General features: G+C 39.5%; 2 protein-coding genes, 1 long non-coding RNA gene and 1 pseudogene across 6 annotated transcripts; 3 read left to right on the forward strand and 1 right to left on the reverse strand.

The window, feature by feature from the left end:
• Positions 1-9,611: 9,611 nt before the first annotated feature.
• USP6NL (USP6 N-terminal like) lies at positions 9,612-176,829 on the reverse strand (the record flags this gene model as incomplete). 3 transcript variants are annotated; one of them, XM_081135906.1, is made up of 15 exons in its annotated part: positions 9,612-12,960; positions 31,885-32,037; positions 34,770-34,869; positions 34,962-35,027; positions 35,892-35,986; positions 38,646-38,766; positions 40,310-40,358; positions 42,495-42,604; positions 49,087-49,194; positions 60,342-60,422; positions 72,075-72,114; positions 81,525-81,607; positions 83,702-83,769; positions 153,934-154,020; positions 176,745-176,829. In XM_081135906.1, 14 exons carry the CDS (start codon positions 153,935-153,937, stop codon positions 11,558-11,560), a joined length of 2,481 nt encoding a protein of 826 aa, XP_080992032.1. In that variant the 3' UTR covers positions 9,612-11,557. The 3 variants fall into 3 exon arrangements, with proteins under 3 accessions (XP_080992032.1, XP_080992031.1, XP_080992033.1); XM_081135905.1 differs by lacking the exon at positions 176,745-176,829 and adding an exon at positions 176,486-176,671; XM_081135907.1 differs by lacking the exons at positions 153,934-154,020; positions 176,745-176,829 and adding an exon at positions 87,441-87,492 and having other exon boundaries at positions 9,616-12,960.
• A 466-nt stretch (positions 176,830-177,295) lies between these two features.
• On the forward strand, positions 177,296-177,860 carry LOC308556577. The gene is made up of 2 exons (XR_013998724.1): positions 177,296-177,407; positions 177,607-177,860. It is a non-coding gene; the product is annotated as an uncharacterized lncRNA (long non-coding RNA).
• A 32,070-nt stretch (positions 177,861-209,930) lies between these two features.
• On the forward strand, positions 209,931-210,970 carry LOC308555420 (glyceraldehyde-3-phosphate dehydrogenase pseudogene; annotated as a pseudogene). Its single transcript has one exon. The product of its transcript is annotated as a glyceraldehyde-3-phosphate dehydrogenase pseudogene (transcript).
• Positions 210,971-258,115: 47,145 nt separating this feature from the next.
• Positions 258,116-278,172, forward strand: ECHDC3 (enoyl-CoA hydratase domain containing 3). Its single transcript, XM_081116918.1, has 5 exons — positions 258,116-258,515; positions 261,824-261,945; positions 263,285-263,382; positions 267,560-267,760; positions 273,971-278,172. Exons 1-5 carry the CDS (start codon positions 258,340-258,342, stop codon positions 274,280-274,282), a joined length of 909 nt encoding a protein of 302 aa, XP_080973044.1. The 5' UTR covers positions 258,116-258,339; the 3' UTR covers positions 274,283-278,172.
• The last annotated feature ends 1,246 nt before the right edge of the window (positions 278,173-279,418 follow it).

Here is a 279,418-nt window from a genome sequence, read left to right on the forward strand (position 1 = left end):
CAGGTTCCTTTTGGCCTCTTGTCCTCAGGTGAAGCTGCCAGGTGACAGGATTCTGGAGAGGTAAGTCGTCCCTGCTTCTCATCAACACACTTCATCGTAAAAGAACATCTGGGCTCTGGCCAGTGGCTCAGTTGTTAGAGCATCAGCCAGCGCACTAAAGACACTGGGTTCAATTCCCGGTCAAGGGCATGTACCTGGGTTGTAGGTCTGATCTCTGGCGTGTGGGAGGCAACCAATCAAAGTGTCTCTCTCACATCAATGTTTCTCCTCCACCCTCTTCCACTCTCTCTAAAAATCAATGGAAAAAATATCCTCTGTGAAGTTTAACAAAAAAATTAATTAATTAATTAATTAATTAAAATTAATTTAAAAATTAAAAAAGAACATCTAGTTTTCTTTGCATGTGTCATAACTTCTCGTATCAGCTTCATTTAGGTCCTACTTTCCTACACTTCACTCAGCTTATCTCAGACATGACTCATAGATCACAGTGGATTTTTTTAAATACATTGTACAGACTCCTTCTCAGGACTCTGATTAAACTCACACTCCATCTGGTATTTCAGAAGCTGTTTCAAGCCTCGATTCCTTCTCTGATGTTATTTGCCAACAACCTATCCATGAATTAATAGTTATGGTATGTTTATTAGTTTCCAGAACTTCTACTATTATATTGATTCTGGCCAGAAGCTTAGCATCTGGTTTGGCTAAAGAGTTTAATTTTCTACAAACCACACAATCTAATCATATCATCTGGTATCAAAACAAACACTAATTCAATGGCTTTTAAATGCTGATGTGTGCACCAGGGCTGAGCCATACGGAGTTTTCACCAGTCTGCAATGAGGTGTTTGCAAAAAATAAAAAATAAGCCCAACTGGCAGGGCTCAGCAGTTTAGCATCGACCTAGGATCCAGTAGATCGCAGTTCGATTCCTGGTCAGGGCACATGCCCGGATTGTGGGCTTGATCCCCGGTCGGGGGTGTGTAGGAGGCAGCCAAATCAATGATGACTCTTTCATCATTGATGTTTCTATCTCTCTCTCTCCCTCTCCTTTCCTCCCTCTGAAATAAAGATATATTTAAAAATAAATTAAAAAATTAAAGGATCACTATAGTGGACTTTTTAAAGGGTTAACTATTCAATTGAAAGGCTGTCCATTTTTCTGAATTGATGTTCTTTCTTCTTTTTCACGTGTGGTAACAATAGTCTTTAAAATATTTTTCTTTTAATAAATGTATTTCTGTTCATAGACATAGCATTGCTGGGCCAAAGTATACAACAGATAAATGCTGGGCTTGGGAGGTGGTGCATTTGTGGAATACAAGGTTCTTCCCTCTAGCAGGGCACCACCATTCTTTTCACCAACTCTCTGCCAGTCATTGTTCAAACTTCAATTTCTGTAATTAATGGGTTTGTACAATTTGTTTCAGAGAGTTGCACGTCTTTATCCCTATTATATGTTCTTTTAATATTCTTTGCCCATATTCCATTTGGAGGTACTTAATAAATCTAAAAAGAAAAAAATCTCTTTAAATATGAATATGAGCCCTTTCCCTGTGCAAACATTTACATTCATCACTTAACATTTCAAGAGCCTCTGTGTTCCAGGCACTGTATTATAGGTACGTTATCTGAATTAATCTTCAGAACCTGCAAGGTGACCTTGTTTCCCTGTTTTAATCATGAGACTGAGGTCCAGTAAGGCTAGTGGGAAAGCTGAGACATCTCCAAGTTTGTTCTCAAGCCTGTATTCTTTCCATTACACCATTCAAAACCTCTAAATAAAAATCCCCTAATATGATTTTAGGGTGGTTTCCTGATAGTGATAGATGATATGCAAACTAGAAGAAGAAAAAAAACAGAGGTGGAAAGAGTGACGTCTCCTTTCTTTCTCTATGGTCAAAACACTTCGCTTGTTAACTCTCAGAGGCAGGTCATTCATGTTTTCATCAAAGGTTTCAAGTCCAAGTCTGATTCCTTGTAGTATATTTGTTTACAACTGCATTCCATGGTTAGGTTCTAAGGGATAGATTCCAGAACCATGAAATGTTGGGCTGTGTAAGTAGTTAATTTAAAAAGCACAAACCCTAATTCTTGGGCCCACCTCTGGAGATTCTGACTTAATTGGTGTGGGGTGGGTCTGGGCATAACATTTTGGCAGCTTCGCAAATGATTCTTATTCTCAGCCATGGTTGAGATCCACTGCTTTAAGCCATTTCCACGACCCTTTATAGCTCTGATGTCCACATGTTACAGCTGAGGAAAGTGAGGCCCAGAGAGGGAATGTGACCTTCCTAAGGTCACACAGCTGATGAGCGGCAAACGCAGACTACAGTGCAGGTTTGATGGCCTCCAATCCACTCTACCAAACGGCCAATATCCAGGGAGGACTATGGCTGACCTTGCTCTTCAACAGTAACTCAGCTAATGGCATCATTCATGGTGCAGACACGGTTGAGAACGTAACACAGTCTTCATGTTGGTGAATCTCGAGCCGTTTGTGTATTTGTGTACTCTGCTTTTTTTGTTCTCAGGCTGTACTGAGAGCTGCTGCATCCCCGAGGCTGTGAGAGGTTTACTTTGCCCCTTATTAGGACTACTTCCCCTGTACGTACAAGTCAAGCCACATCTTTCTCATGAGTATCATCTCCATGTGTGCCACTATTACAGGTATTAGTGCACAGAGTTCTCCTCCGTCCTGGTCCTGGCCAGGACGTGGGTCATTTGTGTTGGTAACCACATAATTAATGTCAGTCAGCCTTCTCCACAAGACTGTCCACTCCACGAGACTGGGGCCACCTGGTCTTTGCTCACCACTGTTTTCCTAACACTGACACAATACAAAGCACAAAGACAAACAGGCCTCAGGTCGTGGCACCTTCCCCTAGAGTTAGGTCAGAAGCCTTTACAAACTCCCCCTCTACCTCCATAGTTTACAGATTAGAACACATGTCGCAGAGGCCCAGCACCTGCCCAGAGTAACACCATGAATTGGTGGCAGAGTGCATGAACTCATTCAACACTGAGCTAGCTTTTGAGGGATCCAGTGTTACTGATTCATATTGAGCTTACAGAGAAGCTAGCCTCTCCACCTTCTGCACATATGCTACTTCTGAATCACGTCTCGTTAGTGACAATACATGACTGCAAAACTTAAATACGTGCTCTTCCAAGTCAGTGATGAGCATGCACAGCACTAACAGTTTTCTTGATGCAGCCTGCCTTATATTCAGATCGTGCTGATTTTCCTCCAAATTAAAGTGAGAAGTCTGAATTACACAAAGTTTAACAGTGGTGTTTTAATACTCATCGATACATCAAGTAACAAACTGGAATAAAACCAAGGGCTTATCTGTAGAAGGTCTTGAGCATGTTAGAATGGTCAAAACTGATCTCTAATGAGCATTATTTTTTCCATGTAAATACATATGCCCCCCCAACCCCTGCCCTCACTCACCCTCCCCTCCAGCTATTAGTCAGTAACTGCCCATCTCTTCACTCACACCTCTGGAGAGAGCCAGCAGATCACCTCCCACTAGTGCCTGTGCCTACTACTATTTGAATGTGGCTCTTAGGACAGCACACGACAGCAATGAGCTCCCAACTGTCAAATCCAAACCGTCTTTTCAGACCTAGTAGCTGGGCCCTTTCTGTTTTCACTGCTGATCACTTCCTTCTCTAACTCCTCCTCCAGCCCTGGCTCAGAGTCCTCTCCCTGTGTGCTTTCCCTCTCTCGTGTCATGTGTAACTCCACTGCCTGCGCTCCTCTCTGTGAAGTCACGGTCCAGCCCTCTCGCTCACTAGAACCTGGCCCTGTGAGGGAATGCGAGTACAAAAAATATTTCAAAGCATTACTGTGTGACAATGCTGCACTGAGCACTTTATGCAAATTAACTCATTTAATCCTCATGACTTCATGAAAAAACAATACTACCACCTTCCTTTTATAGTGGAGGAGATGGATCACAACATAAGCTCCACGAAGACAGGGACTTTGTTGTCCCTTACATCACAATTTCACCAGGACCAAAGACAGTGGCCGGCCCACCTACGCAAGGTTCAAGCTCCAAGGCTCAGTCCTCAATCACTGGACATTTAAATATTGTGGAACCAGTCCATGGCTGCTCCCTGAGCCCTTCATGCACCCCTTCCCCCCGGCACCTCCTAAATGCCAGAGATCCCCCGGCTCTCCCCTTCCTCAGCTTGCTCATCTCTCTAAACAAGGGCTTCGCCTTATCCTTCTCTCTAAACATGACTTCGCCTCCTACATGCTGGCAAGTCCTAAAGCTCTCTGGAATTGCCAGCTGCCTGTCAGACACCATCTGTCAATTTCCTATTCCTCACATTCTACATGTCAAACCATGTCATTTTCTCATTAAACTTACACCTGCTTCTTCCCTGAATTCCTTTTATCAGATGGTGGCCCCACTACTCACCCTATGGTAACCCAACGTGAGAACTGTACAAATCAACTTTGACCTTTCCTCTCCCCGCAACAGTTCAGAATGCTGTTTAAGCACACTGGCTCCGAAGGAAACAACTTCATTCACAGAGCAAGAAAAATAAAATACTCAGAAATAATTTCAACAAATTATATACTAAAGACATATACTAAACCTATAAAACATTGCTGAGAGAAATTGAGGAAGATCAAAATACATGGAAAGACATTTTATGTTTATGGATTGGAAAACTCATATTTTTAAGACAGAAATTCTTCCAAAATTCATCTGTAGACTAAAAAAAATACCTATAGAAATCCCAGCTTTTTTTTTTTTTTTGGGGGGGGGCAAAAACTGGCAAGCTGGTCCTAAAATTTACATAGAAATGCAAAGGACCCAGAATAGCCAAAACAATTAAAAAAAAAAAAAAAAAGTTAGGAGGACATGTACTTTAGGGAATGCGTAGTCTTTTTAACACATGGTGCTGAGACCACTGGATATCCACATGAATTTAGATCCTTACCTCATACCATATACAAAAATTAATTCAAAATGGCTCATAGACAGAAATGTAAGAGCTAAAGGTATAAAGGTTCTAGAATAAAACAGGAGAAAAACCTTTTGTGACTTGGGGTTAGGGCAGAAAGAACACTAAAAGCATGATCCATAAAGAAAAATACTGATAAATTGGACTTCATTAAAATTGAAAATATCTGCACCTTAAAAGACACCACTAAGAAATTGAAAATATAAGTCACAGACTGGCAGGAAATATTTGCAAATCATATGTCTTATATGCCCGGCCGGGTGTGGCTCAGCAACTGAGCGTCAACTTAGGATCCAGGCGAACAAGGTTCGATTCCCGGTCAGGGCACATGCCTGGGTTGTGGGCTCGATCCCCAGTTGGAGGCGTGCAGGAGGCAGCCGATTAATGACTCTCTCATCATTGATGTTTCTCTCTCTCTCTCTCCCTCTCCTTTCCTCTCTCTGAAATAAAGATATATATTTTTAAAAAATCATATGTCTTATAAAGGACTTGTATCCAGAATATAGTAAGAATTCTTACTATGAAATAATAAAACAACACAATTTTAAGTGAGCAAAAGATCTGAATAGACATTTCACCAAAGAAGACATACTAATGGCCCATAGCACATAAAAGGATGGTCAAAATCATTAGCTATTAGAGAAATACAAATTAAAGCCACAATGAGATATCACTTTATACTCACTAGAATGGCTATAATAAAAAAAATACAAAATATAACAAGTATTGACGAGGATATGAGAAATCTGAACATAAAATGGTGCACTTTGGAAAACAGTATGAAAGTTTCTCAAAAAGTTAAACATAAACTTACCATAAAAGCCAGCAACAGCACTCCCAGCTATCTGCCCATGGGAAATGAAAACATGTCCATGCAAAGCTCTGCACACAAACAGTCACAGCAGCATGTGAAAACAGTCCAATGTCTATCGGCCGGTGAGTGAATAAATGAATTATGACACAGCCACACAATGGAATACTATTCAACAAAAGGAAAGTGCTGTACCTGCTACAGCGTGGACAAACCTCACAACATTATGCTAAGTGTGAGAGACGCAAAAATAAACCACATGTCTGATTCCATTTTTATGGCATGTCCAGAAAAGGGAAATCTGAACAATAAAGTGGATTGGGGTTGCCTGAGGCTGGGGGCAGGAATGGAGAGGGAGTGCAAATGGGCACAAGAGATCTTTTTGAGGGGATGGAAATGTTCTAAAATTAGGCACAGCTCTGTAAATTTACTAAAAAATCACTGAAGTGTATACTTAAATGGGTAAAATGTTATGGAGGGGATATTACGCCTCCTTAAAGTTTTTTTTTTTGGGGGGGGAACACAGGTTCTCGATTCAGACCACTTGGATTCAAGTGACCACTGTGTCACTAAGTTACTTCAACTGATCTGTGCCTTAGTTTTCTCATTGTTAACTGGGAATTACAGTATAACATACACCACAGAGTTGTGAGAATTAACTGAGTTAATATGGGTAAAATGCTTAAGCACAGGCTAGGCACTAGTAAGTATTCAGTAATATTAGCTACCTTTCTTATTATGATGATGATGACATTCAAGCAATTATCAAGTCTTGCCCATTTTATTTTGTAATTAGACCTCTAGTTAATCACTTTTTCTTTGGTACTTCCCCGGCCTTAAGTTCTGTACCACCTTTAGAGAGACACTTGCCGCAGTCTTCCCCACTTCGTCTAGGCCTGTTCCTGCACATCTAGCCTCCACAGCTTCTAGGGACCGCACAGGTAAATGTAAACGTAACCATGGAAAAACCTACCTACAGGACCAATTTCAACAGCACACAAGGCCCTCTAAAATTTGGTCTCTCTGTGGAGCGTGACACCCACACATCAAAGTGGCAAACTTTCCCCCAAAGACCATGTAGTTGCTCATGCCATTCCCGTGGAGAAATGCCCCTTTCCCCTCCCTATTTTCTATCCATTCAAGAATCCTCTTAGGCTCAGCTGAGGCAGCTCTCCATAAACTTTGCCAGCCCTCTTGAGCTGTGGCCTTCTGTGCCTGTAGTAATCACCCATGCAGGTATCCCAACACCAAGTGAAGACACGGATTGTAGAACATGTCTCTGATACTGAAACATGAGTCTAGCACAGTCCCTAGAACCACCATCCCACTGTAGGTGCTCAATAAAGTGTTGACTGGTTGGTCAAGCGAGTACCCAGACTAAGAAGCATTCCCTCAGCTCCGCATAGGGAACATGCACATAGGCTTCCGAACAACGTAGGCCTTTTTTAACGTCACTTGAGGAAAACAACAGAGGTTGTCTAGGGAAATGGAAATCTTAACAAGGCTCCAGCTTTTTTGCACAACTGTTGTAAGCACTAATGAGAGACTGCACAAGGTCATGCTACTTTCCATTGGAAGCCATATATACTTCCTACAACAGTCAGTTCATCAAAATTTACAGATTGCTGATAATGTTAATTTTTTCGGTGGAATTTTTCCTAACTTACCTGAAATCAGTATTTATAAACTCAGACTGATCTGTTAAGAATTTGTGGGACAGCTCATAGTGGGAATATAAGACAATCAACTTCAGAGGGATGTTTTGGGGGGCGGGCGACAGCTTAATTGACAGCATGGGAGAAAATTTAATTATCTAAAACCTAGGATCCACCCCAGCCATTCTGACTTAAGGGGCTGAGGGTAGGAACCAAGGAGAACATTTTTTAAAAGTTCCCCAGTAATTCTAAAAAGCGGCAGGGGTTGATATCCACTCCGATGAAATCTAAAATTTGTTCCTTTCTCAGTGTTCTTACCTATAAAATGGTGACACTTATCCTTAGATTTATGGTTAACTGAAAATCTTTCTGAAAGTACAAATCATAAATAAATTTTAAATAGAATCCTTCTTCCTAATCACAATACCTTGGGTTGTTGTAAAAGTAAAGTTTGACTTATTAAAATCACCTTGTCAATAAGCATTAATATCCATATTAGAAATGGACATTTACTATCCATTAAAGGACAATTAAAACAAAGAAACAGATCTTAAAACCATAATCTTAACCCACGATTAAGTGCATATAAAAAAAGTGAGTATTAAAGGTAACCGAGAGTACTAATATTTCCAGAGATTAAGCTTAGGTCCTCTGCAAATAAATCCCTACTTATGGACAAGGCATGTTTTCCTCTAAACATGAAAATAAGAGATCTCAGCAAAGTTTTAATGAGGTACTGTTTTTGTGCCTGAATTATAATGGGCCCTGAGGGAGAGATGTGAGATAACTGCAGACATGAAACACAATTTCAAAGTTACACTAAGTATGGCATAAAATTTAGTATTAGAATCTTCTTAAAATGGAAAAATTAAAACAATCATATCACATTCTGTAAACATCCATTTTTCTTCTCCAGAAATGTCCTATGGACTAAATCTCTTAGTTTTTTTCAAGAAACACTCTTTGATGCTGAAGGGTTTTAGGGCGTGCTACCCCAAAATATGCCACTTTGGCATACAGAAGATTTTGAGCTGAAGGCATGTGAGTTCCTGAAATCCCTTATCTGCCTAAAGCAGAACCTTCCCAAAGAACTCAATAGTCATAAATCCCCTCCCTGGGCAACTCTACTCTCTTCTGGCACCACACCCAGGCTTGTCACAAACTATCATATCTCCCCATCTATTTTTTCCAAAGGTCTAGTTATTTTCCAAAGTCACTTACTTTTCCGTAAGTGCCTTTCTCCCCATCCCTTCCCCACTTAGGTATCTAAACCCCACATGTGCCCTCCTTAGAGATACTCATCACTGGATCTTCCCATTTGAGCGCAGGATGCACGTCAATAAACTTGTTTTTCTCTTGTTCATCTATCTTTTGTCAGTCCAATTTACAGGGCCTGGCCAGAGAATTTAGAAAGGGAGACAGAAAAATATTTTTTTCCTCCCCTACAATAATTTGATATCTAATTTTACATATATCTACCAGCTTTAAAAAGCTGTCATTAAAAATATATACACTATAAAAAAAAGCAAGCACCTGAGTCAAAGTTTTAAAACTCTTTGAGACTCTGGGCCTAGTTTCTTTAACTTTTCAAACTAAGTATTATGAAAATAAAAACTATACCAAAGTGCTTAGTGTTTTAGGCAAAACTTCTATGAAGACTGTAACAAAATATTTACACCAAGTACATGCAGTTACAGAGTAAAGTCAGTCTCCACATCATAAAAATTCTTACCAAATGTTTTTCATAAATATATTTTAACCCACTTTACCAATATTATTTCATCTTTTACCATTATTTCATTATTTATCTTTATTAAAAGATAAATTTGAAAGCGTGAAATTGTATGGTGGCAAAATAACTTCAAATTAAATTTTCCTACTTGAAAAACTGACATAGAGAGCTACACGTTATAATGGGGAAGACTAGAAATAATATCTTATTGCTATTAATAATGGCAGGTTATATAAAATAAAGGAAAGGTGCTGTAGTTCTAAACACATACTACTGGGAATTAATAAAGCATATAACAGAACTTGATGTACGTAAAGTCACGTGGGCAAACACTGGCAGTATCCACTTCATTAGAAGAAAATTAGCTTTAGAAGGGTCAGGGATGCAGCACTTCTGCCTTATGAAAAAAGCACATAAAAGACACAAAACAAAATATATGTATTACTTTTAGCATGTTAAAAACAATCACATCAAAAAAAGTATACAGATAAAAAAATGTCAAAGATGACATAAGAAAATAGTGTGTGTGTATACATATTTTGCATACATATATATATATATAAATCTACAGTATTTGCCACTGTTGATATATATATTTTGAAGCAGCTCAGGCGCTGCTATCATGAACTAAATTGTACAGCTTGATTTATTACAAGTCACAGAATCATGGTTTAAAAATTAGAATATCCCCAGCTATATTTTTATGTACATATATATCTAAGCTTCACATGATCTGAATCAAGAGCCCAGTGATGTCAGGATTTCGTCTGAGCTTCGGTATAGTGCTTACCTGCTAATACACTGAATTTGTTTTGCCATTTAATAACATCACTACCAAGGTGATTAAAATTACATTAGACTCATATACATAAAAAAAATTGTCACATTCACTAGCTAAACAAATGTTACTTTCAGTTTAAAAGACATACTTCTGTACCTTGAAAGCTTAAAGCCACAACTTGTAACAAGAGCCCTCAACGTTAGGTTTTCTACTCTACTGTTCAAATGTGAGCCAAGTAATGCTGAAAACAAGCTCTCCAATTAAACACAAAGTCATACTTTCTTGGCATGCTCCGAACTTTGTGTTTTGGTAACTGTAGTGTAAATAGAATATTTTTAAAGACATTGCTAATTTTTTTTAACATGGACCCAAATTTTTGTCCCTGAAAAAATGATCTTTGAAATTATGAAAGTCACGCTATTTAAAAGGCCATAATTCAGGTCATTTTTTACAATTTTACACGCTGATAATTAAATGGCCTATGCGGCAGCCACATCCATTGACTACATTCTTTAAAGAGAAGAGTGCCAGGAAAAAGATCACGTAAATGACCCCCCAGCCCTTCGTAGTGAGGCCCTGCAGGAAGTCAGGGGCAGCAGTAAGAAGTAACCATATTGTTAATCCTGCTTTCAAAGGAATTTCCAAGAAGTGTGTTCTGCCACCCAACGGGACCTTAACACCTCTGCTGGCATCACAGGAGAGCGGCTGCCTGTGCACAGCGTTTCCTGCGCACCCGGCAGGAACATTCTGCTCTGAGCTTCGGAAGGCAGACCAGAGCAAGGGCACAGAGGCACGAACATCATCTCAGTGCCCACGGACACGCTGAGCCGGCACCTCTGGCCATACACTTACTTTCGCTGCCACAATTTTTAAGCACCATTAAGTGGTTAGCCTTCCTCTCCCATGTCTTTCATTTTCAGACAGAAAGAAAATGGCAGCAAGTGAATGAGAAAAATGAGTATTCCATGAGATCTGAGTTAATCAACTCAAGGCATATCCTTAAGTCAGTTTATGATCTGGGTTAAAAATATGAGGGAAGAAAAACTTGTCTAAAAGACCAGTTAAAGAAAAGGAGAATAAATTATTCCATGGATCTAGATTAAAAGCAGTTTTTTTAATGTTTCATTAGTTCTGTGTTCAAGTGTGTACGTAGATATGCCTATATCTATTAAAAGACACATACACTACATAGAGCCTTAAAAATATCTACTCTACACGGACAAATTTTCAGTGCTTTGTAACATTACTCAAAATAAAATAGGCTAATAGGGTAAAAATGTTCAGGTTTTGAGAAAACTATAAATGGAACTGAATAATGAATACTTATTTTGTGTGCATCCCTAAATGCTATTGCTACGTTTCCACGGTAAGTTAATAGGTTCAGTGATGATGCAATTTAAAATGCTCATCTTAAGCAGCATCTAAGTGGGGATGAAAACACTCCCACCTATTCTTATTACTAACATACATAAGAATTGTGCGAGTTGTTACAATGGTGTAAAATACTGCTTTGGCAATTATAAACATAGCAATGTAGGTTCCAGGCAGCTTCTATCCTCTTGTCTTCAGCAGGTAGAGGTGAATTCTCACAGCAATACCGATTCTTGAACAGAAAGTCCATCCCGGTTTCTGTGGTGATACACTGGACCCGAGGGCCCTGAATACTGATACCCAGAGGAACTGGCACCTTCTACAGCTGGGGAAGTTCTATACCGCACTGGACTATCCACGGAAACTGGGGGGAGGCTATGGTCCTGATAGGGTACATGTTGAAAGGCGGAATATTTTGTTAAATTGCTTAAGTGGCTACGGTTAGCATCTCGAGTCCACGACTGTTCAGGCATCTCAGGTCTATATGTATAACTGACTTCTGACAATTTTCTGTTATCTGGCAAATAATCCACTGGAGGAATGATGAATCTTCCATTCTTTGGTGACCCTGAATTGCCCAAATATCCCCCAGCACCAATATCAATGGGAAGAACTTCTATTCGACTAGATGGTAGGACAAGAGGAGTTGGGCGGCTGTGAGGTTTCTCTGGAGAAACATCGATGGAAAGACTGGAACCATAAGGTCTCCTGGAAGGATTCATTGGAGCCCCATGGCTAAACTGTGGAGACACAAAGCTGCTGTTAGAGATGTGCTTTGGAGAATTTCCATGGTAAATAGGGGGATTGCTGTAAGATGGGGGGTGCACCGTCCCGCAATCTTCCCCATCTAACTGAGCTGGATATTTTACATAACTTGGAGGCTGTACTTTAAAGGTAAACTTGTTTGATACTTTTGAAGGACTGGAACTTGGCTCAGCATGCTTTCGTGGACCGTGGGAGTAAACAATATTCCTTGGACTCTGAGAGTAAGCCCTTTCTAGTGCCTCTTCAACAGACATGCCATTTTCATTTTCAGGTACATTATCATACTGCGATGCGTTCGAGCCCCGTTTCCCGTCATCGGCATCCCAGACCTTCATCTTCTGCCTTGCATTTGACATCCGAGGATCAGCAGAACTTGGGATGGTGACAGTAAGCGTGGGGTGCGCAAACCGACTTCTGCCTTCAATGGCATATTTGGCAGTTCTTTCAATAGCTGAAACATCTGATGGTTTATTCCATTTGGGCATAAATTCCTTCTTGATATTTGAAATAGCATTGCTATTTTGGTTAGCAGCTGCATGGTCGTATTGCCTGGCATTGTCTTGGGGACCTGATGAAATTTTTCTTTGAAAATCTGCCTCATCTTTAAGCTTTTTACTGTCCTCCTCCTCTGATTTCTGTCGTGGCTGCCTCACTCCTTCTGGTGTACCAGGTCTATTTTGATGGTGAGGGGAATGCTCTGTTTTTTTGTGAGGCGATGAGCCACTCTCTCTTCTGTTCTTATGGGGACTTGACCTGCCAACACTTTGTCCATTGCTCAGGTGACTAATGCCAGCAGACTGAGGTTCAGGTGGAAGCTGTCCCAAAGGTTTCTTCGGAAATTCATCCTCTTTACCTAAAGTAAAAGATAAATTCATAAGTAACTATTATCAAATATAAGACTCGCACTATGAATAAATGTATACTTTCCATATGTGCATTCATACACATACACACAGAACCAGAGTGGTTTAAGAGGAGCATTTTTAGAGAGACTGATAGTAAAACATACCAAAATTCTGAATCTTATTAGGCAATGTACAGGCGGGAATATTTTATAACCTTATGAGTAAGGTTCACAAAATTGTGTAACATATGATTCTTATGTTTTGTCAAGACATGAGAATACATGCTTTTCCAAGAATGCAAGGCTAATAGTCTCCTTTCTGTTCCTAAGACAATCCTGCAGATGTCTTACCGTTACACCTTCACTTTAGTTTTCCTCAACTAAACGGTATTGAAATCTCAGTAAGATTTTTCTTATCGACTTCAAGCAGATCTGCCAAATTTAAAAGCCAACTGTGATCTAAAGTTATCCCCAAATAGCTTATTATAATTAGTAAGTACCTTTCACACTACAACAGCATGATAAAAATAAATAGCACACTCTACTTTAAAGCTAATATTCTAAAGCAAAAAAAAAAAAAAAAAAGAAAAAGAAAAAAGAAAGGAACTCATGTTGAATACTTTTAGGTTTTATATATTATTTTATTATTTTTGTAAGCAATATTCTTAAACACCGTGTCTCTTTGGTTCCTCTCAGCGCTCTTCTTCCTCAAAGCTGCAGTCTTCTATGGTGGTGGTGATGACAGTGATGCCAGCAATTCTCTCTCAGCTTGAGCTCCAGATCACACTTTCTGTAGGAACTTCTCAAAGTCACCTGCAACTTCATAAGGCTTTTTTGGTAGCCTTTGCTTGGAGTGTACCAAGCTCCTTGTCAATTCCTTCCTGCCACTATCTTAGGAGTTTTATTTCTTCATTAGTTCTGTGCATATCTCAGTCTTGCTGTGGCCTCTTCTGTAACTCCTTGGTTATAAAACTTCTCTTCAGCCAGTCTTCAGTTGGTTATTCAGGATGGCTGTTCTATATTTTAGTTTTAATTACAGTTTGGTCCTGGAAGAAGATGAATGTAGCTTCCACCTACTCTGCTGCCATCTTGGATCGAGAGTTTTATGTTTTAAATAACTAACATCAGAAAATAAGGAATTAAAAAAAGGTGCAATAAGTTTGCCATTTAGCAAACAGTGTTTAAAGATGATCTATTATGAATATCCAATAAATATCTTGAAAAAACAAGATTTCACTTGTAAAAATTTCATGATTTAACATATGTTTTTCACCAGTTATTACAAAATAATATATTCTCGTTTAAAAATAAGTTGCTGCTCACTTCAAATATCCACCTGTCATCCATCCAACAAAGAGTTTTTGAGTAAGCTCTGCCTCAGGACTGTGCTAAGCATGAGGACATTAGTAGTGAGTAGGTAGATCTGGTCTTTGTTTTCATGTAACTCATTTCTTGATGAGGATATTTTTGTTTTTTACCCACATACCATAATTTTCTTCAAGACATCTGAAAAAATATTCAGTGAGTTTTCCTTTGGGAGGGGAGGAAGCAGAGAATGATGAAGAAACAATATCCTTTAAACAGTTAAGTTACCAGAATCAATAAGCTAAAAATAACCTTTGTGCTCTTCTAATTTGGTGGTTTTTAAACACTTTAGAACCACTTTTTTTTCCAAACCAAATTTCATATGAAACCACAGTATGTAAAGAAAATATAAACACAGGTGCTCTAGTTAAAATGGAGGGGCTCAGAGTGCCTCCCATCACCCCTTTTTCCATTTCCCTCAGCTGGGCAGCTTCTCAGACCCCTGGGGTTCCAGAGCTTTGTAGTCTTGCCTGCATTTGATAGACAGGAAAGCATAGTCTCAGAGAAGCCAAGTGATCTTCAGTAGCAGAAACAGAATGAGAACCAGAACCCAGCATTTTCACTCTCAGCCACTGTTTTCTTCCACTACGCCACGTTCATTAAACTCCAGAGAAACTCTTTGATGGTTTTAACCAAATTTAACTTTACTTTTGACAATATTTGTGCAAGCTCTTTATTTTATACCTTTCAAAACACACAAAACATTAGAATTGGAAACAGTTTGTTTTAGTCATTCACCCATTCCACAAATACATACCCATCGAGCAACTACTACAGATGAGGCACTGCTCTGGGTGCTGGCAATGCACGGACGAAATGGGGTGAAGCCCTGCCCTATGGAGCTGCTATGCTAGTTGTACAGGGCTGTAAGGACAGTAATTTGGGGTGGGGCAGGACATACAGGGAAGCGTCCCAGCGGGAACAAAGGTGCTCTGTGCCTAGCGTGGGAGAAAGGTGGACAATGGTGGACAAGGTCAGAGGACCAGAGGAGTCACATCACATAGGGCCTTGAAGACACAGTAAGAACTCTGGATTCATTTACTTTTTTCTGAGTTAGCTACAAATTACTGAAGGCTTTTCAGCACGACAGCACCATGATCTGATGTCTATCTTATAAAGTTCACTTTGAATGGTGGGTTGGACTTAAAGACTGTATAATAATTAATGAAGATAATAATAATAGTACTAGCTAATACTCACTGAGCCTTTATATGTCAACACTGCTCAAAAGCTATACATACAGTGTCAGCAACAGGCTTATAACATATAGCTCACCATTATTATTCTCATTGTATAGATGAGAAAACTGAGGCAGCAGTGAACTTGACCAAGGGCTCACAGCCAGCCAGGGGCAGGTGGAGAATTCAAGCCCAGAGCTGATTCCAGAGCCTTCACTCTTTACACCTACACTACAGTGTGGGGAGGCAGTGAGAAGAAGCTGTTCTAGGATATGAGCAGAGACATTTGCTCCTGCATCAGGTGTGACCTGTGAGTGATGAGCAGGGTAAGGCACGGCTCCTGGTTTAAAGACAGAACAGACAGGTGCTATTCAGTAATGGTCAGCATAGCCAATTTTCTGTGTCTTTTCATAATAAAGACATTTTATGGTATGTAGACAAATTATTTCAAGTGATAGTCTTAATTTTAAAATGCTTGTCATGAAAAAAGTTTTCTTTGTTCATGAACGCTGCATGTAAAATAATCTGAAGTATTCCAGTTCAGTTCTGACTAGTCTCATAGGAAATACCTGGAATTAGGCAAGAGAGGTGACTCAAAGACTGCCCACATCAAGAACTTTCACAAGTAGTTATTCAACCCAGCTGGTTAAAAACTAGCAATAAAAATGAATATCTGCCCGGCCGGCGTGGCTCAGCAGTTGAGCATTGACCTACGATCCAGAAGATCGAGATTGGATTCCCAGTCAGGACACATGCCCAGGTTTCGGGCTCGATCCCCAGCAGGGGATGTATAGGAGGCAGCCAATCAATGACTCTCTCTCATCATTGATGTATCTCTCTCTCTTCCCCTCTCCCTTCCTCTCTCTGAAATCAATAAAAGCATATTTAAAAAAACACACACAGAAAATCTATCTAGTGTCCCCAAAAAGTTTTTATCAGCTCTACAAATAGTGATCCATTTAGTTCCAGATAAATATATTAATTCCTTCCTCCCTGTAGGCAACTGACCCCAACAAACACAAATCATCAAGAAGATATAAAGACCTATGTAACAGAAAAACTGAATTTATGAATTTTCATTTAGTCCCCACTCAGACTATTTTCTAAAGACACACAACTTAGTTATTTGAATGACTAATTCAATGGCTGGTTGATATTCTATCAGATAATAATATCAGCCAATTGTCAAAACTCTCTTTTCAGGTTGGTGAGTAGGAATCTAATAAAAAACATAACCATTAAAAAGAAAAGTAAAACAGTGGCAACCAGAGAGTGGTTAATTCATGCCTGCAGATGTGCTGTTCCAGGGACAAAATTGGATTAGCTGTAGTGATCTTCATGCTGAGCCCTTTAAGCTGCCCCACTTCTCCAGCACTCAGTGGCTTTCAGCAGCCTGCAGAGAGAACCTCGTTCATAGGAAATAATTTTAAATATTTAAAATTTTCTCCATAGCAGTATTAAAAAAAAAAAAAGGAACTGCTGTTGCCACTTGCACGTGTCTCCCTAGAACATCAATCTGTCAGTGAAAGCCCTGAATGTTTCTCTTAGCGCACACTGTGGCTACTCAGAGCCTGTTTTTCAATCTATATCAATTTACAACTTATGAAACCAAATCCACTTGAAACTGGTATTTTTCAAAGGTTAGCTACCTACTGTAGACTGAATGTCTGTGGTCCACTCCCACCCCAAATTCATATGTTGAAACTCCCCAATGTAACCCCATTATAATGGTATTTGGAGGTGGAGCTTGGGAGGTAATTAGGTCACAAGGGTAGAGACCTCAGGATGGAATTAGCATACTACCCCCCCCCTCCAGGGTGGAGTACAGATGGGGCCACAAAGAGAAGTGTGAGCTGCCCAGTTTTTACCTCCCCCTCTGCAAAGGCTTCTAAAAAAGTAGCCATGTTGCACCACAGGGACCTCAGTCCTCCGGGTCCTCTGAGTTGTGGTCAATAGTGGAATGAAGAGAGGCCTCCGGCAGAGCAGGAGAAACACCAGTTGGAAGAGAAGTGGTCAGAGAGGGAGCTCTGGACCACATGGGGATAGCCCATCTCTTTCTGCCGTCAAACCTTCCCAAGTACATCACAGAGAAGTGACACCTAAGAGGGAAGGAAGACTGTTCCTTGATTAATATGTGTGGAGTCCTGGACAGCGCCTGGCACAGAGGGGCCCTCAGTAAAGAGCTGCAGAGTCTGGGTCCCATGGAGTGGACTTGATGATGGAGTTGGAGATGATCCACTGGACAACAAATTCGTGTTTTTTCTCTTCAGCAGGGTCTCTGCTTAAAAACCACCTCATTGTTATGGCTGAATTCTGTCCCCTCAGAATTCACATGTTGAAGCCCTAGTCCCTGGTAACTCAAAATGTGACTACATTTGGAAGTAAGGCCTTGACTGAGGTAATAAGGCTTTGGAGTGTGCCTCTAATCCAATATGACTGATGTCCTTATAAGAAGAGGCCATTAGGACACAGAAAGAAACAGAGACAACCATGTGAAGATGGCCATCTAAAGCCAAGAAGAGAAGAATCTAATCCTGCCAACACTTTGATCTTGGACTTCCAAGCCTCTAGAATTGTGAGAAAATAAATTTCCATTGTTTAAGTCACCCATTCTGTGGCATTTTAGTTATAGCACCCTGAACTGACTAAGTCACTACCCTTAGGTCTACATCCTAGATCTAAAAGCTGACTTGCTTTATTAAGCAGACAATTTACAGATTTTTCTGTTAGTAAAAAGTTGCATATTTCATTATTTACAATCATCTACTTTTATGGTCCTAGTATATTTTCAATGCCTACAACTATAGTAATTAAAATTCACTTTACATACCACAGCAAAAAGACAATTGAACAGAACAAATGTGGAAGGTAGACACAAGCAGTACCAGGTCCACAGGGGTAACTAGCATTCCATTACTTTGCAGATTCCTGTGTGCTGGTTTCTATGTCTTGGAGTCACCAACTTATTGCTAGGAACAATCAGTTTGGGGTTGGCTTCCATAGCATTTTCCACAGACGTCAGCCATAGCTGCTTAGTGACACTGATGAAGATAAAAGGGCATCCTTGTAAACGTGGTACCCAGAATTTAAGCAAGTCTAGGTCTGGACTAACCGAAGCAGAGTAGAATAGGGTATAAGAAGGAACCAATGAAAGGGAAGAGATTTTTAAAAAACACTTTAAAGTGGGAGTGGAAGGAAGAAAGTGGGGCGGAAAGAGGACTTAGGGGGAAACTGAACATCTTTGGGGAAATAATGCCACTTCACATACTGTTCTTATTCTAGTGTCCACAGGTTTTTCCTTCTGAAATCCTTTGGATATATAAAGGGCACACATCAGTAAAAACTAACTGGACACAGTAAAATGTAGGATGGGGCATGGATTTTTCAGGAAAAGCAATAGAAGAATTGAGATGGAAGTAATGGAGAGAACTGAGGTGATAATTTCACGCATGAAACAAAATGGAAAGGTACGTATCATACCTACGTGGGAGATTTAATTTTTCATCATAAACGGTAAGAAGAGTATTCACCTTACACTTAACACTACTTTATATTCAAGTCAATAGAGAAATTTCTCTAAGGAAGAGACATTAATATTCTATGCATATACACATCATATTAGAATAATAAGAAAAATTTAACACGTTCCACTTACTGAATAGGCAAGAGGCCAAAATCCACACTGGGGGAAAAAATTCTGTCACTGTTCTAAAATATCCAAAAGGCAGCATCTTAAAGTTCTTTCATGCAACACATTTCCCTTCCCCCTAGTAGACAAAAACCTACTTAGAGTGACTTCTTTTGTACTCTTTCCTACAATATCTAAAGGAATAGCAGAATTATGTGTAAGGTGTTACAAAATGCCCATTCATTGATGTATAATAAATACGAATTAGAGTAATGACACACTGTTCCATATACACACTACAGAAACAGAATGGTTACAAATACCCAAGATCTGCAAAGCTAAGAAACTAGATATAGAAGGATTCAGAGAAAAAAAATCCAGTGCAAACAAAATGACACTGTATCTAATTAATTCCTAAACGGCAATCTCTCATTAGAAACTAGGACCCTGTAAGAGGTATGTGGTGAATACCTCAGACGTACAAAGACATTTACAGAGAATGGTCCTTTGCCCCCATAAAGATTTTCAGTAAGCATGGAAGAAGGTAAAGCAATTTGAAAGAGGCAGTAGACAGCAATGTAAGAAAGAGCCTCCTAAAATGTAAGTGCTTACAAAATCCAGCTCCTTCCCATTATAAAGACAGTAATGCCAGTTAGGCCAGGAGGCCTTGCATGATAGGGTGAGGATATGCACAGGTCCAGGGCCAGACCGCAGTGCTGGAATTTGCTTAATGTAAAACAGTGTCGGGCCACATCTACTTTCTGTAGTGATTGGTGACTAGAGAGCATGCTAAAGACTAACAAGTGGAACTAATCCATGGCTCATGGTCCTGTATCAACATCTATCTTCCATAGATATCCGTGGGCTGATAACAGTGGTGTGTTATGCCATGTACAAGTTACTCCCATAACTGACCCAACACCTCTGAACAGTGTAAAACTCTACATACTTTACTGGCACTTCAGTGAAGGTCCTGAGGGCCCCTCAGGACAACTTCGTCTGTGGAGGGCTGTGTCTCTTAAATTGAGGAGAAAGAGTGAGAAGCGGTGGAAAGTAACCAGAGAGGAAAAGAGGAGAAGAGAAGAGAGGAGGGGCAATCACGGTAGGTGAACACTGGAGAGGACCAGAAGGAGAAGGAAGGAGAGCAGAAGGCAATGGGCATTGGGAAGGCAGAAAATGGAGACAGCCACAGGGAACCTATGAGCAAGCGTGTGCCTTCCGAAAGCAGGTTGTAACTCCCGCGTCTGAGTGGGGACACGCTCGTGTTATACCAGGCAGGGCAGAGGCCTTTCAACTCCAACAGCAGTACCAGCTCAAGGACTCTGTGCCTGGGCAATCTGATCTTTGCAAGCATGAAATTAGGAAGAAAATCTATAAAGGTGATTCTTTTTTTAAGATTAATTAGTCAACTTTACTGAGCTGAAGATATACAGTGTAGATACTGTGAGAACAAATGCAATCACCAGCAATATCTTTGTATGCTAATGAATATTCTCCGCCTTTTTTCCACAAAAGTAGATCCAAATAAGTATTAAACATTACTGTATAGTCTCTTCTTAGATCCGTCTTAACTTACTCAAACGAACATGTGCACCCGAGCACGCACGAGCGCGCGCACGCGCGCGCGCACACACACACACACACACACACAGAGCTACACTTGGCCTTTGTTTAACTATCTCCTTTCATCCCTAAGTAACTGAGTGTAACTAAAAGATTGAAGCTTAATTGATGTCAAAACATATGGTTAAAAATAGGCAATAAGTATTCATATTTATTATCCATACTTTAATTCTAGAGTTCCCACTATAGCTCCAGAGTAAAGCTAAAGTTTTATTCTTCCCTCGAAACCACAGGAGTTTAAATGAAGAAGTACTGCTCTACTCCTTAAAGGGTAGGAAAGCATCACAATTCCCATTAGATATAATAGGGGATGCTTTTGTGAAAACACCACATTAATGATATTTTTCACTGTTGTTATCATACAAGTGGTGGGTATTTTTATGCCAGTGCCAACAATTACGATATTCCACTCAAAAAAGGGAGATATAACTTGATATATTTCAGAATAAAGGCAAAAATATTTAATAGGTTTTTTTTTAAGCCAACAAAAAGAATACTCTAGCCCTCCTTAAAATTATAAGGGAAAAAGAAGTCCTTCTAGGCTGGTCCACCTTTGATCTTACTCAGGTCTCTGTCACCACCCAGTGGAAACCATGCTCAACTACAAGCCTTGCAGATTAACTGCTTCAGAAGGCATTAACAGCTTTTTGCACCCAACAAGAGGTATATAATTACAGGAAAGTGCTCTAAGTGCTCTTTCTTGTGAGCAACATTTTACTTTTAAATTTCAACAATAGAATATATGTATCCTGACTATTCTAACAGTATTCAGTAAGAAATGGTGAAGGCCACTGTCAGGAAAATTATTCTGGTAGAGTCATCTCATTCCCTGCCAGATCAAATATTAAGTCCAATTGAATTTTAATTCACTGTCACAAAATTACTGATTTCAAATTTATATCTGAAAAACCAAATGGTTTTAATTCTGTTTACTGTACCATCAGCCAAAAGAATATTCAATTCAAACACTATTATAGCCTTCAACAAGGTGATCAAAAGAGTACAGTTTGCTTTCTAAATTATTAAAAATAATTATTTTTATTTTTAAAAATTGGAAAAAAATTACTGTAGTTAGGCTGTAGTTCGGGTCATAGGCTGAACTTTCCCCCAACCATCCATCAGATTAAACTTGAAATATAAGGGAAACAGAAAAAAAGACAATTATTTAAACACAGTTATCATTATAAACCTGGTTAATACCACATAAATTCAGTAGATTTTTGTGAAAAAGTTTTATTTTTAAAATCTGCATTTTGTTTCCTAGCATTTCAATTCATACACATATACTTAAAAATTTTTGAACATATGTGATTAGCACTGGTTTCCAATATATAAACAAAAGTGAAAACATACTCAAACTCTCAAAAAGTGGGACAGAGGTTTCTTTTTTTAAAAACTAACAATAAAATTGACTTGTTTGTGTGTGTGTGTGTATGCAATCAAGATACAAAACAAATCCATCACCTCAAAAAACTTCAGTAATGCATTTTGTCCTTTGTATTTTTTTTATAATGGTAGTCAAAAACTTTGGAACATATGAAGAAAATTTTTGTACAATGAATTAACAAACTTAAAGAACTAGGTTTCCAGATTTGTAACTTTAGCAAACAAAATACTAATTTTAAAAACCTACACAATGCAGTGCATGAAAAATTATCCTTGAAGATATTAAAAATCAAGCAAACTTACACTGTCAAATACGTTATTCCAAAGGGCTGTTGAAAAAATAACTGATATGTGCATGTAAAGAAAGTATTTTGCAAGGAGTCATTATGAGACTCAAAAGTGGGCTGTTACTATTACTCTTTAAAAGTGGCCAGGAAGTGGGATGGATGGATATAGGAAAACAAGCAGGCCAAGGAAGTCTTTTTTTTTTTTTAAATATATCTTTATTGATTTCAGAAAGAGGAAAGGAGGGGGGGGGAGAGAGAGAGAGAGGGATAGAAACATCAATGATGAGACAGTCATTGATCAACTAGCTGCCTCCTGCACGACCCCGACTGGGGATCGAACCCGCAACCTGGGCACGTGCCCTGACTAGGAATTGAACCCGATCGCCTGGATCCTAGGTGGACGCTCAACCGCTGAGCCACGCCCGCAAGGGAGTCTTATATGTCAAACTAAGGAGTTTGGATTTTCTCCCATAAGCACAGAAGCCTCTGAAGGGCTGGCTGTTCTACAAGATCACTCTGGCTCAGCAAGGAAGCAAGCAACACTGGCTCCAGGGCTTCCAGTGCAGACGATGCAGCTCGGGTAGTGAGGATGGAGAGGAGGGGGGTGTTAGAGAGATATTAGGAATCAAAAGAAACACAGAACTTGATGACTAAATGCATTATAGCTAAATGGAAGGCTAGTACACGAGGGTAGCAGGGAGAAGATTTTGGATGACTAAGAGGATGCGCAAGTGCTGAGCATGTTATCCTGATAGGCAATGCAGAGGGAAAATGGGAAAAGGTCGGAGGTGGGGTGGGAATTTAGAGAGTAAGTTTGAAGCACCTGAGGGGCAGGTGGGTGAAGATGCCCACTTAAGGTATCAGTTAAGTGAGTCTAGAGCTCAGAAGTTCCAGCACAAAGACCTGGTGGTGGAGGTTCCAAGCTGGAAGTTTTGGAAGTGACAGCCACCTCAGGGAAATGAGAAAAGCACCCCAGGCAGTGTGCAGCATGAAAAGAAGGCAAGAATGCAGCTTCAGAGAGGCCACTGAAAAGATAAGCCCAAGAAAAGGAAGCCATGGAGGAAAAAGAGAAGGAATGGTTAAAGAGGGAGGGTGGGAGAAAGTGAAAACAGCAGTTATCTGAAGTGAGCCACAAAGAATTCCAGTGATAACTCACACAAAGCCCTGCTGGGGCCAAGCACAAATGAACGTTTTCTTCCCATGTTCCAGTCAAAAATCTGGACACCATCAAAAAATACAAGGAGAAAATGTAACACTGAAGCTGGAAAAGTTTTTCTCTAGATAAAGAAAATAAAATTCCCAAATTACTCCAGGAAAAAAAGGACAAGTACCAGATCTAAAAGCAACGAAACACTTTCTTTCTTAAAAAGGTTCCTTCAGTTTCATACTTTTCTGATATCTAAAATAAAAGATAAACTTTAAAATGGCTCTCTCAATTATTCTAAGAGAATTTTTCTCTCAATTGTTCTATATAGGTCATAAGCTATAAGTTTGGGACAAATTTGCAGTCATAGGGATCAACACAGGCTTTCTAACCAGAATGACTTCCCTAAGTGACAAAATCTCTGCCAATGGTTTCATTTGAACAGAAGATAGCTGATGAGAACAAAGGGCTATTTCTGTCTAATAATCACTAGCCAATGGGGTATACAAGAAACCATCTGAGTCATTTTAATATTGCACTTGTCAAAAGTACTTTTATTTAAACTGACATCTTCATAGTTGATTCACATGAAGAGGTGGAGAGCTAAAACTTTATAACTGCTTATACATGTTTATTAATCGTGGCCAAAAAAAGGGGATTATAGAGTTAATCAATAAAACAGAAAAATAACATAGAACAGAAATGGCTGGAAGTCAGATTAGCAACATAAAGATTAGCTTTATACACTCACAATAAATAAAGACTAAGAAGACATACAGTGACATAAGGATAAAGTGTCAGCAAATAAGGAATAGAATGGAACACTTGTTGATAAAAGACATCTACAAAAAAGCTACATTCATTTATGTAAATATATGTGTTTACATATAAATTTACACGTAAAAGCAAAGCAAAGGACTAGAACATGCCCCAAACTGCTGGCCAGCAGTCTGCTTTGAAGGGAAGAACAGAAGTCCAATGAAGTAATGGAAAGCCTTCATACATCACTCAGCATACGTCAATGACTGTCTAGAGTTCTTATGTGGATATATTTGTGTATTGTTTGTGTAATAAAACTGAGGAACAAGGGATTTTTAGGGTAAGCCAGAGATATCTTGTTGCACAAGGAAGTATTCAAAGACCACTAGAATGTTGGGTCAAAAGGACACAGGAATCAGTTTAAGGGAGATCCCACTGGCGAAATGTAGAACAATTTTAACAATGAAACAATAATAATCATATCTGATTGAAACATTTAGAATAAACCAAATTCCACTAATTCACAATGAGAAAGCAAATGAATAGGTCATTTGTTGCCGTTGGCGAGAATCAAGAACATCAACTCCTAATTTTGAAAATTGATAAAGGGAAAACAATTAAGCATTTATTCTGCCTTTTCAGTAGGAAACACATTTTAAAGTAACCACAGAGCCCCTGTTGATGAAGGAGGGAAAACTCTGTTACAGAAGAAAGTCTGCTGATAAGTGTAAAAGGAAGAATCAAATTTAAAAATTGCTATTTTACAGCTGCTACGGAAATATCTGTTTTAGGCAAGAATTATCAATGAAAGGTAAAAACATCAAAGGAAAGATTAAAAGGAAATTGGATACTATACAGTGTCAAAACATTATGACATAGATTACTTGCTGAAAGTTTTGTAATTTTTAAAAAAGCCTTATTTGTAAAACAAGAGATCTGGTTATCACCTTTTACCCTGGGTTCAAACTGAGTATCACTATTATTAATAAAACTAGTCTTTATGCACCTCCTATTTAACCTGAATCTAATTAAACCTCTACATTTAATTTCTATCTTATAGAAAATATAGAGGCTAGAGGAATGAGTTAAATGTCTATAGGAAAGAAAAACTGGACTATTTCAGAATGTGGGACATTCCACAAGATAACAGGACTGATTTCTTCAACAAAGTGTTATTGACAAAGGAGAAAACTAAAAGGTAGGAATGGGAAGTGAGGAAGAGGCTGTTGCATATGAAGAGACTTAAGAAACATATCAAACAAATACAAAGTGAAGTCCTTGGTCAAATCCTGGTGAAGAAAAATAACTAAGACAGCTTTGGGTATTACTGAAAAAAATTCTAATATGGATTGGTTATAGGTTATACTTGGGATCTACGATGTCTTTATTTTCACTTTAAAACTGTTTAATAAGCTGGATGATGAATAAACAGAGAAAGGGATTCTTTTTTTTTCTCTAACCTTTATCAGACGAAAGGGAACTTTAGTTCCCGGCAAAATGTAATTTAAATTGTAAATGTAATTTTTATATTTTTTAACATCAGTAACATATATTAAAAGATAACTTTAATAATAAACAATACATTTTCTTTATAAATGTTTTTACTTTTCATAAATAACTCAAAAAATAGATAAGATAGAGGCAAAAAAGTAAATGCCTGCAGAACTGAATTTAAATGCCGTCTTTTAAAGGTTAAATATATCTTTATTGATTTCAGAGAGAGGAAAGGAGAGGGAGAGAGAGAGAGACAAAAACATCAATGATGAGAGAGTCATTGATCGAGCCCACAACCCGGGCATGTGCCCTGACCGGGAATACGAACCCCGATCGCCCGGATCCCAGGTCGACGCTCAACCGCTGAGCCACGCCCGGCTGGGCGAGAAAGGGATTCTTTAACATTTTTTCTAGTTTTGTGTATGTTTGAAAAGTTTTTTGCAAAGTCTTATACAAATACATTCAGAAACTGGAAGTGAACAGCTTTCTAAGAAAATATGGACGTCTCCCCTTATTTATGGGGAATATGTTCCAAGACCCCCAGTGGATGCCTGAAACTGCAGATAATACTGAACCCTATATATACTATGTTTTTTCCTATACATACATACCTATGATAAAGTTTAATTTATAAATAAGGCACATTCTGTGAAGCCAGCATTACCCTGACAACAAAGCCAAACAAAGATACTACAAGAAAACTACAGAACAATGTTCCTTATGAACACTGATGCAAAACTCCACAACAAAATACTAGCAAACTGAGTTGAGCAATATAGTAGTGGGATTATACAACATGACCAAGTGGAAGGTATTCCTGGAATGCAACGATAGTTCAACATACAAAAATTGATCAATCTAAAACACCACATTAAGAAAATGAAGGGGGGAAAAAACACATGATCACCTCAATTGATGCAGAAAAAGTGTCTGACAAACTTTAACACTCTTTCATGATGAAAAACACTCAACAAATTAGGAAGAGAAGGAAACTACCTCAACATAATAAAGGCCATATATGAAAAACCCACAACGAATATATTCATTCGCAAAAGACTGAAAGCTCTTCCTCTGAGATCAGTAATAAGAAAGGGATGCCCATTCTCACCACTTCTAATCAACACAGTACCAGAAATTTTAGCCAGGGCACAGAGGCAAGAAAAATAAATAAAAGGCATCCAAATTGGAAAAAAAGAAGTAAAATTATCTCTGTTCACAGATGATATGATCTTATGTGTAGACAACTCTAAAGATTCCACACACAACAAAAATCTGTTAGAGCTAATAAACGAGTTCAGCAAAGTGGCAGGACACAAAGTCAACACACAAAAGTCAACTGTATTTCTATATACTAAAAATACACAATCTGAAAAGGAAATTACAAAACAATTCCATTTGCAATAGCATCAAACAGAATAAAATACTTAGGAATGAACTTAAAGAGGTGAAAGACATGTTCAATGAAAACTATAAAATACTGTTGAAAGAGACTAGCTAAGACATAAATAAATTAAATTCCATCCCACATTCATGAATCGGGAGACTTAATATTGTTAAGATGTCAATACTATCCAAAGTAATCTACAGATTTAATGCAATCTCTATCAAAACTCCAATAACATTTTTTGCAGAGCTAAAAAAAAAATCCTAAAATTTATATGGACTAAAATAATCTTGAAAAGCTTGAGGACGCACATTTTCTGATTTCAACACTCACTACAAAGCTATACTAGTCAAAATAAAGTGATACTAACATAAAGATATCCACTTTAAGACCAATGGAATGGAACAGAGAACCCAGAAGTATATCTTCACCTATATGGTAAAATGATTTTTGACAAGGATGGCAAGACCATTCAATGGAAAAGGGACAGTCTTTTCAACACATGTTGCTGGGAAAATTGGTTATGCACATGCATAAGAATGAAGTTGAATCCTTACCTAATACCATGAAAAAAAATTAACTCAAAATGGATTAAAGACCTAAATGTAACCCCTAAAACTATAAAATAAAACCCTTAGAAGACAACATAGAACAAAGCTTTATGTCATTGGATTTGGCAATGATTTCTTGGGTATGACACCAAAGACACAGGCAACAAAGGGAAAAACAAACTGGACTTCATAAACATTAAAACACTTTGTGAATCAAAAAAACAGTATCAACAGAGTAAAAAGGCAAGCCATAGAATGAGAGAAAGTATTTGCAAATCATATATTTGATAAGGGAATTAATATCCATAGTATAGGGAGAACTCCTAAAACTCAACAAGAAAAAAAACAACCCAGTTCAAAAATGGGCAAAGACTTGAACAAATATTTCTCCAAAGAAAATATACAGATGACCAATAAGCACATGAAAAGATGCTCAACTGACTGATCATTAGGAAAATGTAAATCAAAACTACAATAACATACCAACTCACACCAATCAAGATGGCTACTGAAGGGAAAGAAATATTGGCAAGAATGTGGAGAAATTTAAACCCTTGGGCATTGTTGGTAGAAATGTAAAAGGGTGCAGCTGCTATGGAAAATAGTGTGGTAATTCTTCAAAAAATTAAAAGTAGAAATACAATATAACCCAGTAAATCTATTTCTGGGTATATACCCAAAAGAATTAAAAGCTAGGTCTTGAAGAGATATTTGGACACCCATGTTCATTGCAGCATTTTTAACAACAGCTCAAATGCGAAAGCAACTCAAGTGTCCATCTTGAATGGATAAGCAAAATGTGGTTTATGCACACAATGGGAAACTATTCAGGCTTAAAAAGGAAGAAAATTCTGACACAGGCTACAACATGGATGAACCATGAGGGCATTATGCTCAGTGAAATAAGCCAATCTACAAGAGACAAATACTGTATTATTCCACTTATATGAGCTACTTAGAGTCGTCCAAATCATAGATGGAAAGTAGACTGGCGGTTTCCAGGGGCTCGGAGGGGAATGGGGAGGTCTTGGTTAATAGGTACAGTTTCAGATTTACAAGATAGTGGTGATGATTGTACAACATTATGAATGTGTTTCATACCACTTAAGTGTACACTTAAAAATGGTTAAGATGGTAAATTTTATGTTATGTGTATTTTACCACAATAAAAATAAAAATATTTTGTTAATATACCAAAAGTTTTCCTAACCAGTTAGAAAAAATGGAGAGCTCACCTTAGCAGAGCAATGAGGAGTGTAAAATCACCTACGGGAGGAGGGGTTTGGGCGGGTGGCAAGAAATGTATAACAGTCATGTGAGAAAACAAATTTCACTGATTAACATTAAACTTGAACAACTGAAAAATAAAAGCTTATATTTAGAAAAATCCTGTTGTTTAAATATTCATTTTCTCTCATTAATCTTTAAATTCAATGTAATCTTAATGACAATACTAGTGGTTCTTTTTTTGTTAACTTGACAAAATAACACAAAGTAATGAGGGAAAATTAGCCCCAATAGATATTAAAATTGTTTGTAATTGGAAAAGCCGAGGTCGATGGAACATAATAAAATGCTAAGATAGACATTTTCGGGATTTTATTACATGACAAAGATGGCATCTCAAATCACAAGAGGCTGTTAAGCCACATGGCTAGTTATGTACACTACAAGCAAAGCTGAGTCTCTATATCCTTCTTGCAACAAAAAGTAATTCTAGATAATTAAAGAATTAAGCATAAAAAATAAAAGCATAAAACCTGTAAGAGAAAAAAGTTTTCACAGGTAAGTAAAAAAGTTTTCGTTCAGCATGTAGAAAATCCTTTACATAAGACACAAAAGTGAGATGCCATAAAGAAAAACACTAATTAAAATTTTTTAGATTCTATAAGAAAAGCATCTGCAACACATATATTAAACTAGCCAATCTCCTTAACTTATCAAGAACATGTATTAATAGGCCAAAGAAAAATGGGCAGAAGATGAACAGGGAAGTTTACAGAAAAATAAATAAAATGCCCAATTAATACAAAAGAAAGATACTTGATAGAAATAAAAGAAATGCAAATCAAAACAGCAATGAAATATTCTATCCAACCAGCAAAAAAAATAAAAATCTAACAGTACTACCATGTGCTTGTGTGGGTCTAAAAACAAGCCCCGTCACACATCACCAGTGAGAGTTCATGCTGATGCAGTATGTAAGGAGCCAAACAGAAATAACATACTCAAGTAGGTTTTTTAAAACTATACATGTGATACTAAAATTTCTTGTTATAATGTTCATTTAATTCTTTCAATGTTCTGTTTTTAGCTTATAATAATGTAAAGAGGATAACAATGGGCAGGCTGTGGGACAAAAAGTCCAAAAAGGAAATGCTGTAGTAGAAATACAGATGAAAGACAGATTGTTGTTGTACAAAGTGAGCAGCAACCTGACCACACTCAGCCTTAACTGCCAGTATGATCAGAGCAAAATTTAGCAAATGTTTCTGGTCTTATTTATCTATCCCTCTCCTTTACGCTCCCGATCCACCCTCCTACTGTTTCCTAGTAAAAAGATCTTTAAAAGGGCTGCACGATTCCTCATGTATAAAATGAGGGCAAGGACTTCCTTTTGTTTTTAGGGATTAAATGAGAGTGCATGCAGTAGGTGGCACACAGTCAGCATTCAGTAAATATTAACTACTAGTTAGATGCTGAATTACACAGGTTTTGATATTTTATTCTCATGTTTAAACAGTTCTACTCTATGCATTTTTTCTCTGTATTACTTTTACTAAAACTTGTCTTAAACTCTTTTATGAATGTTAAAGTAGCAGGATGTAGCTAGTAACTGTGTACCAAACACATTCCCTGCTACAGGAAAGAATTAATAGAAAATGGACATTATCATACTGAACAAGAGAGGATTGACCTCACTTAGGAAAGGTAATGGTTTCTGTGTCCACACTCGATCACTGCTGTAATGTTTTGTTTTCTACTGAACTCTGATGACCCAGACAAACTTCAGAGAAACACTACTGATTACACGTCCTGCAATTAATAAATAAAAGCAGAGCATCTTGGCTTTTACCAAAGGGGAAAAGATGTGCTTTTTTATAAATGTACTTCTGCTTGTTCTGTACAAACACGTCCAAGAAGACATCAAAGCATGGGCCACAATGGCTGGAAATGCTAAATCCAACTGCACCTGAGGGCATACATAACTGACCTCATTTACTTTTCAACTCTCACCATGGTCTTCCACTTCCCTACTCCCTTCCCACACAATCCATGCAACAAAGAAAGGAAAAGGGCAGAATAACTTTTGTCCAGGAAATCATAATTGTCAAGTAATATCTAGTCAAAACTCTTAAAAGTTATTCCTACTGTGATCTTTCCACATTTTCTTTTTTCTTCCCTATCATTCTCCACTACCCTTCCTCTAACCCTTCCCCATGTGTCCTCTAACTCTCTAGCTCTATTATTACCCCTTCACAATCTATCTTTATGTAAATCCCGTATCTCCTGTGTGAGCCCTGAAAGCAAGAAGTTTGTCTTCTTTTCAGTTGCTCATCCCTGGCACAGCACTTAGCCGAAAACCTAATAGCAGGTATAGATGTCCTGAAATAAGTAAGTAAAATATATTATCTTACAGTGCAATATTCTGCAAAGAGCCCTGGATTGGCAGTCAAAAAACTTGGATTCTATTGTCAATAATGCCGTCTGCTGGTTCTGTAGCTTCATATTTAAGCACTTTAGTATCGGTTTCCTTTTCTATAAAATGGGACCCTCGTTTGCTCTGCTACTGTATATGGTTTCACAAATTGAAATGATGAAAGTAAAAAGAGCTTATTATTATGCTAGTTTAAAGCCACATGGTTACTTCTGTTGAATAGTATTACTTGTCAACCAAACTTTATACATTTAAGTATGGATAGTATAGTTATTCTATTAGGAGAGGCAGATTTAATTAACGCATTTATTTGCTTTTTCTTAAAATAAGGATAAAGTCATAAATAGCTATTAAAACACTGATTTTCATTATGTCATCACAAGCATGTATAATACTTATGTTTGAAACAGAAATAGCTCATGTTAATTGTGCTGTATCTTCCAATTATAGATATAAAGTGTTTGGATATTTCTTACCAGGTTCTGGAAGGTCTAATTTTGCACGCTTTAGTTCTGTCATAGAAATCTGAAGTTGCTCTATTACAAAGTCATCTTCAAAGAAAAAGTCCTTTGCCAAGGTCTCCTGAAGAAATTCTACAAGTTCTTCCATAGACAATTTCATTAAATGTTCTAAGAAAGGATGAAATAAACATGCTATGTCAACAGCTACTTTAGGGTGAGAAGATAATGTATTCTATTCTAGTGTAGTATTTTTTTTTAAGGGGCACAACAAACAAATTAAATATGGTATTGTGAATATCACTGAAACTCAGTATGACAAAAATATTTTCTTTTTAAAAAATGTGTTTTTATTGATTTCAGAGAGGAAGGGAGAGGGAGAGAGAGATAGAAACATCAATAATGAGAATCACTTATCGGTTGCCTCCTGCACACCCCCTACTGGGGATCGAGCCCAAAACCCAGGCATGTGCCCTGACTAGGAATCAAACCATGATCAACCTCATGGGTAAATGCTCAACCACTGATCCATGCTGATGGGGCAACAAAAATATTTTCTGATATTAAAGCAGTCATGGAGAAAAGCAGGTACTCTTACAGTGGTGGGTGGGGATCTGAATACTACTAAATACCTTCTCATGGTTTACGAATAACCATACCTAGGCATTAACATTAACCTAGAGCAAGAGCTTCTTAGATACAATAGACATAGACCATCTAAAATGAGGTCTTTGTTTTATTGACATGGAGCTCCAAACCTACTTTTAGGTCTATATTTTACTGTTTCAGAATTTCAAACAAAATATGGATTATAATTTTATTTACATTTCCACTTATGAAATTAATTTTATCAGAAAAAATTCAAATTACAGATATAAAACAGAAAGTAAAAATCAGCTAAGATCCCACTAACAACTGTCCTATAAGGAGATGTGTGTATATGTATATTAATTTAAAAAGTAAATTACACTTTCCATGCTATTTATCGCCTTGTATTTTCCCCTCAGTAATCTATATCACTGATATCCCTTATTTCAACCAGTGTAATTGTATACCATCATTATTAATAACTATAAGAGTTCATTGTATGCATGCACTAAAATTTTTAATATTGGGCATTTCGGTTGTTCCTTTTTCTTTTTTTTCTTTTTTGTTACTGTTTAAAACCACTGTGTGGTGAACCTCCAATATCAGTATCCCTTAATATTGTTAAGGCAATCAGGAAATAAGCAAAAGAAAATCTTGGGAGCTTCAACTAACTATTGGTTAAGGGGCCCAGACACAGTTTCTGAAGCTTTATAAGGCACTGAAGGAACTTTCCCTAGGTCTTTGAGCTTTCTCTTCCTAACTAAGAACAAATACACAGCAGCAGATAGACTTTTTCCTACAGCTTTAGTCCAATGAAATGATAGCATAATAAGTAATTGTTACACTTAAAGTTATTTACATAAAGGGTAAAGAAACTTTTTACTTGTCAAAATTAATCAAGAGTCATATAAGTAAAACATACTTTAAGAGGGGGAGGAGAGCTATAGAGAAATAGAATCTCATGTTTCTACTCCTCATGTTTAGGAAAATTAAACTAATTAGTATGTATCTTAATAAAAAGTATACTTTTGTTCTATATCTCGGCCAGTTCATAATCCAGAAAGAGGAAGGGGGAGGGGAGAGAGAGATTGAGAGAAACTGAGAGAGACTGACTGACTTCCTGTGGTTTACAGGACAGTCTTGGAGACAATTCATTGTCAATTGTTTTGGTTGGGGCTGTGTTTGCGTGTTGGGGGAGTAAGGATTTGGGTATAAGAGAAACAAATCACAACACTTCTGAATCCTTTCCTTTCAGAGTAAATAATACAAATATGATTTTAAAGGGGGTTTTCATTCCTGTCTAAAGTTTGGATAATCTGGTGCTCATGACAATCCATGCTTTTCAGGTAAGCAATCAAGCAATCTTATACTAAAGTATCTAACATGTACTTAGAACAACACCAAGCACAGCAGGGAAAAAAACTACAAAACATGACCCCAAGTACTCAATTAGATTATAATTTAGCTGGGAAGCTGAACAGATGAATCATTCGAGAACAACATAAGAGAGTGAATACATGAATGTGAAACAATGTTGTGTGGCCTAATTAGAAGTGCACATGCAGTTCTAAAGCTTTCAGTGATTCTCTTCTCTGCATAGTTACAAAAGGATTCACATAATTTTTAAGGTTGAATTGAGATAGTAAAATGAATAAAGTTCATTTCATGAAGAAAAACTCTCATTTCTTGATTTTAAAATAAAGCATAGCACATCAAATTTACTAAGCCCTTGAAATATTGCAACTACAGACTTTTTTAAAGCCTTGTTGCATGTAGGCAATTATTGACATGGGCTGTACTTGCCCCAAAGGCCACAATGCAGCCAAGCAGAGAGATGAGCTGGAGGTTCCCCATCTCTGCTCTATACCTTGGAGCTGGATGCTTTCTTCCTGGAAAAAGGAAACAGTAACGGAACATGTCCTCTCTAGACCTTTAGACTAAGGTGCCTGGTTTCTTTGGTCTCTCGTCTCCTATTGCAAAGCTGAGATTCAGACTGATGAAAAGGAAGAACAGGGTCCCAGTGGAAACAAATACTTAATAAGATTAATATTATTAAAAAACCAGCACACTGCATTCTATTGTTTAAGTATGAAAATAAAACTGAAATAAAGAATCAAAGACCTTTCTAAAGAAGTAAGTTTCTAGTCATAAGAACCAATGAAAGTAAATTACCAACTAAAGATAATTTGTTCACTAATTTTCAGGAATTTTTAAACTCACTACTAAAAGAAAATGAAGTTGAGAGGGAAATGAGAAATGAGAGTTAAAACATGGCTAGATTTTTGTGAAATCTTTATAGTTAAACATTTTCTTACTTTTGTGTAATTTTAAGATTGTATAAGACATAGCAGTCAGAACTCGTTCTCCTTCAAAGATATAGATATCCCATATTCTGAGGTTTAGCGTAAAGGGAGTCTAGAATTAAAAACAAAACAGAAATAAGATTAATAGTTTGCCCTGTCTGATATTTATCATTTTATGATTGGGTTTTGTAATTAAATACTCACACGATCAAGGAAGCATTGAAAAAACCATTTCATTGTGTAAAAACTTGTGTAGATTTCTTGAGAATCCTGAAAAAACAAAATTTCATAGTTTCTGGACTGTAGCAAACAAAATATGACATATAACACTAAAAGTTAGGATGGCTGTAGGAAGTAGCTGTCAAAGCTACACATAAAGCCATCTCATTACAAATCTTTTTTCATGCTGCTAGAGTATTTCTATTTTTTCTCTTCTTACTTCCTCTCCTTCTCCCTCATTTTAACTTTTGAAAATCAAATCCTTCTTATGATAGGATTATAATACATTATAGTTTATAGTGAAGTATCTTTGTTTTACTAAACTACTGTGTTTTACCAAAGAGCATATATGTATGGTTCACTAAGGATGAGTTTGTATGACCCTAAAACACTTTTTGTGCAATAAAAACACCTTCAAGCCCTGACCGGTGTGGCTCAGTTGGTCGGGCATCATCCCATGCACCGAAAGGCTGCTGGTTTGATTCCCCATCAGGGCACATGCCCCAGTTGCTGGCTCAGTCCTTGGTAAGGGTGTGCAGGAGGCAGCCAATCAATGTTTTGCTCTCACAGTGATGTTTTTCTCTCTCCCTCTCCCTTCCTCTCTCTCTAAAAAACCAATAAAAATCTTTTTTTAAAAAAAACACCTTTGAAATTACTGAACTATCACATATCTTTAAAAGCTGTATTGTTTATAGATATTAGTTTCAAAGCAATTTGATTTAGGGCTGTGATAGTTCATCAATATTAAATTTCACAAACCCAATGTTCTTTAAACAACTGGGAATTATAACTGCATAGTAAATGAAATGGACAACACTATAAATCAATAAGGTAATGGGGACCAAAGGCTGCACTCAATTCTCCTAGCCTTATTCTTGGTGTAGGTGGGTATAAGTCAATGTCACGTCTACCTACCAAGTGTTGCTTAAGCTTGGACAGAAATTTATTCAGTATTTTTTCATGATGTTCTTGAAACCTCAAGAGTTTAGGAAAACCATGGACAAAAAAGCCTAGAATACAAACATAAAAATAATGTTTCTTAAACAAGACCAATAAAAATCCCTATTTTAAAATACATTTTTTCATTTTTAATTGTCAACAACAAAATATAAATCTAGTAGTTACCAAAATATTTTTCCTCCCCACCAAAAAAAATAATTGTGTATGAGCTTTAGTTAATAAAACCTGTAGTCCAGTATTTGTTTTCTAAAGATCTCCTATAACCTTATAAAAATATAAAAGAGGACAGAATATTTCTGAATTAAAAGGAAAACTAAAGTTAAGAAAAAATGAAAACTGAAACAGTTTATCAAGATTATCTGTTCTCTTAAAGTATTGGGCCATATCTTAAGCGTGCAAATTTTTTATAGGTTATTCTAATCCTGATTTGTTATCATTTTGTTTTACAGTTAATATATAACAAACTTTTCATTACTTTTTCAAGGTTTACTCTAACAATTTCATTAGTATCATGCTTCCAAAGTTTTTATTAGTTTTAATCCTTTCTATAACTGATATTTAACAGCAGCTAAAATATACTGGCACTATGCGAAATGTTACATCAAAAATGGTATTTTATCTCAACTGATTATACAATATAATGTATAAGATTTTTAGACTGCAACTAATTGTAAATAGTAAGTCAGCATTAATTTTGTGTCTTTAATTCATGGAACTTTACATCTATTTTTATTCACAAGTTTCCTTTCAGATATTCTACACAAGCCATTAAAAAGGATACATACTTAATAGATTTGTTAATAGATGTTCTGTATATTTTTTAAAAAGAATCCAGGGCAATGCTGTGTGTTATATATACCCTCTTTAGATATTCATGATGCATATGAGCTTTGTAATGTTTCTAAGTTATTTTATAGACTAAAGAAACATTTTTCTTTGTTTAACTCAGTCTTCCAGACTTATCTGATCTTGGAGACCTTTTCCCCCAAGAAAGCATGTTTTCCAAAAGTGAAACTATGTTCCTCACATACTTTTGGGGAACACTGCTTTATATAGTTTGGAAAAGGGCTATTTCTTAACTAATTCTCAGTTTTCTAAGGTGTGTGTAAAAATTTCCATAGACAGAGATTCTATTCTTCCCCTAGTAATATTTTCCGGTGAAATTATTTCATAAAAAATCCATATATCTATCTGTGCCACTTTCATGGTCAATTTGATAGGGATGGGAACTGGAAGGATCTCAAGAGGTCTGATTTTAAAGAAGGCAATGTCCTTCAATAATAAATACTAGCTAAGATACCTAATATATCTTCCCTTTTCAGTGATATCCCAGACTTGGTATTTTAAATATCGTTTTCTTCAGCTCACACTTTATTGTATACATTTATAAGTGATACTTTATATATGAAATGCAAAGAAATGAATTTTCTAAAATAGGGCAGTTTTCTACATAATTACATATACTTAAATGATAATATTCCACTGTACTTCAACATATATCAGCAACACCACCCCATGGTAAAGCAAATAAAACTGATAACAAGGCAGAATTATTTTTCTTCAAGATGCTTTTTAATGCTAGCTATTGGATTGCAGTTCAATATAATATGTCAGACTTTCGGAGTCTATTCATGGGGTACAAAGTGTCTAGAAACAGTTATCATAAAGACAGTATTTATTTTAAAAAACTCACAGGGAACACTAAGGAAGACAGCCAAATGCTAACACATATGCGTGCCCATGTGCGCATACATACACAGACCACACACATACAAAATACCCCCACAAGAACTATACAGTAAGAATGTGAGATTTAATAAACTGTGAACTATTGAAAATTTTAAAATATCACTTTAAACATGTTTTAAACAACATAAAGTTTAAAAATTCACAAACAGAGCTTACATGACCCATTCTTAGAGTGATTAGTGTTAAGTTTTGTTTTTAATTTTATATTATCACATAGATGGCGCTGGGGGGAAAATTTTGCATTATATGGACAAATGTCACTTTTATTTCCAGGACAAGTTGTAATCCAAATTCTTAAATAAAGTTTATTGCACATGCTTGGCAAATATAAGGACGTGGTTATTTTAAAATAAATCATCTAACCTGAAAACCAAAAAAGTGCCCAGAATGTGTTACCAGGCTTTTACATAAAGTGTAATCAATTTTATGGCTGAAAGAACTAAAACACACACTTATAATACAAAACTACTTAATTATTATGTACCTTTTCTTTAAACATCCTAAGCATCATATTTCAATGAATATTCTGTGACAAAGAGTTATATATCACAATATCCAGTAAATAATAAACAGTTCATTGAAGTGATAATTGTGTAACTGCCTAAAAGTTTTGATCAAAAGGCATCTTTTATTTCTCCCAATAATATAGCTTTTCCTAAATTCCTCCAAACCTAAATTAGTTTATTCTGACTGGAGGGGCAAGTAAAGAAATACTTTTTAAATGTCAACAATATACTCTGGGATAAACACAAAGGAATATAAATGTGACCAGAAAAATTTAGAAGCATTCAATAAAGGAGAATGAAATAAAAAATTAGTAACAAACACCAATTAACTGAATGAGCCCCTAGACAGTAAGTGTTTGTACTTAACCAAGCATCTTCCATAGTTTGTGCTTTAATTTACCTTTTGTCTCCCTCTCTTGCTTATTGTACATGATAAATTATGGGGCTTTCTTACCATGCATGGCATGTTTGGGGCCTGAGAAGAGTTTGACCAGGGCCCAGAAGGCATCTTCTTCATTCATATACATAAGGAGTAAAGCTGTGATCTGGCTCATCCCCTGACAGTATCCAACTTCCTGAAGAGTAAATGAAAACAAAGAAACTGGGGGTTTTAAGATCAAATTACAAGCATATGCATATATAAAACTGACCTATAAAACAATCAGAAAATGCCTAAACACATTACTGAATGAGCAATTCTAAAGAAAAATATTAAAAACTTTATAGCATTGCACCACATACTATAAAAGAATAAATTGTGTTCAAGAATAAATGTAGAGGTGTGAACAAAGTCTAAGCCTAAATGCATTTTTATTGTTGCCCGTTCAACACTGTTATACATTCTGTGAAGAGCACTAATAGTTTTTTTTCTTTTTATGTATGATTCTCAGCTCAATATTCCTCTTCTTTGCTCAGATGCTGGCAAGTCTCTCTCCTCCTTCAGTTCCCAGTTCACTGTTGGCCTCTAGATTTCTGGACCTTTACGTACACACATTTTCAGACACCCATCCAGCCTGTGCTCTTCTCTGAGAACTGCCCACTCTCTCCATGTTCCCTGCTAATATAGTGGCCTTAAGGGTTCATGTTGGTGGCATATGAACCAAAAACTGATGGAGCAGAAGAGGACACTTGACCGCAGGGGAATGATTAATTGGCTGCACCGGCTAATTACAATCTCTTTCTAGGAAATCTAAATAAAGCCATAGAGACTATAATCAGATGTGGTCTGAAATAGAGTGGTCACGTTGAGTCTATGGGTGCAATTTTAGCCATGGAAAAACTGACAAGTAGGCAAAGAAAGCAATCTGGAGAGAGAAATATTGGAATAAACAGTTTACAGAGATAATCAGTCAATGTGTGGCCCAAGTGGAAGAGAGAAAAAGTGTAGCTCTTTCTCACTGAAGGCTTCGCACTTTCCAGCTCCAATTCCCACAAGGCCCAACTATTGCTTCATTTCTATGAGAAGTCCCTTTAATAAACTCCTTTTCAACTTGCCGTAGTTTGAGATTTCTGTTCCTTGTAACTTAAAGGTTTTCATTACAATAGAAATGCCATATCTCAAGGTTGAAGGCTGTCCTCCCTGAAACCTAGTCAACAAGCATTTATTTAACATCCAAATTAGGTTCAACCCTAATTGATCTTTCCCTACATTATCATCTCCCCAGAAAAGTTAGTCTTAGCCTGCTCTTGGGAATAGCAAGTAGGCACAGGTGGTATCCTAGTTGAACCTCACTGAATGGATAAAATGTAAAGCAAAAATTAATCTAGCTACCAACTTCCTGTCCTTCTAGCCCTGCTCATTCCCAGTCCTATTTGCTTAAAATAAAAACAAAACAAACAACACAAGAATAATAAAACAGTCTGGAGAAAGAGGGAAAAAGTGAGATTCACTGACATACTATGGGTTTTTCCCACTTCCAAATCAGCTTTGCTCTAAGGCCCAGGGTCACTGTAAGAAGCCTCGGAAAGATCCACAGAGCTCAAAGACTGTGGAGACTAACTAGTCCTGAGATGAAGAAACAGCCCAAAAGGGCCTTGTCAGGAAGGGAGTGCTGAACGATTTCTCCTGTTCCTCAGAATACACCTCAGAGAGCTACAGGCACGCATGCTCCAACTTACCGTATTGTAAATAGAATATGCAGCAAGAACGTGGAAGAGGGACTGCTGCCTAGAGGAAAAGAAAATTCATATTGAAGACAATTTAGTTATTTTAAAAATTATAAACTTTAAAATTTTTTAATTTTAAAAATTAAGGTCGACAGAAAATAGAAAATCCACATAAAATTACTAATATAATAAAGAAATGATCCCAAGCTCAAATTTTAACAATATTCTATACGGTATAAATTTGAGGTTAGATAGTATTCATTTTAATAGAAAGAATTTATACCGAAAAACACAAAAGGCTTTATGATTTCTTAAATTTGTTACCTTCTTTCATGGAACTATTCTCACTATAGATTCATCTCCATGAAAGCAACTGGCTTGATGGAATCATGCAATGGCCTCAGTTTCAGTGCCAGCTAGGTGCAATACCTGTAAGGCTGGACAACGTCCTCCAGAAGGCTGTATATGCTCTAAATCAGCCTCCAACATATGGTGCTGTCTCTCCCATAGCCAGGATTCAGGGGTCCAAGATTGAAGGGGTGGGAATGGGAAGGGCTCCACCCACTATTATCTCTGGTATTCCACTAGCAAAATGTTTGTTTCCCTTCCCATCAACCTTAGGCTCTCTGGCAGTCTGGAGGTCTTTGTTTCAAAGAGAGGAAGGCTTCCACCAGGATATGCAACAATGATTCACTGAACTGGAAGGTGAGACTGCCACCCAAACACTTAGGGCTCCTCATGCCTTTGAATCAACAGGCAAAGAAGGAGGTGACTGTATGGCTGGGGTAACTGATCCTGGTTATGGAGGGAAAACTGAGTTGCTACTACACAATGGACGTAAGGAAGAGTATGTCAAAAATATAGTAGAACATCTAGGGTGTCTCTTAGCATTATCAAAACCTGTGATTCAACTTAATGGAAAACTACAACAATCCAATTCAGGCTGGATTGCTAGTGGTCCAAATCCTTTCGGAATAAAGGTTTAGGTCGCCCCACCAGGTACATAACCACAACGAGCAGAGGTACTTGGCTGAGAGCAAAGGAAGTACGGAATGGGTAGTGGAAAGAGTTATAAACCAGCTATGACCACATGCCCAGTTGTAGAAACGATGACTATTTCTTCCTTAGGTATATGTTTGTATATATGTTAAAAATATTTTATTTTCTTCCTTCTCTTTTCCCTTATCATCTCACATGAGATATATTAACACTAGTTAACTTTATATCACAGAAATTAGCTTACAGAATATCAAAGCAGAACAGTGAACAGGCATCCTCTTGTGGGGAAAGGGTTAACATATGCAGTCATAAGTAGAACAGTTAGGCCGAAGTAAAACTTTGTTATTGTCTTTATTTGGAAATTAAATTGACAAGGGTTGACAGTGATGGTCAAATTTGTCAACTTGGCTAGGCTACAACACCTAGTTATTGAAACACTAATCTAGGTGTTGCTATAAAGAAGGCATTTTGCACATGTGCTTAAAATCCATAATCAGTTGACTTTAAGTCAGATCATCCTAGATAATGGGGGTGGGCCTGATTCAATCAGTTAACAGGCTTCAAGAGCAGATCTGGGGCTTCCCTGAAGAAATTCCTCCTGGGACAAAAGCTTCAGCTCAAGCCCAAGAGTCCCAGCTGCTCTTCCTGATGGCCTGCTCTATGGATCTCAGACCTGCCCAGTCAGCCCCCACAACTGTGCAAGCCAATTCCTCACAATAATTCTCTTTGATATATATCTCTTACTGGTTTCTGTTTCTCTGGTTGAACCCTAACCAATACAGAGGTCAGCAAAACTTTATCTTTCATTCATAAACAGTCACAGTCCATTTCATTCATTCATTTCCCTTTTTTTTTTAAGTTTCATCTATGCATGGGGTCTAGGTTATAGGGATGTATTTATCACTGGCACAGTTCTCAAAAAGCAACACAATCTCTCATTTCTTTTCTAAGACTTTTAATAAAGTACCATATTTTTAAGAATTCACAAATCATAAAATGATTCTTTGTCAATTTTATAGCACCAACTATGTCAAAAATTTAAGTTAAATTTGAACCTTAGTTTCACACTGAACCAAATGATCTGCAAAAGTTTAAACCTTTGGGACCTGAATGAAGATTAGTCTTTAAGTTAGTAAAGATTTTAACACAGCCTATTTGTAAATGCTATTTACATTGCATACTATTAAACTTTACTTACTTAACACCATATCTGTCTCTAAACATAATATGGTCCCTGAATGTACGGTTCACATCAAGGTCTATTTGTCTGATATCAGGTGAACAACCACGTGCTCTGTGCTTTAATTTCTGAAGAGGAAAAAGAAGGGAAGAAAGCAAATTTTTATGGAAATCAGCTGTTGAAAAGTCTATGACAAATAGTAAAATAATTCTCATTTTAAAAGTTCTTTTGGTTTAAGAAAATGGTTCAAACATGGAAACAACATAAAAGGCACACAATAAAGTTTCTCTCCCATCCATGCCCCATCTCTCCTACTCCCATCCCCTCCCTTTTCCGATCCCCTCTTTTCCCTCCTGTCCTATCAAGAGTGGTAGATTTTAATTTGGGATAGAGAACTTCGTGGAGTTTGCACTGCTAGGACTATGCAAAAGCTCTTCACAGCTGAGTCACGCAGTCCACTATTTCTTTTTTCTTTCCAACACAATATTCTTGTTTTCCTTAGAGCTGATCATTGCATTATTTCTTGATTTGCTTTTTTTCTACATAGTTGTCACTAATTCAATCCCAAACTCACTTTAAATTGCATAAATCTCCTCTGGCAATGTTCAAATAGAAGGGGTATTCTCCCAATTTCAACTTCTTGCAGACATCGCTCCCAGAGCTTTGTGACCTGCTCATGTTTGGGCTGCGACACAGCTGGTGTCTTGGGGTCTCCCTTTATCATCTGCTAGGTCTCCCCTTGCTTGGGTTCCCTGTTTCCTGCATTTCACTCTTCTTTCCGGGTTTATTCCCTTGTTCTGGAGGAGCACATCCTCCAGTAACTCCTGTGAAAGGGTATATGGAAGACACATTTTCTGAAACTTTGAATGTCTGATAGCTACCTTCTTTCTTAACTATCTGGCCATTTTGAATTCTAGTTGGAAAATATTTTTGCTCAAAAGGCACTGCCTTCATTGTCTTCTAACTTCCAGTGTTTCCATTCTAATTTATGCTTCTTTATAAGAAGTCTGTAGTCTGTTTTTTCTCTCTAAAAGCTTATAGGAGTTTCTTTCTCCATGTCTGAAACTTCACATTTCTGTGCTTGGTTTGGATCTATTTTTATCCACAGGGTTGGTCACTTGATGAACATTTTCAATCTTAAAAACTCAAGCATCTCTCAGTTCTGAAAAATTTTCTTCAGTAATTCCTTTGTTGATTTCCGCAGCCTCCCCTCCCACATTCCTATTTTCTCTTTCTGGAACTCTTATTATTACAGTGTGGGGCCTCCTGGGCTGTCATTTAATTTTCTTATATTTTCTCTATTATTTTCCATCCCTTTGACTTTATAATCTACTTTCTGGGAAATTTCTTCAATTATTATTTTCAAATCCTCCTCTAGGATCTTTCATTCTTATTATCATTTTTATATTTTAAAAAATCTGTTGTTCTCAAGTGTTCCTTTTTATAGCATTCTATACTTGCTTTATGGATGCAATATCTATTTTTAGCCCTCTGATAAAAATATTAATGATAGGGTTTTTTTTAGTTTTCTACTTGTGCTACAGTCTGTTTCTTACAAGTTGCTTTTTTCCACTTGTTCTCATTTGTCTTTCGTATTAGCTCCTTTCTTAAAATGAACAGTGATACTTCACTGTCTCCTTATATTTAAAAGTAGGAGACTAAAAACTGATGGAAGCTCTGTGTGCAGAGGTGGGGATTCACAACTGTGTCTTCACTGGCTGAGCAGTTTCACTGGGGTTCCCCTGAAGTTAGTATCTTTGGGTTCATTTTCTTAGGCTGGTCAGATTCCCCTGAGGAAGTTCTTCTGATCTCTTGACAAAAAGACAAGCACCCAGCTGTCGATGTTCTGGGAGCCGAGTGGAGGGAAAGGCTGCAATGCTCCAAATTCAGGATATTCAATTCCTCTGTGCTTTCATTACAGCAGCCCCATCCTCAGCAATGCCTGTGTTCTCCAGCCCAGAGACCCCTGTCCAAACAGTAAACCTCCAACCTCCTGCCAGGGTTAGGGAAGGAGACTTAGGGGCTTTAACTGCTTCTGCAATGGACTTTTAACCATTTCTACTGTTTTTAGCTTCACTTCTACTTCCAGAGGTACGCGATATTGGCAATTATCTAGACTTTTGGAGATTTTGAGATATAAATCAAGTACTTCTCCAATTTCTCACTGCTAGCCTATGATTAGTTTTCTCTGGTTTGCTGAGATTACTAAGTATTTGTCTGAATTCTGGTTTCCAAAAATTGGTAGCTGTTATCTCTCCTATTTTCTCTTCCTTATGGGTTTGCCTTTTAAAATGCTCTCTGCTGACAACTTAGTGGCATTTCACAATTTAGGGGCACTAAATGAGTATGTTTAATCACCCACTTTTAACCAGATGGGGGATTAAAATTTATATAATTTATACTTACCCATGCTTACATATCATTAAGCATCTATACACATATGTTATATTGATCCACTGACCATGTCTGTGCTGGTAATATATACTTCTGCTAAAATCAATTCCAAAGATATACATAAAAACATAACTGTTAATTCCAGACTTAAGCTAAAAGTGAAAAGAGGAGGGGTATCTTGGATCTGTGGGTATGTTAAGTGTTTTGTATATGTAGTTTTGTGTTTTGAGGTGGAGCTTAGAGAAAAGCAGCTCTGTAGCTTTCTAAAAAATACAAAGTAACCACAGTACACTTCAGAGTTCCAAGGACAGAGGACGATACTTAGAGTGTTGTGCTGGAATCATACCACACTACAGTATTATTGTATGCTATTTCTGATATAAGTTAGTACAGAAGACATTACAAAAATTTAGCTTTAAAAATAATCTTTATATATTTGTTCTTTAAATATCGGGGGTGGGGGGTGTGTAATGGGTAATAAAGAGATTCAATTGTTGTTCTATAAGCCTCCAGGTAAAAGATAAGATGTCAAAACACAGAAAGAAAATGTTTGACAAAACATGATAAAATAGACTTTACATAAAATTCAGTTGAAAGGGAGAAAAACACCCGAACACATTTATAATGTCAGTTTCTCTAGAAGAAAAGAAACTCCAACAAAAAAACCCTTCATGATAGAAACAAAGTCCAGTTGAGTCAGTAAAAAAAAAAAAAAAAAAAAAATGGTCAGAAAGATTATTTACACCCTAGAATGTTTACAAGTTAATGTGCAGAATACGAGAAATCAAGCATGCTTCTTATCTTGATGAAAGGAGGTAGCAGCTCCTACAGTTATCTCTGAGACTGGGTGGGCTAAGATCCATGAGTGTCACAATAATATAAAAATAAACATCTTATTTGAAAGAAATAGGATCTAATGAACCTATAAAACTGAGGACAGAAGTTGTGTGGAAAACATTCAGATGGAAAATTAGCACTGTGTGTTTGGCCTACAAGATTATTAAACCCCACTAAGGCTGTAGATGAGGCTGGTAACCACTATGGACTGGAACCTCTACCATCTGCAGGACATATCACTAGGCCCGAGGGAGACAAATAATGGTGAGACAGAATGTTCCCAGGTCTAGCCACGCTGTTGCAAAGGGTAAAGTTTTCTTCCTTTTCATGCAGAGCAGTATTCCATTGTGTAAATGTACCACAGCTTTTTTTTATCCACTCATCTACTGATGAGCACTTGGACTGCTTCCAAATCCTGGAGAACATTCTGCTAAGTGAAATAAGCCAGTCAGAGAAAGACAAGTACCCTATAATTTCACTCATATGTGGAATTTAATGAATAAACTGAACAAACAAGCAAAACAGTGACAGATTCATAGATAGAGAACAGGCAGACAACTCGGGGGGCGTGGTGATATGGAGGTGGTGTGAAGGGATTAAGCAAAAAAGGGAAAAAAGGAGAGAACTCATGGACAGGGACAACAGTGTGGTGATTTCAGGGGGTGGAGGTGGAAGAGGGCATGGGGGAATAAATGGTGATGGAAAAAATAAAATAAATAAAAATAAAAATAATAACGATGAGACACAATTAAAAGAATAAGAGAATAGACGAGAACACCAGGTCAGGAGCCAGGACAATTTGACAATCTGAGAAAAACTTTTGTAGATTAAGAAAAGGTAGTTTAACTTCTACTAAGTTTTCCAACTTGAGGAGAACAATTCACACCACTTTTGCAAAGGCAGAGGGAGAAAGATGGACAGGAAAAGAAGACGTGGTTAAATCATGACTCTGGGGGAAACTCAGAGTAAAAATAATGTTTATGACAGTGTTAAAAACTGTAAGCTTGAAAGTCTTGGTGAGCAAGTCATTTCTCTTGCTGTCACTGTATGATTGGTTTTCACTAAGTAGTTCTCTCACATTAACCAGTCACTGGAAGAAATCTTATTCTATGTAGAAAAGGTCTAATATGTATAACTGAAACCATAGTTCTAATATTAGCATGTATACTGGGTTGAACAGTCTCTCTCTAAAATTCATGTTTACCCAGAACCTATGAATATGACCCTATTTGAAAACAGGGTCTTTGCAGATGCAATCAAATTAAGATGAGTTCATACTAGATTAGGGTAGACCCTAAATTCAGTGACAGGTGTCCTTGTAAGGCAGGGGTGGGGAAAGTCCGGTGTACGGCGCGCAAAATCCTTTGGTCTGTCCCTGCCAGGGCAACCACAGGTGGGGCTCAAAATTCAATAAGTCTAGGAGCTTTTTTCATAGCTAATTTTTTTTTTTTTAAATATATCTTTATTGATTTCAGAGAGCGGAAAGGAGAGGGAGAGAGAGAGCTAGAAACATCAATGATGAGAGAGTCATTGATCGGCTGCAGCCCGCAACCCGGGCATGTGCTCTGACCGAGAATTGAACCCTGATCGCCTGGATCCTAGGTCGACGCTTAACCGCTGATCCACGCCCGGCCGGGCATAGCTAATTTTTAGTTGATAATTTTGTATGGCCCGCGAATGACGTTATAAATATCCAAATGGCCTTTGGCAGACACAGAAACACACACAGGGAAGAGGGCCATGTGAAGATGAAGGCAGAAATCAGAGTGATGCAGATACAAGTCAACGAACACCAAGGGTTGCTGGCAACCACCAGAATCTAGGGAGTCAGGGAATATTCTAACCTAGCGCTGTGAAAGCGAACAGGGTCCTGATGAACCTTAGTTTCAGACGGTCTCCTCCACAATTGTGAGAGAATAAATCTCCACTGTTTTAAGACAGTTTCAGACTGTCTCCTCCACAATTGTGAGAGAATAAATCTCCACTGTTTGTGGTACTTTGTTATGTCGGCCATAGGACACGAATACCACATGCTGAATAAACGTAATTTACTGCCCTGGCCAGTGCCAGTGTGGTTAGAGCATTGGCCTGTGAACTGAAGGGTCGCGGGATCAATTCCAATCAAGGGCATGTACCTCGGTTGCAGGCTCGATCCCTGTCCCTGGTTGGGGTGCATTCGGAAGGCAACTAATCGATGTGTCTCTCACATCGATGTTTGTTTGTTTCTCTCTCTCTCTCTGAAAAAGCAATGGAAAAAATGTCCTCAAGTGAGGATTTAAAAAAAAAGTAATTTACTTCTTTTATTAAACAAATATTTATTGAGCACATATCACATGCCAGGCACACTTAGGAGGTACTGGGGTTAGATTTTATATATGTTCTCTCAGGCATCATTTTCAATACTGGCTGCACAACTATGACACTACAAGCAAATATTTAATCATCAGTCTAAAATAATTTGAAATTCTAAAATCATGAGACATAAACTTATAGTCTGTGTAGAGTCCAATTGGCTAATTTTAAAAATCTTACACAAAATGAGTAATTTATTAAGTGAAATAGTATTTATTACCTTTATCTTGATGAAATTTTACATTTATTAAAAAGAATATATCAAAAGAGCATTCCAAAGCCCCTTTTATAACTGAAATTTGGTTTAAATTACAGCTTTTCTTTTTTTCATTTATTCTAACTTACTCTATTTATATACATTTTCTGAGGAACATATTTCAAACTGATTTTTAGATATGTTTCTTACTCCTTTCAAAGATATAAAATTTAGGTTTCGAAGGGAAATAGCTAAGATAACAAAGAAGCAGATTTAATGCATTAAGTAATTTAAGGCACAGGTGACTGATCACTGAGTCACAGTTTAACTTTTTATTAATAAATAATAAAACCTAGAGTTACCCTAATAATCTTCAGGAAGACATCTTCTTTTTCATATTTAGAAGAAAACAGTCAATCATATGCAGGCAGTTGCTGGATAAACTGAATTCTATTATTTTCCCATAACTCTAAAAGTTACACTGTAAATCTCTTTATTAATACTACATTGAAAACAAGTAGCTACAATCAGGTCTTAGTCTATTTTTCTTATGAATATGGCCCAACACTGATTGATGGTTTCAAGTATTTGAAAAACACTTGCTACTTACTGATTGATACAGAGAATAACATTTTTACTGAAGTATCTGTTTGAAATTTAGGATAAACAAAGCAATCAAGAAAACAGATAATATCCCTATAAAAACCCAATATAGTATCATTTTAATATAATGTCAAATGATGATATGAATATCTTACATCACCTTGAATGCTAAAAGAAATAGATTTTACTTATGAATTTCAAAATAACAGGTTGGCTTCAGACACTCACAGTATAAAGGCCCTTTGTTTCTTCTTTCATTTTAGGAATCTCAAGAAGCAGAGCCCAGACTTCACCTCGGAGCTGGAGCGGTATCCCTTTGTAAATTCTCCTATGAAACTTATTTAAAAGAAACATAAATTGAAGTTATGAACTGAAAAAGCTTCGACTGGTCCCTTAAATCAAATTAATATTTGTTAGTCTTTTATTTTCAAAGTATCCATGATAATTAATGACACATTTTAACATGGTACAGCTGGATCCTATCATCTCTACTTTTCGGATGTTAACAGTGAGACATAAATGCACAAAGTAAGAAAATAAACAAGAAAATGTTAAATATGCCTAGTACATTAGTATTTCCATACCATTCATTACAAAGGTGTTCCCTAAGTGGCATGAAAGCATCATCAGTGCTTTTACTAAGTTGTGAGCATCTGATTTACACATTCCCTGTTGATATATAACTACACATTTTCTCCCTTTTAATCCATACACCTAAAAGGCTCCAAATAGCAAAAAAGTTGCCTTGTGCCAAAAGCATCTTCATGGAGTGTAGACAGTGCTATTAATCCCTACTCTCTTTCTCACCACCTTCTCACCTCTTCTCTGGGGCTCTCTAGAACACAGCAAGCCCCTACACCTCCTAATGTCAGTTAATTCCACCCACAATCTTCGGTCCTCTCTCCCCTCCCCCCCTTCCCTCTTCTCCTTTCAATTCTTAACAATTTCTTCAGGAAAACCTTTTTCCTTTTCTTAATGACACTGATCCTATCTGATCAGACAAAAATAGTGATAAATCTCCACCAAGAAGGAATATTATCACTTTTGAATGAAATTAGCTATAAAAATCAGTATTGCCAACTCTTTGGTTCCTTGAAAGTACATTGCTGCCCGGCCGGGCGTGGCTCAGCGGTTGAGCCTCGACCTGGGATCCAGGCAATCGGGGTTCGATTCCTGGTCAGGGCACATGCCCGGGTTGTGGGCTCGATCAATGACTCTCTCATCATTGATGTTTCTGTCTCTCTCTCTCTCTCCCTCTCCTTTCCTCTCTCTGAAATCAATAAAGATATTTTTTTTTTAAAAAGTACATTACTAATGCTCTAAGAATCATTCAATATACTTCTCCATCCTGTAATTATATGTTTTTTCTCAAGGCTAATTATTCAAAATAACATAAAAACCTGTTATGGTCATTACAAAGTTTGCATAATGAAACTGGGAAGCTTAAAAGCAGATGTGGACATGATTAAGCAAATTATGGCAGATACCTTAAGGAGTGAGGTGAGAATAAGTACATAATTACCTTTATGATCAAAATTAATATATTTAAATGCTATGGCTAAGAAAATAAGATGCAAATTCTAATAACGGAAATGTTGGTGAACTATGAATAAGTGGAGTTCAACTTCTACCACTACACTACTTAGATTTTTAAAAACTAAAGCTTCAATAACTCAGACATGATGTAGCGTAAGAAACTTTGATTAAATGGTTTAAAATGAGTGACACTATAAAGCAACTTTTACTGTGAAACAGTGAATACTGTTTCAATTAGATAATTGATTCAATTAGATAATTACATAATTTCAGTTTTGTTCTTTCAGTATAAACATAATATGCCTCAAATTTGAAATTTCAGCAGATAGTGACTAAAATCATAAAAGTTTTAATGTATGCAGCAGCTCTAACTGGAAGAATATATTCAGAAAGGCTGTGTAAACTACTCTGCTACTTGTAACATTTCCCACTTACTAAACATTTACCACCATTAATTGCAAACTGAATGTGGTAAAAAAAAAAAAGCAAGTGATTTATTTTCCTAAAGTTTGTCATCTATACTCACCTCAAAATCATAATAAACTTTTAAAGATATATTATCCACTAGAATTTACTTCAAAATATCTCCTAAATTTCTAGAGGGAAGGTGCTACACTATAAGAATCTGATATAAAAATCAGAAAGTGTGGAAGTTATTGCAAATGTAAAAAGTGAAATTTTAATAGTCAAGTGGAATATAATAGCAGATGAACAGACTGACTTTGATAGACTTAAATCTCCATTAAGCAGATGTTTTTCAATGAGTAAAATAAGAGCTCCGACATGTATTCTTAAACTATATTACTTAAAAAGCCTTTTGACATTTTCTTGCTGTCATTCAATTCTGCATTCAACAATCAGACATACATTACTGTCTATTATTTATCCTAAAGTTTAATTGAGATTTAGAAAAAGAAAAAAAACAACATCAAATTGCCATGATAAATTGGGAATAAATATAGAGAAATATCAGTAGCAATAAAAAATTAATGGTCTCAGTGCTACTCCAGGGTTAAAATGAACAATTAGTCACATATGGAAAAGGCTGAAAACAAACCATTGGTACATTACCACTATCACCATCAACAGTAACAATTAAAATCAACTTTTAATGAGCATTTACTATGCGCAGAAAACTTTTTAAAGTTACAGAGAGCTATCTCATTTTATCATATTGAGATGTTATCCCAATTTTATAGATATTGAAAGTAAATCACAAAGAGGTTGAATAGCTTATCAAACAGCATATATAAGATGTTACCAGTTAGTAAAAAATACTGATTTTTACATTTTATAAAAAAACAAAGACTATATTTCAAGACCATGGTGCATACAGTATCCATTGTTCTGCTCAACTGGACTTATTTACTAAAATACATTTAACAGGAAAATATTAAGGAAATCCAAGAGCAAAAACCACTGAAATAATGATAATAAAAGTGTACCTAGCCCAGCTAGGCATGGCCCAGCAGTTGAGCTTCAACCTAGGATCCAGGAGATCGCAGTTGGATTCCTGGTCAGGGCCCATGCCCGGGGTTGCGGGCTCGATCCCCAGTCAGGGGCGTGCAGGAGGCAGCTGATCAGTGATGACTCTCTCATCATTGATGCTTCTATCTCTCTCTCTCCCTCTCCCTCTCTCTGAAATCAATAAAGATATACATATATATAAAATTGTACCTAAAACTTAAAAGTAATATAAAAGGTGAATCTGGAATTCAAGCTGTGAGGGGTAATGAAATGAAGCGTGCACAAAAGTCATATATAAGTGAAAACAATACAGATAGAGAACAGACTGCTAGAGGGGAGGAGGAGAGTAGAGGGGCTGGGCGAAAAAGGTGAAGGGATTAAGCAAAAACAAAACAAAAAACCTCATAGACACAAACAACAGTATGGTGGTGACCAGAGGGAAATGGGGGTGGGGGAAGATAGAATAGGGTAAAAAGGGGATAAAAGGTGACAAAGGAGACCTGACTTTGGGTGGTGAACAGACAATATAATATACAGATGATGTATTATAAAATTGTACACCTGAAATCTATATATCTCTATTAACCAATGCTACCCCAATAAATTCAAAATTAAAAAACAAACAAAAAAGGAAATGATGAGACTCTAAAATAAAAATTTTAAATTATGCTTATTATTTTTCAAACATTTGTACTGTGATATGACAGACTGACTTACAGTTACATCTCTTTTCTCACATATTTTTAACTATCATAGAAATTTTGTAAAACAACATAGATAGTACATCAAAGTACAGCAGCCGTAGTAAAATGTGCTTATTCTCCAGAACAATAGTCCAATTTACATCTGTTAAGGATCTTTCAATGGACAAAGTAGTGTCTCATTTTCTGTAACAACTCAGGAAACCAAGGTACAGAGAAGTGGTTCGCCCAGGTTAGAGAATTCACCTTCTTACTCCTACTTCAGGGTATTTCTGCCAAATTGCACTATCTCCTAGAGATTATAGCTTTATTAAAGTAGCAGAATTTATCAGCAGAAGGTGATTGCTGATTGCCCCAATTCATAAATGAAAATCATTAATTCATTCATTCATTCGAAAAAGAAACTGTAACGACTGCCTGTTTTGTGGCCAACACTTACAAGGCACTATGACTACAAACATGAAAAAGTTCTGTGGAGCTCAGAGTGTGGTGGGGAAGATAAGTATGTAAGCAGATAATTATAACATAAACAGATAATCCTTTATAATACAATAAAGCCACATACACTAATTGCTATCAGAGCTGAGCACCCCACTCTGATGGGAGAAGTTGTGATGGAGATAGACTCCCCCAGAAGTGGGAGAGGGTGGTAAAAGGAGAATGGTAGGCACTACACTGTCTAGATTTACAGAAATAACATCAGGGGGTCATCAGTCCTCATGTAGTAGGACTCGTGAGATTCCAAGGGGAAACCAGAAAAGGTTTATGGGTAAAAGTGGTGGGGGTGAGGGCAGTGAATCTCTGGTGGTAGTCACTTTTTATTGATTCAACACAGTGCCTCTCATCCTGAGACTGTATTAGAGGTACTGTAACGAAGGGAGGGAGGGATACATTCTGCATGAGAGTTAGGAAAGGTTTCGCTGAGACAAGATGACAATAAACTCAATACTGAGGATACATAGGGATTTACCAGGAAGGGGATATGAAGGGAGGAATGAGGGTGAGGATTATGATGAATCAAACAATAACAACAATATTAATAACAATTTACACTAACATTTTCAGATTATTTATTAGGAGCCAACGTATCTGTTTCTAGATCAGCAATTTTCAACCTTTTTGTCTCATGGCACCCATACACTAATTACTAAAATTCTGTGGCACACCAAAAAAACATATTTTTTGCCAATCTGACAAAAAATAGGTTTAATTTTGATTGATTTACAAAAAATAATAATAGTAATTACCTACCCTTTTGCTCCAAGGTGACTTTTTAAAAAATCAGGTGCCTATATTTGTATATAAGGATTTCTGGTACCAAGAAATAACCAATCAGACACAAGCTTATTACGGGATGTCACCAATAAGATACAACTCTATTATATGACCTATACATTTACGGTTCAAGACAGGGCATTCATACCAGATGGTTACTGTGTTGGCTGTTGTCACTTTTTTACTTGACCATCTAAGGCAGCGATTTTCAACCTTTTTCATCTCATGGCACACCTAAACTAATTACTAAAATTCTATAGCATGCCAAGAAATATATTTTTTGCTGATCTGACAAAAGAAAATTAGGTATAACTGTGATTCATTCACAGTGAATGGCTATTGTTGTGTTGGCTGTTGTCATTTTCTATTTGACAATCTAAGGGAAAAGAAGTCAGTGCCCCCACTAGTCAGATATTGCGTGTTTTAAAAATTATTGCTGCAAACCAGTTGAAAATCAGTGTTCTAGATAAATTTATTCCTTGTAATATTACTACATTCCTAAAGAGGTAGGTACCATTATTATCATCCCAACGTTAAGGATGAGAAAATTAAGATATAGAAAGATTAAATAACTAGCTCAAAGTCATTCTAATAAACTGGAAGAACTGAAATTTGGTTAGTCTGACTTCAGAGGCCATAGTCTTAACAACCATGATATAGAACTACTACATGTTGGAGTTTAACAACATATTTTAATATTCCAATTTGAAAAGTACTATCTTTAAAATTCTGTTACAATTTTATAAGTATAATATATAAAATCTTTAAGAAGAAAAAATAAGGTTATCTGAAATCTACCCTTGTTTTCAGTATATTTGTTCACTTGCCAATAAAATCAAGCACTCTAGTTCTTCCCACACAGGCACACACCTCCTAAACTCTAAGGGACCCCATGAGACTTGCAACCAGGACAGCAATGGGCAGAGGCAGCTCGTCCCAGGCTAGTCCCCTGAACCTGACCCCAAGGTTTCCTTTTCTCTGACTTCCCAGAGAAACAGGGCAGCCCAGTCTAGGCTTTTCTGTTGCTTCTTCTATGCTAACCCCTTTCTTGTTTTACTGTGCCTAGCTTTAATAAATGTTCCCTCATAGTCATCTGGACGTGTGTGAAATTATTCCTGCACGAAGTCAAGAACCCACACACCAAGGGCCAGGTCCCCTTTCCTGTAACATTTCGGCGACTAGAGACGGTACTTTCTTTCCGGAGCCTACACAACCAAGCTGGCTCACTTGCGTGACTTGGATGGTCTTATCGTGATGTAGAATGGCAGGATTCCAGAGAGGAGCCCACCTAAGACCACCTTACAGACTTGGACCCAGGCTAGGTACCAGCAGGGGCCCATTGTGCCCCACAGGCTCCTGGATTTGTATCGGGTGAACTTGGAATTTCAGACCCCCGTTTTTACAAGGTCTCACTTTGGAAGCCCATCTGTACCACTGCCTCCTGAAGTGAGACTGAACTAACTTATTTTCAGGACTAAATAACTGAGTCAATGAAATATGGAGCAATCTACTAACTTTGCTTCTGAAATAATACAACACTTCCATATCAAGATGATGATGCTTCAAGGATTCCAGCCTTTCCCTATTTTGGAAAAATCAATTGAGAGACTCTCTGTTCCAGTCTCTGATCCCATTTCCTTGGCTCTCTTAGATCAGGCAGGGAGAGACTTCCACATCCTACATAGGCAGGGACCACAACCCTTGTCAGCAGGAAGCAATTTCTGAAGACAGACCATCCCCCTCATCACTTCTAAAAGATTTTAGGGATGGAAGTCTCTGAGGGGGGAATGAGACAGGCCAGTAAGCCAGGACAAGTGGAATAGGGAAGCTGAGACAAATTGTTAAACAGCAATTGGCAGCCAGTTAGTAAATCCTATCTTCCCTAAACTAAGGACACTTGAGAGTAAACAGTTTGTGTTAGATGGGCCAGGCACAGAAACTCACCAAGGCAAGAAGCCCCGGATGCCTAGCAAGGGGCAAAACTGGGAAAACAAGAACTTTGTCCCTAGGGAACCTATCTTCCCCCAGCATATCCCTGGTCATGCGGTTTAGGCCCCCTGAGCATTCCCTCTCTAAAGATAACATCTAGTCCTCAGTTGTATTTCAGCTCCAGGCTGGATAAGAGTGGCCGTGGCTGCTTCAGGATCAGATACATTGACTAACGGCCCCTTGCCCTGGCACCAACCAACAGGTGGAGACCACAACCCTGAAAGAGCACACCTGGAAAGCTGATGAATATTCCATTGAGATACTCCCCTGAAACGGTCCTTAAAGAGAGAAATAAAAGGACCCAGTATGCTCTCCCTTTGGGGAGCATCCCCCTCCCGATACCGCATTACTTTTCCCTTCTTCTTCCCACGCAGGGACGCATCTCCAAACTCTGGGGACCACATGAGACTTGCAACCACAACAGCAATGAGCAGAGGCAGCTAGTCCCCTGAACCTGACCCCAAGGTTTCCTTTTCTCTGACTTCCCAGAGAGCCAGGGCAGCCCAGCCTAGGCTCTTCTGTTGCTTCTTCTATGCTAAGCCCTTTCTTGTCTTACTGTCCCTAGGAAGTTCTACTGTTCCCAGCTTTAATAAATGTTCTCTCATAGTCAAAAAAATAATAAAATAAAATAATAAAACAATATAATATAATATAATAAAATCAAGCACTCTACTTCAGTCAGATAATTTAAAAATCCATCAACTAAAAAAACACACATTCCATTAATTCACCTGTTTTCAATACCTCTTTCAAACCTGAGTGATTCTGAAACAGTGATAAGTGTGCCAGTCCACGTCATCATGGCTGCCAGTGAGCAAACCTGTCAGCACAGCAAGTCTGATTCAATTCTGTAGGGACTTTCACAACTACAGTGTACACGATGAAGCTCAAGTTCACTTCAGAGCTGCTGATGCTCCTTACTGCCTCCCCATTTTCTATAATCATCCTTGCTCCACTGGCTCCTTGATCTCTGCCTCCAAATAGACAAGAGGCTCCCAAGTTGGATCTAAAAAAGTTTTAAACCATCCACAGGCCCTCCTGCCTCTTAAAACTGCATTCTATTTCCCTCTGACCTCTTACTGACAAACACTAAAAGGAAAAGCTAGTGTGAAAGATGGTACAATGAACGAGCCCCTAAGTCTGGCCATCTGATATCTTGCTTAAATTTTGTTTCTAAACATGATGCGTCCATTTCCCCATCAGTAAAATAAAATGCTGGCTAGTATGAGTCCATTAGTTATTTGACCAACAAAGGCCCATTCAGTTATTTGATCAAGAAAAAAAAAAGTGTGTCTGTAGTCAGTATCCTGCTGTGACTTAGCTCAGACGTCTTACATTATTAGTTAAATCAGAATGAGCTACACTTAACAGAGATAACTTCATTTAACAGACTATATTTTAAAAATGCATACTATTGTACATAGGGGGCAGTCACTGTGAGAACACACAGTCAACACAAACAACCTTAATGGAAACTTTTCATCAAAGTCTGTATCCTAAAAATCCAAATATTCTCTATGAGGGCTATATTTTCATTTCAAGATATTTCTACAAACTTCTTTGTATTACTACTTTATAAATAAGGAATCTGTGGAGAGAAAACTTATACCCATTCCTCTTAGAGGAGAAGAAAAATACATGCCACTTTTTTACTTCAATGCAATTTAAAAGTAGGTATGATTTGAAAGCAGCAATTCTTTTAGAAGGTGCATTCTGCTTCATACCAAATTGGACCTTATATATCATCCAATAATTCTAGCATTATGATTGTGGGAAAGTGCTTTAAAATTATACATCAAAGAAATAGTTCTGTTAAAATCTAACTGGGAACTACATTAGCCAGAGTTGCTGTGCAGAATAATAGCCCAGTAGAACTGCTTATTTTACAGAGGCTTATATGCTATAATAGATATATGCATACTAGACAAGAACATAAAGCCATATAACTCTACAAATATTTTATTAGACTGAATGTGAGAGTAAAGCATAGGTGCAATGCACCAAAATTTACATTGTAATTACCACTTGAGCAATCTTTCCACAAAGACAAAAAGTTAAGTATAGTTGTCAACTTTAGGCCAATGTGAGAGACACAGTAAAATATTACACAAGAGCACAGGCATGGTAAAACTAATGCTCTACTTTGAACTGATTCCTCTTAAAAACATTTTGACTTCCAACCTAATGCTCAAACGCACAGATAATGAAATCAGCAAGGAACTCACTCCTGATGAAAATAAAACAGAGACTAATAGACTTTAAAGAAGGATACTTAAGATGCTCAAAAAGAAAAGTGCCTTTAGCATTGTGAGATACCCCAGGACAAAAAGATTTCCATGGTTAAATAAGTTTCATGCAATATAAGGTCCCTCTTAAAAGTTCCTACCACATGTTATAATATTAAAGACTCTCAAAAGCCCTGTAGTAAAGAAACATTGCTTAACTATGTTTAGCTCTGATTTTTCCAACTTTATTCAGCCAGAGAGCCTTTTCTCGTGTAATGATAAGCAACACTTACATGCTTTACGTGAACTAACATTTAATCCTCAAAATAACTCTGAGATGTAGGTGTTATTATTATCCGCATTTTAAAGATGAGCAAACTAAGTCAGAAAAAGGTAAAATACCTTCCCCCAGGTCGCATAGCTACTAAAGTGGCGGAGCTGGAGTCTGAACCCAGGATAGCCTGGCTTCAGAGTCTGTTGCTAACCATTAGGCAATTCTGCTTCTATGTAATATTCATTAGAATCTAAGAAACTGATTTCTTTCCCTGGAATCCTTATTGGCAAATGCTGACATACAGCAACTTATATCTATGCAAAAAGGAAAGAAATAGTACACAGAAAAAAAAGTGTGAGGAAACAGACAGAAATCCCAAAAGTTAACTCACTTGTGTTTTGCTGTAGGTCTATGAAGATTCCTTTTTTTCCTTAAAAAAAATTTTTTTTTAAAATATCTTTATTGATTTCAGAGAGAGGAAAGGAGAGGGACAGAGAGAGATAGAAACATCAATGATGAGAGAGTCATCAATGATTGAGCCTACAACCCGGGCATGTGCCCTGACCGGGAATTGAACCCCGATCGCCTGGATCCTAGGTAGACGCTCAACCGCTGAGCCACACCCGGCAGGGCTAAAAAAAATTTTATTGTCCAAACTTTCTTCAAAAAACTAACAGCAGTAGCGAACACTTACTGAATGGTTACTTTCTGCAAGGTGTGTGCTGAGTGATGTGTGTGCATTCATTACTTACTTTCCATCCCTTTGAAATGGGTGTGATTATCTCTATTTCACTATGAGGAAGCCAACACTTAGATTGTCAGCCGTTCTCTTTGGTCCACGGGGTCAAAGCTGTTCTAATAATAATAATAAAATGTTCATTGCCTTTTTCACTGTAGTGACTTTTGCACTGTAGCAGAAAAGCAATGGTCATAAAACTACTGGCACCTTGACACAAACCGTGGCATTAGCAGCACTACACTAGTGGTCACAGTATTCTCCACTCACAATTTAATACAAGTCAGTTTTCCTTAAGATGAAGCAGTAGAAATTATTAATTTTATGAAACTTCAATTCTTGAATACGCATCTTATTAATATTCTGAGCAATGACATGGGAAGTACACACAGAGCACTTTTCTGCACATCCAAGTACAATCAATGGTGGCCTCAAGAAAAAGCACATACAAAATTGTCTGAATCATGACCTGAAGCTACTGCTTTTTTCATTAAATATCTTATTACTTGAAAGAATGACTGACTAACCCAACTATAGTTACCAGATTTGGATATTTAACATTTTCTCAAAAATAAATGAAACCTGTCACTTCAAGGAAAATATCTGATAGCATTTCGTGCCACTGATAACATTCGACCTTTCAAGCAAAATTAGAAAATTTCCACCACCATAAACTTCACAGTTCACTAATATTTAAAGACTTCCTGGTGAGATTGGTGGTGATATTAATAAGTGTGTATTTTTTAATTGGTTTAAAACTGTGCACAAATTCAATGCAGGGCAAAAAGGTTTAAGGGGAGGTTTGCTAGAAGATTCTGGAAAAAAAAGATCGCTCCTATTTCAGGAAAGAGTTCAGAAGCCAGTCCTCTTTTTCTGAGCAGTGTGACATGTGAATATGAAGCCTGAAACTACTGCAATGATTGTGATCCCAAAGGGAAGCAAGCCTCAAGGTGAAGCTGAGACTGCGGAAGGCAGAAGAGAAGTGAAAAGAAATTAAGTCACCGGCAATGTAATTGAGCAGCTGGGTTAAACCACTCTTGAACCCAGCCTACCTCTGGACTGCCCAACACACATCCTCTTAATTGCTGAAACCAATATGAATTGGGCATTCTGTTCCAACATAAAGATTTCTAATTTGAGGCATTCCATTAAATTAAATTAAAAAAAATTTTTTTAAGAATATGAATGCAATAGTCTTATAATTAAAGAGGAACTTTTACTGGGAAAATCCACATTGAATTTGTATAGTTTCACCAGGAAGTAACATTATTTTTAATTACCTTTTCAGTGTTCTTGTATTTTTCCCATCCTTTTAGCATTTTCAACCATTTAGCAGTTCTTTCAATTTCCAGGTTCTTTTGCTAAAATAAAATTGAAATTTACTGTTACTATTTGTTCAAGGCTTCTTTACTTACAAATTTCAAAACAATGTCAAAGAAAATGCTGCTAAAAAAGGACTACTGAAAGAGTTATGCTATATTAGATAGCAAATATCCTATCTTACTTTAAAGGTTATATTAATTTTACAGTTATATCAATAGTATTTTGTAGTGAAAATTAAAGATACACAGGAGGTACTTCATTGGGGTAGGTAAACAGAAAGGAATTGTTGAAATTTTCCAACAGGCTGTATTCCACAAATTTAAACCAAAATAAAATTTTTAAATATTTTGAAATATCTTTTATGAAGCAACAAAAACACAACTTCAAAATTCCATTCTCTTCTCCCCCCTCCCCCCGCCCATTTTACTGAATTCTAGCATCTTAATGTTTTCAGTGACAGAGTTGGTTTATAAAAAGAAGAACTGGGTATTTACTGATTTGCGGATTAATTATCACTGTGCTAGTGAAAAATTCACAAAAGTAAGTAACATTTCCTGCCGAAAAATGACGTTTGCCATTTGCTAAGGGTGGCTGGTGTGGAAACAAGCTGTGGCAGGTGCTGTGACACAGGGACGGGGTGGGGTAAGAGGAAGGCCATGGTGGAAGGAGCCATCAAACCCACCGAGGGATGTCAGAAGATGAGCCTGACCTAAGGAATGGGAGGATTATCAGGATTTTCATCACGTGCAATGTGGGAAAGAATATTTTAAGAAGCATGGGTACACGCAGTTATGAGATAATTCAGCATTAGATGAGGCTGAATGAAAACAGTCTTGTATGTCACACTAAATTGGGACTTGGGGAAAAGGTGGGGAATGGGGAAGGTGGTACAGAAAGTGCTCCTTCCTCACTTCTTTGGTTGCCAGGAGAGGGATATTGTTTTCCTAAGTAACTGGGTCTGCTGTCCAATCTCCTACTCACTCCTAAGGTGGTAGAGTGACTACCTGACTAGTAATTTTAGAAAAAGAACTGGGCATACAGCCCTCATTCCCTTTTCTTGGGAGCCCAACAACTCTCAGAAGGCACATTTGTTCTCCATCCTTTCAGGCAAGAAAAAACACCTCCTCAGCCAAGAAGTCTGTGGTGACTTTTGCCCATGAACAGGTGAGCAAGTCTGTTTCCGTCCAGAGTTCAGCACCAGGATGCCTGCACACCTAACCCATGCTCTCCCCTGACCATCCTATTCCTGGAAGGCTGGCATGTTTGCTGTTTCCCCACTGCCCAGAACAGTGCTGGGCACAGAGTAGGTACTTAATTATTTCATTTTCATGAGAAAAAAACCCTAGCATAATTTTTTCTTATAAGTGAGCTGAGATTCTGCTATTTCGTTCATTTTTCGCAACCCCCACACTTTCTTTTCTGAAGGCCTCTGTAAGTATAAGCAATGGTAATGGAAGACTCACAGGAAAGAAAATTATTCTGAGAATACATTTTTATGCTCGGAATGCATGCTCACTACAACCCTATGAAGTAAGCATAGTCATTCTCATTTCACAGATAAGGATACAGAGGCACAAAAGAGTTAAGCAACTTGTCCAAATTCCCCCATCTAGTAAGTTCAAGTCTGAAGGGGGGTTTGAAGTCAGGCAACTTGGTTTCAGGACCTGAACTTTTAGCCCACACCTGTGTCTCTTGCTTCCATCGTGTCCGCGCCCTAGCTCAGGCAATTGCACTCCTGGATGAAAGCAGTAGCTCCTAGCGACTGTCTGTAATCCAGCCCCAAACAGAAAAGTGGCATATGCCCACCATCAATACTTTCAGATTTAAAATAGGCATGAAATCCCAAAGGAAACCCTGAATTTAGGGAAAGATTCTTACCAGTAAGAATATTTTTATAGAATTTTATTTTTAGGTATATATTTTCTTTTTTAAAAATATATCTTTAGTGATTTCAGAGAGAGGAAGGGGGAGGGAGGGAGGGAGGGAGGGAGGGAGGGAGGGAGGGAGGGAGGGAGGGAGGGAGGGAGGGAGGGAGGGAGGGAGGGAGGGAGGGAGGGAGGGAAACATCAATGATGAGAGAGCCATCATTGATTGGCTGCCTCCTACCCGCCCCTGACTGGGGATCGAGCAGCAATCCAGACATGAGCCCTGACAGGGAATCGAACCTCGATCTCCTGGATCATAGGTTGATGCTCAACTGCTGAGCCACACCTGACTGGAATTTAGGTATATTCTTTTTTTTCTTTTTTAAAATATATCTTTACTGATTTCAGAGAGAGGAAAGGAGAGGGAGAGAGAGAGATAGAAACATCATTGATGACAGAGTCATCATTGACTGGATTGAGCCCACAACCCAGGCATGTACCCTGACCAGGAATTGAACCTTGATCTCTTGGATCCTAGGTCGATGCTCAACCGCTGAGCCACGCCTGACCAGGCTAGGCATATTCTTAAAGCTTGTTAATTACTTAACTCTTTATAAAAATTTTGATGAGTTTTTCATAATAAAACATGATCGCTTGTGAGCAAAAGGTATTGTTATAAATTCCACTTTTCAAAAGACTTAACATATTCTTCATTATATTATTAGTGATAAAATGTGCAGATGGTTCTAGAAATATGTTTAATTTTAAAACTCAGTGGGGCACTGAAATCTAATTAATGTTCCTGCTAAATGTGACTTTAGAGAAGGCCAAGCTCTGAAAAATTAAGAGTGATCTAAGCTGCCATTTGGTGTTTTTTGTTCCTCTGCACTTCCTTCCCTGACTTCTTCAAAGCATAGCCCTCTTCTCCGCCAACAGGAAAGCACCAAATAATTCAAGCCAACCCAAGAGCATAAAAACACACTCTGCCAGGAACAACCCTGCTGAGATCTAGCCTGTCTCTTGCTGACTTTCATTTTTATAACTATGAATTATCAATCACTTTAAGAAGTAGTTATTCTTTTTTTGTAATACCACTCTTTTGTATTCTAATGCTTATCATATATATAGATTATTTTAAATGCTACAAATTTTCACATGCAAGGACAAAACACACACACACAATTTTAAGAACTGTTAAAAGTGATTTTCTTTCCCCTGCAGCAAAAAACAAAAATGATACACCTTGAGAAAAGCTCCCAGGCTATAGGATTTTAAAATCATATATCAGTAGTTGAATCAGGTTTAAATGTTAACTCCATGATACAGTCAGTTCAACTACACCAGACTTGAATGCATGTGAATACCTTTAACCCACTTTCATGAACTTATAATTAATGGATAAAATATACTTTATCACCAAACATGCTACAGCTGACTATTCCATAATTTATGGTAAAGTAAGAAGTAACTGAAAACCATGTGACAAATGTGAACTCAAGTGCTCTAGAAAAACTGCCTGAGGAACAACATCTTGCCATGGACTAACACCAACATAAACTAGAACATAACAGCAAGTGAGAACTTCATCCTACAAGTTCAGCAAATACTTGAAACTCAACATATCCAAAACTATTTCCCTCACCATACTGCTATTACCTTCCTCTTCCCTTTCATAAATTAACAGTGTCACTACCCACTAAGTCAAACAAACTAGAACCTTAAGTTGTTTTCAGTCTTCACGGCGCCTTCCTTCCGCATCCACACTGCCCTCTGCTGGTCCCAACCATGCCTCGTTTCCACCCTCTCTGCCCTAGTTCAGGCAATCCTAATTCCTACATAAAAACATTGATGCCTTACCGGTAGCCTGACTGTCTTGAAAAAAGCCTCCACACTGCCACCACAATTTTTAAAACATGTCCCAGTTTAAAGTCCTTCAGTGGCTACCCCTTCATCATCTACAAAAAAAATGTTCAAACTTCCATATGGATAATCTTCACAATATGGCCCCAACTCACCTTCCTGCTACTTTTATGGTTTGGCCACTTTGAACTATTTGTCATTCCCAACACACGATGTGTTTTCGTGCCTCTTTGACCAATGTTGCTATTCATCTGCCTGTGTAGTCTTCCTCACCATCATTTGGCAAAATCCCATGCATCCCCTCAAGACCCAGTCAGATGTCAAAGGTCTAGAACCTTTCCCAAATGTCTCCATGCTCCAAGCAAAATTAACTGTTTCCTTAGCATTTCATGGCATGGACTAAGGACCCAGGCAGCCTGCGTTCAAATCCTAGTTCTGTCCCTTTGTATCTATAGTTTCATCTGTAGTTTCAAGTTAGTTAATCTTTCTGTATCTTAATTTCCTTCTCTATAAAATGAGAACTGTTATGATTATTGTTATAGCACCTATCACTCATGCTTTGGTTGGCTTAAATGCCCAAAACATATTATTAATATTAAAGTATGAACTCCTGAGTACAAGAACCATATCATATATTCCTCTTCTTCTTTCATCACCTAAAACAGTGCTTGGTATATAAGAAATGTTAAATAAACATTTTAAAGTTAAACATCATTTACTTTAAAATGAAAAGTAAGCAGCACTAAGTAGCAATTAATAGCATATGTAGCAATTAATAGCATAATATGCTTCACCCAAATCCACTAATTATTAGATTTTGCCTGATTTCATCTATTTATATTGGGGTGGTTTTAACTGATCTATTAGAAAATCACAGACAGCATGAACACTTCATCTCCAAATATTTCAAGTATGTACCACCTCAGCAAAAAAATCACATTGTCATATATAATCAGTGTATCACTATCACACACCCCAAAAATTAAAAATGGTTTATTATTATCTAATAAACAGTCCATACACCAAATTCCGCACTTGTCCCAAAAGTGTTCTTCATAGCTCTTTGGGTTGGATGCAAAGGGAGATTCAGAAACCAATCACAGGTCATGCATTGCCTTTACTGGTTTTTCGTTTTACTTTGCTTTACTCTGGGACAGTCCTCTGTCCTATTTCTATCTGTCATGACACTGACATTTTTTAAAAGTCCAGGCCACACTATCTGGATTTGTCTGATCATTTCTCCTGTGTTTCGGCAGGAATCTGACACAGGATATGTTGTGTCCTTCCCATGACATCACATCAAGTGGTGTCTTCCAAATAGAGAGCTTCCATTTGGTAACTGTTAAGTAATATGTGTGGTACACTTAGAGACAATGTGGATAATCTATTCCATAACAACTCTACTCAGTGGTCTTACCATCCATTGATAATTCCTGTCTGAATCCATTCTGACTCTGATGGTAAAATGATGCTTGGGTTTTTTTCTCATTCTATGATTCCTTCTATATGATTAACTGACATTTTTCTATTAAAAAGTTTTTCCTTTCTAGCGCCTCCACACTTTTTAATATCACTATGGTACAAAGGACTATTTTATCAATGTGTTATAATCTATTACCATCATTATTCTTTTTGAAGTTCAAATTGTCCCAGATTTAGCTGACCCTTCTTATTTGGTTGGAGATTTCTCCCTCTAAGTGCATTCTTTAGATATACCCTATTTGGCACAAAATAATTCTGGCTCACTTTATACGTTTTCTGTCTAGACCTACACCAGCATTTCTTTAAGAAACAGTGGTTCTTTTTCATGGGAAATGATATTCAAAAACTAAGATCTGGGTACTAGATATGCTCATCATTGCAATTTTTAAAATCATATAGGAGACCCTAGCATAAAATTCTACTCCCCTGAAGATATCAGAACATATATCAAAAGGAAGATGAGGCAGAGGTCTTAGTCTCCATCCTATATTCTCTATTATTTCACCATTACCTCCATTATCTCTTTTTCTCCATTACCTCCACTGACGACAAAAACGGTACACTGTTGTATACTTTTCTTCCCAAGGGTTGTTTTCAGCAAAGGACTAAACTTCCATTTGAAGTGTGCAATCTGATACTCGATTATCTTAAACTGCTGTCCCCTCCGAGTCATGACTGCCCCCTCCTATTTGGTCAAGGAGGGTGTAAGTACTAAAACTGAAGCCAGTATATTTTTTGTTACCTCTCAACTTCCAGTGATCTAGATACATTTTTAACCATGTGCAGGACCAGTAAGCACTTAACAACTGTTGATCACCCACATAGTATTAACTTCTGTTCAATCTGGTCCAAGGCTCCTCCCACTATTAACATGATTAATAATCCAGACAGTAAAGGCTAAACATATACACAATGCATGGATGGATATTAAATAGCCTTCTCTTCTAGAATAAGAAATCTTAGCACTTTAATGAAGTTTAAGTCTTCGGGTGCTTTCTTTTATGTCTCTCCTATTTGAGTATTAGGATGCCTGACAGAGGATCAAGTTGACCAGAGACAGGCACACCAGACCTCACCAGCAGAGGTCAGGAGAGGACAAGAAGAAGAAAAGCTTTGTGTTGACAGAATAACACTGAGAAGTCAATCGGTCAACATATTTTAAGATTTCAAACCACATAAAATTAAAATACAGTTTCAAAAGATATGAATAGGCTCCAATATTTGTAAGCCATGCAAAATACTGCACTACATAAAGGAATAGATGAATACGTGAAAATGCACAGTCTTACATTACATATCCTTCCCTCCTTATTAAAAACATCAATAAGCTCAAAGAAATAATATAACCCTCTATTAATATTGTTCTCTGCAAAGTAAACATAATAAGTGTGTTTTTTATTTGTTTAACTGTCTGTTTGGAGGAATCCATAGCACTTTGCAAACATCAATCCTAATCCTCTTACGCGGAACTATCCTTATTTTAAAGAGAGAATTGCCTTCTGTAAAGTAATACATTGACAAACCTGACACTAAAGCCATGATTACTTGACTATGTGTTAGTGTACAAGCTTCCCAAATGGCAATAAGTGTATGCTTCAAGTGTACACTTTGTAAAAATTAGTAAACACTTTAGACGTTAGCAAGGCTATCATTTCCATTGATTTTATTCAACAAAGTCATACATGTAGTATTTTTTCTTAGTTTCCTAGAATGGCAGAGCTTGGCCATTAGGACTGGGCAGTTACTGACGAATATATAAACTAAACTTAGACCAGAAAAATTGGAGGAAATCTTGATAAACTGAAAAGTTTTTGGCCTTATACTGCTCTGCATGTGTCTAAAGTTCTCCCCAAACCATAAAAGGCAGGTCACGCAACATGAGAGCAGTTTATGCACAAAGGGAATACTGGAATCTCAATCAGCAGCCTCAGAACCCTGCCTGTCTCTCAATAAAAGACTGACAAATGAATATAAAATTATACCTTCTGTTAAATTTTTAAGGTGTGTGCATATATCATTTTTTAGTGATTTCCTATTGTATTAAACTCTTGAGATTAAATAACCAATTAATTACAACCTTGAATGCATTATATGAACAAATATCTTTTAGAATGGAGTCCTACAATACTGTCAACATTAAAAAATTTTTAATAAAAAAAATAATAAAGTATTTTTTAAGAGTCTACCTAAAGTGTGCATCCTCCACTAGTTTTTGTCTTATTTTCTTTACTATCACATTTCTTAAAACTGTATCACGGGTTCCCAGTCTTTGGGACTTTCTGGGCTAGGAAATTGTTTTTAAAAGGAGAGGAGGTGGGCATTGGAGAGAGAAGTCAATACTGAGTTGCCAGGTTTCTATTTTGCCAAATACAGGTGGTATCTTTTGTTACAAGATACCTTCCAACTCTTCTCTCCCTGATTTCTCAAAAAGGATATTTAACATTCAGAGATAATCTGAGCCAGTCTTCGAATCAACATATTTAGTTATAAAGCAGTCATTACATTCATCTGGTCATTCATTCAGACACCAGTTACTGCACACATACTAACATACAATGTACACTACTCCAGGTTCTAGGGATAGAGCAGTGAACAAAGTGGATTAAAAAAAGTCCCTCACAGAGATTACAGCCTAGTGAGGAAACTGACAAATAAGAAAGTAAGTAAAATATTTACTATGTGAAATATGTGCTAAAGAGAAAAATAAAGGAGGGAAGTGAATAATTAGTGGGGGGCAATTCTTGATTTTAGAAATGATGGCCAGGGAGGGTATTTTTCTGAAGGTGACATTTGAGACTTAAAGGAATGAGGAACTGAGACTTGTCACAACCTGGGGAAGAACACCCTGAGACAGGAAACAGCCAGTGCAGAAGGCCTGATAGAAGGGATGTGCTGGGCATGCTCAAGAAGCACTAAGGGGCCCGGCCGGGCGTGGCTCAGCAGGTGAGCATCATCCTGGGATCCAGGAGATCTGGGTTCGATTCCCAGTAAGGGCACATGCCTGGGTTGCGGGCTCGATCCCCAGTCGGTGTGCAGGAGGTGGCCGATCCATGACGACTCTCTCATCATTGATGTTTCAACTCTCTCTCTCTCCCTCTTCCTTCCTCTCTCTGAAATCAATAAAGATATATATAAAAAAATAAAGAAGTTCTAAGGAGGCTAGTGAGAGAGCAAGGGAAGGCAGTAGGAGACAAGATGAGAGACTTCACACAAACCAGGTCATACAGGGCTCTGCAGGCCATTCTAAGGACTTTGCCTCTTCCTGTGTTTCAACTAGAGAATGACATGATCTTACTTATTTTAATAGGATCATTCTGGCTCTCTGGTGAACAGAGAGACTCTGGGGGAAAAGGGGATCGGCGGCAGAAGCAGGAAGTTGGAAGCTCCAGAAGAGAGACTGTAGTGGGCCAGGTGGTAGAAGTGGAGCTGGTGATCAGATACTGAATATATTTAGAAGGCAGAGCTCATAGGACTGCTAAGAGATGAAAAGAGGGTAAGAAAAAGTCAAAGCTAACTCAGAAGTTTTTATTTTATTTATTTTAAAACATATCTTTATTGATTTCAGAGAGAGCAAAGGAGGGGAAGAGAGAGAGATAGAAACATCAATGATGAGAGAGTCACTGATTGGCTGCCTAGCCCGCAACCCGGGCATGTGCCCTGACCGGTAATCGAACCCCGATCTCCTGGATCCTAGGTCGATGCTCAACCTCTGACCCACGCCTGGCCAGGCTAACTCAGAAGTTTTTAGACTGAACAACTAGAAGAGTGGAGTTCCCATTTATAGAGATGAGGAAGTTTACTAATAGAAAGGATTTGAAGAGAATAACAGAAACCCCAGTTTGTCCATCTATTAGACACCTAAGTGTATATGGTAGGTAAGTCAGACAGTTAAGTCTAGACACTGAAACGTATATACAAAAATATTCAAGTCTGGGATTGAGGGAGCCAAGTCATCAACATACAGCTGGCATTTAAAGCCAAAGGCTAGATGAGATTACCATAGGAAAAACACAGAAAGGAAAAAGAAGTTCAAGGCCTGAGCCATGAGGCACCTCAAAGTGTAGACCAAGGAGATGAGAAAGAGCAGCCAGTGAGGAAAGAAGAATATGTGAGCTCTGAAGTCCAGGAAAGACAATGTGTCGGAACAGACAGGAACCAACCATGTCAAATGCTGCTGGTAGGTCAAGGGGAAGACTGGGAATTGACTACTGGATGTAGCAGTATAAAGGTAGAGACCCTGATAATGGCAATGGGGTGGGGGTGGGAGTTAAACTCCAACTGGAATGGGTATAAGGAGGAATTGCAGGAAAGAAAGGGAAAAGAAAGAATATAGGAACCCCTTTCAAGAGTAAGGGCAACAGAGAATGCTGTAGGAATCAGAGAAGTAGCTGAGAAGCAAATAGGGTCAAAGGAAGATTGGTGTTTTTTAAAATGGGAGTAATAATAGATTTTACTCTGATGGAAACAATTAAGTAGAAGAAAGAATTTCAGGAGAGAGAGGGAAAAACAGCTTGAGTGAGACTGTAGTGGGCCAGGCATGAATAAGCAACGTACATGCACAGGAACTAGAGCACTATGCACGAACGATGACAGGTGGGTAGGTGTGGTTGTGGAGGCCCATGGAAGTTCTCTTCTGATTGCTTCTGTTTTCTTACAAGAAATAAGAAGCAAGGCCATTAGCTGAGAGAGGACAGAGAAAGCAATCTGGAGCCTTGAGGAGGGAAGAAAACGTTCCAATAGTTGAAATGAGAGCAGACATTCACTAGGGAGGACAGCATGACTTCGTGGCAGCGCTAATGCTCCAGCTGAGGTCTGCGATCATGAATTTAAAGTAAAACCAGTCAGCATACCTGTCTCCCTAGTTGCACTTAGCCATGCAGGTGCAGGCACTGCAGCAGCAGAAAGTTGGGTTTAACTAGGTCTGTAGTTTAGCCCAGAAGAAGAGAGAGAAGCAAGGGAGGTTAAGGCATTTGCAAGTGACCGCAGAACTGAGCTGGGAAGAGGGGAATGAAGACATGAGTGTGTGAGGGACAGTGAAACAGTGGTGGTATCACTAGGGTCCAAGGATTAGTGAAATCAGCACCATAGACAAGAGAAGAACTGCCAGAGAGTGGAAACAAATCCTTATGTTCCATTTCAAAGTGGACTGTAGAAAGTTCACCAGAGGCAGAATTCAGAAATTGCTGTTATTCATCACTTCCTTCTCATTCATTCCAGAGCCACAGATCTGCCTTCCCCATCACTAGCACTACCATTTCATTTCATTAATGCTATGCTCCCAAAGCCACTGATCATCAGTCTCCCACCTACTGACTCACTTGACCTTCTTCTAGTCACTGGGCAGACAGTGAGCATCTCAAAGGCAGAAACTGTCTATTTGACCCGAATATTCTAGGCAGTACCTAAGGGTCCAGTGCTATGCAAGAATGTAACTATTAAAAACAAACAAATTTATTTGCCAAAACATCAAGGTATGATACTGAGAGAATCAGGAAGTCACAAGAGAATTCAACTGTACACAGTACCGATAGGGAACTCTATATATGTAAAATGGCAATTTTGTCTACATCTCAAAGTTATGCTACAGTTTTTATTTTCAGAAAATTTGATTTTAGAAAGATTTTCTAAAATATTTTTTCAGATTCCAATTTTAATTTTATCTCCATTATCTCAAATTCAGCCTCCTTCCCCATCAAACATAAACAAAGAACAAACCCAATCTTAGCCTCCCTCTTGTTCTATAATTCACTTTTTTGTACAGAAAAAAAACAAAAATGAAACAGAAGGGGAGATTCTGACCAACTTAAAAACATTCAGTCCCTAGCTCTCAGCTATGAAATCAGCTCCCTAGCCAAGTATAATGAAGAAATGGGAAACTCCGAGTTACCAAAAAAAGTGACAGGTTTACTATATATAAGACTTCTCTAAGTCCTTAAAAAGCTAATATCTTTATTTGACTACAGAAAACTTAGTTGTTGTTCTTGTTTGTGGGAAAGTTGATTAAAACCTCATGGAGTAGCGATTTTCCAAAGAGCTACTTGGTCTAGAATAGTGCTCTGTTGGCCAAGGGACACATGAGAATCCCTTGTGAAATTTTTTAAAAATTACCTGCCCAGCCTCCTGCCCAGAGAGTCTGACTTGACAGACTGAGGTGGGTCCTAAGCAACTGTGTTCTTTAAAGGCTCTGCATTAGAAAGCAATCCTAGATTGAGAACTACTTGTCTAGAATACAAATCTTTTCTGATAATTGCTACCTTGCCTTTTCTCAAATATCTATTAAAAGTTCCATCAAATCTCCTAAAATTATTTCACCATTAATTTAATTACTTTCCTACAATGATATACTTAGGGCCAAATTTTAACAATGACTGCCCCATTTATATATAATATGACACTCAAAATCAGGAAGGTGGTCGATTTTACTCCTCTGATAAACACAATTAATTCACCAGTAACTGTCAGTAAATGCAGAGCTGGCCTTACCCGTTCCACGGCTGCATTATGATATGGGAGCTCCTCCTCACTGCAGAGGAAAAAAATAGTACATGTCAAATACTTGAAGTAACAGCAAACTTTGAAAAAATTATAAACCAATAGGTACACATGATAGACAACCATTAACTGTCATTACAAAAGTTACATAGCTCCCATTTCACCAAATTCCTTATAAAACATTTAGCTATTTATAACCACAATGCTCCCCTATCTTCAAATTTCTAGACCTGCACTGTCCAATAAAGTAATCTTTAGACACATGTGGCTATTTAATCTTAAATTAAAATTAAGATTAAATTAAATTAAAATTCAGTTACTCAGTCTCAGGACATAATTCACCAACCTCTACTCTAGACCACCACCTCCACTCTCTGGCTCAAACCATGGCCTGTAATAAATGATTGTTTTAAAAAATTAGTATAAGGAAATAAAACTGCTTCCAAGAGACTTATGAATTAAGAAGAAAACTTCAACTTTTATTCAGTAAATAAAGAAATCTTCATTTGTAAAAACTTCAATGGGGATGATTTTTTAACATACACTAAGAGATGAAATTCACTTTTCTGACAGTAATTTTGTGATATCACCTCTAATATAAAATATTCTGGGACTCTTATACTCACTGTCAATAATATAAAAACTGTGTTTTCTGTAAACAGCGTTATGTGCTTTGAGTTGCTATCTCAGTATTGTTGATGTTTTGGCAATGATATGTACATATTCTTGCCTTAGTTTCTCTTGAGATCAAATAATACCACTTTCCAGAGTGCAATACATTCGTATTCAGAGTCCTGTGTTTCAACGGCACTCTGCTACTCTGATGACTCAAGTTCTTAGGTGAACCATGAAGTTATAGCAATGGAACTGACAAAAAGTATAATAGTTGAATAAAGAGATAGTCCAAACCCTCATTTCACAGATACAAAAACTAACATTTCACTTAGTCACACTTAGCCTAATATAGAGATGTTCAGCACTATCTAACCCAGTGAGTTCAAATTAAATCAACAAAACGTTCAAATTGTGGGAGAGTATATGAAAAGACTGAAAAACCAATTCTCAAGAAGACAAGAAACTTTGAGGGTTAAATATAAAAAGTATTTTGTTATTTTTTTTCTGATGTAAAGGGTCCACTCACCTTTACTGAATGTGACACCTTGATTTTTTTTATAGTTTTCATTGTGCTCTTAGTCAAAATTTCCCTGCTAACTTGTAATCCTCCCTGGCCGGGTAGCTCAGATGGTTAGAGCATCAACCAGATATGCCAAGGCTGCAGGTTCAATCTCCGGTCAGGGCACAAACAAGAATCAACCAAGGAATACAGAAATAAGTGGAACAACAAATCAATGCTTTTCTCTCCCCCTTCCTCCTCATCTCTCTCTCTCAAAATCAATAAAAGCACTTTCCAGTGCTATTTTTTTTCCAAGAAAAAAATTTAATTTGTAATCCTTATTACTAGGGAATATGATATATGAATGCTACAGGATATAACTTCCTCATTATACCTATCCATTAAGTACACCCATCCAATCTTCATTTACTGGTAGAAGAGGGCTTGTCGACGCCACTGGAATGTACTTCCTAGGTAACTAGGTCAGCAGGGACACCCTGAAAGAATAAGACATCTGACACCCTTTGTGCACACCAAGAATGGTATTTCTGGGGTGTGAGTGGGCTGCCCTGGGCAAGACCAACCTTTTGCACAGCTGATTTCAGTTGATCCTGACAACTGTTTATTTGAACATTCCTAACTGCAAACGAAGTGCTAGCTATGGCTGCCTATCACAGAAGTTCTCTGAAGTTGCTGGGTGCATTTCTTTGGTGTCCTCCTATTTGTTAAACAAGACTGACAAACCTGCTCTCAACCCTGAATCAGAACCAAGTTTCTGCACTTGTCTATGGAATGATGCTGATCATCTGCTCAGGTTACATGGCCTGTGCTGGGCAGGTCCTTCAGAACCAACTGCTTTGTGAAATTCAAGATGAGACAGGACTGCAAACAGCACCCCACTCCACCTTAACCTCCAATCATGGGAGAGAGGAATGCCAGAATATGCCTATAACCATGGTCAGCCTTAGGCAAAATCCAGGAGTGCACAAACCTGGTCTTAGATTTCCATTCAACCCAATATTTCACATAACTTCCTTTGCTCTGTGGCAACCCCACCAGAATCTGATTGCCTATCCAGTCCCCATCATGAGATCACCAAACAGTTATTGAACTCCTACTATCCAAGTTTTTTATTTTTAAATCCTTACCCGAGGATATTTTTTCCATTGCTTTTCAAAGAGAGTGGAAAGGGGGGGAGGGAGGGAGGGAGAGAGGGAGGAACATCGATTGGTTGCCTCCTGCACGAGCCCTAACCAGGGCCAGGATGGAGCCTGCAACCAAGGTACATGCCCTTGGCCAAAATCAAACTTGGAACCCTTCAGTCCACGGGCTGACACTCTAACCACTGAGTCAAACCAGCTAGGGCTATCCAAGCATTTTTTAATGTGCATTTTAAAATTTATTTATTTAAAAATTGAGACATAATTGACATATAACAATGTATTAGTTTTAGACTGTAACGTAATGATTTAATATATGTATATATACTGCAAAATGATTATATTAAGTTAGTTAACATCCATCAGCAAACATCCTTACAGATCTTTTTATTTTTCCTTGTGATGAGAACTTAAAGATCTACTCCCTTAGCAACTTTCAAATATACAATATAGTAATGTTAACTATAGTCACCATGCTGTACATTACATCCTCAGGACTTACTTATAACTAGAAGTTTATACTTATTGATAACCCTCACCCACTGCCCCACCCCCCACCCCCAGCTTCTGGCAACTACCAAACTGCTCTCTGTATCTGAGTTTGTTGTTTGTTTGTTTCGGATTCTACATATAAGAGATATCATACAGTATTCGTCTTTCTCAGTCTGACTTATGTCACTTAAAATAATGCTGTAAAGGTATATATATTGACATTTTCTTTTCCACTCATCTGTAGATGGATACTTAGGTTGTTTCCATGTCTTGGCTATTGTAAATAACGCTGCAAAGAACATAGGGGTACAGATATCTTTTCAAGGCAGTGATTTAATTTCCCTTCAGATAAATACCCAGAGGTGGAATTGCTGGATCATATGGTAATTCTATTTTAATTTTTTGAGGAACCTCCATATTGTTTTCCATAGTGGCTGCAACAATTTACAATCCCACTAACAATGCACGAGGGTTCCCTTTTCTCCACATCTTCACCAACACTTTTGTCTTTTTTAATCTAAATTGATTTGAGGTGATATCTCATTGTGGTTTTGATTTGCATTTTCCTGATACTTAGTGATACTGAGCACTGTTTCCTGTACCTATTGGCCATTTGTGTGTCGTCTTTGGAAAAATGTCTATTCAGATCCTCTGCCCATTTTTCAATGAAATGGTTTGCGGTTTTTGGTATTGAGTTGTATGAGTTCTTTATATAGTTTGGACCTTAACCCCTTATCAAATACAGGATTTGCAAATATTTTCTCCCATTTAGTAGGCTGCCTTGTCCTTTTGTTGATGGTTTCCTTTGCTGTGCAGAAACTTTTTAGTTTATACAGTCCCACTTGTTTATTTCTGCTTTTGTTGTATTTGCTTTTGGTGTCAAATCCAAAAAAAATTGTAACAAAGATAGATGTCAAGAAGTTTGCTGCCTGTTTTCTTCCAGGAATTTTATGGTTTCAGGTCTATATTCAGTCTTTAATCCATTTTGAGTTGGTTTTTGTATGTGATATAAGATAGTGGTGTAGTTTTATTCTTTTGCATGTGGCTGTCCAGTTTTCCTAACACCATTTTTTAATAGTTTATTGATTTTTAGAAAGACAGGAAGGGAGGAGACAGAGAGCTCAGCATCAATGTGAGAGCTCAACAGCAATTGTCTGCCTCCTGCACACCCAGTACTGAGGATCGAGCCTACAACCCTGCAACCTGGGCATGTGCTCTTCACTGGGAATCAAACCTGCAACCTCCTGGTGCACCGGATGATGCCCAACCAACTCAGCCACCCAGGCCAGGGCCTGAACACCATTTTTTTTTTTAATCCTCACCCGAGGATATTTTTTTCATTGCTTTTCAGAGAGAGTTGGGGGGGAGGGGGACATCTATGTGACATCAATTGGTTGCCTCCCACATGTGCCTTTGACCAAAATGCAAACTGAAACCCTTCAGTCCTTGGGCTGACACTCTAACCACTGAGCCAAACTGGCTAGGGCAATACCATTTATTGAAGAGACTATTCTTTCCCCATTGTATAGTCTTGCCTCCTTTGTCATAAATTAATTTACCATATATATGTGGGTTTATTTGATCTATGTGTCTGTTTTTATGTCAACACCATTCTGTTTTGATTACTATAGCTTTGTAATATAGTTTGGAATCAAGAAGTGTTATGCCTACAGCCCTGTTGTTCTTGTGCAAAACTGCTTTGGTAATTCTGGGTCTTTTGTGATTATATAAAAATTTTAGAATTGTTTATTCTATTTCCGGAAGACAAGCCATTGGAATTTTGATAGGGATGGCACTGAATCTGTATATTGCTTTAGGTAGAGTGGACATTTTAATAATATTAATTCTTTTAATCCATTTGTACAGAATATCATTCCATTCATTTGTATGTTCTTCCATTTCTTTCGATAATGTCTTATAGTTTTCAAAGCATAGGTCTATTACCTCTTTCGTTAAATTGATTCTTAAGTATCTGATTCTTTTTGATGTAACAGTAAATAGAACTGTTCTCTTAATTTCTATTTCAGATAGTTTGTTACTAGTATATAGAAATGCAACTGATTTGTCTGTATATTGAGTTTGTATCCTGCAACTTTATTGAATTTATTTATTAGTTCTAACCATTTTTTTGGTGGAGTCTTTAGGGTTTTCTATATATAAGATCATATTATCTGCAAATAGAGACAGTTTTATTTTTTTCCCTTCTGATCTGGATGCCTTTTTTTTCTTGCCTTATTGCTGTGGCTAGGGCTTTCAGTGCTATACTGAGTAAAAGTGGCAAGAGTGTGCATCTTTGTCTTGTTTTTATCTTAGAGGAAAAATTTTCCATTTTTCCCCTTTTGGAATGATCTCAGCTGTGAATTTGTCATATATAGCCTCTGTTATGTTAAGATACATTCCCCCTCTACACATTTTATTGAGAGTTTTTTCATGAATGGATGTTGAATTTTGTAATAAGTCTTTAGACTTTATAGATGGATGACAGAGCTCAAGAATGTGGTCAAGTTTTCCTATATGGATTTTCTTGCATTACTGCTCCATACCTAAAACCTTTTATATAAAGTCTGCTGTGTGCACAACACTCCTCTCCAAAAAACTATTCCTTCTCAAATCTCTGTAGTGGCATACATTAATTTCCACAGCCTTCCAAGGAGAAAGCAGGGGAATTCTGCCTTACCAAGAGCTACACACAATGTCTAGAACACACATGTAAAGCACCACACCAGCCTTAGGCACAGGTGCTGGCACGTTGAAGGAATACACTAATATTGCTGAATGAATGTATGAAGGGAAGGATGAATGCATGCCTGCACGCATGTATGCATCTTTACCTTGCCACCTAAATATCCTTCAAGTAGGGGGGAAAAAGGACCAAAATATGAGTGAGTGAGGTATTCTTTTAGGTCAGCAAACTACAGCCCATGCATGAAATCTGGCCCATTGCCTGGTTTTATAAATGAAGTTTTATTAGAACACTGCCACACTCATTCATTTATGTATTGTCTGTGGTTGTTTTCATGCTACAATGGTAGAATTGAATAGCTGTGACAAAGGGTGCATAAAGCCAGAAACATTTCATATTTGGCTCTTTACAGGAAATGATTGCCTCTCCCGGCTTTAAAAAACAGGTTTATCCTCTAAGGAAAAGAAGCAACTAAAAGCAGCTCAAAGAAAATACCAAGCTGACAGTAAGAAGCTAGGCCTCAGGGAAATACAGTAAGTAACAACAACACAGCATCACTGGAAAGAGAGGGACCTTAACTGGAACTATTTTTTTCATCTGCTATTAAATTTAAAATTACTAATTAGAGTATATATGTCTGTAATTTTTCAATAGCTCAGATGGAATATTTCTACAACTTGAGATAAACTTTCATTTGGAAACTTAAAACTTAACTTGTTAAAATCACTTAAGTTGAATATACTGACTAAATTTTATTTCTATTTTTGCAGTAAATTTTGTCTAAACTTAGATTTACTCCAGTCAAAATTATTAGATGAGTAGAAAGAGTTCTCAAGCCCCTGTCATCAAATCAGATATTATTCAAAAACAAAAACACCTTTATTCTGGCTTCCCAATATTTATACAGTCATAGTAAACTATAATCAGCTAAATTTTATAAATATATACATTTTGATAAGTAGTTGAAAACCTGAAGCTTGGTATTAATTTTATCTTTATTTCTGGTACAATTTCCTTTTAATCCTTCTATTAATAACTTGTGACCTAAAGGCATTATCTATCATTATCCAAATACCAAGCATTCTTTGTCGAGCAGAGTAGCACTGGCTATTTTTGATAAAAATGTTGAAAGTGCTCCAACTTCTTAAATAAGCTCAATTTCTCCATTCTCAGATGTGATGCAAACACAGCATGCAGACTGGGGAGAGCTCCTCGTTTCTGAGTACTTAACAAAGATATTCCTGTTCCAGCATCAAGCCAAGCTGGTTTGGCAACAGTTTTCATATTTATTGTGAAATCTGTTATAAAACCAAGTTATTCCTGTACTGCATTTGTTAATTACCGTCATCCTTCCCCACATATCATAACAAGTAATTTAACTTCCTAAAACTATAATTAGATATGAAGTCAGCAGCCTTCAGAGAAGGCTACAAAGTTAGTTTTTGCCATTGCATTGTATTGACATTGACACTTAAAACCCAGTTTCACTGGAAAACCAATAAAAAATTGCAAAGAACTAAGACAGCAGAAAGAAATGCTCTTTTGATCAAGGTGCAACAGGGAGCAGTATCTAATCATCCAGGCAATGTGACTTTATTCAATAGCACACAAAAACTCCAGGCAACAATGACAAGCAATAAAAGCCACCAGCAGCGACCTCTGGAGAAAGCATTTTACTGAAATTAGGCACTGTAACAAAAATCAATGACTTTGGTGAAATTTAATAAAGCCTAACATTACACTAAAATCCATTTCTATGCTTCATTATTTTCATTTGTGCTGCCTGCCTCACAAATCATGGAGGACTGCATCATGGAGTAAATTTTTAAAAATTAGTGTGATAGTATGAGAACTGGTATCAATCAGTTCCGTTTTCCCAGAAGTGGTGAGCTTAGCTATCTGAGCATACCTCAGGATATGGGATCGTTTCAAACAGTACCCCTCTCTTTAGGCACCCCCTACTTTTCTTTCTAGGCATTTCAAAGCCTTCTACTGTGTTTCTCTTATTAAAAATACAGGAGAGCAGGAACAGGCAGTGTAATGCAGAAGTTCAAAACACAGGCTCTGCTGTAGGACCTCCAAGTTCCACATCCCAGATCTGACACTGTCAGCACAACTTGGGCAAGCTGCATGACCTCTTTGTGCTTCATTTTCATCTAAAAAATAATAATAAAAAGAGTACCTATCCCAAGAAGTTTCTGAGAGAAATAAATGAATGTTAATCCATGAAAAGAGCATAAAACAGTGCCTGTCACACAGTAAGTGCCCAATGAATATTAACTAATATTATTAAGATAAATTACTGACTTTTTCCCCACTAGTGCCAAATGGGCTTCAGCATGGAGAATACAAAATACAAAATAACTGAGTGCAATTTTTAGACTGCCAAGTACAGGCTAGGCTTTTGGGCTAGAAACTCGCTCACGTTGTTCAAAGCAATGAAAAAAGAATTTATGTAATTCCTAGACCCTTTTGGAATGCACAGGTTTTTCATATGTATTTTGTACTATATTAGGCCATTTTATGATTAAAATATCTCTTAGAGTGGTTCACTCCCATCAGAAACACTGAGGATGTCACAATCAGCTGAGTTGCATTCTACCTGCTGAATCAAAATCAGGGATAGACCCTAGAAATCTATTTTTAAAAAACAAACAGTTCCCAGCTGACTCTAATGTACAGGCAAGTTTGGGACCGACTGATCTTGACAGTGCTAAATACTCAAATTGTCTTCAAAACTCCACTCACATACCTAAGATCTGCATAATAACCCACACACAAATGTGTAATCATTTCCTGCCACATCAGTGGTCAAGCTTGATTTACTTAAAAAAAAAAAAGTGGAAGTGGGGGCATTAATTTAAGAACAGTATTTTCATCATAGTTAAATACTGCTGTTAAGTCTGTTGAAGTTCAAAGTCTTCTAATTTTAACTACTTATGATACTTGGGTATGCCAATGTCATGTCATTAGGCATAATAATAACACCTTATATTTGTCCAGACCTTTATATAGTATTCTATCATTTTATGTCTTCAAAGCTTCCACTATACCATAAGGTATGTAGAGTAGTTGATTTCTGTTTTACACGTGAGGCATGGGTAGCTGAGCCAGCGAAGCCACAAGAAAAGCATATATTCTCTAACTTTCAGAACTGTTTCTGTTTATCTGTTTGTTTGTTTTACCCTGAGAAAAATATTAGACAAGCAAATACTATCTAAATGCAAGAAAACTGAACAGAAGGAGAAAACAAGTTCTCAGTACTTAAGTTACTGCCATGAAATATACCAAATACTGTGTTTTTCCTTCAAAATTTAATCATATATCATAAAATAAAAATCTCTGGCTTTTTCCTATTTATAATAAACAAGACTGAAAAAAACACATTTGAATGAGAAATTAATCACTGAACTGTACAGAACCAAACAAACCACAAGAATGAAGAGAAGTCTCCAGCCCGTGGGAATCTGACTAAACAATGTCAGAACCAGAACAGGCAGATTCACATCATTTGCAGGATGCTTTTAAGAGTCAAAATCCTTTTAACCACTTTATAGTGGTCTAGACCTCTCTCAACTCTATATAACATACTCAGGATGAATGGAATCAATTTTGAGAAGCAATAACACAAATACATTTACAGCTATAAGGAAGATCAATGGCATTTTTTTTCATTGCTCAATTTCGGGCTGCATAACAGTACAGTTCTAATTGCTAATTATTTTTAAAATGCATTTCTATAAAATGAAGTGTTTTATAATTATTTTTGAAATACTGTACAATTGTTATTAATTTCCATTTAATTCTGATAAATTATTAATACAACTTACTTACTGCACTTAATGTTCTTACTAAAATATAACAAATAGTATTAAAGATTGTACTCTTACAAAATGGTTGAATTTCAATCATAGAAGTTATAAATGCTAGGAATTTATAAAAAAAAAGCATGTTGCAGGACGAGTCCTGGAATCTTATTCACAGCAACTTACTGTAAAAAGCCAAATCTATCCGTGACTTTGTAAACAAGGTAATCAGCATCTTCCCAAGGTTCAATCTCTGCACCTTCTCGTCCCTATAATAGTGAACAGACAGTTGTTACTGGAAATCTATGTAACTGAATAATTTTTAAATAAAAAGACCAAAAAAGAAGAGTTATTTTTTATGTATTAACAGTAAAAATTAGAAATGAGGCACTATCCACCTTAGTTAACTTTTAAATATATATACATTTGGCAATATAATCGCTATTTTCTAGTTACAAACTTTGGAAGATACTATATGTCAGCAACAGCTAACACGTAGCTAAGCTTTGATTAAACTTGGGTTCCTGTGAATAGCTGGGAAGGAGGGAGCAATAGAGGACAGGAAAGTAATTCAAGAATGAGCTATCAAACTTAAAAGTTTAGAGTGAACATGTCTTAGGAAAAAAAGTATTTCTTGTCTTTTCGTACAAACTTCTCAGAAGAGTGGGCTATCCGCCTTGTCTCTCTACTGCTTTATTTCACAGATGCCAAAGTCAAAAACAATCTCCCATTGTTAAAACCAATGGACACTCCTCAGTCCTTACCTACTGAATTTTTTCGAAGCACTTGGCAGTGTTGTTCACTCCCTATCCTCAACCTCCATGGCGCTATCTCTCTTGAATCTCCTCATCTCTTTCCAACTCTTTTTTGGTGGCTTTTTCACAGTATCTCTTAACTGTCAGTGTGTCCAGGCCTCTGTCCTCAGCCACTGCTCTCACATTCTACCCTTAAGGCTGTTAACTAGCACTATTGGAGCAGCAACCCCAAATGTAACTGTCTATACCAATCCCTCAGATTTCAGATTCAGTACCCAACTGTCTTGTGAACCCCTCCATCTGAGTATACTTCGTAACTGTCTGCTCATGTGTTCTTCTCCAAGTAAGCTGTGAGCATCTGTGGGCAAAGACTATTCTAACTCACATCTGTAGTGTGAATACCCAGGGCCCAGCACAATGCCAAGCCTTGTCCCTAAGTGCTAGTTGCATGAAAACAACAACAACAAAAAAACACATGCAAGCCTGAATGAGTGATAGTTCTATTGGTTTAAAATTACATAAGCAGTTAAATAAATTAATTAGTTTTTCATCGACTACACTAAAACCTAATCATAATAGTGGGAAACTGTGTCTGATGTTCCAAACGACCAACTTAAAACAAACTCTGGGGATATAACCATTGAGCTGAGCTCTGCCTGATGCCTCCCTGGAAGCAGAGCAGTCCAGGTGGCTTTCTCTAATCCCATCCTCCTGTTACACTCCCAAATAACCAAAAATAACATATAAAATTACATGCAAGTGATATAAATATAAAACACGACATTTATAAATCATTGTTGCGACTCAGAGACCTCAAGAGTTAAGGGAATAATGAGACATGTAAATTGTCAACAACTGTGATTCCTGGGGCATCCAAAACCAGATTCCATACTAATTTAAGGATAAAATGCTAATGGAGATTATATATGAATGTATAATTTACATTTTCAGATCCAGGTAAAATTTTTAATAGCATATATAAATTATGAATAAAATGGGTATTTAAATATATATGCTAAGTTATTAAAATATTTATTGAATACCTAGTATGAGTCAGGAATTATTCTAGGTATTTAGGATACAAGAGTAAATCAAAAGAAATTCATACCCTCAGAGAGTTTGTACATTCTAGGAGCAAGAGCAGACAACAAAGTATAATATATAGTATGTTGATGTAATAAGTTATATGGTGAAGAATAAATATGAAAAGGGGACACGAAGCGCCGAAGGTATGGGGGAGTATTAAACAGTGTGGTCAGAGACTTTCACTAAGATAGCATCTGGGTGAGATCTGAAAGAAGTAAGGTAATGAAACATGAGCATGTCCAGGATCTATGTGTTCTGGGCAGAAGAAACAGCCCGTGCAAAGGCCCTGAGTCAGGAGCAAGCCTGGTGTATTAGGAGAACAGCAATAGACTGAAGCAGTTGGAGCAGAGGGAAGGAAGGAGAGAACATTTAGTAATGAAGTCAGAGAAGAAAGATGACTTCAATGGTCACATGAAGTAAACAAACTGGTTCTGTAATTTAAGCTCTCCAAAAAGCAAATCCTTTTCTATTTATATGTTTTTTCTAATAAAACTTACGCAAAGAGCAAATATGAATACTTACTCTGTCATATTTAGCAACTATTTCAGCTCGCTCCTGGGCTAGTTTGAGTGCTACATCCTGGTCTGAATCTGTGGAGAGACCAAATTCAAATTTAGATGAACTATTATTTAAAGAATCATTAATTAATCATAAAACTAAGACAAAACAGATACAAATAAAATAAATCCATACTGCATAAAATGACAAACCAGCAAAAATCAAATAAACTTAAAAGGGTGAGTTAGGTATATGTAACTACAACCTTAAAATAGCAACATATATATAATTTCAATATTATATATAATATTGAAAAGAAAGCAATTTTGTTAACATAGCATTAACTTAGGGGATATGATAAATCTTATCCCTCAAGAATCAATTTTGGATCTAATTTCAGAGAAATGAGTATTAAAGGAGAAACTAGAACTAAAAGCTCTAGGATTTCAGACAAAATCCATTTGGGTAGATTTTGAGAAGAGCACTCAAGGCTCTTAGAAATTACTGGGCTCCATCCACAAAGACCTCAGGAGTTATTTAAAAACTATTTCTCTTACATGATGAAAATAATCATTTCTTCATTTAACCTCTCAGGCCCCCTTGTCAATGCCCCAAATATTATAATAATCTCCAGTTTTCCTCTCCTCCTCCACACACACACACACACACACACACACACACACACACACACACCCTTCTTTATTACCACCAGGTATTTTTCAAAAACACAAATCTGACAACAAAAGTAGAGATCATAACATAAAATAGTATGAATATGATTACACATCCCAAGTACCATGAGTAAAAATAAAAGACTAATGACAGACTATGTAAATGGCATCTCTGATCAAGAAGAAGACAGCATTCCACTGGAAGATTGGGTCAAGGGATGAGCAAGACATTCACAAGAGCAACAGCAGCAGGGGCAACTATATTTGTACCCTTACTAAGTGCCTGGCATAGAATAAGATACTGCCAGGCAGCAGACACTATGGTGAAGAGCACTTTGTAACACTCTAAGATAGGTATTATGTTAATCCTACTACACAGATGGAAAAAAATGAGGTTTAGAGATTTGAACCAACTTGTCTAAGCTCTCGACGCTAGTTAATAGCAAAGCCAGGATTTAAATCCAGACAGTGGTGACTCCATATAAGCATTACTTTATAAGCATGATTACTAAAGACAAGAGAAAGAACTTCCCATTAACGATGGCAGATGGAACAAGCATCCATTGCTCCTTAAACAGAACTAAAATGAAAAAAGAGGGATTCTTTAAAGCCCATCCCTCAAAGGCTCAGCAAATGGTAACTCCTGAGGAGAGGGAAGGGTGGGGTTAAAAACAGGGAGTTGATTAAAGGCATCAACTCCCTGAGAGTTGAAGGGATGTGCCCGTATGGAGCAGAGGTTGGGAGCACAGACCCTCACCCTCCAAAGCAGGAAACTAATAGATGATGCCTAAAACTGCAGAAGCAGAAGTGGCAATAGAGGCATGTTATCTCTCACTATGGAAGTAAACAGAAAAAGAATCAGCTAGGGGAGTAAGCAGTGAGGAGGGAGGGGTATGAAAGTCAGCTATTTTTCGAAAGAAGTCTTACAAACTGCTGAATCTTTAAGCCAAGGATAGCTCTGATAAAAATAAAATCTAAATTTAAAAGCCATGACATGGGGGGGAAATCAAACTCATTAGAAACTAAAGATAAGCAAGTTTTAAAATATCCCTTTGCACCTAACCAAAAATGCAATGATATTGATCAATGCTGACAAAGTGTGGGCAAATCTGCAGTACCTTACACTGAGGATAGAATTATAAATGCATAAATCTTTCCAGAAAGAAATTTGATAATATGTATCAAAAATCTTAAAAACAGGTATATCGTTTACCCAACAATTCCACCTCTAGGGATTTATATCAGTGAGATCATCAAACAAGCACAAGATTGTTTATAATAGTCAAAATACCAAAATGGGAATCTGTAAATTTTTAAAACTATATTTAGTAAAAAACGTTTATGCCACTGCTTTTCTCAGACTATAAAGTGTCAATATGCTGTCCTTTGGGGAAAATCTGAATCCATAATATAATGGTTCAATAAAATAAAAATACAGACTAGTTCAGATTTTCATAGTGAACTAATGTAATCAGAAGTCTGGGATAATCAACTCAGTTATATACATATTCATTATCCTATTTTAGATTTATGAACCTTTGTCAATTCCTTTTTCCCTCTTCTGTCGCCCAGCTTTAAAACATTATACTAACACTTCTGCAAAAGGGAAGGGAAAGTAAATCAATAGAAATTAAACAAAAACTAAAAAACCTGACTACTTATTAAGTTGCATTTCCATGATCAGGACAGCTAAGCGTGAATTTCTATGGTGATTAGGCCAATTCAGTGGATGAGCATTTTCTATGAATGTATTTTACACCAGTCCTTTATTCCTGCTACCAGTTGTAGGAGTTGCAACTATATTTTGAACTTAATGACAAAGGTTTTAAAGAATAAAGGCAAAAACAAAAACAGTATGGAGTTGAGAAGTAATGCAAAGTATCCCAAGAAAACATAACTGTAACATTTAAAGCTTCATACGAATTATCTCTAGTCTAGAGATTTCCAGAAAAGAAAACCTAACCATATAACAGAGGTTGTATTAGAACTGGCTGAGACTGTATCCTAATTTTATGAGAGAAAGATGATATACTTTACCATAATTAGAACAGCTGGCTCAACTCTAAATCAAATAAATGCTCTGTATCTTTAAATTCCTTTAGAAATTCCTTATCTTAGTATTTTTCCATGGGGAGAAAACTTTATAATATTAATGAATGTATTCTATAAAGAAAGCAAATTTAAAGTCAAACTAATTTTATAAAATACAGTCAAACCTGCTTTAATGGAAATGCCAACCTTTTTCAACAGAGTTTAAAGACATTATTTAATAATCCGCATTGTGAAACAATCATCTTTAGAGTAAGAAGTAGCATCCTTAAGTAAAACATGCGATAGTTAAATTGTATTCCATACTGTCTGATCTATAGCTGAGAAGTTAATTAAGAATTACACTCAAGTACTCCCTTTAGTTTCATTCTACTTGCTCACTTAGAAATTCCATCGCAAGAACAAAGAGTTTGCCCTACAACATTGACCCAGGGATACCAGCAGCTGTCTTGCGTCTGTGTGTCAGTGTGCACCAAGTTCCAGGCACCTATTAAACATGACAGCTGTGTTACTTGGTACTTGTATCACATGTCATTCTCAAATTTAAAAAATCTATTATATTATTCAAGCCAAATTAAATCAAATTATTCTTATTGACTTTACATCTAATATAACAAGGTTTCAAAGTTTAAGACGCAAATTTTAAAAAGTGAGGATAAAAGAATAAAGGATGCTTGGATTAAATAATACTCAGTAACACAGGAAAACATCATTGGGCCCAAATTTATGAAAGACAATGACAACTATAGCATTTTAAGAAGTATTTTATAACATTTTAAGAAGACCTTTATCTCACTTAAACACAGAAACTGTTAAAAAAAATCAAGTATCCTCCTGAATTACATTTTTTAAAAGCAGGCATTGTAACTCAGTATTACTCAGTTAACCCCAAATTCTAATGAACAATTCATTCCAAGTTGTTAAGTTTCTAATTCAATCCAATAAAATAAAATTGACAGCAGACCATTTGTCCTGGTGTACATTTTGAAAGATGAACATTAAATATATAAAAATCAACAAATTTAATTTAAAAATTACTTTACCCTTTAGATACCCAGTCTGGCCTTGGGAATTAACAACAGCTTCAGTCCTCATAGAGTAAAGTTATCTATTCCAAGATTCACTATTATTTTACAATTCTCAAGCATATCAAGAGTGTAAGGTGATACCTCACATATTCTGCAACAAACTGAAACAGAAAAATGGAAGGCAGTTCTACGTTAAACTATCAGTGAAACAAGCACAAGAAAGAAGACATTTCAGATATGTTTTAAGGGAGAAAAAAGACCTTGCTGTGGTTACATGGACTACAAATATTCAAACAAAGATGATATTTGTTGAGGGTAAAACATGTCTTTCAGGCTAGATCCCAAGTATGAACCACACCAGCCTACACCCAGCATTCCATCTAATAACAAACAGGGGCTTTAAACAAGCAGCTTCAGAATAGGCCTTATTCTTGTACTTCAAAATCAGCCACATTCTTATTATTAATTTTAATAAAGTTTGTCATGAGACAACAAGGAAAATTTTTAGTTAAAACTTTAAAGCTAAGTAGAAATGCTCTCCTCCTCAAGTATATTGTACATCGTAACATAATTTTAATGATAATTTTTTATATGAAAACTGCTCCTGTTTCAGACTCTGAACAAATACATGGTAAATTTTGGAAAGTTTTGGACATTTTTAACATACCACACATATACAAATAAAACAGAAGTTTTATGTACTAATATGTATAACTACGGCAGGATGGCACTGTGAAAATTTCTGTTTATCCACTCCTCTTCCCTTCATTGCTTCCTTCTTTCTTCTAAAAGGGTAGGGGACCTACAATTTGGAAACCACTTTGTGAAAGTAGCAGCCATGTTAGGCAAGACATGCTTATGAACATTAATTACACTGAACTGCACACTAATGAATTAAATTGATGTTCAGCTTAAGTCAGTTGTAACATTCAATATAAGCAAAAAAAATCTCAGAAGTTTAGAGAGGGGGAAAATGTCAAGTCATTTACCAAGGCATGAGAATCAGGCTGGCAGCAAACTATCAACTAGAAGATAATGAAGCACTATTTTCAAAGTTCTGAGAAAAAATGATCAGGAACTTGGAATTCTATACCTCTATACTAAGCCAAGCTATCAATTAAGCATGAGGAAAAAATACAATCATTTTTAGATATTACAAAATATGGTAAGATGAAGAATGACTGCCCCCCTCCACCCAACAAATGTCCACATCTGAATCTCTGGAACCTGTGAATATACCTTATGTAGCAAAAGGAATCTGCAGATATAGTTAAGTAGGGATCTTGAGATGGGGAGATTATCGTGTATCACGCAGGTGGCCCAATGTCACACACTTTATAAAAGGGAGACAAGAAGGTCAAAGGAGGAAGTAGGAGATGTGACGACGGAAGCAAGAGGTTGCAATGATGTGAGAAAGGAAAGCGTCATGTGGCCTCCAGAAATTAGATAAGGCAAGGAAACAAGTTCTCTTTTAGTGGCTCCAGAAGAAATCAGCCCTCTGACACCTTGACTTTAGCCCAGTGAAATTGATTTCAGGCGTCTGGCCTCCAGAACTGTAAGAAAATAAATTTATGTTGTTTCAAACCACGGAGTTTGTGATAATTTGTTACAGTAGCAATAAGAAACTAATATAAAAATTCAAACTTTCTCTTAAGAAGGCTTTGAGAATATACTACTGAAAAACAAAATAACAGCAACCAAAAGAATTGAAAAAGACTCTCTCCTTGTGCAAATATCAATCAGGCTCAATAGACCTCCTCTCAGTTAGGTCCCAGTCTTGGTCACCTGTCCTGCATTCCACCTGCCTAGCCCAAGTTTAGCAAGAATCCTGCTAAGTTAGTTGAGTGAGAGTTGTCTCCACCACGCTCCACCCCCCAACCCTTGATATCTGATTATCCTTGATACCTGGTCAGAGTCCTCATTCCCCACCCTTGATATCCGATCACCCTTGATATCTCTTCAGATTCCTCACCCACCATGCTTAATATCTGATCATCCTGCCCTGCCTTTATCAAGAATCCAGAGGTTTAGCAAGAATCCCCCTACCCTTGATGTCTCCTCTTAGTAACTGTTCATCTACCAAATTCCTCACTCTTCCTGTTGGCTATAAATCCCTACTTGTCCTTACTGTATTTGAAATTGAGCCCAATCTTTTCTGCTGTGATAGTTTTGACACCTAATGCAATAGTCCTAGATAAAGATTTATTTACTGTTAATAAGTGTCATCATAATTTTTTCTTTAACAGAATCAAAAAGAGGGGCAGACGCAGGATCATGAAATCTGAGAAAGCTAAAATAAGGCATTTCCAGATGCCAACTGTGTAGTTGCCTAGAGAGCACCCAGCCTACATTAGAATAGGGAATACAAAGTGTCTTTCAATAAGAAAATGGATTCTAGGCAACATATAGATCCTGGATATTATCAGCGATACAGTAAAAGCTTACATATAAAAGACACTTAAAAAGAGGGTGACAGGACTATTAGAAATCTCATAACAAGCAAAGCAGAGTGTCAAGTCAGTCAAATATGAAGTAATGTACAAAGGGGCATGGCTGTGAATCTGATGGCATATGGAAAAAGTGAGTTCATTTGACCCTGATACTTTCAACATTAGGATTATATTTCCTTCCTACATACCTCATCATAACACTTGAGATTGAAGTAAATGATATTGACATTATTATGATTACATAAGAATTTTATTGGCTTTTAATGCTCATAATTAGTATAGAAAAGTATCTAAAACTGAACTCTCATCTGCACACATACACCCCCCCACTCTAAACCTAATCCCCTACCCTAGAAGCAGTCACTCTTACCTACCAAAAGTACCCTCCACACCACACAAGAATCTGAATGTATGCATGCACACATACATATATTTAAATCTCCTTTTCCTAGTCAAACACTATAATCATCTTATAAGTAATCCAACACCTTACTCTCTTTTGTTTAACAGTACATCTTAGAGATTGTGCATATCAACACCTACAGATCTTCCCAGTGGTGTGCCAATAAAGATTTAGCAAGCAGTTTTTGGAGGCAAGAAGCAGAGTCTGTGAGCCCAGATTTGTGGCGTCTGCCAATTTCCATGCTGTGATACTCCCACTGTGGTGGCCAATACTAAGCTATCAAGGTGATATTACTAAACACAGAGTTCAGGCTGGCTCCAATACATCACTGCATCTACCTCAACCTTCTTGACAGTTGTAAGGTTTCCTAATATATTAACATAACTTATTCAACCAATCCTCTCTTAGGAATTTGAACTAGGATAAACTGAGAGAGTCCATTTGTAATGGAAGTTAAATGAAACATCAGGAGGTAAAGGCACAATAGTCAATAGTGACCAAAGGCAAGCTGAAAAAGTGAGAAAGCAAAAATGACCAGTAAGCTGAGAAAAAGCAGCTGTTGCAAAGGGAAACAGCACCTGATATGCAGAACAAAGCAGAGAGCCTGCCCATCCCTGAAGCTGCTTCATGCCTCAGTTCCTGGTGGCTTTCATTTCAAGTTCAACGTATTCACATGGCACATGCTTTTACCCTGAAGTAATTTGAATAAGTGATGCATGTCTATGATTTGAGTTCCTTAATTCCATCGCATCTTTCAACCAAAAGAGGGCCTATGAATCAACTGTGCCTAAGCAGTAGTTTCAGTTATTTGGATTGCTTCCTCACTATAACAATGACTAAGACATATCAAGAATAAAGGTTCTTTTGATGGTAAAATCATAATAGGCACCACCGCTAAAACTTCAGTGTTTATTTTGCTATGCTCTAGATCCAGGCTGGAAGGAATGCTCAGAGAAGAAATAAGCAGAATTAAGCAGATCAACTACAAAACACAACTAAAAACAAACAAAATAAAGGAAGATGAACCAGTCATAAGAGAACCTGAAATACTGCTTATTTTAATAGGCTATTCTGTGCAAGATGAAATTAAATATGGGCACCTATAAGTTACATATACTGCCCCCCCCAACTCTGCCCTGGCAAGAAAGCTTATTCTTAAATAGAATCCCAGGATACTACGGTAGCTAAGCCAAAAGCACCATCAGTGGTCCTGTGAGAACTGACCCAGAATTTCCTGTCCCTTATATCCCCTCCTTTGGGTTATCAGTGTGGGGTGTGTGGAAGGGACTATCACCCAATAACTTCTTTGCACTCTAGCCCACTCCCATTTCCATCTCTCATAGCTCAGTTAATTTCATGTTAAACAAATGTCTTATCAAAAAATGCACAACCTCAAAAACCCATTTATCTCCTTCCTTCTCCCAAAGTGTAATAATCTTAGTAAAATCATCTGGCTTCCTTTGCTCTTTCTCATGTTCACTTGGGAACAAAACAACAAAAGATTCTGATCATAGCTGCAATTATAAAAACAGTATAAATAATCATGATCAAGGAGGGGACAGCCAAAGGCTGAAAACTAAATGCATGAAAGAACCAATGTCATAAACCCAAAAGTCCTCAAATTTGCCGAGACTTCCTCTTCAGAAGAGCTACACAAGTATCCATGTACATTTTCATATTCCTCTGGTTTAATATGCAACACCTGATCAAATAAAAGTGATCAAAATAACCCAAAATGTTCTTCAATTTTAGCTTTGATTTTAATTATCAGCGTAAATATGATATATACCTCTCCATTCAAAGTATTTCCAATATATCACTATCAGCAGTTTATCAACATTTTATATCATGCTTTAAATGAATAGTTTTAAATATTTTCATTAAATTTGCAGAACACATTTCTTCAAACAAACTCTTATATAGGAGTCCAATTTTTAAGCAAGATGGGTGAGTGGAGTTGAGGAGAGATGCAGCAAAAGTTCTCTTAGCTTGATCTCCCTCCTTCCCCCAGGGACCCCCAGGACCTCTGCAGAACTGCTAGTGCTACACAGACCAAGCAAGGAAGTTGTACCCACCTGCTTTCTTCCATTAATACACTTATTATCTATTGTTCAAATGATTTCCCTTCCAATCAGCTTCCTAACTGCCATCTCAACCTCCCTTTCATAGAGTCCCCTACAATTCTCCAGGTCCTTCTCTTCCTTTTATAAATAAAAAGATCAACATTCTAAAATTGGTAGGTTGTTTCATTTGTAAGCATATACTTTAAAACCTTGAAGAACAGGACACATCTCCAACATTTAAAACATGAAGCAGCCCAGCCGGGCATGGCTCAGCAGTTGAGCATCGACCTAGGATCCAGACGATCAGGGTTTGATTCCCGGTCAGGGCACATGCCCGGGTTGCGGGCGGCAGCCGATCAATGACTCTCTCATCATTGATGTTTCTATCTCTCTCTCCCTCTCCCTTCCTCTCTCTGAAATCAATAAAGATATATTTAAAAAATAAATAAATAAAACATGGAGCACCCAGAGTCAAGTAGATATTTCATATTTCTATAACTAATAAAATATTTTAAGTCATAGTTTTAACAATTTCTGGGTAGGCTTCTATTACTTGCTTCCTAATTTCTAGAAAGATAAGAAACAGTATGTAAAGCCCTAGAAACAATTCCTGACAAGAATTCATTATAAGAGAGAAGATCATTTTTCCCCTCAAACTTAATCATGAATTATAGGCTGCTTCTAGATGATCCGCCTTACCACTGCACATGGCCCTGACGGTGGAGCTGGCCACTGCTTCTTTTGGTCAACTGTATTTCCAATTATGTTTTATTTAATATTTAATATGACATGTTTCTTCTATTGAATTGTAATCTCCATGAACAAAGGATAGTATCTCATTCATCCTGGTAGCTCCAGAATCAACAACAGTGCCCAGCACATAGTAGCTGCTCACTAAATATTTCTTAAAAGGATAAGAAAAATTACTCAAAATTAATTACTAATGTGAATTATTCAATCAGGTAAGCACTTAATATATCACTACAAAAAGTAAACCTTTGCCAAAGATTCTTTGCTTTCTCATATATTTTATTGTTTTTTTTTAATTCTATTTCAAGATAGCATTTACGATTTTATTGAGTCTAAAATTCAGATGAGAGCCCTTTGGGCGTGACTCAGTGGTTGAGCATCGACCTAGGATCCAGGCGATCGGGGTTCGATTCCTGGTCAGGGCACATGCCCGGGTTGTGGGCTCGATCAATGACTCTCTCATCATTGATGTTTCTATCTCTCTCTCTCTCTCTCCTTTCCTCCCTCTGAAATCAATAAAGATATTTAAAATAAATAAAAATAAATAAATAAATAAATAAATAAATAAATAAATAAATAAATAAATAAATAAATAAAATTCAGATGAGAAGTCACAACCTATTTCTGATTAGCACTTCTGATTATTTACTAATCCTTTATATCCATTAAGGAATGTACAGATGGGTAAATGGACGAACAGACGGACAAACAGAAGGACATGAATGAATGTATGTCACGAGCTTTTGAAAGATGAAGGAAACCAGAAACTTGTTTGCTATGTCTAAGTTCCTATCTACTCCTCTCCACCTGCTTTCCTTTATCTAGCTCCCAATCTACTCACAGAACTTCACAGTCTCACTTTCTTTTCTGGAAGGTCATGTTGACTTGGCTGTGTGCTCCCATCATGCTTCGTTCATGCGGAAGGGACTTTAGCTAGAGCAACACTCTGGAACTCTCTTCCCCACTCTTGCCTTACTCTTCTCATGGGGGCAGGACTTTTGGGGTCAAGGAGTGAGAAAGGAGCACCGTGCAAGGCTAGCTAAGCTCCTGCCTTTCTCTCTCAGACATCCTGTCCCTGGGTGCATGCCCGCTGCTCTGCTCTCCATGCAGGAAGGCATCTGTCTGTCCTGAAGGGAGGTCTGGTGTTGTTCAGCCGTGCTAGTTACCCCGGGGGTAAGTCTGTCTAAGTCAAGATGAGTTAATAAACCCTCTTACTTTAGATCTAATGCCATGTGTCCTGCAATCAGCCAAGAGGAGTCATTCTGACCTCCATCCGTCAGTCTCCTGTGTCTTACTTCTCAAAGAGAATAGCATCACTCCTGGTTCCCCAGAACTCCCAGTCAGACAACTCCTACGTTCATGTGTAAGATGATTCACAGAGAAAAAGGATATGAAGTGATGTAATATTATTTAAATACCTACCATTACTACTGATGAGAAACATAATTACTGGTTGTTGAATATGAGTATAATTTCCATTTGGGGGGCAGGGCTGAAGGACAAAATTGCCAACAACAGATACTTAGAACCAAGACAAGCATATGAGTCATTTTACTCACTTAAACCCGCCTACGCTTGCTGGCAAACTCAAGATTGTACCTTAGCTGAGTTTCTGCCAGCATGATCATTTTAACAGATGACACAAGGCTGGTTTGTAACAACTCCTTGTTTGTGGATACTTTATAACCTGTTTAGTGAGAGCTTACTGTCAGACACCATGCTGGGCATTTACCATACATAGTCTCACATAATCCACACAGCGAACCACCTACTCTGTTAGTTTACTACTATCCCCAGTTTACGTATGGGGAGCCCGAGGTGTAGAAAGGTTACGTCACTCAGATCCTATGGTAAGTAAGTGGCAGAGCAGGACAAAAGTCAGGCTTTCTGACTTCAAAGCCGTTTCTTACCACTAAGCTATATTGCTGAAGTTTAAGTAGATGATACTTTTATATTTCTTCTCACTTCTGTTATTCCTTACACTTCTTTTCTTAGAAACAAATCTACCTGATTCCTGTGAATTCTTCACAGTTGTGTTTTCTGGGTTCCAGGAGCTTTGCAATCTTATCACACTAAATTGTCAATTACTTGTGCAAAATGGAGACCAGTGAGGTTGTAGAGAATCAAAAAGCCATTAAGATGAACTTTTCTTTGTGATCATAAGCAACTGTACTGCTTCTATTATGTTTTAAGCTGTGTGTTTTAGGAAAATAACAGGAAATAATTGAGAAACATTAAAAAAAAATTGACAGAATATTCATCAAATAGATACTGATGTTCTTTACTAAAATACCTTATGCTTCTACTTGTAGAAAGAATTCTGTGAATCCACATCATGTACTTACCTTTCACAACTCTTTCAGCTCATTTGGAATTATAAGCATATACAGTTATATTCATTACAATAAAAGTTTGTGTTTAATTCAGCCCAAGGGGGTGAAGAAATTATGCAATTATAGCAAATGCTTATAGACCAGATATAAGTCAAAGGGGGTATGAGAGAATTCATAGACTGCCCACCTTAACAGTAACTAATTCTACCGCCAGTTTGGCAAATCCTATTCTCAACCCAATGGTGACTTTTCTACTCTTTAAATAAAGAATGATGCCCAAATAACAAATTGTGCCTTAAATGGAATACAAAAACAAAAACTAAGTATTATCTTCAACAACTGAGTAGCACACAGGAAGAAATTGTATTAATACAGAAACAAAAGTATGAGCTATGCAAGTATGATTTGGTCCCTGAATGCCCTTAGGTTCAAATTGGAACAGAAGGCTATCAAAAGTCAGCAATTTAGGACCTAATAAATACAAATGCTCATATCACACTGAAGCTGTCGTTCATTTAATCAGAGGAGGAGGAGGAGGGGGAGGAGGGAGGAGGAGGGGGAGGGGGATAGGGAGAGGGAGGAGGAGAGGGTGCCCTAAGCTCCAAGCACAGCATCACATAATTCTCACAACACGAAGCTATGTTCAGCACATCTCACCAAACAAATCCTAAGAACATTATAAGTATCTCACAGGTGTATTTGTGTTTAATATGGTATGTATTCTTTACATTCTGTTACTGTTATTGTGCTAATAACGATGTGTTAGGGTGACTTGGATAAGTAAGATTTAAAGTCTGTCCTCTTGCCCACTGTTACAAAAGTTGAGGGGGGGGGGAAGAAATGTGTCTGTGAACCTCTAAATTAATAAGGCACAAGCTACCGACAACTAGTGCACAGTAACCAGGAAGTAAGTGAGTGGATTTCAGTGTGCTGAAACCTCCATGTGCTGGTTGTGTTTCCTCAAGCAACAGCCTACTCCAGTAAAAAGAAAAACCTTCCAAGATCTGCAAAGGAAGACTTCCCAAGTTACTTATGCCTATACATTTTCAGATAGCCAAGTTCCTAAGGTTTTACTCCACTGTTACCATAAAGCTGCCATAGAGTTTTAAGGACATAAAATAAATTTCAGTAGTATCTGATTATTATAAACATGCAAGCAAATTTTTCCAAATGTTAAATTGGGACAACTAAATATTGTTTTCATATACAACTAAATACAATTGAGCTTATTTTACTATGCTGTACTAGTTATCAACTGCCAGACCCTGGGCAGAAAACAGAGAAATGTGAGCTCCCCATCAATGGATTTCAGTTGACTTATATTCTCCATTCAATGTAACCCAGTCCCACTGTTAATTTTTTTTCCCAAGCCCTTTTAAACCACCTTTTTTTTTCTATATACAACACATATGTTCTTCAGAGTAAAGATTCATTAATCCTAAAGTATATCAAACTTTAAAATACAATATTTGCAACACTACTACTGGCAGTTTGTTAATATATAAATATTGAAAAAATTCCCAGCAAACAAAAGTCCTGGACCAGATGGATTTACAGGCGAGTTTCACCAAACATTCAAAGAAGAATTAACACCTATTCTATTCAAACTATTCCAGAAAATTCAAGAGGAGGGAAAACTCCCAAACTCTTTTTATGAGGCCAGCATTATCCTAATCCTAAAACCAGATAAAGATACTACAAAGAAAGAAAATTACAGGCCAATATCCCTGATGAACATAGATGCTAAAATCCTCACTAAAATACTAGCAAATCGGATCCAGCAATACACTAAAAAGATCATACATCATGACCAAGTGGGATTTATTCCGGGGATGCAAGGCTGGTACAACATCCGCAAATCAATAAATGTGACACATCACATAAACAAAATGAGGGACAAAAATCATATGATCATATCAATAGATGCAGAAAAGGGATTCGACAAAATCCACCACCCATTTCTGATAAAAACTCTCAGCAAAGTGGGAATAGAGGAATCATACCTCAACATAGTAAAGACAGACCTACAGCCAACATCATACTCAATGGGCAAAAACTAAAACCATTTCCATTAAAAACCGGAACAAGACAGGGATGTCCACTTTCACCATTCTTATTCAACACAGTACTGGAAGTCCTCACCATAGCCATCAGACAGGAAGAAAACATAAAAGGTATCCAAATTGGAAAGGGGGAAGTAAAACTGTCATTATTTGCAGATGACATGATATTGTACATAGAAAACCCTAAAGACTCCACCAAAGTACTACTAAATTTGATAAACGAATTTGGCAAGGTAGCTGGATACAAAATTAACATCCGGAAATCAATGGCATTCTTATACACCAACAATGAACTTTCAGAGAGAGAAATTAAAAAAGCAATGCCATTTACCACTGCGACGAAAAAAAAAAGATACCTAGGAATAAACTTAACTAAGGATGTAAAAACCTGTACTCAGAAAACTACATGACACTGAAAAAAGAAGTAGAGGAAGATTTAAACAAGTGGAAGAATATACCATGCTCATGGATAGGAAGAATTAATATCATTAAAATGTCCATACTATCCAAAGCCATTTATAAATTCAATGCAATTCCTATTCAAATACCAACAGCATATTTCACAGACCTAGAACAAACATTTCAAAAATTCATATGGAACCAAAAAAGACCCCGAATAGCTGCAGCCATCTTGAGAAAAAAGAACAGAGTGGGAGGGATCACATTACCAGATTTCAAACTGTATTACAAAGCCACTGTAATCAAAACAGCCTAGTATTGGTACAACAACAGGCATGTAAATCAATGGAACAGAACAGAGACCCCCAGAAGTAGACCCACGGCATTATGGTCAGTTAATATTTGACAAAGGAGGCAAGAGTATCCCATGGAGTAAAGACAGTCTCTTCAATAAGTGGTGCTGGGAAAATTGGACAGGTACATGCAAAAAAATGAAAACTAGACCACCAACTTTCACCATACACAAAAATAAACTCGAAATGGATAAAAGACTTAAATGTAAGTCACGAAACCATAAAAATCCTGTAAGAAAACATAGGCAGTAAAGTCACAGACACCCCACGTAGTGGAATTTTCACTGATACACCTCCTAGGGCAAGAGAAACAAAAGAAAAAATAAACATATGGGACTACATTAAACTAAAAAGCTTCTGCACAGCAAAAGAAAACAACCTCAAAATACAAAGGAACCCCACGGTTTGGGAAAATATATTTGCCAAGTATGTTTCTGATAAGGGGCTAATTTCCAAAGTGTACAAAGAGCTTATACTACTCAGCAAGAGGAAGACAAACAACCCAATAAGAAATGGGCAAAGGACCTGAATAGACACTTCTCCAAAGAGGACATACGGATGGCCAAGAGACACATGAGAAAATGCTCAATGTCACTAATCATCAGAGAGATGCAAATTAAAACCACAATGAGGCATCACTTCACACCTGTCAGAATGGCTACCATCAACAAATCAACAAACAACATGTGCTGGCGAGGGTGTGGAGAAAGGGGAACCCTAGTACACTGCTGGTGGGAATGCAGACTGATGCAACCACTATGGAAAACAGTATGGAGGTTCCTCAAAATATTAGAAATGGAGCTGCCATTTGACCCAGTGATTCCACTCTTAGGAATGTATCCTAAGAATCCTGAAACATTAATCAGAAAGAATATATGTACCCCGATGTTCATAGCAGCACAGTTTACAATAGCCAAGATCTGGAAACAGCCCAAGTGCCCATCAGTAGATGAGTGGATAAAAAAGCTGTGGGACATTTACAGCATGGAATACTATGCAGCTGTAAAGAAGAAGAATCTCGTACCCTTCGGGACAGTATGGATGGGCCTGGAGAATATTATGCTAAGTGAAATAAGCCAGGCAGCAAAAGACAAATATCACATGATCTCCCTTATACGTGGAATCTAAAGAACTTAATAAACTGATGAACAGAATAGATTCTATGACATGGAAGCACAGATGAGACTGACGAATGTCAGAGGGATGGAGGAGGGCGGGTGGGTGGAGGGGGAGAGAGTAACCAAAGAATTTATATGCATATATGCACAACCCAAGGACACGGACAATGGTGGGGAGAGGGACTGGGGAGAGGGAAGGGACCGGGTGGAACAGGTCATTGGGGAGAAAAAGGGACATCTGTAATATTTTAAACAAAAATAAAATTAAATATATATATAGTACAAAGCAGTCTTTTCTGACAAAGAAATCTGAATAAAACAAAGTCAATATTGTTCGCAAACACTAAAGGAATGGGGAGTAACTTAACTGCATCATTGCTTCAATGGAGGCAAAGCTGTTTCAAGAAACATCCACTTAGTAAAATTATTGTGTCAATTCAATTTGAATATCATTTTGGAACATAAATGTGCACAATTTAAAGAGCAGACACCTTCACAAATTATTAGCTCTGACTTATACAAATACCAAAATATAAGTGAAAGAATTTCAGTCTGAATTAGAGAAAAATCAGCAGTGCAGCACATTAATATTGCAATATCTTCAATATGTAACTGTCTAGGACCAAGGAACAAGTCCTCTTCGCTTCTGGCATTTGCTGGTTAGCAGCAGGGTAGGTAATAAAGTTCCCTTAGCTTTATATTGAGACAACATTTGAAAAATGATTCTATAAGTAGCCACAATTTTTGTAGTCATGTGTTTATTCAGCAGTTTTGAGAAGGGCCAGCCGTGTACTCAGGACCCTGAAGTAGAATGGGGCGATCGGGGAGCCTGCCCAAGGTAGCTGGAGTCTCCCGACACCACACTGTAATAAGGGCTTCAAGAGAAGTACATACAGTGTGCTGTGAGACCAACACAGAGCCAGAAATGGACCCCGGCTGAGGGAATCGGGAAAGGCTTGGAAAAGGTGACCTTTAATTTCACACCTCAGCTGTATTTGATGATTTAAAATATTTTCTTAGTCTTGAAATTCACTGCGTAAATCATACAACTTTCCCTCAGTTCTCCCACCTCCCTTGTCATTTTTTCCTCAATACTCTGTGTTAATTCCTTCCTTTTTGTTTATTCTTGGAATATAAAGTTCCCTAGGATTTGCTCTCTAGGAGTTGCTTTCATCTCATCCTTGGCATTTGAAAATTTCAACATTGGAGCAACTCCTGACGGCCATGATATGTAACAATTGGCAATCTCCCTGAGGCATAAATTTGTTTTTGTTTTTGTTTTTTTGTTTCTTTTTAATCCTCACCAGAAGATATTTTCTTCCATTGCTTTTCACAGAAAGTGAAAGAAAGAAAAAGAAACAATGATTGGGGGCGGGGATCAAGCCTGCAACCAAGGTATGTGCCCTTGTCCAGAATTGAACCCAGGACTCTTCAGTCAGAGGGCCGAAGCTCTAACCACTGAGCAAACCAGCTAGGGCCTGAGGCATTAATTTGAATCAAGGATTGTGCATCTGAAAACAGGTCACCTGCCTAGTGAGTGAGTCTAGCTGCATAGCCCATGTCTAGCAAAACAACTTTGCTTTTCTCTACTCATTATTATAAACACACTAAATCCCACGGTTGGAGTGAAACAAAACAAAGCAAAACATAAAATGCAATGGCCTCAAAAAGAAAACAAGTAATATTTTCTAAGTAGTTCTTAATTGAGAGATTTGCTAAGGTAACACTGAGACAGCATAGGTTCCTGGGCCTGAGATCCTAAGGACACCAGATGGGCAGAAGAAACACCAGATAAGCCAACCACAAGAATGTCACCACCCCTTCACTCCCTGCTCAAAAAATGCAGAATTTTATCTCCCTTCTAAGGGCTAGCTTCTTCCACCCTGACATGGAAAATTCCACAAGCCCACCTTTTTCAAAAGGCACACTTTTTTGTGCAAGTATGCTTTGCCTCCAGCTTATAAAAGCAGCCAAGCAGAGCCAGCCCCATAGTCAGTTTGGAGGACCTTCCTTTCCTCTATACTGCCTCCCTTGTGCTCAAGCATATAAGCTTAATAAAATCTGTCTGGAAATTTCTCTGGGGTTTTCCTCGTGATTTCTATCTTAGGGAAACCCAAGAACACCAACACCATTTTAACAACCCAACAAAAAACCTCTAGATGTGATCAATAGAGGTCTTAAATGATGGGTATCACCCCAACTGTGCCATCCGAGGCCTAAAGTTACTCTAATACCAAACAATAAAACAATAAATCAAATACTATGGAAAACAAAACAAACAAAAACCCATGAACAGAAATAAGACTGGAATGAAATGCACCAAATGTTAACATTTTAACTTACAAGAGGAGGAAATATGGATATTTTTATTTTGCTCTTACACTTTTGTATTTTTTTATGATCAATAAAACACATATATTAATTTTATTATAAAATATATGTTTTAACCCTGGCTGGTGTGGATCAGTTGGTTGGAGGATCGTCCCACACACCAAAAGGTGGAAGGTTTGATTCCTGGTCAGGGCACATATCTAGGTATCAGGTTCAATGCTCAGTCAGGGCACGTGCAGGAGGCAACTGATCAATGTTTCTCACATGTTTCTCTCTCTCTCCCCCTCCCTAAAATCAATTTAAAACACACACACATATATATGGTATCCCAAAAGAATGTATACACACACTTTGAATAATTATAAAGGCAGTGTCTATTAAAATACAGCTCATTTTCAAAATTGAGCTATCAGCTGTTAAAGTGTGTATACATTTTTTGGGACACCCTTTGTATGTATGTATGTATGTGTGTTCTGTATATATGTGTATGTGTGTATTTTAAAAATATAAAGACAGATCACATTGATACCATAAGTTAGAAATTTTTTTTAAAATTTCCAGACACATTTTAAGCTTTTTAATAAAAAGCTAGAAAAAAAACTTGCTCCCCAGTTTTCTATAAGGTTTATATAGAAAGTCATAAAACAATTTTTGAAAAAAGTTATCTACAGTCATCAAAATAATTCTGCACTATCTCTATGAATACCTAAAAATTCCACTTGGAAAACCTAGTAATCAGTCATATAAGTAGATGAAGATCAGATTAAGAATACAAAGACAATTTGTGACAGCATGGAGAGACCTAGAGGGTATTATGCTAAGTGAAATAAGACAGTCAGAGAAAGACAAATACCACATGATTTAACTTCTACATGGAATCTAAAGAACACTATAAACAAAACAGAAACAGACTCATAGATACAGAGAGCAGACTGATAGTTGCTAGGGGGAGGGGAGTTGGGGTACTGGGTGAAAAAGGTGAAGGAGTTAAGATGTACAAATTGGTAATTACAAAATAGTCATGGGGATGTAAAGTACAACATAGGAAATATAGTCAAAAATATTAAAATATTGTAGTAACTAGGTATGGTGCCAATTGGGTACTTGCAATATTAAGGGGAACACTTTGTAAAGTATTTAATTGTCTAACCAATCACCTGAAACTGAATACAAAATAATACTGAATGTAAAAAAAAAAAAAAAAAAAAGAATTTAAAGACCAGCTTTCCCTTGGAAAAATGAAATGGATCAAGTTTCCTGATAGTCATTAATTCGAAAACTACTGAGTATTATTTATTGCCACTACACCTACTGCTGTAAATACAAATAAAACAAAGTTCCTCAAAAGATCAGTCTCCTGAGGGAGTCAGACACACAAAGAATCAACTATCAATAATGTAATAAATACCTTAATAGAAGCCTTTTAAAAATACTATGGAGAAGCTAATAGAAAAGAAGCAAAGTCAGGAAAAGACTTAACCTGCAAGACAACATTTGATCCAAACCTTAAAAGAACGGTAGAAACGCACCATTCAAACAAAGAAAAAGCCATGAGGCCTTAATGAAAAGTTAGGAACCACAGCAACAGGTACATCTATTTCAAGAGCACCCATCTCAACAATCATACTGGGTAGGGAAGACCGGTCTCAAAATTACATCATTTCTCTTTCCCCTTCTTTTTTCATATTATCTAATCCACCACAACTGGAGCAGAAGGTAATCCCAGGAGAAAAAGTTAGGTGTATGCAGGAAAATAGGGAAAAGGGAAAGATTTAGGGATTAGAAATTACTTTGAGCACCCGGCCGGGTGTGGCTCAGCGGCTGAGCGTCGACCTAGGATCCAGGCGATCAGGGTTCGATTCCCGGTCAGGGCACATGCCCGGGTTGTGGGCTGCAGCCAAACAATGACTCTCTCATCATTGATGTTTTCTCTCTCTCTCTCCCTCTCCTTTCCTCTCTGTGAAATCAATAAAAATATATTTAAAAAAAAGAAATTACTTTGAGGATATAAAGAAAGCAAAATGAACTTAGCAAAAATTTAACAACTAGTGTTTTGATACTACACTAGCATACCATTATTACCTGGGTCATTCAGTAGTGAATTACTAAGATAATGGCAACTGTCACCCTTGTTTTAATAATGCTAATGCTGCTCAAAAAACAAATTTTTAAAACAAATCTATGCACATCCAAATATATATTCCTTCAATTTTACAAAATGCATATATAAACTGCCATATACATTATCTTCCTGAAATTGAATATATTTGAGAAAAATAGAATATAGATTTTCAATGAAACTTGCACCACTATATTCAGGGTTTTTTAAAAAAACAACAACAAAACAGTATTAAGCCCTGGCCAGGTACCTCAATTCGTCAGAGCGTTGTCCCGACATGCCAAAGTTATGGGTTCAATCCCCAGTCAGGGCACATACAATAATCAACCATGAATGCATAAATAAGTGGAACAACAAATCAATGTTTCTGTATATTTCTCCTCTCTCCTTCTCTCTCTCTCTCTAAAAATCAATAAATGAAATAAAAATAATAAATCTTAAATGAAGCTGATACATTAAAGAGGAAAAGGCTGCCACAGGCTACAGGTGACATCTTGTCTGGAGATCCTGAAAATTCACATCTAGGATTCTTAATTGTAATCTATCCATTCCATCCCTATCCCAATGCCTCACCCACAATTACCTGGCCAAAAACTTATAAACAGGATCAGTCAGTTTCTAAATCCATATTTCACACACTAGACTAAGACTCTTTAAAGAAGTCATTAAGAGGGAAAATGAGCCTCTTCCAGAATGATGTACTTGATGAGTTATGCCAATTTCTATATGAAATATCACCATACCCCAAGGCAATTGACTATAAATAAAAACATAGTTTGCATAAATGAGCTGCCATCTTTCTCATTGTGGAAAATACTTCTTAGAAAGCACTGTCTCCAACTCACTGAGTAAACCATCTGAAATTATAGAAGGCATTTATAACAGCAACCTTAATTCCTCCTTTACAATTAAATACACAAGGCCAACTTCACAATGCAGCAAAAAAGACTGGGAACAACATAAATGTCCATCAATTCAGCTATTAAAAACCATGAAGTAAAATTATGTACAGATTTGAATTGACTTCCAAGATATATTGTAAGTAGGGGGGGGGGGGGAAGCAAGATTCAGCCCTGGCTGGTGTGGCTCACTGGTTGGAGCTTTGACCAGGGCTCCAAGGAGGTCTCGGGTTTGATTCTCGGTCAAGGGCATTACCTGGGTTGCAGGTTTGATCCAAGGCCCTGCTTGGGGAGTGTGCGGGAGGCAACCAATCAATGGATTTGTTTCTTTCACATCAATGTTTCTCTCTCTCTCTCCTCCTGGCCCCTCCCTCCCTTCCACTCTCCCTAAAAATCAATAGAAAAAAATATCCTTGGGCCTGGCCGGTGTGGCTCAGCAGTTGAGCATCAATCTATGATCCAGGAGATCACGGTTCAACTCCTGGTCAGGGCACATGCCCGGGTTGTGGGCTTGATCACCAGTAGGGGGGGTGCAGGAGGCAGTCGATCAAGGACTCTCATCATTGATGTTCTCTCTCTCTCTCCCCCTTTCCCTTCGTCTCTCTGGAATCACTAAAGACATATTTAAAATATGTATACATATATCCTTGGGTGAGGGTTAAAAAAAAAAAGCAAGGTTCAAAACAGTGGTACAACACATGGTTGGGGTTAGGGATGCACATAAACATACAAAGTTCACCGTGATTGTCCTGGGGAGATCAAAAGTAGATGGCTGAATGAAAATGACACTTATTTTTCACTGCATAACCTTTCATACACCTTCAATTGTTTACCATGTACATGTACCACCCTAGTCAAAATATAAAAATCATTTAAACAATTGTAAAGATAATTAATGTTAGGAGAAAAATCCCTCCACAGGAAAAGCTTGAAGATTTAATACTATTCCAACACAGCCACTTCTACACAAGCAAATGGTTCCCTTCTCTACTACACCCTTCTTATAGCTCCCAGTAATCAGAAACATTAGGAGGGTCAAGAATAAGCCACCTCAGCTTTTTCTGATAGAAAGACTTCACCTTCCAGTTTTCTTTACTGCTCTAAAAGAAGGAAGGGAAGAATATAAATTCAAAGAGATAGAAACTATGGCCAAGTGCATAACTACTTCTCTCCTGTGACCAGAAGAAAACCAACTAGTACTTTTTCCTCCAGTAGGTCACGCAGGCAGGGGGGCTGTGAACATGCAGAAGGAGGAGATTAAGGGTCTATATTCTACCTTTTTGATATATGAATAGAAAACCAGGCCTAGAGAAGCTGATCCTCACTCACTGCAATAATTTATAAAAGGGTTAGCACTTTACTGAGAACTCCAAAAATTAAACAAAGAATAATACAAATGCTAAAGTCATTACATTTTATGCTAGTAGGGGCTGGTTCAAATACTTTAAAAATAAGTTCAAGCCAAATGACAAAAGTTACAGGAGAATCTGCCTCAGCAGATCACACTGCAACTTTCCTGATTAATTCACTGACCAGATGAGATTTTTACTGTGGTAAGTCTGGGTTGGTTTAAAATGGATTTCTTACAGAACTTTCATTTATAGTGTTTTTGAAATGCCTTTAAAGCCTTTTGGAGGGTATTTTTTCCCCCTTCAACTCATATTTTCGATAAGTCATTGATCTTATCAAATGTAGTTTTGCCAATAGAAGTCCTTTTCAAGAAAATAGTTTTAATAAACTTGCTGACAGCCCGGCCGGGCGTGGCTCAGTGGTTGAGCATCGACCTAGGATCCAGGCGATCAGGGTTCGATTCCCGGTCAGGGCACATGCCCGGGTTGCGGGCTCGATCACTGACTCTCTCATCATTGATGTTGCTATCTCTCCCTCTCCCTCTCCTTTCCTCTCTCTGAAATCAATAAAGATATATTTTTTAAAATAAAAAATAAATAAATAAAATAAACTTGCTGACAAATAGATTACATTACTATCCTTGTGAATGGTAAGTTAATTTAATTGACCTTTTTTTTTTTAAATTAATTAATCTATTTATTTATTTAAATACATCTTTATTGATTTCAGAGAGAGGAAAGGAGAGGGAGAGACAGACAGAAACATCAATGATGAGAGAGTCATTGATCGAGCCCACAACCCGGGCATGTGCCCTGACCGGGAATCGAACCCCAATCGCCTGGATCCCAGGTCGACGCTCAACTGCTGAGCCACGCCCGGCCGGGCTAATTGGCCATTTTTAATACAGCCAATCTAATGGGTTCTTTGGTTTCCAATAAAGCCATCAATGCACTGACAATTTCACAAACTCACTATGTGCAGGGCTCTCTACAAGAGAACAACAGATTATTAAGACAATATCTGCCCGCTGGATGTTTACAATGTTGTAAAGAAATAAAAGAATCCTTACTATAAGAGATGTGTTCACCCCCAGAAACTAAATGGCAATAAGAAAAATGCAAAAGTAACAATCCTTCTTGAAGTACATCACAATCTATAGAGGTCGTCTATGTTGCTGTACAGCTTAAACTATTTCTAACATGACTAGAAAACTACAGAGCACTTCATGAATTGATTATAAGAGGTTAACTGTCTGAAGACAGAACAGAATTTTAGCGAAATCATTTCTGTTTTCTTAAAATTATAAATGAGGGCCAATTTGGATTTTTCTTCTAGGAGATGACTTCAGTTTGACTTATTTTCCTCTAGAAATCTAAGCACATCTAGAAACCAGAAGCTCAAATTGCTTGGCAAGTACACTGGAATGCCAACAGAACTCAAGTTAATTGCCTACTTCCTTTTAAATGCTATCAAGCACCATAAATCTTTTGGAATATGTGGATATCTTCATTTATAATATGCTTTAGAAAGGGCTTTCCTACTGAATTATGTCTAGAATGTGTGTATATATGTAAACACATGCAAACTTGAGCTTTCACAAAATCTACAGTCAATTGTTTCACAGCAGTATGATGGGTTCATTTAACAAATTAAATGAAATCAGTGCTATTTCACAAAATAGTCCATACTCCAGTAATTGTACTCCATTTCTGATTTTGTTTTTGTCTAATTCAACAGAATTCTCAATAACTGCTCTACCACTTATTACTGATGTAAACTCGGGCAAGTCATAACTTACATGAGCTTCACTCTCCTTACCTGTAAAAGAGAAATATAATGATGATAACATGACTAGCTAACATTTACTGCCTACTATGGGTCAGGTACTGTTCTAAGCATATATTCTCAAACCTCATACATAAACCCAAACAACCATATGGTATAGTCATTATTATTATCACCAAATTACAGATGAAGAAAGGAAGACATTCTGAGCCCAGGTGGTCTGGAACCCAGAATCCATACTCTAAGTCCTTAAGATGCAACTGTCTAAAAATTATAAAACATTTCCTGCTCAAGGTGTAGAATTTTTGTGACCATAACATTTGATCGGGCCTCATAACAGCATTTAAAAACCTTTAAGTACTATACAAATATACTTATTACTAATAAAGTCTTAAGGGCAAAGTTGATAAGATTAATTGTAAGGAATCTAAGAAGCAAAAAAAAATTTAAAAGTTAAAGGAATTGGAAGGAATCTTAAAGTGTCTCTAGCTCAACCTCCCACAAATGATGACATCAACCATATTACATCTTTAGTAAGTGGTCACTTAATTTCTCCCTTATTGCTTCTACGGATGAAAATCCCACAAGTCAGCCCATTCTATCTTGAAATGTTTTATTATTAGAAATGTCTTCCTTAGTTCTAAACAAAACTAGGCTTTTTCACATGACAAACCTATAAATACCAAATCACTGAGATACTCACACTGCTCAACACATGACATTTTATTCAAGTCCCCTCTGAAATCTGACACTCTAATTCAACATCATACCACAGAAAAGGTCTGATGTGAGAACAACTCTGTTACCTCCTTTGATCTGCAACCAAACCATTCACTTTCCTTTTCTGACTGACAAATCACTTTAATGGGCTTGTAATTAGCATATACTTAATTGAAAATATCTCAGTACTCTCTTAGGAGCGGTCTCAATCTCAGTGTAGAACTTGGCATTTTATCATTTTTAATTAAAACTTATTTTCATTTTAGTTCATTATTCAAGCCTGTAAAGATTTTCTAAGTCTGAATTTCATAACCTTTCTCAAGCTATCTCTGTCAACGTTGGACCCTCCCTCTTCCTTCATAAATCCAATGATCATAACTAAATTTTCATCCTAGCCACTGAAAAACTGTTGAATAAGCTAAGACCCTAGGACACACTAGCAAAGACCTTCACTCTGACCAACAGAAATGTAAATATGGTCCATTAATCAATTATAAAACCCTTACATGACCTATCACTTCTAGTCAATGATGGCATCACAAAAGAGTTTATCAAATACCTTTCTAACATCCAAATAAAACCTATCTCCAACATTTCCACCCTGGCCAGTGTTTGGTGTCATCCTGTGCACTGAAAGGTTGTGGGTTTGATTCCCGGTCAGGGCACATGCCTGGGTTGCAGGCTTGATCCTCGGTAGGCAATGTTTCACTCTCACATCTATGTTTCTCTCTCTCTCCCTCTCCCTTCCTCGTTCTCTAAGAAAAATCAATTAAAAATCTTAAAAAAAAGTTTTAGGATTCTTGTTGAAACTTTTCTATATCATGAGGTGGCAGTGTTGTGATGTAATTACAAAATTCATCAAGTTCTGTCCTTCAAATGAATGAATTCTGTGGTATGTAAATATATACCTCAAAAAATCTTAAAAAAAAAAAAACACAACCAAAAGATTTCATCATCTCACATTTTTTAATAATCAATCACTGTGAATTTTACTTTTATTACACAAAACCTTGCTGCTTGTGAAAAACCTCTAAATTCATGCCCTAATTTGCCACTTCTAGGTTGTTATAAAATTCAAATAGCTAAATTTATGTGAACAGTATGAACAATAATCACCAACAAGCTGAGAGAGAACCTAAAGGCCTCTCTAAATAGCACACATGAGTTTTAATACACTGACTCTGGCATCTACTTTGGAAGCTATTTGCTTCCTTCTAGGTTTTAAGTGACAGCCCTGAAAGTAACCATAACCCCTAAATAAAGTAAGGGATCATTATCATAACAATGATAGCAACTAACATTAGTCATGCACCATGGGCGAGGAACAAAACAGATCATGAACAGATATTTATCCCACTCTTCACCATTTACAAGCAATACTCCTACCATACAGGCCTCCTTTTAGTTCCTAATAGCACCCTTTTTGGGTGGGGGCTTCAGGGCCATCCCAGTCTGTTCCCTCTGTCTGATATTCTCCTCTCCACTCTACCACTCTTCCCATCTCAGCCTAAGAGCTACCTGTTCAGGAAGATCCTCCAGCTTTTCTCTTTCATGGCACCTTGATATCTTCCTTCACAGAAAATACCAGAATTTTAAATTATTTTATATGTTTGTTTGCTTTCTGTCTTCTCCACTGGACCCACAGATCAGGCCATGTCATTCCATTTACCACTGTAAACCAGTGCCTAGTACAGTGCTGGACACAAAATTTATGCTCAGTAAACTTTTTGAATGACTACATGAATGAACAAGAATTTTCTAAAGTAATTCTAACACAACCCTAGTGACATAGGTATCACTATAGAAATGAGAAAACTGAAACTTAGAGAGGTTAACACTGGCCCATGATTGCACAGCCATTAAGTGGTGATGCTACAAATCAAACCCAGGCCTCTACTAATGTCTGTATGATACCGTTGTAATAAGCCTACTTAATAACAGTAAAGGAGCAAAGGGAAGGACAAATATTATAGGCATGTGATTTGTGCAGCTTTGCCAGAGGGCCACCAGTCTGTTCCCCTCATATCCCTAGGGGAAGGAACAGGACAGGGGGAGAATAAATGCATGTCCAGTAAAGTCTGGGTGAGATAGGGAAGGTACCTGTCTGTCAGTCACACCTGGGAACAGGTCATTGGCTAGAGTAGGCGTGGTCACTTCAAGCACAGGAAGATTGGAATATTTAATCTCCTAAACAAAGGAGTTCACTTTTTTGCTTGCTTGCACTTGACTCCTGGCTTGCTCTACTCATACTCCTGCACTCGCCCACATGGCCCACAACCATGTGGACCCCACACAATGGACTAATGGACCGCAACTAGCCTGATACTGTACTGGACTCAACTCCACCATGGAGTGGAAAGTCTCTGGACACCAGCTTTGCTTCTAGTTCTACTGAATCCCCAACTGCACATCTTCCAGGACTGGATTAAGGGAAATGGAACTTTAGAAACCAAGGGATGTAATTCCACGAAAATAAAGCTTACTACCACATCTCATCCTCCATGGGGGCCTCTGAAAATGCTTATTCCAGCGGAACCCCAAAAAACCCACTCCACTAGCAACGGAGAAATACCATCCATGCTTTTCTCTGATAACATATACATAGTGTAGCAAAACTCACTAAATTTCTACAGTAGATTGTTTAGTTCTATTAACCAGACTTAAGTCAATGGTCTGATCCTATAATAAACTCTAAGGACTATTCAAAGTATTTCCCTGGAATTTTGTTTGATCAAATATTCTTGGAAATAATTTAGCTGGCTCAATTGTTAAGCAGAAATATTTACTAGGCCTGATGGTACTTCCTGGAACAGGCTTTAATTGGGTACAATGAAATTTATAGCACATTTCTAAACAGATGCATGTTTCCACTAAAGTAAATTATATAGTATTTACACATTCAACCTACTAACAAAAGAGTTTGTTGTCTCACTACTTTTACACACTACTAACTCTCACTATATTATACTTCCTGCCAAGACTAAACAACAAAATGTCAGCCATCATAAGTAAAAGCTTTGAATATGCCTGGAGGCATGGCATATACACACCAATTAAGAAAAAACAAAGGTTATATTCAGTAATGTGAGACTTACTACAGCAATTCTATTCATTAGGGGAAAAATTAAAGCCAGGAAAAGAAAGCGGAATGAAAGAGCTTTTGAAGGACAGTGAACTTCAACAAATGAGTCATGATAATGAGTCATTCTTAAGTGTATACCTCAAAAATGTGAACAGATACTACTGTAAATCCTAAGATGCTAATAATAATCTGTGTCAAAATAAGGAAATAATGCTGCTTTATGTTGAATTCCTGTTTTCAATGGGGTCATAGTTTTGCCACATATTTAAGGACTGTATTTTAAGACCAGTCCCTGAAATACTATCTAGGGGTATAGGCAACTATAGAATATATAAGGGTACAACTGCAACAAAAGCTTTGGTAAAGTTCTGTAATATCCTTTAAGGTGGGAAAAGGTAAAGAAATCCTTTTATATTGATGTTATACAATTCACATTATGCAGAGAATTCATACATCAAGAGGAAGCATGCCAACTGAACATGTTCTTAACTTTAAGTAATGAAACATTTATTTTCTTACAAGAAGCTCTTTCCTAATTTGCCTTTTTCAACAAACAGCATCACCGTGCCAGACCTTAAGTTCAAAAGCTTAGTGTCATTTTTAACATTTTCTTTTCCTTTCACCCCTCTATATGTAATTTCTCACTAATTTCTGAGTATTTTATCAATCATCCCTTGCTTTTTTTATTTCCCCCACTACACTGGTCTACAACCCTATTTTGCTCATGGAATGGAAAAGAAGACAGTGTACAGTAATTCCCAAGTAATTCTATTGGGATCATTTGGTAGGTATGTCATAAGTAATTTGCCAATAATAATACTAACAACTCGAACTCAAGTCTTTCTCTATAGTAACATTCCTTTCACTAACTTGATTTCCATGTTTTCTTCTGTGGGAATTAAAGTGATGATATTTAGGCAAGTATGGGACATATAATACATAACCTGTTCATGAAACCATTCACTCATAAAAGACTAAAAATTGATGACCTTTAATATATTAATGTGAATGTATACACATGTCAATTTGCTCTATTAATTAGTATTAAATTTGTCTAGTAAACATCAAACTTAAAATAACAAAGCTAAAACAAGAGAAGATAGTGATTTCTCTCCTGATATCTAGGAAATCTAGATCTAAACCCTCCAGGTCTGATCTGAAGACTCTAGGGTCAATAGGATTTCAGGCTCTTCAATCTTTCTTCTCAAATCCTTTTTAAGGCTTCCATCCTCAAAGTCACCTTATGGTCCAAAGATTGGCTGTTGGATCTCCAGCCACTATATTTGTATTACAGACTGCAAGAATGAAGGAAGACGAGTGGCAAGAGTGCAGAGAAAGAGTTCCAATACTGCCCAACCCAGATAAAAACTGCTTAGAGGAAGAAAACTCAACAGTTTTCAATGTCTCCTAAGGGCTGGGAAGACAAACACTGGCACTCAGGGCATTTAAGACAGCCAGGGCCTGAAGGCCAAAATCCCCAGAGGGAAAAAAAAGCAAAGAGAAGTCAGTCTAAAACCTCAGTTGCTTAAGTCCACAATGCATTTGCCAATTCATAAGCAGTGCAGACTTCAGGAAGTGAAGTAGAGACTAGCAATAGCAGTTAAAGAGCTAAATAGAATTTCTGGCAGTCCAGGAAAGATAAAAATTGGAGTTCAAGACCCACCAAGGAGGGAGTCCCCTGGTAGGCACCCCAGATTTTCAGCTGCAGCCCTGAATGATTATACCCTAGGATTAATGGAGAACTATAAATAAAGGCTTACAAATACTAAAACTCAGACTTGCAACAGCTCAAACATGAACAAAGTTGCTCTGTTCTCTAACTGCCTGCCAAAAGCTAAAAATTTACCTAAAACCTCTACAAATTTTTCATACATAATAGCTGCCATTCAATAAAAAGTTTCCAGGCTTATGAAGAAATAGTATCAAGTTAAAAAAAAACAAAAAAAAAAACAGACCCACAAGGTAAGACAGATACTGCAATATCAGACACTGAATTTCTTTTAAATTCTGTAATTAACATGTTCAAGAAAACTGATGACAAAATGTAGAATCTCACCAAAGACCTGGAATCTTTTTTTTAAGACTATAAGAATGCTAGAACTGAAAAATACAATCACTGAAATTAAAACTCAAGAAACAGCCTTAACAGATTAGACACAGTTAAAGAGAGAATTAATGATCTAGAAAATCTCTAGACTGAAACAAGAGAAAAAAGGATAGAAAATACATGAAAAAGCATAGGAAACATAACGAGACACAAGGAAATGGCCTAACACATGTGTAACTGAAGTCCCAGATAGGGAAGATAGATATAAGGGTGTAGAAGCAGTTTTAAAGAACTAATAAGCAAGAACACTAGCTCACAGATTCAAAAGGCAAAATAAACTCCAAGCAGGATATCTACAAAGAAAAAAACCACCAGGGGAACATCAGAGTAAAACTTCTGAAATTTGAAGACAAAGAAGAAATCTTCACAACAGCCAGAGAAAAAGACAGATAACCTTCAAAGGAACAGCAGTAAGACTAATGGCAAATTTCTAAACAGAAATGATGATGGTTGGAAGGCAACAAATTAACACTTTTAAGATGCTGGAAGAAAATAACCAGCAACTTAGAATTTCAAGAAACTTTAAAAACATACTTCAAATTTTATTAAAATAATAAAGATATTTACAGACAAACAACATCTGAGATACTTGATCCTATCAACTTTTGAGCCTATCAATGTGGCCTTCAATTTCATTCAGGGGTACCATCAACTGAGGACCTAGATTTTTTTTGTATTTCTTACATGAAAAAGACCACTGACTTCTTCCTTTTGGGTCATAACTAGAGGATTTTAAATGAATTCTAGGAAACAAGAATTTTTAAGAGATTAATAAAAGCTACAGTATACAACGCATTATCAATTATAGATATTATTAATTACATATCTGATTAAATTTGATGTATATTTTTCTTTCTATACTAAACTTCCTGTATGCTAATTGCTTTCACGTTCACTCAGCTCAATTTTTCATTCACTTCATTCAACTTACTGAAACCATCTGCTTGATCAAAACTAGACAATTTCTTAGTTGTAGGGAGGACTGAGGAATAGTCACAAAAAAAGGCATATGGAGCCCAATACTACAAAGCCAGCACGTATGATGCCCAATATTTAACAAGAGCAATTAACATTTGTTACCATTTTAGTACCTTTTTATAATACAACCATAACAACTAAAGATGGATAGTAAAGTCTATACATTTCTCTAAATATATTATATTTCGCCCAAGAATTTTAAAGTGGTGTCAATAACATATTCTAATTCAAACTGATTTATGATCTTAAAAGCAAACTTAAATTGGATTATCTCCAATATTAAACTAAAGTCTGGGGCTGAAAATCTGACTTAAGTGCTTTTAAAAGAAAATAGAAGGGGTGAAATTAAAGACAGTGAGTACTGACAACCCCTTTACTGCAAAGGGGACCAGAGAAATAGAATAGTTGCTGGCAAAGTGAGTAGAGTCAAATGTAGTATTTTTTCATTTGATAAGAGAAATAACAGCACATGGTATAATAGTGGGAATAAGCCAACAGAGAAGTAAAACTGATGACACAAGAGAAAGAACAGAGAGCTGGGTGAGCAATGTTTTGGGGAGCATGAGAGAACAGAGAATTTAGTGCACAAGGAAAGGAGCTAGCATTACATAGGAGCAGAGAGTTCATCTACAGCAGGAACAGGCAGACTACATGGGTTCAGTTGATGTGATGTAGGTAACTGACACTACTAGTCCATTGAAGTAATTAGCTTCAAGTTTCTCAGTAAAGAAGGAAGCAAGATAATCAGCTGATAATTGGATATGAAGAAGAGATGCTGAAGGTTTGAGAAAAAGGGGGAAACTGAGACAGTTTTGTGAATGAAGTAGGATAATGTATTATGACTGCCAGGCAACAGTAAACCTAAAGTTCGAGATCATGAATTTAAAGTATGACTAGTCAGAAGGTTGTGGTGTATTCTCCAGCCACATCTAGCTGCACAGGTACAAACAAAGTGGGTGTAAAATTAGCAAGAGCCTATTGGGAGGTAACAGATCAATTCAAATACCAAAAAGACTGAAATGTTGGCCTCTGCCCCCTGACTAAATTCCACTTCAACAAATACAGGAGCTAATGCCCATGTACAGAAAAACACCATCACAGGGACCTGTCTCCTTTTCTAACAGCATTCCCTTGGGTTCTCTCCTCTTCCCTCCGTGTCTTCAACAAGTTCTCCATGGCTGATTATATCCATTCCCAAAATGATGAAACCTGTATCTATGTTGCTCTATCCTATTCTACCTGAATCCTAAACTCATATTCTGCTTTCTGGATATCTACATCTGGGTATCTTGAGGATAAATCCCAATGTTTCTGAAGCAACATTTGACAGTCTGGGCCCAGTCTGAAGTTGTGAAATTCTAAACATCTCCTACCACTCCCCATCCTAAGATCCCATAACCACTGTACTTTTTCCTCAAACACACCTAGCTCTATAACTGCACACCTCTATAGATAATCACATTTAATTCACCTCATTAACTTTATGTAAGCTATATCCACATAATCCTAATCAAACTGAAAGTTACATCATATTAAACTTATACATAAATATGTAAAGAACTCAAGCAGATCCACCCCTACTCTGCTACAAATATAGAGCAAAAACAGTGAATTTTTTCTGGAATGTTTTTGACAATGTTTAAATTCAAAGTATAATGTCTAAAATTAACCATAGCTTATTTTGTGTAATATTAGTACATGTTTTCTTTTAATTTCTTTTTTTTTAACAGTTTGTTGGTTTTTAGAGAGGAAGGGAAGGGAGAGAGAAAGGGAAGCATACATGTGAGAGCGAAACATCAATCAGCTGCCTCCTACATTCCCCCTACAGGGGATCAAGCCTACAACTTTTCAGTGCACTGGATTACACCCAACCAACTGAGTCACACCAGCCAAGGCTAATTTCTTTGTTTTTATTAACTGTTGACACTATTACAGATGTCCTCCATTTTCCCTCCTTTTGCCTTCTACCCCTGCCCCACCCAGCCTTTGCCACATTATTGTCTGTGCCCATGGGCATGCATATATGCATATATGGTCTTTGGTTAACTCTTCCAGTACCCCCACCCCCCTCCCCTCTGAGATTTGTCAGTCTGTTCTATGCATCATGCCTCTGGTCGTGTTTTGTTCATCAGTTTATTTTGTTCATTAGTTTCCACATATAAATGAGATCATGTGATAACTGTCTTTTTCTGACTGGCTTATTTTACTTAGCATAATAATCTAGTATATGTTTTATAACTGCCTAAATGATACATTCAGATAAATTATTAACTTTTTTTTTAACCCTACTTCTGAAAAAAAATTATAAAAAAGCAATACAAGCCACTCAGTCAAGTTTGGGTACATACTTCTATAATCATGACAGTATAATTTTCTAAATATTGGAAATAAGAGACTGCCCAATTTCCTAAGATAAAGGTCCAAGCGTAATAAAGCAATGAAAGTAAGTCCCCTTTCGTGTGTGTATATGTATGTGTACCTAAGGTATTATGTAGGCAGTATATACAGTATAATATAAAAACTAATTTTTCAGAGAGTTTCTGAAGATTATAAATAAATGTGTAAGTACTTTAGCATGCTTAAATTAAAGGCAATATTTACTGACCCAAATAACAATTTCTACTTCTTAAAGACACATGAACAGGAAAGTTAGAATTTCAAAACTATTATAAAAATAAGAATATAACTTAGTCATTTTTTAGTACAATAAAAGAACAACTTAAAATTTAAAATCATTTTCCAAATCACTCAGTAATTCAACATCCTAGTATATACACAATGCATCCCAAGCACTGTCATAATAAGACTCTACAGCTTAGAGAGTAACAATCTCTTTGGACTAGTAGAAAATCTCACTTTGACCTCAGTCATTACAATTGAACACTGATGGGGCTCCAAACCTGTATATCATCTAAGTAATGTTATATTATAAAAATATATGGAAAAATAATGTACCAAGCCCAAACCTATTTCGCTTTCTTAAACAGTCACAAAGTGAAGCTAAACCTTGATCAACATCTTACAAACACAAATTATTGTAAAGTGATTCTGGAGAGAATTGCTTTCAACTAGGCAAGGAGGAGAGCCCCATCTAGTTCCAATGGGGCATCAATCCTAATTATGAATACCACCTCTAACACTTCTCAGCAATTTGATCTTAACCTCTCTCAGCCTCATTTCCCCTGTTTGTAACTGAGATAAGACCACACCATGCAAGGTTGTTTCAAGGATTTAAGACCGAGTCTATAAAGCAAGCAGTAATTGCATATGGAAAAAAGGCTAGAAAGATAGACAACAAAATATTAACATCTTTCTTGAGTAATGGAATTACAGAGGATTTTTTTTAAATTCTTCCCTTTGTGTGTTTTGGGTTGTCCAAGTTTCTTGCACAAATAATAATTCTACAAAAATAAAATAAAAGTCTTGTTTTGTTATAACAAACAAAAACCACACAACACATTATGCAAATCTCAAATTTCACATTATCTTCTGCAATAACAGTCACTATTTCTTGTTTTTGAATTTTTATTGACTTTATTGGGGTGACATTGGTTAATAAAATTATCTGGGTTTCATGTGTACAATTCTATAACACATCATCTATATATGGTATTGTGTGTTCACCACCCAAAGTCAAGTCTCCTTCCATCACCATTTATCCCCCCTTTACCCTCTTCTACCTGCCCCATCCCCTTTCCCTCCAGTAATCACCATACTGCTGTCTGTGTCTATGCATTTTCTGGTGTGTGTTTTTGCTTAATCCCTTTACCTTTTTCACCCAGCCCTCCAAATCCCCTCCTCTTTAACACCTGTCAGTCTCTTTTCTGTATCTATGAGTCTATTTTGTCTGTTTATTTTGTTCATTAGATTCTACATGTAAGTGAAATCATATGGTATTTATCTTTCTCCAGGTCCTTCCACATTGTCAGAAAAGGTAAGATTTATTTCTTTTTTGTGGCTGAGAAGTATTCCATTGTGTAAATGTATCACAGCTTTTTTTATCTAACAGTCACTATTTCAATACTCACCGTGTGCCAGATACATTCCAGAAACTATTTTCACTTAAGGCTCACAGTAATCACAGAATGTGCCATCCAGACAATTACAAAATATGTACTAATATTAAGCAAAAGAAGTTTTTAAACGTAAGAAAACCGAGGACCAGAAAGGTCACCTAGCTAGGACAAGACAGCACCAGGATTCAAACCTCAGTCTGATCTGTGTGCTCTAGACACTGTATTACACACGATTATTTTTTTTTAATATGTCTTTATTGATTTCAGAGAGAGGAAGGGAAAGGGAGAGAGAGAGAAATATCAGTGATTGGCTGCCTCATGCACGACCCCCACTGGGGATCGAGCCCACAACAGGGGCATGTGCCCTGACCGGAAATTGAACCTCGATCTCCTGGATCATAGGTCGATGCTCAACCGCTGAGCCATGCCAGCCGAGCAGGATTAATTATTAAGTTGTCAACAAAGGCAAGAATCATCTTACCATTAAGGAACAGGAAAAAAGAGCAAATATTTGAATGTTCAGGGGCTTTTTTCTTACCTAAACCTGCCCTAAAACATCTATCCCCTTTCTTTACTACAGCAATATGCTTCTCTAAAAGAGGAAGCCACACTGTTGGGTTATCTGTTTTTAAAAGATTCCTAGTTTTAGTGAACTACACTATCAAGCCATCTCAAATAACTAAACCATAGCTGAGACTCCAAGGTAACCAAAGAAAAAGAAGAAAAAAAGGCCCCTAAACAGTAAAAAATAAGTGTTCGAACAACAATTAGTTTGTGTACTTTACTATAAAGTCTCTCAAAACCTTCACTCAGACCTAATTTATCCTGCTTTAATTCAGAACTATTTTTAGACACAAAATTAAAATCAGGTTGATGGCTGCTTCATTTCCAAGTCAAAGGAGATTAAAGCAGAAAATGAGAAATAGGAAGGACTATTAGAGACAGATTCACTGATAATGTACAAGAAATAACTACCTGACTGAGTCAGAAACTTTAAAAATTAATAAGGAAGAGTTAAAAAGCATTAATCTAAATCTATTTTCAGTATTCCAACAACCTTGAATGCCCTGAATACCTCATTAGGTCCAGAGTTACCAAGAAACGATATTTAGTATACCCTATAACATAAAATGGCAAAATAAAAATGTAAGTAGTTTTGCCCAGCCGCCGTGGCTCAGTGGTTGAGCATCGACCCATTAACCAAGGAGATCATGGTTCAATTCCCTGTCAGGGCACATGGCCAGGTTTCAGGCTCGATCCCCAGTAGGGGGGCATGCGGGAGGCAACTGATCAATGGCTCTCTCATCATTGATGTTTCTCTCTCTCTCTCCCTCTCCTTCCTCTCTGTGAAATCAATAAAAACATATTTTTTTTAAAAAAATGTTAAGTAGTTTCATCCAGAATAGTTAAAATATACAACTTTATGCTTCAAGCATTCAAAAAACAAATCACATTGTAGAATATTTCATTTTCTAATTGAGCAGCTATTACGTGTATGTAAAATATTCAAGCACTAGAGTCATGTATAAAAAAAAAGTGAAATCTCTTCCCCATAACCCTTTCCCTGGTGCACTCCATGGAGTGTTTCCATAAAGTGTTTCTCTTCTGCATACTCCAAAGCATACATAGTCATACCATACACACGCATATATATACACACATACCAAAACATATAGTCACACACACTCACAAGTGCACAATAAATATAAACGCATACCTATGTATTGAAGGGCAAGCAATAGAACAATACTGTGCATACTGTTCTGCAATTTTTTCTACTCATATATTTCATGGCTATTTTCCAGGTCTGTTCATATAAGTCAAGCTTATTTAGTGGCTGGCTGTGTTGTACTCCACTATATGGATATATGATAATGTATTACCCTTTCTCCTACTGAGAGCTAGTTGGATAGTTTCTGGTGGTTTGAATGCTATAGTAAAGATATTTGTGCACATATGCAGGAACACCATTTCTAACAGAATAGAGTGTCTCAATTTCATGAGGAATTAGTAAATAAGTTTTAGAGAAATAACAGTATTGGTCTCTTGGCAGTTTCTTGAAACACTGGACATCTACTTACCATTCAATCCACCAATCACATTCCTGGGTATTATCCCAGAGAAATTAAAATCTTTGTCCACACAAAAACCTGTACATGAATGCCCATAGCAGCTTCATTTGTAACAGTAAAAATCTTGAAACAATCCAAATATCCTTCAATGGGTAAATGGTTAAACAAACCCTGGTACATCCATATATGGAGTATCACTCGGCAATAAAAAGAAACAAATGACTGACATATGAAACAATTAGCATGGAAACTGAGTAAAAAAAGCCAACCCCCAAAAGGAAGATAATATATTATTCCATTTATATAATATTCTCAAAATTACAAAATTATAGGAACAGGGAGGGGTAGGGAAGGGCAGAGAGGGTGAGCGGAATGGGTGTGACTATAAAGGGGTAGCTTTGTAGGTGATGGAACAGTTCTGTATCTTGATCCTAATGGCAGTTATACGAATATACACATGATAAAAGTGCATAAACTACACACAGGCATAAGTATAAGTAAAACTAGTGAAACCTGAATAAAGTCTGTGGAATGCAGCAATGTCAACATCCTGGTTTTGATATTTAACTATCATTCTGTAACATATTACCATGGGGGAAACTGGGGAAAGAGTACATGAGACCCCTCTCAGTATTGTGCTTTGCAACTTCCTGTGAATCTGTAATTATTTCCATTTTAATGTATGTGCTTCTAAAGCAAGCATTGTAATTATTTCAAAATTTAAAAAGTACTTGATTCTATTTTTGAAAACCCCATAATCAATATACCCTTTCTCAGTTTTCAACTTTCTCCCAGCAAAGTCTGGGTAAACTTTTTCCTTCCTTTTAACTCCACTCTAAACCCCACATTTCCAGTCAAAGTTTTAAACGATAAACAGGATGCATGAGAAAGTCACTGCTTCTGCCACCCATTTCTGCACACAGACAATTCCTAGACACTGATAATTCAACCCAAGGAACTGAATTAAATTATAACCATTATAACCATTCCAAAAGTTTTTCACTGACATTTTCGACTGCTCACTCTACAGAAAGATAAGGACTTTCCCACAATTATTTAAAGGAATATTAAAATGTTCTTAAGTAGTAACTAAATTAGCCTAAGTCAGATTTTCCAGGAACGGTATCTATACTGTGTTGAATGTTTTTGGTAACTGCAGTGATGAAACTAGCAGATGTTCAGGTAACAGTCATTAAAAGCTCTCCATGAGTAAGTAGCATAATGACCTTTATTAAACACTGCATCTGGTATCTGCTAACTGGGAGAGAAACAATACTCCAGCAGCCTGTTTTTAAAGGGCAACAAGTTATTTGAATGAAGACACCACAGAATTTTCCAATTACATTTAAATTCTATCAAGATAGTGGTACAAACATTTTATTCCAAGTAGCGCTCCAAGTAAAATAACTCATGGCAAACCTAATTGTTCTCAAGAGAATGTTTGTAATATTGTTGGGCAGTCTGTTTCAGTAATAAAATAATAGAGGGTAAAAACAGAATCCCCTCATTAATTAGGTAACTGATTAAATAGAACAATTATCTCTTATCCATATGTGCATTCATCACTTTGATGATAAGCTACAGAGAAACAAATACCAGGCAGGCTCATCAACCACAGCATTCTTCAGAATTAATTTTTCTTCAAAATGAATGAATTGTGGTCCTTGCCCTCAAGAAGCTCACAGCTTAATACACAGCACTTTAAAAAGTAACCATAAGTATATATGCTATAGGGTATTAAGTAGAGATACATGCAAAGGGCTACTCTAAATCATTGTCAAATGGAACCTGGTATCCCTGTCCTAACAACTTCCAACTATCCTCCATGCCACCTCTAAAAACCCTAAGAAAGCAACACAGGATACTGACTCAATGTCTCAGAGATGATGTCTGAGTATCTCCAATTACTCTGCTAGACAATACATAAACTTGATTCACATCACTGGTTTTAAAATACCCACTCTCCTCCATCAAGACAATAACAAGGTAACCTGCACAACATATATCTGTGACAGTAGGTGCAATCCAAAATGCAGCTCTCCATAGATAATTATGGCTTTGCCACTGATACTGTTATCTATTAAGCATATTATAACAAATGGGGATTCCATATGGTCTTATTACACCACAGGCATACACTATTTTACAGTATAAGTTTATATGTAAGTTTTTAAACTTTTTCCTCATATAAAGAAGATAAACCTGCTTAAAGTGAAAAATGACCTAAATTATACTTAGATGTCATTATTATAAACATAAAAATTAAGTTTTGATTGCTGTATTGGATGGCATTTTTTTCCTTTTGATTGACTTTTTTCCCCTTGTTATATTTATATGATAAACATTTGAGTATAATCAGAAAAAACACAGAAAGAAGCAACAAACAGTAGAGCAAAGCATATAGAAGATAATTTAAAAGAAGTAAACCAAGGTCCTTTAGCAGCATCCTTTAAGAATGTATCATTCAGCCCAGCCAGGCGTGGCTCAGCTGTTGAGCGTCGACCTAGGATCCAGGCGATGGGGGTTCGATTCCCGGTCAGGGCACATGCCCGGTTGTGGGCTTGATCAATGACTCTCTCACTATTGATGTTTCTATCTCTCTCTGTCCCTCTCCTTTCCTCTCTCTGAAATCAATAAAGATATATTAAAAAAAAAAAAAAAGAATATATCATTCAGAAAATCACCAAATGTGTCATTAAATGATGCTTTGCTTGTCATCATGCTGGGGGGGTTGTGCCCTACAGTGAGGAGAACTATGATCCAGACCCCTTCCCAATGAAACAAATAAGGACAAGTAGTAGAGCCTTGAGAGAAGGAGCACAATTCTGGTACTGACATCACAGATGGTGGAATGGGTTTTAAATTTCCTTTACTGCAAAGATTACTTGAACAAATCTGTTTTGATATTAATAAAAATACTCACTGCATTTCAAAAACTGAAGATTTTTTTATTCAACAAGCACACTATGGGCATTTACTAAATGCACATATAAAAATATACACATTCTGGAAGAGCTTATATACCATTTAAAGAGATGAAACCATCACCATTAAGTATTTCTAATAACAAAGGTACTGAATAACTAAACAATGGTTCAAAGGGCCAGAATTGCTGGCAGAGTGAAAACTGAGTTGGGAAGGGAAGGCTGGAACTCCCAAAATGCCTGACAGAGGAGACTGCTTCACCCTGAAAGCAGTGTGCACTCACAATGAATTTTTAAGCTACAGTGCATAATGGAAACGTTATTCTAAATTGTGATCAAATATAAAAGTGAAAAATGCATTCAAACAGGTATGTGTATATAATTTTTTTCTCAAAAGGGCAATAAAGATATGTAAAGGACAAAAAGACAATCACTAAACATTAATAAATATAGAGCATAATAAATCTCAACACTAAGCACAATTATTTATTTAACAAACACATACTATGTACCAGGTGCTGTTCTAAGCACTTTACAAATGTCGACTCGTGGTCACATCATGGCTGCTACAACTCCAGGAATCTCAGAAAAACCTACCCAGAAATCCCCAGCAAGCTTCTGCTTACAACTCAGGAATAGACTTTGTTGGTTTGCTTTTTAACTGAGCATAGTATTGTCCCCCCAAAAATCAACATTATTTTGTTATTAGTAAAAAATTAAGGGAGAATTGATATTGGGTGGGCAATGACAGTGTTTGCCACCAGCAGCCATTTCTCAGCTTCTCAGTAAATAATTCTTATCACAGTATCTTCCTTTTTGGTCAAGACCATTAAAGTTGTTATATACCATGAAGAAATAAAGTATAGTACATACTATGACTTCAGTTTCTCAAGCTTAAATAGTCAACATGTATAGAAAAATATGTATATATTTTAAATATAAGCTGAAAACTATTATCTTATCAGACAATTACAAAATATCTCAAGGGGCAATCAAACATTTCCCTGTCCATTGTTTTGTTATTAGCTATAATATTTCACTTATTTAAAGATCAGGTTATAACACTCTTAACCATCTAAAACACAGGTAAAAACAGAATGAAAGCAAAAGTGTCTAATAAGCCAAAACATTTTTTTAAATTAACATTTATTGGCCAATTTGATAAATATAATCATAATGTACAATACAATTTTAAAGTACAATACAATTAGGTAAAGTGCTAAGAGAATACAAAGAAAAGAATGATTAATTCTGACCTAGAGCAGTGATTTTCACCCTTTTTCATCTTGTGACACACATTAACTACTAAAATGTGGCACACCAAAAATATATATGTTTTGCTGATCTTACAAAAAAATAGATATAATTTTTATTGGTTTACAAAAATAATAATAATACAGTAACAGTAATTATCTGCCCTTTTTGCTCCAAAGTGACTTTTTAAAATATCAGGTGATTATACTGGTATATAAGGATTTCTAGTAACAAGAATTAACCAATCAGACACAACCTTATTATGTGACGTGACCAATAAGATACAACTCTATTATATGGCCTACATATTTATGGTTCAAGACAGGGCATTCATACTGGACAGTTATTGTTGTGTTGGCTGTCGTAATTTTTTTATTTGACGATCTAAGGGAAAAGAGGTCGGTGTCCCTGAATACTCAGGTATTGCATGTTTTAAACATTTTTATGCCACATCAGTTGAAAATCACTGACCTAGGGGGCGAGGGGAGAAAAAGACCAGGGAAGTACTTTGGTGGGGGTGGCATTTGAGCCTTGCAGGCAGATCTAGTAAGGATGAGAAGGACTTGCAGTCCTGATGCAGCAGCATGTCTGGGAAACAGCAAGCATTCTGGTGTAGTTGGCAGTCAGTGCATGGAGAGATCTAGCAATACAGCTAGAAATATAGGTTAAGTCCAAATTCAAGTTTAATAGCAAATTGTTTCAGAAAGCTATCTCACATAGCTATTTCAGAAAGCTATCTCACAGAATGGAAGGCTGGAATACAGAGTTACATAACCAGCTACAACAGGAACAGTCTTCTCCCCTTCTCCCACTAGCTCCTTAAGAATATTTCCAAACTTCTCACATGGTATAAAAGTCTCTTCACATTTGGGCACCTGAGTTCCCTCCACCATTTAATTTGCTTGGAATGCTTTTACAATACTCTCTTTTTTCCACTAGCTAGCTAGCTTTTATGCATCCTTTGATACTTGTCTCAAATGAGAGCATCTGTCATTTCACCAAAGAGTTGGATTCCTTCACTCTCCTAATTACCAAACCAGGGCCAGTCCCCTGTGGGGTTCCTATGACACCTTGTCTACACCAACGCCTATGATACTATATTAATTACTGACTTCTGTCTCTTACTACTTGCACATGAGCTCTCTGAGGATACATCTCTGTACCCGCAAATCTAAGATGTGATAAATGTGCAGTGCAAGTTTGTCAAATACAATAAATGAGGAGGCTACTTTAATGATCTAGAGGAAGGAAAGGCGCTAACACATGGAAGTGGGAAATTAAAAGTTTAGGACTGATACCAAAGCTCGTATGTTTCCTCAAAGGAGAAACCTTCAGAGTCCCACTCTAAATCTGTTATTATTTTAAGAATAATTTTAATAAACATGATCATCAGGTTTTGTAGCCTACAGAAAAATTAAAAAAAATTTTTTTTTTGTTAATCCTCACTTGAGGATATTTTTCCATTGCTTTTCAGAGAGAGTGGAAAGGAGAGGAGGGGAAAAGTGACAGAGGGGAGGCAGGGAGGGGGGGGAGAGAGAGAGAGAGAGAAACATCGATATGAGAGAGACACATCAATTAGTGGCCTCCTGCATGCACCCCAAGTGGAGCCAGGGATCAAACCTGCAACCCAGGTACATGCCCTTGACCATTCAGTCCATGTGCCAATGCTCTAACCACTAAGTACACTGGCTAGGGCAGAAAATATATTTTTTAATAAAGAATCTGAATCATTAAAAGAGGGTAAAATTACAGTAAGCATACTTCTACTTAACAAGATAGAGAAACATGTACTATTTCCAAAATGTTTTCATCCAAATAAACAAGATATATATATATTTTTTTACACATCACTTTACTGACATTCTGTGATAGACTGTAGCAAAATTGAACCTCATACACTGCTTATGAGGGCATAAACTGATACATCTTTTATGAATGTCAATCATCAATAGCTCTAGAAATTTATAAGGGGATATCCTTGCCCTGGTCCGAGTTGCTCAGTGGTGAGAGTGTCTGCTGGTGCACCGAAGGGTGTGGGTTTGATTCCTGGTCAAGGGCATGTACCAGGGTTGCAGGTTTAATCCCTGGCCCTTGTGGGGCGCATTTGGGAGGCAACCGACCGCAGTGTCTCTCTCACATTGATGTTTCTCTCTCTCCCCCTCTCCCTCCCTTCCACTCTCTCTAAAAATCAATGGAAAAAATATCTTTGGGTGAGGATTAACAAATGATAGATAGATAGATGATAGTTAGTTAGTTGATGATAGATAGATAGATGATAGATAGATGATAGATAGATAGATGATGATAGATAGATAGATAGATAGATAGATAGATAGATAGATAGATAGATAGATGATAGATGATAGATAGATAGATGATAGATGATAGATAGATAGATAGATGATAGATAGATGATAGATAGATAGATGATAGATGATAGATAGATAGATGATAGATAGATAGATAGATAGATAGATAGATAGATAGATAGATAGATAGATGATAGATAGATGATAGATAGATAGATAGATAGATAGATAGATAGATAGATAGATAGATAGATAGATAGATAGATGATAGATAGATAGATGATAGATAGATAGATAGATGATAGATAGATATAGATAGATAGATAGATGATAGATAGATGATAGATAGATGATAGATAGATAGATAGATAGATAGATAGATAGATAGATAGATAGATAGATGATAGATAATAAAAAGAGATATCCTTTGGCCCAGTAATCCACCTATAAAAAGTTATCTTGCAGATATAGTTCTGGTGTTCTAAATAAAAGACATTCATTCCCTTAGCACTGTTTAAACCAGCAAACGACTAAACAACCCACAAACCTATCAATAAGGTTAGAGCTAATTAATCTATGTTTCACCCACATATTGAAAAATTATAGAGTAGTTCAAAAGGATAAGAAAAATCTACACATACCTACATGTTAAGATTCTCTGACACATTAAGTGAAAAATGTAATCTGGATACATAACTAATAAACATTTATGAAGAGGATATATTTTGATGCGCCTGTAAATTCACAGAAAGTGGTGTGTCAGGATAAACACCCACTTTTGACCACTTCCTTTAAGAAGAGGAATAGAAGAAAGGTTTACCATTGGGTTTTGGACAGGGGCTTTTTCACTTCTCATTCTAACTTTTTACAAGAAAAATGTATGCACATGCAGTATTATGTTTGTAGTTAATAAAAATAACAACAGACTACAGTATAGTGATTACCAGAGGGAAAGAGGGGTGAGGGAAGGTAGCAGACCTGATTTGGGGTGGTGAACACACAATACAATATACAATAATAATTTTATTAACCAATGTCACCCCAATAAATTCAATAAAAACATAATAATAACTAAATTAGGTGAAAACAGGTTCATAAAAGCATTACTTGAGAACTGTGCTAATGAATAATCCCCAAAAAGGTAAAAGCTACCACTCAGAACACGTAGTATCTGCCATTTGTATGTGTGTGCGCACACCTGTGAACAAGCCAAATTCTCCCAATAACTTGAGGGGTGTATAGGACAGGCACACATATAATTTGCATTTAAAGTGTTTCTTGTATTAACTGAACTCCTCAGAGGACAGGCTCACCGCAAACAAATTTAAGGCTAGTCAGGTTTCTAGTCACCACATGCTCCCCAAGGAAGCTCCAGCATCCAGGTGCAAACAGATGTCTTAGAATTTCCCCAGGAAACCGTCCGTTGCGGTAGACATAGGTGCTTGGTCCAGCAGCTACTTTCCAGTCTACTGTGGTGTTTGAGAACGTGGCCTTTCCTTACCCAAAATAAGCCTCAATCCTTCTAAGGTTGCCCCAGAGGTAAGCTTGAGCCCTCAGCAAAACAAGAACTAGTGGGGCCTGGGCCAAACTTGGATGCACAGGTGGATCTTCCCACCTTGTAAAGGCAGAAGTCAGAGCTGCTCTTGGTGTCAAGTCTGGACCAGGAACCTGAGGTGAGCTGGGCTTCAGGGTAGTGCCCAAAGCCACTAGGACTGACTGAGCAGGAGTCACATTCTCACTGCAGGGTGAGATGGGGGTCATCTCTAACCATATCACAGTCTGGAAAATGAAGTGCCTGAGAGGTGCCACTGCCACACTAACTGCCTGTAGGCTCTGCTCTCCCAGGCCTTCCAATGGCTGCGATGGGAGGTGGGCTCGCACCAACTAGGTCTTCCTGCTAGCATCCATACAGCTGACAGTCACTGTGGGCACTGGCTTGATTTACAGCCCAAGGATGAACAAGAGGACCTCGAGGAGCAGCACACCCCATCCAGAGTCGGGCCAAGGCTGAACCACACTTTGTGCAGGAACATTTCACCACTGACTACTCTCATCCCTTCTCCATCTCCAGGAAGAGCACTGAGCTCAATTTTGCTTCGATTCTAGGGATCTCTCACACTGCCCCTCTGCCATGTTGCAAGTTTAACGTTATTTCTATCCACTGAAATAGTTTTCACCTTAAAGTCAACACCTGTTGTTGCTGCTCTATGAACTTCAAGAGCAGGCTAGATTTGCCCACCACTCTCCCTGACAGATGAGGATCTTCAGAGTGGCCAGCACGTCCTTGTCCATACTGACCCTTGTCAGCTCCGAGCCCAGCCACAGGTCTGGCTCTCAACCCTTAATCAGGGAGAGCTGCCCCTGCACCAGGCAGGGTCCTGTGCATGCGCTAGAGACCCAGGTAACAGCGCAAAAGACAAAGGGAGCTGGCCAGGTAGCAAACAATAAAGGATGGGGGGGGGGGGGTGCATGGGCACCCTCCAATCAGCACCGAGGAGAAGCATGGCAGTGGAGGCTTCAGGGAGGCACATGGACAAGCTCCTGCCTAGGTGCCAGCACCAATCGCAGGGGGCACAGAGTGGGGCAGGCAGGAAGGGGTGGAGTGCGTGGATGCCCAAATACCCAGGCAAAAGCCAAGCGGTACAGCCAGGGAGTGTACAGCAAGGGGGGGGCAGGGAGCACACAATGGGGAGGGATCGCAAGGTGGGGGGGCACACACCAGAGGGGCTAACAGGGATAGGGGTGTCAGGTAGACTCACTGGAGCCCAGGAGCAGGAGCCAAAGGAGGGGATGGGATCAGCAGGGAGCACAAGGGGGGGCGTGCTCCATAGGGCACCAATGAGGGAGCTTGTTGGGGGGTTCAAGGCTGGGAGGGAGGTTTCATCCAAATAAACATAAGGCTTTTACTTATTTTCTTTTAACGTGAGGCTTTTAAAGGAGAAAATCAGGCTCCTCAATAATATACAACTACAATGATTACATTGGTGCCTAAGGTACATTTGAATAGATTGCATGGTTTTACATAGGTCTGCTCCATGGTGTTTCCCTTCCCAACCTAGTCAAGCTGGGCCCTCGAGATGCAGGCTAACTAGGACATTCCAGAGGAAACTGTGACAGTTTACTTTTCCATTTGGCATAGAATCACTGATCCCATCTCTTTCCCTGGTTCACACGATCAAATTGCTTTAATTCTGCCCATGATGACCTCACGGCAGAACATACAACCTACTATTCTGCCCTGTGTATAATACCTCTTAGACTAGACTGTCTTAACACACCTACCTGCCTTTCTTTCTTTCCTTCCTTCCTCCCTTACTCCCTCCCTTCCATAAATAGCTGAGTGTCTACGTGCTGCAGGCATGAACAGGGATTCTACCTTATTTTCTATCCCCAGTGACCACCACAGTGACTTGTAAACGTTGAACACCTGACAAGGGTTTTATGAATGAATGAGAGCATGATGAATGAACAAATGAATGTATATATTCCTGCATATTTGACCCTCTTTCCTAAGGCAAGGATACTTTACCAAAGGCCAGTTATCTTGTGCCTAGTTTTCCTTTATTTTGCCCAAGGTTGTATTACAGAACATCTATTCCAATCCATTTCAACTATCTTACAACTGTCAATCATTTCCCCACTGCAACATTAGAATAAAGAATGTGGATCCACTAAAATTATCCTTCAAACAACGATGTTAGTTCTCTCCCTTTCTTATAATGCTAACTTGCAAAATTATAAGTTTCTTAAAGAGCATTAACATGAACTCTTAGCATTGGATTTCACTCAGTGCTGGGCAGGTTGGGATACTTCAACTAAATGACAAAGCAGTGATTTAGCAGATGTTTTGAAATTTTTAGGGAAAATATTCATGAATATTCCATAATTTCCCTCCTTCCCCAAAACAATTCTTAACCATACCTTGGGTCCTACTTATAATATAGTGTATCAAGTTTGCTTACTACCTCATACCAACAAAAAATGAATAAAAACTTTTCAAGCCATTTATCATAATTATTTCACCCCCAACTTTGATCCTTTCTTTCACAAATCAATTTTTCCATACTATTTACTAATATTCTAATATTAAATGTGAATACAATACTTTGAAATGTTCTCTCTATATCCATCAAATTTATACTACATTTTAAAGAACTGAGTCAAAACTCTTCTTATGGGTCATTTATATCTGTCTGTAGGGCTTTGCCATTTATTAATATTAAAAACTGGTAAAATGTAACAATATTTTACAAAAGGGTAAAATAGTAAATACGTTACTAAATGATTAAAAATACTATTAGAATAGGTTTGAAAAACAAGTTTCTTAAAAAAAAAAAATCTATGTATAAGTGCTCCTATTTCTCAGGTAATAGAAAAAAAATAGAAAAAAATCTAGGAACAAAAGCCATTCTACTACTTTAGTATATAGTATCTTTTAGTACCACTTTTTTCTATATTCAGATGGTATTTCCTGTCAAATGTTATTACACTGTGTGTGTGTGTGTGTGTGCGCACACGCAGGTGTGTGCATTTTAAAACACCAGAAGAATATTATTATTCTTTTCTCTGGGTATATTCCAAGTAACCATGATTGTGACTGAAAACATAAAGCAGAAAAAATATTCCAATAAACAAATTCTGACTGTAAAGATCAAACTGTATGAATCTAACAATTTCAAAAAAACTGGGATTAAATTAACTAATTTATATTCTCCTGAAATTGTAAAAGCAATAAACTTTTCAAACAATATTAGAATCCTGCTATTCAGAGGCAGGAATGCAGTCTTTCTATTTTACTTCTCCTCCTGTTTCTGTATCAGAGGAGAAATAAAGTAGAAAACAGGAGGTAAATAACTGTATTCTAAATAATACTATCATACTTTCAAAGGTAAATGACAATAGTTTCTGTGCTTTTGAGGTGCATTTTGTCCATGTAAGTACCATATATTCCCCATAAAATGAGAATACAAAGATTTCTAAGATTTTTTTCAGCTGTAATATTCTGTTGGTTGATTATACTATATGTAACAATATTATTTCATACCATGACCCTAAATCATTTTACTTGAGACTTAAGAAATCTCATAAGCTTTACTTTAAACACAGATGATGACAAGTTTTTAAAAATCCAAAACAATTTACATTTTGTATCATCTGAATTATGCTATTCAAATACATAAAGACAGAAAGGTATATTTTACATATATGAAATATATATATAAATTTATCAATTAACTGATTTTAAACCATAGATTAAATTAGTGAAATTGTCAGTAATATAAACTTATTGATGGCCTATATTTTTAAAATCAATTCCTAATTGTCATTTTGGAGATTTACTATTTCAAATATTTAAAAAGCAAAACATACAAGTATATCTGCATTAGTTCGTTTTAAGAATTGTAAGTCAGACATGCAATTAAAAAAAAGATTTAGAAAATATATTTCAGCATATCCCAAACTGAGACAGGCTATAAAAGTAGGAGTACTAAGGAGTACTCTTTAGATTTAAAAGTAGTTTTAAATCTAAAACAGCACTGCTTAAGCTTATAATCATAAACAGGAAAAATTATTCACTGAGAAATGCAATAAAATCTACCATTCACTGTCTAATCATACTTATAACTACTATTTTATCAGCCATTCACAATAATAAGAACCATCTAGTTCTTTTGTCCTGCTACAGGTAAAATCCTAGCTTGCTCCCTTCTGATTTCTAACATGAACATTTACACTTTAAAATTAAAAGGAAGATTATATAAATTGTTCTCCTCCCTCCAAATACATAATGCAAGAGCACCTTTACAATGTGAAAAATACTGTTGCAGCAGATATGTTATAACCTCTCCTTACTCTTTGTACCTTCTAATATAATATGTTTCTAATGTGTGGTCTAAAAACAATAATAATGAGTATTAACAGCTATGCCATTACCTGATTCTCTCAGATGCCATATTATATCAGAAGTGCAAAAGCATACATGATAACTTAAAACTCCTTTTTTATATCTTTTCTTTAGGTCTATATTTGTAAAACTCTGAGTGCCTTAAAGTGCTCCAATTGTTCATTCTAATACTGTTCCTACCTTCCTTCACTGTGGCTGCCTTTTGCCTCGATGGTGTCACCAGCTCCTTTACAATCTGCAAGACTTGAATCATTGTTAGTTAACAAGCCAAAGATTCCAGCTGCTTCCTCCAGAAATCCAACAGGTTTCATCAGAAAGAGCTCATGGCATTTCTGCTTTCAGGAAGCTCAGGAACAAACACAGTTCAACTTCAGAGAAATAAATGCTCTGCTTAGCTACCCATGAAGACTCTGAAGCAGTTAATAAGAAAAAAAGAAAAGATAGGCTGTATCTTCTTGAAATGATGGACTCAAAGTGATTTCAGCATATGTGGAAACCAACATCCTCAAAGTCCCAAATGTATGACTTTGCAAAGCATTAACAGTTATAAACAAAACAAAACAAAACAAAACAAAACGTGGGTAGTCATCTGTAAATCACTAAGCACAGTGAAAACATTTTCTCACAAAAGTCATGACAGAAAAAATAAAGTGCTGTGCTATAAATTCTCACATAGTGGATCACAGATGCTGTATGCAAGTTCTTAAAAACACTCAGAAGCAGTCGACCAAAATACCCTGCACTGTCAAAGCCTTAATACTTTTTTCCAATTTCTCAAAAATCTCATATTTGAAACACAGAAAATAAAATGTGGATAAAAATAAAACTCTATCTTGCTAACTCCAAGCTTCCAGATCTGCATAAAAGATATAGTATCTCAAAAAACATCCTCTAAATTCCTTGCCCACTCCTCACACACACATACTTCTAACATCCTAGTAGATGAAGAGAAGACTAGGTTCAGGCTGCCCACTAGAAATCCCCTAAGAAGTATATAAATTTGTTGGTCTTGCGATTAGAGGCATGGATCAAAGAATTTCAAATCAAGTATAACCACCATTTTTGCCATGAGTTTTAACAGCCAAGTTGCAATAATGCTCAAATAATATTTAATACCTTTCTTACATGTTCTATTTTTCACATAGCAGCACTTTTCAAAGTAAGCCTACAGAGTTAACTAAAAGAAAAAAACTGATGTTCTGGTTAATATGGTTAAATGTTACTATTTACTAAAGTCAATCTCCACCAGCAATTTGTTCCCCTTACTGAGTTTTCTTTCCTTCCGATTTATTATTTTTATATTCTTAATGTCTCATAAAATAATGACTCCCAGAGCAAACCAAAGGAAGTTCCTTTGCCTGCACACAGTGAAAGGCTTATTTGTTATTTTCCCATTTTCCAATTGGACTACTGAGGCCCACAGTGAATCAACCAAGGTCAGAAGTAAAACACAGAATCCAAAATCCAAAGGCTTCTTCTGCTTTCTCTGACATTAAGCCCCTTCTGTAAAAATGTACAGTTTTAAAATTCAGGGTGATGTTTCCAGCTCCTCAAAGAAGAGGTGCTATAACATACGCATATATATCCACTCATAATGTATTCTCCATATGGGTGTTAATTTAAGGCATCAGTGCTACAAATCCATGATAGTGAGAAAACATTTGCAAACGGAGGACAAAACCGGGCATTTACCCTAACTACATACTATCTTTAAAGACCATGTTTGTACTTGCAAACTAAACCAATGCAAGAGTTCAGATGGGTCAAAGACCAAGTTTTAAACCTCAAATCAAAACTCTGCTCTTTAACGAATACCTATGAAGATTTGATATAGACAAATCAACATTTATTTTTTATCCTCATCGGAGGATATGTTTTTTTATTGATTTTAGACAGAGAGGGAGGGAGAGAGAGAGGGAGAGAGAGACACACAGAGAGACAGACAGACATCTATCGGTTGCCTCCCGCACACGTCCTGACTGGGGATCGAACCTGCAACCTAGGTATGTGTCCTGACCAGAAATCGAACCCTCAGTCTTTTGGTGCACTGGACGACAACCAACCAACTGAGCCACAGGGCCAGGGCTAGACAAATCAACATTTAAATCAAACTCCCCAAATCAAGTTCCCCTCATTCTTTCTATCCCTTGTTCTGTTTTCTTAGGGCAGTTCTGAACATGAAATAGGTGTTACGTATCTCTGGATTTATTTTCCAGCTCCTAAGAAATTACTTCTACTCTTCTGGGAAAAAATAATGTTTTTAAGAGGTAGTTTTCTGTTAGCTTTGCTCTCCCTCAGTATTTTTTCTTTCCATGCAAGGAAGGGGATATATAGGACATGACCCTCTCAGTCAACTCTATGCTCCATGTCTAATCAGTGAAGAGAGGAATATTATATTCATATTTCCATAAATTTCAATTTTCATCATCTATCTCATTGATATCAGTGGTTTTGAAAATGAAAATCATATAACAATCAGTTTGGACGCACTGGTTCAATAATTTCAGTCCTTACCTTCGGCTAAGCAACCAATAGCTTTTTCTTCTCTCATTCTCTTCTCATTGTTTTATCACACATTGCATCAGTAAAAATATTTGAGCACATATTCTAATATATGTAACTGAGCTGTGCTCTAAAATGTCAAGATCATGAAAGGCAAAGAAGGACTGAGAACTATTACAGATTAGAGGAGAGTGGAAAGTACAGTCAAGATAACTAAATGTAACACATGATCCCAGATTAGATATTAGACCAGAAAAGGTTAAGGGGAAATGCATGACATTTTGGGACAACTGATAAAATTTGAATACAATCTATAGATTATCAGTGTTAGTTTCCTGACTATGACCATTACACAGTAGTTATGTAACAGAACATCCTGGATTTTAGGAAATACACTCTGAAGTATGAAGTATTTAGGGGTCAATACTTCAATTTACTCTTTAATGATTCAGGAAAAAATAATATTAATATAGAATGAGAAAGCAAACGTGGTAAGTGTTAACATTGGGGAAATCCAAGTAAAAGAATATATGACAACTTGTGTTATTCTTGCAACATTTTCCTAAGTCTGAAATTATTTCAAAATAAAAAGTTAAATACTGACTACATATTCTAATATACATATATTTGCTTATAAAAGACATATATGTATTCATAGCTATGTATGTTTAATCATACAAAAGTAATTTTAAAGGATGAGATAAATATAAAGAATTACACACGTATATATGCTGTTTCAGTTAACTCTGTGTAAGTATGTACACATATATACACATACATTCTCATATCTGCTTCCTTCAGCCCATAGGTCATTCTGAACCTTCCTGGCATGCAAATTCCAAAGGCAGACATACCTCTAGGTTACTCTGACGTGGATAATCTTAAAAGGATTAATTTCCAGATCCTTAACTTCCATATGTTAAAGATCGCTAAAGCAGACCTGCTTGAGAAGATGCCTGTAGCAGGGGTCCTCCATTCCTATCTCTTTTACAGGATCTCCTTTCTCTCATTTTATAAGAAAAAGACCAATCCTTACGCATCTTAATATGGTGAGTGCTCCACAGGGGAAAAATATGGGAGATGGGGGACAATTCCTTTAGTCAAGACATGACAAGTAACAGCCCATTCCCTGTATTAAGATATGAGTTTCTAATAAAATATTACTTTATAGTAAATGATTATTTATCAAAATTTATCATATATTTGTTGTTTTGACCAATGGCATTGGGATAAACCTCTGTAAGGAAAGTGGAATAGATGTATAATTTCAGAAAAAAAGAAAGTATGTAAAATCTCTGGTGACTAAGGAATAGCTTATTCATTTTTTAAGTGAATGGCACTGGGTATCCTGCCACTGTGATACTTAAATGCAACTGGATATACTTATAAGGAGGAAGTAACAGTTTTGATTACTTTTTTTCCTTACTGGGCCTCTGGAACAAAGAATTCGTTTAATGATATTGCTTAGTTCTTATCATTGATCCACGAACAGCCCAGTTTTATTTATTCACTCAATTGTTTAATTATAGATAATAATTTAATAAACGCCAGAAAGCAATTACCCAAAACAAAAACTAGGACCTTAAATATAATCTACATTTAACCTATAGTCCCACCAACCACCAACCTGTCATCCCCCTGCTTCAACTCAAAGTAACCATCATCCTGAATCCTGTAGCTACCTATCATTCCCTTTATCTCCTTTATATCTACATATCTATATCTGTATGTGTGTGTATGTGTCTCTGTGTGTGTATATGGCTGTTCTGAACTTTATAAAAAGAATATCATGTTTTATGTAATATTTTGGTAATTATATTTTTCTTAAAAATGATTCTATTATATTCTAGACCGTGGTTATCAATCTTCAGTACACACTGAAATTGCCTGGGAAATTTTAAAAAGTATGATGCCTGGGTCCATTCACAAGGATTTTTTATTTCATTGTCCTAGGACGCAGCCTGAGCATCACGAATTTTAAAAGCTCCCCCAAGTGATCCTAACATCAGCCAAGGTTAAAACCCACTATTCTAGAAGAATGACATAGGAAAAGCTAATCACGTGTGGATAAGTAAACATGAAAGGTACAATATATTATGATTCCACTACTGCCATTTACATATATACACACACACACACAGGGTGTCCCAAAAAATGTATACACACTTTGAATAATTAAAAAGGCAGTGTTTATTAAAATACATTTCATTTTCAAAATGTAATAGAATCAGCTGTTAAAGTGTATATACATTTTGGGGGGATACCTTGAATGTGTGTGTGTGTGTGTGTGTGTGTGTGTGTGTGTGTGTGTGTGTGTCTGAGAGAGAGAGGGAGGGAGAAAGAGAGAGATGGTTGCACAAAGAAAAAATATCAAAATGTTACCAATGATTTTTCCTCTGAAAGGTGGCATTACATATGAATTTTTACTATCTTCCTTTTTACTATATACTTTCTACAGAGAACAAATTTTACTAATTTTTTAAGATATTTTTATTGATTTCTAGAGAGGAACGAAAAGGGAGAGAAACATCTATGTGAAACTGAAACATCGATCAACTTCCCCCTGCATGTCCCCCACCAGGGAATGAACCTGCAACCCGGGCATGTGCCCTGACTGGGAATCGAACTGGAAACCTTTCGGTGCACAGGATGCCCAACTGAGTCACAAAGGAAAAGTTTGGCAGTTTTTACAAAAGTAAACCGTCTTACCATACAATTCAACAACTGTACTCTCTGTTATTTACCCAAATGAGATGAAAACTACTATCTACACAAAAATCTGTACATGAATGTTTATGTATATTCTTTATGCACATCTAGTTTATGTACAAGATAATCTTCAGAAGGTGATTAGATAAACTGTGGTACATCTAAACAATGGAATATTATTCAGCAATAAAAGGAAATGAGCTTGCAAGCCAAAAAAAGACATGGAGGAACTTTAAATGTATATTGCTAAATGAAAGAAGTCAACCTGAAAAGGAGCCAATCTGAAATCATACATACTGTATGATTCCAACTATATGACATTATGGAAAAGGCAAAACTATGGAGACAGTAAAACAATCAGTAGTTGCCAGGGGTCTGAGAAAAGAGAGAAAAGGATGAGCAGGTGGAGCACAGGGAATATTTAGGGCAGTGAAACTACTCTAGGATATAGTAACGGTAGATACATGTCCAGTATACATTTATCAAAATCCAAAGAATGTACAACACAGAATAAAACCTAATGTAAACTATGGACTTTAGTGAACAGTCATGTATCAATATTGGCTCATCAACTGCAGTAAATATATCAACTAATGCAAGATGTTAGCAATAGGGGAAACTGGGAAGGTGGAGAGTATTATTAAGAAGTATAAGGGAACTGTTGGTACTTTCCATTCAATTTTTCTGTAAACCTAAAACTGTTCTCAAAAAAGTCTTTAAAAAAAAAAAAATAACAAAAGAATTCTATAATATATATTCAATCTATATCCTACTCTTCAGACTTTATCTGAAATAATAAAAAATAAACCCAAAAAGTACAGAGCTTAACTGGAAAGAGAGTGCTTAGAACATAAATATTAACTGCCTATATATAAAGAAATCCAATGTGGCTTAGTGGATAAAAAATGTTATAGTTGCCCTTCCAATGAGCTGCCTACAAATAGCTGTGATCTAATTCTTTTTTAAACAGAAAATTCTTAACTCAATCCTGTTTCCTACATTTGTATTTTTGTTATACATGGCCACCCAAAAACCACTAACTTTTGGCTAACCCCAAAACTGCTGACTTACTTTTCCTCCCTATCACTTCCAAATTCAGCATTCCCAGAGTGGAACACAAGGAAGAATGCCTGTAGGAGAACAGAAATGAGACAACAAAGAGACAAATGCAACAGGCCAGGAATATAAGCACTCCCTACTGTCCACCTATTTGGACATTCCAACTTATGCCATTCTCCTTTCTCCAAATGAAAATATAAGGCAGACAGTAACTTCTTTTATTATTACTTTATTTTTTCTTGTTATTTCTTTACGTTATTTCTAATGTTTCTTTGATAAAACATTGTTCAATGTCTTGACAGTAATATATTAAATGCTGTTATTTTATATGACCTTTTTTTCTGATATCACTGGAGTAGATTCTGATAGTTTTTGAATAAAAGTTTTATGTTTATTGTAAGTAACATATCAAAATTTGTGATATTTAGATTTTTATTAGTGTTTAAATAATAATATATAATGATACACTTTTCAACTAATATACAAAAAGTTGCTTAACATTTTAGGCCCCTTCAAAAAGTTTCTGGCAATTGAATATCTGCTTCAACTATCTGCAAATCATTGCTATTCAACCTATGGTGGTAGAAATGGGTATTCACATGCAAAGAAAGTAACTTCTTTTAGATGAAAAGGGATCAATAACAGGACTTACATGAATGATATAAAAAAATTTTTAAAAAGCTAGGTAAAGGAAGAAAATATTTTCCCACCATTACTCATTCACCAAAAAAGAAAGGAAGGAAGGGAGGGAGGGAGCGAGAGAGGAAGGGAGGGAGCAAGAGGGAAAGAACTAGATTGAATTTGATCTCATTTGTATTCTTTCTGTCATTCATTTAATAAAACCATGAACTAGTTCACTGGAGCATCTTGTTTGGCCCTAAGTGTAAAGGACAAGAGCATCAGTATTATTTTCAAGTAAAATCATAGTACTAGTCATAACAAATAATTTATAAATAATCCAAATGAACTCCTAACTCCCTAAAATCTTAAAGAAATATAAACTAACTTAAAAGGTGTCTTTTTCTCTTTTTGTCAATATACATCTTTAATAGTTTTCCTTATTACAAAAATAATTCATGTTCACTGTAGAAAATAAGTACCAAAGTTATGCTAAGAAAATAAAAATCTCTCTTAGGCCTTAACAACCTTTGAGACTTATCCATGTACTTTTTTGTTGATTTTACAAAAATGGAGTAATATTATGCATACTCTTTTGGAAGTGATATGTGTTTTCACATTTTAAAATATTTCATCAACCTCTTTTTTATACAATCAACACAAATAAGGGTATTTGCACTGTGCTCTACATCTACAAAATTTTTTGATCATATGAATAACAGCCCAGCATCTTCTCATTCTTGGCACCAATTCAGATTTTTTCTAGCCACTTTTCAGAAAACTTTTTTGGCTTTCCTGGAAATATATTTTAGAATAAAACTACTGTCATCTTTTTCAGGACATGTAGATAAATGAGAAGAAAAAATGTGAGAGGCCACACTTCTTGTGACAAAAATAATCTGTAAATATTCCAGATGTCAGTGGCCTGCAAATAGTTGAATATTAAACTATAAACCTACTTCTGACTTGTTTCCTCTTGGGTTAGTAAATCAGTTAATATACTTAATTTCTTTGTCATTCTACTTAAATTTTAAGGTTGGGAAAAAATCACTTTTATGTAGAATTTTGAAAATCAATCTCTACAAACTCATCAATATAAAATACATATGTTATTTATTTTTAAAAAGTTGTACATTTTTTCTACCTAAAATCTATACTATTTTCTGTCCAAATAATGTTCAGGCGCTTTTACAGTAATTCCTAATAATTCATTCTGGGTATTTAAAAGTTAACACTGTCAAAAGCTAATCAACTATCCTCACAGATTTTTTTTCTAGAAAAAAACTAAAACCAAACAAGGAAGATATGAAGGTTAAATGTCCTGAAATTGTAGGATGTAGAAAAAACCAGAGTATGAGTTTATGGATGACATTATCCTTCTTTCACATAATCTCAAAGCATGTTATATGACAGTATTTATGAACAAAAGTACCCCTATTGATGTAATTAAGTTACATCTCTTTCCCCCTTCCTCTCTCTCTAAAATCAATAAGTAAATAATAAAAAAAAGAAAAAGGGCAAATTCACCAGTGATATTCATTCTGCAAATATTTTTTAAAAATTGAACCAATGCCCTAGCCAGTCTGGCTCAGTGGTTAGTACAGTGTCGGCCTATGGACCAAAGGGCACATACCTCGGTTGCAGACTTGATCACCGGCCCCAGTGTGTGAGGGAGACAACCAACCGATGTGTCTCTCTCACATCAGTGTTTCTCTCTCTCTCCCCCCCCCCGCCCCTATTCTCTATGAAAAAGCAATGGAAAAAATATCCTCTGGTAAAGATTAAAAAAAATAAAATAAATTAAAAAATAAAAACTGAACCATCCTAAATAACCAATATATAGGGAAATGATGCAGCACTACCTTTAAGGAATATGATAATTATGCATTCTAATTATGAAAAACAATTACAGAAATATAACTGTCTAAACACAATTCAATATTATAAATCCAAATATAAAATTGCATATAAACTATGAATTCTATTATATAAAATATATACTATCTGGGCAATACAAAAAGGGTCATATGCAAAAAAGCAAACAGTTGCTTTAATATAGTGGGGTTACAATGACTTTTTCCTCCATTTCTGAAATGTGTTTATTTTAAAGTTATGGTTATACTTTTAAACAACAACAAAAAGGGATTGAGGAAGATGAAGAGAGTAGATTACTTTAGATGAGATTAGGTAAAATTGAATATAAAATGGAGGTAACTAAACCAAAGTTACAAAGTTGATCTCCTCCAACCACCTACTTCTCAATTCATTTTCCTTAATTTCTTAATCTTAATCTCAACCTCTCAACTCCAGGTACTCACACATGTTGTTCCCCTGCTTAGAACCCTCTTCCTCTTCTCCCTCTTCACTTAGCCAGGCCTGGGCTGAAATACGATTTCCTAATGGTAGTCTTCCTGCCCCCCCCCCCCCCCCCGCGGATCAGTTCCCTTGCTCCTGCAAACCCCTGCATTTCCCTTGTGTTAATAATACTGTGCTATTTGTGCAGTATCTGTCTTTCCCACCAGTTGCATGCTCTATGAGGCCAAGAGCTGTGTCTGTCTTGTTCTTGTCTAACAAAGATCAACACAGCAGCAGTATACATGGAAGTAGTGCTCATTAAGTGTCTGTTAGGATGAAAATAAAAATAGCCTTTGCTGAGTGGATAGATTGGTTGGAGCATCATCCCATGTACCAAAACAGCTTCAGATTTGATTCCAGGTGAGGGCACATACTTAGGTTTTGGTTTTGTCGCCAGTTGGGGCACGTGCAGGAGGCAACCTATTGATGTTTCTCACATTGATGGGATTTTTTGTTGTTCTCTCCCTCCCTCTCTCTCCCCCTCCCTCTCTCTCTAAAATCAATAGAAACATATCCTCAGGTGAGAATTTTAAAAATATTTTATTATTTATTCAAAATCATATAATCTCTTCCTTTAAATTTGTTTTAAAATCAGACTCAAACATCACTCTTAAGACATTTAAGAAATGTCTTAAGAAAATAATTTCTTAAGACTTTTAAGAAATTAATTTATAGTGTCATGTCTCGGACTTGTCTAAGAAACAATATTTCAATCTCTTATACTTTGCATAATATTCCAACTTAATTATCTAGCTTTCAATTCACGTTACAATTATTAAACTTTTAAGAGTCATAACTATGGATGGTAAGTATCCTGATGTTTCACATTAAAATCCAATATAACCCATAAATCTCTAAAACCTAATGAGAATCAGAATCTTGATATATTACTTTCTATTTTTTAGCTAAAGAAAATTTACTAGAACAAAGACAAAGAGGTGTCAGGTTATGAGAAAGGCTAATCTTTAATGAAGCAATCTCAATTTATATATGAACAGCTGCAGCTGCTTTATTGTTATAAAACAACTCAATAGTGCTATACCTTTTACCTTCATAGTATTTGTTCAACAACATTTGAGATTTTGTCTACATAATTCAAAATAAGAACCGTGCAAAAAGGAATTTCTCGTGATAAAAGACAAATGTCTCCTTTCAAGGCTATCTCATGTTCTAGATTTCATTGCCATTTTTCTCAAGTATTTGCAATAAAAGCAAAACAAAAACCAGTAAAGCAGATCAATAAATCCTGTTCTTATGCAACCAGTTTGAATCCTATTTCAATTCAAGAAGAAGTGGGAAATTTTCCTGTTAAAGAACTAAATGGGAAGGAAATCTAGAGATTAATTACCATGCAGTCTTCCTTTCTTTTCCAGAGGAACTTCCTGAAGGAATGCCCTCCCCCCACCCCCCACCAATCACACACTATAGGACAGATCTCATTAGAGGATCCTAACCTGAGGGCTACTCTACAAAAGAGCTAGTCTGCATCAAAAACACCATATCACAAAAGATAAAAAACATTAGAGGAGACTAAATAACCTTGACAAGTAAATGCAATGTGTGAACAACACTCAGGGGGATCCTGTCCTGGCAGGGCAAAGCTGCTCTAAAGGACATTATTGGGGAAACTGTCAACAGTGGAAAAAGGACTGTAGGCTAAACATAACTTATCTATTTAATAGTTTTACTGAGGTTACTTAAGAGAATATCCTGTTCTTTAGAACTACACACTGAAATACAAAATGGGTAGAGGAGCATGGTAAATGCGACCTAGTCTCAAATGGTTCCAAAATGAATAATTTTTTTTTTCAAAATACATATCCAGAAATTTAAAAATTAAAATAAAGAATTGATCCTATTGAAAGAATAAAATTGGACTTGTTGGAATGAAGAAATAGGATTTCATATCAGAGGTAGAATTTTACCTGCTGAGAAGATACACACTAATCAAAGAAAAAAAATGACTTGAGAAGAAAAACTGCAGATGTACACAATGTTTTTTCCATCAGAATTTCAGCTCAACCTGAAAAGCATATAGATATCTTCCAGTGAGACTAAAAGCCCTGATGGCTAACACCTTTTACATCACATTTTAAGGCAAAGAGAACAATGACTCCACTTTTATAACACAAATCAAACATTTTAAGTAGCTTTCTTAACTGCAGAGATTCTTTTAGTAAGGAATCATCTGGATCCAAGTTCCTTTTAACAAAGTGAGTTTGGTACCTAGAAAGTTGGGGTGAGTTTCTTCTTCTTCCTGGGCAAAGTTCCCCATATGTATACAGGTACACATACCTATAGGCATATATAGGTACAAAGTTCCTATAAAAGGTCTAAAGTTGAAATTTTTTTTTTTTAAATCACAATGGCCCCACTGCTTCCATATCTGGACAAAAACAGCACCTTTCCTTATCCAAAGGAGAGACTCTAAAGCAATAACGATTTCCTCTTAGTCGGAAGGAAACCCTCTTTTATAGCTTCTAGGTTGCTTCCACCACCAGAAACAAGATTTCTGATAATAAAGCATGCCAATGAAATTCATCTTAACAGTCTGAATCAATCATTTAGCATAGAAACTTGTGTTCTTATAGTTAAAACAAATTCAAGCATGTTTGAAAATCAAATTCAAATTTTGCTGTGCCATAATTATCACAAGCAAACAAATCTGCAGTGTTCTTCTAACACTGGTAATACCTAGTTCCTACTTTCCTAATACGTCACACTTCATCTACATCTATATATCATATAAAGAAAATAACAGAAAGTTATTGCCTAAGGAAAATACACAAGACCAACTATTGTTAAGTTTACATAAAAACTTAATACATGTACATGTTTGTTTTTTCAAATTTCTTTTAATAGTTAAGCAAACATGTTATACCTTAGTTTGTATTTGTTAGAACATAAGGAAGGCACATTAAAGAAGTCAAGCCACATACATAATGTAGTAAGTTAGTAGCAAAGCTAACCCAGATCTCTGGGACTCCAGGAACTTAAAGAAGATGGCCACTGGACAACTTACTCTCTCAGAATGGAATTTTAAAGTGTTCCCAATAAAAAGAGTGTATCTTGCCCTGGCTAGTGTGGCTCAGTTGGTTGGGTGTTGTCCCCTGTGCCAGGAGGTTTCAGGTTTCATTCCTAGTCAGGGGCTCATGCCCGGGTTTTGGTGGGTTTTGATTTCGGGCTTGGTCCCCAGTAAGAGGCATGCAGGAGGCAGCCAGTTGATGTTGCACTCTCACATTGATGTTTCTCTCTTTCCTTCTCCCATCCTCTCTCTCTAAAAATCAATAAACTATTTAAAAAGAAAAAAGAATAGTATATCTTAAAACTACAATAAAAAAGTCAGTTGGAGCGCTCTGCTTTGTGTTGTACTAAAAAATTTTAATTGAAGTTGATTTATATACCAAGTTTATCTATATTATATATTGCAGATTTGAAAGAAAAATGTTAATGACAGGCCTACAAAAATTACACAAATAATGTGGCTTTTGAACAATAGCAGCATAATAATATTAGGCAAATGGTTTCAAATTTTAAGATTTAACTAGCAAAAGTAATTTAGAAGCTTTACTAAAATTATAATACTACAGTAACTTACATTTGTACAAAGAATTTAAGTGACTTTTAATAAAAGGAAACTAGATTTTCACAGAAAATGTTTTATTTAATTACAAATCAATTTCTTATACAGTTATAGATATACAGATATAGATATATGGGTAAAGGTGTGTGAGAGAGAGAGAAGAGAGAGAGAAGAGAGAGAGAGAATCAAAAGGGCAAAATACAAACAATTGGTAAATCTGGTAAAAAAGCATATGAGAAATAATTCTGGGTACTATTTTTACAACTTTTCTTATTGTCCATTTGAAAAATATAAAACAAAAGATGTAAAATAATGCAAATCATCTCCTAACAAGAACTTAAAATACTATAAATGAATATACTCTATAAGAAATGCTACATTAAATTCACATTTAATTCCCCATAGTATCAAACTAAGAATTATTCACTTTTCTGCAGTAAGTGGTCAAAAAGAAGATAAATTAGCTAAAAGTAAAGTATATGACATTTTAAATGGTCAGCATTAACACAACGAAAATTAATCTAGTGAATTTTCTGAGAAGCAATTTTTGCTGACACTCTTTAACACCTTACCTACACTTTTTTGCTGCCATGGTTCTGATAGGTCATACACAGTGTGCCAACAGGGACTGTTATACACTCTACCTGGCCCCTGCCCACAAAATGGCATTAGGCTCCCCCAATAACTGTGACAACCAAAAAGTCTCTATACAGTTCCAAATTCACCTCCCCCATTAAGAATCACTAATTATATATTCATTTTATGAATGGTTGACATTTAAAACTTTATATTCCAAAATCTAAATTTATCAAGCATAAAATGAGTCTTAACAAATGGACACCTGTTATACTGCGCAGGGAGATTTCTTTCAAGGTTCCACTGAATGCAGACACACCAGTATTTAAAATACAATTCAACTTAAATTTTCTTTGACTTCTGCCCAACTTCTGAGGTACACAGCTTTTCAATAAAGCAGGATATATATCTAAATAAGCTATGTCCTAGAGAGAAGTTTTAGCCCATACTTAGGGAAAGTCTTATATTACTTGTTGGGAGCTTTTTCTGTTTAGAAAGATGCAGAAGAATCCTTCCACCACCATTAAGGGATTTAGCAATCTACTCAATTATCTACAGTACTGCATGCTCTAGCAAATGTTAAAACAAATTGTTCTTCACTTCAGCATGAACTCTTCGTCTACTGCTCCAGTGGATGAAGATATTTACTTCTCCTCTACTGGAAAGCGACAAATACACTACATTCCAAATTATCCAGCCATTACTTTTTCTCAGATCAATAAGAAATGTTTCATACCCAGAAGTGACCTCAAAAAACTCACTCCATTATTTAGGCCAAAGGGCAGGATCAAACACTCCAACATAATAGATTCACTCCTGAACTGCCCAGTCAGAAGAGAATTAATATCCAGAAAGACTCTCTCAGGAAACAAGTCATGTAATTAGTTCCAGAACAAAACTTCCTTGAAGAAAGTAAAATAAAATACAGAAGTAAGGATTAAAATTTTAAAATAGAATAGGCTTTTTTTTTTAAACTTGATTCTTGGGAAAAGAAAATTCAGTAGTATCCTAAGTAATCACTTTTGGGTTTGGTGCTTTTTGTGGCTTTTTAAAAATATATTTCACCAAAATGATCATTTAGATATGGTTTGGCATTACACGAACTACTCTTGTTGTTATAATCTCCATTAAAATATACTAAGAGGTCCACTTCCAATTACAGCCATGCTTTTTTTTTAAATATATCTTTATTGATTTCAGAGAGAGGAAAGGAGAGGGAGAGAGATAGAAACATCAATGATGAGAGAGTCATTGATCGAGCCCACAGCCCGGGCATGTGCCCTGACCGGGAATCGAACCCCGATCGCCTGGATCCCAGGTCGACGCTCAACCGCTGAGCCACGCCCGGCGGGACACAGCCACGCTTTAAATACATTATTTCATCTTTAGCACCATCTAATAAAACAGAATTCTGGATATTTCTGATGAATGCTAAGCATTGCAAAATATGCAAATACTGAAAAACAAGAACAATTTAAGAACTGAAAATCAAAAGGCTTTTTGTGAATTGTAATCAAGTTAACAATTCACAATGAAATGCATATCATAGTAGCATCATATAATACATTTCCTATGAGATAAATATTCAGCCTCAGAATTTATAAAGATCTAGACTAAAAGCTGAAAAATACGTCAAAGCATTTAACAAATTCTCTAGGCCTTATAGTTGAGGCATCCCAAATAGTGTTTCAGGGTGTTCGGAGAAAGTGATTCCCTCAGCTGTCAGGGCAGTTGGGCACAAATGGCAGCCTGGCCAGAGGTGTCAGAGCCAGCTGCCTCCAAGCCCCTAACAGCTCTATCAGTTTATCCCACAGGCTGTGCTGTACAACTACAACCATGTCCTACGCAGTTCATGACGTGGGAAGGGTTAGGAAATCCTGCAGAAACAAATCCATCCAGACATACAAATATCCAACCTTCCTTCTACTCTATAGAGAAATACTGAAAAAATTTTAGTTACCCATCATCACCCAAATCTAGATTTAGAAATTCTATCTAGATGTTAATAACATATCTTCCAGTTGTTGTTTTTTTAATCCTCAACTAAAGATATGTTGTTTTTTATTGATTTTCAGATAGAGAGAGAGCAGCAGCAATATGAGAGAGAAACATCCATCAGTTACCTTCCTTACATACCTATCAGGGATCAAACCCTCAACCTAGGTATGTGCCCCAACCAGGAACCAAACCCGTAACCTTTTGTTGTACAATGTTCCAACCAACTGAGTCAGCCCGCCAGAGTTCTTCCTATTTTTTAAATAATTGCTTCTCTAATAATTTTTAGAACCTCTTTTTTTTTTAACTTTTAATGTATTTTATTTAACTCAATCTATCCAAAGTATTATCATTTCGACATATAATCAATATAAATTTTATTTTTTACTTTTTTACTTGAGGTAAAACTGTTATATAACATTGTATTAGTTACAGGTGCACAACGCAATAAGTTGGTCTTTGTATACACTACAAAGTGATCATTACAGTAAGTTCAGTTACCATCTGTCACCATAAAATTGACAACCTTCACCCATTTTGCCCACACCCCAACTACATTCCTCTCTGAAAACCACCAATCCATGAGTTTTGTTTTGTTTGTTTTTTAAATTTCAAATATAAGTGAAATCATATATCTGTCTTTCTCTGTCTTATTTCACTTAGCATAATATCTTCAAGGTCCATTCATGTTGATTTTATTTTTTATGTCTGAATAGTATTCTATTTTATATGTATATAACACATCTTATTCATCCACTTACCTAACATAGATCAATGGAATAGAATAGAGAGGCCATAAATAAATCCATACATTTATGTTCAATTAATTTATGAAAATGGAACCAAGAATATACAATGGGGAAAAGAGTTTCTTCAACAAATGCTGTTGAGAAAACTGGTCAGCCACATGCAAAATAATAACACTGGATCATTATCTTATACCATACACAAAAATTAAAATATATTAAAGATTTATATGGAACATGTGAAACCATAAAACTCCTAAAAGAAAACATACGTGGTAAGCTCCTGGACACGGGTCTTGGTGATGACTTTTTGTATTTGACACCAAAGGAAAAGCAGCAAAAGTAAAAATAAACAAATGGGAAGTACATCAAACTAAAAAGCTTCTGTATAGCAAAGGAAACCATCAGCAAAATGGGAGAAAATATTTGCAAATCATAAATCCAATAAAAGGTTAATATTCAAAATATCTAAAGAACTCATACAACCAATAGCAAAAAAAATTTTTTTGATTAAAAAATGGATAGAGGATCTAAATAGACATTTTTTCAAAGAAGATATACAGATGGCCAAAGGCACATAAGATGTTCAATATCAGTAATTATCAGGTAAATGCAAACAAAACCATGAGATATCACTTCACACCCGTTTGAATGGCTATTATCAAAGAGACAAGAAATAACAAGTGGTGGAGAGGATATGGAGAAAAAGGAAATCCTCATACACTGTTGGTGGGAATGTAAATTACCTTCTCTAATATTTTTTTTGAAAACAGGAACTCTGATCTAGTCAGTTCCCACTCTCTGGAAACTGCAGCATAACATAACTACCACAACATGCCCATACCTATGGTTACATGGTCTACTCAAGGATGATTTCTATCACTAAGCAAAATCATCAAATTGGCAAGAACAAGAAAGGGAACTCAAAGTCTATTTCAAAGGGAGCCTGGAAAGAGCTGAAAACTAAAAACAAAGCTAGAAAAGACAAATACTGCTTGTAACTGATCTTTTTAGTTTACATCTAACAAAAATGTCTATTTGTCAGAGTAATCATTCCAGAATGAAATCTTAAAGTGCTTTCCTACTTTAAATCCTCAAATAGTTCCTTAAGCCCTACAAGATAAATTCCAAACTTCCTGGAATGTATATGGCCTGGCCTTCCCTATCTCTAATCTCCAGAATATTCAACTGCCTGTTAACACCTACATATAGTCAAACCTTCTTGTCTCTCTCACACTACTCCACCTACTTGAGATGTTTCATCCAATGTCATACCTCTCCCTCTCTCTCCCTCCCTCTCTCTCTCTCTCTCTCTTTTTCTCTCTTCCCTCCCCCTCCCCCCCAGGGCAATAGCTCAAATTTCACCTTAAAATAACACATGGAAAAAAATAATACTTGGAATAGCTACCAAACACTAAGGACATTACTTAGAAACCCAAATCTATGCACTATTTATTGAGCACCATTAAGTGCCAGGAATAGTGTTTAGCACTAAAAATAAAAGTCTGTGCCCTCAAGGAACCTATAGATTAGATAAGAATGAAGAAGCTGGTGATTTTAACCAGAATGAGGCGAGCAGAGTGCTGTGAGGAGGAAGTGCAGTGGGGCTCACCTAACCAGTGGGTAAGAAAGGAACTCTAGGAACTAAGGAACTAAGCAGAAACTTTTTTTTTTAATCTTAAATGCGGAGTAAGGACTTTGGGCTTTATTTTAATACCAATAGCACTGTTCATTCTTTGTGGCTCTCCTGTCTTCGCAACAAACACGGAGAAATTCCAGATAAAATATAAAAACGAATCACCAAAATGACATACCTATGCCTCAAAAAATGTTAAACATCTCTATGGATCAGAAATCTAACAGGAACACAAAGTGTGAGCCAAGCTGAAGCCAGGAGGCCTGCTGGGAGCTGGGCCCCAAAGGAGAAAAAGGCAGCAGGAAGTTGATCCTATAGGCGAGGGTAACTGTAAATACAAGGGTTCCATCTGAAGCAGGGTTAGTAGCCAGGCTCTTTGGTTAAAACCAAGGACAGGGAGGAACTTCTCCTTGATTATGAAACTAGACTGAAAAATACTTCTGCTAACTGCACTAAGACTGCATTTTAGGAAGCTGCTGACCTAACACCAGCAGACTCAATGACTGAGTCTGTGATATCCCCAACATCACCATGGGGCCAGGGCTCTGATGGATTAACACAAGACCTGATTCTGACCTGGGAACACAAAACCAGACAAGAGGCAACTGCAAATCTGCTAGACCAGCAGGGAAAATCACAAAAAGAGATAGAGAGAAACAGAAGAGAGAAAAAAAATTCCCATCAAAATGTGCCTGCAAAATTACAGAACATAAAGAAAACACCAACAATATCAACAACTACAACATAAATTCACTAGAAATAAAATAAAAAATAATCCAGTGATCTAAGACTTTAAAATAAGCATGTAAAAGACTCACAATGAGATAAAGGAATAAAAAAGAACCAGAAAATTTTAAAATAAAAACAAGCAGAGACGAGAAAAGAACTACTGGATATAGAAAAGAATCAATTAAAAGTCTTGCAGCTCTGGCCAGTGTGCTCAGTGGTTAGAGTGTCAGCCCACACACCAAAGGGTTGAGGGTTCGATTCCTGGTCAAGATCATGTACCTGGCTTGCATGTTCGATTCCTGGATGGGGCGTGTGTGGAAGGCAACCAATCAATGTGTCTCTTTCACATCAATGATTCTCTCTCTGTCTCTCTCTGTCTCTCAAATCAATGGAAAAATAGAGTGAGGATTAACAAAACAAATATATATATATATGTAGCAAATGAAATATCGCCATTGTAATTTATAAATAATAACAGGGCTCTGAGTTCTTAGGGGCAGCTGTGTACAAGACACTGTTAGACACTGAGATTCAAAAAGGAAAGACACATGGTACCTGTCCTCAAAGAACTCACCATCTTTAACAGTGATGCTAACAGAACATTAAAATTACAAAGTAAGGCAAAATTTAGTTAAATTTCAAAAATGTAAGCATTTTTTAAGTTAAAAGGCTTGATCTTTCTCTCTTAGTTTTCAGGAATTCATACCACCACCTTTATTAGAATTGGCACATTATATTAGACCAGCGATTTTCAACCTTTTCATCTCATGGCACATAAACTACTTACTAAAATTCTGCAGCACACCAAAAAACATATTTTATTTTTTGCCAACCTGACCAAAAAATTAGGTATAATTTTGATTCATTCACACCAGACAGCTATTGTTGTGTTGGGTATTGTCATTTTTTATTTGATAATCTAAGGGAAAAGAGGTCAGTGCCCCTGAATAAATAGTCAGGTATTGCATGTTTTAAAAATTCTTGCAGCACACCAGCTGAAAATCACTGCGTGAGATAAACATTCTCACAAAACTGCATATGAATGGAGCTGAAATAACAAAAGCTGCTTCTTTCTAAATCTGTATTTGAACTCATCTAGCAACTACCCTTGTTTATTCAAAGTATACCACTGAAAATGTACACCAATGGAAAGTCTAAAAAAGCAAAGACTATTTCTTGCAATATTATTCTTAGTAGAAAGCACTCAGATTTCACAATAACAGCAGCTTCATTTTTATTTATCAACTACCTAATTATTTAAATTCTTGATAAGAAAAGGTACTCTGGTCAATATTAGGTAAATACAGGGTGGAGCAAAACTAGGTTTACAGTTGTATGAGAAACACAGTTTATTCTTGTATTATTATTTAATAATTGTATTATCTTCTATGGGAACAACTGTAAATCTAATTTTGTCCCACCCGGTATAATCAATACGAATAATATGTGAAAAACCTTAAACTCCCTAATATTATAAAAAGGAAATGCTCACTCCATCCCAAAATTTTCACAATTGAAAAAGCTGTACTTTTTAAAAGTACATCAAAGCTATCAAAGGGTAATGACCGGGTAAAAATCTTAACTCTTCCCTCACTCTCTAAAAGTAAACAGTTAACACAAAATAGTAAAATCCAGTTCTGCTCACAAGCAGAATCGAATAGAAACGACAGAAGGTATTACATATACATATACAACTGAGAAGATAAAATCTGTATCAAATTTCGTAAATCTATAGGAATAGACTTGGTTCCTTGTTCCTTCAAAGATGTTGATAAAGAGAACTTTCTTATTCTTTTTAAAAAAAATTTTTTTTTTTTTGCTTAAACATATTAACCCACGTTACTCCATGATCAGATTTTACACAATAAAACATTTGCTGATGACGGTCAACTGCAATTCTCCCTCCTCATATCTCTAATAGTCATTTCCAATAGCCAGTCAATAGAAAATTTTAGATAACAGAACCATAAATCAGCCAAGAAGCTAATGACATAGATTTCCTTACCACACCTAACTTTTTAGAATAAATTGAACATCAAAAAGTATCTCCATGTTTAAGTAGAGATAAGTGCACTGTACTGGGCAAAAACAGATTATCCACTCTCTTGGATGAAGTGACATAATTCTAATTTGTCCAATAACAACTTTTTCTTTTTTTAAGTACAACACTGCAAATGCTCCTGAGACTGCTGAAATGAAATAAAGAAGAACACTTACTCATGACTGGAAATGTCTCTCTATGTTGTCCCAATTAAATATTAAACCAAAATCTGCTGTCCAAGGTTTCTTGGAGGAATACATGTCCTAGTCAAAAAAAACAAAGAGAAATAAGTCACATTTTGTAAAGGTATTTAAAATTAAATCTTGTAAAAGGGGATGAAAATAATTGTTTAAAATTTTCTATTTCCAAAAGAGCCCCTTGGTGTCATAAACATAAAAAATTACCAAATGAGCTTTAGAACATCATGATCCCATTCATATGTGCCTTTCTCTATAAGAAGTTACCTCAAAAGTAAATAAAATGTATAAAGTACTTATCACACAGAAACTTATTAAGGTGTTCTTTGTCTTAATATTAAACATAATGTTAATTCATGTTACTAAAAATGCATTCCCTCTACCATTACCAAATAAATAAGTCACAGAAAGAAAGCACTCCAGCTAGGGTAAATATAGCACATCGCACCTGCTACATTTATTTTGATTGCATATAAATGATTTATATACACCACCAAATAAAGATTACCAAAGTTATTGCTATAGATTTTCTCTAAACATGGGCATTTTTCTCAGTATAAAATTAATATGGTTTCACTGATTTAAAAAAATTGGAAATAATAGCAAAGTAGAAAAAATATATATCACAACACAATGCTACGACATCTATCCAATCATTTGTAGCATATTTCTTTTCAAGGCACTTTTTGTAAATATTTCTTAAATATAATTTATAAACACTACATACAAAATTTTGTATTTGGTTCTTTTCACTTAAGTATAATATAAAGTATCACCCTGCATTAATACAAACATACTTAACCCTTTGCTAAAATTTATACTATAAATTTCCTTTCTTGGTTAATATAGTTTTAAATGAGGCATAAATTAATATTAATACTATATTTAAATATACAAATAGATGCATAAATACCTCCCCAAATCTAATATATGAAATTCCACAGATAAGATTAGATACAAAATTAAATTTGTGCTGCCTAATGCGTAGCTTCCTTCATAAACTGATAAGCTACTTCTTGCAATCACAAGAAATGATGGTTACTTTATTTGCTAAATCAATTAAGAAAATAATATAATACTAAGGGCCTCTGCTTCTGAAACAGATTAAAGTTTGGATAACATTTTTTGAAGAAATAATGCTTGCCCCATCTATATACTTTACTCATGCATGTAATGTACATGAGGAATATGGATTTACAAACCAACAATTCTGTATGCACAATATGGTTCCTATACTGCAATTAGCAGTGGCATATAATCATAGTGTTGTCACGTAATCATCTGACCCCCATCCCATATGGGTTCTTCTTTATCTATGCAGTAGATACTATTAAATGATTTTCATTTCCAGATAATCCAACCATCCCAAAGGAAATGAGAAATTATATGGAAAATCTAAAACATATCATGTACATGTTAGTTTTAGAATACATGATGAAAGTTTCTCGCTATCAGTACTCTTTCTGGACGGTATTTCACTGAGTCTATTAGATTTGTTTGTCCTCCAGGAACTATGAGGTTGAACATGCTGGCCCCTGAGCATGCTGAATGACGACACGGAAAGGCAATCCCATGTTACAAATATGCAGAGTAAATGAAATGTTCACAGATGACCCAGGAGTTCATTTACTTACACTTGTACAGTCTAATCTCTTTGCCCAGACACTTTTTGTTCATGTTTAGATCAGATTTTTTAATCTTAAACTTAAAATACCAAAACGGCAACATCAAAGCACTTTGTACTAAGCAGTGCACCTCTCCGGCCAATAATCGTAAATTGCCAAATAAATACTCGTTCCCGGACTGAAGTTCCTCTAAAATATCAAGTTTTTTCAGCCCCGGCCAGTATGGCTTAGTTGTTGATTGGGTATCTCTATTTTTTTATTAATATTTTTATCTTTTAACATCCTTAAATTCTTTATAGAATAAAAAGGAAGACAAAATAACTAATTCATTCTTTCTCATGATTTTTTAAAGATATGTTTTATTGATTTCAGGGAGAAGAAAGGAGAGGAAGAGATAGAAACATCAATGATGAGAGTGATTGATCAGCTGCCTTCTGCACCACCCCCACTGGGGATCAAGCCACGACAATCGAACCCTGACCTCCTGGTTCATAGGTCAACACTCAACCACTGAGCCAAGCTGGCCAGGCACCTTTCTCATAACTTTTAACTTCACAATCAGTTTCTACCTGAGGAACTTCTAGCACTCTACTACGAACTTTTCAATTTTTATCATGTAAGATAAGGACATCTCCAACTAAATCTAAAACTATCAGAGATGTCTGTTTTCAAGATTCTTGTGTCCGACTGGCTTGTGAACCCTCTTGTTACATGACACCTAAAAATGCTTGGTAAAATACAAGAATTATCCTTTTAAAAATGCATAGCAAACTCACAAGAAACTCAAAGACAAAAACAAAATAAATAAATAGGAACACACCAATGGCCCTTAGAGACATTTGACAATCTCGCATAATCAAGCTGCACTGTCTAATACTGTAGCCACTGGCCACATGTAGCCACTATTTAATTTTAAATTAATTAGTTATGTAAAATTTTAAATTCAGTTTCCTTCTCATACTAACCACATTCCAAATGTGGCCACTGGCTGCTGTATTAGCACAGATATATAGTATTTCCAGTATTACAGAAAATTCTATTGGACAATACTGAAGAGTTTTCAGAATTAAGTTTGCATAGGACAAAGCCAAACCTTTACGCTATACAATATGAGAAGTCAGGCTACAGATAACACATAAAGCCTCGCACCTGAAGGACTAGATCTCCAATAAAAAGAATAAACTATGAAAAAATAAATACCCTAAAGCAGGGGTGGGGAACGTCCAGCCCTTGGTGGGACTCAAAATTCAATAAATCCAGGAACTTTTTTCATAGCTAATTTTTTTTTTAAAATATATCTTTATTGATTTCAGAGAGAGGAAAGGAGAAGGAGAGAGACAGAAACATCAATGATGAGAGAGTCATTGATCGGCTGCCTCTTGCACGCCCCTGACTGGGGATCGAGCCCCGGGAATCGAACCCCGATCACCTGGATCCTAGGTCGACGCTCAACCGCTGAGCCACACCTGGCCAGGCCATAGCTAATTTTTAAGTTGATAATTCTGTGTGGCCCACAAAGGATGTTATAAATATCCAAATGGCCCTTGGCAGAGAAAAGGTTCCCACCCCTCCCTAAAGGGGAGCTATAAGGAAAATTCTCCCAACTCTAGGTTTATTTGTGTTTGGGGAGGAGAAAGGGATTATTCCTTGGAAATCTGTAACCAAATGAACCTTCACATAGGCTTCAAGTTCAGATTCAAACTATTTGTATGTTGAGAAAATCTTAAGCCTAGAAATTAAGTGGCCCTGTGTTGACAGGTGTCCTCAACTGCAAATTCCCTCTGGGACAAAGCAGTGTTAGGTATAAAGATACAATAAAAGGTATAATAAAAATGAGCCCAAATTTTTAACTATGCATAATAAGCAAGATTCAACAGAAATAAGTAGATTAATCAATTTTAAAAAAAGGAACATCAATGTTTCAAAATACAATATAAAATGGAAACTATGAACAAAAAAAGAAGGCAATAGATTTGAAGAAGAATCAAGTGAAAAACAGGGTAACTAAAATTAAACCCCAATGGACAAGTTCAGAAACTAGATACTGCTAAAGAGGGAATTAACAAACTAGAGCACATAGCTGGAACTATCCAGAATGCAACAAAGAAAAAATATAGAGAAAGATTAAGAGACATTAAAAATATATTAAAACATCTAATATGTATATCTAATTAAAGATTTAGAACAAGAACATGACAAATGAGGGAGAGACAATATGCAACAAGAGGAGAGCTGAGAATTTTCCTGAACTAATGAAATTACTAATATACTGATTCAAGTTCAACAAATTCCAAGCATAAATAAAAAGGAAATGGACACTCAGAGACATCACAGTGAAACTCCAAAATATCAATAATGAAGCATTCTTAAAAGCAACCAGAAACAAAAAGCAGATTGCTTCCAAAGGAACAATTAGACTTAATAGATGATTTATCTACTGCAACAATGGACGCCAGAAGATACTAGAATAGCATCTTCAAAGTTCTAAGAGAAAATAACTGTTAGCTCTAATTAAGTACCCATCTAAGCTAAACCATTTTCCCAAGAAAAAGGACAAAAGAAAGAAAATTTCAGAAACTGAGGGAATATACTGTAAACAGGTCCTCATTAAAGATGCTTCTAAAACTATAGTTCGCAAAGATGGAAAATGATTCCAAAAAGGTCTGAAATATGGGAAAGGCTGGTAAGAAAAGAAAATTATAAAAAGGTCCAAGACAGTGGAGTAGGTAGGAGCTGCACTCACCTCCTTCCATGACCACATCAAAATTACAACTAAATTATAGAACAATCAACCCGAATAATCATCTGAAGAGTAGCTGATGATTTATATAACTAAGTATATAAAGAAGCCACATCAAGGCTGGTGGGAGGGGCAGAGACACAAAACAGGCTGGACCCACACTCACATGTGGCAGTTGAGAATCTGGAGGGTATCTCAGCTGCGGAGGTAACCCTGAGGAGCAAGAGACCTCACTCCCATGCAAGGCTCCCCGGCCCAGAGCTGGAGGGAGAAGCCCGTATAATATCTGGCTGTGAAAATCAGTGGGGATTCCATCCACCTGGGGGGAGATAGAAGGCTGCTGGAAACCCAGTGTTTCCCAGCCCAGAGCACCTGTGCCAGTGGGAGAAGTCCACATAACATCTGACTGTGAAAATCAGCAGGGATTGGGGGGAAGACAGAAGGTTGCTAGAAACCCAGGCATCCTCTTAAAGGACAAATGCACAAACTCTCACTCACAGGCACTTACCCTGGGCTCTGACAGAGGGACGATGGTTCAAGGGGTGCCAGAGTCACACAAGGAGAGACTGAGTTGCATGGCTTCAAGGTGAGGGCTGGCAGGACAGGAACTGAGATCTCTGTGTTGAGTCCTCCTACCATATGGCCATGGCCCACAAAGAGCCATCTTTCGTGGGTTAAGCACTTCTACCACACAGCATCAGCCTGGGGAGCTACACTAGCTCCACCATGAGGGGTCCCTGAGGCTCTGCCCTAACCAGCTCATGCACAGCAGGAGACTCCATCAAAGGCAGCCAGCCTGGGCCTGCACTGCAGTTGTTCTTAAAAAACTCTTGAGGAATTCTGGTCAAGCTTGGAAGATCCAAGAGACACACAGGGTAAAGCTAAATTGTCTGGCTTTAGGGTAAGGGCCATCTCCCCACATGGCTGATAGGAGCCACCTTTCCTGTGTTAAAACCTCCCCCCACAAGGCGAAATCTTGATCTGCTTTAGCCTGGTGAACTCTAATAGATCTACCCTGATGACCCCCTCAGACCCTGCCCCACAGCAAAGGTCCTCAGCCTCCAGGCGGGAGCAGTTGGCCTTGATGAACCCTGAGACTTTTGCTAAGTAACCGCAGACCCAGCACTGGTACCGAGTTTGAAACTATCGACCTGGTGAACACCACTCACATCTACCTGGAGACTCCCTGAGAACCTACTTCATGCAGCTCAAATGCTGCCCAAAGCCCTTACAGTGGCCTAGTCTAAAAAACAGAAAACAGGTGGCAGCAGGTCTCAAATGCCCTAGGCCTACTGTTGACCTTCCACAGGCCCAATACTGATCGGTGCCAACCTTGATTAGCAGCTTGGCCCCTCCAACGTATACCCAGGCCCAGCAGAGGCAGCTAGCAACTGTGGATTGCTGTGTCACAGAGAGCATCTGATACTGACCTGTACTAGTGTCCCTTCCAAGAGGCCCCAGAACCAACACAACCCAGCACTGGTTTCAGACCACAACAGAGTACCACCGGATTACCTACACAAGTAGCACACCCAAAGGAGGTGACAGCAGTATGGGCCAAATTCCACTTTGTGGGGTAGGCCTCTGCACAGCACCTCGTACATTCTCGTCACGGCCAATCTTCACAGTCAGCCAGACAGAGGGTCAACCTCACCCAGAGACGTGCCAACAGCAATCAAGGCTCAAATATAACAGGAAGGCAACACATAACCCATACAAAGACCATTCTTGGAGCACCCAGCTCCGGTGATCAGGGAGACTGCGTCACTGGGCTCAACAGGACACCGACTACATAAGGTCACCTGACCAACACTGGGAGAAAAAGCAGATCTACCTAATTAAAGAAACGAACACAGAAAGGCAGCCAAACTGGGGAGACAAAAAAATATCCCCAAATGAAAGAACAGGAGAAATTTCCAGAAAAAGGACTAAATGAAATGGAGGCAATCAATCTACCAGATACGGATTTCAATGCAAAGATTATAAGGATGCTAAAGGAACATATGGGAAAAATAGATGAATTCGGTGAGAACTTCAACAAAGAGATAGTAAGAATAAAAAAGGACACAGAAACCATAAAGAAGAACTAATCAGAAATAAAGAATAATTGAAATGAAGAATACACTCAAAGAAATCAACAGCAGATTAGACAGAGTGAGGATCAAGTCAGTGATTTGGAAGACAAGGTAACAGAAAACACCCAATCAGAAGAGCAAAAAAGAATCCAATAAAATAAGGATAGGTTAAGGGACCTCTGAGACAACATCAAGTATAACATCTGTATCATAGGGGCACCAGGAGGAGAAAACAGATTGAGAACCTATTTGAATAAATAATGACTAAAGATGTCCCTAAACTGGTGAAGGAAAACAACACACAAGTCCAGGAGACACAGAGTCCCAAACAAGATAACCGAAACAGGCCCACACCAAGATATAACATAATTTAAATGGCAAAGCTTAAAGACAAAGAGAATCTTAAAAACAGCAAGAGAAAGACAATTACCTACAAGAGAGCTCCTATAAGACAATCAGCTGATTTCTCAACAGAAATTTTTCAGGCCAGAAGGGACTGGCATGAAATAATCAGGGTTATGAAAAGCAAAGATCTACAACTAAGACTACTGTACTCAGTAAGACTATCATTTAAAATTGAAGGAGAGTCAAAGAGCTTCCCAGACAAGAAAAAGCTAAAGGAAACTTCTTTAAGAAGAAGAAAGAAAAAAAAGGGACATAAATTGAATAATAAAATGGCAATAAGTACATACCTATCAATAATAACTTTAAATGTAAATGAATTCAATGCTCCAATCAAAAGACATGGGGTAGGTGAATGGATAAGAAAACAAGACCCATATATATGCTGTCTACAAGAGACCCACTTCAGATCAAAAGACATACAAAGACTAAAAGTAAAGGGATGAAAAAAGATATTTCGTGCAAACGGAAATCAAGAAAAGAAGCAGGGGATGCTAGCCAGTTTGGCTCAGTGGCTAGAGCATTGGCCTGCAGACTGAAGGGTCCAGGGTTCGATTTCAGCCAAGGGCACGGACATCGCTTGCAGGCTCAATCCCTGGCCCCGGTCGGGAGGCAACCAATCAATACGTCTCTCTCACATCGGTGTTTCCCTCTCTCTCTCTCTCTCCTCCCCCCCTTCCATTCTCTCTGAAAAAACAATGGAAAAAATATCCTCAGGTGAGAATAAAAAAAAAAAAGGAAGCAGGGATAGCAATATTTGTATCAGACAAAATAGACTATAAAACAAAGACTATAAATAAGAGAGTAAAAAGGATACTACATAATGATAAAGGAATCAATCCAACAAGAGGATATAATCCTTGTAAACATCTATGCACCCAACACAGGAGCACCTACCTAAATATATAAAGCAAATATTGATGGACATAAAGAAATAGATCAACAGTAATAGAGGCATAGTAATGAACTTTAAAACCCCATTTACATCAATGGATAGATGTTCCAGACAGAAAATCAATAATAGTCTTAAATGACACATTAGACCAAATAGGCTTAATTGATATTTTCGGAGCATTTGACCCCAAAACAGCAGAATATACATTCTTTTCAAGTGAACATGAAACAATTTCCAGAATAGACCCATGTTAAACCACAAAATAAGTTTTAATGAATTTAAGAAAATTGAAATCATATCCAGCGCTTTCTCCAACCACAATGGTATGAAAATAGAAATCAATTATAAGACAAATACTGAAAAACACACAAAGATATGAAGGCTAAATAACATGTTAATAAACAACGAATGCGTTAACAATGAGATCAAGGAAGAAATTGAGATTAATTAAGAACTTATAAGCATAGATGAACAGGCCATGGACACAGACAATGAACAGGTGTGGGCCTGGGGTGGGGTGGGATGGGAGATGGGTGGAGGAGGGAAGGGAGGAAATGGGGGGACAGGTGTAATACTCTCAACAGTTAAAAAGGAAAAAAAGGGGGAAAAAGGTACCTTGAGACAAATAAAAATGAAAACACAACACAAAATCTATGAAATACAGTAAAAGCAATCCTATGAGGGAAATTCATAGCAACACAGGCCTACTCAAGAAACAAGAAAAATCTCAAATAAACAATCTAACCTTACACCTAAAGAAACTAGAAATAAAACAACAAACAAAGCCCAAAATGAGTAAAAGAAAGGAAGTAATAAAGATCAGAGTGGAAATAAACTAAATAGAGTCTAAAAAACAAATACAAAAGATCGACGAAACCAAGAGCTGGTCCTTGGAAAAATAAACAAGATTGATAAAGCTTTAGGAAACTCATCAAGAAAAAAAGACAGATGACCCAAATAAATAAAATCAGAAATGAAAGAAAAATGACAACTGACACCACAGAAATACAAAGGATTATAGGAAAATACTATGAACAATTATACACCAACAAATTGACAATCTGGAAGAAATAAATTCCTAGAAACAAACAATCTTCCAAGACTATATCAAGAAGAGACAGAAAATCAGAACAGACAAACTACAACCAACAAAATCAAATCAATAATCAAAAAACTCCCAACAGCCCTGGTGAGTGCTGTCCCATGCTTTGAAAGGTTGCTGATTGAATTCCAGGTTGTGGGCTCCATCCCCAGTAGGGGGCTTGCAGGAGGCAGACAATAGATGTTTCTCTCTCATCAATTTTTCTCTCTCTCTCCCTCTCCCTTCCTCTTCTCAAAAAAAAAAAAAAAAATCAATAAAAACATATATATTTTTTTAAGTATAAGCCAATATCCATGATAAACCAAATTCAGCAACACATTAAAAAAGTCATACACCATCATCAAGTGGGATTTATTCCTGAGATGCAATGTTGGTTTGGTATCTGCAAATTATTTAACGTGATACACCACCTAAGCAAAATGAAGGATAAAAATCATATCAATAGATGCAAAAAAAAAGCACTGACAAAATCCAGCATCCATTTATGATAAAAACTCTCAGCAAAGTGGGAGTATAGGGAACATACCTCAACAGTATAAAGGACTTATATGACAAACCCCTAGCTAACATCATACTCAACGGGGGAAAATTCAAAGTGTTTTCCTTAAGATTAGGAATAAGACAGGAATGTCCGCTTTCACCACTCTTATTCAACACAGTACTGGAAGTCCTAGCCACAGCAATGAGACAAAAAGAAGAAATAAGAGGCATTCAAACTGGCAAGGAAGACATAAAACTGTCATTATTTGCAGATGACATGATACTGTACATAGAGAACCATAAAGATTCCACCAAAAAACTATGAGAACTAATAAATGAACTCAGTAAAGTAGCAGGATACTAAATAAATCTCCAGAAATCAGTTGCATTTTTATACACCATTTGATAATGAACTATCAAAAAGGAAAGCTAAAAGATAATCCCATTTAGAATTGCATTTTAAGAAAAATTCCCTAAGAGTAAATTTAACCAAGGAGGTAAAAGACTTATACTCAGAGAATTATAAGACACTGAAGAAAGAAAGTAAGAAGATACAAATAAGTGGAAGAATATACTGTGCTCATGGGTAGGAGGAATTAATATTATCAAAATGTCCATACTACCCAAAGCAATCTATAGATTCAACACAATTCCTATAAAATACCAATGTCATATTTCACAGAATAATCCTAAAATTTATATGGAGCCACAAAAGATCCCGAACAGCCACAGTAATTTTGAGAAAGAAGAAAATAGTTGGAGGAATCAGGCTACCTGATGTCAAACTATACTACAAGGTTTCTGGCATAGAAACAGACATATAGACCAATGGAACAGAATAGAGAGCCCAGCAATAAACCTACACCCATATGGTCAATTATATGCCAAAGGAGGCAAAACACACAGTGAGGTAAAAAAAAAGTCTATTCACAAATGGTGTTTGGAAAAATTGGACAGATACATGCAAAAAACAATGAAACTAGACCACCTTCTTATTCAATATACAAGAATAAACTCAAATTGGATTCTAGACCTAAATGTAAAATTTGGAGGGGGAAAATGTAAAATTCGAAACCATAAAACTCTAGAAGAAAACATAGGCAGTAAACTCTGACATTTCTCTCAGCAATATTTTTTCTGATATATCTCCTTAGGCAAAGGTAACTAAAGAAAAAATAAAGAAATGGGACTACATGAAACTAAAAATTTTTTGTACAGCAAAGGAAACCATCAAAACTAAAAGACTGTAATTGAAAAATAAAATTGTAAACATGAATAAGTGCAAACAAATTAGGAGCTCCAAAAGAGCACCTTAAATACTGAACAAAAACAGCATGTAATTTAGAAGGGAGGTAATAGAATGGAAATATTCCAAGTTTCCTATGCTGTTATTCGGGTGGAAGATGTGGCAAACACTAGCTTTTGTTCATATGTCTTCTTTCACTCACTACCCTTGCCGTGGCTTCCCTGGGGGCCACCTCACAGATTTGAGGTCCTGGCCATATGACGTGCTGGAAAGTGGGCAGAACTGACACTGTCCCAGTTCTAATGGGAGGCTTTAAGGGCACCAAGCTTGTCTGTGTTCTCTTGAGCTCTTCCACTTTACCCCAGGTAGCTATTGGTCCCAGAATGCATAAATACCTGGCATGTAGCTGCACCCAACCCACAGCTTATGGCCAAACCCAGCCACCCCCCAGTCAAACCCAGAAGAGACTGCTGAGCCTGTGAGCTAGAATTCAATGCTCATAGTGGTACACCACTGAAATTTAGCAGTTGTTTGTGACATAGCAAAAGATGACTAATGCAGAGGATAAATATGTTTACTTTAAATGCAAATAAATTTGTGAGTTTTAATTTTACTCACTAAATTTGTGAACATATACTACACACACACACACACACACACACACACACACAAACATATACCATTTATAAAAAGTTCCAAAATATGTGAAATTAACAATATGTTCTTCAGCGACATACGCCTATGCAATATAACTATAAGGAAAAGCAAGAGAATACTAGTCCCGAGTTCAGGCTGATGGTTTCTTCAGGACAGTAAGGTGAAGGAGGAGGAGGGAGATGTGATCCAAGAGTTACTACTAATGTTCTATCACTTAAGCTGAGGGAGGGGATAGTATGGACATCACTATATAAGACCTTACATAACACATATTACATATAGTCTTTTGTATGAATGTAATATTTTAATATAAAAAATCAAAAATTTTCCAACAAAATTCAGAAATAAAATGATTATAAATAAAAGTAACCTTATATATGTAAATGTCATAAAGGAGTTCATTGCACTTACAATCTTTAAGTCATAATTAAGAGGAAGAAACAGTTGGAGTGACTTATTTACTCTTTAAAAGTTAAAGACAAATACAAGTGATAGCCAGTTCCACTACAAATTACAAGGCAGCTTTTCCGTGAAAGACTGATGATTATCCATCATCCACATGTAGAACCAGCTGACCTACCCAAAGAGTTGTACCATTTCTGATGTCTGATCTCAGCTGTCTAATCACTGAAGTTTCTGACCTCACCTTCACAGTTGTGTAATCCAAGTTCATTTTCTAATAGAAAACACTAGATCCTGTTTTGCTAAATTGCTATTTGTTGAACTGTCATCCCAAGAAAAAGCTTAAGAAAATTCCCTTCACTGAAGTATTATTTGTAACAGCAAAAAAATTATAAACAACTTAAATGTCCAATAACAAGGAACTGACTGAATGAACTGTTGTTAATTTACATGTAATGGACTATCATGCACTGTTTTAAAATGTCTCAGACATTTAACAATGAATGAATGCTCTGCAACGTACTTTCTGCAACTTTCTCACAATCAGCAGGATATAATCAGAAAAGATACCTCAACCAATCTGAATTTATTTCCCCAAAGGCTTATAAACCAATACTTAAATAATGTTCAGTTTTTAAATTTAAAAGACAGATAATATACAAATTTACAATTCATTCAATAAATATTTACTGAGCAGCTATTATGAGTTAGGTAGTGTTCTAGGCTCTGAAGAAAACAAAGAACCTGTCCCCATGGAACTTACATCATAGTAATTCTAGTACCTTCCTTTCTTAATTCAGATTCACAGTTTATTAGTTCAAATATATATGTCAGGACAGATTCCCAAGTAACATATGCTCATTCCAGATAAAGAAATAACTTTACCAAATATTAAGGTCAGTATTTATTGACACAGAAGGTCTCACCACTGTATTTTCACAATTCCTGGGCTTTCTATAAAAAAATGCTTTTTCTGCAATTTATAGCCCCTGAAACACAATGCTAAATTCCCACAGCTTTAAATATTTTCCCAGCTCAAGAGAAGTAAAGCAAATCTATCACTGCTAGAGTAAAAGGAGGTTTGTTTATCCATTTCACTAAATCAACAAAGTACTTCCTGCTAATGAGATCAGAGAATGAGATGGGCAAAAAGAGAAATCGTTTGGTCTCCTCGGTTTGTTTACATGTGTACGTTAATGAAGCATCAGATAAGAATAAGGTCTAATTTCACCATCTATGGGTGGAATTTAAGTTAGGTTTCCAGAAGGACTTATCAAATTCTAGTACCTTTACCGGTCAACAAGTTAGCTTCTATGTACTTAGGAAAACAAATGTCCTTTCCAAGGCTTCCTTACTTATCTCAGTGACATAGGCAGGATCTTTTAAAAGTGGCTTATAAATGCTGTATTTGCCTAATTCTCTTGATACATCCTATCAGGACTGCACATAATGCCTGAGCTCTACAGATAAAAGCTAAAATGAAAGATACAGTATCTCTAATTTTCAGGAGCCAGGCATCCTTTAAAAAAAGTCAGTTAAAAATTCCAGGCTGCCAACTATAATAATATGCCCTGTAGCAGATACCATAAGAAATATAAAGAAAAGTAGACCTGATTCAAGGCTCTATCTTCAAGAAATTTATCTCTAATTAGATTCTAAACACAAGACTGCATCCATCCATCCACTCAGTAAATACTAATTCAGCCATACAATAATGCAAAAACTTCTCAAGGGGCTTCAGATACAACAATCAAAACAAACCTGTATGGTGATGACCAGAAGGAAAGGAGGGAGGTAGCAGGGGATAAAGGGGGGTAAATGGTAATGGAAGGAAACTTGACTTGGAGTAGTGAGTAGAGAATACAATATATAGATGATGTATTATAGAATTGTACCCCTGAAACTTAATATACTTTTATTAACCAATGTCACCCCAATAAATTCAATGAAACTGAGACACACAGACAGATAGACAGACACCTGGTCCCAGCCATCCTGAGCTAACAATACATTCAGGACAAAAGCACCAAGGGAAACCAGGGTGAGATGGGAGTTAAGAGCTTCAGCTCATGCAAAGGCCCTGCAGTCAATGAAAATGAGGAAATTTATGGGCCAAAAATATACATATTACAGTTGAAGAGAGGAAAATTCATACAGTATGTCAATAAACTTGAAATTCAGCAAGTTGACGATAGACTATAGGCCTTGCAAAAAAATAAATTTAAAAATCACTCAATATATAGGAAGTCCTAGATACAAATGGTACAGCTCTGCCATTAACCAGCTCTAGAAATTCAGATCACATCACTTCTCTGCCCCTGCTTCTTTAACTGTAAAACTACAATTAAAATTTCCAACCTGCCTACCACTCAAAATTGTCATGGATTATGCATAAAAAATGCTTTGGTAAACTAAATATTTTATATATTTGATATATGTATTAGTACTGATCCATTTTTGGTCTTATTGCATAAAATAAAAGAGTTGAAACACAATTTTTAAGTTCTCACTCTAGCACTGATTTATGACCTAAAAGCTTATTTTAATTCACTAGATAACTAAGAAAGATTCTAACTTCCTTAGCATTATAAACAGGATCAATCAATCATAACCATACCAGGTATGAACTGAAACAAACTAGTTGGCTATGTTTTTAAAAGTGGGTCAGATTCAAATGACACTTGGAAGAAAGTCAAAATGACTATTAACAGTGAAATAATCAAAGGTAACCCTAAGAGAGAGGAGAGAACCTAGATGATGTTCTTTTGGCAATCCTCATGATATCAACTTTGAAGGAAAACTTTTGGTAATAGAAAAATATTTCCCAAGCAAGTCTAGGAAGGAGCTTAGAATTCAAAGTGGTAATAAAAAATTGGGTCAAAAACAAAGTGTGATATAAACTGATGAGGAATGGGGCTCAATCTCCCCTAAAAGCAATTTTTTTTTTAATTTCTCTTAAGCAATTAATGTCAATAGTCTGCTAATGGTAACCACTCTTAGCAGTAATTTGAATACATATTCTAAAATGCTCCTGTAAAAATTAGTCTACTACTTAACAACCAGACTCTTATAACTAGTCCCTATGTTCTAATAACTAAGCATCTAACTAGAAAAGTAAAACACAAATGCATGAAAAATTGCATTAAAAGACAAGATAAGCAATGTGCATATCCAACAAAGATAGGCCAGGTATTACAGATCAACCTTCTTGCTTGAAGATACTAGAAAGCTAGACAAAAATATATACATTAAGTATATTTTTAAATTATTAAAAATATCAGAGGGTATAAATTGGTACAACCACTTGGAAAACTGTTTGATAGTATGTGTGTGTATGTGTATATATGTGTATATACATAAATGTATTTATATATTTATTTATATTCTACCTCAATAATTCCATTCCTAGGATTATATCCAAAAGAAGGGAGTATATATGTCCAACAAAATACATATTATTACATATATAAAAATGTTCATAGCTTTATTATAATAGCCCAAAACTGGAAACAATCCAAATGTCTATTAAGAGTACACTGGACAGCCCTAGCTGGTTTTGCTCAGTGGTTAGAGCATCAGCCTTCGGACCGAAGGGTCGCGAGTATGATTCTGGCCAAGGACACGTATCTCAGTCGCAGGCTCAACGTGCAGGAGGCAACCAGTCGATGTGACTCTCTTACATCAATGTTTCTTTCTCTCCCTCTCTTTCTCTATCTCTCCCTTCCACTCTCTCTGAAAAGCAATGGGGGGAAAAAAAATCCTCAGGTGAGGATTAAAAAAAAAGTAGAATAGAAAAACTGTGATATACTCATGTATTAGCTATTACTATGGCAGGTTGTATTTTCCAATAATGGGCACTGCATTATTTCTGGTCTCACATGCCCTTCCAGAATCTTGCCTCTCTCCAACAGGAGGTAGAATCCACTTTTCTGTCTCTTTAAACCTGGGTAGACTCATAATTGCCTCAAAGAATAGACTGCAGTGGAAGTAATACCACATAAGCTTCAAGGCCAAATCATAAGAAGCAAAAGAGCGTCTGTGTGGCTCACTGGTTCTTCACTCCCCTTCTCATCACACGTGGGTGGGACGCTTGCCCTTGGAACCCAGCCACCATGTAGTGGAGCATGCTCAGGCCACATCATCAACCACTAGACATGTGAGCAAACCTTCAAGCAGCCCAACTTGAAACCAAATGAAAAAAAGCATTGCCCAAACTGCAGATTTATAAGGGAAAAAAAAAGTTTTCATCATTTAAGTCCCTGAAGTGTGAGATAATTTTTTAGGTGCCACAGTAACAGAACAAGTTCCGGGCAATAAGTAAGAAACACCACTGCCACATGCAACAATATAGTTGAATCTCACTGCTACAATACAATGTTGAATGAGAGAAGTCAGACGCAAGATACTATATCCTGTATGATACCATTTTGATTAAAAACTACAAAATGCAAAACTAGTCCACGGTGACAGAAAACTGAGTAATTGTTCTGAATCAGGGGAGGAAGGTAGTACTGATTGGGAAGGAGTGTGACAGAGACTCCTAGGGTGACAAAAATGTCCTATATATTGAAGTGGATATGATTATTCACTTAATTACATTTATAAAAATTTAAGGTACACATTTAATTAGTGCACATTATTATATGTATAAACACCTTAATTTTAAGGGGGAGGTGCCAAAGAGATAACAAGATAATGAGGAATTACCAGCTACAGTCCAAGAGGTAACAGGAATCCAGAATGAAAGCATGGCATTTTACTCCTGGAACTATTTGCCTAATCAAAAGAGGTGCCTGAGAGGCTAAACTGCTCTTAGGCAAACTTGCAGGCTAAGGAAGATGAAATATCAGAGTACAAAGAAACCATCCCCTAATTTCAAATGAGACCTCAAAAAGCTGAATCCCAGAAGGGACAGCCCAGAAGTAAACTAAACCAGGACCTTGTACAGACTCTCCAATAAAACCTCAGTTTGGATAAAGGTGATCATAAGTGCCTGGCAAAAGCAATGGAAAATTCCTTACCTAAATCTATAATTACTTCTAGAAATACTTTTTCCAATAAACAGTACGCAATCAAAGATAAGCAGGAATGTAAGGAGATCTGCCTCCTCAAGAAATAATAAACAACAACAAAAAACCTGTAGGACTCTGGGATAAAACTATCATACCATGCTTACTCCGTCCAAAGAGATATATGCAAAGTTTGAAATTTTTTATAGGAAATTAGAAACTACTAAAGTTGCATGGCAGATTTTTAAAACACCAAATTGAAACTTTAGAATAAAAAATACAATAACCAAAATTAAGAACCAAGACAATACATGTAAGAGCAGATTAGACAAAGATGAGGATGAATTTCGTAAACCGGAAGATAGGCCAGAAGAAAATATCCAGAATGAAAAAGAAACAAAAGAATGGAAAATATAGAAGACAGGTGAAACACACAGCGGACTCAGTAAGATCCAACATTGTATATAATTGACAACCCCGGAGGATTAAACTAGAGAATGGGGAAAAAGCAATATCTGAAGAGATGGTTGAGAACTATATAAAACTGATGAAATACATCAAGTCACAGCATCAAAAGGTATATACCCCAAGAGAGAAAAGACGAGAGAGAAAATCATCTGAAATCAGAAGACAAAAAGGAAATCTTTAAAACTGTCTGACAAAGAAACAAATTATGAACAAGAGAGCAATAAACTACAGCTGACTTCTCAATAGAAACAAAGTCAAATGCTTCAGAATAATTTCTTCTCCAAAAACTAACATATAAATATAGGGTGTCCCAAAAAAAGTATACATACTTTGAATAATTATAAAAGCAGTGTTTATTAAAATACATTTCTTTTCAAAATGCAATAGAATCTACAGACATGATGTATACATTTGGGGGGACACCCTGTATATGTATGTATAGATCTCCAATCTAGAATTCTATACCTAGCAAAATGTATCTTTCAAGAATGTAGGTGAAATAAAAACATCCTCAGACAAACAAAAAGTATGAAAATTTGCCAATACTAATCCACTTTAAAGAAAATACTAAGGGTATTCTTCAGGCAGAAGAATTATTCCAAATGAAAGGTCAATAATGCAAAAAGGAATGGAAAAAATGCAGTTAAGTCTAATTGAATAGTTACAGAATAAAACAATAAAATAACATCTTTGGGGGTTATATATATACTTAAAAACACTATACACACACACACACACATAAATATCCTTAAAAATATGATAACAAGCCCAGCTGGGCATGGCTCAGCAGTTGAGCATTGACCTGGGATCCAGGAGATCAAGGTTCGATTCCTGGTCAGGGCACATGCCCAGGTTTCGGGCTCGATCGCCAGTAGGGGGTGTGCAGGAGGCAGCTGATCAAGGACTCTCTCTCATAACATTGATGTTTCTATCTCTCCCTCTCCCTCTCCCTTCCTCCCTCTGAAATCAATAAAGATACATTTTTAAAAAAAACATGATAACAATGAAATAGGTAATGAAAGAAAATTGGCTTTAACGTTTTTAAAGGCCTTCCATCATCTGAAAAAAGAGTGAAAGTTTCAATTAATATTGCACTTTGATAGGTTGAGAAGACATATTAGAATTTCTTAGGCAAATGCTAAAAGAATAGTAAAATATACATACAGGGTGTCCCAAAAAAATGTATACACACTTTAACAACTGATAGCTCAATTTTGAAAATGAAATGTATTTTAATAAACACTGCCTTTATAATTATTCAAAGTGTGTGTATATAATCCCAAGCTAATAGAAAAGGAGAAAATGGAATGATTAGTTTTTAAATATCAATCCAAAACAAAGCTAGAAGAACATAAGACAGGTGAGAAAAATAGATTTTTTAAATTTTTAAACATTAATGTCAATAGTCATTGTATGAAAATTAATTTTCATAACAAGCACTGGCAAAATACACAGAAGTATCTAGCCACACACACACACACACCCCTAACTTTACAAATTTTAACCTCCTCACCTACTCAATTTTTTCCCATTGTACCTGACTTTTCAAAATCTTATTTCACTTTATCTTTTCTTATCTTACCACAGAGAGGCTAATGAGCATTAAAATGTCCAAAAACTAAACAAAAAGAAACAGGAATAAAAAGCCCTGAGAGCTAATCGGCTTATGAACACTGCATTAATTCCATAATAAAATATTAATTTGCCTTTATTAATGTATATAACATTACTAACTGAAATTCATGCACTAAGAAGCTTAAAATGATATCCTTTCACTTATTCCATGAAAAACATTACTCTAATATTTTTAATTCACTTGCTAATTCAGTGAGGAAAATTCCAGGATAAAATTATAACTTTTTCTACACTCGTTAATGTCAGCAAGACACAGTTGCAATTTGTACTTCTATCAGAGAATAATTAATGTCTTTAGAGCCAAAAACACTTAAGAAAACAAGATATGAAACTCCAGTCACTCCTGATCTTCCTAGAAGCAAGTGAAAGTCCTGCCATTTACTAAATATGTTTTTATTTTAGGTTAGATTGATGCTACTATTTTTGTGAGTAGATATTTTGTTTTCTTTAGAAATTTATTTTTTATTTTTCTGGTTAATCCTCACCTGAGGATATTTTTCCATTGATTTCTGGAGAAAGTGGAAGAGAGGGAGGGGGAGAGAGAGAGAGAGAAACATCGATGTGAGCCCAGCCGGGCGTGGCTCAGCCGTTAAGTGTCGACCTAGGATCCAGGCGATCAGGGTTCAATTCCCAGTCAGGGCACATGCCCGGGTTGCGGGCTGCAGCCGATCAATGACTCTCTCATCATTGATGTTTCTCTCTCTCTCTCCCTCTCCTTTCCTCTCTCTGAAATCAATAAAGATATATTTTTTTAAAAAAACATCGATGTGAGAGACACATCAATTGGTTGCTTCCCGCATGCACACTGACCGGGGTCGGGAATCGAACCTGCAACCCAGGTACATGCCCTTCACCAGTAATTGAACCCTTAGATCCAGTCCATAGGCCAGCTCTCTAACTACTGAGCAAAACTAGACAGGGCATGATTTAGTAGCTATTTTAAATAAGGTTGTTTAAGCTCTTCTAAGGGAAAATGCCATCAGAGTTAAATCAAAATACTATACTGCTATCAATATATAATACTATATTAATATCAGATGATAGTATCTCTGTAAAAAAAAAAAAAATCAAAGAATCTTTTAACATTTAATCCCAGTTTTACAGATATAGAAACTAACAAGTAACGGTGCCAAAGTTATGACAGTAGACACCAAAGTGTGAAGAGTCATATAGCCTGGAAATGGCACACACCAGTTGTGAAACCAAGTGTTTGTGACTCTAATTCCATGCTCTCTTCCCACATACTACAATGAAGTGCACTAGAAAGTAGAATTCTTTCAAATTAATATTATCTTTGTATTGACTTCCACTGTAAAAATGGAGACACTTTTTAAAAGGGAAAAATATGAGTCTCTAAATATAAGTAAATCACATCTAAGAATGCAACATGCCTTCCAAAAATCACATTGAAGGGACAAATTATACTTTCTGGTAATAAATGGTCTAAGTATTGTTTATAACAATACCACTGAACTAAAACAAAACAAGAATGGTTAAAGTGAAATTGCAAACATAAACCACAAAATGTAATCCCTTGTCTTTTTCTCTCTACCTGAAGCAGTAATTCCCAAAATTTCAGTATCATTGCTAAGTCTTTTGCCAGCTTCATACTGTCTTTTCATTCCTAGTACTTTGTAACCAAAGTAATTTTGTTTTCAATTTGCCACTAGCTTGAATATACTGGCCTCTTTTTCACCCATTTTTCACTGGCTACAAAATGTAACAGTAACTTGAGATAGATGAGCACATGGTGGCAAAGACTGACCAGTGCAACCTCTGCTTGGCACTGGAGGCCCAGCCCAGTCTGGATCCACAGGCCAGGAAGCTGTCTTGGTTCTCAATAATGCTAAGGATGACCAGTCCATTAACAGATGGTGCCAAAGCTGTCACTTCTACTTACTGGCTTGTTTAACCAATGGAGGAGTTGTCCTTACTAGGAGCTATTTCATCTCAAAACACTGTTCAAACTGGTAATGGGATATCCTTACCAAAAACAAGTACCAGAGAGACTCACGGTCTAGCTAAAAACAGTAAGGAGGCACCAATACCAAGACGTAAGGTTTGGCACACAATGCTTCTTTGAATGCGCCTGTGACAACTCAAAGGAATTTCTGTTAACTCAGGCTACTTGAAATTAAAACTGTGGTTTTCCTTTGAAAATGTATTTCTACTTTTATTAGTATAATTTTTTTCTTTTGACATATTTCAATTGCCTATGTAGAAGACAACAAAGAATTAACATCATTAACATCCATTTTAAGTAATAAACTAGTCTGTGTTTACAAACTTTATTATAAAAGAGCAGCAAACGCAGAAGTGTTTGTCTCAATTTTAGGGTCTGATGGAGTGAGAAATAAAATAAACCACCCTGCACGGTGGAGCTCAGTTGGTTAGAGCATTGTCCCATACAGGGAAAAGTCTGGGGTTCTATTCCCCGTCAGGGCACACACCCAAGAGGCAGGTTCAATCTCCTGTCAGTGTGCCTCAGGGAGGCAACCCATCGATGTTTCTCTCTCTCTCTCTCCCTCCTTCCTCCCTGCCTCTCTAAAATCAATGGAAACATATCCTTGGGTGATGATTTTTTTTTTTTTTTTAAAGGCAAATAAACCGCTGTTGATTTGATGCTGGCTAATTTTAATTCTTATGCAGGTGACTTCATAAAAGAAAAAAAGTACCCTGATTTCCCTCTAACAGAACTTCCCTGAGATTCTATATACGAGGGAGTTGACCAAGGCGATCTTTAAAGTTCTGTCCAACTTTTCTGAGCTACAAAATATTAAATATCTATCCCAAAGACTTAATTCTTTTTATAAATGGATTAACGCAGGACTGAAATCACTTTCTTCCAGCCAGCAAAACATTCGAGATCGTGTCCCCACTTTTCTTTTCCATTTATGTCACATTATTTCCAGTGACTGGGTACTGCCGATTCAAAACTCGTTCCCAGCTCCATCAGGGACTCCTCTAACTCCGGTTAAAGCCTACTGACTACAGAGCCTCTGGGAATTAAAATGGGAGGGGGGCGGGGAGAGTTCAATCTCCAATATCTGTAAATGTCCACCGGTGGATTCATAAGACTCCTCACATTCTCTGGCGTTAAAACATCTGCGAGTAACCATCCTCACGTATTAGATGTGCCGCAGAGCCACGAGGCTGTTAGCTAGCTGCTAACTATTCTGCAAACTTTGCAAAGACGCACCGATCTCCAGGCTCCCCGAACCCCTCCTTCACCTCACCCTCCCCTTGCCCGGTCGAAACAAAGTTCCTCAGCACGAACGCACTCATGTAAAAGCGAGAAGTTTGCCTCAGTCCTGCCCACTCGGGCTCTGGAGCACGCAAGTGAAACTTGCAAGGGAGACGCGTCTCCCGGGGACCGAAACTCGCTCCGGGGGAGGGGGCAGCGGGGCTCCTCTCCCCCGGGACCTGCCGGCCCCTGCCCCTTCCACGAGCCCCTCCACCGGCCATCAGGTCACCCCGCGCTGCCCCCGGCAGACACTCCCCCCGCGCCCCCGCGCCCCCCACCCGGCGCCCGCCAACCTGTCAATCACAGCCGCAGAACCCCCTCCCCAAGTCAAGGTTCCAGAGGCGAGACCAGGGCGGCCCCGCGAACGTTTCCGGAGCCTGCCCCCTGCGAGCGCTGAGGGAGCAGCCGCAGCTCCGTCCACCTCCCCTGGGTCCGAGAATGGCGGCGTCCGGCTCTCCGGGGCCAAGTCGGAGTCCCTGCCCCGGAGGAAACCCGGGGAGACGCCGCCGCCGGCCGGCAACTGGCAGTGGGAGAGGAGGAAAGGAAGTTACCTCCGGACGGTCCCAGCGGAGGCAGCGAAGGGGGCAGAGCGGGAGTCCGGCGGCCGAGCAGGTCCCCGCGCGGCGGCGGCTACCGCAGTGCCCTCCGCCCCATTGTTTCCCTTCCAAGAGGATCCCGGCGCAGCCGAGCCCGGGAACCAGGAAGTTCCCCGGCGCGACACCTCCTGCCGCCGCTATGGAAACGGCCCCCGCCTCCCAGGGTGGCTAGCCCGGGACCCCGCCTCCGCGCCGCCGGCCCCGCCCGCCTCACCGGCCGCCGCCAACCGTCGCTCCTGTGGCCGCGGCCGCCGCCATCTTGGCGCGGCCCGGCGCCCCTTCCCGGCGGCACCGCCGGCCGCTCCGCGTTCCCGCCGCCCGCGGGGCCGCGCGCCCGGGCGCTCCGCGGCCGCGGCAGGAAGCCGGGGCCCGGCGGCTCCGACCCCCGGATGCTGAGGGGGAGAGGGGGGGCCCGGGGCGCACCGGAGACCTTGGAGGAACGCGACGGACTTAACCTGGAGCCCCGCGGACAGGTCGAGGGAGGGCTGGGACCGGGCGTGAGGTCAGCGGGAGTCGCCGGGAGTCGCCGGGAGCGTGGTCTCGGCGGCCACATGCCTGCGGCTTCGTTTCCGACTCACACCGGGGGAGAGAATCTATTTCACTTTCTCTGTGCCTCAGTTTCTTTATCTTAAAATAATAGTACCTGCCTGGTAGGGCTGTTACCTGAAACAAGCGAATGCTTGGCCATTAGTAAGTGCACAATAACCACCCTCTTAATAAAATGACATTGCTTCTGACAAAATCCCTATGCCTGTCATTTTTCAGGAACTTAATCTGAGTGTTAAAACAGCCCGACGTGAAATAGGCTGCTGCGCAGAATCCCCAATTGCTACGGAAAAGTTCTCAAATGTTCCTCTTCTGTCCCGTCTTTCTCTAGGTCAGCTTTCCTTTTTAATTGCATGAAAATTGTCAAGAGTTTTAATCTCCAGAGCCTCCCATTAAGAGGTGCCATAAAAAGACGAATGATGTAAACTTTCCAACATTGTATTTAGCTGACAGTTAAATGACTTCGTCAATAGAAGCTAGAAAAATTAGGCTGTGCAAATGACTAAAAGGCTTCCTGTCCTTGGTTCCAGGAACTAGAATTACTAAAGCTGGCAACGCGGCATGGTTGGTGTTATCTCCTTTTCCCGCTGGTGAAAACTGACACGAAGAAACTGGGTGCTGTGTGCAATACGGGAGAGGAGAGATGGAAGGAGGGTCACATCTAAAGATGCAGACTTTAGGAACTGTAGGGAAGATGAGGTCCTAGGCGGTCTCTAAGGCTCCTTCCAGCTCACAAATGTGATCCTATTTGTACGCTTTTAAGAAAATACAAATGTATACTTCCCTTTGGCTCTTTTCACTCATTTAAACTATATTTGTGAAGACTGGTGTTTATTTTTATGATCTTGATCCAAAAATGGCATAAATTGTTTGATATATGAATTGAGGTAAAAGCAGATCAGTTGGTGGGAGGACATGGGAAACATCCAAACACTTCTCCAAAAGTTGTGGAATGCTCTGATTAGCTATCACCCAGACTGGGGTATCCTGAACTTCTGAAAGGCAGAGGCCCCCCACTCACACAGCTTTGTAGTCCCACTGGACCCACAGATTGCTTTGCACATGGTAGGCCCTCAATAAATGGTAATGAATTAAATTGCCATGTTGGGGTTCAGCTCTCATCATTTAAGGAGATCTTGGGAACCACTGAGACATGCAAGAGATGTTACTCACCGGGACATCACTGCAAACATCATAAACAAGAACCCAAGTCACTAGTTAATGAGTTCATGGGAATTTGGATGAACGACCCTGGCCACAGGCTTATTTGGCAAAATGAAGTAGAAATTTCAGATATGTTTTTCCATAAATTATATGGGTAATTTTTTAAAACTTTATTTTGGACTTCATCATGAGCATCATTGACTCAATTTTATACTTCAGTAATCACAGTCTGATGCTATAGTATTAAAGTTCAGAAATCCCCACATCTTTCCCCAAGTCAAAGTGTCATCAGTGAGTCATGTTGCTTCAATATAAAACCTGATTTGTTCTTAGGTATAACTTCTGGGGCTTACCATAATTTTTATTTTTAAGCATCTTCAAGGTATTGTTAAACTATAAACACAGATTTTTATCTTTCTTGTTTACTAAGATATCTCCAGGGTAGTGCTTGACATGTGATAGGCATGCAATTTTACTTACCTGTGGCATTTCATAAATTTTAAATTTAGGTCAATGATTTTAAAGGAAATAAAGATAGAATCTTTTTCCCTCTAAATAGAATAGGCAGATTTTTTCTGAAAGAGGAAAGATAATAAACATAAGAGCAGCCATAGACTTTATATTAAAGAACGAGTGTGGCTATGTTCCACTAAAAATGTACCTGTAGAAATTGATGGTTTTTGACTCACTGAACCATATATTACCAACCCCTAAATAATTATATTTAGATTATATTCATTCTATGATTATATTCACTCCAACATGAAATGCCAGATATTAAAATACCCCTTAACTGAAGAAAGGGTAAAAGCTTAATATCAATAAAGCACCATAAGTGAAAAGAAAAAGAAAAAAAAAGACATATGGAATAACAGTTTGTGTTACCAATTAAAATATTTACCAAATACCAAAGGTTCAAAACTACAACCAATGGAACACTAGATAGATGGATATTTGCATTTCACTTTTGCAAAAGTTTTATGTTATGCTAATGAAAAGAACTTAAAATGTTGCCAAAAGTAAAAGTATACGTTTGAATCCCCCACAAGATGCCATAACTAAGGCCAGAAGTACAATTTGTGGTAAGAACATAAAAACAGAGGACAGAGGGAAAAAAATTCTACAAAGCAAACCATCCATCCTTCACTCTCATCTTCAGACTATGGATGAAAGGGTAGGTCCTTAGAGTCTCCTGTAAATTGAGACTTCAAAATGTGAACCCATGGCTATCTGATCCATTTAATTTTTTTAAGAGGAGTAAGCAGATAGTTTCCTAAGGGAGGAATTTTTTTTTCAATAAAGCTGTGGAAAGCCTTGCAGGGCACATTTCATCCTCACAAGCAGCAGTACTTTCTGAAATTTCATAGAAACCAGTGCTCCTCTGTTGGTAGGAAAGTCAGTTCCAATGACACTACACATAGGTGTTCATGGTTGGGAAAAACAAACAGTCAACATCTGTGCTCTCGGTGTAAGTGAAAGAGCAATGGAGAGCCAACAGCCACATCCACACTGTTCACATTGAAGTTATCCTTTGGTTTAAAAGAGAAGTTATTAATTGCAGAGCAAGGAAGATAAGTCTATGGAAAGATTGTGAACCCCATAAAATTGTATGCAAGATGTTGTATATGCAGTTTGTTACTTATAAACTATCTGAGGTGGTCTCGTTTATTTCTGGGTGGATCATTTTGTTCTGTTTTTCCTGTCTCCTTATCTGAAGAATGTACAGGCCATGAGATTGGGAAACTTACCTGTCTTCTTCCCCAGTCTATCCCTTGGTCCAGATCGGTATCTGATACAGAATCCGTTCCTATAACTGTACAAGGAATGAAGGGAAGGAGGGGAGGAGAAAAGATAGGGAGGAAAGAATGCAGGAAGAAACAAAGGAATACAAATATCCATTCTGGGGGGAAGTTTTATAACTTTTCTCATATACTCAAAGGAGTCTGTGACTCAAAAAAAAAAGGGGGGGCAGGAATAACTAGTTTTCAACTACAAAGGCTGCCTCTCATTATCTCCTCTGCCTTTTTGCCCACAAGCCACCCTGCTCCTAATTACATACCAAAATGGCTATCATGCTTTCCCAGGAATCTATAATGATGTCTTATCATTTGAAAAGTGTCTCCTTATGTTTTTATAGCTTTCAAGAATTTATTCTTCCTGCTCAGCTTATAGTTGAGCACCTCTCCATTTGGCCACTTCTACAATGTCATGCCATTTATAATTTGTCTCATCAAGCAGACATACATTAAAAATCATTGTAAGATATTGAAAAAAGTGAAGTACAAGGCATTTTTGTCACTGTTGTAGGGTAAGAAAACTTTTGCCTCTAAATGATTTTTAAATTGACTTTTAAACTCTTGTGCACATGTCTGTATAAATTGTGTGGTAGCTAATTTTGAAAGATGCCCCTCCCCCGCCCCAGTGAACCTTGCCTCCAATATTTACATCCCTTTTTATCTTCCTCCTCTTAAATCTAGACTGGCCCTGTGACTTACTTTTTACCAAAAGAATAAGGTGGGAGTGATGCTAAGTGATTTCTAAGGCTAGATCGTGAGAAGCCTTGCAGCTTCTCCAGGGGCCTCTGGAACTCTAACCCTCCCAGGGCTCAGCCACCATGCTGAAAGAAGCCTCAGCCACAAGGAGAGGCCACACATAGGTGGACTGAATGAACCTTTGCTGAGCCCCCAGCAACAGCCACCATCAACTGCAAGCCATGTATGTGGGTGAGCTATCTTGGGTGTCCAGCACAGTCAAACCTTCAGATGCCTTGAGCCCCAACTGTGTGACCCCATGAAAAACCCCTAATGAGGATGTCTCAGGTGAGCCCAGTGAACCATGGAACCATGAGAGCAATAATAAATGGCTGTTCTAAGCCACTGAGTTTAGGGTGGTTTGCTACCCAACTACAGGTAACTGGAATAAGTTGATTTAAAAATAAAATGTTAAAGCTATAGTTAGCGATATTTTAGCTAAAGCCTTAAAAAGTAACTATCAAAATTAGCAGAAATGCTATATACGTAGGTCAAGTTATAAAAGAACAAGGTGTATATAAATGTCTAATTATGTTCACCTGAAACTAATATAATATTGTATGTCAACTGTAATTGCAAAACAAAATTTAAGCACCCCCAAAATGCCCCTCCCCCCCAAAAAGGGTAAACTTTAAGAAATCCTAATTTATGGTTTTTCACTACTAACTTGCTGATTTTTCCTGGTTCTGTCCTTTGAGGTGGGGTGATATGCTGGGCATTGTTAAACAACACAATGACCTTAACCTTTGGGTATCTGCTAAGTAAATATACTTGCAATTACATTGACTTAAATAGATAAAAAATAAGTCCTTGCCCACATACTTTGGCTATAAAAGAAGAGAAGAAGTGGTCACAAGTAGCCTGACTAAAGCTTCAATTAAAATAAAACCACAGACAAAAAAAATATTAAAAACCTATTAAGCCTCTCTTTTCTATTTGCTAATACTTCATGATAATTGCAGGTCCACAATTCCTGATCTGCAATTTTGAAATCCACCAAGCTCTGAAAACCAAAAGTTGTTTTCCCTAAGTTTGGCACCTACCTCACTTGGTAGCAACTGAGCTTTCCTTGGGCTGTTTATGGTCTTTATTTTATTTAATACGAACACTCAGCCCATTGCAGAACTTTTAATGTGTTTGAGTACATGGTCTCGTCCCAGGTCCCTTTTATGTGCCCCACAACTAACATGCAGTATACATGCTGTGTCCCCCTTCTAAAAATCGAAACTTCTGAATTCTAAAACACTTTTGGTTTCAGACCTGAAGTAGACTATATTGAAGACCTGAAGTAAACTTGTTTGTGCAGGGGGAAGGACAGTAAAGTGTGGAGTCATTGAACACTCTCTGCATTCAGACAGCCTGAATTCAAATTCCCACTCCGCTACTTGCCACCTCTGAGACCTGGGCCAGTAAGTAACCCCCTGCCTGTTTCTTCCTCTGCAGAATGAGCATAGTAATAGAAACTACCTCATAGGGTTCTTAAGAGAACTAAATGAGATTATGTGTGTAAAATCTTAGCCCAATGACTAGTAGTTAGTAAATGCTCAACAAATGTTAACTCTTATTGTATTATTATAAAATGTAAGCTTTTATGAATTCAATAAAAGTAATATGTTATGGTTCAGCAAGGAAAAAAGGAATTAGTCGGGTATTACTAGCAGAAAGGTATTTAATACAGGGAATCAGATGCATACAAAGTCTTTGGAAGGAGAAGATGGGTGAAGGTTGAAAAGGGATCACCACTAACTCCCTGGTTATGCCACATCAGTGGTGGACGTCCGGAAGCTGCTGCACCCAGAATCAGAAACTGCAGGAAATGACAGGAAATCACGGGCAGTGTCACAGCTGCCTTGCAGCTCAGAAGCTGGTGGCTCTGCGAGGCAGGCACTAACTGCAGCATAGGGGGCTTGGTGGTGTGCCCAGAGCTGCACAAGTAGAGCAGTGAGAGACTCAGGTCCTCACATCCGTCCAGTGTGTGTTTCTTTATGCCAGTGTGTCCTATTTAATCATCTGAGTTCTACTTTACCCCCAAATCCTCATACCATTTACATTATTATATACTTAATGTTTTTCTTTAAGTTGACTCACATTTCTACTTAGATCAACTTAAAGGAGAAATTTTGCATCACTATCTAAATTATAATGCAAATCATTAAAATGGAAAACAGGTGTCACGTAACATAAATGAAAGATAAAAGTAAAAATGAACACATCAAAAATAAAACAATGATATTAAAACCACTTCCATAGAGTTGCCCACAGAGAGCTCTGAGCCTGGAGCCTGATCTCTCTTTGTTGAAAAAGGAGATTCCTGTATGTTAGAGATATTAAACAGACTAACAGCTAACATCCCACCACCAAATTGAGACTCTCACTGGTGTATTCACAGGGAATAAAAGGTGACAAAAATCTCTGAAAAGAAATTAAATTTCTCACTCTGTAAGGCAATGTTATTTAAAGCTTTTCCCATCTTACCTACATCATTAAAACACATCCCACACTTTGGATAACACTGCTTTCTGCCGTATCATTTTGAAGGTTTAGTTGAGAATCAGTATTTACTAATTCAATTTTTAAAACTCTTGATAGCTGAGTATTAAATGAATGTCAGTATGTTTTGCTCCTACTGACTCATTCATATAAGATTTTTTTGTTGAGATAAAATTCACATAATATAAAGTAAACAATTCAGTAGCATTTAGTGCATTCACAATGTTGTACAACCACCACCTCAATGTAGTTTCAAAACCTTTTCATCACCCCCATAAAAACTCTGTACCCAGTAAGAAGTTACTTTCCATTTCCTCTATCCCCAGCTCTGGCAAACACTATCTCCTTTCTGGACTTATACAATATGCAACCATTGTGTCTGTCTTTCACTTAGCATAATGTTTTTGAGGTTCACCCATATTGTAGCCCACACCACCAGTACTGCATTCCTTTTCATAGCTGCACAATATTCCATTGTATGGATATACCACAATTTGTTCACCCATTCAGTCACTGATGGACTTTTGGGCTGTCTCCACCTTTTGGCTCCTGAGAATATTGTTGCTATGAACATGTGCATACATGTATTCTTTTCAGTACCTATTTTTTAGTCAGTTTAGATATAGACTAAGGAGGGGAACTGCGGGGTCATGTGGTAATTCTGTGAGATTAACTATCTGGAGATACGAATTTACCCAAAACAAAGCATCACTGTGAAATTTAGAGAAGGTACTAAATTTCAATTTTATGAAATGTAACCAATTCAATCTAAGTTAAAACAATTTGTAACAAATCCTCAAAATATAAAGGTAGTAGTCTACATGAAGTCTTGAAAAAAAGAATCAAATGGCAATAATTTGTCATTATTCAACCTTCCCCATCAAAGATAAATACTGCCCTAGTAGACATGAATATTTCTCTAAGAAAAAGGTATGCTACATAATCTCATAGGGATGATTTGCCAAATTCTATCACGCCTTGGATATACCATCATTAAAAACCCTTTAACTCCCTTTACTGCTTCCATGTATACTCCAAACAAGTTTCTTGTTGCTATTAGGCTCCTCAGGTATGTTCTTAACAAAAATGGAGCGTTCTGCCCAGCAGGGTGGCTTAGCAGTTAAGCATCAACCTATGATCCAGGTTGCGGGCTCGATCCCCAGTGGGGGCCGTGCCGGAGGCAGCCTACCAATGACTCTCTCATCATTGATGTTTCTCTCTCTCTCCCTCTCCCTTTCTCTCTCTGAAATCAATAAAGTTATATTAAAAAAAAAAAAAAAAAAGGAGCGTCCTGAATGGAAGACAAAAGAGCTTAAACCAGTAAAGATTTTAGATTTGCATTTTAAATTAATACAGGGCACTAATTAACAAGATGGTTCATCAGTAAGCCAAGCTGATACAACACTGAGACCAAGAATCAGATATCAAAATCGAGCACAGTGCCTAGAGTTGGGCCAAACCTGGTAGTCCACATGGAGAAGTCATCCTGGCCGTGAGGGGCAGCACTTAAAGGAGAGAGTGGGCAGTGGAGTCATTCTGCGGCTATGTGTGGCCAGCGGCCTCTGGTTTACACACAATACCCTGCTCATTTTTATTTGTTCTTTCTTAAAATTGAATACAGTCTTTCTGAAAATGCTATCCTGTCTCAGCTGTGTGAAGCCAGGTTTGTTTACATGAGGGGTAAGATATTCATGGAGAAACCATAGTGGTGACAATGGCCATCACAGCAGAGAACCCCGAGGGAAAAGTGAAATGCCCATGTTTCACGGGAGGTTGGTTGTTTGGTCCTGCTCCCTTGTCACACCTCCAAACCTCTAACACCTTCCCCTCTGATACTTCCCAAGCCAAGGACTCAAGTGTTTTGTGACTTGATTTATAAGCGGGAATAACTGCCTTACAGTCTCTACAAGAAACTCAGAGATTTAAATGTACCAGGCTGGAAAGAGGTTAGGACGGGAATCTAGGCAGCACCCTGGTCAAGATACCAGTCTACACCGAGGGTATACTCTCGCGATACCCTCCTGAGTATACCTCCTGAGATATACTCTTAAGTGGGTAACAGAAATGAATGGGTAGAAGACTGCGGCAGAGTCTGGTGCACACTCATCAAACCCATCTCCTAGCGTGGCACGCGGCCACACCACATCTCCAGCCTCTTTGCAGTTAGGTGTGGTCATGTGACTAGTTCTGCTCAAAGCGGGCAAAAGTGATGTGCACGGCTTCCCGTCCTGGCGCACGGGAACCTCTCACAGGCAGCCCTCTGCGCCCTTTCCCCTCGCCAGAGCAACTCTGGAAGTCAGGTGTGGCCGATGGCATGGATGGAACGAGCTTGGGTTCCCGCATCTCTGCAGGAGATCGCACCGCCCAGTAGAAATACCCAACTGGGTTTTACCTTCATGAGAAATAAAACTGGACTGTGTTAAGCTGCTGAGATTTAGGGGTTCATCTATTGCAGCAGCTCACTCTACCTGACAATCACCTTAATAAGGAAAAGGAAACAACAAGATGCCTGGGAGATGAGAGAGAAACAGCGAGAATACACGTCGCAGTGCAGCTGTCAGTGGCCTGACAGCAGAATCCTCTACTCTGCCCCCTCCTCCTCCAGCTTCCACTTTTTATCGTACCTTCTATTCATAGCTGAGTTCCTTGGAAGAGCGGCCTACATTGTTTTCTTCACTTCCTCACTTCCCGCTCTTTCCTCTTTCCGTAAAATCTAGACCTGGCCCCACACTCTGCTGAAACCGCACCCGTGACCTCCTAGCTGTCGACCCAACCGAATACTTTTCGGTCTATAGGGAGCGGCTTTTAATATGCAGCAACACGCAGACTTCAAACAAATGTAACTGACATGTTTCCCCTCTAAAAATTAATCTGTTTGTAAGCCCCCTTTCCCACTAAAGGAAATCCAGTCTTAGGCATTATTGGGGTTCCCTGCCCAGGTCCTGGGTCATCCAAGGTTCAAGAGGAATTTAGACAGCACAGAATACTGGGGCCAGGGTCTTCGGTTCACAAGAGTCTGGGGTGACATGCTTCTTCTCCAGCCCTTACTCTTCCCTTGGCAGCAAATGGCCCCTGTTTTTGTTCTACGCTGGGCACAAGGGGTGCTGTCTACCTGCCTAGGTAGACAGTGCCCTTATCACCTCCCCAGGGACCCTAAGGGGAATGCCTCAGGCCCCACTGTTCTGAGAGTCTAGGGCCTCCACTTTCTCCTGCTTACCAGTGCATGCCCAAGTTTACAATCTCCTTGGAGCCCCTCCTCTGCTCTCAAACAAGTCAGCTCTTTTTGAGCACCCCCACCTCCACCCCATGGTGGGCAGAGGTTCAGAATCCTTGCTCTCTAAACTCAAAATACCGGCTTGGCTGAGGCAAAGGTGAAAATATTTCCCACGAGAATTAAAGCCTCAGCAGATTACCTGGGGCACTTGCCTGCTTCAGCTGTCCGAGGCAGAGAAGAATTCCCCTCTTTGAATGTCTATTTCAATTCTGCGAACATTTCCTGTGACTTTTTCTTCTTTCTTCCTGGTTATTCTCAGTCCTCTTTGCTCTGCCCGTCCATAAATCAATGGTTTTCCTTTTTTTCCCTTTTTTCATCCCTAAAAGTACTCTGAAAAAGTATGTACTCTCCTTGTACATTTTTAAGTTGACATTTAAAAAATTTTATACTATGTCTAAATAGTTGTAAAGAATAGATTTTCTAGTATATCATAAATATCAATATTTTTAAATGAAAGTTTTATACTGTTCTTTTAAGTAAACCTAATGGAACCAACAAAACACAGTGATATGTTATAAACCACTATCATCCATATTTTAAAATATTTCAGCAACCTCTTTTTTAACAGTTGGCATTTTATATGGTTCCTTTTTCCCTGTGACATCATATTTCCTTTCTCACAGAATTTAACCCTAATGTAATATATTTTATACTTTATAGCCCTTACTGATCACTTCTCTTACTTCTCTGGAAAACAAGTAAAAATTAAAATGTGTTTGTGTTTCCCATAGTCATAAGCCTCTAAGTGTTCAACATTTCTTCTGGATTTAGTTACATTGCAGTGACTAATGGTACATAATTGATCACAACATAAATATTATAAATTTGATAAATAATTATTAAACAGAAAAGTAGCTTTATTAAGGTGTAATTTTGATTCAAATAAATTACCCATTTTAAGTGTACATTTTGATGAGCTTGAACACTCACAGTCAGTTATAAAACCAACACCACAATCAAAATCAAGAAAATATAAAACATTTCCTTAACTAGAAAAGTTCCCTCTTGCCTTCTTTTAGGCAATCCCCAACCCTTATCCCTGGCCCCAGGTGACTGCTGAACTGCTTTCTGTCAATATAGTTTTGCCTTAGAAATAATTTTTTATTGGAACTTGCTGTGGTCTGAGTGCTTGTGTCTCCTCCAAATTCATATGTTGAAAACCTAATGCCCCATTCAGTGGTATTTGGAGGTAGGGCTTTTGGTAGTGCTCTGCCCTCATAGTTGGGAACGGTGTTCTTATAAAAAGAGACCCAGAGAGCTTCCTAGCCCCTTCCACCAAGTGAGGACACTGTGGGAATGTGCATCTGTGAACCAGGAAGCCCTCACAAAATGCTGAATCGGCCAGCACCACGCAGGATCTTGCACTTCGCAGCCTCCAGAACTATGAGAAACAAATATCTGTTGCTTGTAAGTCACCCAGCCTGTGGCATTTTGTTATAGCAACCCAAATGGACTAAAACAGAAATGCACCCCTTCATTTATGGGACTAGTGATATATAAATATATATTTCCCCCAGTTTAGTCATCTGTTGGTAAATATTACTTGTTGCTAGAATGAAACAGGGTTCAGAATCAATTCTATTCTATTCCTATCTTCCATTTTTATAGATGTAAGTTCTGAGAAACTTTATTCACATAAATAAGTGAATGAGAAAGGATTATATATATATATATATATACACACACACACACACACACACACACACACACACACGTTTCTCACATCTTTGAACTCTTTTTGAGTTATGCTAAAAATCACCGCATGATCTATAACCACAAAATACCTGTGATGGTTTAACAGCTGACGACTCAATAGGTTGTCTTCAAATCTGCTGAATGCAGAGGTGGAGACCATTGTCTGGCAGAGGGTCTGATGCTTAGTCACCAGAGTCATTCGCTTTCTCAGAACCAGCACCAGTATTTCCAGTCGCCCCTTTGTTTGCCATCCTGGAGATGTTTTACCCTCCAGGACAATGCAACGTGGTGCGATGAAGAATGTGCCTTCCTTTTTGAAAGTGGAAGAAAGGCAATTGCGAAAGAATAAGAAAGGAGACACTGCCCTCTACTCCCCAACCCCATCGCAGGCACATTCTCAGACAGAACAGTTAAAAGGATGATTCGAAATGGAAGCTGAGGGTCTAGAAATGGATTCCCTTAAAAAATCCGTGTTCATGTACCCCTTAGAAAGTCTTCACACACCCCTAAGGGTGTTTTATTTAAGACCTCTACCTTAAATAGCTAGTATTAGTGTGAGTTCAGCCCCAGGTCATCCTCATCTCCTCTAGTTCTGCACATCCCCCTTCTGTGACAATTCACCTTTGATTTCAACCACCATGATAGGCTGATAGCTCCCAAATCTCTCCCTCCAGATCAGACCTCTAGCTTCAGTCTAAGAGCCATGTAGTCAATTGGCTGTTCAACATCTTCACTTCTCACTCTTCTAACTTACCTTTGATATCCTTTCTTATATGTACAAACTTACTCTATCTTATATTTATGAAAAAAAATTCAACCCATAAATTAAATTAGTAACTAAGTAGTTAGCATTTTTCTACTGTTTTACTGTCTACAAAGTGCTCTCATCTACATACATGTGTATATAATATAAAATATACAAAGTATACACGTGGCTCTTGCAGTAAATGCTTGTATTTTACAGATGAGCAAACTAAGACTCAGTGAGATAAACTGAAAGGTCAACTACGTTCCAAAAAACATGAAGGAAATAAAATATTTATTCTCTGCCTTGACTCAGTTGGAGAGAAATGACTTAAATAAAGATATTAAAAATAAACCCAAGCCTGTGCACACTAGGAGCCAAATGACTGTTCAGGTAGATGAAGCAAAGGATAGTTTTTCAGTAATTTTAATAAAAAGTAGAATAGATATACAATCAGTGCAAAGGCACTGTATCTCATTTCCTTCTATAAATATGAAAAAATTAAAAGTAGTTGGGAAATTTAATTTACTCATAGTACCTGAGACCCAAAACTATTTCAATGATTTAAGGGTTGTTCAGCCAGAAATAGGAGGTGAGATATGCCACTTCCTTGGCTTCCTTCCAACAATTTAATTCCATACAAAGGGCAAAAACAGTTTTCCCATTCTTTTATAGACTGTATCTTTGACCTAATCACTCACTGAATGTACATTTCCTGTCCTGAGTAAGGTGTCTGTGGATTGTGGGGGAAAGCAATGTCTTGGGCTCCTCACATCTTGAGCAAGTGTTTGTAATAAACCCCAGGAAAGGGGCATCCTGGTTTCACTCACTGACTCTGTCTTACTCAAACCAGGAACCTAAGCCATGTGCTACTTATTCCTCCTTTTGAATGAAAAATTAGATTGTAGCCCCTCAGGGACACCAAAAGTACACAGGACATTACCAATGTCACTGAATGTAGTACTTCAGAACATTTTGTCATCACAAAAGCAATGCTTATTGTAAAAAATTCAAACAATACAGTGGTAGGGAGAATAAAAAGTCGAAGTTCCACCCCACACAGCTCCTCCCCATAGGAATTCCCTGTTGAGAGTTTGAGGTGAATCATTTCGTATCTATTTCTATACATTTACAAACACACAGTATATTCTTTTTAAAAACCCAAATGGTATACCACTTATATTATTCTGTGATTTAGATTTTCATTTAACAATATACTTTAGAGTTCACTTTAATATAGATCAACTTTATTCTTGTTAAGAGTTGCATGATATTCTTGATTTACTTGACTATTATTTGACGATAATTTATTTGACGCTTCCTCTATTGGTGCAGATTTAGGTTATTTTCAGCATTCTAGTATTGCAAACAAAGGGGCAAGGGACAGCCTTGTACACAATTGTGCACATCTGCCAGAATTTCTGCAGGATGGATTCAAAGAAGACTCATTGGGCCAGTGGATACCTGCATTTATATTTGGATTAGAATCTCACAGCAATTTATGATTATCTGTTCTTTTTTATCTTTCTTTTTCACTCACAAAATTTGATTATACACATATCAAGCTGGGAGAGATCATGCCAGTGTTGGGAGATGCCTTTGGCATCCGGGGTGTGTCTTAGTCCATTCAGGTTGCTATAATAAAAATACCATAGAATGTGTGACTTAAACAATAAACATTTATTTCTCACAGTTCTGGAGGCTAGGAAGTCCAAGGTGAAGGCACTGGTAGATTCAGTGTCTGAAAGCCTGGGGGGAGGGTTTCTCTGGGGTCCCTTTATCAGCGCCATAATCCCATTCATGATCCAGTCACCCGCAAAGTCACTTCCTAACACCATCACCATGGGGATTAGGTTTCAACATATGAATTTAGGAGCACACACAACTTCAGTGTACAGCAGGGTGGGACAAGTTTTCATTGAGCAGGACTGTCCCACAGACTGCAAGACATTTACCATCCTTGACTCTGCTTATTAAAAGCAAGTCACACCCTGTATAAGTTATTTATTGCTACATAATGAATTACTCCAAACTTAGCACCTGAAAACACTAATCATTTATTATCTCCCAGTTTCTGTAGGTCAGAAATCTGGTTTGCAGGATTCAGCTCATTACCACATGGGCCTCTCCTTAGGGTTGCTCATGACAAGGCTTTCCACAGACCAAGTGGAGAGAAAGAGACAGACAGACAGAGAGCCCCAAAAGGAAGTTGCAGTGCCTTTTCTGGCCTTATTTCATAAGAGGTTGATTTTCACTTCTGCTGCATTCTATTGGTCACACAGACTAACTTTGCTACAATATGGGAGGGACTACAAAGGGCTGTGAACACCTGGAAAGCAATAATTGGTAACCATCTTGGAAGCTGGCTACCATATACCTACAATCACTGTGCCAGCAGAAATATCCCACACATACTCCCAACCACTCTTCCCTCCTGAGTTCAAAATACCACCTCATTTCATGGTGAGGAAACAAACAAGAGAGAGACAGTGACTTGCTCATGTTCTACATTTGTTAGCAGCAGCACTTCTGCTTCATATGGACTCCCAGTAAATGCATTTGTGGATAATCTTTGGAAACCATGTGTGTTCATTAAAAAAACAGAAATGATGATAATAATCATATATTTAGATTAACAATCAATCCCCCCCCCATGCCTAGATATTTCAGTATTTTTTATACTGGATCAAGTAAACTTACCATTTAAAACTCGTCTCCAATTTTCTCAAATATGGTTAAGACTCAGTGTGCTACTAAATTTTTTAATATTGTCCAAACATTCATGAAATATTTTTTTGTATGCCAAAGAACTCTAATCTTGCAAAGAGCTCTTCAATTTAGGGTGAGAGGAGTTGGGAGGATGCGAATAATGATCATAAGGCTACTGATACTGATGATGATGGGTCCCGCCAAAGCTTTACAGCCATTATCTCATTTAATTTTCACCACAGTCCAGTGGAGGTGGGAGTTATTATTCCTTATTTTCCAGGTGAGGAAACTGTGATAAAAAAAAGATCTGGTAATTGCTAAGAAACAGAGCCTGGACAGAAGCCAAGTCTGCTTCCGTAGCCTCTGCCATTACATGGTTAAGGCTGAATTCTTCAGACTTACAACAAACAGTAGTACTTAGTTCTTTGAGAAAGGCTAAGAGGAGAAACTCTGAAGAAGACCAAAAGGCTAATAATCTCAAAGACGAAAGAATTAATCATTTTAATCACCAGCAGTGGACTGTGTACCTAAGTCTTTCCCTAAATTGATAATGAAACTTACAAAATGATTGATTGTGAATAACGCTGGGTTTTTGGACAGTCGGGGACAGGTACGTTACCTTGACATAAACACAATGAGACATCACATTGCATGTCAAACTTTCAGAACCGGCAATAATCTGGAGACATAAAATCTGAGTAGTCCTAAGTGTCAACTCTCACCCTTTTTGCTCCCTTGGTCCATTTTGACACAACCATCCCTGTGCTCACAGCCATCAGGCCTCTGAGCCTTACTTGCCTAATCTACCAGCATTTATTCTACTCCTGCTAAGTATCTGAAACTGAGAATAACCACTACTACTGAACACCAAGTGTGTACCAGACACAGTTTTAGGCATTTTAGCTATATGACCTAATTTAATCATTGTAACATTTCTCGACAGATAAGAAATCAAAGTGATTAATTTAAATAACCTCCCAATATCAAAGTTCGTGAGCACATCAATCAGTTCAGAGTTGTCTGACTCCCAAACCTATGCTCCTGTACCACATCACACTGCCTCCTGTGACAGCTCTGATGTGGAAAGATTGGCACTCGCATTCCTTCAGCAGTGCTGACACCTTATTTTGAGCAATGGTGAATTAGCATACCTCTTCTTTCTCCCCTTCACTCCACCACCCAATTTTAGTTTATTGTATTTCTCTGGTCCTTTTCTTTATACCTTTAGGAATATGTGGGTATGTGGGCCATATGAAACCATGCTATAGAGAGGAGGGTCCTGCAGTAATTTGGAGAAAAACTGTGGGAGAATTGAGACTTCAAAACACACATGGTGGTTGTTGAAAGCATATAAAACTCTAAAGAGCGAGTCCCAGCATTCAGCTCCATATCACAGTGTGGTTGATGCAGAGTAAGAATCCATGATGAGAACACCCACCAGGTCACACAGTGAACAATTAACAAGTAAATGATATTTTGGTTAAATGATATTTTTTTAAAAATTGTTGCCAGCTGAGTTGAGATGCACTATTAAATCATCTTCTTTAAATAATGGATAGGGGATATAAAATAAGCTTTGCCAAAAGGAAAAATCTCAACAGGGACCATGACAATTACCCAAATGGTGGGCAGTATGCTCAAAATCAGAAAAACCAAACCAACAAGTGAAATCTCAATCATATAAATAGATTTTTCTACTATTAATGCCAATAGCAGTGATAATTATTTCAACCAAACAATACCATCTGTCATACTGAATGTCAGTTTCTATTTTGTGAGTTCTGTACTTGGGCTAGTACTTCATATGCATTGATTTTATTATTGTATAAAAGCTATACACATAGGTTTAAATCTGGGTTTAAATATTTAAATGAATGTATCATCAAAAATCTTTCTGTTGTGAGAAAAACCCAAACCAACCTGGTTGTGTTCATCTCTCACAGGCCCCATATCCTGGCTCTAATCAGTGTCTTGGCCCAGTACTTTATAGCCATCTCTTCACAGGAAATTTAGGCATTACCCACAATTCTGTCCTCAATCCTTGTTCTTTCTCTGCACTTTGATTTGGGATAACTCATCCACTCACGCAGTTATTATATTGTGAAGTGACTCTCTAATCTCTACATCACTATCCACCATCTCTTCAAACCTGCATTTCTACTTGTCCGATGGACATCTCTACCACCTGTGTGATGTAACAAACGCTGATAGACTCTCTCCCTCCTCTCTTCTGTTTCTTTCTCTCTCTCTTGTTTTAAAGTAAGGCATTTTTAGTATAATAGGTTAAGGCTAGTGTCTCTTTCCTCTTGGATTTCATCTCCATCATATTTCCCTTTGCACAGATACCACTGGAGTGGCTGTGGCATTCTGGATTCCAGCTAAGGGGAAGCTGAGTTAGGGATGCATTTTCCTGGGTTTGGTGGGACATATCTATGAGGTTCAATCACTTGGGTGTATGGTGATTGCTAGCCACCCTGGTGTCAGAATAGCTGCCAAGAATATCCCTACTATCCATCAGGCTGATTCACCCATAAGGTATGTTGTGATATGATGTCCATGAGTCCTACTGTACCCAACCCTGAAAGGATACAGGTACTGGAAGAAAAACAAGTTTAAAATATGCAGTAGGTTCCCACCGAAGCCCAGCAGAAAAGAAATCCTCTCCTGTCAGGAGTACTCACTAATTCAGCAAGATCATTTTAAGTGCACTGCTTCCCTCTCATCCCCTTTACCCCCCCCCTTTTTTTTATAGGCATCGTGTAAAATAGGATGATCATAAATTCTGTGTTTATAGGACACATATTGCAAAAGAATTACAAACAGCAAGTACATCTATAATAGCTCACACATGAAAAAAGTCATCTATATGTCCAGAATAAAAATCTATAAAGTAAAATATAAATCTATGAAATAAGAATGTTTTCTTTTATATATTATTTTATTTGACCTCTGTTGCATAAACAGAGCAGGTACATTTTCACCAATTTTCATATGAGACCCACAGAAGTTGTCTAAGCCTGAACTTGCACCCGACTCCCCTACTTTCTCACAGCACAGAAGGGACCTCTGCCCCTGGCCAGCTGGTCTACCAGTCTCCGCCTCAGCTCTTCTTGTTAAGTCACACTGGGTACAGGTGCTGATCTTACGCCATTGTCAACTGTCAGCACTGCTCTGCTCACCATGACTAATTGTGCTGCTCACACAGACCCAGGAGACGTGTGAATGACATTGAAGTGCCAGGTGCAAGTGTGCTGCTTGAAGGATACTGCCAACCAGTCAGAGACGTGTTCTATCCTTGATGTGCTAATATGTTCCCCCGACGTGTAGCTGTAGATAGAAAAAATTTCCCCCTAACATTTTATTTTTTAAATAGTCCCTCCTACAGAAAAGTAAAAGAACAATACAAGAATAGCTATATACTCATCACCCAGACCTAAACAATTGTTTACATTATGCCTACTTGCCCTCTCCCCCTCTCTCCTTCCCCTGGCCCACTACTCACCTTCCCTCTCTATGCCTTTCTCCCTCACTCCTCTACCCCTTCTCTCTTCCTCTTCCTCTCTCCATCTTTCCTCTTCCTTTCATTTGAAACTATGTTGCAGACATCAGGACATTTCACCTTAAAGTCTTCTGCATGTGTCATAAGACATTCTACCTGCCCAGGTGTGGCTCAGTGGTTGAGCAGTGACCTATGATCCAGGAGATCACAGTTCGATTCCCGGTCAGGGCACATGCCTGGGTTGCAGGCTAGGTCCCCAGGGGGGGACGTGCAGAAGGCAGCCGATCAATGACTCTCTCTCATCATTGATGTTTCTCTCTCTCTCCCTCTCCTTTCCTCTCTCTGAAATCAATAAAGATATATTTTTTTTAAAAAAAGAAAGAGCAAAGACATTCTACTACACAACCATAACCAAAACCATAACCAATACCATCAGGACACCCAAGAAATTTAACATTGGTACAATAGTATTATCTAGTATGAAGTCCAAACCCCACTTTCCCAAGTTGTCCTCTAAATGTCTTCCATAACTCTTTTTCAATCTAGGATAATCAAGGTTCATACATTTCATTTGGTTCTCATATCTCCGTGGCCTCCTTTTACCTGGAACAGATCCCTATATTTCGGGGGGGGGGGGGCCTTTAATGACATTTTTGAAGAGTTTAGGCCACTAGCCTTGTAGAACATTCCACAATCTATGTGTTTGTTTCCTTATGATTAGATTCAAGTTGAACACTGTGGGCAAAATAGTACATGGCGTACTTTTCATTGCATCACATGAAGATTGTGCATGATAACCTTGTCTCACTATTGGTCATGCTCAGTCGACCACTTGGTTAAGATGGTTTCTGCTAGATCTCTATTGCAAAGTCATCTTTTCCCATTTGTAGTTAATAAGTAACCTATGGGGTGATAAAGGGAGACTTAATAACTCGTGCAAATATCCTGTTCCCCAGCAATGTTTAACCCAATGGTTTTAGCATCATTCTTACATTGGTGGCTGAAAAAAATGGTAAATTTTCTAATTCTATTATTCTGTCTACATGTATAACCTGGCATTCTTCATAAAAATGTTCCTCCCCTGCACACACCTTTTTAATATCACTATAAACTTATGGATTCTTTTGTACTTCCGTGTTTTATAATCCATTGCCATTATTATTTCTTTTAGTGCTCAAATTGTCCCACAATTAACCTGCAGGAGTCTCTTCAAGCTGGCTCTTCTGAACTTGAACACATCTCCCGTTATCAGAGTTAGCTTCCTGGGCATGTGATCCCTACAGTTACCCAAGACCCTGCTCTTAGAAAAACCCCAGAATGGTTCAATGTTCTGCTGTAGCTGTCCCAACATTCTTAGTAATTTTTCAACAAGGGTTTCTGCATTCTCATTTTGCACTGGGCCCTGAAAATTATGTAGCTGGTCCTGCCCATTGGTCTTTGAGCACTGTCTTGCTTTCTGGCATGAGAAGATATTCCAAACACATTTTACCTTCCCTGATCTGGAATTTTAGGGGGAAATGGTACTTAGAAACCAAGATCTGAGTACTAATGTGTCCATTGGTCCTGAGGTGACATTGCTTCAAGGTGCTGTCAGTGGTGAGAACTCAGAACCCTCAGCACCTAATGACTCTGTCCAAACCCCTGCACTAAAAGACAACCAAACTCTATCATGGCTTCAGGCAGCATAAGGCCATATTCAGAGGATTACTCCAGGCCCTCCCTTAAATGCCTGCTTGGCAAGCGCAACACTGCCACGAGCATTTAACTGTTTGTTCTAGCCAACACCTGAGATAGGCCCCCAATCACACTTTCTTAGAGTATTTACTAAGAAGGGCTTCCTATTGTGAATCCTTCCTCTGTCCCTTTGAGATGTACACATATCTCCTGAGACTCAGGAGTGTCTTCCTCAAGGCTCTGAAAGCCATTCCTTTGAAATGTCACTATTAGGACCTCTTTTTCCCAGTTTCTGTGGGAGGATAGACTCCTAACTTCTGCAGTTGCCAGCTAGCAGACACAACTGGCCTAATTATACCTATACAGATCGTACTTTGTAATTGTTTACTTGAGCCCCTCTCTCTCTCCCTCCCAGACCTTTCTTCTCCCCTTAAAACAACCAGTCCCTCTGCACAAATCTCAGCCCTTTCTTTATGGTCAGTAGTTACTGAATAAAATCTGTTTTCACAGCTTTAATTAATGTCCCACTTTGTCTCTCACAGTGGAAAGAGCTGGAAAATCATGAATTCATACCGAGACCTGCACTTTGAATCCAGGAGCAAGCATTTCTCCATTTGGTATGAGAGCCATAGGTCACCCCACACAATCTATATATTGACTCATTTGCTGTGTCCTACAATATACACAAAAAAGTTTCAGCATGATGATACTGATATTACTATTAATTACAAGCCCAATTCATAAGCCTCCTGCAGGTCTTTTTTCTCTTAGAATATTTCCCACGAGTCAGAGTACAGGGTTCAAAAGTTACTTATAATTCTTATCTCTGGATTGTCTTGCCATCAGTTTGCTAACCACTTAGCTTCCTTTGTGTCTGTTTGCACTCAACATTAAGGTGTTTTTTTTAATCATTTTGATTTAATTTTTTGAATATTTAAAATATTTACATGATTCAAAATTCAGAACTGCAAAATATGATGCACTTAGAGGTATCATCCCTACTCCTTCTACCCTATTCACACCTATGCCCTATAGATGATCATTTTCATTTGTTTCTGGTTTAGCTTTCCCATGATTCTTATGGAAACAAGACACACACACTTTCCCCTCCTCTTATCTTACACAAATGGTAGCCAGCTTAATATATTATTTTCCACATTGCTTTTTTTCACTTAATAATAGAGTTTGGACATTCTTCCAGTTCTTAGCAATCCCTTTATTCTTTTTTATGGCTGCATAATACTCCATTACTTGGCTATTCCATGATTGATTCAACCAGACTCTTATAGCTGAAAACTTTGTGCTTTCAATATTTTGCTATTGCAAGCAACACCACAATCGATAATCTTTTCCAAACATTTTTTTGCATTTCAAGAGGTGTTTTTTCAGAGTAGATTCACTGAAATTGGATTACTGGATCAAAGGGAATGCAGCCCTGCTTACACCTTGACTTCAGACTAGTGAGACCCATTTGATGTTGTCTTGTTAAATATTGCTAAATTCTCCTCCTGAGATTAACTGCTTTGTACTCTTGCCAGCAATGCCTGAACAGCTCTCTTTCAGATGTGGAAATGCTAACACAGAGCAACATCCCTGTTGCAGATGCCTAAAACTGGAGGGTTTATTTTGTGAATGTCGTCTGTTGCCAGGAAGCCAGTCTTCCAACTTGTACATCCGAGAGTTTGCTGTGCTTGTGTGTCCAGCAAGACTGAAATGAGAGTCTGAGCAGGCAAGAAAGAGGCCACAAAGAATAACAAAACCTTTGCATGATGGATTAGATATTAAACCACCTGTAGGGAGAGCCCTAAATATAGACTGTGGAAGCTCAGAAGCACTGGTCTCTCACAGGAAACCAATGATAACACAAAATGAGAATCACAGACACTCTATCAATCATAGAGCAGCTCCATGAGGACCAAGGTAAATAAATAAAAAATAAATAACACATCCACTACACACAGAATGCAGGTATAAAGGCCCGGCCCCTGCTGTAACTAGTGTGCTTTTTAGCTAGGATGAGGAAGTTGAGTAGTTTAATTAAAGCTCTCATTGGTAAAGTTTATAGGTTTAGCTTTATATAAGTATTTAGGGTAATGAGAAACAACTACATGTTCTGAATCCAAAATTTAGCTAACTTCACCCCAAACTCATAAAAACCCAGTGTATTAGTTTCCTGTTGCTGTTATAACAAATTACCACAAACCTAGTAGCTGAAAAGAGCACAAATTGATTCTTTTAGAGTTCCGGAGGTTAGAAGTCTGAAGTGGGTCTTAATGCGCTAGCATTAGGGTGTTAGAAGTGCTGTTCCAGTTCCTAAAGGCTGTGGCATTCCCCCACCTGTGGCCTGCTTCCATCTTCAAAGGACCAGTCAAGTCTTTCTCACATGGACTCTCTGGGACCGACTCCTCTGCCTCCCTCTTCACCAGTTAAGAACCCTTGTGATGACACTGGGCCCACCCAGATAACCCAGGATAATCTTATTTCAAGGTCAGCTCTTCAGCAACCTTAATTCCATCCACAAACTTAATTCCCCATTTCCACATTCACGGGTTCTGAGGATCAGAATGTGGATGTGTTTGGAGGGCTGTTGTTCTGCCTACTACACCAGGTAATACTGGATTTCCTTGTTCCTATGTCCCAACATAGTATAGCATGCAAAATTCTACAAAGGCTGGAAAATAAAGTGTATCTTCATTAAAGGTCTGTTGAGGACACTGAGAAAAGAGTTTTAGCTCTTCATGCAGTCAATCTTTTTTATACATCTCTTCTTCCTCCTAAGGTTTCTTCTCAGCATTCCCCCCTCCTTCCCTCCCTCTCTCTCTCTCTTTCTCCTTCCAGATTTATTTCTCCTTCTCAGTATCACCCACACCTCCCTTTTTCTCTTAGAGGAACTCAGACCACCCCTGATCTCAGCTTCCCCATTTGCACCCCTATTTACCCCTGTAGAATGCAGGGATGCTGAATACATTGTTTGCTCCTCCAGATCCAACCTCTATCTTCTTCCACTATGTTCTGTGCCCAGGAGACCAGTCTTGACCTCTGGATCCTGGGTAGTGCAAAGCATCTGCACAAGATCAGGGGGCTAAAGAAGAGGGAGGTGGGGGTCTATTCTCCCCTTTCCGCAAGGCTCCAGCTTCTGTCTTGGGGCCCTATCTCGAGCCACAATTTTCCTCCAGGTTCTGCTAATCATCACCTCCCCTTGCCCCTTCAGGCTTGGAGCGGTAACAGCTCCCGTTGTTGATAACTCTGAGGGGCTTAAGCATCCCTTGTTGGTTTCCTTAAACCCTTTATATATAGTCCCTTAATTAAATTCTGCTCAATATCCATGTCAATATTCCAAACCATGTGTTTCCTGCAGGGACCCTGGCAATATTGTGAAAATAGTTTGAGTCTAACTATTACAATTTATTAAAACACACATATACACACAAATTTCTGACTCGTGCTATAATATAGATGAACAGTGAGGACATTACGCTAAGTGAAATAACCCAGTCACAGAAGAACAAATATTGTATGATTCCATTCATCTGAGGTACCTCAGGGTAGGCAAGTTCATAGAGACAGAAAGTAGAATGTTGGGTGCCAGGGGCTGGGGGAGAGGGAACATGGGGTTTAGTGTAATGGGCACATAGTTCCAGTTTGGAAAGATGAGAAAGTTCTGGAGACGGATGGCAGTGATAATATCACAACAATATGAATGTACTTAACGCCACTGGACTACACACATAAAAATGGTTAAGACAATAAATTTTGTTATGTACATTTTACCACAATTTTAAAAAGAGAAAACTGTAAATATTCCTGTCACACACACCGTAGGGATCCCAGCTTGAGTTCAGACTACGACCATTACCTGTGATGGGATCTACCTAGGCAAGCTCTGAAAAAATAGTGGAATGGCCTAACAAAAGCTTATTCATAAGAAGGCTGAGAATTCATTTTAAAGGAGGAAAGACCCAAGCATCATGAGCCTGACCCAGAAACAATGTCTGGCTCATCAGTGTTAGAAGAAGTTTCCAGTTTAGGTAGAGTCCTCTTAATACACTCTCACATACCTTCACAGTCTTTTTTTTTTCAAATTCTCATTCAAGGATATTTTTTCCCATTGCTTTTCAGAGAGAGAATGAAAGAGAGAGAGAGAGATAAACATGTGGGTTGCCTCCCACATGCACTCTAACCTGGGCCGGGTATTGAGCCTGAAACCAAGGTATGTGCCCTTGTCCAGAGTCAAACCAGGGACCCTTCAGTCCGCAGTCCATTGCTCTAACCACTGAGCCAAACCAGTTAGGGCTACCTTCACAGTGTTCATAGCATTTCCTGCAATTACAACCAAATACATATTTAATGCCTGTTTCCCCATGCACTAAAAGCTCCATGAATAGGCATGTCTTAGTTCAGGCTGCTATAATGAAAATACCATGGACAGGGTGGCTTATAAACAATAAACATTTATATCTCACAGTTCTGGAGGCTAGAAGTCCAAGATCAAACTTACAGGCAGATTCAGTGCAAGGACCTGCTTTCTGGTTCATAGACAATTGTCTCTTGTGTCCTCACATGAAGGGATGAGAGAGCTCCTTGGGATTTTTTTTATAAGGACACTAATCCCATTCTTGAAGGCTGTACCCTCATGACCTGTTATCTCCCAGAGGCCCCACCTTCAAATACCATAATGAGGGTTAGGACTTCAACATATGAATTTGGGGGGACACATTCAGTGCATAGCCAGGGCCATGACTAGTTTATTCATGGCTTTGTCCCCAGCGCCGAGCTTAATCTCCCTGGCAGTAATACTGCTCATTCCACATCTGAATGAAGAATGAATTCTGAATACAATATGGCAGTTGTTAGTTAGCATAACCTGTTCCTCCCAGCTCTGTGAATGCATGTCTGGGTCCTAAGGTTACAGAAGATTGTAATTAAAATAACTGTTGCTGTGAACTCTGTAAACTCCAGGGGCATAAGCAACATCAATTAGGACCTTTAGAGAACATGACAGATAGATGAGAGCTTTCAGGGTGATGGGGAGGCGCGGAATTTCAGAATTCACAACAGCATATCACGGGACAATGGATCATGGTAAGTCATAGTGACTTTTCTTCTTTCTTTCCAATCCAACCTCAAAATATCCTAATGTCAGCCATACCAGAGCTCTAAAATAACCTTTCTCTCTTTATTATTAATACTTCGAAGCCACATTAATCAAGTTAATTATATTTCACTTTAATGGGTTTTTATAACTATTAATATAATTCTTGAGATATATTTGCAAGAGGGGAACATTCCCAGCCTGCTCATATATTCCTCATTTAGATTATGATTCACATTAATGCCACTGGTTCTCCATCTTGACTTTAAACCTGGCCAGCTATTTCTGTTGCAATATAACCTGGTTTACAATCTGAGTGTTACACTGGAGGCTCTTGGGAAGGTTTCCGACCTCCACCAGGATAAAGGAAATCCGAGGCACCCCTTCCTTGATTCTCTCACCGAGTGTACCTGCCAACAATTACTCCCAGCTGTGGGCCTGCTGGCTCTCTGTCTTGTTATGGCCTCAGGCTGCAATTCCAGTTAGTCTGGAAACTCTCTCTTATCAACCTCTTGGGCCTTTGTCACTTCCTACTGACTTTAGAACATCTTTTTTATTTTAAAACCCCAACTCACTATAGCTATTGCCTAATGCTTTCTCCTGTGGGCTCTTCCAGATTCCCAATAATGAAACTGTTTCCCTCCCTCTTCCTTCCTTGTCCACCAAGACTGGAACTGAAATACGCAAGAGTGGACACACCTCCTGTTGCTCCTTTCCACAGAAAGACCAGAGGGGAGAAGGGAGAAAGGGACCAGAGGCGGGTGCTTGGGAGCATTAAGATTTGCATGGAAAGAATTTTCTCGCTGGGCCCTTCTTGAATTCTGGAGTTTTTGTCATAACTCCTGCAGGTGTAGTTAATGCTCCTCAATGTGATTTCAGCATTATTTTTGGCAAAGGCTCACATTGTATTTCTTTTTTCCAGCATCCAAAATCTTTTTAATATCAAGGTAGGATCTGGGGTTAGTTTTTGTAGCCAGGCTGGCCTGTCCACCTCCTACACACTTGAACTTGCAGCCCTTGGAGCCTAACTAAGGGTGTGGTGTGGCTGAGGGGACACTGGGACCTTGCCAAATGCCTGGGCACTCCTGTCCCTGGCGAGGACCAGAGAGCAGGATGGTGCCACAGCACTTGGGGAAGTCCAGGGCCAGCTGGCCCAAGGTGAGGATCTCACCCAGCCTTGAAGTTAGGGCACCTTCTGGACACCTGTCATTGGTTATAGTCCCACAACCACAGCAGATTTGCCCTCCCAGGAGGAAACTTCATCTTCCAGATCCTTGGAGAAAGGGACTCAGGCGCCAGTTGATGCAACTCAGGATCAACCTCTTCAGCACCACATGGCTGAAGGTGGAGTTGGTTTGGCTAGAAACCTGTACAGCTGGACCAACAGCCTTAGGCAGATGTCCTGCTCTTGGGCGCTTTGCCTGAACCTTTCGGTCTTTGTTGTGGGGATGTCGGATGTAGGCTCCCATGCCGGTGCCTAATGCTCCACCAGGTCCGGAAAACTCACGCTGTATTTTGATAATCTATTCCTTTGCATTCTTTTCCATCTGATGTATCTTCCTGTTCATGGCCTCTGACTCTTGTCCTTTTCTGTGTCACATGGACACACCAAATCTCTGGGTATCAGCAATATAAAAGAACCAAGTACTGACACTTTCTACATGGATGAACCTTGAAAAACACTGGGCTAAGTGAAAGAAACCAGTCCCCAAAGACCAAGTACTCTAAGATTCCATTTATCTGAAATATCGAGAATAGGCAAATCCACAGAGACGGAAATAGAATAGTGGTTGCCAGGGGCTGGGGAGGGGGCATAGGGAGTGACTAACAGGTACAGGATTCCTTTTTGAGGTGACAAAAATGATCTCAAACTGATTATGGCAATAGACGCACGATTTTGTAAATATACTATAAACCATTGAATTGTACACTTGTGAATTGTATGGTATGTGAATTGTACTTCAACAAAGCTGTCACCAGCAAAAAACAACTCCCAATGAGAGGAAAGAGGTAGAAAAGGAAGAAGTTGGTATTAGAAGAAATTAGCAATGAGACTTAAAGAAATCAGAGGAAGATAAAGAGTGGGGTTTTTTGCTCTGGCCAGTGTGGCTCAGTTGGTTGGGCATGGTCCTGTGCGCAGAGGGGTTACCAGTTGGATTCCAGTAAGGGCACAGGTCCGGGTTTAGGGTGCTCCCTGGAAGGGGGTGTGCAGGAGGCAGCCGGTCAATGTTTTGCTCTCGCATCAATGTTTCTTTCTCTCTCCCTCTCCCTCTCCCTTCTTCTCTTTTTAAAATCAATTTTTAAAAATCTTTTTTTATAAAAAATGTTTCTTTTTTTTTAAAGAAAAAAGAAAAAAATACGTTCTTGTAAAAAAAAAAAATTATATATATATATGTGTGTGTGTATATATATATATAATTGGCTTTTCACCCAATTCTTGGAGTGCTGTTTTTAAAGTATGTTCTGGAAACTGCAGGAGGGGAAAAAAATACCTAGGTCAATGCTGCAGAAGTGGAAAACAGACAAAGGGCAAAGCTAACAACAGGATCAGACACACCAAAGCCAACAGTCAGAACATCAGGAAGCAGAGCGGAAGAGTCAGCCCGGAACAAAGCCACAGGAAAAGAATTTTGAAATAAAAATTGAGTTAAATGGGACAAGAGAGCCCACTTTCTTTCTCCTGGCTTCATTTTTTTTTTTTCTTACTCCCCTCCTCCCCTCCCCCCACACCTCTCTTCCTCTCTCTCTCCCTCTCCTCCAATAAGAGTCCGTATTCCAGCTCTGTTCACAACAGACTCAAGCCAGTCACAGGCCTTAGGAACCCACAGAAGTAAGCAGTGGCACAGCTGGCATGAGCTTCCACCAACACCCAGCTCCTGAGCGGCCGTGTCCCTGGTCCTCAAGAAGGCTGTTCATGAGCCAGGAAGATCCCAACTTCACAGAGTAGCGGGGAAAGTCCCTTGATGCCAGGCCAATCGGCCACTTGCAAGAGCAGACAGTTTCTTGGAGCTGGTTCTTTCTACTTCCTCTCTCACCAAGCATCTGGCCCGCACTAGACCATGAGGCAGGAAGTCCTGACCTCTTTTTTAAGCTGTGACATTTGGTGTGGGGGAAAATCTTTTCTATTATATATTTATGCAGCAACTTTTTCTTGTGGTCACTTAGGGTGACAGACATTATGCTTGCTTATGTTATGATTCCCATCTTACAGTTCTGAAACTTGAACAGGGAAACCAACAGTCCCCATGTCACAAAGTGAGTCACTGGGTCAGGCCAGGATTAAAATGCCTCAGTCCCCAGAGCCAGGTCTTATTAGCAGGCTCAGTGTTATTGTCAGGGTGACTCTCTTATAGAGCCTTGTGAGGGAGAACATAAAGCTACAAGAGGCAATAGATTAGTCTACTCACAAGTTTCTTTTTCATGTTATTTCACCTATTCTATAGTGAGAAATCCGAAGCTTAGAAAGGTTAAATCAAACAATAACAAAAAACCCATAGCTTTTTCTGATACCAAATCCTATATACCTCCTCTAAAACATTTAGCTAGTCCTTAAATAAAATAATACATACATCCATATTCCACCCCAACATATGTATGTCATACTTTTAAAAAACTGGAGAGTATTATGCTAAAGTGAAATAAGCCAATCAGAGAAAGACAAGTATCACATGATCTTATGCATATGTGGAATCTAATGAACAAAATAAACTGATGAACAAAATAGATCCAGAGACACAGAAGCATAGAACAGACTGAGGGATCTCAGAGGAAAGGTGGGGGTGGGGGAGTGAGTGGGGAGAGATTAATCAAAGAACTTATATGCATAAATGCATAACCCATGGACACAGACAATAGTGTGGGAAAGGCCTGGGGGTGGGGCGGATGCAGGGTGGAAGGGGTTTATGTGGAAAAAAGGGGACATCTGTAATACTTTCAACAATAAAGATATGTTTAAAAAAATAAAAAATTCTTTAAATTGTGTAAATTTAAACAATTCTTTAAATCATAGAAATTTACTGTTTAAGAAGAAAAATCTGTCACAAAGCTAGGTGCCCTAGCCATATAAAGACTTGAGAGAGTCTGGGGAGGCACAAGGAGGAGGCAAGACTCTGCACCCTTCCTGTTTTATTTGGAAACAGGATGACAAATCTCCCAAGCAGACCTGTAATAACCTGGCTCCAAGCACAGGATGACCTCACCTGTGTTTGTTCAGATCTGTGCACAGCAACTCTTTCTGGGACTAAGCATAACCTAGCTTTGTAAATATGATTTGCATTTCCAGAACTATGCATCAAGTCAGACCCTCTAAAGAACTGTGCATGTGAAAATTAGAAATTCAACCCCGGAAAAAGCTTTTAAAATAATTACTACCACTCTACCCTCTACTCCATCAACCTTCCACTAAATTCAAAAAATACATAATTAAAGAAACAATTTCCTGTAGTATTAGACCACCAAGAAGTATTTCTTAAGTACCTAATTGCTTATGGTTCTGGGCTAAGCACTGTGTAGAGATTTGCATAAAACTGGTCTCTCTCACTCTAGTTTTAAGACCTTGCCATGTAGGGTAGACAGCACTCACCTGGACAAACAGGTTCTGGACACAACAATAGCAGTTGGGAACTTGAAAACATACCAGTGACTGGTCATTGAAGCATTCATCCAGTCACTGTTTGTGCATTTTCAGGGTGGGAAGCCAGGAAAGAGCATAGGAGGTGTGTAGCTGTTGGGTTTCTAAGGGACGCTTGGGCTCAGTGGCAGACACCGCCCAGGCCTCACTGAAGATACCAGTCCACCTCCTGGTAGGTGGAGAAAGCTTCAGGATTAGGTTCCGGACAGTGGGGAGGAGGTGGGGGGTAAACAGCTGGGCTGGATCGGGAGGGGGCAGAGGGCAAGCAGCAGGGGTGTGGCCTGCAGAGAACCGTGAAGCAGACATGGCTCTTCTGAGAGGAGCCAGGCAAGGGGAACAAACCCGAGAGCAGCTGTTGCTGGCAGCCCTGCCAATGGCTCCTGGCCCAAAGGGTTTCTCAAGCCTTCAGCTGTGTTCAGAGACCTAAGGTAACTCTAGAACATTTTTGGTTGGTGGGCATGGGGAAACAGAGGGTCTAGGTAAAAGTTAAAATGTGCTTTGGAAGTCAAGGGGTCAGGGCATGAAAACATGTTCCTGCTCAGAGGAAGTGTAATAAGTGACAGAATCAATCGTACCTGGGAGAGCAACATCCTTAGATCTGCCCTTGATGATGAGAAGAGCTCAGCAAAGCCCTTGATATTTCTGCCAATTAATGAAAACCACACAGAAGGGGATAATCAGGAGCCATAAAGTTCTGGTGGACAAACTTTGTAAAAGAGATATGGGCAAGTAGTAAAACCTGACTCAGCATCATAAAGCCTCAAAAGTAAAGAGAATTTTGTCATTAAAAGCCACCGCATTTACTAATTAATAACTGTAAGCTTTACAAACCATTTTAGATCAGTGGCAGCACCTCCCCCAGTCCCACCACAGTCCAGACCCCAAACACAGATACTGCATCTCACACCTGAGAGGGGCAGGTGCTAGATGGAAGCGTCCATTTTAACCCCCTCAAATAACACACATCTTTCTGTAATTATGCATGCACATATTCGTTAAAAGAAACATCTAAGGCATCCTAAAAAAAAAAAAAAAATGATGACAGGCATGGGGCTAATAGATTTGCTCCACCCCCAATAATTCTCAGAAAAATTCAAATTATAATTGACAGTGAGATATGTCTTTGCAAGACAGTGGTAAAAATTCAAGATTGTCCATATCCAAGGTGGAGAAGTAGATTCTCTCTTAGACACTGGTGGTGTACTGATGCCACTTTTTCAGGGATAGCAATTTGGCATTATCTATTTTTGTAAAATATCCATGTCTTTCAACCAGCAAGTCACTTCCAGGTATCTGCCTCTTTTTCCATCTGTCCTAGAGAATTACTCAAGTGTGTGCACAAAGAAGCAATGGATGCTTGTTATAACATTTAAAATAGAAAAAACAAAACAAAACAAAAAAAACAGAAACAACTTAAATAGTTATCATTAGGGAGACTGGTTAAATTTTGTCATACCCATGAAATACAGTGTAGCTGTGAAACAAGAATGAAGTAGATTTATGTGGAAAAGACCACAGAAAAATCTTATGGAAAGACCTCACAGACATATTATTTATTCACTGGAGGCTGCAACAGAACACCACAGAAGCATGGCATTATATATGTAAATACATACACAAAACTGTATTTCTCTATGTAAGTATGGTCATGCAAATGCATATAAGAAAATCTGGACAGATTTATACTGAACTAATAATGGCAATTACCTCTGGGGAAGGAACTAGGTTGGGGATTGGGGAACTAGGGGATTTTTGTCTTTATCTGCTTAGAATTTTCTTTTACAGTGAGAATAGAACGTATTCATGTGTTACTTGTACAAGTGAGAATGAATTTTAAAAGAATGGGGGAAAGGAGCAGAGTACTATCTTCATTAGCCATAAAAATAAACAAATGGAGTTGACTGACAAATTGCATATAGAGAATGGAACATCTCAGGGAACTAAGCAAGAGCCGACTGTTTGACCCACAGATCCCATGCCTCTCTCGTAGCTGGGTGGCCCCAGCAATCTATTCTGAAGCAGTGTGGCTCCCCACACCACTATCCCACCCCCTCAGAATAAGAAATACACAAACCCAGGAACAATGACTGTGGGAACTAAGTAGCTAGGAACCCCACATACCGTTGATAATCTATAGCTTCAAAACTCAATGTCAGACCATTTCTCTTGACCCTTCCACAGGAGCTTCAGTACACAAAAAATTCAAAGGCCCTCATTACCACGAAGCTCAACCTTAGTGAGTCCAGGGTATGGTTTTGAAACAGATATTGGAACAGTTTGAATGCAATGAATTTGCATTTTAACAAGTAACACACAAGAGAATTGGTAAGTGACGAGGGCGACAAGAATACAGCATCTCCCCAGCCTAAGAACTGATAGACATAGAAAGTAGCATTGGGTCAGGCCTTAAAGACTGAGAAAACAAATAAATAAACAGCAACAAAACAACCTAAAGCAGGGGACTGGGGAAAGGAAGAAACCTGGAAATGAAAAATAACTAGACGTCCGCTGGTAGTTTCATTTTTCTCAGTATTTTCACCTTCATACTTTACTCTTACTCTTTTCTGTTTTTCCCACATGGGAGGTGAAAATGGGGAAGTGTGAATGAGCCCTTCATCCGCAGAGAGTGTTTGGCATAAAATATTAACCACATCAGACTTTATTTTCTTTAGAGAGGAACAAAACAATTTTTCATCTCAACCCAGCTAACATGAACATTTAAAAAATATTTTGTTGGCAGAGATTATAATCACAGCTGTACTGAGCCAAACAGCATCACATTGCCTTCCTCATTAATTTAATGAGTTGTGACTTCATATGGATCTTCATATTCAAGGACCAAGTGTGCTAAAAATGGTACTATTGTCTTGACTCTGTTGAAATTATAACAAGAAAATATGATCATATGTTGATTCTGAGATATAATTGGAAAACTATTCTATATAGATAATGTACCCAGTGTAACCTACCATTTGTAGGAGTTTGGTAAATGAAATAAAACCCAATTAAAATTCTGTTGTCTTAGTTGTTAAATCTAGGTCATTATATACATATACATATATCCATACAAATATACACACATATATATCTATATAATGTTCTGTTCTTCACAAATTTCTGTACCTTTGAAAATTTTCATAATAAATTGGGAGAAATTATGTTGTTTCTTTCAAAATCTCTCGGACTACCCTTTACTATCCCCTCGTTCAGACTTTCACTTACTTGTGGGTAATGACTTCGCAGGAGCTTTCTCTGACCTTCTCTGACTCCATTTTGCAGCCCAGCCTATGTATAGCAGCCACATGGCTCTTCTAAAACAGGTTCTCTGCTCCTCCTGTTCCACGCACAGCTGTGTCTTCCTGCGCAGTGCCAGCCGCAACCCTGAGACACGATGGTGGAGGTCGGAGTGAACGGATTTGGCCATATTGGGTGCGTCATCACCAGAGCTGCTTTCAACTCTGGCAAAGTGGATATTGTTGCTATCAGTGACCCCTTCATTGACCGCAACTACATGGTCTACATGTTGTAGTATTATTTTACTCATGGCAAGTTCAAAGGCACAGTCGAGGCTGAGAATAGGAAGCTTGTCATCAATAGAAAGTTCATCTCCATCTTCCAGGAGTGAGATCCCATCCACATCAAATGCGGTGATGCAGGTGCTGAATATGTTGTGGAGCCCACTGGTGTCTTTACTACCATGGAGAAGGCTGGGGCTCACCTGAAGGGTAGAGCCAAGAGAGAATCGTCTCTGTCCCTTCTGCTGATATCCCCATATTTGTGATGGGTGTGAACCATGACAAGTATTACAACTCCTTCAAGGTTGTCAGTAATGCCTCCTGCACCACCAGCTGCTTGGCCCCGCTGGCCAAGGTCATCCATAACAACTTTGGCATGGTGGAGGGACTCATAACCACGGTCGATGCTATCATTGCCACCCAGAAGACTGTGGAGAGCCCTCTGGGATGCTGTGGTATGATGGTCAAGGAGGTGCCCAGAACATCATCCCTGCTTCTACTGATGCTGCCAAGGCTGTGGGCAAGGTCATCCCTGAGCTGAATGGGAGGCTCACTAGCATGGCCTTCCATGTCCCCATCCACAATGTGTCAGTTATGGATCTAACATGCTGCCTGGAGAAAGCTGCCAAATACAATGACATCAAGAAGGTAGTGAAGTGGGCATCAGAGGGCACCCTCAAGGGCATTCTGGCCTATACTAAGGACCAGATTGTCTTCTGCAACTTTAACTGTGACATCCACTCCTCCATCTTTGATACTGGGACTGGCATTGCCCTCAATGACCACTTCATCAAGCTCATTTCCTGGTATGATAATGAATTTGGCTATAGAAACAGGGTGGTGGACTTTATGGTCCACATGGCCTCCAAGGAGTAAGAGCCCCCTACACCACCAGCCCCAGCAGGAGGAAAAGGGGCCCTCAGCTGCTGGTCAGTCCTTGACCCAAATCAATCCTCCAAAACACTGAGAATCTCCTGACCTCCACAGTTTCCAACCCAGACCTCCTGAGGAACTGGAAGGGCTTAGGGAGCCCTACCTTGTCATGCATCATCAATAAAGTTCACTGTACACCCCCCTCCCCCCAAAAAACAAGCTTTTATCAGGCCACTCCCCTGTCTCCACATGACCAACCCCCCCCCCCCACACACACACACACACACAAAACACCAAAACTCCTTTGCCCGGATTTTCAGGTTTACAGCATCAGACCCCTCCCTCCTAGTTCATCTTAGTTCCTATAGCCTTCACTTACCTGAAGTTCAGCATTCAAATCCCATTCTAAGTCCTGCTTCCCCCACTCATCCCCTGTCTTCAGCACCTGAAGTGTGAACCATCAACAACCAGAAAGAGTACACACCTGCCACTTGGTCGCAAATATAGTATTTCCATTAGTGATTCTCCCTCAGCCACTTAAAAGCCAGGAAACAAAAGGAACAAGCACCAACTAACAGATGTTTATAGGTAAATTATTTATTAATTTCAATATAATGATGCTTCTAAAGGTAGACAAAAGTAGATTCACTACAAAGAGATGTCCATTTCATGCATTAGTTCAACACATTATTTCGTATGCACCATATGCAGGCACTTTTCTGGGCACTTAAGATATATCAATGAATAAAACATTGAACATATACCCTCATTAAATGTATATTCTTGTAGGGGCAGAAAGATTGTATGTTGGAATATGGCAAGTGCAATAAAAATAAAAAGTTGGAAAAGATAAAGGGAACTTGACAGTACATGATGGGGAATGTGGCGGGGGTGGGGGTGCAATTTTAAATAGCATGGTGAGTGTCGTAGTCCATATGGGGGGCTGTAGCAGACTACCAGAAATCAGGTGGCTTACAAACAACAGTCATTTATTTCTCAGCTTTAGAGGCTGGAAATCAGAGATCAAGGTGCCGGAAGATTCGGTGTCTGGTGAGAACACACTTCCTGGTTCATATATGGCAGTCCTCTCACTGTGTCCTTATGTGATAGAAGAAGCTAGAGAACCCTCTGGAGTGTCTTGTATAAGGGTACTAATCCCATTCATGAGGGCTCCACCCTCATGACTAATCATCTCCAAAAGGCCCCACCTCCACATACCATCACCTTGGGGGTTAGGGCTTCAACATATGGATTTTCGGGAAACACAAAATTCAGAACATAGAAGATAAGGAGTTCACATTGAGAAAGTGACATTTGCAGAAAGACTCGAAGAAGGTAAGAAAGTTGACCATGAAGATACTTGGGGGAATAGCAAGTATTCTCCCAAGTACTTGCTATGGCAGTCACACAGAAGAAAGCTAAGCAGGAATGAGTCCAACGACTCTTTCTCATTCTCAATGTGGGCACTCAGCACCTCAAACCAGAAAACACCAACTTTCCTAGCTGACTTCCTTCTTTCCTTCCTTCCTGATACTCCGCACTTTAGTATGCCAGGCTTTCCAGTTTTGACACCATCTTCTGCATTGCATATGACAAATATCCAATAAATATTAATTAAGTAGGGAACAAAGAGATAATGCTGTGCTTTTATAACTCTCAGTCATTTAATAGCACAGACCTCAAAGAAGATTCTCAAAACACATTTAACTGATTTGTTAATAAATGGCCTCCTATGTTACCAAAGTTCACTATTATTTGGGAACCCTTTTCTTCAGTTGATTTCATATTGTGTCCTTTGGAGACTTGTAAATAAAATTTAGAACACGATAGGAGAATGAAATAGTCCACTCTAAACCTCTGATGGAAACCAGCCAAGTCTGTGTGCCGGAAGAAGAGTGGAAGCAAGAGGCATAAGGGAGGGAAGGAGGGAGCTGCATGGCCTTTCAGAAGCACAGGTATGGCCTGCCTGCGGGAAACCCAGGCGGGGAGTTCAGCCTCATTTGTCCAGCATCCAGGGAGGCCCCAGTGCTCAAGGACAACCTGGCTTAATAGGAAGTCTCTGCAAAGTGAAAATAATGAGGCATACCAGAGAGCTACAATTTATACACTTTAACCTAAAAATACAAGTCATGAATCATGTTTATCCCCACATGGAAGTTGTTAGGGAAGTGGAATTGGACGAAAGTGAAGAAACAAAAATTAGGATTTCATCTGCCCTGACTCTTAGTCATTTATTGCTTAGCTATACACACACTTTAAAAACCACAGCAAGCAAAATTACCCAACTAGAAAACACCTTGTCACCTTAATTAGATTGAATTTTATCTTAGCCATGACAGAGAAATAGTGACTTTTCTAACTAGAATTAAAAACCACCTCTCTCTTCAGGATTTACACTTCTTGGCACAGATCAAGGCAGGCAGGTTATTTATTTCTTTACCTTACACTGACACTCCTGTCACCTTCTGCAGAATAATCGCTCCCGGTATAATACCAGCCAGGCACAGGGGTCCACGCAGCCATTCCTCCATCCAGGTACAGCCCTGTGCCACAGTGCTGAACAAGACAATGTGGTCTCTGCCCTTAGGGAACGTATCATTTGGGAGAGACACAGACATTAAATGGGTAAAATCACAAATAAGCCATTAATTACTTAAATTATTTAAACTTCAAAATTTAAATTACAGTTATGGTAGGTATTAGGAGAGGAGTTTAGAGGGACTTCTCCTACGTAGTGGGGATGGGCTTGCAGAGGGTTCAGGCTTTCTTAAGAAGTCATGCTTAAGCTGACACTTGAGGCTTATGTGTGGAAGAGGCTAGGGAGCTCTCTGCAGTCTCTCATATAAGGGCACTAATTCCATTCCAGAGGGCTCCACACTCATGACCTGGTCATCTCCCAAAGGCTTTAGTGAGGAAAAAAGAAGGGGTAGAAGGTTTCCACAGAGGAAAGGGACTTGGTGCTTTCAGGGAACTAAAAGGTCAGGGTTGCTTCAGATAATTACAGTGGGAAGGGATTATATTAGTCATGGTTCTTTAGAGAAACAGAACCAATAGGATGTATATACAGAGAGATTTATTATAAGGAATAGGCTCGTGTGTTTATGAAAGCAGGCAAGTCCCAAGATCCGCAAGTGAGTTGGCAAAGGAGACCTAAGGGAGCCGATGGTGTATTTCAGTCTCAAGTCCAGCACACTTGTGACCCAGGAGGAATCGATGCTTTAGTTTAAACCCAAAAGCAGGAAAAAAACCTAAGTCCCAGTCCAAACACTGTTATAGCCGCCTGAACAGATAAGAAAAAAAACTGCTAGCCCTTGACTAGAAGCTAGAGAGAAGGGGGAGGGCAGGTTGGAAACCTGGGAAAGAAACAGTGGAGAAGAGGGGCAGGCGGTGATCCCTCCCACCTTCATCCAGGCCTGAGATCACCTTAGGGAAGGGTCTCTCCAGGCAGTGTGTAGCACCATACAATGCTTGGTTGTTGAGAGCCCCGGAAAGGGGAAAAAACTACCTGACACACCTTCGAGCATGTCAGCACGTTACAGAGAGATTCACATTTGGATGGTTGTCGTCGTTTTAATTTATACTTGTGTGTTTTCATATTAACTTTGAAAATGTTCCTTTAAACAAAAATCCATTCTGCCTTCTAGAGCCTGACTTCCCTCCCCAGTGCTAGGTCCTGATGGTTGGGGCAGAGTGACATTTTCCTACAATGCTGGCTGATTATTTTGCTTCTGGAATTGCAAATCCAAGGCGCAAATGGCACCCTCTGAATACATCCAGGAGGGGCGGGAATCCCACCAGAGGTGCCCTGAAACAAAGGAAACAACTTCAAAACCATATCATGCAATCTGGACCTGTTACAGGACAGATGGGACTCTGAATTGTTTGATTCCACCAGCAGAACAGAGGAAGGAAACGTTTTCAAATGAGATTATGTTATTTTCCCCAGTTCTCATTATGAAACCTTCCTGAAATGAACTTTAAATATCGGCAGCCCCTTTCATGGGAATGAAAGGGATTCAGCTAGCAGGAGCTTTGCAGGCAAGTGGTTCCATTATGAAAGATGTGGAGAGGCAGAGGTTGGGATGAATAATGGATCCCTGTGGGGTCCTTTGGCTGGGTGAAAAATCAGGCTCTAAAACACAGCTGTGTGTATTAGGAGAGGATGGGCATCTCTGAAAAAGCTGTGCCCCATAAACATTAATTAAGGGGTCCTTTTTCAAAAGACATCAATTGTAATGAATAAAAAGATTCCTGCATTCTTTGCCCTCAAAAGAAAAGTGAAAAGTGATTGACAACTAGTTGTTGTATAGAGAAGAAAAAAATCCTGTAAGTTATGAAAATCTCCCCCAAATGTAATCATGCAATCATTCTTTATAAGGCCACGCTGTCTATTTGGAATTTCCCAAAGGAAGTTGCCTGTATTAGTCAGCCCCAAACCCTTCTGACTAATAAAAAAAAAAAGACGTTTGCCTCTAGTCGATGACTGCCAGGACTAGCCAGGGATTTGTCTCCTTTGCGTGGGTGTCCGCCTACACACACCTCTAAATGTTGGGGTTCCCTAAAACCCTCTGAGTATCAGAGCCCATATCCAACCTCTTACCTGACATTGCCACTGAGAACTTTGGAAATCTGAAATTCAATGACCTTCCCCCTCCCCCTCCCAGTCTTCAACAGCTCTGCAAATAGCATTCACATCCATCCAATCACCAAGCTAGAAATTAGGATTCATCCTCCCCCATTCTAGTCTCATTGTCCAGCCCCCAGACCATTCTCTACAGAGTTATAAAGAATGGCTTCTCAAAGCATAAGTAAGACCATATCACTGCCCTGCTTAAATCCTTCAGTGAATTCCCATTGCACTTAGAATAAATTCAGATTCTTTCCATTAGCCTACAAAGTCTGCATGATCTGTCCTGGGGGTTTCTCAAGCCTTTTTTCAATCACTTCTTCCTCACTCACAGTGTCCCAACACCACCAATGTTTTTCAAAAAGTCTTTGAACACTCTTGTTCCTTCCCACTCTGAGCTTCCGTGTTTTCTATTCCCGGTGCCTGCAGAGTTCACCACACAACATCACAGACCACCACTTTGAATACAGCGCGTACTCCCAACCTCTTTTTTCTTTTCATTGTCAGGGTTTGGGGCTGAGCTGACTGTCACTATTGGAGTGTGACAAGGCCCCCCAAATAGCACGCTTTTTCTCTATCCAAGTTCTGAGCCTTTGAGAAATAAGTCAAAGAAGCCAGGCAGATGGAGACCAAAGTATCACCTTTATGATGTACAAAATTAATCTTGGAAAATGTGGCTTCTAACATCTGCAAACAAGTGGCTTCCTAAAACTAACCTAGGTTCTAGCAGACCCACCCAGCCCGTCCTAGGCTGTGCTGTGTCAGGGCAGGCCCTCACCATGTGGGGGTCTTACCCTAGAATATTTACAGCAGGGAGGGGCAGAGCAGACTTGTGCTGTCCGCAGGCAGGCTGGCTCTCCAAGAAGAGGACATACCTGGACTCTGCCAACCGAGTTTCTTTTTCCTAATGTAATTCTTCCTCCTCTAGGAAGTGACACAGCAGAAGGAAACCAGTGTTATGCTACTGAAGCTCCCTAGAGGGAAGAAAACACCAGAAGTTAGGAAGGAGAAGTGTTCCCTACTGAGCTGCTCTCTCCATCCCCTCCAACGTCACCCCCCTGAAGTGCCCACTCTGACCTCCCTCCCCTGGGCTGGATTGAGGGCCTTCATCTGGCTCCCCTGGCACCCTCAGCTAGGATGGGACTGGAACAGAGAGGCAGCATGGAGGCCCATGGCAGGCTGGTGCGCTCACAGAAGCCCCTTCCACAGACCCTCAGCTAGAGGGCCTGAAACGAAGGGAAGTTCTGTCCGCCTCACACAGGGCTTTGCGGGACTTTTCTTCTCAACATTCCAAGACAGAAAAAGTATCGGTCAGACACAGACTGCCTGTGACTCTGAGGTTAAATATTTCCATCCATGTCGCAGTGGTCTGGCCTCCCGGTGACAGAATGAGCTCTCACGCATTAAACTGGTCTTCTTTTAAATCCAGGGCATCTGCATTTGAAGTCTCTCTTCCCAGGAGCCGCCCTGCGTGGGGTATAACACGTATGCAGCGCTCATAGTTCTGCAGACATTAAGGAGAAAGTGGTATAATCACTGCTTGCAATTTACAACCCGTCCAACTCTGTGCTGTCTCACTCCAGCACTGACAGTCCTCTTTGCAAAGGGTAATATTTAAGCCTGAACTGTTGCAGAGAAGAAGGAAAACGCGCTCACATGTAGGGCAAGCAGCCCGTGGGGGAAGTCTAACATCCCAGATTGAGGGCAGCAAGAAATGGAGTTATTAATATGTAAGTCACAACCTAGATGAAATAAGCACTGTTCCCAGGACAGAAGAAAACTTAGCCCTGCTCTGGCCCCCTACTCGGGGGAACCCTGTGGGCCAGAGGACTAATCAGAGAGGAGCTGCTATTCATTGCTACTGAGAAAGCCCCAAGACTACACAGACAGGCATACACCTAGATCTAGGCATGTAAATTTGTACAATGAATCCTTAAAGAGCAACTGGCAGCCCACATTGTTTCACATGCACTCTCCAACCATGAGGTCCTTTAGTGATTTTTAAAGAGGTCTTGGTGTTTCTGTTAACCTCCGGCTTTACTTAACTGTCCAACTGAGGAGGGGACACATGCCCAGTGGGACTTAACGAGCCCACAGACTCCGAAGGCATGACCCTGCCTCTAAGCAATACTAAAATCACGCCTGCACTTCACCTTGAGAGAGAACACTGGAAATGCCATTCCCTTGATAATCTGTCAAACATTTCTGAGTTCTTGTTCTGCCAGGCCACACAGGAAGGAGGAGCAGATCCTTGAACGATAAATTGGGTGAGGTAAATATTAGAGGGATGGGTTGCAGGTGGCGGGTAGATGGCATTCAGAGGGGACCACATGAGCAAAACTCTGAGCAACTATGTGGAAATTGCAGGACTGGGAGGTGTGGTCAGGCCAGAGCTCAGCCTGTATCCTGCAGGCAGTGGGAAGTGACAAGGTCAGATCTGCGCCACAAGATCTGGGGCCAATGGGGTAGATGGACTTGCAGGAACCAGGACAGGTGGCACAGGCATGGGTTAGGAGGCCATGGCTGCAGCCACATTCCAGGGAGGCCTGGTAAAGTGAGAGGTTTAGGCTGGTCTGTAAGCGCTCCGGACTGGGAAGGCAGGGGCACAGGAAGATTGAAAGGCTTGCTTGGGGTGAGTGAGGACTCACCCAGGGAATGGGCCAGGGGTCTCATCTGTGGGCCCCGAGGCGGGGGTAGAGTAAGCAGCTGTTTGAGGTGGGTGCAGGCAACGTCAAGCAGACTCCCACCTCCATCATATCTATTAATGTTCTTGAGAGTCAAATCTGCTAGTGTTTCAAGGGATAAAGGATCCACTTCTGGATGTATACACAATAGCACTGAAGGCAGGGACTCAGACATGTGCGCACCTATGTTCCAAGTGGCACTATTCCCAATAGCCAAAGGCAGGAGCCACTCAAATGTCCATCGACAGATACATAAATTTTTAAAATGTGGCCTATCCCTGCAAAGGAATATTAAGGCAGTCTTAAGAAGGAAGGAAATTCTGACACATGCTACGATACGGATGAAACTTGAGGACATTATGCTGAGTAAAATAAGCCAGTCAAAAAGGACACACGCTGAATGATTCCACTTACATGAGGTTCTTAGAGTAGTCAAAGTCATAGACACAGAAAGTAGAATGGTGGTTGCCAGGTGCTGGGGGGAGGAGAATAGGGGAGTTAGTGTTCAATGGGTTTGGAGATTAAGTTTGGAGAGATAAAAAAGTTCTGGAGGTGGATGGCGTGAGTATTCTTTGTCACTGAACAGTATACTTTGAAATGCTTAAAATGGTAAATTTTATGTTATATGTATTTTACCGCAATTAAAAAAAAACACAAAAACAGAAAGGAAATTAACATGCATTGAGCACCTAGTATGTATCAGCACTGCCCTAATTGCTTTAAGTGCTTCAATTTGTTTAATTCCAAATAAAATCCCCTGGGCTACATGGAGAGCAGCCAGCAGCCACACCTGGTCAGGTATCCAGGGACCCGCCTCCATTCTGGACTCCAGGCCTGGCCCTTGGGGGAGGACTGCACACGGCATGATCTAAGCCCCTGCCCCAGGGCCATGACCAGAACAACTGTCCCAACCTGCCAGTGCTTCCTGAGAAGAAAACCCCACATTTAGCAGCCAGCTGTTTGTCAGCTGATCAGGAGGAGCTCAGCCTCCCAGGCCTGGGGCCCAGATGTGGCTGTGCTCAGAGAGAAAAGGGCCCCAAGTCCCAGGAATCAGAGCTCTGTGTGACATGAGGTGAGGAAACGATGGACACAGCCTCCTCAAGAGTGGGGCAGCCTGCTGTTTGAGGACCTCCTGTGTCCCCTCCTGTGAGGACAACAGCCTCCTTGGAATCCGAAAGACAGTTAAAATGGAGACTCAGAATCCTTCTCAGCACAACGTTCTGGGGTCAGAGTTGGCTCGCAAGGTGAAACCAGCCTGCCATCCCTTGTTATCTGGTTGGCCTGGCCTTGGCTTGTGTTTTGACTTCTCCCAGAAAGGCTGCCTGGGCCCCATGCCCCATCCCATGCCCAATCCAGGAAACTGAGACACGACCCTCTCAGCCTGCTTCTCAGGGAAGGCACTGAGCAGATATATCTCTACCTCCTGAAAAGTCACAAAGCTGCAAAATGAAATCTGCCCTCATCCTGTCTCCACTTTCCCGAGTCAGCTCCCAAGGGACAATCACCCCTTCCTCTGTGCTCCGTGTCACTAAGCCAAGTGAAACAGGGTAACTTTTATAAGACATTCCTTTTAGAATCTCTGCCTCCCATCACAGAGGTCTGTGTTAGTCTGTTTCTAAGTTTGGTTGAAGCTTCTTTCTTTGTTAGTGAAATAGCAATCAACTTAAGCCTCTTTTACTTCCCTACTCCAACTGGAGTGAAACAGGGGGGCACCTGGGATGTATGCCTTGTGCCCTTCAGGCCTTTCCTCTCTCTCTTTTCTCTGGCTCTCACTCTATAAGCATACACAAGCACACCCACAGACACACATGTTTACAAAGAGAGAGAAAAGGATCTACCTTTCAGATGCCAGGGATGCTTGGTCATGGGGATGAGCACACCCTTGCTGGCCACCGGCCTCACCCCAGAACCCACGGCCACCCTGGGACTGCGGGCTGTGCGAGGGCTGGGTCGAGAGGCAAGGGGGAGGCCCTGCCCCAGGTTGCTTGCACAAGCAGCTTTCAAACCAGATCTGCAGGCCTAGTGTCCTTTGTTCTTTTGGGCACCTGAGGCCTGTGTTAAACCAGGGCTCTGACTGCTCCCTCTTGGAGGAAAGAGAAGATAAAATTTCATTTACATGAACCAGCTGCTTTGCACCTTAAACTCATAACTAACTTTATGAGTCACCGCTTCTTCCCTGCCAAGTCATCAGGCTGTGGCTCCTCCTGCCCTCGGGTCCTGGTAGAATCTAGAACCAGAGAACTCTGGATTTAGAGAGAGCAGATGCTGTTTCATTTGTTATGGGCTGGAAACAAAGGAGCAGCTTAGCCTGTCCTCACTGCACCAGTGGCTTTAACAAGCATCTCCAACTGTAATTACCTCTGCCAGTTGGGCTGGCTGGGGAAACGGATGGCTTCCCCTCAAGCTGGGGTGACTGCCAGCCCCCAGGCTCTTGGGATGGTCCCTGAATGTCTTGGTCTGGCTTCTAATGCGATTCATTTGTTATGTGAGTCACAGTCCAATTAAAATAAAAGTGGTTGAGGAAAAAGAATGGAAGGGCAAAACAGGAGAATTACGTATGTAGAGGGTACAAGACAAGTGAACATTTATGTCACAGGCATGCCTTACTCTAGAACACACCAACCCAAAATCTCAGCTTACCACATTTCAGCTGTCTAGTATCGAGGCCATTATACTCATTACAGAATGTGAATTATTTTATTTTGCCCACAAAAAAAAAAAAAAAAAATCCATCAGAAGCTTCCGTTTGGTTACTCTCTAGTGAATTTTAAATATCACTAAGTTGTCAGAAATTTGATGAACATGTGACTGCTTTGGACACCCCCTTTCCCCCATTGTGCAAAGCAAAGCAGTTTTCAATTGTGAAGCTATCTGCCTAAGCTTGGAAAACACCAAATGCTTTTGTAATTCTACATAATAACAAGTGCTCACTTAGCATGAAAGAACATGCAGTATAAACACCAGCTCATCAAAGGACTTCAAACATCTTAAAAAGGAAAGTAAACAATACAGTCCAGGAGCCAACCTGATAACAAAGCATCTCGCAGGAGGGGTCTTCAGTCTTCAGTCCTCAGCCAGGCTCCACAGGCGTGAAGCCAATGCAGCCCTGCTCCTGGGCTCTTCCTCCTTCGTAAACGGCCAGGTTGGAGAGGCATGTGGGCTGGGTTCCTCCACTGTCCCCAGAGCTCCCCCCAGCTCACAACTGCATTGCTCTTATTTTTAAACCACGGTGAAGTTGGGCATAGGCCTGGAAAGAGGTGCCTGGGGTCCTCATGGACCCTTGTTTCCAGGGGCCCTCTTATCCACATCCGGCCTAAAGTTGGACCTGTAAAGTAGACAAAAGCGAGTCTTCAGCTTCCTCCTCCTGCCTACCCAAGCATCTGTGTCACTCCTTTCCTCCCTCCTGCAGGCCCCAGCCCAGTCCTATGTTCTCCTAAAGCTTAGATGTTAAGAAAAAGCGTCACGGTCATCAAGAAGTCAAATAGCTGATCTTTGACAGCTGTGCTGTTCCCTCTAAGCAGCATCTGCATTCTTGACAAAATCTTGAGGACAAGAGTGATGGTTAATTTTATGTGTCAGTTTGGGCCAAGGGATGCCCAGATCGCTGGTAAGACAGTATTTCTGGGTGTGTCTGTGAGCGTGTTTCCAGAAGCGATTAGCATCTGAACCAGTAGACTGAGTGAAGATTGCCCTCTCCAGTGGTGGGTGGGCATTATCCCATCTGCTGAGGGTCTGGGTAGACCAAAAAGGCAGAGGAAGGCTGATTTGCTCTCTGCTTGAGCTGGATCATCCATCTTCTCCTTCCCTTGGACATCAGCACTCCTGGTTCTCAGGCCTTAGAGTCTGGATTGGAATTATACCGCTGGCCTTCCTGGGCCTCTGCCTTACAGATGGAAAATCATGGGACTTCTCAGCCTCTATAAGTGCATGAGGCAAATCTTCTGTATCTATCTCTATATAGCCTATTGGTTTTGTTTCTCTGGAGAAGCCTGACTAATACAAAAAAAATATATGGTCTAACTAGAATTTCTGATGTCAGAAGGAAGAGGAGGTATGGGGGAAGGTGAGGGGTGGGGAGGAGCTCCACAGAGAAGCCCTGAGGTCACATTGAGGGCTTCTCAGTGACATCCAGTGGTGACATCCAAGTGAGCCACACACAGGACCAGGCCAGGTACTATGTGTGGACCAGTTGTTCAGAAGAAATCACTGCACAATGTCTCAGATACTTTTCCTCAATCACCCTTGATAATCTACTCAACCAAGGACAAGGGTGACCCAACTGCTGCTGGCTCTGCCTGATGTGGCCTCAGTAGTGTTCTGTGTTGGGGGACAGGTGGTCTGACTCCCAGGAGAGAAGACATCCCCCACAGTGGCTCCCCACTGGGAAGAGGTGCCTAGGATCCTCTTGTTTCAAAGGGACTTTGTACACAGGGTTGAAAGAACAGAAAATGACATCAGCAGGAGTTAGACTATCACCAGGTGTGTCCTCTATTTGTCATCTGGAAGAAATACAGGTACTCCAGGCTTTGCCATTTAAACACACAGGAGGGATGTCTTGCTAGTGACCTCATTACCTCCTTGCCCAGAGAACCAGTTACACCTGCTCACTGCCACCCACAGTTTGCTGACACTAGGCCCAGGAAAGGCCTCAGTGAGTCCCAGTGCCTGGGTAGACATGCCTCCCTTCACAGCCACACCAAGAAATATTTCTTCTTGGTTGAGGAAAGAAGATTTTCTGTGTTTGTGAAATAGCTGTCCCGTGACTCCCAATTGCTATGAACCATCTCTCTCTCATGCTCCCCTAGTGCTGCCCTCCAAGTCATTTGTAAAGCTGTGGGCCCCACAGTTAGCCCTCTGGATGGAGCCTGAGCCACACTACCTTAAGACAAGGGGACCAGCCTTTTGTCATCAGGCAGTCAATGTTTTCCAGCTGCCCTGGGGACGGCATGGCATCCTGAGCAAAGGGGACAGCTAAGTGCTGTTAGCAGCCCACCCACACTGTTAGATGGGATCGGGGAACCACCTGTGTCTACCACAGCATGAAACATTTAGGGCATTTGAGTTTGCGTCTGTTCCTTTGATACAGTGTTTTTGCAGACGGGTTTCTCCATCCGTCAATTTGCAGGGATGTTTCTTCCTTTTTTTCCTTTATTAGTTTAGCATGTTTGCTGCTCCGACTTTCTATTTCTCCCTTAGAGCGTGGTTGAATTCTCTGTGGCCTACTTCCCTCCTATCTGATCACTTTGGTGTTCACTCTTCTGAGCCATAGTTTGGCTGCAGGGGTTTTGCCACTTAGCCACTTTTCTGTACCTGGTAATCCTGATTCCTTTTTATATCCTGTTTTTGAGGGGGCAGATGGGGAGGAGGAGGTAGGAGCTACCTTGGGTATCATGTTTCTTTCCTTGGCAACCACTTTTCAGACTCTACAGTGTGGGATTGTATTCTTTGCCATGCTTGATCACCCACAGGGAGGCTTTTTGCTGTTGATTCCATCAGGCTCTGGGGAGAGGGAAAGTTGTGGTCTGGCTTTATTTATTTTTAGAAAAATGCAAGTCCTTGGAGTTAGAAACCAGCGTTCCACCAAGCAGGGTGTAGGCAGCAGAGAAAAGAACAGGACATCGGGCTGTGGGGTCACCTCGTGGTCTGAATACTGGCCCCAGTGTCCTCCACACCACACCTCCACCAGTCTTTAGTCCCTCACCTGGAGACGGACTTCCTGTTAGCCTCAACTAGAGCCAAGGAACAGGGACCTGCTTTCAAATGAACTGACATCTAAGAAAAAGAAATCCTTTCATTTCTGTTAGAAGCCTCCACCCTCACTCAAAACTAACCTCTGTACTCACATTTGACTCATAGAGATGACCTCTCAAGGTCACCCTCTCAGGACCTTGTAAAAAACCCACATGTCCTGGTTCCTCTGCCCAAAGTGCATAGGAGTCTCCACATACAGTAACTAGCAATTTGGGCATTTGGGGCTAGAAATATGAAAAGTGGCCTCAAGCCCATGGAACAAGCATAGTTAGCATGGTGAGGGGAGAGTGGCCCCTACATAGGCAAACTGCCCTCCATGCACCCTGATATCCATGGTAGATGACACAGGGACAGGACTGCCTGGCCACTCCAGCCAGAGAGCTGCACTTAGGGTGGGGCTGAGAGAGGGGAGGGGCATGGTAGGACAATTCCTCAGGAGTTACCAGCTTACAACTTTGTACGATCTTTTCAAATCATTATTTCAAAATCTGCACCCTCTAAACTTTGGGGTCCTGTGGCAAAGCATGGCCTCCCTGCCCTGATTTGGGCTTCACATCGTCCAAGGAAGGTTCCTGGGTAACTATATGTCTTTGGGTCAGTTCCAGCGCCTGCAGGAATCAGGTTACCCCCTTGAAGTGTAATTCCATATTCCCTTAACTTACACTCACACGGCGCATGAAGTGGGCAAGGACACAGGGAAAACCAAGGGAGAATTTACTAAATAGAGAGAGGCCAGGAGCCAAGTGCTGCGTAATCTTGGAGCAGGAGGAATCTGGAGCCGCTATTTGGCAAACCCACCTCCACGTCTGCCAGGACATTAGAAACTCCTCACCTGATTCCTGGCCACAGATGCTCCTGTAACAAGCGGTGACTCCTCCACCTGGCAGTACCAGGGAGCCATCTGGCTCTGTGCTGTATGGTTTGCAGGGCCCAGGGTTTGGCATGGAGGGAGCAGGGGTGGGTGTCAGCCGTGTACTTCAGCTCAGAGGAAGGGCAGGGGCACAGAACTGTTTCCACCGCCCCACCTCTGGTTTAAATTATAATAACTGTTTTATTTCAAGCACTGGAATTCCTGCACTGCGATAATGTTTGCCTGAGATGTGGTCACAGAAACAGAGATGGGCAGACTCTTCACTTTCAAAGGCAGCTCCCAGAACAGACCCACCTGGGGAAGGTCCAGCCCTGTGCGAGTGGCAGGAAGTGCTTCCATCATCGTGCACATATGGTCACTTCCCTTTTATTTTAACCCTTGGTCACTCAGGCCCTGTTCAATTAACAGGAAATCCATGTATCTTTTTCATGGGGCTTTCCTCTCCCCTCCTCAACCCAAGAGGTCCACACACCATCTGAGCAGAGAATATTCTGGGGTCTGCTGCTGGAAATTGGCTCCAGTCAGTTCCACCAGCATTCTCTGCCCGCCTCCCAGCCAGAGTCATGCACAGGTTGCTTCGGTTCTTGGAGGCAGTGTAGTCACATCCTGAGGACTAACTCTAGCCTGGAGTGCCCCATACGTAAGCTCTCTGCTGGATTTTTTTCCTGGAACTGCTAGAACAAATGACCACACACTGGGTGGGTTAAAAGAACAGAAATGTATCGTCTCCCAGTTTTGGAGGTCAGCAGTGTGAAATCAAGGTGTTGGCAGGTTGGTCCTTCTGGAGGCTCAGATGTTCCACATCTGTTGTCTGTCTCTTGGCTACTGGTGGCCTCCAGCAATCCTCCGCATTCCTTGGCTCCAATCTGCATAATTCTGACCTCTGCCTCCTTTCACATGGCCTTCTGCTTCTCCTCTTCTGTACCTTATAAGGACACCTGTCACTGGATATGGGACACCTGGTTAATCCAGAATATTTTCATCTAGAGACCCTTAACTTAATTATATCCACAAAGACAATTCTCCAAATAAGGTAATATTCACAAGTCCTGGTGGACATATCTTTTAGGTGAACACTATTCAACCCACATATTTAGTTTGCAATGGCTCCCAAAATAAAATACCACAGACAGGCTGGAAGAGGGAGCAGGGGGACATTTTCTGAGTTCTTGAGGCTGGAAGTCCAAGATCAAGGCGTGAACAGGCCTCCTGAGGCCTCTCTCCCTGGCTTTAGGTGCCATCTTCTCCCTGTGTCTCCACATGGTCTTCCCTCTGTGCGTAACTGAGTCCTAATGACCTCTTCTTGTAAGAACACCATTCATATTGGATTAAAAACCACCCAATCATTGCATTTAACCTTAATTACTTCTGTGAAGACTTTATCTCCAGCCGGGCCGGGCGTGGCTCAGCGGTTGAGCATCGACCTAGGGTCCAGGCCATCGAGGCTTGATTCCCGGTCTGGGCACATGCCCAGATTGCGGGCTCGATCCCCAGTCAGGGACATGCAGGAGGTGGCCGATCAATGACTCTCTCATCATTGATGTTTCTATCTCTCTCTCTCTCCTTCTCCTTTCCTCTCTCTGGAATAAACTTTTAAAAATTTAAAAATAAAGACTTTATCTCCAAATATAGTCACATTTTGAATTATCAGGGATTAGGAATTCTGAGGGGAGAGAATTTAGACATAACAATGTGTTGAGTTTTAGGCAAAGACCCTGCTAAAGAGAAAAAACATGAATTTGTTGTCTGGTGAATCATCCCCAACTCCAGCGCCTAGTCCATCCATAGGACCCAGCCTCTGCAGCTCTTTACTGAGGGCTCCCCTGTGCCAGGTACTGTCCAGGACTCCACACACATTAATCAAGGAACAGTCTTCCTTCCCTCTTAGATGTCACCTCTCTCTGGTGTACTTGGGAAGGTGTGATGGCAGAAAGAGATGGGCTATCCCCATGTGGTCCAAAACTCTCTCTCTGACCACTTCTCCAACTGGTGTTTCTCCTGCTCTGCCAGGGGCTTCTCTTCACTCCACTATTGGCCACAGAGGACCTTGAGAGCTGAGGTCCTAGTGGTGCAACATGGCTACTTTTTTAGAAGCCTTTGCCAGGGAGGTAAAAACTGGGCAGATCACACCTCTCCCTGTGGCCCCATCTGTACACCACTCTGTAAAATCGCCATATTATTAAACAAGTTCTGTCTGTTGGGGTGCTTTTGATGGCAAATAAGATCAAACCTAACTCAAAGTGTTTTCAACAATAGGAGAAATGTATTGGTTCACATAAATGAAAAGCCCAAAGGTGGTGTGGACTTTAGGTAACAGTTGATCCAGCAGTTCAACAATGCCACCAAGAACACACTTTTTTTTAAAAAAATTGCAGTGAATTAACATGCAACATTATATTCGTTTCAGATATATAACATAATAATTTAATATTTATATATTGTAAAGAATATACTCTCTTTCCATCTTTTGCCCTTGTTTGTTTTCCTGGTACTGGTTTTATACCAGGGCTCTCTCATCTTTAGCTACCAGATGGCCAAAGATAAGCTCCTAAAATAAGCTGCCTCAGTCCCACAGAGCAGGGAAATATCCTTCCCCATCTGGATCAGAAGTCCTGAGCATCACTCTGATATGGACCACTGTTGGTCATATACCCATCTCTGAACCAGTCAGTGTGCCCAGGGGGAGGGCGGGACTACCTTAGAAAAACTGGGACCCATTTCTGGAGCTGGAGGGTGGTGGTAGAATCTCTGTCCCACCCAAACCACAAGGATTGGGTCACAAAGCGAGGCTGACACAGATGATTTGAGGGGCAGCTTTACATCCACTACACAAGTTACTAGGTTGTGCTGGAGACAACGAAACATAATTACAGCACGAAGGGGAAATTGTATGTAGACAAAATATGCCTCGCCCCGTGATCCAGGGCAAAGTCTTTCAGGAGTGTTCTCACTGGGCAGAATGATGGTCCCCAGGGAGAGTCCACGCACTAATTCCTGAGACTGCGAGTATGCTACCACATCCACAAATAGCTTACCTTACATGGCAAATGGGACTTTGCAGACATATCAGCTGGCCTTAAAATAGAGAGATTATCCCGGATGATTTGTGTGGGTCCAATACAATGACATGAGCCCTTAAAAACAAGCAGAAGAGGTAGTCAGAGAATGCGAAGCGCAAGAGGGATTCGCTGCAGCACTGCTAGCGTGACGATGGAGGAGGCCACATGGAAAGGAGTGTGGACGGCCTCCGGGTGCTCCGGAGCGGCCCTTGGCTGACAGTAACCCAAGGATGAGGATTTTAGTCTACAGTGTGAGGGAACCGAATTCTGCCAACAATCTGAGTGGACCTAGGAATAGATTCTGCCCCAGTGCCTCCAGATAAGAGCCTTGGTTTCAGCTTGTGAGAGCCTAAGCAGAGTGTCCCACCAAGCCTGACCTCTGACCTACAGAATCGTGAACGGGTGTCATCTGAAGCCACGACATTTGTGGTAATTTGTTATGCATCAAGAAAACACTGTGACTATAGTGAGGCTGGTGATTGTATTAGTCAGGGTTCTCCAGAGAAACAGAACCAATAGGATATATATAGATATGTAGAGATTTGTTATGAAAAATTAGTTCATGTGATTATGGACGCTGAGAAGTCGCACAGTCTGCCATCTTCAAGCTGGAGACCCAGGAAAGCAAGTGGTGTACTTTCAGTACAAACTCAGAGGCCTGAGAACCAGGGGATCGATGGTGTATGTCCCGGTTCAAGTCCCAAGGCCCAAGAACCAGGAGGACTAATGTCTGAGGGCAGGAAAAAATGCATGTCCCAGCTCAAACAGAGAGAGAAAATTCACCTCCTCTGCCTTGTTTTTCTGTTCAGTTTGCTCAGCAGACTGGATGAGGCCCACACTGGGGAGGGCACTCTTCTGCACTCAGCCCATTGATCCAAATGCCAATCTCTTCCAGAAACACCCTCACAGGCTCACCCAGAAACAATGTCCTGCCAGCAGCCTGGGCATCCCTTGGCCCAGTCAAGTTGACCTAAAAAATAAACCATCGCAGCCCTATTATTTCCTTTTTACAAGTGAAGAAAGTAAGGCACAGAGAAGTTATGTGACTTGCTAAAGGTGGGACAGGCAGGAGGTGATGTGCTGAGCTCTCAAAACCAGGCAGTCTGGCTCCAGACTCTGTGCCCACAGCCATTATACCATCCCAGGGGGGAAATGTGGACTCAGCAACACCCTCATTTCCCAGCTTTGCACTGGAGTGGGTAAGTTTCTTTGAGGTGAGAAGTCATCACGGTAGGAGGGGATCTAACCCAGGTTTCCAGAGCATGCCTTTCAGATCTCATGTGCCCACACTGGATGCTCCATCTGAAGGTGAGGCTTGCTCTTCATCTCCATTTGTAATGGACTTTCTCCTCATGGCCCTTTAGCACACTGAGGCTGCAGAAATGAATTAAATCTGGTTTGCCATCTGATATAAGAGGAGAGTAATAGTAACTAACATCTACTCTGCCCTCTCTATGTACCAGGCACAGTGTGATGTGCCTTTTGCAAACCTTGTCTTGTTCAATTCATATGGTAGCCCTCTGAGATGGACCAGGAAGCTTCTCAATGCAGAGGGGAATAAATGCAGGCTCAGAGAGGCCCAGTGATCTGTCCAAGGTCAACTAGCCATCGAGAAACAGAGCTAGGCCCCAAATTCCAAAGCCTGAACCATCACACCACCCGCCTGCCAGTTAGAGAGGGCAAGGCAGTCAAAGTGGGCCTGGCAGCCTCCAGAAAGGACAGGGAACTCACAGGAAAATTACAGAGGGTCTGGCTTTGCAGTGGGGACTAAGGAAAAGCTGGACACAAAGAATGCCATGTCTTTGCAGCATGAGGTAGTTGGCACAACACTGCTATAGGCCTTCAATAAGCAAAGTACTGGGTTCACAGCATAAACTCAGGGGAGGGATTCAGGGGGGCGGGACACCACCCCAGATTTATCAAATTCGAAACTATGGGGTTATCACTGATACCTCCATTTCTAACCAGCCCCCAGGTAAGCCATAGGTACATTGAAGTTTAAGATTTACTGGCTGTTATGGATTGAATTGCATCTCCTCGAAATTCGTATGTCGGGATCCTAACTCCTATTACCTCAGAATGGGACCTTATTTGGAGGTAGGGTTTTTACAGAAGTAATCAGGTTAACTGAGGTCATTGGACTGAACCCTAATCCAACACGACTAGTGTCCTTATAAGAAGAGGAAATTTGGGCACAAAGATGTACAAAGAGGAAAGAGGATATGAAGAGACACAGGGAGCAGATGGCCATCTGCAGGCCAAGGAGAGAGGCCTGAGATAGTCCCTTCCCTCTGGCCCTCAGCAGGAACCAACCCTGCTGACACCCTGATCTTGGACTTTCAGCCTCCAGAACTGAGAGACAATAAATGTCTGTGGTTTAAGCCACCCAATTTGTGGTACTTTGTTACTGAGGCCCCGGCAAACGAATGCAATGGCTGCACAGAGAGAAGGACCTTTGCAATACATACATCTACTGTGGGGCTGGGGTGGGGATGCTCAGAATGTTCTGAGCTCAGAGACAGGAATAGTGTTCCATTTTCCTTGGAATGGGGGAGGGGGGCCTCTCCCTCCAAGTTCTCCGAGTGAAGTAATCTGAGAGCAGCAGAAAAACCAGTGTCTGTTTTCTGGGGCAGGGAGGGAGAGACAAAACAAAAGGATCTGTCCCGATGAGCTGAAAAAGTGGGAGGAAGAGCGACAGAAACAGGGATCCTGGGAGATAATAGTTTTTATTCATTATTTGTTCTTAACTTCCAGGCTGATGCCATAGGGGGGTCTTCTTTTCTCAACCCAGAGGAGTTTGAAAAATAGGACTCTGTTGGCATTCTGAGCAAGCGTGTTACTTTCTAAAAGAAATGATCCTCTAAAAGTCTCCTGTCTGGGGGTGTCCACTGGGTTCTCCCGGATTCCAGGCCTCTATTCCCACTCCAGGGTCTCTGGGTTCCCGGAATGGGGGGCAGGCAGGGCTGGCAGGAAGGGATTCCAGCCAATTAGTGGGCAGCCTCTGTTCTGTCCAATGTCCATCAGAGCCCTTTGTTCCCCAGTAGAGTCCTTTAGGCTTCATGTCCCTGGAAATTGTGTCTTAGGAAGAGAGCAAATGGGGTGAAGGCAGGAGAACCCCAGATTTCCCTCGGGACTCAGGGCATGGCCTATAACCCTCACAGCAGCTGGCCAATAAATGCATGTTGAGGAGAGACCCCAGGGAGTACACAGCTTCTTGACTGAGTCCCCTCAGGCTTTAGGATGGCCACCACCCTGCCTTTTCCTATCTAATCCTCTTCAGCACTGAATTCTTTCCTTTCCAGCCTAAAAATTCCCCTGTTTACAGTTAGCTTGACTTCTCTCTAAAACCCAAAGGAATTGAGATGCATTCACAGCGTGCCATGACTGGAGGGGATCTTCTCGATCATGTTGTCTGCCCTAATTTTTTTTATATAAGAAAAAGGAGACTCAAAGGAGTTAAGGGCACTGTAACTGAGATAATTAATGCCAGCATGGCGAGTGCAACCTGAGTCTCCCCCACCTCTCCCAGGGATCTTTTTATAACACAGAAGTCAAATTCCAGTCCCACAAGGCACTGGAGGGTGGGAAGGGTGTGGAGGAGGAGTTCCCCCCGATCAGGTTTGTTTTCAAAACACTGCAGAGAACGCCCAACCCTTTCTTGCTCAGGACTTGAGTTATACTGTCCTCCTGCCTAAAATGCTCTGTACCCACCTTTTGTCACCTAGCCCACATCTTTTCCTCAGTCAGATCTTATCTGGAACATCATTTCCTCCCAAGGGCCCTTCCTGATTCCACAGATTCCATTAGGACCTCAGGTAAAGCCTCTCTTCACAGCCCACTTCTCTCCTGTAGCACAATCATTACAGTTGCATTCTTAGTGGGTAGTCAGTTGTTTAAGGTCTGTCTTTTGCTAGCATCTAAACTTCACAAGGACAAGAGCCACATCTTTCCCATCCCAGTATTCCCAGCACCTCCCTCAATACCATACACACAATAGGCAGTTTATAGATATGTGCAGATTTGATGACTGAATCAGCAAGTTAAGGACTGAGGAATTCTGCAACAAAGCAGCCTATATTATTTGCTTTCATTTAGCATTTCCCAGACCTATTGGACCATGGAACGATAACAATCTGAAGAACTAGACCTATCCATGTAACAAGGATACACTTTGGGGAATACTGCACTACACTGCACACAGACTGCCCCAAAGAAAAGAGCTCTAATGCTCCCTGTAGCCCTGTCCCAGAGAGAATGTGTCTGACTACTACTGGTTTCCCCTCAGTAGCAGTCAGACGTGTAGCCATGTCTGACACAGAGTACGCCATGGATGATCCTTGAGGACATTATGCTCAGTGAAATCAGCCAGTCACAAAAAGGCAAATACTGTATAATTCCATCTGCATGAAATACCTAGAGTAGTCCAAGTCACAGAGACAGAAAGTAGAATGGTGGTTGCCAGGGGCTGGAAGGGGGACCAAAAGGGAGCTCTTGTTTAATGGGTGCAGAGTTTTACTTTCGCAAGATGAAAAAGTTCTGGAGATCTGTTTCATAACAATGCAAAAATACCTAGCACTACTGAACTATACACTATACACATAAAAGTGATTAAGATGGCAAATTTTACATTACATGCCTTTCACCACAATGAAGACATGCATAAAGAATAAAAAATATTGGTTGAACTGAAAGTGTTTTGCAAACTGTAAAGCAAACTATACACATGTGAGGTTTTATGACAGGCCTGTCCCCAGTCTGAGAACAATGCCTGCTGCAGCAGGTGCTCAACAGTATTCATTGATTGAGTGAAGAATTTTTATTATCATTCTTCTTATTTTCTTCATAGTGTGAGAAAAAAGGACATTAGAAAGGAGGGGAAAGAAGCAACTGGACCTCACCTGATGAACAGATACAGGACTTTCAGAAATAGGACTCCTCCATCACCCAAATCTGTGCCATCTGAAAGAAACGTGTTCCCCGTGTAATTAGGTGTTAGAAGTATAGCTGATTCCTAAAAGAAGCTCTTTGAATTCTGCAGTCACACCCTCTCCCCCACCGCCTTTTCTGCAGAGATGAGGGATAGTGAGTAGGAGGGAATCTGAGATTCCAAGAAAGAAAGGCAGGTGCTGGGCAAAGGGGGCTGCTTGTGCAAACGTGTGGCAATTCTGGATGGCAGGGCTTCATTTTGAGCTGTGCAAGGAAAGACCCTCGGGAACATCATAGGAAGATTTCAGAACATAACTAGAATCCAGAGCCTGTCTTCTTTGCATCCAGACCCTTTCGTTGCAGCTGGTCAAATTCCAGACACCCAGCACAGCTCAAGCAGAATAGCCAGCACGCAGGGCTTTCCCCCCTCCAATGGAAGAGTTTATTCTACTTAGTACCCCAGGGCCTTCCCTCAGCGCTCACTTTCTGCCCCCTTCCTTGGCATTGTTTCAAGGATGTGTGGGTATTTTTATCCATTTACATGGAGGCATCTCTGGCAACAAAACATTATAAACACCACCTTATGTTTTCTTTCCTGATGAAAAGGCCCCTTCAAAATCACAAATCCTTGCTATATTTGTTTACTTTGAGAAGTGTCTGCTATTTTGAGCGTCCACGGGCACCCAGCTATTCTGGCTTACCCTCAGTAGCCCCTCTGAGAAGTCTGCTGCATAAAGGTGTCTGCGTTTCCAGAACTCAAGGTACAACAGGCCAGATTATTCACCGCACTTGTACAAAATCACCCAGAGCAGGTGTGGAATTTGCATGAAGTCTAAGCCAGGAGGGAAGTCATTTGAACTCCTACTGCTCTGAATGCAAACACTAGTGGAAGGAAAGCCTGAGTAGGTATGAGAATCCGGATAAAAGGCTGCCCACACATTTACACATTTCTAACAATTTACGACTCAACATCCACATGCTTGCTGCAAAGAATCTGCCAGATTCCAACCATGCCTGAGGGAAAGGCAGTCCGACAGGTACACGGAGAGGATGGTAATTGGGGTTCCCATGGACTGAGGCTTGATCACCCCACACCTGTTCCTTAACTTTCCTGGACCTTCCTTACCATCACTCAGAACATGCCTAAGAGTCACACAAGCCATGACACATCCACTGTTGGGTGCAGTGGAGAAGGAATTTATGGGTATCTTTGAAAGACTTTAAGATCCTGGATGGAAAAAATTCCTGCTGGGTTTTGAGGGGGCAGCTTAAGAGGAAGGAGGCAAAAGTGATGCTACAACAGAGGCCTGTGTCCCAATATCTGAATTGTATGTGCAGATACTTCCCTCTGACATTATGGCATGTGACCTCATAAGGGAAAGTCCAGAGGCCTTCTTGGGTGTCCCGCACAGCCGGGCTGCAAGGCAGCCCAAGAGCAAAACCCAACCGGAAACCTGGCTCCATCCCCCACCCTCTGTGCAGATTTGCCTTAAAATTCACCCCAATCCACAGGAGTGATGACTTTGCATCAGAGACATGCCCTAGACCAAGAAACACCTCCGAGGATGGGTGGAGTGGAAGCTGCATTTGGCCCAAATAAAGAACTGTCCTTTCATAACCGGAGCTGGCATGGCAGGAAGTGAGAGGACCGAGGCCCAGCTGGCACTAGGGATCAAGGAGGGACCGCTGTGCTCCAGGCACCACCCGGCAAGCAGGCTGAGGGGCTGCCTTTGTGTCAGGCCTCCCCACCGGGCCCAGGCCCGCCCCAGCCAAAGCAGAGCTGACCACACGCCAGAGACCAGTAGGAACCAAAAAAGAGAGACTGTTCAGGACTTTGACCCGACCAACCTCACAGCAGAATGCCTGCTCCATCTTGACACTAACAATGAGCAAGGCCTCTGCCTGACACCACGTGTCCAAGCTCAGAGAGAGAGAAAGGAGGCAGGAAAGAGTGGACAGATGAGGGAAAATATACTAAGAATAACTTTTCTTTCTCCAACTGGTGTGGAAAGCAGGTGGTTGGAAGCAACAAATGGTGACTGGAGAGAGAAGTGGATGTCACCCAGCTTTAAAAAGGGGAAATTATTTGAGCCAGAAAAGGACTCACTGAAACCAAGGGGTGTATCAGTTGCAGAAGAAACAGTCTGTAGGTCCCATCACAGTGGAGAGAAGTCCAGGAAGAGCCAAGTAGAGAGGGTGGAGGCTCAAGGCCAAAACCAAGTGAGGGCAGCTGAGTTGAGCTGACCTGGGGCCCAGCAGGGGTTTGGGGAGGAGGCAGGCAGCCAAGAGCAAACAACAGGGTTCAGGATGGGAACCCCAGCTTCCCTCAGCAGTGTGCCTGGGCCCCACCCCACAAAGACAGAAGGAAAGTGCCCACTGGAGAAGCCAGCAGGGTGGGGCGGGGGGGGGTGCAGTTTGCTAAATTGTCATGGAAAACCTTGAGCCAGACACTGGAATTCACCTCCCAGTAAGATTTTCCTTGTTTAAGGAAAGCCACCCTAGGTGCCTGTGTGAACAGTGCTAAGCTAATTAATACCTGTCTCCTGTTCTTGGGGATGCTGATGCTATGAGATAACCTGAACAGGATGTTGCTCACTGAGGAGCTGACTTCTCAGTTTGGTGGTATAAAATGTGTGTATGGGGTCACTCGTGTCCCTGCACATAGCAGGATTTCCTTCACTGAAAGCTGAATAATGTGCTAAGTGGAAAAAAAACAGACACAGAAGGACAAATACTACACGATGCTGCTTATATGTGGAAATCTGAGTCAAATTCAGAAACAGAGAGTGGAAGGATGGTTGCCAGGGGCTGGGGGAGGGGAAATGAGGTGATGTTGGTCAGAGGATACACGTGTTCAGTTATGCAGGATGGATAAGTGGAGAGTACTCTTTTTTATATATATATCTCGTTATTGATTTCAGAGAGAGGAAGGGAGAGGGAGAGAGAGAGAACATCAATCATGAGAGAGTCATTGATTGGCTGCAGCCCGAAACCCAGCCATGTGCCCTGACAGGAATTGAACCCTGATCACCTGGATCCTAGGTCGACGCTCAACCGCTGAGCCAGGCCCGGCTGGGCAGTGGAGAGTACTCTTAATTGTCATGAGGGTAGATCTTATGATAAGTGTCCCCTCCTGATGCCCTGTTCAGGGTAACCACTTCAGAGTCTCACTCTAGTCTCTGCTGTCTACATGTTATTTTTATGTCTCTTTTCTTTTTTTAATGGGAAATGCTATTCTCATATCACTGTGATTCTTCCCAACAGCAGCCAGAATGGGTAGGATAAGGTGTTGGTCCCTCCCACCCTGAGGTGGACAGGTGGGGCCTGCAGTGGAGTCCCCCTGGGTGGGTGTTCAGTGGCACTGCCCAGTATGCTCTACAAATATAGTATGTACTACTGTTTTCTGTGTGTGCCACAAAATGGGAAAGGTCAGGAAGCCCTGCCTAATGATATAGCCCTTGTTTGCTGAGTTCTTTGGGCTTTGCCTCTTAGCACTCAAAGTTAACTCTAAAACCCTGTCTTTCAAAAACACTCAGCTCTTGCACAAGAAATGGGCCCGGGCTTTTAAGTCATGACCGATGACCATAAATTTAAATGTTATTTGAAACTCAGTCAACTGCTTGGTTGTCTCTGGGTTATTCTGTGATGTCCCCACAAATATTTTGCTTTGTTTTGCTGCAGCACAAATATGTCCCCAAGACAACAGAGACACAGACTCTAAGAGGTAGGAGCAGGCAACAAGAACAAACCTCTTTGTCTCTTCCTTTTATTGGGTCCCACGTGAAAGGTGTCATCACCCTCCCAGAGCACTGAGGTGTGTCTTTTGACTCTGAGGCCCCACCCTTCCAAGTCCAGAGACTGCCTCCTTGGGCACTGTGGCCAAGCTTGCTGGGCTGGTTTCCCAGAAGAAAATAAAAAGGGAGAAGCACTCTGGGTGCCATCAAGAGATCAGAAAAGAGAAATAAGTCTCTTCACTGGGAGAGTAGCATTTAGCAGGAAGTGAACTGTTTTTAGGAAGCTCCAGGCTTGATTCACTCCCCCTGATAGACAAGGCATGCTATTTGAAGTTAGTTGCTCATCCTTTCTGTGTCCCAGTTTCCTCTTCTGCAAAACAGGCACTAATCATACTACAGCGTGTGTTGTGGGAACGGATGGATGATCAGGCCTTCCACAGAGGATGGAGGCTGTGAAATGTGAACTTGGGAGCAGTGGTGAATACTCATCAGTGGGAAGGGGAACAGATGTGCTCAGACACCGAGTTTCGGTGTTGGCTATGGAAACCTGCTATAGGGAGGGTCTGCCCTTGAAGGACACGCTTCTAACAAAAAGAACCAGCAGAGCACAGCAAGTTTCTGTGATTCATGAAAAGCTTCTCTCCTACTCGTAAAGTTCCCTGGGGTGTCTGTTAGGAAGAATATTAAGCCCTTTGCTTGCTTTAAGCTGACTCAGGATCCCAAAGCAGTGTATTTGGAAAGGTCTTCACACATCTTCTGGTTTCATGGTCTTCAAAGTTTGAAGAAAAGGTTCTACTGATTTAAACCAAACAAACAAGTTTTGGATAAGACCCAACATATCAGACGGATGTGCTCAAATAAGAGTGGAGCTGCTCAGGCTGACAGTGAAGTTGGGATGGGACTTGACCTCTCAGCACCAACCTCTTGCAATCCACAGTCTAAAGGATCCTCCTCAGAACCCCTAGGGTTTTTCTGATGACCCAATTTGGAAACATCCTGACAAAGATCCTCTCCTTCGCCAAACTCTACACAGCCTCTCCTAACTTTTTTTCAACCAGGCCTCAATTTTAGGATCTCCGTGTTCATCTCTGCCTTGTTCAATTTTAGCAAGAATCCTGCTAAGTTGGTTTAGTTAGTCTCCATTCTCTGTATCTGATCACTCATCATATCTCATCAGCCTCAATATCCGTTCGGGTTCCTCAGCCTCCACCATCCCCCAGCTGATGCCTGATCACCTGGCCTGTCTTCAGCAAGAATCCCGTTAAGGCGGTTTAGCCCAAATCCCCCTACCCCTGGTATTTCTTCTTATAATTTTCTGCCCCCCAACCTGCTCTTTGACTGTAAATTCCCACTTGGCCATGCTGTATTTGGAGTTGAGCCCAGTTCTCTACTGAAGTCTCTTTTCTCCTATTGCAATAGTCCTGAATAAAGGATGTATTTACTGCTTTAACTACTGTCCAGCTCTGATTTTTCTTTAACATTCCAATTAGCTTAACTCTGTCACTTGATAGATGAGCAGACATATCTTGAGAGGTGAGATTACTAGAACTTGGATGTCCTGATTGCGGGCCCACACCGATGATGTGGAGGCCTTGATTGGATGTAATGGAGGTAATGGCAGGGAGTCACAGCAGGGAGGCGCAGGGAAGACAGAACACAAAAAGATGGCAATAAGCAATATTTTTGAAAAAAACAAAAACCTAGGGGATATATCTGACCGAAGGAGGTCAGTTCCTTCATTTATAAAAGGCATTGTGGACAAAAAGAAAGAAACCCCTTTCAGTTTCAGTCCCATGAGTGAGAAGACACATCTCTTGTGTCTCAAAGTGGCATAAATTGCTGAGATTGCCTAAATAGTGAAATAAGCATTTTATAAAGTGCTGTGTTTTAACTTCATGATAGTCTAACCTAAAAGTTATAACATTTGGGTCCTTCTCTGGAGATTTCGCTAATCAATCTGTGAACTATCTGAGATGGTTGACCGATAAATTTTAGTAATTCTCAATTTTCCTGTTCTCGCTCTGCCCACCCCCATTTCTACCTTTCCCTTAGTTATGAATGCAGAAGTCTTTAACATCCCTGGAAAACTGTCCATTTTACAAAGTTGTATGTACATGTACAATGTAAGGTATCCAGCGAGTATTTCAATCTTTGTGGAACAAATTCAGCCATATCAAGAGCAGATTTCTAAGTTGGATCCCAGTTCACACCCTTTCTCTTTAAAATACCTGAGAGCAGAAAAACAATGTTACTGAAGGACAATTTGGCAACAGGTACCAGAGGCCATCAAATATGTTCATATCCTTTGATCCAGCAACTCTGCTTCTAGGAATTTATCCCAGAGAAATATCAGACATGTGTAGAGAGATTTATGAAAAAAGTCTGTTCATTGTGGTATTATTTATAATATTAAAAAATTAGAAACAACATAAATGTCTGTTAAAAGAGATTGGTTAAATAAATTATAGTAGAGCTATATGATACTATTAAAAGAATTTGTGGAAGAGTATTTAGTGTCAAAGAAGTATTTATAATTTATTAGCGAGAAAAAGCAGGTTGTAAAAGCAGGTTGTAAAACATTTCACTATATTATTCCAAGTTTATGTTGTGTGTTATAAAATATATACATTAAGAAAGTAGATGTAACTCTCTACTTCTCAAGCTCTAATGATAATTGGTTCAGTTCCTTTTCACCATTCCATGGACTGTGGAAGTTCAAAGCCTTCCCTGAGATTCCTATGATTTCTAAGTAGGAGGGTGAGAAGAAAGACACTTGTGTTATCACGGCTACCCCACGTTGACCCAGATGTGAAACTCAGCCCCATCTTTAACTTATATAGAATACGATTATGCACAGACACCCACACACACTGATACACATACACAATAGTACAAAGTGCCTGAGAGGGCGGAGTGGGTGGAGGACAAGAAAGGAGGAGTTTCTACTTCAGCTTGTAAACCACTTTAAATTGCACCTTCAAATTCTGCCAATGTATTCAGCTTATTCAAACTCAGTTTATACACATAAATAAATGTGTACATTAAAAAATGTAAAAAAAGGCACCAGATAGTGACGGATCAGGAAAGCAATGGTTTGACAGTTAAGTCCAGGCATTCAGAGGGCCCCAGGTAGCAGTGCATGTGGCTATTGTTATGTAGACATCCTTGGATGAATTCCAATGAATGCTTTGCACATTTAGACCAATAGTGAAAAAAATCCATTTATCCCAAATGACAGAGTCCTCAGAGCTTATTTTCCATATAATGTCCCCACGTTTAAAATGAAAAGGATTTCATTCAAAAATAGAAATAAGATTCTGATCCAAACAAACTAATAAAAGAGATTTGCCGCCATCATACCTGATATGAAGGAAGAGAATAGTGGTGCTTCTCCGGTACATGTAAGACAGGTCTTCAAAATACCGATACACTAAGGAAACAAAGTCAGAGGATTTGAGAGAAGATTGAAATTCCATTGTCTATTCCCAACTTATGTTTCAGTATTTTCTTATCTAAATATCAATTTCTCCATGAAAGGGAAAAGAGCTTGAAAGGCAGCCCAAACTCTGCACACAGCCTTAGTCTCCTTGGGCTGCCATAACCACCGAGTGGGAGGCTGAAAAAACAGTTCCTCACAGTTCTGGAGGCTGCAAGTTGGAGATCAGGGTGCTGGGTGGTCAGGTTCTTGGTGAGGCCCTCTCCCTGGCTTGCAGACAGCAGGCTTCTCACTGTGACCTCACATGACAGAGAGAGAGCTCTATTCTCTCTTCCTCTTCATATAGGGACACTAATCCCACCATGGGGGCCCCTCTCTCATGAATTCATCTAAACCTAATTACCTCCTAAAGCCCCCATCTCCAGATGCCATCACACTGGGGGGTAGGGCTTCAACACAGGACTTTTGAGGGGTTACAGTTTCGTCCATAACACAACTCCCAGCCTTTCTTCACTTGGAGATCCGTGATACCAAGGTAATAGCCATAGTCTGTGATCACAGGTGGTGCCCCTCATTCAGAGAAAGCAGGTGTTGTGCCTTGCCTTGTCTCTCTGACCAGGTGCAATCTTTGAATTTGATTTACTAACTCTCCTACTTTGCCCATGTACTTAGCCTTTGCATTTCTCTTCTGTCATCCATAGACGGTCAATATGACCAGTGAGACAGAATTCAAAAGGAGCGCCATCACCTTTAAAACAGTCTAGCAATTATCCAAGTAGTGCAGTCCCTATACTTTTGCTTGGTTAGGGCACCCCCACGTGTTTCTAAAGGGAACTGTCATTTAAGTTCTATGAAAAACCATAATCACTTTGGATCAATCATCCTTAAAAGTTTGTCTTTGCTGAGCACCTGCTGCAGTTGAAGCATCACAGTAGCAGATACAAAGGTGATTAGAATGTGAATCTTACCCTCAAGAAAGTCACAGTTTAGTAAAGAAGATCAGACATGCAGAAAGAAATTTGGAGAAGCAGAAAGCAACAAATGCCTTTAATTGCTCCAGAGAAGGTGTTATAGAAGGTGGAAGAAGGCAAAATGAGCTCCAGCTGGGGGTATCTAAACGCTTCATGGCAGACGTTGTCTTTTATATGGACCTTGCAGGCTGGGTGTAATATAGGAAGTCCTTAATTGGTTCACTCATGAAATCTTTTAATGTACAGTAAAATACAGTCATTAAAGCAGAAAAATGCAGAAGTTACGGAAATAATAGGAAGGAGTTTTGTGTTGTGGGAGCATGAATTTGTGAAGGGTAATTATGTGAATTAAGATCAAACAAATAATGTCAACGGTAATTGAAAAACAAAATAGGGGGAAGATGGTGGCCCTGTGAGAAGCAGCAGAGCGCCCCCGCTCCCAGCCACGGACTCCATTTGCTCCTAAAATCCTACGTAGCCAGCTTGGAAAAACCAGAGAAACATACCTGAGTGGACGGAGTGCGAGTGGGGAGCGCTGAAGAAACAGCACGGAGTCCAGTAAGAGAGGGGGGCGTAGGAAAGGGGAGCCCCCCTGAAGCCTGTGCTGGGCTCTGAGCCCCCGAGGCCTGGAGGCTGAAAGCTCCCTCTGCTTGGGAGTGCGGACGGCATCCAAAAGCGGGGAATCCCACACCCGGAGCGACGAGAGGGCAAGGAGCGCCCCGCGCACAGGGCAGAGGGGCCCAGGGAAGCGGGGAGTCCTGGAGGAATCGGGGCCTTCCTAACAAAGCAAAGCTTCTAATGGCGGCCGGCGCCTTCCTAGGAAACAAAGCTTCTAGTGGCAGACTCGACTGGTGTCTAATGCTGACCGTGGGAAAGGCTGTCCCAGGGTGTGTGGTACCCAAGTGGTAAGGGACCAGAGGACGGCGCTGAGTGGCCACACACGGGGACCTTCTGCCTCCCTGTGGGGCACTGTGCTGAGCCCCAGAAAGTGCTGAGTCTGCGGGGTGCTTTGGGGGGAGGAGCCCTCCGGCCTTGAGCTCCTGGTGCTGAGAGGCCGGGATCCGTGACCAGCCCTGAGAAGCGCCGTGGTGGCGCGTGAAGCCGCCCGAGTTTGCTGAGACCAGAGGTTCGGGGAGCTGCGGTGAAGCTGACTTTGGGTCCCCTCCCGCTGGGGACGTTGGTTCGAGGGTGGTGGGACCTTGCCAGGCTGACTCTCTGCCTGTGTGTTGCTTTGTGCATTTGTGAGTATGACCATGGAACTGGCTCCCACCTTCCCGGCCTGCACTGCGCAGACAGACCAGCGGAGGCTGGGATTGGGGTCTGCACAGTAGACTGTCTGAGGGACGGGCCTGGTGCGACCAGCCAGCCAGAGCTGAGCAGGGAGGGGCGGAGCCCGCCGGCCTCTCCTCACATTGACTGATACACAAGCACCTCCCAGGAGAACTGAAATCAGCATACAAAACAGTGAGCCTCAGACAACATAGGCTGCCCAGAAGAAACCCATCTGATTGTCTTTTATTTTTCTGTTTTGGTTTGGTTTGGTTTTGGTTTTGGTTTGTTTGTTTTTTGTTTGTTTGTTTTTTCTCTTTTTTCCTTAAGAAGAAGAGAAAGGGAAGAAAATTTATTTGTTTTTTCTTCTTTTTTAAATTTTATAATAATTTTTTTAAATTTGTTTCAAAAACATTTTTAACTAAATTGTTTTCTCTTTTTTATAAAAGAATTTTGTCTTGCTTAGCTTGTTTTTAGTTTTGTTTTATTTATTTGCTTTGTTTTGTTTTATCCTTGCTTCTACTATCAAGACTTTCTTGATATCCCTGCTTAATGACTGGGACTTTATCATTATAACCAAGTTTACTGCTTTCCTCTATACTTTCCACCAAATCTCTTACCAGACTCCCTCCCTGCCTGGGCTTTATCTCTCTCTCTCCTCTCAATCCATTGGCATAACTTTTTTGTCTTTTTCTTTTTTCTTTTTCTACTTTTCTTTCATTTTTTGTTATCCTCCCTCTGTCTTCCTGTTGTTTTGTTCGGTTATTAGTTTTCTTATTCTCTTTATTGTATTTTTGTTTTCTCATTTTCAACTATTATCCTATTCCTATTCTCTCCCTTAATTTTTTGCTGGCCCTTCTTTCAGAATCTTTTCTCTGCTTCTGTTATCTCCTGGTAGCTTCTCTATTTTTTACATTTTAGTTTATTATTATTTTCTAAATTTTCACCACTATTAACAACAATACACATTTCTCTCTCTAAGCGTTACTTTTCTTTCTCTCTTTCTTTTTTTTAAGCTTTGTGTGTGTGTGTGTGTGTTCTCCCTTCACTCTCCCAGTTCTATTTTCACATGGCTTGTTTTCATTGTGACTGTCAAGATATTTTGTAAGATACCCACGTTTCCTGGAAGTTTAGTTGTGTATTATCCTGCCTTGCCAGCACCTGTACAACAGCTTACATGACAAGATTGGGGCTGAGACACAGCCAATCTGAGAGGAGGGTCCTCCCAAGGACTGATCAATGACAATCTAGACCCAACCACAACAGGAGAACATAAAGAAACCACAAAAGGGACACCCACAAGAGGGACACGCCTAGAGCAAAGAGCTCAGAAGTATAAGGAAAACACACCTCTGGGCTCCACTAGACCCACAAGACAAAATCCCATCCCACAAGACAGCAAATATATCTAATATATAGATACACACACTAAGACCTACCAAAATGGGGAGACAAAGAAACAACCCCCAAATAAAAGGAAACATCACCAGAAGAAGTCTTTAATGAGATGGAGTTAAGCAAGTTATCAGAAACACAGTTTAGAGTATTGATGATGAAGATGTTCAAGAAACTTAAAGAGAAAAACAAGGCAATAGAGGATAAGATTGAGGACTTTAGGGAAAACATGAAAAAAGAGATACATAACATAAACAAAACTCAGAGATAAAGAATGCTGTATCTGATATCAAGAATACACTGGAAAGAATTAAAAGCAGGCTCAATGAAGCAGAGGATAGAATAAGTGACTTAGAAGACAAGGTAGAAAAAAATCACTCAATCAGAGCAGCAAAAAGAAAAAACACTTAAAAGCATGAGGACAGTCTAAGGAAGCTTGGGACAACATGAAGCAAAACAACATTCTCATTATAGGAGTGCCAGAGGGGGAGGAAAGAGAGCAAGGGATAGAGAACCTGGTGGAGGAAATAATGATAGAAAACTTTCCTAGGCTGTCGAGGGAGAAAGCCACACAAGTTTAGGAAGCACAGAGGGTTCCAAACAAGAGGGACTCAAAGAGACCCACTCCAAGACACATCGTAATTAAAATGGCAAATGTCAAGGACAAAGAGAAAATATTAAGGGCTGCAAGAGAGAGACAAGCAGTGACCTACAAGGGAACCCCCATAAGGCTGACAGCTGATTTCTCAACAGAAACTCTTCAGGCCAGAAGGGAGTGGCATAAAGTTCTCCAGGTAATGTAAAGCAAGAACATGCAACCAAGATTGCTTTATCCCGCAAGGCTATCATTTAAAATTGAAGGGGAAATAAAGAGCTTCCCAGACAAAAAAAGGCTAGAGGAGATCAGTACCACCAAACCAGCATTGCAAGAAATGCTAAAAGGATTGCTTTAAGAAAAAGAAGGAATAGTGAGAGAAAGGTACATAAGCATAAAGGGGGAAAATGGCATTAAATAAGTTGATATCAATAGTAATTTTAAATGTAAATGGAATAAATGGTCCAATCAAAAGACAAAGGGTAGCTGAATGGATAAGAAAACTGTCTACAAGAGACCCACCTGAGAGCAAAAGACTCACACAGGCTAAAAGTGAAGGGATGGAGTAAAATATTCCATGAAAATGGAAAGGAAAAGATTGAGTAGCAATTCTTATTTCTGACAAAATAGACTTCAAAATAAAGACCATAACAAGAGACAAAGATGGGCACTACATAATACTACAGGGATCAATCTAACAGGAGGAAATAACCCTTATAAACATTTATGCACCCAATATAAGAGCACCTAACTATATAAAAAATTTCTTGGTGGACTTTAAGGGGGAGATTGACAGCAACACAATCATAGTGGGGGACTTTAGCACCCCACTGTCAGCACTGCACAGACCATCAAGGCAAAAAATCAACAGGGAAACACAGACCTTAAATGACTCACTAGACCTAATGGATTTAATTGACATTTACAGAACTTTTCACCCCAAAGCAGCAGAATACACATTCTTCTCAAGTACACATGGAACATTCTCAAAAATAGACCACATTTTAGGGCACAAGGCAAGTATAAGAAGATTGAAATCATATCAAGCATCTTCTCGGATCACAATGCCATGAAACTAGAAATCAAGCAGTATAAAAAAACTCAAAAATATTCAAACACATGTAAGCTAAATAGCATGCTATTAAACAATGAATGGGTTACCAATGAGATCAAGGAAGAAATCAAACACTTCATGGAAAGTAACGAAAATGAATAGACAGCAACCCAAAATCTATGGGACACGACGAAAGCAGTCCTGAGAGGAAAATTCATAGCATCACAGGCCTATCTCAAGAAACAAGAAAAAGATCTAATGAACCATCTAACACAACAACTAAAAGAACTAGAATGAGAACAGCAAAAAAAGCCCCGAGGCAGTAGAAGGAAGGAAACAATAAAAATCAGAGCAGAAATTAATGACATAGAAAATGAAAAAACAATACAAAAAATCAATGAAACCAAGAGCTGGTTCTTGGAAAAGGTAAATAAGATTGATGCACCTTTAGCCAGACTCACTAAGAAACAAAGAGAGAGGACCCAAATAAATAAAATCAGAAATGAAAGAGGCGATATAACAACTGACCCAACAGAAATACAAAGGATTGTAAGAAAATACTATGAGCAACTATATGCCAACAAATTGGACAACATGCTTCCTAGAAGCATACAACCTTCCAAAGCTGAATCCAGAAGAGGCAGAAAACCTGAATAGGCTGATAACAACTAATGAAATTGAATCAGTAATCAAAAAACTCCCAGCAAACAAAAGTCCTAGACCAAACATTCAAAGAAGAATTAACACCTATTCTATTCAAACTATTCCAGAAAATTCAAGAGGAGGGAAAACTCCCAAACTCTTTTTATGAGGCCAGCAGCATCCTAATCCCAAAAACAGATAAAGACACTACAAAGAAAGAAAATTACAGGCCAATATCCCTGATGAACATAGATGCTAAAATCCTCACTAAATACTAGCAAACCGGATCCAGCAATACATTAAAAAGATCATACATCATGACCAAGTGGGATTTATTCCGGGGATGCAGGGCTGGTACAACATCCACAAATCAATAAATGTGACACATCATATAAACAAAATGAGGGACAAAAATCATATGATCATATCAATAGACGCAGAAAAAGCATTTGACAAAATCCAGCACCCATTTCTGATAAAAATTTTCAGCAAAGTGGGAATACAGGGATCATACCTCAGCATAATAAAGGCCACATATGACAAACCTACAGCCAACATCATACTCAATGGGCAAAAACTAAAACCATTTCCCTTAAAAACAGGAACAAGACAGGGATGTCCACTTTCACCACTCTTATTCAACATAGTACTGGAAGTCCTCACCATAGCCATCAGACAGGAAGAAAACATAAAAGATATTCAAATTGGAAAGGAGGAAGTAAAACTGTCATTATTTGCAGATGACATGATATTGTACATAGAAAACCCTAAAGACTCCACCAAAGTATTCCTAGATTTGTTAAACGAATTTGCCAAGGTAGCTGGATACAAAAATAACATCTGGAAATCAATGGCATTCTTATACACCAACAATGAACTTTCAGAGAGAGAAATTTAAAAAGCAATGCCATTTACCATTGCGACTAAAAAAATAAGATACCTAGGAATAAACTTAACTAAGGAAGTAAAAGACCTGTACTCGGAAAACTACGCTACACTGAAAAAAGAAGTAGAGGAAGATTTAAACAAGTGGAAGAATATACCATGCTCATGGATTGGGAGAATTAATATCATTAAAATGTCCATACTACCCAAAGCAATTTATAAATTCAATGCAATTCCTATTAAAATACCAACAGCATATTTCACAGACCTAGAACAAACATTTCAAAAATTCATATGGAACCAAAAAAGACCCCGAATAGCTGCAGCCATCTTGAGAAAAAAGAACAGAGTGGGAGGGATCACATTACCAGATTTCAAACTGTATTACAAAGCCATTGTAATCAAAACAGCCTAGTATTGGTACAACAACAGGCATGTAGATCAATGGAAGAGAACAGAGACCCCCAGAAGTAGACCCACGCCATTACGGTCAGTTAATATTTGACAAAGGAGACAAGAGTATCCCATGGAGTAAAGACAGTCTCTTCAATAAGTGGTGCTGGGAAAATTGGACAGATACATGCAAAAAAATGAAAACTAGACCACCAACTTTCACCATACACAAAAATAAACTCGAAATGGATAAAAGACTTAAATGTAAGTCACGAAACCATAAAATCCTGGAAGAAAACATAGGCAGTAAAGTCACAGACATCCCACGTAGTAGACTTTTCACTGATACATCTCCTAGGGCAAGAGAAATAAAAGAAAAAATAAACATGTGGGACTACATCAATCTAAAAAGCTTCTGCACAGCAAAAGAAAACAGCCTTAAAATACAGAGGAACCCAAGGTCTAGGAAAACATATTTGCCAAGGATGTATCTGATAAGGGGCTAATTTCCAAAGTGTACAAAGAACTCATATTACTCAGCAAGAGGAAGACAACCCAATTAAGAAATGGGCAAAGGACTGAATAGACACTTCTCCAAAGAGGACATACAGATGGCCAAGAAACATATGAGAAAATGCTCAACGTCGCTAATCATCAGAGAGATGCAAACTAAAACCACAATGAGGTATCACTTCACACCTGTCAGAATGGCTGCCATCAACAAATCAACAAACAACATGTGCTGGTGAGGGTGTGGAGAAAGGGGAACCCTGGTACACTGCTGGTGGGAATGCAGACTGGTGCAACCACTATGGAAAACAGCATGGAGGTGCCTCAAAAAATGAAAAATGGAGTTGCCTTTTGACCCAGTGATTCCACTCCTAGGAATGTATCCTAAGAATCCTGAAACATTAATCAGAAAGAATATATGTACCCTGATGTTCATAGCAGCACAGTTTACAATAGCCAAGATCTGGAAACAGCCCAAGTGCCCATCAGTAGATGAGTGGATAAAAAAGCTGTGGGACATTTACACCATGGAATACTACGCAGCTGTAAAGAGGAAGAATCTCGTACCCTTTGGGACAGTATGGATGGACCTGGAGAAAATTATGCTAACTGAAATAATCCAGGCAGAGAAAGAAAAACATCACATGATTTCACTTATACGTGGAATCTAAAGAACTTAATAAACTGATAAGCAGAATAGATTCAATGACATGGAAGCATAGATGAGACTGATGAATGTCAGAGGGATGGAGGAAGGATGGTGGGTTGAGGGGGAGAGATTAACCAAAGAATTTATGTGCATATATGAACAACCCAAGGACACGGACAATGGTGGGGAGAGGGTCTGGGGAGTGGGATGGGACGGGGTGGAATGAGTCATTGGGGAGAAAAAGGGACATCTGTAATATTTTAAACAAAAATAAAATTTAAAAATTAAAAAAAAGAAAAAGAGCCCAGCCAGGGGTGGCTCAGCGGTTGAGCGTTGACCTAGGATCCAGGCGATCAGGGTTCGGTTCCCGGTCGGGGCGCATGCCCAGGTTGTGGGCTGCAGCCCATCAATGGTTCTCTCATCATTGATGTTTCTATCTCTCTCTCTCCCTCTCCCTTCCTCTCTCTGAAATCAATAGAGATATATTTAAAAAAAAAGAAAAAAAAGAAAAGAAAAAGAAAATAAATTTTAAAATAAAAAATAAGTAAGTTTTAAAAATTTAAAAATGGTCAAGCAAACTTGGACTTCTCTGGGTGACATAGTGGGAGCCAGAGAAGGTATGTTAGCAGAGGAGAGAAGCTCATTTACTCATTAATTTATTCAACAAATACCAGTGTGCCTACCTCTGCCAGGCACAAGGCCTTGGGTACTGGGTGCTGAGAAAAACACACATAGGCCCTGCTGTCACAGAGCTTATGGCAGGGAGAGAAGATAAAGAAGTATTCATACAAATAAATACCTCATTAAAGATTATAAGGCAGACGATGAACAGGAGCCTGTACGAAGAATGAGGGGCTGGAAACTTAACTGAAATTGAGAAAATGACATCCTGAAGGACACACGAGATGGCCAGGTAGAGATTTGGGAAAGGAACCTTTCATGCTTGCATAAAGACCTGAAGGAGAAAGGAGATCTCTGACCTCAAGAGACTGGAAAAATGCTGATGTGAATGGAGGGCAGGAGAAAGAGAGGGGGTGGGAAAAGGTGGCATGGGGGGAAAAGGCATTAGTTCATGCCAACCTTACAAGTCATGGCAATGAGCCTGGATTTTAAGTGCCACAGAAAGCTGGGGAGCAACTCGACTGTGTCTACAATGTGTAAATATTTCTCTGGCACAGTGTGAAGAATGCACCAGATGGGGACATGGGCGGTTCTGGGGCACCAGTTATGAGGCCTCTGGAGTTGCCAGGTGAGACGCGGTGGCTGCACCAAGGCCACTGTTAATGGGAATGGAGAGAAGGGCTCCAAGGAGGCTAATCTGGCCACGGATTACAAGAGGAAAGGGTAGAGGTGAGGGGGCCAGATTCGGAGGCCTTATTCGGGCATGGGAGTGAGATGCCAGAGGGAAGGGTGGTCAGTATATAATTTGGAACAGCCTCACCCAAACTCCGAGGGTAAGAAAATATTCAAGGAGACACGAAAGCTTTGAGCCTGTGTAGGAATAAAAGGAAGACGTGTGATCAAGTGAGGGCAGAGGATGGGTTTGCATTGGGACCTCTTTGGGGAGCAAGGACAATACCTGATTAGATTGATTAGATATCCAGAAAGGAGTGAGAAATAAGGCCAGAAACAGTGGTTTAATTAGATTGTGATTCTCTAACTTCTGACCAAGCTAAGATTCACTTGGGGAATGGGAAAGAAGGCACGCCTAAGGGAATGGGGCTGGGGGTGGGGGTGCTGTGGGAGGAACACCAGGTTATCACTGTGGGGAGCGGGAGGGGATTGGAAGAGAAAGACAACATAAACACCTAGAGCTCAAGGTAGCTCCAACCAAGAGAGAAACACAGGAATTCAGATGGAAGTCACCAAAACTAACTCCCACCTCGTTTGAAAGTGTATTACATTATGTTGTATAAGAATAATAGCAGCTGAAAAAGATTAAAAACTTGAACATCAGACCTAAAACCATATGAAGAAAACATAGAAGGTAAACTCCTTGACACTGGTCTTGGCGATAATTTTTTGGATTTGGCATCAAAAGCAAAGGCAACAAAAGCAAAATAAATATTACATCAAACTAAAAAGTTTCTGCGCAGCAAGGGAAACCATCAACAAAATGGAAAGGAAACCAACCAGTGATTTCACTTATATGTGGAATCTAATGAACAAAATAAACTAACACACAAAGTGGAGACAGATTCATGGATACAGAAAACAAACGGACAGCTGTCAGAGGGGAGGGGTTTGGAGGCTGGGTGAAAAGAGTGAAGGGATTAAGCAAAGAAAAAAAAAAAGACTCATGGACACAGACAGCAGTGTGGTGACTGCCAGAGGGAAGGGGGGTGGGGGCCGGCAGAAGGGGTAAAGGGTGATACATGGTGATGGAAGGAGGCTTGACTTGGGGTGGTGAATACACAATACAATATACAGATGATGTGCTGTAGAACTGTACACCTGAAACCTATATAATTTTATTAACCAATGTCACCCAATAAATTCAATTTTTTAAAAAAAGAAAGCTCCTCAAAATTAAAAACAGAACCACCATATAACCCAGAAATTCCACTTCTGGGTATTCAGCAGAGGGAAACAAAAACACTAACTCAAAGATATCTACACCCCCATATTGACTGCAGCATTATTTACAACAGCCAAGAAATGAAAACAACCTAAGTGTTCATCAATGGAGGAATGGATAATATGGGGTGTGTGTGTGTGTGTGTGTGTGTATAGAAAACAAACTGACAGCTGTCAGAGGGGAGGGGTTTGGGAGCTGGGTGAGAAGGGTGTATATATGTGCGTGTGTGTTTGTGTGTGTGTATGTATATATATATATATATATATATATATATATATATATATATATATATACTATTCAGCCATAAAAAAGTAAATCCTGCTGCTTTCAACAAAATGGATGGGCCTTGAGGGCACTATGCTAAGTGAAATAAGTCAGACAAACACACAAAGACAATATGCTCTCACTTACAAATAGAATCTAAAAAACAAACCAAAAAACACAGCTGAACTCATAGATACAGAGAACAGATTGGTGGTTGCGAGGCAGGGGGTGAGAGGTGTGTGAAATGGGTAAAGGTGGCCAAAAGGTACAAACTTCCAGTTATAAAATAAGTAAGTCCTGGGGATGTAATGTACAGCATAGAGACTATAGTTAATAACGGTATCTTATATTTGAAAGTTATTAAGCGAGTAAAGTTACTAAGAAGAAAAATTTGAAACTATGTGTGGTAATGAATGTTAATTAGACTTATTGTGGTGATCATTTTGCAAAATATACAATCATCAAATTATGCTGTACACCTGAAACTAATGTCAATTATATCTAAAAAAATAACAAACAAAACACCACCTTGGACTTTAGAGCCATTCAGCTCTGCACAGGGTTTACCAGAGGCACACAGACTGAGAAGGCTGCCACATGGGGGAACTTGTTTGCATCTACTCTCTCAATGTTTTTCAAAGTTCCAAAGTTCCAAAGTGTCCAAAGTTCTCCTCAAGAGTCACAAAGAAGTCAGCTCTAGCTTTTGTAAGCTCTGGAGTCCTTAGCACAGGCTCAGAGGAAACTTGCTTGCTAAGGTCATTTAAGTAGTAAGCTAGTAACTACCAAGAACTAAACCTGTCCCATCCCTCCCTCCCAGAAAGCCAATAGGAAATCCTCCCCGTTCCAGGCAAGCAAACCCCTCCTTCTCTCCACCCCCCAGGCCTCAGACCCCACCCCCACCACCATAGCTCTCTGCTGAGACTCTCGGGAATATTAGGGCAATAGATCACTTTGCATTCACAGTGGAATGTTCCATTTGGCTGAAGGTAAACTGTTTGATGGCAAGATTTCCAGGGTTTGTTTCCTCTTACAGTAATGAAACATAATATAATCTTGTCTTCTTGTGCTGAGATTTAATCACTGGGAGGTGTGCAGGGGGTGTAGAAGACAGGAGCCAGTGGCTTCCTGCCCCTATGGGGGCCCTGGTGCTTGTTTTTCCAAGACTAGCCAGCTCTGTGGTCTGTTGTCCCTTTCTCATCAGGGGACTGAATGTTGTTGGGCTGCATGGCTCTTCTGCCTCCACGTGGCTGTTTTCTCTAGCACCTTTTAATGGCTCAAATATTCAACATTCATCACCCAAATGACTCCTTGTTCTCCAGAAAGTCCATCAATGTCATTTTTAGGATCCTTCAACTTCTTCAGCTCATATCTATAGCCATGATGTATGAAGTGCATACCTCTTCATTAGTTTATATCACTTTTCCATATCCTTTACCTAAAATTACTCGGTTTGTTTGGTTTAAGGCATCTGAGCAAACTCAAGAATATGCACTAAGTGAGGATGAAAGGAAGTTAAATTCATCCATGCACACCCCACCCCCCATTTAGTTTTGAAATGTTCAACCAACTTAGCTCTGGCTGGTTGGCTCAGTGGTTAGAGTGTCAGCCTACGGACTGAAGGTCCCAGGTTTGATTTTGGCCAAGGGCACATATTTCCGTTACAGGCCCTACCCCCTGTGGGGGCACCTTCAGGAGGTAACCAATAATGATGATGTGTCCACATCAATGTTTCTCCCCACTCCACCCCCTTCACTCTCTGAAAAGCAATGGGAAAAAAATCCTCAGGTGAGGGTATAAATAAATAAATAAATAAATATTCAACCAAATTAAAGCACAGATGGGTCTTTGTGAAGAAATTTTAGGTTTGCAAAAGGCATTCAGATAATGACTGGTGGACAATAAATAAAATATAAAATAAAACCAGGGCATTGAAAAGCATCTGCCGTTGTGTGAAACAATGAAAGACTGAAATATTTCTGATTTATGGGTGCTTGGCCCTCCTCTGACTTTTTTGGGAGGGGAGGGTGGAAAGCTAGCACTGGCGAGTCAGCCGGATGCCAGAGGGATCTCCACTGAAACTAAGCTCCCATATCTTTCACATTGTACCTCTGAACCGTGTTACCTGTTTCTTAGAAGGGCTTGAAATTAATAAAAAAGAAAGTTCAAAAATCACTCCATATGCAGCTGAAAATCTACCCTTTACTTTTCTTTCTCTGCACCCTGAGGAGTTCTGACTCTTCCTTCATTCCTACATCGAGCCTGAGACGCCCGGCTCCCTAGAACTGTCGTTTATTCTGCATTCTGTCTGCAATGGTCTGCCAAGCATCTTTGGGTCTTTAAAGAAAATGTGAAAAGTAGCAAAGACACATCTGTACAGCTAAGAGATGTGGCACAGGGAAGGAGCACATAAATCAAAGGCAGAGAGAAGCCTGCTAGCAACCTGGAAATCAAATTGTGTCAGGGAGAAGGCCCAAGTGGGAAAATAGATTAGAAGGACACTGAGCAAGAGAGAAGAAAGACAAGCAGCCCCTACCAGACTAATGAGAGGCTGAAGGGGCCTGGAGAAACAGCCTGAATGAAAAGACTCTTGCTCTGCTGAAGGATGGACGCGCGTTTCAGCAAGTGATACCGACTCCCGCTTGGATAATGCCATGGCCGTCCATCTCCACTTCACTCTGTGTCTCAGCACTCTCAAACCAGAGCTGTGGGCTCTGGAAGGAATCAGGGAAGGAGACATGAAAGGTATAGGAATTTGGGAGAGCATGGAAACCTCCACCGCAGCCCCAGCTTTCGGGTCACCTCCAGCGCCCAGTCCCAACTTTGTAACTACTGTGCTGAGTGCAAGTAGGGCTGGCAGAGCCTCTCTGAACTGGGATAATGTTACCTGCCTCACAAGTTATCCTTAGATGGCATCAGTAAAGCACCACATGCAGGCAATGGCAAAGAGGGGGGCCTCTTAAATAGCAGCTGTTACTATTATTAAATAAAATTTTAAAGCAGGTGGACGTAGTCATTGAAACAGTTCATGTTCATCTGTGACTTTTAGGTTCCGAGCACCCTCCTAGTTCCTTCTTTTTCTCAAAACCCAATATTCCAGTTCTCTCCTCCACTTCAACTCCTATGTTGGGATGAAGCAGTCTCTTCATTCCCTGATCCACTCCCCATAATTTTTTTAAATTTAATACATATCTAGTATACATCTAACAAAGGCAAACACAGACAAGCAAAAATTAATGTCAGAAATCTCCATCTACCATCCAGCCCCTACCCTTGCCAACAGCAACAATATCTATGATGCAAATTTGAGCCCATCTAGACCAGAATCCCAGAAAAGCAGGTGACTTTGACAAATTACTTCAGTGATTTGATTCTAGACCATCCAGAATGCTTCCAGTCTCAGTAACTGAGCACTCCAACAGCAGTTGCCCAAACAATACAATTATTTCCCTCTACAGACTGCCATGAGCACCAGAGGTTGAAGAGCCAACTGGATGTATCAAAAACCTCTAAAATCAGGAGCTCTGAATTTTCATTGTCTGTCAAAGATTGTTCTCTGAGCTGTCACAATTACACTCACCAAAGAAGTCAAAAGGCCAAAAGAGAAATCCCTGCAGTGTGTCTTTTTTAAAGCACAAGTATTAGTTTTCAGGAACTCTAAATAGCTAGCCTTTGCTTGTCAGATCTGCACCAGAGCCCATACCCAAGCCACCCTCTGGGCAACATCTCTGTTTGGACTCCACTGCTCCCCATTGTTCTCATGGGGAGATGAGCATATCCCACTGAGCCCATGAGACGGAACTTTCAGTATTTTGTACTAATCTTAGTAAGAAGGAAAGAAAGGTCCTTTGGTGGTGGACTCTGGGCCATGATGGCGATCATTCTAATCAGACTTTTTGAATCTGCATTACCTGCAGCTCTACCTCTTCTGGAGCACCTGACACAACTAAGAGGATAGATATAAATCCCAGGACAGATACTCAAGTGTTCTAGAAATTTAACTTCATTTTATCTGTGAGCTTAACTTCTGTTTCAAACCCTCACTCTGCCTAGTGGCAGAAACTTAATCTAAGCCAATTTGGAGTTCTATCCCTGATCCCTGAGTAATAAGCATGAGTTAGCTTATAACGCCAAGGCTCTATGCTTGGGTGGTTGTGCTAGTCATTAGGTAGTCACTACTAAAAAAGATTCCAGCTATCTTCTTCCAGATATGTGGAAGGCTTGTACTTCCCCACATACCTGTAGTGTGGCCACATGTCTTGCTTTGGCAAATGAGATGTGAGAGCAAGTGGCATTTCCAGAAGGAAGCTTTAAGTACCAGTTCATGCTTCTCCCCATTCTGGTTTTTTTTTGTGTTGTTTTTTTTTTTTTTGGTTCCTCTGCCACAGAGACTGCCAACTTTCCAGACAGGGCTTCTCCATTAGGTGCCTGGGTAAGGACAGCACTGACCTGGCACATAGCTTTCAGCTGATCTGCAATAGACTTGCAGTGTGAATGAGAAATGAGGCTTTGTTGTTGAGCCACTTAGACTTGTTTTATTGTTGTTTTTGTTACCTCACCATATTCTAGTCTACCTACAGGTGATGGCATCCATCCAGGATGTCCTCATTCCTACCTTGTCTTCAACTTGTCAGTCTGTTGGGGGTGGCGAGAACCGTACTAGGTGTTAGACCGTTGGGGTCAGACTGGACCTGGGTTCTGGCTAGGAAAGAATTCAGAGCCAACACTCAAACTGTAAGAGAACATTTATTTGGAAAATCGCAGAGGTAGAAGAAGTAATTTGTAAACAAAATGCGCTGAGGAAATAAGTTATAAAGGAAAAGGAAGGGCCCTTGGAGCTTAGAAGTGAGGAAGGTAAAAGTGATGCACTTGGTGGGGGGGATGGAAGGGGAAAGAGGAAGGAAAGGCACTGGAGTGCTCCTGGGAGGGAGAGCAAACTGGGTCCTCTAACCTAAGGGTTTTAAGGGTTTCATTTTTAGGGACAGTCTCAGGGGAAGATCTCTATAGAATATTCAGCAGCTTTCCAAGTGTGTCCTTTCAGGGTCTAGGTCTCCACTGATTGATTGGTTGGCGCTGGTGTTGCTGCTTTTCTGGGCCCGGAGCTGAAACACAACTGAGGCCTAGATGTTATCTCTAAGGAGGAAAGGTCAGGAGGTCCAAACTGTTTGACCATCGATATGCTAAGGGAGAAAAGGTCTCCCTGGGGATGAGGTACCACCCTACAATTGTCCATTGCTAGTCATCCAGGGCTTTCCACCCTGGTGACCCTCTGTACCTAGCCCATCATCCTTGCTCTGCGCCTGTCTAAGTGCTTACCACAAATCCACACTGGCTGAGTCATCTCCCATTCGCCACCTCAAAGCCTCCCCAGGTCCAGACCCCTCTCAGCTGTTTCTGAGCTCCAGTCCGAAGACAGGAACCCGTCTGTTGTCATAGCATCATGCTGGGCCATGTGGAATTCTGGGAGGTGTTCAGGCCTCTCTGCCCAGGCATTCTGTGCCACCTGGAGTCCCATGACTTCCCTGGGGTTCTAACAAGGAAAGTGAGCAAGCCTGCCTCCGCTCTAGTTGGGGATTCCCACCATTCCCACTTCTCCAGGAGGCTTTGGCCCACCCCCTCTCCCAAATCCTACAACAGGTGCCCTCGTCTAAGCTTTTCCTACAAGCCCTACTTGCCCTATCCTTGCCTCCCAAACTTGGGGGACCTTAATCTGGTCTCAGGCAGAAAGCCTTGTTCTTACTTATCAATACCACCACCACCACCCTCAAGTCTATTATGCCTGTTTGGTGTTTTCCAATCCCCAACTTCTGGGCTTTTACAACTCAAAAGCCAGGAATTGCCCCGATTGTCTCTGAATTCTGCCAGAGCCCGTCTTCCTTGGAGACAATGATCGAGAATACCCCACTGCCTGAATGGAGTGGGGACCACGGAAATGAAGTGGTGGTGATCTCAACTGATATTTCAAAATATCCTTCTGTACATATGTGTTCTGCTCCATTTTGAAGCTGAGAATTAAAGAGAGCCTCACTCAGAGGAACCCAATGTGTGACTATTTTAAGCCATTCTACAACCTCAATGGCCCCATTTTAGTATGCTTTTGTGCAATTGTTATTCTTGCAAAAGTCAGTGTGAAAGGTGTGGAGGTTCTTGGGCATGGTTCCAGGGAGTATAGTATCTCTGAGGGCTGAGACCATGTCTTAAATGTCCTGCAAATCTCCAGACTTTGAGAACTTAACGAATACAGTTAGCAGTTAACTAACAAACGACAAAGAGAACATTCGCATATACTTAAGCTTTTAAGTGCAGAATATGCCCTGTCTGTGGCAGCCACTGAGATCCTGAAAGGGCCTTCCATTCCGCCCCGGGGGCATTTGAAAAACCCGAGATAAATCCAGATGCCAGGGCTTCTCTAAGGGAGGACATAAAGCATTCAAAAGTCAGCGCCCGAGTGGGGTACACTTCACCTCCTGAGCTGTGCTCTCCCGCCGGGCCTGGGAGGCTTTTCGTGGGTGGGGCGAAGTAACGAAGTGGCGTCCGTCAGTCCCACCGCCCCCCACCTGATAACACTCAGTTTTCTAATCTAGGCAAACCACCACATCCCCGCGCAGGAAGGGGCAGACCAACCGCTTCTCCGTCTTCACCCGGCCTTGCTAAGGGAACAAGCCGCGGAGAGCCCCTGCAGGTCCGCCGGGCGCTTGACCCGAGGCCCCACCCCTCGTCCTTTCGGGGGCGAAGGGGGCGGGGTCAGGGGCCAAGGGGCGGGGTCAGGGGCCCGCCGAGAGCGGAAGGGGAACGGCGAGAGGGGCGGGGCGTCTGGGGCGGGGCGGGGCCGGGGCGGGGCTCCAGGGTCCCGGGCGTGCGGCGCGGTCGTGGGCGGGGCTGGAGCGCGAGACCACAGAGGGGCCGGGGCCGCGTGGAGACGGCCCCGAGGGGCGTGGCGGCAGCGGAGGGATCCGGCCTGGGGGGGTAGATCGAGGCCCGGGCCTGAGAGTTACGCCTTGTGCCTGCCCGCGGCCGAAGCCCAGCGGCCGCGCTCTCACCAGCGCCCCTCGGAGCCCCTGCGAGGCGCCCCTCAGGCCGCGATGGCCGCCGCTGCGGGCTTGCGGGCCTTCGGGACAAAGGCGCCCGACTGGCTCCGGCGCGGTCCGTGGGTTCCGCTCGCCGCCGGCTTCTGCAGCCGAGGGCCGGCCGGGGCCCGGCAGCCGGAGTCGGAGCCGGGGCCGCGACTCACCAGCGCGCGGCAGCGGGACGGCATCAGGTCAGCGGCGGGGCCGCGGGCGCCCCGGCCCTCGGGAGCGGCCTGCAGGGTCGCGGGGCTGCTGCCCGGTGGGGAGGACTGGCGGGGACGCGGGGAGAGAGGGGCGGAGGGGGCCAGGCGCTGCGCCCCCTCTCCCCGCGCGGGGTCCAGCGAGGGCTCCGTGGCCAGCGCTGCCCGCCGCCCTGGGCCCTGGTTGTCCGTCTCGGCGGAACGCGGCCCGCAGGGTGGTCCAGCGGGAAGGAGTCGCGGGAGCGGTAAGAGGCCCCTGGCCCGGCTCAGGAGCGTTTGGGACCCAGCACCGCAGGATTTCAAGTGGGACTGCCTCGACGGCCCACGCTCACCCAGCCTTAGATCCGGCTCAGTGTGGCAGCCCTGCCGGCCGCCCTCCGCCGCTGTGCCCTTCTCCAGGGGTTCTGTGCCTCACGGACTCCATCTGGCTCCAAGGCCAGGTTAGGCCTAGCAGAGCTGCTCCTTGGCCCTCACCCAGAAGTGCCCGGTCAATAAATAGAATGAAGGACACACCGTACTGAGCTCTGCCCTTTGGCTCAACAAGCCCAAAACCCTTAAAACCATACCTGTGCACACAGTGGAAACTGGACGATCAGGTAAAGGTTGAAGGGCCCCATCCAGGCCTTATCCTGGCATTTGCCTGGCCCTGCAAGGACCTAGTGGGAAGCCCATATAGCATATCTAAGTATTTAAAAGTTACAAATCAAACTAACTACTAAATATGTTTTCCACTGCCCTGACAAGTAGACCTTCATAAAACCTCAAATGCCATGTTTGAATTTACAATCCTCAGGCTCCTAGGAGTCCCCCAAAGGTGGAGAGCCAGCCGCTGTCCTACAGTTTTTCTTCCCAGCTTCTGCTCACCCACTTCTACCTCTTCACCCCTCCTTCCTGCTGCTCTTTGAGGGTCTTGGCACATAGGTCTGCAGACACCCCATACACATGCCCATATTTTCTGTCCTCTCACCCCCTTCACCCCCTATAGACAGTTGGTCACCCTGGGGCCTAGGGATGTCCACTGTACAGCCAGGGAACTCCAGGGTATCAGGTAACTGCAGCAGGGTTGGAAGGGGGAGGTGATTCCAGGTGAGCATATCCCATTATCCTAGTAGTTTCCTGCTCACCAGGATGGGCAGAGCTGGAAGAGGGCCCAGAGCACTGTGCCCCAAAGTGCATGGATTAGGCAGGGGCCTGTCCTTCCCTTTTTTCAAGGGCAGTTCTGCTTCTGCAAATCTGGTTAGAAGCCAAATGACAAAAGGGCGCCTGGTTGAATTCTCCAGAGTTAAACACGAATCAGGGAGATAAAACAACCTATCATAAATGCTGGGAATTGTTTAGTAGGAAGGAAGACCCCAAATCCAGCATGAAAGTAGTACTATGTTAGACACTAAGTAGGTGAGCTTGGGTAACTCATTCCAGCTTTGAGTGTTCCTTTTCAAAACTGTCCCTCTCAGCAGTAAGTGAGGACCAGCTATGAATTGGGTACTGCTCTAGATGGCTGGCATTTAGGGGTTAGCATAAGGCTAGGAGCCCATGGAAGAAGCAGACCAAAAATCCAGGAGAGGAGGAATGTGTTTCCAGAAAGAGAGCATGATCCAAATGGCCACTGGATTTGGTTCAGGTAATTAGGAGCTCTTAGGTGAGAATAGTTATAGTGGAGTAGTGGCAGGAACAGAAGTCTGGTTACACTGGTTAAAAAGTTAACTCAGCAACTTAGAGCACTCTGACAGGGTGTGTAAGACAGGAGCCAAAGGATTAATGGGACTTATGTGAACAGATACTGCCATGAAGCACAGGCCGAGGATATTTTTCCCATTCATTTTTTTAGAGAGAGTAGAAAGGAGGGGGAGATACAGAGAGAGAAAAACATGGATATGAGAGAGACACATTGATCAGTTGTCTCCTGCACACGCCCTGACCAGGCTGGGGATCAAGCCTGCAACCGAGGTACATGCCCTTGACCAGAATTGAACCTGAGACCCTTTAGTCCATGTGCCAATGCTCTAACCACTGAGCAAAACTGGCCAGGTTGAGGGGCTGGCATCTTTTTACACAATTTCACCTGAGACCTTAGAATTTAAGAATATGTCATGGATAGGAGGGCAGCTTTTAAAATATGCTGCAGCAAGCATACTCATTATTTTACTGGAAGGTTTATCAGCAATTCTTTCACCACCATCTCCCCACCCCACCAAATACAGGTTTCGAAGTCTATGCGCATATCAACTGCAAGTCATTTTTGTACCTAGGAGAGCATGTATATGAGAAGCAATGCTGAATATCACAGCCACTTAAAGATGGCAGCAAAATGGAAATAGTATTCCAAAGAATATGGTATTGCACTGAGATTCAGCCATCAAAGTGGTTTTCCAAAAAACAGTGGCCTAGGAGGCAATTTACGGAGAATCCAAGCTGACACACAGCGGTAGGAATATCAGATTGAAACAAGAATGAGGAAGGCAGAAAATGTGGGTGGAGGCAGATGGGAAACAGATACAAAATATATAACAATAATCTGATATTTGGCTTGATGCTTGTTCCTTATGACAGCGAAAATAAGACATTTCTGTGTATGGGCGGTAAGATGACAATACAGGTTATTTTAATCAGCATACTTAAAACAGCGAGCAGGCCTTTGAATGCCAGCTTCTAGTGAGATGACATGTCCAAAAGAGCCCTCTTGCTGTACAGTTCTGTCCCTTTTGTTCTTCACGTACCATACCATTCTCAGACAGCATGAATTATTGTGCAGAATTACAGGATGCCGCAAAAAAATACGGAAAAATGCTGTCGTGTGTACAGGCAGCTGCACCTTGGCTGCCTCTTCCGGGGGTGGGCGGGAGGAGATCAGGGGCAGGTTTTCATGATGGGCTCTTCTAATTTCTTTCTGAGGAACAGTGGGAAGAAGTAAGTTGCAGGTGGCACCGTGTGTCAGTTCTCTGGGTCCTGCCGCTGGCTTACAAACTGCGCAGCTCTCAGTATGGGCGGCAGTGATTTTGGAACGACTCTGACCTGCGCTCTTGGTGGGGAGGCAGTAACGTTTCTGACGGCAAACCTGGAGAAAAAGAGAAACAAATCTAGGGAAGAGGGAGAAAACCCAGCCTGCATTTCAGGAAGTCTCCTTGTTTTGACTTAGTCGTCACTCCAGAGAGTTGACAGACCATCTCAGTTGCCTCTAAGCACTAGTAGTTCTCTTTTCTGGTGTTTTAAAAATAGCTCCCAAATTAGAAAGGAATTGCAGGGGTCCTCACTTGTTTTGACAGGTGCATGACCCAGTAATTATAAAATGTTCTTTGCAGGAACATTGTCTTGAGCAATCCAAAGAAGAGGAACGTGCTATCCCTGGCGATGCTGAAATCCCTCCAAAGTGACATTCTTCATGAAGCTGAAAGCAAAGATCTGAAAGTCATTATCATTTCAGGTATTCATCTGATACCCATCCTCAGGATTCTGCAGTACCCAGAAGACTTTGTTCAAAATTCTTTGGTTAACTGAGGCATTCCCCTCACTTAATGGGAGAATTGTTTAGAAGCTCCTTTACAAGAACATTAATTATGAAAAACTCTTGTGTAGTGGGGGGCTTGGTCCTAACTTTTTTTTTTCATTGTTGACATTTTTTTTCCTAACACTGTTAACGAAATTGTAGTAAAGATTACTGTGCTGTGAAAATATGTCTTTTTCCTTTTTATCGGATAGGAAGCATTCCCATTGAAATCAGATAATTGGTTTCCTCAGGGACCTAATAAGATGGGCTTAATCACTGATCCTTTGGGTAGCCTGCCTAGTCAGCTGGAACAAGGCTGCTCAGGCATTTGATTGGTTTGTCTTTTCTGTTCCTACCAAACTTTCAACCAATATCTGCAGTCTTCTTCAGTGATGCCAGAAAGGATGCCCTCATTTGCTCATTTCTTTCCTTGCTGTTTTCCAGCACAAATTTTTACTGATTTTTCTAGAGATGATGGTGATGGTATAAATAATATCAGTGTCATTATTTTAAAGCATCCACAGAAAAATTAAATGGACGATGCCCTGTGATACACTTTTTTTTGTTGTAGAAATTAAGGATCAGTATTTCCGGAGGTAGATACTCAGAATGTTACCTTCTTATCTATGGTTGAATATAAATTTTCAACTGTTTTATATGGCAAAGAGAAAACAAATAGAACAGATATTCAGGAGCCAGGAGGATGTTCCCCAGTTGCAGCAAAGGCAGCTAACTTGTGAACGACACAATTTCCTCACTTGTTTAAAGGGAATAATATTGCCTATTAAAAGGAAAATATGAGAAAATGTTATCAACTATCAGTGGAATTACATTTTGTTGTTTGGGTGGCCATTGTCTGTAGACTAAATGACAGGGACGCTGCAGAAGGCATGGAGGATTTTGATGGGTGTATACTTTGTTTTTGGACTAAGTCCAAAAACAAAACTGTGAGGCCGGAGAGACAACTCTAAAAGAAGTCCATCTGCTTTGGTTACTGAGCCCTCTCCTTTGTGTAATTGTAATTGCATGTGTTCATTGATTTCCAGCACAAACCTCTTAGAGTACAGATGCCTCATCCTGAATTGTCATCACAAAGTACTGGCTGTAACTTTTCAAGTTAAATGGAATTATTCTTACCAAATTAGGCCATTAACTTCTATATCCACAACATTGATATCATTGTTTGTTAAAGTTATTTAGTTGACAAATAAGTGACCTTCCCAGCTTTGCTGTTTATGCCTTTTTATTTTATTTTCTCAACTGGAAACCTTTGTAGCTGAGGGGCCTGTATTTTCTTCCGGGCATGATTTAAAGGAACTGACAGATGAGCAACGTCCAGAATATCACGCTGAAGTATTTCAAACCTGTTCTGAGGTAAGCCAGGAGGACTGTTGGCATTGCAAACCTGAAAATGATTATGTATATTAAATTTTGAATTAGGCTTCTATTTTACAGGTAAGGTTTTATCTATGAGGCCTAACCACTGCAGAACTACTGAAACTTCTGTGTGGTCATTGGCGATTCCTTCATCCAAGCAACAGTTTAGTTTAGACTTTTAAAAAGCGACCATAGTTTGCTGTTGATATGTGATATGCTAAAGAAAGTAAAGTATGTGCTGTATTGAGAGCTGCCATCTCCAGCATCATGGGTATGTCTTCCTATACATGTCTTAAGAGGTAAAGGATAGAAATGTACATCTTTAGAGAGAAAGAACCTAAGATTATCATTTAAAATTTTTTTTAACTAAAACAATTCTATTAATGGGAAAGAGATCATTCATAAATGGAATAACAGTAAAGATTTTAAAAATTATTTTCAAACCCTTCTTTCAACTAACCTTTATAAGCACCACCTCCAAGTAGGAAAATTAACCTCTTCATTTTCACTTCTGTCTCTAACCATATTAAGAAGGGAAATTGCCAGCAGATGTAGAGGAGGAAGAACAAAAAGAGATGATTTATAAATGCATCAGATCAACCACAGGGTAATCAGAAATTAAATATAGAATCCAACTTTACATAACATTGTTCATTTCAGTACTGTGTATTGAGCACCTGCTATATGGATGATACTTGCAAGATACTGAGGGAAATAGAAGGCAAAAAGAGTTTCCTGCCAAACTAAAAATGGAAATCTAGCTGAGAAACAAGACATGTAAAACAGGTTCATAACGTGACCCTAAGATAACTTAGCCTAATTTTTCACCATTCATAGGCTTATTCATTCATTCATTTGATCATTGGTGATTCAACAAACAGATAGCAATACCTACTATGTAGACAAGACAGAGGTGAGCAATGGGGGTTGGAAATGGAAGGTGATTAAGATACCTTCTTTACCATCACTTGTTTTCCTTGCCTTTCTGGAAACCCTTCTAGAGATCAGATTATAGTTTTCTCGCTTCATGGAGGGACAAAGGGGAAAGTGATGGAGTTGAGGCGTCATAGAGAGGAGAAAGCAAGCCAGAGCTAGGACTTAGGTCTTTTATTTCACATTAATGATTATGTAATATTCTGCTCCTGTGTTTCCCAAGGCTTGCTACTTTAAAAGTTATTTTTCTATTAATACCCAGTATGTTTGACCAAAGTAGAAAATCATCAAAGAGAATCAATAGAGCCCTTCCATCTTCCCAAAAGGATCTGTTTTTACCACTCTGCTGGGGGATCTTCATGAACTGGGATCTAAATGGGTTACCAAAGGGCCACAGGGAGCCAGGGCTTCCTCAGAGGATAAATACTCAGTTTCATGGAAGCTTCCAACCCTGGATGCCTCTAGCTCACTGAAAAAGACCCAGTGCCTAAGCAGGACCTAGCGCTGATGCAGCCAAACAAGAGTGAAAATGCATTGATTTCTTTAGCATTTTTTTCCTAAGAGAATCAGATAATCTGAATAAATATGAGCGCCATAAACTTGTGCAAGATTTCAGTTTCCAAGTGTAATCAACAGGCAGGTTGGAACAGAATGAGCTAGGTATTTCATGTTGGGCTCATGCATGAGGAAATTTGATTTGAGAAGGGAAGACAGAGATATCTGAATTAGCTTAACATCTAAAATTTGTAACAGATTTGTTACAGATCACAAGTATGGCATGATAGTTAATTATTTAAAAAATCAGTAATAGGGCAAATTGAGAATGGGAAGAAGTACTTGGTTATTGAAGAGTGATAGTAACTTCTGTGAGCTGATGCAGCAGCTCTCACTAGACACCTGTCCTTGTCTGTCTGCTCTAATATCCTGTGAAGTTTGATAGTGGAAACCCCAGTCCAGGAGGAGAGTCTTCTCTTTCTCTTCACACCCCATGCAGAAATGACAATGGGATAGGCCCTCTGGCTTTTGGATATAATGTGGACCCTCAGCAATGGAGTTCATTGAGGCTAGGGCAGCGTTAAATTTACATCACATTTTGGAGTAGGCTGGACCCCCAAAAGTACTTCATTCAGGAGGTAAAATAGGAGGAATAATCAATTCTTGACTATTATTAAGGGATAGATTATCTAGCTGCTTTATTCTCTGAATTGCTCTCTAACTTTATTTTAAATGTTTTCTAATTATAAAAGAAATAAATGCTTATTACAGAAAATTTTGGTAATCTAGAAAAACAAAAGAAACAAAATTACTGATCATGCCACCCAGAGAGAACTATAATTAATAAAAATATTCACTACATTTATTTTTAATCATTTTTCACATAGATATGATTATACTGTGTAATTGTATAATATAACATTGAATGCTTGCTATGTTCCAGGTAATATTTTGAGTACTTTAGACATACTAACTTATGTAATTCTCATGTTCTATAAAGTTAGTATTATTATTATACCCATTTTACAGATGTGAAAACTGAGGATGAGGCGAGTGAGTAATAGACATCAAACCCCAGCAGCTGGCTCTAGACCACTACACCAGGGCCAGACTACTGTGCTGGTGTTTCTCTTGGAAGATTTCACTTTAATGAGAATATAGCATTCCATGAAATGAATACAGTCTAGTTAACATAGCCATTTCCTTATTTTTATATATTTATTATTTATAAGTTTTATTATTATAGAGTGATTATTTGGTGAACATCTTTATCTAGACAGCTTTTTACCCTTTTAGATTGTTTGTTAGTACAATTCCTAGATCAAAAGTATGAATATTTTTAATGTTGTTGATATATACTGGATTATCTAAGTATTTTCCCACCAGGCTACATGAAATACTAGCCTTTCGTAGGTGGCAGACAGGAGACGAACTATTCAACTCTAATCACAGTCAGTTGGCTTTTCATAACAAACTGAAGTTCATTAGGTGACAGGTGACAGGCAGAGCTAAACAAAATTTTGTCTTTGCAGCAAGATTTCTAAAGTTCTTGTGTGTTCTCCTTATTACTGTAGCTCACTGCGAATGAGCTGTCACTGACCATCCCCGTTCTCACTGAGAGTACATGAGCCCTGTAATCCATGAGTGGTTTGGGGGATGGGTACAACTAAGTGCATTCTACGAAGAGGGTTACTAGCACTTAGATTCTTAAAGGTGAACCCCCTAAAAGTCAAGAGCCTCTACCATAGAACATGATAGCATATCCTTAAATATCTAATTGGCTATGTTATAATAAAGCTGACAAATACCAAATGCTTATAAAGACAAAGGTACGTTGGGGAAAATCAATGAAGTTCATCTATCTTTGAGTTGCCATTATGGGAGAAAAGCCCAGATGAAGCTCCTTTCTGCCTCCCCTCTCTCCCTGCCAGGGTTCAAAGAGCAACCATTTATAAATGGAAGTTACCATAGCAACACAATCTGTGTAGAGCGTCATGAAGAAATGGAGAAATAAATTATTTTGTAAGCTGCAAAAATAAGTTAAAGTTCTGGAGACTTATAAAGGGCTGGGGGTATCACCAGAGCAAGTTTTTGGCTGCCTTCTCTGTGCCAGTGGTGCTGGTTTAGGAATTTTGTTTATTTTGATGACAGCAGGGTGTTCCCCATCATTTTAACAGAATTGAAAGGGTATTCATAGTTGTGATATGAGAATTACTAGAGAAATTACCTTCCAATCCCTTTTCCATCTTAATTTTCCAAGAAAGTTCCAAATACGTTTCAGACCTTTAGCACTAGAGCTCCACAGGCTCAGTGAGGACAGAACTATTTGCTGCCCAGAGAGAAAATCAGCCTTGTTCTTTTGAGGGGCTGCTGGGGAAGCAGTTGGAGGGGACGGGACTGTAACCTCAAAGAGGCCGGGGGCTGGGAGTCAGGCAGGTGTTAGTTTGGACCCCACAGCCACCACTTGCAGCTCTTGTGGCCTTAGTCCAGTTCCTTCCCCTCTGAGCCTGTGTCAGGGCTGTAACATAGTGTCCTTCCCTCCTGATCTTCTCAGGAATTAAATGGCTCAATGGTTCATAGTATTCAATGCAGGTTCCCTCTGTGCCTTCTTTTGTACATTTTTTCATAGAATCTGATACACTAATAGAGTTGAAAAGTGCTCTGAAAGCAGTAAAGTCATATGAAATAAACATTAGTGTTGCACCTCACTCTTGGATGAATGTAACTGAGTATGTTTGCTCCTTAGGTCATGATGCTGATCCAGAATCACCCCGTCCCTGTGATTGCCATGGTGAATGGCTTGGCCACCGCTGCTGGATGTCAGCTGGTTGCCAGCTGTGACATTGCCGTGGCCAGTGACAAATCCTCATTTGCTACTCCGGGTGTGAACGTCGGGCTCTTCTGCTCTACCCCTGGGGTGGCCTTGGGGAGAGCAGTGCCGAGAAAGGTAATCTGACCCCCTGCAGCCCCCTCTCTAGTTGTAACCCATCAGTGAAGACTGGTTCCAGAATTCGCTTGTTAAAGTAGCATTTGAATCAGGACATTCTGCACGAAGCCTAGCTGGCTGGATGTGCTGCAGTGTTCCCTCTAACACCGTGTCCGGGAAGGAATTCGCAGCTTCTCACAGAGTCCTTCACATTGCGAATCATGCATTTCACTGTTGCCTATCCCTCCAGATGGCTAGTTATGTTTTTGGATGTTTTTGTTTGTTTCCATAAAGGCACACATTTTTTCATAATCTTATTTGAAATGCAGTTGAGACGCAGTTTTTGTTGCACTGAAAGGGTGCCCATGAGATGTAACAGCATGGGGAAATGCCAGTATCGAGAGGCTGGGATACAAGTGCCACTGGCTGACTGTTTGCTGACAGACTGTCTTATTCTAGAAAGGACTGAAAGTAGCTGCTAAACTGAGTGTGTGAGCTTTCTGATGGCTGTATTTCAGGAGCATGAACATCCTGTGCCTGGCATGTTGAAGCTGCCCCAGGAGCCATAATGTAAAAGTTGTTTTGTTGTTGCTAACCACAGTGAAATCCATTTTCTTTACAAAGCTTTCTCCCTTCCTATAACATTATAAAATTATATTTATTGAACATCTTGTAAGTAGAAACCAGTGGTTTTCTTGTTCTAGAAAAGATACATCCCCATTCTCAATTGGAAATCTGTTTTAAAAAATGGGGGGGGAGTCATATACCATAGCAAATAGGGAACTGAACTGCTTTCTAGAATATCATATCCATTTTAGCATCTACTACAAAAATTAGCATTTGCTCATTTGCCTGAGGCACAAAAGAAGTGGGACACAAGTGAAATCCTGCCACAGGATGGAGACACGTAGGGAAGCACTTCTTTCTTTCAGGTGCCTCAGGAGTTTTTACAGACGTGTGTGTTTTGGAGGAGATTCTCAATACAAATACCTACAAACACACACACACAAGAACTGGCTGAACATGAGCCCCACACCTGCAAAAAGTGACCTGTCAGAACAGAGCTTACTAAAGCTCCTCAGCCAAGGGGATGTTTTCATCCTGTCAGGATACACATTTACTTTAAATGTGTGTAGGTTAAGTCCCTACTTTGTGCCAGTACATTAAATTAAAATGCATTCATTACAAACATTGTCAGAGCTTATTAACAAACTATCTTATAATTGTGCAAATCAAATCACAAGCCCTTCTGCATAGTAAACGGTGGTTGTCTGGTTAGCCTACCTGCAGCTGTTCATCTTCAACACCCAACATTCTGGAAGGATACATGTTAAGGCATTTGAAACCTTTAAATCATGATTGTCCTACTGTCAGGATAAGAACCCATTCTCTCTTAAAATAAACTTTTAAAATCAAGGTTTATAATTGAGTCCTAAAAACTTAAACATCATATCAGACTTGCCAAATTTTAAATTAGTTTTTGAGAAGAAAGAGGGTAACTGTGACAAAAACAAGACTTACGTTCCCAGGAAACCCAGTTCTCAGAATCATGTTGCGTAATTGTCCGGCACGAGAGATTAAGGGGCAGGACACTGTAAGACCAAAGTAACTTTTTCCTCCCACAGAAAGTTCTGGCAGTGTCAGGCCCACTCAGAAGATGGGCAGAGAATCTCCATCCCTGCTCTGTGCTCCTCCTGTCCTCATCCCAGGAGGCCTCTGAATCACTAGTCAGAGGTAGTGTTCTTGTTCTGAAGTCTTCAGAGGTTTTCCCTAGTCTGCCATCTGAAGTGGTTCAGAGTTGTAACAGATGTCCCTGCGTATGGGGCTTCTTGGAACTACTTGAAGGCATGAAGCAGAGATACAGTTTCAGGTCCCTATTAATGAGCTGAAATCGCAGTACTGATAATGGGAATTTAGTGGGATGAAAAGCCCGTTGGCACTCAGGGCCTCTGCCAGGTGTCTGGACTGCAGATCTTACCTGGGTGGCCCCCTTTAGGAGGAACACTGGGAATTCACAAAAATCTAAACCTGAACAAAACGCACTTACCCTTTGTCATTGCTTGATTGCACCCACAGGAACACATGCATACACAGGCCCATTGACTGTTTCTGGGTGTTGGGCACGTGTCCCCACGCACATCCACAGGGAAGCAAGCAGGTGCTTTTGCAAACTGGCCTAGTTGGGAAGCTTGGCCCTTTTCTCCCAGGCCTAGGCCACACATGTGGGTCACCAGCACCCTCTGCTGGTCACCATGGGAAACTGCTCAGCTGTGCCAGAGACAAGAGAGCTGCAGTTGGTCCACTGGGAGCAGAAACGATGGCATGGAGCCCTTGTGTTCATGCCAGACTGAGCCTGGGCATGAATAATTTTCCACGTTTATAAAGTGTTTCTCTCTTCTGGCATGAGTTAAATAATGCATCTTCATTGCACCATATAAAAAGCCTGCCTGGTGCAGCTGCTCCCTTGCCCTATCAGAGCAGGCTTTGTTCAGAAATGTGGAGCCAGTGCCTCAAGCGGATGGCACCTCCATAGAGCACATGAAAGGTCCAAACCCCCTCATCCCAGACCAGCCATTTCTCTGTGGTAGGAGCACTTGCTTCCATGGTAACTTATGTACCTGTAGAATCTGATTTCCCAGTTGTCTAATTAGAACAGAGTAGGACTTCCAAGCTGGAAGGAGTGTTAAAGAATTGCCACTCAGCTGGTGTGCAGTTCACCAGAGCCTGGAGAAATGCAGGTCTCAGGCCCACCCAGGTCGACTGCATCAGAATCTACACTTTTAACAGTGATTGCTGTGGCCAGCAGAGGTGAGACACGTGGCCTTAGTGCCTTTGAGAACATGGATCCCATGTTTTCAACTAACTTACTTACCTCTCAGCTTTCCCAGCCAATTAAATTAGCACCATGGTCCATCAGCTTCACTCCCCTCTGAGCATCCCAGCCCCTGATACTGACACACCACTGCCACCAACTTACTCTTGTCATTAGTGTGACTGGAAGGGATCTGGAAGACTGCTCTGCTTTCTGGGGCCATGGACATTAAAACATGACATTAGAGAGTCATACAAATTTACAGCTGGAATAAGCATGTGACTAATAGCCACTCACTTATTAGGTGCCTACTGAGTGCCCAGCACTGTATTTTAAGCTGTGGACATTTTCTCTAATCTTCACAATTCTGCAGGAGGATGGTTGTGTTATTCCTGTTTTTTCAGATAAGGAAACAGACTCAGCTGGGTTAAATTGTTCCCTTAAGGTCTTGTGGTTAGTAAGTGGCCTCAGGGATGTCCAGATACAAGCCCAGCTAACTTGGTGGTGAGCCTTGGCCTCTAGTCCTTTATGTGGTTTTGTGTTTTTATTAATCCTCACCTGAGAATATTTTTTCCGTTGTTTTTCAGAGAGAGTGGAAGAGAGAGAGAGAGAAACATCAATGTGAGAGAGACACATTGATTGGTTGCTTCCCGCACACATCCTGACTGGGGCCAGGGACTGAGCCTGCAACCAAGGTACGTGCCCTTGACTGGAATCCATCCCAAGACCCTTCAGTCCTTGGGCTGATGCTCTAAACACTGAGCCAAACCGGTAGGGCCCTTTTTGTTGTTTTTAATGCAAATAGCCCAGGAGGAGGAAATATTAAATCACCAACTTGTTAGGAGGATGCATGAAGTGCAAGAGTTGATTAGGGAAAAGGAGGCATTTTCTTCTCTCACCTGAAGTTTCCAGGGCCCACTATATAGAAACTTAACCAGTAAGTAAAAATTGTAGTGATGCGCTATAAAATAAGCAGGCTTTCTTTTCCTTAGGGAATGCCACGCCATTACTTAATCTGCCTGGGTAAAGTCCCCATAAATCAACATGATACTAAACAGTATTACACCACTAGGCAGGTGAGGAAACTGAGGCCCAGAAAGAGGCATAAACTGGGCAGGGGGTGTTAGGAACTTGAAGGTAGTCCAGGAACAGTCCAGGCCTCTGGCCCTGACCCTACTCCAGTCAAAACTTCTTCTGTGAGCAGCTTCAATCCCATTAAGACCTTTTTGGTCTTCTGGACAGAAGGGAGAGGTGCCAGAATAGCAGAAGCATAATCTAGTCTCATGATTTAAAAAACCATCTGCATCAATGGTTCTGAACTGGGAGGTGCCCTGGCCGGTGTGGCTCAGTTGGTTGGAGTGTCATCCCAAACACCAAAAGGTGGTGGGTTCCATTCCCGGTCAGAGCACATACCTAGATTGCAGGGTTTCAGTCCCCAGTTGGGAGGTGTGAGGGAGGCAACCGATACATTTTTCTCTCACATCTATGTTCCTTTCTCTCACTCACTCCCCTCTTCTCTCTAAGGTCAATACAAATTAAATAAATAAAAGCAAAATAAACTGGGAGCAGTTTTGGCCCCAGGAACATTTGACAATGCCTGGAGCCATTTCTGATTGTCACAGGTTGGGGTGGGAATACGACTGGCACTCAGTGGATTGAGGCCAGGGATGCTACCATGCGCAAGACAAACCCACACAAAACATCTGGTCCAAAATAGACAATGGCACCGACACTAAGAAACTATTATTTACGTGCTCTCTCACCTGGAGTTTCAGGGTCCCACTATGTAGAAACCTAAACAGTAAGTAAAGACTGTGCTGATGCGCTCTATCATATATATAGTTTAAACTATTCCCATTATCTTTTACTGCATAACCACCCACTCTTAGTGGCTCAAAACAACAGTAATTTGTTTAGCTCATGAATCTGCAGTTTGGACAGGGCTCAGGGTCAGTGAGGGAAGCTTTATATCTGTGGCCTCAGCTGGGAGACTAAGATGGGGGAATGACAGCCGGGGGCAGTCAGTTAAGGCTTGTTCACTCCTGGCTGGCTGCTGAGGCTGCCTCTCCGCGGGAAACTCAGTCGGGACACTTAGCGCAGCCTCTCAGTGTGGCTTGGGCTTCCTCAGAGCAAGGTGGCCAGGTTCTCAGGCTGAACTACCAAGGGAAAGAGCCAGGTAGAAGCTGTATCACCTTTTGACCTAGCCTTTAAAGAACTATAGTGTCACTTCTGCTGTGCTCTGTTTGCCTTCATCCATTCATTCATTAAATCATTCATTGATGAATACTTAATAGGTTGCCTGCCACATGCAAGGCACTCTTTTGGTGCTGGAGATACAGAAATGAACAGAACAAAAAAAAGAAAATCTCCACCCTAGTTGAGCTTACATGCCAGCAAAGGAGATAATACAATAAACAAATGTGTAAAGTATATAGTTTGTTCAATGATGAAAGTACAAAGGATTAAAATACAGCCAGAAAGGGGGATAGTGCTGAGGTTGGATCGCAATTGTAATAGGATGGTATGGTCATGGAGGACCTCACTGATGAGGTGACATGTGAGCAGAGACCTAAAGGAGATAAGGGAACAAGCCATGAGGACATGGGGACAAAGCACTGCAGGCCAAGGGAACAGCAAACACAGGACTGAGGTGACATCACGCTTGGCATGTTCAAGGAACAGCAAAGATGCCAGCTGGGCTGCAGGAGAATGAGCCAGGTGGGGAGGAGGGGCTCTGTGTTTCCTGTGCATCTGGAAACCCCTTTCCTAAATCTTAAGTTTGAGTTTCAAGAAGCTGGGCTTTGTAGAATTACAGAATTGAGGCACAGTATGTGGCCAGCGATAGAACCCAGGAAACTGGAGAGTGAGAAAGGTGTACTGCCCCTTTCTGCGGGCCTCTGCGGGGAGAGGATTATGGAAAGAGGGCGTCCTCTCCTTGTAAGTTAACACCATGCTAGACCCCTCCATCTGTCCCTGGAAGGCATTTCCTTTCACTCCCCTCCTCCGGGAGATGGGGCTGCTCTTTCAAATCAGGCTGAGGTGGTAGCTTCTCGGCACATCCCTTTCTTCTGGAAAGTAACCCCTGCTCTGGTTTGTGGGAGGCGATGGGCCTGGCTCTCAGGCATTTTTAGTTTCTTCCCATCAGATGTGGCCCCTGTCCTATGCTTGGCCCTTGAAAGAGGCAGCTCAAATCTCCTGCCTCCTTAGAGCTGGGAGCTCAGCTTGGGGAAGGAGCACGAGGACACGGAGAGTCCGTCTTTGCTCCTGGAAAGATCAGATCTGTTCCTGTGAATTGGGCCAACATTGTCAGAAAGTCAAGACACCAACTGTGTCAACAGAGTGAAATGGAGAGGGGGGACTTAGGTGGCAGTGGGTCAGAAGGAGAGTGCCTTAGTAACTGCCCATGTTTCCTCTACCAGGTCGCCTTAGAAATGCTTTTTACTGGGGAGCCCATTTCTGCTCAGGAGGCCTTGCTGCATGGGCTGCTCAGCAGAGTAGTGCCGGAAGAGCAGCTGGAGAAGGAGACCATGAGAATCGCAAAAAAGATCGCATCCTTGAGCCGTCCTGTGGTGTCTTTGGGCAAGGCCACCTTCTACAGGCAAGTGCGCCAGGACCTTAGAACGGCCTACCACCTCGCCTCCCAGACCATGGTGGACAATGTGTCCCTGCAAGATGGGCAGGAGGGAATCAAGGCCTTCATCCAGAAGAGGAAACCTGCCTGGTCACACTGAGCTGCCACATCAGAGGGAGGGAGGGGGCATGAGCCCAGTGAGCAGCACTCGGGATGCCCCCCACCCCCATCTGACTCCAGCCACCACTGCTGCCTCGTGATGGAACAGCAGACAGGCTGCTTCTGTAGCATGAGTCATGGTCGCACCGCGTGGGGTCTGCATTAAAAGCCATGGTTCCATGGGGAAAGGATGTAACGGAGAGTCAAAGGAAATGCTGCTTTAAGGGGAGTGAGCACCGATGCTGGGCCAGCTACAGTAGTAAGCCTGGAATTTGATACACTTCTTCACGGAACCTTAAGTGAGGGATCACCCTGACACAGGAGAAGGTGATGATAAAATGAGGTGTGAAAGAAGGATGCCAACCTGCCTCTGTTATCAGAAATGTCCCCTAAGGTGGTGGTAGTTCTGGTTGCCTCAGACACGTGAACCCGTTCCAATCTCCATGAGATAGCCTCCACACTGAACATCTTCTTGGTTCTTCTGAGAAATAATCATGCCTATGGCTTTGGAATAATCTTACGTGACTTTAAAAGATTAAGTATTTAGAAAGACTGGTAATTTTATCTTCTTAACCAGGCTGTAAGCTGTCTCGGGGGGAAAAAATCAACTAATTCTTTCTTTGTATGCCCATACTACGACATAAGAGTAGGTGCTTGATGTTTCTGCAGTGAATGTCCTGGCCATCGGAGGTACTGTGAAACGGGACCCTGGGCTAAACCTGAGGACAAAAACATCAGGGGAGGTAGGAAGGACTCAAAACACACAGTCCTACCCACTAAAAGTCACCTGTTCCAGACATGCTTCCAAACTCTGCTCTGCTTCTGGTGAGAATCCACAGTAGCATAAGGCAGTTGAGTCCCCAGCTAAGCAAGGGCTTGAATTAGAACCTAAACATACTACTTTCTGGCTTCTGGTTCAGTATGGCCCAAGAAATATTCTAAATCTGTCCTCAAGCTTGCCCAATTCATCTTATCTAAGAGTAGAATGTGGCCCTAAATGTGGTTAGTGCCATGGCCAAAGACAACCATGTGTTTTAACCAGTGGTTCTCACCCAAGGCAAGCATTTCTTGGTATGATGTCCCCTAGTGTCTTCAAGGGTTTCTATTGAGATTTTTTTTTGGTCAGTTTAGAAAGGTAAAAAAGTGTTTTCTTGGAAAGGAAGAGCTTGTTCTAAGAGTGTCCCTCCTGAGCAGAAAGATCATTAGAGCTACCATCTGCTGGACACCTGACATGTGCTACATTCTCCTTCAGTCCTCACCACGCCCAGTGGAGCAGGTCCTACAATGATCTCACACATGAATAGCTGAGGCCCACTTGGTCCCAGGTCAAACAGCTGACGCTGTACAGTGAGGGTTGCAAACTCCATCTGCCTGGTGAAGCCACAATGCTTTCTCCTGGCCACACTGCCTTATTGGGAGTCCAGCCCGAAGAAGTGACTTTCCTGCTCCATGGCAGCTCTCCAACCAAAACAGCGAACCAGGTACTCCTTGCTCTAGAACTTGGCCAGTGCACAGGGGACAATGGATTTGAATTATTGGCAGACTACTAATGAGTTTTTCTCCAAAGCTAATAAAGAGCTGGCTGAAGCTCTAAACTAGATGGTGAAGGACAGAGCTGTTGTCTGCTCAGAACCGTGCTGTCAGTGGGGTCCCTACTGCACCCTCTGTCCAGGTGGCTGGCTGTGGCAGTCACTGTTTGGCAGTTGCCAGATCACACAGTGTAGAGGAGAGGGCATTATAAGCTCTCTGGGCTTTGGAGAAAGTAACAAAGCCTTCTCATACATTTGGCAAATGAAAAGCAAAAGTTAACTCTCCAGTGTCTGTGTGAGCCGCATGATGACCTCAAACCATGAAATCCTGGGGCCTCTGGGCTGCCTTCCCAGTCTGTGAGCTGATGTGCCCTTGGGAACTAGCTATAAATCTTAATAGTCTCCTGTGCATAAACCTAGAAAGAAAGTTTGCTACCCATCCTCTGATGTCATGTAATGAATCCCAAGGCTAATATAAATTTCGGGTTAATTTGTATCTGCTTCCTTCCACTGGGACATTGAATGAAAAATTTCTGCTAACCACGTGTGATGATTGCCTTTGGAAAGTCTAGTATATTTGTCTTTCCCTGTACCATTTTACTTCTCAAGGAGCTTTGCTGAGCTCAACCCAGCAGACAGACATCACCCCAGCAGTGCAGGGGCTAGAACAGAAAGTGAAACAGGTGTTCACTCCTCACCTGGGCGAGACACCATTCCGAAGGCTGGCTTAGCCCTGGAGAATATAAACAAATGGAGTGAATGACTGATTAATTTTACACCAGAGAACTTGGTGATTTAATGAACCTAAGCTCCTGTCAGGCAGCCCTTTGCAGTAGCTTGCTCCGTCCCCCTGCTACCCAGGAGTTCAGAGAAGTGAAGGCATTTGCCAGGGTGGAGCCAGCATGTGGGCCTGGGCCTGTATGGTTCTGAAGCCTGTGCTCCTGACTACACTACATTCCTCCCAAGAGCTGGAGGAAAGACCACCAGTGCTTAATGGAAGCCAGTCAGAAATGGCATAGCCAAGGCAACAGTATGTTTATCAAAGAGGATTAGGAAAAGCATGGATTTGAACCCAGAGCACTGAGTCCCAGGTTTGTCATCAGCTAGCTGTGTCACTGTGTGCAGATGATGTAACCTCCTGCAGCACTCAGTTTCCTGGTCATAAGAGTGACACCACTGGACACTTTTCCTATTGGTTCTGAAATTTTGGGTTCTACAATACTGGATTTGGAAATTTGCTGTGAAACTTGAAACAGGAAGCTTTTGTTCAAAGAAAATATTCTTTTAGGAATGGAGAATATGGACATGTTATTTCTACATTGAAAGCACCTGATTACACTTGAGAACGGGAAATCCATCAGGTACTCAGAGGTTTTCAGACCACACCAGAACCTTCTGATGACCCTGCACCAGGCAGATCTCTATCAGAATTGGCGGTTCCCCTTCCGTTGTCTAGGTGTCTTAGCCAGCACCCCTCCTCTCTCCTTCCTCTGAAAACTCACTGCACTAAGAGCATTTCCAAAGTGTGGCCCATGGATGGTCTGAACAGTCCAAGTGTAGACTCCTGAGCTCCTCACTAGATCTGCTGAATCATAAATTCTGGTTTTGGGGACCCCAAAATATGCATTTAAAAAAAATTTCCAAGTGATTCTGCTGTACGCTAAAATATGCGAAGTCCCTACCAGGATGAGAGTGACAGATCTCTCCCAGTGCCTATATTGGAGCAGTGGGGCCTTTGTGATGAAATTGTGAGCAATCTTGTCGGCCTGGAGAGGACTGTGAGGAGACTTGAGCACTTCCAGGAGCCCCTTAAAATCTTCCCTACCACCCTAGCCGGTTTGGCTCAGTGGTTAGAGCATCAGCCCTCGGACTGAAGGGACCCAGGTTCGAGCCCGGCCAAGGGCACGTACCTTGGTAGCAGGCTTCATCCCTGGCCCTGGTCGGGGTACTTGTGGGAGGCAACCAGTCACTGTGTCTCTCTCACATTGATGTCTTTCTCGCTCTCCCCATCCCTCTCCCACTCTCTCCCTCTGAAAAGTAATGGAAAAAATATCCTCAGGTGAGGATTAAAAAATAATAAAATAAAATCTTCCCCTTGGGCAGGTTTCAGGGCCTTCCTCAGCCCTCAGTGCTCAAGCCTTTGGAAGCCCCACCTCCTATCACAGAGTACACCCATATTCCACAGTAAATATAATTATTCTAGCTAGGGAAGGAAATGGAATGATTTGCCTTTTTAAGATTAAAAAAAATGTTTGATTAATTGACAATAATTATTTCTGGGCAATCATCAAGTAGGCAAGAGTTAAATTCAAAACATCAAATTGAAGTTGATGTTTTACAGTTAATAAAATACTAAATTTCAGTCAGTCTTGCAAGGGTTTTTCTTTCATATTTTGGAGTTCAAACTTATTTTTCAGGTCCTAAGCAGAGCCCTATGAAAAGATGGACCTGCTGTGTCTCTTGAATAGGACAGCCCTGCCCACCGGGCTCCCAGTGAGGGGAGGTGGCTGCTCCACAAGGAAATGGGGAGGAGGGGAGCAGTGGGTGGATCAGGTGCATGAGGTTTCTATTCCCAGCATGCAGCCTTCAGACGTCCTTACTGACTTTATATTGCTATCTCCTTCAAGTCTCCCTGTCCTGTCCAGGATGTTTAAACACAAACCCACAGAACAATTTGCAAGTATTTTTTACACATTTAAAAAATATTCCCATTTTATGTTGTATGTTTTCAATATTGGCCTTACCAAATTCTGTATGGGGATGGTAATTCCCAGTTTTAGACATTTCTGGGAATTTAGAAAAAGAAAAAAAATGTATTGGTCAAAGTGGAGTGTGACTTAGAGCTGATGGCCGCTCAGGTTTCTGTGATAGCTCTGTGCCAGGCACTGTGTTAAGCATTTTGCAGTCAGTTAATACTTTAATCCTCACAAAAGCCCTGTGAGGTAGGCTTTATGAACCCCTTTATACAGATGAGAAACAAAACCACAAAGATGGTAAGTCACATGGCCGTCTTCACACAGCTAATAAGGAGCATGTTCTGCTCAGCTTTTTAACTTTTTTAAATGACTTAGGAAATGTGGTCTGAGAATTTTAAAGACCCATTGGTATCATGTAGCCTGTACAGTGACCAGGGTTTGGAAGGCCAGGCGGTCTAACTCTGGAGCATGGGCCTGTGGCTCCTGCACCAACCAATCCTGCTGCCCTCTTACCTGCTTGTAGGCGACCGCCACTTTGCAGTCACTTCTGTTCTGCATGAAGCACATTATTGTTTTTAATTCACAGTCCCCTGTATCATCCTCCCTGGCCCTCAACAAAAGTGTGCATCCCTGTAGGGCCACACCAATCCCATTCATTTCTTACACTCTCCGAGCCTAGACGCTGCCCAGCACAGGGCAGACTTGTTAGGTCCAGTTCATTGTGGCCAGGGTACATTCCCCCGGACAGGCTACATAATACAGTTTGTTTTTTATTCTCAGACGACATTTTCTAAATCAGTTTTGGAAAGTTAAGTGGTTGAGCAGTACATAAATGAGCATTTTCTTCGTAGGTCCAGGGAAGTCGTACTCTTCTCTTTGTAAATGGAGATTGATACTGGGAAGTCACACTCT

This window comes from Miniopterus schreibersii (assembly GCF_964146895.1).
Source record: "Miniopterus schreibersii genome assembly, chromosome: 1".
NCBI lineage: Eukaryota > Metazoa > Chordata > Mammalia > Chiroptera > Miniopteridae > Miniopterus > Miniopterus schreibersii.

Excerpts from the sequence above, each read along its gene's own strand:
- ECHDC3 (XM_081116918.1), top strand. The coding sequence starts at position 258,340 with ATGGCCGCCGCTGCGGGCTTGCGGGCCTTCGGGACAAAGGCGCCCGAC. Across the intron at positions 258,516-261,823 it reads CGGCAGCGGGACGGCATCAG|GAACATTGTCTTGAGCAATC; the intron begins GTCAGCGGCGGG and ends TGTTCTTTGCAG. Across the intron at positions 267,761-273,970 it reads GGAGAGCAGTGCCGAGAAAG|GTCGCCTTAGAAATGCTTTT; the intron begins GTAATCTGACCC and ends TTCCTCTACCAG.